Source organism: Acomys minous, assembly GCF_964271855.1.
Source record: "Acomys minous genome assembly, chromosome: 6".
NCBI classification, from domain to species: domain Eukaryota; kingdom Metazoa; phylum Chordata; class Mammalia; order Rodentia; family Muridae; genus Acomys; species Acomys minous.
The window spans coordinates 77701162-77957951 of NC_140487.1; the positions used below are offsets into that span (position 1 = coordinate 77701162).

A 256790-nucleotide genomic window follows, 5' to 3' on the forward strand; every position below is an offset into this window, starting at 1 on the left:
ATGAAGCAAGGCAAGCTCCAACAACTTTATTTTTTCTTATAGCTTACATATCCTGACAAACATCTTCCAAGCAGTATAAAAATTACAATTTGATTACATTCTATTTTTCTTTTAGTGTATGGTCATTGAAAAACATTATATACCCCAATATTTTTACATGAAAACTTTTTACACACTACAGGAGAAGAAAACAAATTATTCCCAAGAACCCACATACATTCACAACTAAGCATTGTGTTATAGATCAACAAAGTGTAAGCGAGTGTAATTTTTTCAGCCAGTTGCTTCTTTTTACTGACAGACTGCAATGTGTGATTACAAAGAAAGGATCAATTATCTAAAAAATTAATCTTTTTAATAACTTATTTATTTTTATTTCAATGTGCATTGCTGTTTTGCCTGCATATATGTCTGTGTGAGGGTGTCAGATCTTTGAGTTATAGACAGCTGTGAGCTGCCATGTGGGTGCTGGGAATTGAACCAGGGTCCTCTGGAAGAGCAATCATTGCTCTTAACCCCTGAGCTATGCTGTAAAACTGCCAATCATTATAGTTCCATACCAGTTAGATATTGCAAAAGGAAAACACATTGAATAGGTGATAATCATATGTCCAAAACCTTCTAACAAGCAAATAGTCTTAAAAGAATCTCAAATTTAACTTATATATCCCAGTCACTTGTACCTTAAATCCTCAAGGTGCACAACTGCTCATTAACAGTTTTTATTAAATCATATAAGGAAGCTGAGGGCAAAAATGGGTACAAAAAATTAATCATCACCTTGATCACCAGGCTAGCATTATTGAGTCACATTGGCCATTGCCCATCAGGTTGCTACTGTTCTCATTCCCTGACTTCAGAAATTCCCTGGCTCAATTACTAAAAGTGTAGTTTTACTAATTCCAAGTGTTCACTAACATTCTTTATGTCAGAGCCACTAACAAAAATATCTTAACCTAACCTTACAAACAGTCTCCATCTAAGTTCTTTCTGAGGGTGGGTGAATCATTAACCTGCCCAAGCAGCCATGCTTGAAAAAGGTCAAGCACTATTTTCCTAAGTGCCACTGATGCTGCCCAGTGTGTGGCCAGAAGGCCCTTTGCTGTTTTCCTACAATTCATAAATGAAGGATGTGACGACCGAATGACTAACAGGCAAAGCGATGCTCCAAAGCAGCATTCAGTCCTCAGGTCACATAGTCCCCAGTGCTCTGCCTCTCTGAGGCACACTTATTATACTTTTGCTAACCAGTCAGCCATATTCCATGAGTCCTAAAATTGTTTAGCTGTCCCATGCATTGCCCTTATGACATTTCTATAGTTTTCATTATTATGAGAGTCTTGATACTGGAGAGAAATTTTGTGAATGTAAGCCGAATGTAAGGCTTTGTTATGGGTTCCACTGAGTTCAAACACAACTCAAACACTGGGTCAGTGCAAGTGACAAGAACTTATTGTAATCAAGCCACTATTGATCAGTTTGGGCCACAAAACATAGCTGAAAGCTAAGCTGTGACACCTTACCCCTGCCTCCAGCCCACAGCCAGAATGTTATGGAGCCTTTAAGATCGAAAGCCACAAACATTTGTGCCCAGTCACAGCTCCATTTATCCACCAATCAGAATTTAGGGATAGGGGCTTTCCTTATGTAGTTGATATGTATAAGGTGATATAGAGTGTAGGTTTTACAGTGTAACCAATCATAGCTATTTGTTCTTTTGTGGTTAGGAATAGGTCTGGTGTTTTGCAAAATAAAACAATAACAGAAGCCCTGGTTAGGAACAATCACTATATTTTGTGGAACAGAAGATGAATAATGAAAGCTGGCCAGCTATTGGGAAGTCCCCAGCTCCTCTAGGGCCTCATAACTTGAACTTAGTTTTGCCCTGTGGTTAAATGGAGGCTAATAACAAAAAGGCAGTACTTAGGGCAAGTTCCTTTGCTTATTCCCAACATTTTCATATCATAGTCATCTTTGAAGGTATAACAGAACACATTGAATAGAAACCTTCAAATGTAACCAATGTAATAAATCCTTTTCACAACACAGTTACCTGCAAATACATAAAAGAACACAAGCTGCAGAGAAAACATATGCAATGTGGTAAAGACTTTGTATGTAGCAGCAGTTTTAGTCATCATGAGAAAAAATATCATACTGCAGAGAGACCCTTAAATGTAGTCAGTGTGGTAAAGTTTTGCATTTTTTGTTTCCTTACACAAGAGTGTTGGGGACAATAAAGCAGGGGGCCAGAGAAAGTTGGCTCGGTAGTCAAGAGCACTTGCTGTTCTTTCAGAGGACCTAGGTTTGGTTCCCAGCACACTCATCAAATAGCTACCAATGCCTATAATTTCAGTTTTAGGGGATCCAACACCCTCTTTGGGCCTCCTTAGGTACCTGTACACAGGTGTACATATAAGCAGGCACGTACATACAAAGTAAAATAAACAGGCAAATAAATGTCTTAAAAAATATTTTATTTATTTTTATTTGATGTGCATTGGTGTTTTGCCTGCACCTTTGTCTGTGTGAGGGTGTCAGATCTTGGAGTTATAGACAGTTGTGAGCTGTCATGTGGGTGCTGGGAATTGAACCCGGGGTCCTCTCGAAGAACAGTCAGTGCTCTTAACCACTGAGCCATCTTTTCAGGCCCAATAAATGTTTTTAAATGATAAAAACAAACAAACAAACCAACAAACACTTCCAAAAGCTCTCCTCATAAAACCCCAGCAAATCAGTCATGTGTGAGTCATCCTGAGGTTAGAAACACAATGCCATAGTAGGAAGCTGCTTAAACTATTGTGTGTCCGAGCAATGGACTGCGGCCTAGTCAGCAAAGCCACACTTTAGCAGAATCACCAGTGCTTACCAACTGCCAAGCCAAATGCCCCACTGTAAACAATCTTTAGTGAAACCCCAGTTCTGGAGCTTAAAGACCCACAGTGTATCCAGAATCACATGCACACACACATGGGTTTGGACTGTGAGTTCACATATATAATGTAGACTCACATATATACACATGTCCTCAAAAAAGCCTGTAATGACAGGCATCCAGATGGTGGTAGTGACGGCCTTGGCATGGTGATGTTTTTACCCACAGCCTTCTGCTTTTGTCTTTTCCACAACAAATATTCATTACTTTTGAAATGTGGAAGGCAGCAGACAGATGTCATTTAGAAATTAGTTTATAATGGCTTACAATATAAAAATAACATACACAGTTTTACATAAGGAAGTGAAAGCAAGCCGTGGAGAGCGGAGCCCACAAAGACTGGGGATACGCTGGGCTGAGCTGTCTGGCTTTCTCCCAAGACTCTATCACAAGAGTTTGTGAACTCCTTGGCTGCGCAGAGGAACTCTCCTGGCTCTGGGGAGGAAAATGCCTGGGTGGGAGAAGGAATCTCACATGAGGTGAGAATGAAATTAGTACTAACTCTATTGCTTGTTCTTTTTAATTATTTTTGTTAATGAAATTCCTATCTATCTATCTATCTATCTATCTATCTATCTATCCAAGGAGTCTCACTATGTAGCCTTGGCTAGCCTGGAACTTGTTTTGTAGCACAGACTGGCTTTGAATTCAGAGCTCTGTCTACCTCTGCTTCTGATTGCTGGGGTTAATGGCCCACATCCAGCCTGATTATATTTTATCAATTTAGGCTTACTGTGTTATCATCATAGAATATGCTGATTTTCTAGAACAAAGACTATACAGCAGCCAGGGTTCCCTAAATTCTTCAGAAGATTCTATAACACATCAACCCGCCCTTGTAGCATATTCTGAAGTCTTGGTTGTTGCTGGAAGTAGAGACAATAATGCAACCAATATAAAACTTCTCAAAGCGCCAGCTGTGGTGGTGCACACCTTTAATCCCAGCACTCTGGGAGGCAGAGGCAGCAGATAGATCTCTGTGTGTTCAAGGCTAGCCTGGTCTACATAGTGAGTCCAGGATAGCCAGGGCTGTTACACAGAGAGACCCTGTTTTGAAGGGGGAAAAATATCTCAAAGCAATGGCATGTATACCTCAGACCACTCAGTTCAGAATCTGTTTAAAGTTGTCCCAGGTGATTTCAATGCAAAGCTGGGCCTCAGCCATTGTTTCTAATGAGAGCAACCTGATACCCAGCCCCCTTCCTGCTTGCACCCTAAATGACTTTTTTCTCTGTCTCCACCTGCTGGGCATTAAACCAAACTACAGGAGTTCTGTGTTATTTGTATATCTAAGACAACACTACCCGTACTTTTGAAAAAAGCTTAGTAAATGGGGTGGGAGGTAATGGAACACACTTTTAATCTCAGCACTCAGGGAGGCAGAGCCAGGTGGATCACTCTGAATTCAAGATCATCCTGGTCTACAGAGTGAATTCCAGGACAGCCAGGGCTGCACAGAGAAACCCTGTCTTGAAAAACAAAAACAAACAAATGAAATTGCTAAATGGATTAAGGAAAAACAACAACAAAAACAAAAAAAACCAAAAACAACAACAACAACAACAACAAAAAACAAACCCAAAGAGTCAAAAATCTTAAGTAATAATATTGTGTAAAAGTGATACCATTTCCTATAATGAGGTTGCCTAAGAGTCTTAAATACACTAGGATAAAGCATGTAGTATAATTAAGTATGAGTCAGACTCCTTCTGTTGGATACCAGGTGATTCATTTTCAATGAATTGTTTTCACTTATTCAAAGTATATTTAGTCTTATTTTGCCTGATATATTGTTGAATATGGGTACTTAGTGATGAGGGGACGTGGAGAATACAGGTCTTGGGACTGGAGAGATGGCTTAGTGGTTAAAAGCACTTGCTGCTCTTTCAGAGGACGCAGTTTTAGCTCCCAGCCCCTATATGGCAGCTCACAACTTCTTGTAACTGCTGGTTCAGGTAGGATCTGACCCCTTCTTCTGTCCTTGGCATGCACTGCACATACGATGCACAAGCATACATGGATTCCAAACACCCACACACATAAAATGTAAGATGGAAAAAAATTAATTTTCGGTGGCTGGAGAAATATCTCTGTGAATAGGAACACTTGCTATGCAATCTTGAGGACCTGAGTTCAGACCCCAGTACCCACATAAAAAGCTGGGCATAGTTAAGTGCATGTAAGCATACATACACACACACACACACACACACACACACACACACACATACACACACACACAAACACACACACACCACTACACAGACATGCACCACACACACACCCCGCCACTACCACCATACACACACACACACACACACACACACACACACACACACACACACACATACACCACTATACAGACATGTACCACACACACACCCCGCCACTACCACCATACACACACACACACACACACACACACACACACACACACACACACACCATCACATTTCTCCTTTTGTGTCTTTTATATCTTCAGTAACATTTTTATTTCTATCAGAAAATATGTGCAGGGACTTTCATTGTACTTATTCCAGGTATTCTATTATTCATGTTGCCATCGTGAATATTAACATAAAAAACCAAATTGATTATTGCTGATACTGATTTTGGCGTATTTACTTTTTAGCTGGCTGCCTTATAGGTTCTTTATATATTCTGTTATTTTTCTGAGTTCATTTTCTTGGTTTTCTGCACATGTAGCTCAGACTGGCTTTATACAAGAAATGATCATTTAGATTCTCTTAAAAACATTTAAAAATATTATTTTTGGTTTTAGTCACATTGGCAATTAATTCTTGTACAATGTTAGCTGGCAGTAGTGAGTCAGGCTTGCTTGGTTTGTTGACATTTTAAAGAAAGGTTACTATTAAATACACACATATTATGTTAATGAGCTACTTTTTTATTTGTTTGTTTGTTTTGCTTTTTTGAGACAGGGTCTCACATGGAGTCCTGGATGGCCTGGAACTATGTAGAACAGGCTGGCTTTGAACTCACAGAGATCCTCCTGCCTCTGCCTTCCAAGTGCTGGGATTAAAGGCCGGCACCACTACATCGGCTAATGAAATACTTTTTAAGTTCTTCCTGTCTTTACATGTTTTGAAAACAGATTCCAACTAACAAACTTTAAATTATGTGCATATATGTGTGTGTGAGTGTGGGATTGTGTACAAGAGTGAGTGTGCACAAGAATGAGCGCCCACAGAGCCAGGACAGGGTATTGGCTTCACCTCCTGGACCTGGCTTCACAGGAGGCTGTAACTGTCTGATGTGCGTGTGGGTAAATGAACTTATATTCTCTACAAGATCATAAAGCTCTCTTGACCCCTAACGCATCTCTCCAACTCCTCTTCTCTATTTTTGAAGAGGAATGTTGAGTGCAAAAGGACACTGTGTTTTACTGTTTTCTGTTTGTTTGTTTGGATTGGTTTGTTGAGACAGGGTTTCTCTGGGCCCTGGCTGTACTGGACTCGCTCTGTAGACCACGCTGGCCTCAAACTCACAGCGATCTGCCTGCCTCTGCCTCCCGAGTGCTGGGACTAAAGGCGTGCGCCACCATGCCCAGCTGTATTTTACTGCTTTATCATCCACAGAGATAGTTTCTCCTACTTGACACAAATGATACTATTTACTGCTAGAACTTGGCTCCGTTCCCATGGTATCACCTCATTGCCACAGCTTAGGGCTGTAGAGGCTTGGGGGTCTCATGAATCTTCCCCAGAGATGTGTCCCACCACTGCCCTCCTCTCCTCACCCTTCCCATGGGCAGCTGTCACTGGTAGCCATGCTGTGATCCTAGGCTATGTGGACAGAGATGGTGCTTGGCTTTTGTTGCTGTGAAGAGACACCATGACGATAAAAGAAAACATTTCATTGGGGCTGGATAGCAGTTTCAGAGGTTTAGCCCATTGTCATCATGGTACGGAACATGGTGGCATGCAGACAGACATGGTGCTGGAGGGGCAGAGAGTTCTTCATCTTGACCCTCAGGCAGCAGGAGACTGTGTGGCAAACAGGGCATAGCCTGAGCTTATGTAAGACTTCAAAGCCCGCCTCAACAGTAATTCACTTCCTCCAACAATGCTACACCTGCGCAAGCAAGGCAACACCTCCTAACAGTGCCACTCACTATGGGCAAGCATTCAAACATAGAATCTGTGGGCATCATACCTATTTAAACCACCACAGATGACAAATGCATACGTATTCATTATGGGAGACTCAGGCCCATTAGCCCTAATGTCATGTCCTTGTTTACTGGAGCTGAGGTTCCCCTTAGGTAGGAGGGAGGGCTGGAGGACCTGAGGACTGTAATGAGGGGAGGGCCAGAGAGAGGGGAGGGTTGGAGGGCTGGAGGCAGGAGGGCAGGAGGACTGGAGGACAGGAGGGCTAGAGGACAGGAGGATGGGAGGACTGCAGGGATATAGAGTGGGAGGACTGCAGGGATATAGAGTGGGAGGACTGCAGGGCTATAGGGTGGGAGGACTGCAGGGCTGGATGCCTAGAGGGTTGGAGCATTAGAGGACTGGAGGACAAGAGTACTGCAGGGCTAGAGGACTGGAGGACTTCAGGACTGGAGGGCTGGAGTACAGGAGGAGTGGAAGACTGCAGGGCTGGAGGACTGGTGGGCTGGAGGATTGGAGGACTGGAGGACTGGGGAACAGGAGGACTGGAGGACTGGTATTGAAGTGCTGGAGGAATGGAGTGTTGGAGAGCTGGAGGACTGACAACTGCAGGGCTGGAGGACAGGTGGGCTGGAGGACTGCAGAGTTGGATTACTGAAGGAATGGAGGACTGCAGTACTGGAGGATTGCAGGACTTGAGGACTTCAGGACTGGAGGATTGGAGGACTGGAGAGCTGGAGGACTGGAGGGTTGGAGAACAGGAGGACGGGAGACCTGGAGGATTGTAGGACTATAGGAGTGGAGGACTGCTGGGCTGGACGGCTGGAGGAGTGAGGACTAGAGGACTGGAGGGGGTAGAGGAATGCAGGGCTGGAGAACAGAAGGACAGGTGAGACTGAAGGGCTGGGGGACTGGAGAATTGGAAGACTGGAGGAATGGAGGACTTCGGTGCTGGGCGACTGCAGGATTATAGGGCTGCAGTGCTTCAAGGCTGGACTGGAAGGGTGGAGAACTAGAGGACTGCGGGGCTTGGGACTGGACGGTTGGAAAACTGGAGTACTGGAGGACTGGTGTAGTGCAGGCTGGGTATCTGCAGGGCTGGAGGACTGGCGACCTGAGGGGCTGGAGGACTGGGGATGGCAGGACAGGGGACAGGAGCACTGGAGGACTGGAGGACTGTAGGACTGTGGCACTGGTGGATTGGAATGCTGAAGGAATGGTGGGCTTGAGAGCTGGAGGACTGAAGACTGCAGGGCTGGATTACTGGAGAAATGGAGGACTGCAGGACTTGAGGACTGGAGAACTAGAGGTCTGGAGAGCTGGAGGATTGGAGGGCTGGAGAACAAGGGTACTGGAGGACTGTAGCCCTGGAGGACTAAAGGACTGGAAGAGTCAAGGACTGCTGGGATGGAGGGCTGGAGGACTGTAGGATTAAATGGCAAGAGGGATGGAGGCCTAGAAGACTGAAGGACTAGAGGATTGGAGGGGTGGTGGAATGCAGGCATGGAGTAGAGGAGGACTGGCAGACGGCAAGGCTGTGCAACTGGAGTGCTGGGGACTGGAGAATTGGAAGACTGGAGGAGTGGAGCGATGTAGGTCTGGAGCGCTGGAGGACTACAGGGGTAGATGATTGGGGGCATGTGTGGCGGTGTTTAGTGAAATCAGTGTTTCTCTCACTTTTCTGTGAGCAGGGAACCTGAGTTTTAGTCACAGTAGCTCAAACAAGTATTTTTACAGTGTATTCAGTTTTCCTTAGAAACAGTGACTTTTCTTTCATAAACATGTGTTACCATGCAGTTTCTTCATGCAACAAACACATGTATAGAAGTAGAGTGCTTTCATGACGTTTTCTCACCAAGGAAACAAGTTGCACACTTCTGAGACACATTAGTTCAATTTTGTTAGAAGCAGGTTTTTTGCTAAATAGTCATGCCTTACAGTGCACTACTTTTGCCTAGGACTGCAGTTGTACAGGTTCTGAGAATGTGACTGTGTTTAGTGAAATCAGCGTTTCACATTTCTGTGAGAAGGAAACCTTAGTTTTAGTTACAGTAGCTCACACAAGTGTTTGCTCAGGGTGTTCAGTTTTCCTTAGGAACAGTGACTGTTCTTTCAGAAACATGCGTTAGCATGCTGTTTTTTCCTGCAACAAACATATGTGTGGTAGTTGAGTGCTTTCAAAAAATGACTGTTTTATCATGTTTTCTAACCAAGGAAATAAGTTGCAAACTTCTGAGATGCATTTCTTAAATTTCGTTAGAAGAGTCATGCCTTAGAGTGCACTCCTTTTGCCTTGTCAACACAGTTGTACAGAATCTGAATATGTGACTGTGATTAGTGAAATCAGCATTTCTCTTGCTTTTGTCTGAGCAGGGAGCCTTAGTTTTAGACACAGTAGCTCACACTAGTGTTTGTTCAGTGTGTTCAGTTTTCTTAGAAACAGTGACTTTTCATTCAGAAACATGTGTTAATGTGCTCTTTTTCATGCTACAAACACGTGTAGAAGTAGAGTGCTTTAAAAAATGACAGTTTTAAGATGTTTTCTCAACAAGGTATCAAGTTGCAAACTTCTGAGATGCATTTGTTCAATTTCCTTTGAAGTGAGGTTGGTTTATTTATTTATTTTGCCTCAAGAGTCAATCCTTACAGTGCACTACATTTGCCTTTCAATGCAGTTGTACAGGTTCTGAGTGTGTGACTGTGTTTAGTGAAATCAGCGAGTTTCTCACTTTTCTGTGAACAGGGAACCTTAATTTTAGTCACAGTAGCTCACACATGTATTTGTTCAGTGTGTTAAGTTTTCCTTAGAAACAGTGATTTTTCTTTCAGAAACACGTGTTACTTTGCTATTTCTTCCTGCAACAAACCCATGTGTAGAAGTAGAGTGCTTTCAAAAATGACACTTTTATGACATTTTCTCACTAAGGAAACAAGTTTCAAACTTGTGAAATATATTTTTTCAATTTTTTAAGAAGCAGGCTTTTTGTCTAAAGAGTTATGCCTTACAGTGCACTACTTTTGACTATCAACACAGTTGTACAGGTTTTGAGTATGTGACTGTTTTTAGCCTTTCAGCCTTTCTCTCGCTTTTCTGTTAGCAGGGAACCTTAGTATTCATCACAGTAGCTCACACAAGTGTTTGTTCAGTGTGTTTAGTTTTCCTTAGAAAACTAAGTTTTTTCAGAAACTGGCATCACCATGCTGCTTCTTCCTGCAGCAAACACATGTGTAGAAGTAGAGTGCTTTCAAAAACGACAGTTTTATGACCCTTTCTAACCTCGGAAACATGTTGTATAATTTGATATTCAGTTCATCAATTTCATTAGAAGCGGGTTTTTTCCTAAAGAGTCATGCCTTACAGTGCACTACTTTTGCCTATCAACGCAGTTGTACAAGTTCTGAGTGTGTGACTGTGTTTGAGGACTCAGTGTTTCTCTCTTCTGTGAGCAGGAACCTGGTGTTCTCATCACAGTAGCTTACACAAGTGGTTGTTCAGTGTGTTCACGTTTTCTTTGAAATAGTGACTTTTCTTTCAGAAACATGCTTTACTGTGCTGTTTCTTCCTCCAACAAACACATGTGTAGAAGTTGAGGGCGTTCAAAAACCAGCTTTATGACATTTCTTTTTTTTTTTTTAAGATTTGTTTATTTATTTTTTATTAATTTATTCTTGTTACATCTCAATGGTTATCCCATCCCTGGTATCCTCCCATTCCTCCCTCCCTCCCATTTTCCCCTTACTACTCTCCCCTATGACTGTGCCTGAGGGGGACTTCCTCCCCCTGTATATGCTCATAGGGTATCAAGTCTCTTCTTGGTAGCCTGCTATCCTTCCTCTGAGTGCCACCAGGTCTCCCTATCCAGGGGACATGGTCAAATATGAGGCACCAGAGTACGTGTGAAAGTCATACCCCACTCTCCACTCAACTGTGGAGAATGTCTGGTCCACAGGCTAGATCTGGGTAGAGGTTTGAATTTTATGGCCTGTATTGTCCTTGGCTGGTGCCATAGTTTGTGCAGGACCCCTGGTCCTGCCTATCATAATGTTCTACTTGTAGGCTTCTAGGACCCTCTGGATCCTTCTACTTTGCTATTCTCGCACGTTTCTCTCATCTAGAGTCCCAATAGGATGTCCTCCCGTCTGTCCCAGTTTCCTGGTAAGTGAAGACTTGCATGGGACATGCCCCTTGGGCTAGTATGCAGATATAAGTAAATATATCTCATTTGTCTCTTTTTGCTTCTGGGTAAACTCACTCATTATGATAATTTTTAGTTCAATCCATTTGTCCACAAATTTTGGGAATTTCTTGTTTTTAATAGCTGAGTAGTATTCCATAGTGTAAATGTACCACAGTTTCTTTATCCATTCTTCTACTGAGGGACACTTAGGCTGTTTCCGTGATCTGGCTATTATGAATAAGGCTGCTATGAACATGGTTGAGCAAAATTTCTTGTTGTGTGCTGGAGCATCTTCTGGGTATATTCCAAGGAGTGGAATAGCTGGGTCTTGAGGAAGCCCTATTCCCATTTTTCTGACATAGCCCCAGATAGATTTCCAAAGTGGTTGTACTAGTTTGCATTCCCACCAGCAATGAAGGAGTGTTCCTCTCTCCCCACATCCTCGCCAGCATGTGGTGTCGCTTGAATTTTTGATCTTAGCCATTCTGATGGGTGTAAGATGGAATCTCAGAGTTGTTTTGATTTGCATTTCCCTGATGACTAAGGAGGTTGAGCATTTCTTTAAGTGTTTCTCAGCCATTTGATATTCCTCTGTTGAGAATTCTGTTTAGTTCCAAGCCCCATTTCTCAATTGGGTTATTTGGTTTGGTGGTGTTTAATTTCTTGAGTTCTTTATATATTTTGGATATTAGACCTTTGTCAGATGTAGGGTTGGTGAAGATCTTTTCCCAGTCTGTAGGCTGTCACTTTGTTCTCTTGACAGTATCTTCTGCCTTACAGAAGCTTCTCAGCCTCATGAGGTCCCATTTATTAATTGTTGACCTTAAGGCGTGGGCTGTTGGTGTTCTGTTCAGGAAGTTGTCTCCTGTGCCAATATGTTCCAGGCTTTTCGCCACTTTTTCTTCTAAGTGACTTAGTGTCTCTGGTTTTATGTTGAGGTCTTTGATCCACTTGGATTTGAGTTTTGTGTAAGGTGACAAATATGGGGCCTATTTTTTTTTTTTTTTTTACACATAGACATCCAGTTAGACCAGCACCATTTGTTGAAGATGCTATCTTTTTTCCATTGAATGGATTTGGCTTCTTTGTCAAAAATCAAGTGACCATATGTGGGTGGATTCATATCTGGGTCTTCAGTTCGATTTCACTGATCAACCATCCTGTTGCTGTGACAGTACCATGCTGTTTTAATTACTATTGCTTTATAGTACACCTTGAGATCTGGTATGGAAATTCCTCCAGAGAATCTTTTATTGTACAAGATTGTTTTAGCTATTCTGGGTTTTTTGTTTTTCCATATGAACTTCAGAATTGAACTTTCAGTGTCTTTAAAAAATTGTGTAGGTATTTTGATAGGGATTGCATTGAATCTGTATATTGATTTTGGTAAGATGGCCATTTTTACTATGTTAATTTTCCTGATCCATGAGCAAGGAAGGTCATTCCATTTTCTCATGTCATCTTCAATCTCTCTCTTCAGAGTTTTTAAATTTTTTTCAAACAAGTCCTTCACTTGCTTGGTTAGAATAACTCCTAAATACTTTATATTGCCTGTGGCTAATGTGAAGGGTGTGGTTTTCCTAATTTCTTCCTCTGCAAGCTTGTCATTTGTGTATAGGAAGGCTACAGACTTTTTTGAGTTAATTTTGTATCCAGCCAATTTGCTGAAGGTGTTTATCAGCTGTAGGAGTTCTCTGGTGGAATTTTGAGGGTCACTTATGTACATTACCATATCATCTGCAAATAGAGATAATTTGACTTCTTCCTTTCCCATTTGGATACCACTGATCTTCTTTTGTTGTCTTATTGCTCTGGCTAGAACTTCAAGTACTATATTGAAGAGATATGGAGAGAGTGGGCAGCCTTGCCTTGTTCCCGATTTTAGAGGAATTTCCTTGAGTATCTCACCATTTAATTTGATTTTGGCTATTGGCTTGCTGTATATTGCCTTTATTATGTTGAGGAAGGTGACTTGTATCCCCGATCTCTCCAGAACTTTAACATGAATGGGTGTTAGATTTTATCAAATGCTTCCTCTGCATCTAAAGAGATGATCATGTGGTTTCTTATTTTCAGTTTGTTTAATGGTGGATTACATTGATGGATTTCCCTATATTAAACCATCCCTGCATGCCTGGAATGAAGACTACCTGGCCATGGAGAATGATATCTTTGATGTGTTCTTGTATTCGTTTTGCAAGTATTTTATTTAGTATTTTTGCATCGATGTTCATAAGAGAAATTGGCCTGAAATCCTCTTTCGTTGTTGGGTCTTTGTGAGGTTTAGGTATCAATGTGACTATGGCCTCATAGAATGAATTTGGTAATGTTCCATCCATTTCTATCTTTTGGAGTAGCTTGAAGAGTATCGGTATTAGCTCGCCCTTGAAGGTCTGGTAAAATTCTTCACTGAAACCATCTGGCCCTGGTCTTTTTTTTTTTTTTTTTGGTTGGGAGACTATCAATGATTGCTTCAATTTCTGTAGGGGAAATGGGACTATTTAGCTTGTTTATCTGTTCTTCACTCAATTTTGGCAAGTGAAATTGATCAAGAAAATTGTCCATTTCTCTTAGATTTTCAAATTTTGTGGCATATATGTCTTTGAAGTAGGATCTTATGATTCTTTGTATTTTTTCAGTGTCTGTTGTTATATCTTCCTTTTCATTTCTGATTTTGTTGATTTCAATACTGTCTCTCTGCCTTTTAGTTAGTTTGGCTAATGGTCTGTCTATCTTGTTGATTTTCTCAAAGAACCAGCTCTTGGTTTTGTTGATTCTTTAGACTGTTTTCTTAGTTTCTAATTTATTAATTTCAGTCCTGCATTTGATTATTTCCAGACATCTACTCCTCTTGTGTGTTTCTGCTTCTTATTTTCAGGGCTTCCAGTTGTGTCTTTAAGATGCTTATGTGCTATGTTTCCAATTTCTTTTTAAAGGCATTTAGTGCTATGAATTTTCCTCTTAGCACTGCTTTCAATATATCCCATAAGTTTGGGTATGCTGTTCCTTCATTTTCATTGAATTTCAGGAACTCCTTAATTTCTTTCTTTATTTCTTCCTTGACCCCGGTGTCATTTAGCAGAGAGTTGTTTAGTCTCCATGTATGTGTAGGCTTTTTGTTATTTCTGTTGTTGTTAAATTGCAGCCTAACACCATGGTGATCTGATAGGATACAGGGTATTATTTCAATCCTTTTGTATCTGTTGAGGCTTGCTTTGTGACTTATGATGTGATCAATTTTGGAGAAGGTTCCATGGGGTGCAGAGAAGAAGGTATATTCCTTCTTGTTGGGTGAAAGGTACTATAGATATCTGTTAGATCCATTTGATTCGTGGCATTGGTTATTGATGTTATTTCTTGGCTTAGTTTCTGTTTCAATGACCTATCCTTCAGTGAGAGTGGGGTGTTGAAGTTTCCCACTGTTACTGTGTGGGGATCGATGTGTTGCTTAAGCTTCATTAAGAGATCTTTTACAAATGTTGGTGCCCTTGTATTGGGAGTATAGATGTTCAGAATTGTAATGTCATCTTGGTTGACTTTACCTTTGATGAGTATGAAGTGTCCTTCCTCATCCCTTTTGATTAAGTTTGGTTGAAAGTCTATTTTGTTTGATATTAAAATGGCTACGCCTGCTTGCTTCTTGTGACCATTTGCTTGGAATATTTTTCCAACCTTTTACCCTGAGGTAATGTCTATCATTATGGGTGAGATGTGTTTCTTGGATGTAGAAGAATGTTGGATCTTGTTTATGCACCCATTCAGTTAGTCTGTGTCTTTTTATTGGAGAATTGAAACCATTGATGTTGAGAGATATTAATGACCAGTGACTGTTAAGAGTCTTAAATTTGATGTTGGTTCCAGTAGAGCATTTGTGTAGTTGTGTTTTTGCCATGGTATAGTTATCTATTTCCTGAGTAGTTTTGGTTGTAGCTTGTCCCTTTGGGATGGAGTTTTCCTTCTAGTACCTTCTGCAAAGCTGGATTTGTGTGGATAGGTACTGTTTGAATTTGTTTTTGTCATGGAATATTTTGTTTTCTCCATGAATAGTTATTGATAGTTTTGCTGGGTAAATAGTCTGTCCTGACATCTGTGGTCTCTTAGCGTTTGCAGGATCTCTGTCCAGGTCCTTCTGGCTTTGATGGTCTCTGCTGAGAAGTTGGGTGTAATTCTGATAGGTTTGCCATTAAATGTTATTTGGCCCTTTTCCTTTACAGCTTTTAATATTTTTCTTTGTTCTGTATGTTTTGTGTTTTGATTATTATGTGATGGGCAGTTTTTCTTTTCTGGTTAATTCTACTTGGTGTTCTGTGGGCCTCTTGTATGTTTATAGGCATCTGTTTCTTTAGATTGGGGAAATTTTCTTCTATGATTTTGTTGAGAATAGTTTCTGGGCTTTGGAGTGTGATATCTTCTCTTTCTTCAATGCCTATTATCCTCAGATTTCTTCTTTTCATGGTGTCTCAGAGTCTCAGGCGTAGAATTGTGCACTGAGCTCAGCCAGGGACTCTGGACTCAAACTGCGTGCTGAATTCATCCAGGGACTCTGGGCCTAAACTGTGTGGAGAATCCAGCCAGAGTCTCAATGCTGTGATTGCGTGTAAACTTCAGCTAGAGTCTCTGGGCCTAACCTGCTCTCCAAGTCCTGCTAGGGACTCTTGGCTGAAACTACACGCTGAACTCAGCCTGCATCTCAGCAGTGGAATTGCGTGCTGAGCTGAGCTTGGGTCTAAGAGTTCGAAATGCAGGCTGACCTCAGCTAGTGTCTCAGCAGTGGAACTGTGCTCTGAGCTAAGCTTGTGTCTCCGGTGGAACTGCTCGCTGAGCTGAGCTAGTGTCTCCGGCGGAACTGCTCGCTGAGCTGAGCTAGTGTCTCTGGCAGAACTGCGTGCTGAGCTGAGGTTGTGTCTCTGGCAGAACTGCTTGCTGAGCTGAGCTAGCATCTCCATGGCAGAAGTATGCCCAGAGCTGAGCTTGGATCACCAGGGCCGAACTGTGCGTCGAGTCTAGTTTGGGTCTCAGGTCACAAGCCGTGAGCCAAGTTGAACTTGGGTCATGGAGCCCAATCGTGCCGCATGGCCCGAATCCTGCCCAGAGTCCCCTCTCCCACAGGAACTCCCACTGGCCACCACACCAATTGCCTCCATCGGAGGGCTCGGAGCTGCAAACCTCAGCCGCCTCTTCTGCTGCTGCCACCGCCACCACTTCTGCCACTGCCACTCTGGTCCGAGAAAATCTGTGCTCCTCCCATGCGCAGGGGCCCACAGGTCCTCTGCACCCTGGTCCCCTCGAACCGTGGAGCACTCCCGCTGCAGTGGTGTGGGGACCTCGGTGTTCCTGGTTCAGAACTCTGTGCAGTTCCCCAAACTGTTCACTGGAGCCTTTCAACACGATCCACACTGCTCACCGCCATCTTGGATCTCCCTCAAAAATAGTGTATTTTAAAGCATCCCTGTTAAGGCAAAAATCCTGTTTCTATTGAAATTGAATAAGTTCTTCCTTCATGTTAAGAAGTTTTTTCTTTGGTCAGAAAATGTGTAAAAACATTCAACTTTTTAAAGGTACAGTACTTCTATGTGACAGTGTGTTCCAGAAGAGACTCAGAGTAACTCATAATTTCAAGGGCATAGTCACTATTTTTGTGTAAAAATGAAAATGTTCAAAACACCCCCGTGAGAGCTTCTGTCACTAAAACTAAGCTTCTGACCATGAAAAAATGAGAAAAACAGTGATTTCACTAAGTTCCTTAAAACTGGGTGGATAGACCAAAAATAGTATATTGCGAAACATCCCCCGTATTGAAAAATCCCTTTTCTCATGAAATAGAGTTAATTCTTCATTCACATTAATAGGGTGTTCTTTGGTCAGAAAATGTGTAAAAACAGTCAGTTTGGAAGGCACAGTACTTTTGCGTGATAGTGTGTTCGAGAAGATACACACAGTAACGCATATTTTTCAAGGCAAAGTCACTATTTTTTTGTGAAAAATTAAAATGCTAAAAACATACCTGTGAAGCTCCTCTCACTATAACTAAGCTCCCTGACCATGAAAAAGTGAGAAAAACAATGAGTTCACAAAGTCTTTTACCATTGAATTGATAGGCCAAAAATAGTGTACTGTAAACTACCCCCCCAATGCAAAAATCTGGTCTCTAATGATAATAAATAAATTCTTTCTTCCTTTAAGAAGTTATTACTTTGCTCAGAAAATGAGTAAAAACAGTCAGTTTTTGAAGGCACAGTATTTCTACATGACAGGAACTTCGAGAGGAAACACATAGTAATGCAAATTTTTCAAGGCAAAATCACTTTTTCTGTGAAAAAATAAAAATGCTCAAAACACACCCGTGAGAGCTTATCTTACTAAAACTAAGCTTCCTGGTCATGAAAAAGTGCAAAAAAATAACAAATTCACAAAATCTTTTACCACTGGGTCTATGGACAATTAATAATGTATTGTAAATAATGCCCCCTAAGGCTGAAATCAGATTTCTAATCAAATTAGATAGATTCTTCCTTCACCTTAAGAAGTTGTTTCTTTGGTCAGAAAATGTGTAAAAACAGTCAGTTTTTGAAGGCACAGTACTTCTACGTGACAGTGTCTTTGAGAAGAAACACACAATAGAGCATACTTTTAAATGGAAAGTCATTAATATTGTGAAAAAATGAAGACATTCAAAGCACATCTGTGACAGATTCTCTCACAAAAACGAAGCTTCTTGATCATGAAAAAGTGTGAAAAACGGCGATTTTACTAAGTTCCTAAGATAGATGGATAAACCAAACATAGTGTATTGTAAAACACCCCTTCTTTAGGCAAAAGTCCCGTTTCTAAAGATATTGAATAAATTCTTACTTCACGTTAAGAATTCCTTTCTTTGGTCACAAAATAGGCAAAAGCAGTCAGTTTCTGTAGGGACAGTTCTTCTACATGACAGAGTGTTCTAGAGAAAACACACAGTAATGCATATTTTTCAAGGCAAAGTCACTATTTTTGTGAAAAAAATGAAAACGCTCAAAATACACCTGTGACAACTTCTCTCATGAAAACTAAGCTTCCTGACCATGAAAAAATGAGAAAATCAGTGATTTCACTAAGTCCCTAAAAACTGGGTGAATAGACCAAAAATAGTGTACTCTAAACCATCCCCCCTAATGCAAAAATCCCATTTCTAACAAAAATGAATAAATTTTTATTCATGTTAAGCAGTTGTTATGTTGGTCAGAAAATGTATAAAAACAATCAGTTTTGAAGGCACAGTACTTCTATGTGATAGTGTATTTGAGAAGAAATACACAGTAACACATATTTTTCAAGGCAAAGTCACTTTTTGTGAAAAAATGAAAATGCTCACAACCTCACATGTGAGCTTATCTTACTAAAACTAAGCTCCGTGGTCATGAAAAAGTGAGAATAAAAGCGATTTCACAAAGTCTCTTACCAGTGGGTGGATAGACAAAAAATAGTGTATTATAAAGCATGACCCCTGAGGCAAAAGTCCCATTTCTAATGAAATTGAATAAATTCTACATTCAATCTAAGAAGTTGTTTCTTTGGTAAGAAAATGTGTAAAAACAGACAGTTTTTGAAGGCACAGTTCTTCTACATGACAGTATTCTAGAAAAAACATACAGTAACGCATATTTTTCAAGGCAAAGTCACTATTATTGTGAAAAAATGAAAGAGGCTTAAAACACACCTGTGAGAGCTTCTGTCACTAAAATTAAGCTCCCTGACCATGAAAAACTGAGAAAAATTGATTTCACTAAGTCCCTTACAACAGGGTGGATAGACCAAAAATAGTGTATTGTAATGCATCCCCCCTGAGGCAAAAAAATCTCGTTTCTAACAAAATTGAATAAATTCTTCCTTCACATTAGGAAGTCTTTTCTATGGTCAGAAAATGTGAAAACAGTGAATTTTTGAAGACACAGTACTTCTACATGACATGTGTTCAAGAAAAAGCACACAGTAAAGCATATTTTTAAAGGCCAAATCACTATTTTTTTTAAAAAACGAAAACGTTCAAAACACACCCGTGGCAGCTTTTCTGGCAAACACTGCACTCCCTTATCATGAAAAAGTGAGAAAAACAGTGATTTCACAAAGTCTGTTACAAGTGGTTGGATTGTACAAAAATAGTGTATTGTAAAGCATCCCCCCTTGGGCAAAAATCCTGTTTCTAACAAAATGGAATAAATTCTACCTTTATGTAAAGAAGTTGTCTTTTTGGTCATAAAATGTAAAAAAGCAGTTTTTGAAGGCACAGTACTTCCAGGTGACAGTATGTTTGAGAAAGTATACATAGTAAGGCAAAGTTTCCAGGGCAAAGTCACTATTTTTTGTGAAAAAATGAAAATGCTCAAAACACATCTATGAAAGCTTCATTCGTGAAAACTAAGCTCCCTGATCATGAAAAAGTGAAAAAAAAAACCCAGTCATTTCACTAAGCCTCTTACAAAAGGGTAGATAGACCCAAAATAGTGTATTGTAAAGTATCCTCCCTAAAGGCAAAAATTCCATTTGTAACAAAATTGGGTAAATTCTTCCTTCACATTAAGAAGCTGTTTCTTTGGTCAGAAAATGTGTAAAAACAGTCAGGTTTTGAAGGCATAATACTTCTACATGACAGTGTGTTCGAGAAGAAACACACAGTAACGCATACTTTTAAAGATAGAGTCATTATTTTGTGAAAAAATGAAAGCGCTCAAAACACACCCATGATGGCTTCTCTGATGAAAACTAAGCTCCTTGACCATGAAAAAGTGAGAAGAACAGTAATTTCACCAAGTCCCTTACTACTGGGTAGATAGACCAAAAATAGTGTATTTTAAAGCATCCCCATTAAGGCAAAAAATCCTGTTTTTATTAAAATTGAATAAATTCTTCCTTCATGTTAAGAAGTTTTTTCTTTGGTCAGAAAATGTATAAAAACATTCAATTTTTTAAAGGCACAGTACTTCTATGTGACAGTGTGTTCCAGGAGAGACACAGAGTAACTCATATTTTCAAAGGCATAGTCACTATTTTTGTGTAAAAATGAAAATGCTCAAAACACCCCCATGAGAGCTTCTTTCACCAAAACTAAGCTCCCTGACCAAGAAAAAGTGAGAAAAACAGTGATTTCACTAAGTTCCTTACAACTGGGTGGATAGACGAAAAATAATGTATTATTATGTATTAGCTCTAAGGCAAAAATCCTGTTTCTAATGAAATTTAATAAATTCTTCCTTCATATTAAGAAGTTGTTTCTTTTGTCAGAAAATGTGTAAACACTGTCTGTTTTTGAAGGCAAAGTACTTCTACGTGACAGTGTGTTCCAGAAGAAACAATCAGTATCACATAGTTTTCAAGGCAAAATCACTATTTTTAGAAAAAAATGAAAACACTCAAAACACACCTGCAAGAGCTTCTCTCACTAAAACTAAGCTCCCTGACCATGAAAAAGTGAAAAAAAACCTGTAATTTCACTATGACCTGTAAACTGGGTGCTTAGACCAAAAATAATGTATTGTAAAGCATCCCCCCTAAAGCTAAAATCCCATTTCTAAAGAAATTGAATAAATTCTACCTTCACTTTAGGAAGTTGTTTCTTTTGTGAGAAAATGTGTAAAAACAGTCAGTTTTTGAAGGTACAGTATTTCTACGTGACGTGTTTGAGATGAAACAGACAGTAATGCATATTTTTCAAGGCAAAGACATTAATTGTGTAAAAAAATGAAAACGCTCAAAACACACCTGTGAGAGCTTCTCTCACTAAAACTAAGCTCCTTGACCATGAAAAAGTGAGAAGAACAATACTTTCACCAAATCCCTTATAACTCGGTGGATAGACGGAAAATACTGTATTGGAACGCATCCTCCCTAAGGAAAAAAATCCCCTTTCTAAGGAAATTGAGTAAAAACGTTTATCATGTTAAGCAGTTGGTTTTTGGTCAGAAAGTGTGTAAAAACAGTCAATTTTTGAATGCACAGTTCTTCGTGACTGTGTGTGCAAGAAGAAACACACAGAAATGCATATTTTTCAATGAAAGTCACTAGTTCTGTAAAAAAACGAAAATACTCAAAACATCCCCCTGAGAGCTTCTCTCACTAAAACTAAGCACCCTAACCATGAAAAAGTGAGAAAATCCGTGATTTCACAAAGTCTCTTACAACTGGGTATAATCCAAAAAATGTGGCAAAAATATTGTTTTTAACTAAAATGAATAAATTTTTCCTTCATGTTAAGAAGTTGTTTCTTTGCTCAGAAAATGTGTAAAAACTGTCTGTTTTTGAAGGCAAATTACTTCTAGGTGACAGTATGTTCCAGTAGAAACACACAGTAATGCATACATTTCAATGCAAAGTCACTGTTTTCACGAAAAAATGAAAATGTTCAAAACACACCCGTGAGAGCTTCACTTACGAAAACTAAGTTCTCTGATCATGAATAGTGGGGAAAACAGTGATTTCACTAAGTTGCTTACAAATGGATAGATAGAACAAATTAGTGTAATGTAAAGCATCCCCCCACTAAGGCAAAAATCCCCTTTCTAAGAAAATTGAGTAAATTCTTTCTCCATGTTAAGAGAGGTTGTTTCCTTGGTCAGAAAATGTATAAAAACAGTCAGGTGTTGAAGACATAGTACTTCAATGTGACAGTGTGTCCCAGAAGAAACACTCAGTAACGCATATTTTTCAAGGCAAAGTTACTATTTTTTGAAAAAATGAAAATGCTCAAAACATACCCGTGAGAGCTTCTCTCACTAAAACAAAGCTCCCTGATCCTGAAAAAGTGAGAAAATTGGTGATTTTATTATGTTCAGTAAATCTGCCTGATACCAAATGCCTGAAGCCAAATTCCTGGCTTTTAGCATGCTTGTGTTCTGCAGTGTCTGGGTCACCTTCCTCCCTGTCTACCACAGCACCAAGGTAAAGGTCATGGTGGCTATGGAAGTCTTCTCTATCTTGGCTTCCAGTGCATCACTCTTGAGCACCATCTTTTCTCCCAAGTGCTACATCAAATTATTAAGGCCAGAAAGGAACTCACTTAATCACATCAGGGACAAAACGTATGCTAGGAAGAAAGAACTTCTTAAATCCTAGCTCCTGTGTTTCTTAAATAACATATTTGAAGTCTGATTGATTTTCACCCTCCGATCAATAAAATATAAAGTTAAAAATTTCCCTTTGATGGCATGGGTTTATTTAGGTAACCATTTAGGATAATTGGATTCTGCAACCATCCTGTTTTTTCTTTTTTTTCCTTTTCTGATTTTTATTTACTTTTTATATTTTACATATACATTTATATTATTACATATATATACATCAAACTACTTATAGCAAGAAGAACCATTAAACAATTAGGAATTATACAAATGTTACATTCTCGATGTTTTAGCTACTTGTATTTGACAGCTTTGAAGAAAATATCTTTCCTATCTTGGTACATCTAAAATTCTGAGTGTAAATCAATCTCCATCACATCTTGTCATTATCAACTTAAAATGTCTATCTAGACATAAAAACATCTTAGCCCCTAAACAACTAAACTTCATTGTAAAACTAAGCTACCTGGTCTTCAACTCCATCAGAGATTTGAGCAAGAATAAACCTGATTACCTGAGTGTGCTTGGAGCCATTTTAGTAGCTTTTGAAATGAAAGGAGACAGAGATAGTTTTCTACCAGAATAGTATATATCTGACATACATATTTGTGAGGCAGGAACTATTGAGGACTTGCTTACCAGGTCTTGGCAGAGTTGGGCTGTCAACTCTGCCTGCATATAAGTTTGCCCCGTCACCCCCCCCTTATTTTTTTTTTAGCAGAAGTCTGTCTGTGGTAGAAATGAGGACATTTTACTGAGTGGCTTGTTTACCACATTTGAAAACATCTCCATGAGGAAGTTCTTGATCATCATCATCCTCTTTGACGTAGGCTGGGTAGTGCCAGGAGTTAACTTGTCTCATTGTCAGTGAATCTTTAAAAGAATAAAAACATTTTAAATGCCATATAGGGCATGTCTCTGAGGGTTTTGAAGACCTTATCTAACTATCTTACCTTATCTTTCTATAGAATCATATCTATCTGTTGTACCTAAAATGTATATTCTTGTGATAAAAGTGGATCAGTGATTGACACGACCATGATTTGATCAGCTAACAATTAACTTGTACAACTTATTTATCCTTAAACAGGCTGCATTGGCATTTTCAAAGTATGGAAGTAAACCTTGTATTATAATTGAGTAATAGGGGAACAATACCTCATATTCGAGTGCCCTGATCTGCGGGGTTCGACTAAAACTCGTGAGGGAGGTCACCTGTTGAGAAATGCAAGACACAAGGAAGGAGATCAAGTCTGATTGATCAAACTCTCAATCTTTATTAGTCGGGCAGCAGCTTTTATAGTTCAGAAGGCAGGGACGCATATTGCTATAGCAACCCAGCTGCAGGCTTTTCTCAAAACATAGAGAATTCCAGACAGGGTCATAATGTCCTGCCACACAGGGTATCTTGCTTTGTCTTCATCTAGGTTTAGTCTAACTGTTGACTCACAACAGGGTCACTTCATCTCTATCTGTCTTTAGTGTAACTGCTGACTCACAACAGAGTCAGTTAGTTTCTGGTGAAAGGCAAGTTCTGGGAAAGACAGAGACTTAAAGGTGCAGACTTGGACAAGATGGCTGAACATTGGTCATACGGCCCAGCATTAGAGTAGAAATATTTATATATAATGTGTGTGAAGAATAAACTTACATTTGAATTCTATACCACTGTCTCTAGAATCAAACTTATTTTGCATCTATCTACAAACTTTTATACCAGAGAATTAAAAATAAGTTTGTGAGTGACAATTGAGGCATTAAGTTGAGTAGATTCACTAGTCTATGCTTTGCTCTATCTTCCCTATATATTCTATATTCCCCCTTCTTTTTTTCACCCCCTATCTCCAAACCTGAGGATATAAGATAAGGGAAAATAGAGACATCACTGAGTCAAAGCCATCTTGTTTTCACATTGAAATTTATGCTACAGTTTTTGTCCTCCGCTATTACTTTTGTGTCACTGGTTTAATTGCTGATGAAATCTTAATTTATGAGTTCTTCCACTTGGTTCATTCACATATTTGATTAATTTTGCAATAGGAACCAAAAATGCTATTTCCTATATCAATTATGTTTGCTAATGATAAGAGTTGACATTTATTTTGGTTTGGTTTTATTTTTGGGTTTTTTTTGTGACAGGGTCTCTCTGGTAGCCTTGGTTGTCCTGGATTCACTTTGTCGATGAGGATGGCCTCAAACTCACAGTGATCCGCCTGCTTTTGCCTCCCAAATGCTCGAATTAAAGGCATGTGCCAACACGCCAAGATTTGACATTTAATACAGCAATTTTTGTCAATATATACTCTTTTCTGGAGTCCTTAAAGGAATTTCATAATGGTGTCATGCTTTCTTTTGGTGTATGTTTTTATTCTCAAGAAAACTGATTTCTTTGCATTTGATATAACTTTTCATGAAGATTATACTATATGTGGTCGAGGCATAATGAGCTACCTACTAAGTTATTAAGAACATAGGACTTCATTTTATAACATAATGCCAAATGTCAACCAGAAAAACCAATTTTCCATCAGTATATAAAACCATTCTTGGAATTATGGTGATATCAAACGTGCAGATATAGCTAATTCTAGTGATTATGTGCTCATTTATCTGTTTTACTCTATACATCTAAGCAGCCTTTATTCTTTCACTCCTTCACAGTCTGTCACTTTTTAAACTAGTATATATTGATGTGTTTCTAAAATACATTCAAAGTGTTTTATTTTAATTATTTGCCTATATCCATTAGAAAATAACACCTATACTTTTCTTCTTTACTATATATCTTTCTTGTTTTGTTATCAGTGTAATGCTAACTTTGGAAAAAAGTTCTCTAATTATAGTATAAATTGAGAATAACTGGTTCTCATGCTTTTCAAAGATCTTCTAGAGGAGCAAGTGAGATGACTTAGTAGTTAAGAGCACAACAATAGTAGAATTTGATTCCCAACACACATATGATGGTTCTACTACCTATCAGGACATCAATGAAGCACAAAGGCCTAAGAAACACAGCAGATTCTGGGAACACACAGCCAAGGCCATGGACAACCAGATGGCAAAGGCTAGTTTAAGAACACAATCACCGAAAACCAGGTCAATATGGCTCAACCATAACAACAACAAAAAAAGACACTGGGTATCCTAATGTAGCTGAAACACAAGGAAAGTGACCTTAAATCTATGCTTATGAAGTTGTTAGTGACATTCAAAGACTAAATGAATAAAAGTCTCAAAGAAATACAGGAAAATACAGTCAAATAAATATAGACCATCAAAGACCTACAGGAAAATACAATCAAACAGGTGAAGGAAATGAATAAAATGGCTCAAGACATGAAAATGGAAATAGAATCAATAAAGAAAACACAAATCTGTAAATCCTGGAGATGGAAATTTGAAGGAGAGAACAGGAGTCACAGAGGTAAGCATGAACAACAGAATAAAAGAGATGGAGGAGAGAATCTCAGGCATGGAAGATACAACTGAATAAGTGATACATCTGACAAAGAAAATATTAAATAGAAAAAATACTTACAAAGAGACCTCCAAGAAATAAAGGATATCATAAAAAGATGAAATCTAAGAATAATTGGAATAGAAGAAAGATTCTACACACCATGAACCAGAAAATTTTTAAAGAAAACCATAGAAGGAAATTTATCCAACCTAAAGAAAGAGATATCCTTAAAAATATAAGAAGCTTACAAAATACAAAGTATTCTAGACCAGAAAGAAATTCCAATTGCCACATACTAATCAAAATATTAAATCTAAAGAACAAAAAGAAATATTCAACTTGGCAAGGGAAAAAGACCAAGTAGCATATAAAGGCAGATCTATCAGACTTAAACCTGACTTCTCAACAGAGACTATGAAAGCCAAAAGGGGCTGGGCAGATGTCACACAGAAATTAGAAGACCATACATGTCATCCCAGACTACTATTTCCAGCACAGTTTTCAATCATGATAGAGGGATAAAATCACCTATTCCATGACAAAACAAACTTTAAACAATATCTATACACAAAACCTGTCCTACAAAAGATAATAGAAGGAAAACTCCAACCCAACAAGGTCGACATGATCCAAGGAAACAGGATAGCAATAAATTCACAACAGCAAAACCAAAAGAAGACAAGCACATAAACATACCATCACCATCAACACCACAGAAAAAGAACTAACAACCATTGAACAATAAAATTTATCAACATCAATGGACACAAGTCTCCAATAAAAAAGACAGAATAACAGAATGAATGTTTAAACAGGACCTGTCATTCTGATGCATACAAGAAATATATGCCATCAGCACAGATAGACATTACCTCAAAGTAAAGAGATGGAAAAAGGGTTTCCAAACAAACAGATCCAAGTAGCAAACTGAAATTCTTATGCTGATATCTAATAAAGTAGACATCCAATGAAAAATAAACAGAAAAGATGGGGAAGGACATTTCATTCTCATAAGAGGAAAAATCTACCAACAGGGAATCTCAATCCTGAACATCTATGCCCCAAATACAAGGGCACACACAGTTGTAAAAGAAATATTATTAAAGTTTAAATCACACAGATCCCCACACAACAATAGTGGGAGACTTCAACATCCCATTTATACTAATAGACAGATCACTGAAACAGAAACTAAGATTTTGGAGAGATGGTTAAGAGGTCAAAAGCACTGTCTGTTCTTCCAAAGGTCCTGAGTTCAATTCCCAGCAACCACATAGTGGCTAACAATCATATATAATGAAATCTAGTATCCTCTTCTGGCAGGCAGGCACACATACATCCAAAATACTGTACAAACAATAAATACATAAGTTTTTAAAAAAGAAACAGAAACTACATAGAGAAATAATAAAACTAATGGAGGTCATGAATCATATGGGCCTAAGGAAATAGAGGCAATCATCAAAATTCTCCCAACAAAAAATAGCCCAAGCCAGATGATTTTAGTGCAGAATTCTACCTGATGTTCAAAGACGAGCTAACACCAGTACTCCTCAAATGATTCCATGAGATAGAAACAGAAGGAACATTGACAAACTCATTCTATGAAGTCACAGGCATCCTGATACCTAAACCACAGAAAGATTCAAGAAAGAAAGAGAACTTCAGAGCAATTTCACTCATGAACACTGACGAAAAAATAATCAATAAAATACCCATGATCAAGTAGGCTTTGTGTCAGTGATGTACGTATGGTTCAACATATAAAAATCCATCAATGTAATTCACCATATAAACAAATTGAAAGAAAAATCACACTATCATCTCATTAGATGCAGAAAAGGCTTCTGACAAAGTCCAATACCACTTCATGATGAAAGTCTTGGAGATATTGAGAATATAAGGACCATACATAAACACAATAAAGACTACATACAGGAAGCTAATAGCCAACATCAAATTAAATGGAGAGAAACTTGAAGCAAATCTACTAAAATCAAAGAAAAGACAAGACTGTGTACTCTCACCATATCTCTTCAATATAGTATCTGAAGTTCTAGCTAGAGCAATAAGACAGCTAAAGGAGATCAAGGGGATACAAATCAGAAAGAGAGAAGTCAAAGGTATTGTTATTCACTGGTAGGATAGAATGCATAAATGACTGCAACATTACCAGCAAAAAACTCCTAATGCTGATAAGCACCATTATCAAAGTGGCTGTATACAAGATTAATTAAAAAGAATCAATAGCCCTCCTGTACACAAATGATAAAAGGGCCTGAGAAAGAAATAAGGGAAACTACACCATTCACAATAGCCACAAATATTATAAAATAGCCTGGTATAACTCTAACCAAGCAAGTCATAGATTTGTATAATAAGAATATCAAGACCCTGAAGGAAAACCTGAAGAAGATATCATAAGATGGAAAGATGTCCCAGGCACATGGATTGGTGGGATCAACCTAGTAAAAATGGCCATTTTACCAAAAGCAAATCATAGATTCAATACAATTACCATCAAAATACCAACACCATTCTTTACAGACCCTAAAACAACAATTCCAAACTTTACATGGAAAAAGAAAAAAAAACCTAGAATAGCCGAAATAATCCTATACAATAAAAGAACTTCTCGGGGTATCTCTATCCCTGACTTCAGGCTATACTGCAGAGAAATAGTAATGAAAACTGCATGCATCATACCGGCACAGAAATAGACTGATTGATTAATGGACTAAGATTGAAGATCCAGAAATAAACTCACACACCTAAGGACAGCTGGTTTTTGACAAAGGAGCTAAAACTATACAATTGAACAAAGAAACCATCTTCAACAAATTGTGCTGGTCTAACTTCATGTTTACATGTAAACAATTGAAATAGATCGATATATCTCCTTACACAAAGCTCAAGCCCTGGTGGATCAAAGACTTCAATCTAACACCCGATACTAAATCTATTAGAAGAGAAAGTGGGGAAGAACCTTCAACTCACTGACACAAGAGACAACTTCCTGATCTGAATACCAATAGTTCAGGTCCTAATATCAATAATACATAAATGGGACCTCTTGAAACTGAACATTTTCTCTAATGAAAAGGATGCTATCAGCAGACTGAAACAGCAGTCAACATATTGAGAAAGATTTTCATCAATCCAACATCGGAGAGAGGGATAATATCTAATATATATATAAAGCACTCAAAAAATTAAATAAAAACAATCAAAATAACCCTAATGAAAATGCAACAAATAGCTAAACAGAGAATTCACAAAAGGGGAATATCAAATGGCTTAGAAACACTTAAAAGAAATGTTAAATTTCCTTAGTCATCAGGGAAAGGCAAATAAAAAGGACTCTGAAATTCCATCTTAAATCTATCAGAATGGCAATGATCAAAAACTCAAGTGATGGGGGAATCCAAGATGGCAGTGCCAAACACACATGGTATCTGATCTGCAGGACAGGGACTAGGGACCCTGATGGAAGCTACAGACTGCAAGACATGGAGAGCACTAGGTGAGAGAGATCTGCACATTGTAGAGCATAGATGGGTCCAGCCTCTGGCCATCCAACTGGCCCACAGAGGATGGGTGCCCAATCCTGAGAGACTGGACCCATACCCACCTGCAAACTGCTACCTTGCACTATATCAGGGACTTGGTATCTGAGAATAAACTATGGTGGTGAAGCACCACAGTCTGGAGATGCTGGCCTGGGGAAAATGGAGGAAAATGGCTGGTCTGACCTCAGACCCACCCATGAATCCACAGAAAGCCCCAGGAGACTGCAACTACTCTGGCACCGTATCCAAAGCTTTATGCACCTAAAAGTGCTGGGCCTTACCTGCACTAAGTCTCTCTCCTTCTCTGTCTGATCAGTAACAAAATCAGTGCCTGTTGGCCCAGGGGGACCCAAGAGTATGAATCTGGGATAGATCCAGCTTCAGATCATGAAAGTCCATGAAAGATCCCAAGGCCCACACAGGGGTCCAGACAGATGTAGACACATTCTTCAGCTACAGCTTCATAGATGCACTCCCTCAGGTTGACTGAACTAAGGCAGCACAGTCTGAATGGATGGGGCAGAAATCTAGCCATCCACCCCAGTGGACTGTTTCCACACACTTGGTCAGAACAGAACTAGCCTGAACAGATCAGGCAGATGCCAAGCCAACTACCACAGCTCAGCAGGGGCCCCCAAGCTCTTGGGAGGGTCTGATCCAGCCTGAGGGGATGGGAAGAAACCTAGCCACCCTGGCAACCCAGCTGCCACAACTCAGCAGGAGTTCCTCTTTGCATTCAGAAAGGACTGAACTGGCCTGAAAGGATCAGCCAGAACCCTGCCACAAGCCAGAAGGCAGTATCTTCTCTCTCAAGCAGGACCAAACCAAGGCCCCATGGCCTGGACAGATCAGGCAGAATCCTAGCCACAGGTCATAAGCCAGCAGAAGTTCTAGCACTCCAGGGTAGACTGAGCCTAGGCACCCAAAGCCCCAATGCCTGAGGGCAGGGTTTTCAAAGGCAGGATAACAGGCTTTATCTACACTACCTCAAACTGATTCTTCAGATGCAGAGCACCAGCAACGGCCTCTGCTGACCCAGTGGAGACCCTAGGGAATGGAGCAAATTCCCCTGAAACTTAAACCAGGTCACCTGCCTGATCCAAGGAAGGGTTCCCTGATCCCCACAGGTGAGGACCCTCAGCATATAGACACTCACAAACAATCTGCCTGCAACAACCAGTGGACAAAACCAAAAACTACATTCCAACATCAGAAACAGGAAGATGAGTAAAGGACAGTATAAAAACATAAACAACAAAAACCAAAACAATATGGCATCTCCAGAACTCAGCTATCCCAAAGAAATCAACTCTGAGAATGCAAACACTAGTGAAACACAAGAAAATGACATCAAAGCCTTAGTAATGAAGATGATAATGGAGGAAATGAATAAAATCTGTAAACAAATGCAGCCAAACAGAGGACATTAGAGAGGCACTGGAAGAAATTCAGGAAAATACAAACAATCAGATGAAGGATATCAATAAAACAGTTCAAGATCTGAAGATGAAAAGGTAAACAATGATAAAAGCACAGACAGAAGAAAGCCAGGAACAAGAGAACATAGAGAAGAAAATAAACAATACAGAGGTAAGCAACTCTAACGGAATTCAAGAGATGGAGGAACAAATCTTGGGAATAGATGATACAATTGTAAAACTTGATGCAACCATTAAAAAAATGCTAAATCTGAAAAGTTCCTAACCAAAAAATCAAGGACACCATGAAAATACAGAACCTGAGAATAATAGGCTTTGAGAAAGAGAAGCACCCCAGTCCAAGGCCCAGAAAATATTTTCAACAAAATCATAGAAGTAAATTTCCCCAATTTACAGAAGGAGATGCATATAAACATACAAAAGGCCTACAGAATACCAAGTAGAATACCAGAAAAGAAAAACTTTTCACCACATAATAATCAAAACACAAAAATAAAGAACAAAGAAAAATATTAAAAGCAGCAAGGGAAAAGGGCCAAGTAACATACATGGCAAATCTATCAGACTTGCACCCGACTTCTCATCAGAGAACATAAAAGCCATAAGGGCCTGGACAGAGGTCTTGAAAACCTGAAGAAACCACAGATGCCAGTCCAGACTAATATACCCAGTGAAACTTTCAATACCCATAGATGGAGAAAACAAGATATATCATGACAAGAACAAATTCAAACAGTACCTATCCACAAACCTGGCCCTACAGAAATTACTAGAAGGAAAACTCCAACCCAAAGTGACAAACTGCAAAGAAAATAATACAGGAAATATATAACTTCACTGTTGCAAAAAACATAACTACACAAACACTCTATTGCAATCAACATCAAAATCAAGGGATTTAATAGTCATTGATCATTAATATCTCTCAACATCAATGATCTTAATTCTCCAATAAAAAGATGCAGACTAACTGAATGGATGCATAAACAAGACCCAACATTCTTCTGAATTCAAGAAACACAAAAGGAGCTACAAGGATAGACATTACCTCAGAGTAAAAAGATGGAAAAAGGTATTCCAAGCAATTGGACACAAGAAGCAAGCTGGTGAAGCCAATTTAATATCTAATAAGATAGATTTTCAAACAGAATTAATCAAAAGAGATGAGGAAGGGCATTTTATATTCATCAAAGGTAAAGTCAACAAAGAGGACATCACAATCCTGAACACCTGCACTCCAAATAAAAGGGCACACATTTGTAAAAGAAATATTAACAAAGTTTAAACCACACATTGATTCCCACACATTAATAGTGGGAGACCTCAACACCCCACTTTCACCAAAGGATAGGTCAAAAATCAAGAAATAATGACATTAACCAATGTCATGAATCAAAAGAATCTAACAGATATCCACATAACTTTTCACCCAAACACAAAAGAGTGTACCTTCTCAGCCCCTCATGCAATTTTCTCCAAAATTGATCATAGAGTATGTCACAAAGCAAGCCTCAACAGATACAGGAAGACTGAAATAATACCATCTATCCTGTCAAATCACCATGGACTAAAGCTGGACTTCAACAACAACAGAAATAACCAAAAGCCTACACACACGGGAACTAAATAACTCTCTACGTGATGACAACTGTGTCAGAGAAGAAATAAAGAAATTAAGGACTTCCTAAAATTCAATTAAAATGATGTAATAAGATACCTAGATTTATGGGACACATTGAAAATAGTGTTAAGAGGAAAATTCAAGGCACTCAGTGCCTTTATAAAGAAATTGGAAACATCTCATGTAATGACACATCTGGAATCCTCAGAAAAAAAAAGAAGCAGAAATACCCAAATGGAGTAGGTGGCTAGACATCATCAAACTCAGGCTGAAATCAATAAATTAGAAACAAAGAGAACAACTCAAGGAATCAACAAAACCTGTAGCTGGATCTTTGAGAAAATCAACAAGATAGACAAAACATTAGTGAAACTAACTAAAAGGCAGAGAGACACTATTCAAATCAACAAAATCAGAAATAAAAAGGGAGACATCACAACAGACACTGAAGAAACACAAAGAATCATAAGGTCCTACTTCAAAGGTTTATATGCAACAAAATTTGAAAATATAAGGGAAATGGATAATTTTCATGATTGATTCCACTTGCCAAAATTGAATCAACATAATATAAAAAAACTAAATAGTCTTATTTCTCCTATAGAAATAAAATCAGTCATTAAAAGTCTCCCAACCAAAAAAAGGCCAAGGCCAGATGGTTCAAGCACAGAATTCTATCAGACCTTCAAAAAAGAGCTAATACTGATAATCTTCAAGCTACTCCACAACATAGAATTGGATGGAACATTACCAAATTCATTCTATGAGGCCACAGTCACCTTGATACCTAAAACTCAGAAAGAACCAACAAAGAAAGAGAATGTCGACCAATTTCTCTTATGAACACTGATGCAAAAATTGCAAATCAAATGCAAGAACATATAAAAGATATCATTCACAGTGACCAAGTAGGCTTCATTCTAGGCATGCAGGTTCAATATATGGAAATCCATTAATGTAATCCATCATATAAACAAACTGAAAAAAAAAACCCAACAGGGTCATCTCCTCAGACCCCAAAAAAGCATTTGACAAAATCTAACACTTGTACATGTTTAAAGTTTTGGCGAGATCAGGGATACAAGGTACATACCTAAACATAATAAAGGCTATGTACAGCTAGCCAATACCCAACATCAAATTAAATGAAAAGAAATTCAAGGAAATTCCTCTAAAATCAAGGACCAGACAAGGCTGCCCACTTTCTCCATTCCTCTTTAATATAGTATTTGAAGTTCTAGGCAGAGCAATAAGACAACAAATGGAGATCAAGGAGATCCAAATGGGAAAGGAAGAAATCAAATTTGCAGATATGATAGTGTACAAAATTCCACCGTAGAACTCCTACATCTGATAAACACCTTCAGCAAAGTGGCTAGATATAAAATTAACTCAAACATCAGTAGCCTTCCTATATACAAATGACAATTGTGCTGAGAAAGAAGTTAAGGAAACTACATCCATCACAATAGCTACAAGCAATATAAAGTATCTAGGAGCAATTCTAACCAAGCAAGTGAAAGACTTGTTCAGAAAGAACTTCCAATCTCCAAAGAAGGATATGAAGATGACATCAGAAGATTGAAAGATCTCCCTTTTTCATGGATCAGGAGAATTAACATAGTAAAAATGCCAACTTACTAAAAGCATTTTACACATTCAATGAAATCCCTATCAAAATACATACATAAATCTTTTAATATATTTTATTAATTCATTCATATTACACCTCAGTTGTTATATCATCCCTTGTGTCTTCCCATTCCTCCCTCTTCCCATTTTCACCTTACTCTCCTCCCATACGACTGTGACTGAGGGAGTCCTTCTTCCCCTGTATATGCTCATAGGGTATCAAGTCTCTTCTTGGTAGCCTGCTATCCTTCCTCTGAGTACCACCAGGCCTCCCCATCCAGAGGACATGGTCAAAGGTGAGGCACCAGGGTTCACATGAAAGCCAGACCTCACTCTCCACTCAACTGTGGAGAATGTCCTGTCCATTAGCTAGATCTGTGTAGGGATTCAAAGTTTACTGCACGTATTGTCCTTGGCTGGTGCCATAGTTTGAGCAGGACCCTTGGGCACAGATATGCCCATCATAATGTTCTTCTTGTAGGTTTCTAGGACCCTCTGGATCCTACTATTTCCCCATTCTTCCATGCTTCTCTCATCTAGAGTCCCAATAGGATGTCCTCCCCTCTGTCCCACTTTCCTGGTAAATGAAGACTTTCATGGGACATATCACTTGGGCTAGGGTCCAGGTATAAGTGAGTATATACCATTTGAGTCTTTCTGCTTCTGGGTTAACTCACTCATTTTGATCATTTCTTGTTCAATCCATTTGTCCACAAATTTTTGGAATTCCTTGTTTTTAATAGCTGAATCGTATTCCATAGTGTAAATGTACTACAGTTTCTTTATGCATTCTACTGAGGGACACTTAGGCTGTTTCCATGTTCTGGCTATTATGAATAAGGCTGCTATGAATATGGTTGAGCAAAAGTTTTTGTTGTGTGCTGGAGCATCTTTGGGGTATATTCCAAGGAGTGGAATAGCTGAATCTTGAGGAAGCCCTATTCCCAGTTTTCTGATATAGTGCCAGATAGATTTCCAAAGTGGCTGTACTAGTTTGCATTCCCACCAGCAATGAAGGAGTGTTTCTCTCTCTCCACATTCTCCCGAGCATGTGGTGTCACCTGATTTTTTGATGTAAGGCATTCTGATGGGTGTAAGATGGAATCTCAGAGTCAGTTTGATTTGCATTTACCTGATGACTAAGGAGGTTGAACATTTCTTTAAGTGTTTCTCAGCCATTTGATAATCCTATGTTGAGAATTCTGTTTAGTTCTGAGTTCCATTTCTCAATTGGGTTATTTGGTTTGGTGGTGTTTAATTTCTTGAGTTCTTTATATATTTTGGATATTAGACCTTTGCCAGATGAAGGGGTGGTGGAGATCTTTTCCCAGTCTGTAGGCTGTTGCTTTTTTCTACTGACAGTGTCTCCTGCCTTACAGAAGCTTCTCAGCCTCATGAGGTCCTATTTATTAATTGTTGACCTTAAGGTCTAGGCTGTTGGTGTTCTGTTCAGGAAGTTGTCTCCTGTGCCATGTGTTCTAGGCTCTTCCACACTTTTTTCTCTTAGCCATTTAATGTCTCTGGTTTTAAGTTGAGGTCTTGAATCCACTTGGACTTGAGTTTTGTGCATGGTGACAAATAGGGGTCTAATTGCATTTTTCTATATGTAGACATCCAGTTAGACCAGCACCATTTGTTGAAGATGTTCTCCTTTTTCCATTGAATAGATTTGGCTTCTTTGTCAAAAATCAAGTGATCATATGTGTGTGGATTCATCTCTGGGTCTTCAATTCGATTTCACTGACCAACCAGCCTATTGCTGTGCCAGTACCATGCTGTTTTAATTACTGTTGTTTTATAGTACAGCTTGAGATCAGGTGTGGAGATTCCTCCGGGGGATCTTCTATTGTACAAGATTGTTTTTGCTATTCTAGGTTTTTTGTTTTCCTATATGAAGTTCAGAATTAAACTTTCATTGTCTTTAACAATTGTGTAGGTATTTTGAAAGGGATTGCATTGAATCTGTAAATTGCTTTTGGTAAGATGACCATTTTTACTATGTTAATTCTCCCTATCCACAAGCAAGGAAGATCATTCCATCTTCTCATGTCATCTTCAATCTCTTTCTTCAGAGTTTTGAATTCTTTTTAAACAAGTCCTTCCCTTATTTGGTTAGAATAACTCCTAAGTATTTTATATTGCTTGTGGCTAATGTGAAGGGTGTGGTTTTCTTAATTTCATCCTCTGCATGCTTGTCATTTGTGTATAGGAAGGTTACAGACTTTTTAAAGTTAATTTTGTATCCAGCCAATTTGCTGAAAGTGTTTATCAGATGTAGGAGTTCTCTGGTGGAATTTTGGGGGTCACTTATGTACACTAGCATATCATCTGCAAATAGGGATAATTTGACTTCCTCCTTTCCCACTTGGATCCCCTTGATCTCCTTTTGTTGCCTTATTGCTCTGGCTAGAACTTCCAGTATTATATTGAAGAGATATGAAGAGAGTGGGCAGTCTTGCCTCATTCTCGATATTAGAGGAATTTCCTTAAGTATCTCACCATTTAATTGGACTTTGGCTATTGGCTTGCTGTATATAGCCTTTATTATGTTGAGGTATGTTCCTTATATCCCTGATCTCTCTAAAACTTTAAACATGAATGGGTGTTCAGTTCTATCAAATGCTTTCTCTGCATTTAAGGATATGATCATGTGTTTTTTATTTTCAGTTTTTTTATATGGATTACATTGATGGATTTCCATATATTAAACCATCCTTGAATGCCTGGAATGAAGCATACCTGGTCATGGTGAATTATATCTTTGGTATGTTGTTGTATTCATTTTGCAAGTATTTTATTGACTATTTTTTGCATCAATGTTCATAAAAGAAATTGGTCTGAAATTCTCTTTCTTTGTTGGTTCTTTATGAGGTTTAGGTTTTAATGTGACTATGGCCTCATAGAATGAATTTGGTAATGTTCCATCCATTTCTATCTTTTGAAATAGCTTGTAGAGTATTGGTATTAGCACATGTTTTAAGGTCTGGTAGAATTCTGCACTGAAACCATCTGGCCCTGGGCATTTTTTGGTTGGGAGGCTATCGGTGATTGCTTCTATTTCTATAGGGGAAATGGGACTATTTAGCTTGTTTATTTTTTCTTCACTCAATTTTGGCAAGTGGAATTGAGCAAAAAAAATCTTCCATTTCCCTTAGATTTTGAAATTTTGTGGCATATATGCCTTCGAAGTAGGATCTTATGATTCTTTGAATTTCTTCAGTGTCTGTTGTTGTGTCTCCCTTTTCATTTCTGATTTTGTGGATTTCAATACTGTGTCTCTGCCTTTTCTTAGTTTGACTAACAGTTCGTCTATCTTGTTGATTCCTCAAAGAATCAGTTCTTGGTTTTGTTGAATGTTTGGACTGTTTTCCTAGCTTCTAATTTATTAATTTCAGTCCCGAGTTTGATTATTTCGAGACGTGTACTGCTCTTGGGTGTTTCTGCTTCTTTTTTTTCTTGGGCTTCCAGCTGTGTCATTAAGTTGCTTATGTGGGATGTTTCCAAATTCTTTTTAAAGGCAGTTAGTGCTATGAGTTTTCCTCTTAGCACTGCTTTCCATGTGTCTCACAAATTTGGGTATGTTGTTTCTTCATTTTCACTGAATTTCAGAGCTTGAACAGTTTTATTGATTTCCTCCATCTGGTTGTTTGTATTTTCCTGAATTTTTTCCAGTGCCTCTCTATAGGCCTCTTTTATGTCTTCCACCTTTTTGGCTGTGTCTTTCTGCATTTGATTACGAATTTTATTTGTTTCCTCCATTATTATTCTCATTCCTAACGATTTGAGGCCATTTCCTTGTATTTCCATTGTGTTTGAGTTCTCAGGGTTGTTTTCTTTGGGATAGCTGGGATCTGGAGACACCGTATTATTTTGGGGTTTTGCGTATGATATTACCCTGTCCTTTATTCATCTTGCCATCTCTGTTTTTGGCAGGTAGCTTTCTGGAGTTGGGTGGAGGGATTCTGGGGATAGATGTACCCATTTTCTCATGATTTCACAAATTTCTAAAGATATTGAAATATCAATTCTCAACTTCATATGGAAAAAAAAACCAGAATACCTAAAGAAATCCTATGCAATAAATGATCCTCCAAAGGACTCTCCATTCCAGATTTCAAGCTGTACTGTAGAGCAACAGTAATTAAGGCATCATGGTACTGTCATAGAAACAGGGTGATTGACCAATGGAATTGAATTGAAGTGATTAAAGACCTCAACACAAAACCAGAGACACTAAATTGGTTAGAAGAAAAAGTGGGGAAGAGTCTGGAACTCATTGGCACAGAAGACAATTTTCTGAAAGGAACTCCAATATCCTAGGTTCTAAGATTAACAATAAATGGGACCTCATGACACTGAGAAGCTTCTGTAAAGCAGAAGACACTCTCAAGAGAATAAAGCAACCTGGAAATGACCTAAATGTCCCCCAGACAAAGAATGGATAAAGAAACTGTAGTGCATTTACACTCTGGAATACTACTCAACTAATTGAAAACAAGGAAATCCTGAAAATTGCTGACAAATGGATGGAACTAGAAATGATCATACCAGAGAGTTAACCCAAACCCTGAAAGACTCACATAGTATATATTCACTTATATTGGGACACTAGCCCCAAAGGGATTTCCCATGAAAGTCTTCACTTACCAGGAGGTGGGACAGATGCAAGGACCTCCTACTGGGACTCTAGGTGAGAGAAGTATCAGAGACTAGGGAAATGGAAAGACCCTGAGGGTTCTAGAAACCTAAAAGAACATCATCATGACAGGCAGATCTGGACTCAGAGGCATTCACTTAAACTACTGCACCAACCAAGGACAATAGATGCAGTAAACATTGAACCCGTACTAAGATAGCCAATGGACAGGACATTCTCCACAGCTGTGTAGAGATCAGTGGCTGACTCTGTCATGAACCTTTGTGCCCCATAATTAACTACTTCTCCTTCGTGGGGAGTTCTTGTGGCACGCAGAGAAAGGATAAGCAGGCTATCAAATGAGACCTGATAGGCTGTGACCATATGGTGGGTGAAGTTGTCCTCTTTTGTACAGACATAGGGAAGGAAAATAGGGTGAAGGAGGGAGGGAGGGAGGAATGGGAGGATAGAAGTGGAGGGATAACAATTGAGAAGTAATCTGAATAAATTAATAAAAAGTAAAAAACCATAGCCCATGTTGGACCTCATGTATCATCAGACTGTTTCTTTTTTTTTTTATTTTTTCTCCTTTATTAATTTATTCTATTTACATCTCAATGGTTATCCCATCCCTTGTATCCTCCCATTCTTCCCTCCCTCCCACTTTCCCCTTATTCCCTCCCCTATGACTGTTCTTGAGGGGGATTACCTCCCCCTGTATATGTTCATAGGATAGCAAGTCTCTTCTTGGTAACCTGCTCTCTTTCCTCTGAGTGCCACCAGGTCTCCCACTCCAGGGGACATGGTCAAAGGTGAGGCACAAGAGTATGTGAGAAAGTAATATCCCACTCTCCACTCTACTGTGGAGAGTGTTCTGTCCATTGGCTAGATCTGGGTAGGGGTTTAAGGTTTACCACCTGTACTGTCCTTGGCTGGTGCCTTAGTTTGAATGGGACCCCTGAGCCCAAATCTGCCTATCATAATGTTCTACTTGTAGGCTTCTAGGACCCTCTGGATCCTTCTACTTTGCCATTCTCCCATGCTTCTCTCATCTAGAGTCCCACTAGAATGTCCTCCCCTCTGTCTCAGTTTCCTGGTAAGTGAAGGCTTTCATGGGACATGCCCCTTGGGCTAATATGCAGATATAAGTGAGTATATACCATTTGAGTCTTTCTGCTTCTGGGTTAACTCACTCATTATGATCATTTCTAGCTCAATCCATTTATCCACAAATTTCGGGAATTCCTTGTTTTTAATAGCTGAATAGTATTTCCATATTTTGTATGTACCACAGTTTCTTTATCCATTCTTCTACTGAGGGACACTTAGGTTGTTTCCATGTTCTGGCTATTATGAATAAGGCTGCTATGAACATGGTTGAGCAAATTTTCTTGCTGTGTGCTGGAGCATCTTCGGGGTATATTCCAAGGAGTGGAATAGCTGGGTCTTGAGGAAGCCCTATTCCCATTTTTCTGAGATAGCACCAGATAGATTTCCAAAGTGGTTGTACTAGTTTGCATTCCCACCAGCAATGAAGGAGTGTTCCTCTCTCCCCACATCCTTGCCAGCATGTGGTGTCACTTGAATTTTTGATCTTAGCCATTCTGATGGGTGTAAGATGGAATCTCAGAATTGTTTTGATTTGCATTTCCCTGATGACTAAGGAGGTTGAGCATTTCTTTAAGTGTTTCTCAGCCATTTGATATTCCTCTGTTGAGAATTCTCTGTTTAGTTCCAAGCCCCATTTCTCAATTGGGTTATTTGGTTTGGTGGTGTTTAATTTCTTGAGTTCTTTATGTATTTTGGATATTAGACCTTTGTCAGATGTAGGGTTGGTGATGATCTTTTCCCAGTCTGTAGGCTTTCACTTTGTTCTCTTGACAGTGTCTCCTGCCTTACAGTAGCTTCTCAGCCTCATGAGGTCCCATTTATTAATTGTTGACCTTAAGGCGTGGGCTGTTGGTGTTCTGTTCAGGAAGTTGTCTCCTGTGCCAATATGTTCCAGGCTTTTCGCCACTTTTTCTTCTAAGTGACTTAGTGTCTCTGGTTTTATGTTGAGGTCTTTAATCCACTTGGATTTGAGTTTTGTACAAGGTGACAAATATGGGTCCAGTTGCATTTTTTTTATATATAGACATCCAGTTAGACCAGCGGCCGTCATGCCGGACTTATCTAATTGAAAAAAATTTATAGTTAACATAGCCAAAGAAAGGCACTCTCTAGGTGTTCTTTTATACCCTATTCCCCTTTTTTGTTTTTGAAGGCATTCCTTAAGGGTGCGATGTGCTCTTTCAATGATGCCTTGTCCCTGAGGATTATAAGGGAGGCCATGAAGTAATGTAACACCCATCTGTGCACAGAAGGAGGTAAAAGTAGTAGATGTATAAGCTGGACCATTATCAGTTTTATAAGTTTTTGGCATGCCCCAGGCACTCCATGCCGCAAAGCAATGATCAGTAACATGATGGGATTTTTCTCCTGTATGTGGGGATGAAAATATAATACCTGAGGCAGTGTCAATTGAAACATGCACATATTCTAGCTTCCCAAATTCTGGTATATGAGTGACATCCATCTGCCAGATATGCATGGGACATAGGTCGAGGATTTACCCCCAGGGGTAGTTGAGGCCTAAAAGGAGCACATGCTTGACATTCTTTCACCACAATTCGTGCCTCCTCACGTGTAATGGCAAAGCGGGAAGCTAAAGTTTTCACATCAACATGGAAATAAGAATGGAATTAATGGGCTCGATCCAGATTAGTCAAAGCAGTTAGTATTAAATGGGCCCATGTGGCTTTATCTACTATATCATTACCTTCTGATAAAGGCCCTGGGAGCCCGGTATGTGCTCGAATATGTTGAATAAAGAAAGGTTGAGTACGTTTCCAAATGAGGGTTTGTAATTGGGATATCAATTCTCCAATCACACTTTTCATATTAATTTTCCCTGTTATCTCTAACTCTTTGACTATATTAACCACGTACTTGGAGTCAGAGAGAAGATTAAAAGATTGTGGGAATTCTTGAAAAACAGTGATGACAATTTGTAATTCAATTATTTGAGGTGAAGCAGAGGCAAATTTCTTTATTACCAGCTGGCCTCCATCAACTGAATATGCTCCATGCCCTGTTTTAGATCCATCAGTAAAAATAGTGGGGCAATTTTTTAATGGTTGCTTAGATGTGACTACAGGAAAAATAACAGGATGCTCTGAGACAAACTGGAGAATGGGATCTTTGGGGTAGTGATTATCAATATCTCTAGTATAACTGCAGCGAAGTATTGCCCAATTATCCAGAGTATGAGAAAGTACTTCAAATTGTTGAACTGTATAAGGTATAATAAGCTTCTCAGGTCATTGTCCAAAATATTGAAGGCTTTGATGTAAACCTACAAAGGCCAATTGTGCTACTGCATCAGGATAATGACTGAGTGTTTTTCCTGGGGAAATCTTTGGATGAATCCATAATAAAGGTGCCGATTGCCATAACACACCTGTAGGTTGTCTATATGAGGGCAAGATTAATAATTGGAATGCTATATTGGGATTCCATCTGGCAAGACTTGCAGTAATTAATCCATCCTCAACAAGGGATAAGGCCGCTCTTGCCTCAGGGGTAAGAATTCTAAGGGAAGTTAAGGCAGGTTCCCCAGGCAAAATATCATATAGTGGTTGTAATTGGGAATTAGTGAGTTTTAAGTAGGGTCGCAGCCATTGTATATCCCCCAGCAATTTTTGGAAATCATTAAGTGTTTTCAAACTATCAAATTACTTAATGTAATTTTTTGTGGGGTAACTCTATCCTGACATATTTTTGTTCCTAGATAATCAATAATTGTAGCCTTCTGCACCTTCTTTGGAGCAATGAACAATCCTTTTACCTTTAAGCTCAGGACTAGCTGGGTGTAAGCTTGAACTAAAACCTCCTCACTCTTTGCACAAATCAAAATATCATCCATGTAATGAAAGCACTTAAGTTGAGGAAATTCTTTCCTAAATTCCTGAATGGCGTCAGCGACATATAACTGACACATCGTAGGACTATTAGCCATCCCTTGTGGTAACACTACCCATTCAAATCTCTGATCAGGCTCTGTATGATTTATCGAGGGTACTGTGAAAGCAAATCTCATTGTGTCTTTTGGAGACAGAAGAATGGAGAAGAAGCAATCCTTGATGTCTACCACAATAATATGCCAATTTTCAGGTAAAGTGGATGGCAATGAAAGGCCTGTTTGGACTGGCCCCATTGGCATCATCTGATTATTAATAGCTTGCAAGTCATGTAATAACCTCCATTTGCCTGATTTCTTTTTTATAACAAAGATGGGTGTATTCCATGGTGAAACTGTGGCCTGTAAATGACCTAGTTCCAGCTGTTCCTTAACCAACTCATGAATGGCTTGCAATTTTACTGAGGGCAGGGGCCACTGGGGAACCCATACAGGTTCCTCAGTTTTCCATGTAATTGGAATTGTATCCTCAGTGGCCCCTAGGAAAAACCCAGACCCTTACGGTCAAGTTTTGGAATGCCGGCAATAGGATCTGGACGTCCCCGCAAATTTTTTCCAAGTCCTTTTCCTCCAATATATCCCATATTATTCCTCATCTCCTGGGACTGTCTGCTGTAGGACTCCTGATTAGTGATCTTATACCCCATTGTATTCAATAAATCTCTTCCCCACAAGGTTATGGGGACTTCTAATACATAGGGTTGGAAAACTCCTCCATGTCCCTCTTCATCTTTCCAATTTAGCATTCTGGCACTAATATTTGGGGTTTTCTCAAAACCCAGCCCTCTGAGTAAGTGACTAGAGGTTTGAACAGGCCATCCGGGGGACCAATCACCCTTTGCAATTATGCTAATGTCTGCTCCAGAATCCATAAGACCAGTGATTGCTTTTCCTTCTATTAAAAGTTTTAGAGTGGGGCGATTTTGTAAAGTCATAGCCACGTAAACCGAAGCTACTGAGGATCCAAACCCCTTCTCTCCACATGTTTGATCTTTTGCGGGGAATAAATTATGACAGCTAGGAAGAATGAGCAACTGCGCTAGACTGTCACCGGGCAAAATTGCGCTCACCCCACGAGGAGATGAGATCATAATTTTTACAGTGCCTGTATAATCTGAATCAATTACACCAGGATGAATAATAAGGCCTTGCAATGTAGTAGAACTACGGCCAATTAGTAGTCCCACTGTGTCTTTTGGTAGAGGGCCAGTGAAATCAGTGGCTACCAACTGAGGCCCCATTTGTGGGGTCAGTACGAGTCTGGTGGTGGAACAGAGGTCGAGGCCTGTGTTCCCTCTAGTAGCTCTCTGGGGCATTGCCATTCTATGGGAGAACGCAGACTAGGCCACTGTTCCAGAGCTCTGGTCCCCTCCATTGCCCCATATATTTGAGGGCCCTGAGAACGAGGGCCCCATGTCCCATTTTTTGACCGTGCTCCCCTAAATCCTGCTGCTAGTGGTTGACCATTAATGTCTTTTACTGACCGGCATTCATTAGCCCAATGATTTCCTTTCCTGCATTTGGGACAGAGGCCAGGTGTACATGGAGGAGGATTTTGACTAGTCTGATTAATCCCCCTGGGACACTGGCGTCTGAAATGTCCTTTTTTTTTTTTTTTACCACACTTGAAGCAATTTTGAGGACCAGTAATTCCCTTTCTATTCCCTCCTTGGGCTGCCTGCATCACGGCTGCAGCCAATCCTGCATTTGATAATGGTCCTCCTATCTCTCTGCAGATCTTTAACCACACATCTAAAGATTTATGTTTGTATGGACTTATAGCTTGTCTACACTCCTTGGTACATTGCTCAAAAATAAGTTGTTTTATCAAAGGCATTGCAGTATCTGGGTCACCGAAGATCTTTCCAGCGGCATCAACTAATCTGGCCACAAAGTCGGCAAATATTTCATTGCCTCCTTGAATAATTTTTGTGAGATTTCCAGATACTTCCCCTCGTTTAGGAAGGGCTTTCCATGCCCTTGTGCCAATAAAATTAATTTGCTCATAAACTTGCACCGGATATCTTGTCTGTGGATTAGCAAAACGTCCCTGCCCCATAAGCATATCCTGGTCCCATGCCGGTTGTCTGTTAGCTGCATTGGCAGTTGCCTGCTCAGCTGAGAACTCAATGTAATAAGCTTTCCAATCTAAATAGGCGCCAGGTGAAAGGCAGGCTTGTGCTAAATTTTGCCAATCTGAGGGTGTCATGCAATATCTCCCTAGGGATTCCAACTGCGCCATAACAAAGGCTGCGGTCGTGCCATAAGCACGAACAGACTCAGCCAGTCTTTGGACAATTTTAAAATCCAAGGGTTCGTGATAACGATTCCCTTGTGCATTCTGAAAAACTGGGTAACAATGAGGGGCATTTTGCAAATGAAATTGCCTCCATACCTCAGGACAGGCAGACCTATCTCCCCCTGGTATATGGGGCGGGGGTCTTATTCCGCCTGGAGATTTAGGTGGTTCTAGTTCAGGAGCTGACGGCTGCATAATCTTAGTCTCCTTCTTTTTTGGTATAATAATGCTATCTAGCCATTCAGCCAACTCCTCTAATTCTTCATCCTCGGGGCCAGAATCGTCCCCTTCAAACTGTTCCTCTTTCACTTTCCCCAAAATATAATTCCCCATTTTGTCTGAGTCCCAGAACTTTATTGTCTCAAAGCCTGAGAACTTAACAGTTATGTCCCACTTACTGGGAACTTAATCCCCCATTTTGTCTGAGCCCCGGAACTTTATTGTCTCAAAGCCTGAGAACTTAACAATTATGTCCCACTGACTGGGAACTTACCAGCTAGCTGCCCTGGCTGCTGCAAGTTCTGAGATTCCCCGTACAGGCCACCAAAATGTCGACGCCTCTCCAGTCCAGCAGGAAAGAACCAACACCGGGAACTCTTCTTGCAGCAGTTTTTATTCAGGATCCTGGAGTGACCCCAGGAAAAGCTCCCACAGAACCTTTATAGTGTGCCTGTCCTATCAGAAACTGCCACGTCATCACTCCTGGTTGGTGCATTCGGATCACACCACCTCACGCTATGTCTTGTTCAAATCACGCCACCTAACCTCATGCCTTCAGGCATGCACATAAGGGGCTTGCTCACTGTGCATGCGCATATGGTTTACTCACTGCGCATGCACAAAAAGAGGCACACTGCGCATGCACAAAAAGGGGCGCACTGCGCATGAGCAAAAGAGGGCACATTGTGCCGGGGAGGCAGCAGGGGGTGCTGCTATCTGTGGCTCTCCACAGTAGTTTTCTGTGTGTTGAATCATATCTGAGTCTCTGAGATGAAGCCTGCTTGTCATGGTGGATGATTTTTTTCTTGATGTGTTCTTTATTTTAGTTTGTGTGTGTTTTATTGAGTATGTTACATCTATGTTAATAAAGCAAATTGCTCTGCCATTCTCTTTGATTGTTGAATCTTTGTATGGCTTGTGTATTAGGGTGATTCTGGCAGCATAAATATGAATTTCACCCAGTTACTTTTGTTTCCATTTTATGGTATAATTTGAAGAATATTGTTATTATCTCTTACTGGAAAATCTAGTAGAATGTCATGCTTAAACCTATGGTCTATAGCCTTTATTTATTTATTTGTTTGTTCATTTTGGTTGGGAGACTTTTAACACTATCTTATATTTTCAGAGGTATAATAGGTTTGTTTATCTGATGTTGATTGAACTTCTGTAAGTGGTATCTATTGAGAAAAATGTCTGCTTATTTTAGACTTTCCAATTTTGTCAACTATATGTGTAAAAATATTACCTAATGATTTTTATGATTTTTTGTTTGTGTTTTGATGTCTTCCTTTTATTTCTGATACTGTTCATTTATATATCCTCTGGATACTATGCTGAATTCCTAATACTGGAAATATAATTTACATTCTTGGAAGATGAGTGAGCTCTGTCTTCCTATGACAAATTTCTCAATTTACATTCCTCTATATCCATGTCTTAACCTTCCAGGGCAGATCATCACAGAATTGACGGTCATACACATAATAAGTGTTGATTTTAACATGTAAAACAAATTCCATAGAGCACTAGCCCCTTTTTAACCTCATCCCAAATGCTAAATAAGCCACATCACTACCCACACCAAAGAACTGCCTATGTATGTCATGAGTTCTCTATACTGTAATCAGTTCCACTCAAAAGGACTCACTAGCATACAATGCTTGGTAAAGTCTTCCACTGGAAGTGATGGTTCTAGAATGTGAACACATTAGAATGAGTAGGAAAACTATATAAGAGTTTACACATTAAACATTGTATCTTATTAGTTCCAATTTTTTCTAAGATACTCAAGACAAATCTTCTTCACAGCCACTAGTAGAATGTTAAATGAGCAAAAGCAATGTAGGAAATTAAAGAAAGATAATATAGACAACTTGGTCATCACCAGATATTTAACTGTGAAAACTGATTATCTCAGAGAAGATCAAGATGTGGATTTCAAATATTCAGCTTACATTCTCATGAACAATTATTAACTTGGAGGAGGACTTATAGTTTTTATATAGTACTTGAAATGAGGCACACAGGTCTGCTATTCTCTGTACATATTGTTGAACCTTTGAAAATCAACTTTTAACATTTAAGTGAACTGTAGTTTTGTGATGAGCTGGATACTTTTGGATATACGGAGTTTCTGGATTTATCCTGTTTCCTGATTCTTAAGACAATGCAAGCACAGGATTTGCTTAGATATTCTGTGCCTCTTACTGGTATAGCATTGTCCCAAATGTGCATTATCTGTGGATCTAAATTTCTCTAAATATGAGAATGCTTCGCCCTGATGTGGACTTGATGTTACAATGCCATTTAAGAACCATGATTCAGATTATTGTCAGTTCTTCTGGAGCTATTACTGCATGTCTTCTATAGATCATCTGACACAATTCACTGACACCATTTCTAATTGTGGTCACATAATCAACCTCTTTAAATAGTTCAGGTGCAAAATTTGAACAAAATGGTTTCCTCTCATGGGTTTTAATGTTAAAAAACATGAGTGATGTCATTAAATCAAAGACTGGATCATCCACATATGTGTTTACTTACATGTTTATTGCATGGAATATGGACATCAGATGTAGAGCCCCAGGGAAGTATGAATTCAAAATTCCTCAAGGAGTGAGTACCTGGGGCAAAAAAGAATCCTGAATACCCAACGAGCTTCTCTTTTTGCTAGAGAAATAAAAGCAGGTAGGAATACTTACTTCCCATTTGGTGTGTGTATTGTTACTTTACCCAATGTCTAGGTTTAAGGGAGGTCAAATATGTTCACTTTTATTATATGCTTCTTGTTCTTGAACATTCCATTTTCCACAACCCGTTTAAATCATCCTAATTGCTTTTGGAAAATGACGCAGAATGAAGACAAGAATGAAGGCTTGGTAACTGGTTGCATTTTCTCCCTTTAAGTAGTGCCCGTTACTCAGGAAAAAGAATATTTCAACTACATTCTGATTACAGAGTAAGTGCTTTTGTATTTTCCATTTAAATATCATCACAGATATCACCTTGGGAGACTGAGCAATGATCTGAGATTTCTGTACTGCTGTCACAGACTTCATTCCTACACACAACCCTTAATTATTTTACAGATTCAATCCTACTTTTTTCTACTTTTCATTCATCTATCATGTTCTTTGTTTTACTTCCTTTTAATTTCTCACTTACAATTTTGGAACTTGGGTAAAGAAAGGGCTTTATTCATATTATTATAGCCTAAAATGATCATTATTCATGCCCATATTAACAGATTTATAAAGACATCCATATTTTACCAAACGAATCTTTGAAACTTGAATTAATTTAAAAAGTACATATGTAGTATAACTGCATCTTGTTTATCCTGCTGGCAACCTATCAATAGGAATAGGTGCTGTCTCTGACTCTTTTCATTATTGATGGGTCACTTTCCCTCAGCTAGGCTGCTTTGTCTCTCTTCAGTGGGAAAGGATGTGCTCAGACTTGCTGTGACTTGAGATGCCACTATGTATTGGTTCCAACTGGGGACTCCTCTTCTCTGTGAGATAAAACAGAGGGGAATAGGAGAAGGAGGTATAAGGGTGAGAATTGGAGGATATGGTGGTGCAAATGATTAAATAAATATATTAATGGAAAAATTAATCTATAAAAAAGTTTCTTTCTTCAGTTGATGAACTAGAAAGAAAACCAAGCAAGATAAAAATGGAAATGAGGGAATATGGCTAATTATATTGGCCACTAGTGATAAATAATTGTAAGTAAAGGAGGCAAATGCCATCCTTGAAAGACTATTGTGCACTCATAAATCATTCTTATAGTGCCTTAGACATTTCAGTTAATTTTATGAGCAAATGGCACAGACTAAATGGTTCACACATCTCATGTACTTTTCATATTGCTCAATGATTTCATAACAAAGACATGCTCATTATTCATGTTTAAAGTCTGTGCCCTTGCCTTTATCTCTGAGCAAGCACTTTAAAACCATGGATAGATATGTTCTCTATGGAAGATGCCAATAACACATCTTACTTTGGGAGACATGTTTTCATGAACTTTTAAGGATTTTTTCAAGTTTCCCCTTAATAAATCATACCAATCACAAAGCACAAGCCACTGGTTTCAAACTTTGAGGCTGGGGGCCGTACTGCCCAGTACAATATTGTCTTTGTATTGGCTAAAAATGTTCATATGTAGACCTCTGTCCTTAATAACCACTATTCCATTTTACAGAATAGAAACTAAAAATGACCAGTTTGCTCTTGCACTGGCTTTTCCCCTAGATGATGTCAACAGGAATTCTAATCTTTTACCAGATGTGTCTCTAATATTTGGGTACCCAACAGGTTATTGTATGAGTGTGTCAGAATTACAAAGTCTCACTCAATTTCATGCACAATATTCTAATATTATCCCTAATTATCTCTGTGAAAAAGAAGAAATCATGTGTGTAGTGGTACTTACAGGACCAAAGTGGGAAACATCTTCAGTACTTTGGACATACTTTAACCTCTACCTATCTAAGCAGGTGAGACTTTGTGGGGTGGAAAATTATGTTTATCTTTGGCCATTTTATAGATGCTAAGAAGAGGTGTAAGAGAAGACTGGGCTTATGCTTATGTCTATCTATGTAGCTCAAGTGGTCTTACTTTGAGAGACATTATAGGTCTTTTGCAGATGCCCAGTGCAGCAGCTGATAGGTTTCAGAAAGGGGGTAAAGTGTAGGCTATTAATAACTTGGTCAGCTATGGTGGTTGAGAGAATCTTGCAGCCTTGAGTTCCTGGCAGTCAGAGTGATTGTTTATTTATACGGAACTCAGAACACCAACATAGATTTATGTTGTTCCAAAATATTTTTTTCACATGAATTCTGTCCCAAAGCACCTGTTTTATTTTTTTCACATTTTTATTGAAAATTAAAAATAATTCCTATTACATCTCATTTTCTATCCCATCCCATGCATTCTCCCATTCCTCCCTCCCTCCCACTTTCACCCCAATTCCCCTTCCCTATGACTGTGGCTGTGGGGGACCTCCTCCCCATGAATATGGTGCTAGGGTATCAAGTCTTTTCTTGGTAGTCCGCTATCCTTCCTCCGAGTGCCATTGGGCCTCCCCCACAAAGGGACATGGCCAAATATGGGGCACCAGAGATCCTGTGAAAGTCAGTCCCCAGTCTCCACTTAGCTGTGGAGAATGTTCTGTCCCTTGGCTAGATCTGGGTAGGGGTTTGATGATGACTGCCCGTTTTGTCCATGGTTGCAAAGCACCTGTTTTAACTTTCTCTTAATTATAGCTGATCCATCATTTATAAACAATGATATAACTAACTTATCTTTTGTAATCATTTTCCTCATCAACCTCATAACTCAACTTTTAAGAAACTATACAGATATTTTGTCAAAGCATGGCAGCCCATCCTAAGGCTGGCTGACCTTGAAAGGTTAAAGGCACTATATAGAAAGAATATCTCCAAACCTGCTTGGGCAGATTGCCATTTCTGAGGCAGTGTATTATAAACTTTTAATGATCAAAGAGCCTTTTGTAATTAAGCCTAAGAAAAATTTGCAGGCCAAAACTGTTGCAGTTACTATTCAATTTATGGCATAATACAATGTTTATATTTTATATATTTATAGAATTTATATATGTACGTCTAATCTTTTAACTCCTTTTTTCTTGGTCATATGGTACCACATTGGCCCTGCAAAACTAACTTTACTATGAAAGGGAGGTATTGATATCTTATTATTTTCTCATCTTTTCACACCATTCTGTGTCTATTAGTACAAGCCATTATGCAGAGCAAAGAGTAGTCTAAACAATTTAAATTTGTTTCTGTGTCTTTTCCACAAGAAGAATACTATAAGAAGCTGCCAATTTTATACACCTTATAATCACCTGAGTAAAGTAGAAATAGGCTTTTAATTTGATCTGCTGATAAGTCCTTTAGCTAGCTGAATCACATTTACCTTTGCAAATTTACAATAGTGTAATTATCTTGTCCATTAAAATGTACAGGAGCAGATGTTCCAACAATATTTTGGACACTGAGCCTAATGGGAGATTGGTGGAATCTTTATCTTATTTACAAGGTGCAAGGAAAAGAGTTCCCTAAAAGAGGGAGGTGTAGGATGTTCACGATTTTACAGGGGAAGATTAGAAGATATACCGTTGGGAGAAAGCCTAAATAATTCATGAGAAATTTTTCTTCAATCCAATGTCTCCAAGTTGTACACATTATTAAAAGCCCCCCAAGGATGTAACTCTTGGAATTCAAAGACAAATATGAAAGAAAGAAGGACTGGGATGATGTAATATATCTCAGCTTTAGTGGCTTTTTGTAAAGCAGCTTTGCTGACTTTATGATATTTACTGTTTACATTAGATACGGATGTACTAAGGATTCCACGTTTGCTTGTTTAAAATAGGGATGGAGAAGTATGAACACTTTGCAATAAAATATATTTACAACTTTTTGGAGGTTCACTCTATTTCATGTTTCTCCCTGTATCTTAGCTCCTTCAGTTTACCTATGGTACTTTCAACCCTGCTGTGAGTGATCATGATCAATTTCCCTATGTATCTCAAATGGCCCCCAAGGACACATCTCTAGGCCTGGCCATGTTATCCTTCATAGTTCACTTCCACTGGAATTGGGTCGGGCTGGCTGTCTCAGATAATGATGAGAGCATGCAATTTCTGTCATATTTGAGAAGAGAGATGGAAAAAAACACAGTCGGCTTTGCCTTTGTGAACATGATCCCAGTCAACAGGCAATTATACATCTTAAGACCTGGAGTGTACTACAAGCAAATCCTGTTATCAACCACTAATGTTGTTATCATTTGTGGTGACACAGACAATACTCTAACCTTGAGTTTTAGAATGTTGCAGTCTTGTGGTATACAGAGAATATGGGTCACCACCTCACAGTGGGATGTCAGCACATACAAGAAAGATTTCACCTTTGACCCATTCCATGGTACTTTTGCTTTTGCACAGAACCATACTGAGAATTCTGGTTTTAAAAATTTTGTTCAAGCATTGAATCCTCTCCAGTACGCAGATGAATATTTGGCAAGAGTGGTTTGGATGTACTTTACCTGTGAAGTTTCAGCATCTAACTGTAAGATACTGAAGCATTGTACATCCAATGCTTCACTGACATAGCTAAGGGTAGAGACTTTTGACATGGCCTCTAGTGATAGCTGTTATGATATATACAATGCTTTGTATACTGTGGCCCATGCCCTTCATGAGATGATTCTTCAACAACTAGATAATGCGCCCATTGACAAAGGGATAGGACCATATCTTCGCTGCCGTAAGGTAGAGTTTCTTCTTTTAAGTGATATGTGGTGTTATTCATATCAGTCTTTAAGAAGGTCTCAGATGCCCACACTGGATGGACTCAGATATATTTTTCAAAATAGATAGGCTTCTGAATATTTTTCTTTGTTGCTATTTGTGCCTGTGTGTGTGTGTGTGTGTGTGTGTGTGTGTGTGTGTGTGTGTTTCAGTTTATGTGCTTGTATGCCTGTATATCTGCATGGGTCTGTATGTTTTTGTCTGTCTTTGTATGTCTGATTTTATATCTGCCTCTCTGTCTTTATTTATTTATTTTTTCATTTTTTCCCTTTATTAATTTATTCTTGTTACATCTCAATGGTTATCCCATCCCTTATATCCTCCCATTCTTTTCTCCCTCCCATTTTCCCCTTATTCCCCTCCCCTATGACTGTTCCTGAGGGGGATTACCTCCCCCTGTATATGCTCATAGGGTATCAAGTCTCTTCTTGATAACCTGCTGTCCTTTCTCTGAGTGTCACCAGGTCTCCCACTCCAGGGGACATGGTCAAAGGTGAGGCACCAGAGTATGTGAGAAAGTAATATCCCACTCTCCACTCTACTGTGGAGAGTGTTCTGTCCATTGGCTAGATCTGGGTAGGGGTTTAAGGTTTAGCGCCTGTATTGTCCTTGGCTGGTGCCTTAGTTTGAGTGGGACCCTTGAGCCCAAATCTGCCTATCATAATGTTCTACTTGTAGGCTTCTAGGACCCTCTGGATCCTTCTACTTTGCCATTCTCCCATGCTTCTCTCATCTAGAGTCCCACTAGAATGTCCTCCCCTCTGTCTCAGTTTCCTGGTAAGTGAAGGCTTTCGTGGGACATGCCCGTTGGGCTAATATGCAGATATAAGTGAGTATATACCATTTGAGTCTTTCTGCTTCTGGGTTAACTCACTCATCATGATCATTTCTAGTTCAATAATCCACAAATTTCGGGAATTCCTTGTTTTTAATAGCTGAATAGTATTTCCATATTTTGTATGTACCACAGTTTCTTTATCCATTCTTCTACTGATGGACACTTAGGTTGTTTCCATGTTCTGGCTATTATGGATAAGGCTGCTATGAACATGGTTGAGCAAATTTTCTTGTTGTGTGCTGGAGCATCTTCGGGGTATATTCCAAAGAGTGGAATAGCTGGGTCTTGAGGAAGCCCTATTTCTATTTTTCTGAGATAGCACCAGATAAATTTCCAAAGTGGCGGTACTGGTTTGCATTCCTATCAGCAATGAAGGAGTGTTCCTCTCTCCCCACATTCTCAACAGCATGTGGTGTCACTTAATTTTTGATCTTGCCATTCTGATGGGTGTAAGATGGAATCTCAGAGTTGTTTTGATTTGCATTTCCCTGATGACTAAGGAGGTTGAGCATTTCTTTAAGTGTTTCTCAGCCATTTGATATTCCTCTGTTGAGAATTCTCTGTTTAGCTCCAAGCCCCATTTCTCAATTGGGTTATTTGGTTTGGTGGTGTTTAATTTCTTGAGTTCTTTATATATTTTGGATATTAGACCTTTGTCAGATGTAGGGTTGGTGAAGATATTTTCCCAGTCTGTAGGCTGTCACTTTGTTCTCTTGACAGTGTCTCCTACCTTACAGTAGCTTCTCAGCCTCATGAGGTCCCATTTATTATTTGTTGACATTAATGTCTGGGCTGTTGGTGTTCTGTTCAGGAAGTTGTCTCCTGTGCCAATATGATCCAGGCTCTTCCCCACTTTTTCTTCTAAGTGACTTAGAGTCTCTGGTTTTATGTTAAGGTCTTTAATCCACTTGGATTTGAGTTTTGTACAGAGTGACAAATATGGGTCCAGTTGCATTTGTTTCCACATAGACATCCAGTTAGACCAGCACCATTTGGTGAAGATGCTATCCTTTTTCCATCAAATGGATTTGGCTTCTTTGTCGAAAATCAAGTGACCATATGTGTGTGGATTCATATCTGGGTCTTCGATTCGATTACACTGATCAACCAGCCTGTTGCTGTGCTAGTACCATGGTGTTTTAATTGCTATTGCTTTAAAGTACAGTTTGAGATCAGGTATGGAGACTCCTCTGGAGCACCTTTTATTGTACAAGATTGTTTTAGCTATTCTGGGTTTTTTGTTTTTCCATATGAAGTTCAGAATTGAACTTTCAATGTCTTTACAAAATTGTGTATTTATTTTGATAGGGATTGCATTGAATCTGTAGATTGCTTTTGGTAGGATGGCCATTTTTACTAGTTAATTTTCCGGATCCATGAGCAAGGAAGATCATTCCATCTTCTCATGTCATCTTCAATCTCTTTCTTTAGAGTTTTGAAATTTTTTTCAAACAAGTCCTTCATTTGCTTAGTTAGAGTAACTCCTAAGTATTTTATAGTTCTTGTGGCTCATGTGAAGGGTATGGATTTCCTAATTTCTTCCTTTGTCAGCTTGTCATTTGTGGATAGGAAGGCTACAGACTTTTTTGAGTTAATTTTGTATCCAGCCAATTTTCTGAAGGTGTTTATCAGATGTAGGAGTTCTCTGGTGGAGTTTTGAGGGTTACTTATGTATCCTATCATATCATCTGCAAATAGGGATAATTTGACTTCCTCCTTTCCCCTTTGAATACTCTTGATCTCCTTTTGTTGTCTTATTGCTCTGGCTAGAACTTCAAGTACTATATTGAAGAGATATGGAGAGTGTGGGCAGCCTTGCCTTGTTCCTGATTTTAGAGGAATTTCCTTGAGTATCTCACCATTTACTTTGATTTTGGCTATTGGCTTCCTATATATAGCCTTTATTATGTTGAGGAAAGTGCCTTGTATTCCCGATCTCTTTAAAACTTTAAACATGAATGGGTGTTGGATTTTATCAAATGCTTTCTCTGCATCTAAATAGATGATCATGTCGATTTTTATTTTCAGTTTGTTTATGTGGTGGATTACATTGATGGATTTCCCTATATTAAATCATCCCTGCATGCGTGGAATGAATCCTACTTGGTCATGATGAATGATATCTTTGATGTGTTCTTGTATTCGTTTTGCAAGTATTTAGTATTTTTGCATCGATGTTCATAAGAGAAATTGGTCTGAAATTCTCTTTCTTTGTTGAGTCTTTGTGAAGTTTAGGTATCAATGAGACTATGGCCTCATAGAATGAATTTGGTAATGTTCCATCCCATTCTATCTTTTGGAGTAGCTTGAAAAGAATTGGTATTAGCTCGCCCTTGAAGGTCTGGTAGAATTCTGCACTGAAACCATGTGGCCCTGGGCTTTTTTTTGGTTGGGAGACTATCAATGATTGCTTCAATTTCTGTAGGGGAAATGGGACTATTTAGCTTGTTTATCTGTTCTTCACTCAACTTTGGCAAGTGAAATTGATCAAGAAAATCGTCCATTTCCCATAGATTTTCAAATTTTGTGGCATATATGCCTTCAAAGTAGGATCTTATGATTCTTTGTATTTCTTCAGTGTCTGTTGTTATGTCTCCCTTTTCATTTCTGATTTTGTTGATTTCAATACCTTCTCTCTGCCTTTTAGTTAGTTTGACTAATGGTCTGTCTATCTTGTTGATTTTCTCAAAGACCAGCTCTTGGTTTTGTTGATTCTTTGGACTGTTTTCTTAGTTTCTAATTTGTTAATTTCACCCCTGAGTTTGATTATTTCCAGACGTCTACTCCTTTTGGGTGTTTCTGCTTCTTTTTTTCCTAGGGCTTCCAGTTGTGTCATTAAGGTGCTTATGTGCGTTGCTTCCAATTTCTTCTTAAAGGCACTTAGTGCTATGAATTTTCCTCTTAGCACTGCTTTCAATGTATCCCACAAATTTGGGTATGTTGTTCCTTCATTTTCATTGAATTTCAGAAACTCCTTGATTTCTTTCTCTTTTTCTTCCTTGACCCAGGTGTCATTTAGCAGAGAGTTGTTTAGTTTGCACATACGTGTAGGCTTTTTGTTATTTCTGTTGTTGTTGAATTGCAGCCTAAGCCCATGATGATCTGATAGGATACAAGGTATTATTTCAATCCTCTTGTATCTGTTGAGGCTTTCTTTGTGAACTACGATGTGATCAATTTTGGAGAAGGTTCCATGGGGTGCAGAGAAGAAGGTATATTCTTTCTTGTTTGGGTGAAAGGTTCTATAGATATCTTTTAGATCCATTTGACCCATGGCATTGGTTAATGATGTTATTTCTCGGCTTAGTTTCTGTTTCAATGACTTGTCTGTCAGTGAGAGTGGGGTGTTGAAGTCTCCCACTCTTATTGTGTGGGGATCGATCTGTGGTTTAAGCCTTTTTAGCAGATCTTTTACAAATGTGGGTGCCCTTGTATTGGGAGTATAGATGATCAGAATTGTGATGTCATCTTGGTTGACTTTACCTTTGATGAGTATGAAGTGTCCGTCTTCATCCCTTTTGATTAATCTTGGTTGAAAGTCTATTTTGTCTGATATTAAAATGGCTACGCCTGCTTGCTTTTTGTGACCATTTGCTTGGAAAATTTTTTTCCATTCTTTTATCCTGAGGTAATGCCTATCATTATGGGTGAGATGTGTTTCTTGAATGCAGAAGAATGTTGGATCCTGTTTATGCACCCATTCAGTTGGTTTGTGTCTTTTTATTGGAGAATTGTGACCATTGATGTTGAGAGATATTAATGACCAGTGACTGTTAAGAGTCTTGATTTTGATGTTGGTTCCAGTAGAGCATTTGTGTAGTTGTGTTTTTGCCATGGTATAGTTATCTATTTCCTGAGTAGTTTTGGTTGTAGCTTGACCCTTTGGGATGGAGTTTTCCTTCTAGTACCTTCTGTAAAGCTGGATTTGTGGATAGGTACTGTTTGAATTTGGGTTGTCATGGAATATTTTGTTTTCTCCATCAATGGTTATTGATAGTTTTGCTGGGTAAAGTTTTCTGGTCTGGCATCTGTGGTCTCTTAAGTTTTGCAAGTTTGCCATTAAATGTTATTTGGCCTTCTTCCCTTACAGCTTTTAATATTTTTTCTTTGTTCTGTATATTTTGTGTTTTGATTATTATGTCAAGGGCAGTTTTTCTTTTCTTGTCAATTCTATTTGGTTTTCTGTAGGCCTCTTGTATGTTTATAGGCATCTCTTTTTTTAGATTGGGGAAATTTTCTTTTATGATTTTTGTTGAGAATAGTTTCTGGGCCTTGGAGTCTGATATCTTCTCTTTCTTTAATGCCTGTTATCCTCAGAATTCTTCTTTTCATGGTGTCCTTAATTTCTTGGATGTTTTGTGTTAGGAGTTTTCCAGATTTGGCATTTTCTTTAATGGTTGCTTCAAGATCTGTGATTGTATCTTCTAGACCTGAGATTCATTGTTCCATCTCTTGGACTCTGTTAGAAAAGCTCACCTCTGTGTCACTTGCCTTCTTCTCTGAGGTCTCATGTTCTTGTGTTTCTTCTGTCTGTGTGTTTATCATTGAGTCCATTTTCATCTTCATATCTTGAACAGATTTTTTGATTTCTTTCATCTGATTTTTTGTATATTCCTGAGCTTCTTCCATTGTCGCTTTATAGGTCTTCAAATCTTGAACCATTTTATTTATTTCTTTCATCTGGTTGTTTACATTTTCCTGAAAAATTTCCAGTTCCACTCTATGTGATTCTTTTTTTGTCTCTCACCTGCTTGGCTGTGTCTCCCTGCATCTGATTTCGAATTTTATTTGTTTCCTCCATTATCATCCTCATTCCCAAGGATTTGAGGTCATTTTCTTGTGTTTCCGTTGTATTTGAGTTCTCTTGGTTGTTTTCTTTGGGATAGCTGGAAACTGGAGACGCCATTTTTTTTTTTTTTTTTTTTTGCGTATGCTTTTACGCTGTCCTTAGACATCTTGCCATCTCTGGTTTTGTTGGGTAACTTCCAGAGTTGAGTGGAGGGAGTCTGATGATAGAATCACTTGTTTTCTCACGAATTCCATAGGCTGGAAGCCCTGATACTTCCCTGGTATGGATGGCAGGAGGTTAGCCCTGTTGTTTTGGGCTCTCACTGCCAGTGATCCTCAGTTCCCCTTTGCTGTGGGTCTTGCAATCGTTCTGGGTCACTGAATGAGCATTTGATCAGGTGAAGGGTCCCCTGCCAAGTCCAGCCAGGGATACTGGGCCTGACCACGTGTCGAGCTCAGCTAGATTCTCAGGGCCTGAACCGTCTGCCACAGCAGGAGAATTGTGGCTCCGCTGAGCTGGCACCTCCAGTGGAACTGAGCACTCTGCCCAGCGTGCATCACCGCAGGAGAACTGCGGCTACACTGCGTTAGTGCCTAGGGTGGAATTGAGCTCTCTGCCCAGCCTGTGTCATGGCAGGAGAACTGCGCTGAGCAAGTGCCTACAGTGCAACTGAGCACTCCACCCAGCTTGCGTCACAGCAGGAAAACTGTGGCTGTGCTGAGCTGGTGCCTAGGGTGGAAATGAGCACCCCACCCAGCCTGCATCACAGCAGGCAAACTGAGGCTGCACTGAGCTGGTGCCTAGGGTGGAAGTGAGCACTCGGCTCAGCCTGTGTCACAGCAGAGGAGCTGTGCCTTGGGCAGAATTGCTTGCTGTGCTGAGCCAGTGTCTCCACAGCACAGCTCACTGAGCAAACCCAGGACTCTGGGGCTGAACTGTCTGCCGAGTCCAGTTTGGGTCTCAAGGCACCACGTGACCCAAATCCTGTCCAGACTCCCCTCTCCCGCAGCAACTCCCACCGTCCACCACACCAATCAACTCCACTGGAAGGCTCTGAGCTGCAAACCTCAGCCACCGCCGCTGGTGCCACTGGTGCCGCTGGTGCTGCTGGTGCCTCTGGTGACACTGATGTCTCTGCCGCTGCTGCTCTGATCTGAGAAAATCTGTGCTCCTCTTGTGTGCAGGGGAAGCAGGTCCTCCGCACCCTGGTCCCTCCAAACCGTGGAGCACTTTTTCTGCCGTGGTGTGGGGACCTTGGTGTTCCTGGCTCAGAAATCTGTGCAATTCCCTGAATTGTTCACTGGAGCTTCCAAACACGGTCCACACTACTCGCTGCCATCTTGGATCTCCTCGACTGTGTACATTTTAAACTTGTTTTATTTAAATGCTGATTTTCCTCCCTGCTGTCTGATTTCAATGAATACATTCCATCATAATGTTTATTCTAATTATCACCACTCTCAGATTTGTGTAAACATATCAAAATTTATTGTCTGTATTTTCAATAAAAGCCAACTAGCCAATAATGAGAAATACAGAAAAATAGTGTGGAAGTTCCTGGTACAGTGACAGGAGGAGAAAGAACAGAAAGGACAGGAGGGATATGTGTAAAAATGAACATGAAGCAGCAGGAGGAATGAGCTGTGCCTAGAATAGAAGGAAAAATCAAGTTTAATATGAGAAAACTAAAAGGAAGCAAAATATATTACCTTGGAAATTTAATATGAAGTCCATATTGTGCAGCATTGTGCTCTAGGATAATTAAGTAGACCCTAGTCTCTCTTTGTGGTTCTTCGTGTATAAATCTGGTTAAGATATAGCAGCTCATTTCTTAAACAATTAATCAATATAAAATATTAATAATCATCCAATATATGTGGATGTTATTCTCTATGGTTAATTTCTGATTATGAGTGATTACATAACATGCTTTTCTTTCTGGGTCTGTGTTACCTCACTTCATGAGATATTTTCTAGTTCCATTCATTTGCGTGCAAATTTCATTCTTTCTTTCTTTTTCCTTTTTTTATAATTAAAATTTCATTTTCCACATTATATTAGGGCCAGGCCTTGCTTATAAAAAGAAAACTCTGTGTAAATTAAGCTGTAAACATTTCCCGCACCTTAACATTCTTGAATTTTGAAGCAAGATTTTTGGTTCTGATCATCTGAAATACTCCCTTTCCTCCCTCAGATCCATGTTCCCATAAAGTAGATATGCTTGGGAAAAACAAGTATACACAATAATGTTGGACTTTGGGAGAATTCCAGGTCAGACACTTTCCTGATAAAAATAAATTGTTCAGAAAACACCTAGGAATTCCTGGAGATACTTACACTATGCTAATAACATGACTTGGTGTCTTGGCTTTCAATCAAAGGTGTTTAAATCTGGAAAATTCTCCGCACTCATAAAATAATGAATTGCTGCTTTTTCCTTTTATGAGAAGGATTTTTGTCACATGTATTTTAAGTAGCCCTGAGAACTCCCTAGCCCTAGCAAAGCAAACACATCTTGAAACCCTTCCCACTGCCTAAGGTTAATAATATCCATGATTCATGAAAATAAAGGCTTCCATCTCACTCCACTCTTCCATCAGGATTGTCTGAGCCTCTACTTTTATTCTGAGAAATAATTTCCACTGTAATCCCAAGGTTGGACTGTTGGTCAGGTAGCAATGGTGGAACTACCTTAGAAGCAGCTGAAGCCTGATCCATTTTGGCAATAATTATGCTGACTGCAAGTGAAGCTGTCTCCTTGCCTGCGTCCTACTAAACCTTCCTTCTGGCATTTGCCCACAGTTAGTGTGAGAAAAGGTGAGCATCACCCAGCTTAAAAATGCAAGCTTCCTATTCTGTGAGAGGCACTTCTATTTTTCTACTTTCTTTTTAGCGCACACTTCTGAGTGACTGTATATGCTTGTGAAACAATTGAAACCTGTCTATGAACGTACTACTTGATATTGGCCTAAGGTTTCCATGTCCTCTTTCTAGACTCCAATAGCCCAACCTGGGCATAGGAAATGAATTTTAGCCTCTCAAAAAAAAAAACCCCTAGTAATTCAGCATCCACATAATAATCATTATGATGGCTGCTAGCTTCTTTTATTTTCTTTAAAAATTTTTTTATTTTAATTTTATTAATTTATTCAGATTACAACTCAATTGTTATCCCACCAGTTGTATCCTCCCATTCCTCTCTCCCTCTTGCTTTCACCCTATTCCCCTTCCATAAATCTATGACTGAGGGGGGACATCCTCCCTCACTATATGGTAATAGGATATCAAGTCTCATCTTGGTAGTCTGCTTACTCTTTCTTTGAGTGCCAACAGGCCTCCACTCCAAGGGAGGTGGTCAAATATGGAGCACCAGAGCTCATGTCCAAGTCAGTCTGGGCTCTCCACATAACTGTGGAGAATGTCCTGTCCATTGGATAGGTGAGAGTAGGCTGCCAGGCTCTTAAAACTGCTGAAAGACTTATGTTTGTGTTGCGTGCCAAACCCTCCTGGCAGAATTGCCTCTATAACATTGACCATCACCAGAAATACTTCCTATTTTTATATATCATGGGGAACAATTCATCACATAGAATAGACCCTGATGTTAAAGAGATATGCACCCTCTTAAAATTGTATGGCATACAACATGACAAATACAAATCTTGTTGTAGATGATTTCCTTCCCACATGGGATGTCATAGGGCCACAGGTAATATTTAATACCTGAATGATGTACCCAAGTCACTTATCTTACCCAATAAAATAAGAATCAAGGAGAGAAAAAATTTCCCTGTTTTTTTCCTATCATAGGCACAGTCTGCCAGTGCTTAGGAACCATTAAAACAAGACCATAAAAAAATGCCTCTTCGCTGCCATCCAAGTCAGAGATTCAGGGCCTGAAAGCCATCTCTACCTCACATCTCACAGCCTTCTCTGAATTCATATGGCAAATCAAGACCAGGTACCACCCTTACTTCCTATAACTTCTGGGAAGTCCACAAGCCACTTGCCCCGCTCATCTCTATTTTTTCCAACCCAACAACCTAGATGCCTAAAGAACTCCATGATAAAAGTAGATAGTCACCTTCAACCCCCTCACACCTTCACCTAATTTGCCTATTGCCAAAGTGGAGAGAGCAGTCCCCGATTCTTCCCCTAGCCATCAAAATCACATCCTACACAAGCCCTCTGACTCAACTGAAAAAACTCACATGCACTCACAGAGCCTTAAGCTGAAATCAAAGGCCCTATATGGTAGGAACGAAGTCCTTTGCATGTATAGTATAGCTTTGAGGTTAGTATTAGAATAAATACCTGTGTGTGTGAATGAGTACCCATCTGATTCTTGTGCCTTTTCTTGGGTGTTTTTCTTCCGTTATTTTTTTTACTTGTCCATCTTTGATGTGATGTATTTTGCTTTATGCGATTTTACATACTTTAGAAAAATAACTATATTGACTTTTTTTTTTTTACAGAAACTCAGTGTGTCCACCCAGGACTTATTATGTTCCCTCCAGGGTCTCTGAGTCTAGGAGCTCAGCTCTTTGATTTGTTTCTTTACTAAAGCAAGCACTCAAAGTTCATGCTTTCCTCTGGGCACCGATTGCACTGCATCCCTGTGCTTGGGGCTGTGGCTGTTTAAATTACCAGTAATTTGTATGGCTTTTTCAGCTCTATCATGAAGTGTACTTTAACTTTCAATTATTGGGGGTTTCAAGATGGCATCGACCAGTATGCACTGTATCTGATGTACTGCGAGGAGACCAGGGATTTGAATGGAGCCACAGACTGCTGGATCTTGAGAACTGTAGGTGAGTGGGGTCCCAGACCACTGGTGGGCCTAACCCTGGGACAAGCAACAGCCCAGAGGTGCTAAACGCACTCCCCAGACTCTGGAACGGCATCCGTATGGGAGCTGCAGCCAGAATATAAAGCACAAACTCACTGTGTTTGTGGGGGGTGATTTTCTGGAGCCCCTGGCTTAAGGAGTCTCAGGGAATAGGGTGAAACTGCCCTTGTATCCATCTATCCACCCCAAACTGTGCAAGTTGCCCACCCAGGCCGAATGGAAACACAACTGGTGGGTTCCACAAAAACAAATAGAGAGGATGTGATGGATCGTCCTTGGCCCAATCTAAATCCAGACTCAATGGTCTGAGCATGAAAACAAGGGCAGCTAGAAACCAGCTTAGACTGTTCCCACAGGCCCAGTAGGATCTCCCATGCCATCAGGAGATGTGAGATGTGCTTACAGTGTCTAATTGCTGACCTAGAGGCATCTCTGTATGTCCTGGTTTACAAAGGCAAAGAAATTGCTGGCACTTTGGATTCTGCCAGCGGCCTGAACTTGTATTGCTTCTGGACTGCCATGCAGTTATCCTGTACTCTACAACAGACAGAAACTAGCTGTGTCAAGCTCCTGCAGGCCCAGCAGGATCTCCCATGTTCCTGGGAGATGCTGGACATTTCTACAGGGTATAGAGGCAGAGTTGAAAGACAGCTAGAGCCCAGAAGATTTGATCCAGCTGGGGTCTTGGCTACAAAGCCACAGGAAGGACAGGCAGCTGGGACCACCCTACCCAAACAGAGTGCTTTTGTGCTGTCTTTGTTCTATGTCCCAAAACTGCTGATCTAAATTACAGCAGTAAAGTGAAAGGGTCCAAACAGAAACCTACTTTGGCTGACTCCGTCTGGAGCCTAAGGTGTAGAGAAAAATCTCCAGGAGTGGAAACTAGATCACCTGTCTGTTCCAGGGAAATACTCCCTGATGCCTACAGGCAAGGGCACCTGACCTATAATCAGTCATCAACTATCCATTCTCTACCAGTGAAGGCCACTTGAAGCTACCTTCCAACATCAGAGACACAAAAATGACAAGAGGACAGCGAAAGAACATTCACAAAACCCCCCAAAATTTGGCATCTCCAGACCCAAATAATGCCAATGAAAACAACCCAGAGAACCAAAAAACAATCGATATACAAGAAAATGACCTCAAGTCCTTAGTAAGGAAGGTGATAATAGAAGAAACAAATAAAATCTGTAAAAAACTGCAAGAGGAGGCAAACAAGAGTGCTGAAGATTTAAAAGAGTTTTATAAAGACACACTTGAAGAATTTCAGAAAAATACAAATAATCAGATGAAGGAAAACATTAAAACAGTTCAAGACATGAAGATAAAAATTGAAGCTATGATAAAGGAACACAGAAAAAAGAACTGATCGAGAGGCATCAAAGAACAAAGCAAGCATCTGAGAGGTGACCTTATCTAATAGAATGCAAAAAATGGAGGAACAAATATAAGGACTTGAAGATACAATCATAGAACTAGAAACAACTATCAAATAAAACGGCAAATCTGAAATGTTCCTGAAACAGAACATCCAAGAAATCAAGGACACCATGAAAAGATGAAAGTTGAAAATAATAGGTATTGAAGAAGGAGAGGACAACTGACTCCACAGCCCAGAAAATATCTTTAACAGAATCATAGAAGAAAACTTCCCCAATTTGACGAATGAGATGCATATTAGCATACAAGAGGCCTACAGAACACCAAATAGAATAGACCAGAAAAGAAATTCTTCCAGCCACATAATAATAAAAACACAACATAGACAGAACAAGGAAAAAATATTAAAAGTGGCAAGAGAAAAAGGCTGAGTAACATACCATGGCAAACCTGTCAGAATTACTCCTAACTTCTCAGCAGAAATCATGAAAGCCAGAAGGGCCTGGACACAGGTCTTGCAAACCCTAAGAGAACACAGATGCCAGGCAAGATTACTATATCCAATCAAACTACCAATAACCATTGACGGAGAAAACAAGATATTCCATGACAAAAACAAATTCAAACAGTCCTAACCACAAATCCAGCTTTACAGAAGTTACTAGAAGGAAAACTCCACCACAAAGGGTCAAATTACAACCAAAACTACATAGGAAATAGATAACTACACCATCGCGAAATAACAACCTTACTAAATCTTGACTGTACCAAACAGCAAAAATGAAGGGACTTAGCAGTCACTGGTCATTAATATCTGTCAACATTAATGGTCTCAATTCTCCAATAAAAAGACACAGACTAACTGAGTGGATGAAAAAACATGATCCAACCTTCTTCTGCATGAAGAAACAGATCTCAACCACAAGGACAGACATTGCCTCAGAGTAAAAATTGGGAAAAAATATTTCAAGCAAATGGTCAGAAGAAACAAGCTGGGGTAGCCTTTCTAATATCTAATAAAATAGACTTTAAACCAAAATTAATCAAAAGGGATGAGGAAAGACACTTCATACTCATCAAAGGTAAAGTCAACCAAGAACACATCATGATTTTGAACATCTATCCTCCTAATACAGGGGTACCCACATTTGTAAAAGAACTATTAACAAAGCTTAAATCACTCATTGATCTTCAAACATTAATATTGGGAGATTTCAACATGCCACTTTCACTGAAGGATAGGTCATTGAATCAAAAACTAAGCCAGGAAATAAGTTCATTAACCAATGTAATGAATCAAATGCATCTAGAAGATATCTACAGAACTTTTCACCCAAATGCAAAGGATTATACCTTCTTCTCAGCAGCCCATGGAATGTTCTCTAAAATTGATCACATAGTAGGTCACGAAGCAAGCCTCAACAAATAAAAAAAGATTGAAATAATACCTTGTATCTTATCAGATCACCAGGGTCTAAGGCTGGACTTCAACAACAACAGAAATAACAAAAAGCCTACTCACTCATGGGAACTAAACAACTTTCTAGTTAATGACACATGGGTCATAGCAGAAATAAAGGAAGAAATAAAAGACTTCCTGAAATTCAATGAAAATGAAGGAACAACATACCCAAATTTGTGGGACACATTGAAAGCAGTGCCAAGAAGAAAAAATCAAAGCACTAAGTGCCTTTAAAAAGAAAATGGAAACATCCCACATAAACAACTTAACAATACATCTACAAGCCCTAGGAAAAAAAAAAGCAGAAACACCCAGGAGAAATAGACTTCTAGAAATAATCAAAGTCAGAGCTAAAATCAATAAATTAGAAGCAAAGAGAACAATTCAAAGAATCAACAAAACCCAGATCTGGTTCTTTGAGAAAATTAACAAGATAGACAAACTGTTAGGCAATCTAACTAAAAGACAGAGAAACACTATCCAAATCAACAAAATCAGAAATGAAAAGGGAGACATAACAACAGACACTGAAGAAATACAAAGAATCATAAGAACCTACTTTAAAGGCATTTATGCCACAAAATTTGAAAATCTAAGGGAAACAGACAATTTTCTTGACCGATTCCATTTGCCAAAATTGAATCAAGATCAGATAAACAAATTAAATAGCCCTATTTCACCTATAAATAGAGGCAATCATTGATAGTCTCCCAACCAAAAAAAAAAAAAGCCCAGGACCACATGGCTTCAGCTCAAAGAGGAGCTAATACCGATACTCTTCAAGGTATTCCCAAAGATAGAAATGGATGGAACATTACCAAATTCTTTCTATGAGGCCAAAGTCACGTTGATACTTAAACCCCAAAAAGACCCAACAAAAAAGAGAATTTCAGACCAATTTCTCTTATGAACATTGATATCAAAACACTCAATAAAATATTTGCAAAACAAATACAACCACATATCAAAGATATCATTCACCATGACCAGGTAGGCATCATTCCAGGTAGGCAGGGATGGTTTAACATATGGATATCCATCAATGTAACCCACCGTATAAACAAACTGAAAGAGAAAAACCACATGATCATTTCCTTAGATGCAGAAAAAGCATTTGACAAAATCCAACACCATTCATGTTTAAAGTTCTGGAGAGATCGGGAATACAAAGCATGTACCTAAACATAATAAAGGCTATATACAACAAACCAATAGCCAACATTAAATTAAATGGAGAGATACTCAAGGAAATCCTCCTAAAATTGGGGACCAGACAAGGCTGCCCATTTTCCCTATATCTCTTCAATATAGTTCTTGAAGTTCTAGCCAAAGCAATAAGACATCAAAAGGAGATCAAGGGGATCCAAATGGGAAAGGAAGAAGTTAAAGTACCCCTATTTGCAGATGATATCATAGTGTATATAAGTGACCCCCAAAATTCCACCAGAGAACTCCCAGAAGTGATAAACACCTTCAGCAAATTGGCTGGATACAAGATTACTCAAAAACATCAATAGCTTTTCTATATACAAATAACAAACAGGCAGATGAAGCAATTAGGAAAACTACATACTTCACGATAGCCACAAGCAATATAAAATATCTAGGAATAACTCTAACCAAGCAAGTGAAGGACTTATATGAAAAAAACTTTAAATCTCTGAAGAAAGAGATTGAAGATGATATGACAAGATGGAGGGATCCACTTTGTTCATGGATTGGGAGAATTAGCATAGTAAAAATGGCCATCTTACCAAAAGCAATTTATAGATTCAATGCAATCCCTATAAAATACCTACAACATATTTTGAAGACATTGAAAGATCAATTCTCAACTTCAGATGGAGAAACAAAAAGCCTAGAATAGTCAAGAACAATCCTATACAATAAAAGACCCACTGAAGGAATCTCCATACCAAATCTCAAGCTGTACTATAAAGCAAAAGTAACTAAAACAGCAAGGTACTGGCACAGCAATAGGCTGGTGGATCAATGGAATCGAACTGAAGATCCAGAGATGAATCCACACACATTTGGTCACTTGATTTTTGACAAAGAATCTATTCAATGGAAAAAGGATAGCATCTTCAACAAATGATGCTGGTCTAATTTGATGTCTACATGTAGAAAAATGCAACTAGACATCTACTTGTCACCCTGCACAAAACTCAAGTCCAAGTGGATTAAAGACCTCAACATAAAACCAGAGACATTAAATTGGTTAGAGGAAAAAGTGGTGAAGAGCATGGAACACATTGGCACAGAAGACAACTTCCTGAACAAACACCAACAGCCCAGGCCTTAACATCAACAATTAATAAATGGGACCTCATGAGGTTGAGAAGCTTCTGTAAGGCAGGTGACACTGTCAAGAGAACAAAGCGACAGCCTACAGACTGGGAAAAGATCTTCACCAACCCTTCATCTGACACAGGTCTAATATCCAAAATATATAAAGAACTCAAGAAATTAAACACCACCAAACCAAATAACCCAATTGAGAAATGGGGCTCAGAACTAAACAGATAATTCTCAACAGAGGAATATCAAATGGCTAAGAAACACTTAAAGAAATGCTCAACTTCCTTAGTCATCAGAGAAATGCAAATCAAAATGACACTGAGATTTCATCTTACACCCATCAGAATGGCTAAGATCAATAATTCAACTGACACCACAGGCTGGTGAGAATGTGGAGTAAAAGGAACACTCCTTCATTGCTGGTGGGAATGCAAACTAATGCAACCACTTTGGAAATCTATCTGGTGCTTTCCCAGAAAAACAGGAATAGGGCTTCCTCAAGACCCAGCTATTCCACTCCTTGGAATATACCCAGAAAATGCTCTACCACACAACAGGGACATATGCTCATCTATGTTCACAGCTGCCAAACTCATAGTAGCCAGAACATAGAAACAGCCTAAGTGTCCCTTAGTAGAAGAATGGATAAAGAAACTGTGGTACATTTACACTATGGAATACTATTCAGCTATTAAAAACAAGGAATTACCAAAATTAGTGGAGAAATGGATTGAGCTAGAAATGATCATAATGAGTGAGTTCACCCAGAAGCAAAAGATACAAATGATATATACTCACTTATATGGAGACACTAGGCTAAGGTGTATGTCCCACGAAAGACTTTACTTACAGGAAAGTGGGTCAGTGGGGAGGACATCATATTGGAATTTTAGGTGAGAGAAACATGGGAGAATGGGGAAATAGAAGGATCTAGACAGTCCTGGCAACCTACAGGAAGAACATTATGACCGGTGGATCTGGGTTTTGGGGTCCTGCTCAAACTATGACACAGCCAAGGAGAATATAGGCAGTACACTTCGAACCACTACCCAGATCTAGCCGATGGACAGGACATTCTCAACTGTTGAGTGGAGAGTGAGGTCTGACTTTCATACAAACTCTGGTGCTTCATTTCTGACCACGTCCCTTGATGGGGAGGCGTGGTATCACTCAGAGAAAGGATATCTGGTCACCAAGAAGAGACTCAATACCCTATGAGCATATACAGGTGGAGGAGGTCCCCCTCAGTCACAGATATAGGGGAGGGGAGTAGGGGGGGAAGCAGAAGGGAGGGGGGAATGGGAGGATACAAGGGATGGGCTAACAATTGAGATGTAATATGAATAAATTAATAAAAATAACTCTAGGGTAAAATAGAAGCAACAGTTTTCATTTGCTTTTATTTAAATATTAATTCATATTTGTGTATTGAAAACGATTTATTCTTCTTATGCATATGAATGAACAGAAGTCAGAATAGATGAGCAGATCCTCTAGGACTGGAGTTATCAATGGTTGTGGGATTCTATATGGATACTTGGAATGGAACCACTGATCTCTGTAAAAGCAGTCACTGTTCTTACTTACTGTGTGATCATTCCAGGAGTAGTAGTGCATATTTACACATATAGAGTATTATATTTTTAACTGTCATTTTATCTAATTATGCAAAGCTTCAAATTATGTCAGTTTAGATATAAAAAATGAAGCCTTAGTCAGGAGGAGTGTTCCTCGTCATATAAGAAGGGATACATAAATAATGACCAAATACGTTAATGAGAATAGGAGAGTTATGAAAGTTCCCCTTTAAGGTTTCTAGTGTGAGTTGAAACTGAGGGTTCCAGTATGGTAAACAGGATACAGATCCTTTATTTGGCAAATGTAGGAATAACATTTGCTCCACCAAACCTCTCATGACATATTATTATGCATATAAGTAAGCATAACACATAGACAATTTTCTGTAATGTTTGTTTCAGAATATTCAAAATATGATATCAAATTTAAAACCCCTTAAAAGATGGACAAGTAAATAAAACATATCATCCAAAATTCTGTGACTTTACCTTCATATATACATAGTCATTTTTCCTATTGACTAAACATTCTTAGAATTCTGAAAGGTTCATTAAATGTATTATCTCTTATATCTCAAATAGCTTCAAAGTTATTTTTAATTAAATAATATAACTGCTTATATATATATGCTCTAAAATTAGCTCCTGTTTAATTCAAACAAATGTAATTTTGATTAAAATAAAAAATCAAAAGGGAAACTGAAGAAATACAATTATTGTGTCCATTCTTTTCTAGACCTATTTGAATTCAGATGAAAAGCACATGGTGGTCTATATATAAATAAAGGGCTAGTGCTTAACCCAGAAAATATAATTATATCATCATCAGGTATTGGGGAAGAAACAGTAGGGCATCATGTTAAGCAACACAGTCAAATTTGGGAAAATCAGAATTTTCATAGACTCTAGTTTCATTACTGTAGGTGTTGTATCTGTGTGTGTATTAAGTGTCTGTTCGTGCGCATGCGTAACATGCATTTTTACACAAATAAAGTAGGACAAGTGTAATTTGAGAACTGTAAAGGCCTAGAGGAATTAAGGATGGAGTATTCTGTGATGCTAGTAGGAAGAAAACAGCACTATCACTCTGGCAATGCAGAGTCTAGACTGCAATAAAGAATAGATTACTAGGAAAGTGGTATAGGAAGAGTTTACACATTGAACCCATGTTTGTTCCTTAGTTCTTATTCACTTCTAAGATACTTAGAATAATAATTCTTTTCACACATTACCTGAATGTAAAAAAACAAAACTAAATGTTGAAAATCAAAGATGAAGTACAAGAAATGCGTCACCACAAGTCATTCATCTGTGAGAACTGAGCATCTAAGATGGAGATCATGTGTTAGAACTCAAATATTTAACTTAGTTTCTCGTTAATAATTTATGTGTGAATGGAGTGATCCATCTTATTTAATATTTGAAATGATACAAAAAGATCTGGAGTTCTCTCTAGATAATTGTTTAAAGTTTAAAAACCAACATTTAACATGTATATTGTCTGCCATTTTGTGAGTAGGTGTATGATTTTGGATACAGCCAGACTCAAACAAAATTACTTGATTTCACCAGACTGTTGATTCTGCAGACATTGTGTGAACAGATTTTGGTTAGATATTTTTTACTTGTCACTGGTGTGGCATATTCCCCAGTGCAAATGTTCTGTGGCTCTCAGATTGCTCACCAAAGAGGCTGCCTCTCCAACGCATAGATTTGGTGATAGAATGCTCACCATGTAGTCACGAGGCATTTTCTATGTCCCTCTTGAATCAGTAATTTATATTTCACTGTGAATCATCTGAAAAATAAACATTGTGACATAATTTATAATGGTAGTCACATAAACAGATTTGTAAGATAGTTCAGAGACAAAAGTTTTTATAAATGTTCCTCTGCCTAGGGATCTGACTGGCCACAAGCATGAATGATGTCATGGAACCAGAGAAAGAACTACTATCATACATATTTATCATCTCATATTTATCACATGGACTGTGGACCACAGATGATAAACCCCGGGGAAGATTCCTCCAGGAATGAGTAGGGGCCTTAGGGAGAAAAGGAGTCATGAATGTGCAAGTATACTTTCCATTGTCCAGAAATATAAAGGAAGGAAGGAACAAGGGGTGCTCATATGATAGGTTGATATGTAGGACACTTCGCATCCCACAGCACCGAGGCCTACAGTAGGACAATGATGTTCACTTTGATTTTGTTCTTCTTGCTTCTGAATATTCCACTTCTCATGACCAGTTTCATTCCTCCCAGTTGCTCTTGGAGAATCAAGCAGAATGAAAAAAAGGATAGAAATGTAATGAAAGCTTGTGTCTTCGTCCTTCATGCGATGGAATGGCCTGTGAAGAAAGACTATTTTAACCTCATTCTGAATAAGTTGTAAGTGCTTTTGAAATTTTCCTTGTAGAGTACTTCAGCAGTGGTCTGAAGATGAGAAACAGAAAAATGCTTTGAGTGTTCTATCTTGTTCTTCCAATGTGCACAACAAGTAAAAATCCAAACTCTTTTATAAACTCAATGATATTTTATGAGTTTAAATTGCCCTTTTATGTTTTTCCCATAAAGTTGAGTAACTAAGGCCGAAAGTTGAGTAAACACAGGAACCTCGGCCACAATCCACAGGAAATAGCCCTCCTCTTGACATTTTTCAGGGCACAGTAGCCAGTGCTTTATTACGAAAGATACCCCACACTAGTTCAGTAATTTTCATCCTGAGAAAGTGCAACTAAAGCAGAGCATTTTATACTACAAGGACTCTCTGATATGTCAAGTAACTGGTGTTTCTTTTGTTTATTATGCATAAGTTACCTTTTGAGTTACACAAATTCTACTCTGAAATTCCTATTGTGTGGCACTGAAATTTTCTATGGCAATTTTCTTTGTGGTAATAATGGGTATCCTAAAAGGGGCTATTTTTTTTAGACAAAGATAACACGAAGTTACAATTTCTAAGTGGAGAACTGATTATTTAAATCTGTGTGAATCATTTAGAATGAAGGAGAATGTCTGCTATTTGCTATTCAAATGATATGAAATTACTAGAAATAGACAAGAGAGTTTATTCTTTCTGTAAAGAAAAATAAAAACGATTCAATATTCTAAATTAATTTCTGATTTTTTTAATGCATATCAAAGATTTCCCATATGCTTACTTTTTATATTCTATTTTGCAAACATATAATATTGGCACATACAAATCACACTGCAATTTCCAGATGTTTCTAATTCTAAGTAGGATGCTAGTGTTCTGTTAGTGTAACTGCAAATGTGGTAAAATAAGTTTTTTAGAAGAGAAAATATATTTCACTACTTGCAAATATGAATCTCATATTTTTTAGAAGGAAAAAGAAAGTGAATGATCCAGTGATGTTTGTGCATACACTTAATCTGTGCATGCATGTCTTGAAAAGGTATATTCCAGTGTATTTAGAGATGAAGTAGTCCAGAGCAAAACCTCAATCAAAACCATGGGTCCAATTACATTTATAGGCATAAATGATCATTGCTTATATCTATTCACAGAGAAGCATAAAGACATACATCTTTTAATTAATCAATTTGTTTATTTATTTTACCTCTCAACCATTGCCTCTTTCCTTCTCTACCCTTGGGCAAACCTTACCATTGCATACCATCCTTTGTTCTTCAAATAAGGGGAGCCAAACTACCCACCTATCTCAACTCATCAGTCACATCAGGACTGGACATATCCTCTTCCCCTGTAGCCTTAAAAATGTAGCCCCACCACAGAAAAGAGTTCAAAAACAGACATAAATGTCCATGACAATGGCAAACTCTGCCTACGCATACATGGGTATGCGTGTCTATGCATGGTTCTTTGTTGGTGATTCTGTCTCAACAAGACATTCTCCACCTCCTGAGTTGATTGTGATGGTTTTCTTGTGGAGTTCATGTCACTTCTTGGTCCTTTTTAAAAATTTTTAAAATTAATTTATTCTTGTTACATCTCAATGGTTATCCCATCCCTTGTTTCCTCCCATTCTTCCCTCCCTCCCATTTTCCCCTTATTCCCCTCCCTTATGACTGTTCTTGAGGGGGATTTCCTCCCCCTATATATGCTCATTGGGTATCAAGTCTCTTCTTGGAAACCTGCTATCCTTCCTCTGAGTGCCACCAGGTCTCCCCCTCCAGGGGATATGGTCAAATATGAGGCACCAGAGTACATGTGAAAGTCTTACCCCACTCTCCACTCAACTGTGGAGAATGTTCGGCCCATTAGCTAGGTCTGGGTAGGCATTTAAAGTTTACCACCTGTATTGTTCTTGGCTGGAGCCTTAGTTTGAATGGGACTCCTGGGCTCAAATCTGCCTATCATAATGTTCTACTTGTAAGTTTCTAGGACCCTCTGGATCCTTCTACTTTGCTATTCTCCCATGCTTCTCTCATCTAGAGTCACGATAGGATGTCCTCCCCTCTGTCCCAATTTCCTGGTAAGTGAAGGCTTTCATGGGACATGCCCCTTGGGCTAGTATGCAGATATAAATGAGTATATCTCATTTGAATCTTTCTGCTTCTGGGTTAACTCACTCATTATGATCATTTCCTGCTCAATCCATTTGTCCACAAATTTCGGGAATTCCTTGTTTTTAATAGCTAGTAGTATTCCATAGTGTATATGTACCACAGTTTCTTTATCCATTCTTCTACTGAGGGACACTTGGGCTGTTTCCATGTTCTGGCTATTATGAATAAAGCTGCTATGATCATGGTTGAGCAAAATTTCTTGTTGTGTGCTGGAGCATCTTCTGGGTATATTCCAAGGAGTGGAATAGCTGGGTCTTGAGGAATCCCTATTCCCAGTTTTCTGAGATAGCACCAGGTAGACTTCCAAAGTGGCTGTGCTAGTTTGCATTCCCACCAGCAATGAAGGAGTGTTCCTCTCTCCCCACATCCTTGCCAGCATGTGGTGTCACTTGAATTTTTGATCTTAGCCATTCTGATGGGTGTAAGATGGAATCTCAGAGTTGTTTTGATGTGCATTTCCCTGATGACTAAGGAGATTGAGCATTTCTTTAAGTGTTTCTCAACCATTTGATATTCCTCTGTTGAGAATTATCCGTTTAGTTGCAAGCCCCATTTCTCAATTGGGTTATTTGGCTTGGTGGCGTTTAATTTCTTGAGTTCTTTATATATTTTGGATATTAGACCTTTGTCAGATGTAGGGTTGGTGAAGATCTTTTCCCAGTCTGTAGGCTGTCGCTTTGTTCTCTCTCTCTCTCTCTCTTTTTTTTTTGCTTTCCTTCAAGTAAATTTTTCATGACATTACATTCTTTTTTTCTTTTTTTTACATTTTTAAAATTAAGTTATTCATATTACATCTCGATTGTTAGCCTCTTTCCTGTTTCCTTCTATTCTTCCCTTCCTCTCACTTCTCCTCTTCTCCCCTCCCCTATGTCTCTGATTGATGGAGACCTCCTCCTCTGTATATGCTCTTAGAATATCGAGTCTCTTCTTGATAACTTGCTATCCTTCCTCTGTGTGCCACCAGGCCTCCCCATCCAGGGGACATGGTCATAAAAGGGGAACCAGAGTTCTTGTGAGATCTCACTCTCCACTGAATGGTGGAGAATATCATGTTCATTGGCTAGATCTTGGTAGGGGTTCGAAGCTTACTGCCTATATTCTCCTTGGCTGGTTCCTCAGTTTGAGGAGGACCCCAGGACCCAGATCTGCCTGTCATAAAGTTCTTCTTGTAGGTTTCTAGGACCCTGTGGGGCCTACTATTTCCCCATTCTTCCATGCTACTCTCGCCTAAAGTCTCAATAGGATGTCCTCTCCTCTGACCCATGTTCTTGGTAAGTAAAGTTTTTCATGGTACGTATCCCTGGGACTAGTGTTTTGAAATAAGTGAGTATATAATGTTTGTCTCTTTTTGTTTCTGGGTGAATTCACTCATTGTGATAATTTCTAGATCAATTCATTTGTCCACAAATTTCGGGAATTCCTTGTTTTTAATAGTTGAGTAGTATTCCATAGTGTAAATGTACCACAGTTTGTTAGTTCATTCTTCTACTGAGGGACACTTAGGCTGTGTCCATGTTCTGGCTATTATGTATAAAGCAGCTATGAACATGGTTAAGCATATGTCCCTGTTGTATGGTAGGGCATCTTCTGGGTATATTCCAAGGAGTGGAATAGCTGGGTCTTGAGGAAGTCTTATTCCCAGTTTTCTGTCTTAGCCCCAGATAGATTTCCAAAGTGGCTGTACTAGTTTGCATTCCCACCAGCAATGAAGGAGTGTTCCTCTCTCTCCACATCCTTGCCAACATGTGGTGTCATTTGAGTTTTTTATCTTAGCCATTCTGAAGGGTCTAAGATGGAATTTCAGTGTTGTTTTGATTTGCATTTCTCTTATGACTAACGAGGACGAGCATTTCTTTATGCATTTCTCAGCCATTTGATATTCCTCTGTTGAGAATTCTCTATTAAGTTCCAAGCCCCATTTTGCAATTGGGTTGTTTGGTTTTGTGGTGTTTAATTTCTTGAGTTCTTTATATATTTTGGATATTAAACCTTTGTCAGATGAAGGGGTGTTGAAGATCTTTTCCCAGTCTGTAGGCTGTCGCTTTGTTCTACTGACAGTGTCTCCTGCCTTACAGAAGCTTCTCAGCCTCATGAGGTCCCATTTATTAATTGTTGACCTTAAGGCCTGGGCTGTTGGCATACTGTTCAGGAAGTTGTTTCTTGTGCCTATGTGTCCCAGGCTCTTCCCACATATTTCTCTAACTGAATTAATGTCTCTTGTTTTAAGTTGAGGTCTTTAATCCACTTGGACTTGAGTTTTGTGCATGGAGACAAATAAGGGTCTAATTGCATTTTTCTACATGTAGACATCCAGTTAGACCAGCACCATTTGTTGAAGATGCTATCATTTTTCCATTGAATAGATTTGGCTTCTTTGTCAAAAATCAAGTGAGCAAATGTGTGTGGATTCATCTCTGGGTCTTCAGTTCGATTCCATTGATCCACCAGCCTATTGCTTTGCCAGGACCATGCTGTTTTAATTACTATTGTTTTATAGTACAGTCTGAGATCAGGTATGGAGATTCCTCCGAGCACCTTTTATTGTACAAGATTGTTTTAGCTATTCTGGTTTTTTTCCATATGAAGTTCAGAATTGAACTTTCAATGTCTTTACAAAATTGTGTATTTATTTTGATAGGGATTGCATTGAATCTGTAGATTGCTTTTGGTAGGGTGGCCATTTTCACTATATTAATTCTCCTGATCCATGAGCAAGGAAGATCATTCCATCTTCTCATGGCATCTTCAATCTCTTTCTTCAGAGTTTTGAATTTTTTTTCAAACAAGTCCTTCATTTGCTTAGTTAGAGTAATTCCTAAATATTTTATATTGCTTGTGGCTAATGTGAAGGGTGTTGTTTTCCTAATTTCTTCCTCTGCAAGCTTGTCATTTGTGTATAGGAAGGCTTCAGACTTTTTTGAGTTAATTTTGTATCCAGCCAATTTGCTGAAGGTGTTTATCAGATGTAGGAGTTCTCTGGTAGAATTTTGGGGGTCACTTATGTATCCTATCATATCATCTGCAAATAGGGATAATTTGACTTCCTCCTTTTCCATTTGGATCCCCTTGATCTCCTTTTGTTGTCTTGTTGCTTTGGCTAGAACTTCCAGTATTATATTGAAGAGACATGGAGAGAGTGGGCAACCTTGCCTTGTTCCCAATTTTAGAAAAATTTACTTGGATATCTCTCAATTTACTTTGATTTTGGCTATTTTCTTGCTGTATATTGCCTTTATTATGTTGAGGAAAGTGCCTTGTATCCCCGATCTCTCTAAAACTTTAAACATGAATGCGTGTTGGATTTTATCAAATGTTTTCTCTGCATTTAAAGAGATGATTATGTGGTTTTTTTAAATTTTCAGTTTGTTTATATGGTGTATTACATGGATGGATTTCCATATATTAAACCATCCCTGCATGCCTGGAATGAATCCTACTTGGTCATGATGAATAGTATCTTGGATGTGTTCCTGTATTCGTTTTGCAAGTATTTTATTTAGTATTTTTGCATCGATGCTCATAAGAGAAATTGGCCTGAAATGCTTTTTCATTGTTGAGTCTGTGTGAGGTTTAGATATCAATGTGACTATGGCCTCATAGAATGAATTTGGTAATGTTCCATCCATTTCTATCTTTTGGAGTAGCTTGAAGCATATTGGTATTAGTTCACCCTTGAAGGTCTGGTAGAATTCTGCAATGAAACCATCTGGCTGTTGGCTTTTTTTTTGGTTGGGAGACTATCAATGATTGCTTCAATTTCTGTAGGGGAAATGGGACTATTTAGCTTGTTTATCTGTTCTTCACTCAACTTTGGCAAGTGAAATTGATCAAGAAAACCGTCCATTTCCCTTAGATTTTCAAATTTTGTGGCATATATGCCTTCAAAGTAGGATCTTATGATTCTTTGTATTTCTTCAGTGTCTGTTGTTATGTCTCCTTTTTCATTTCTGATTGTGTTGATTTCAATACTGTCTGTCTGCCTTTTTGTTAGTTTGTCTCATAGTCTGTCTATCTTGTTGATTTTCTCAAAGAACCACTCTTGGTTTTGTTGAACGTTTGGACTGTTTTCTTAGTTTCTAATTTGTTAATTTCACCCCTGAGTTTGATTATTTCCAGATGTCTATTCCTGTTTGGTGTTTCTGATTCTTTTTTTCCAAGGGCTTCCAGTTGTGCTATTAAGATGCATATGTGCCATGTTTCCAATTTCTTTTTAAAGGCACTTAGTGCTATGAATTTTCCTCTTAGCACTGCTTTCAATGTATCCCACAAATTTGGGTATATTGTTCCTTCATTTTCACTGAATTTCAGAAACTCCTTGATTTCTTTATTTCTTCCCAGACCCAGGTGTCATATAGCAGAGAGTTGTTTAGTTTTCACGTATGTGCAAGGTTTTTGTTATTTCTGTTGTTGTTGAATTGCAACCTAAGACCATATTGTTCTGATAGGATACAGGGTATTATTTCAATCCTCTTGCATCTGTTGAGGCTTGCTTTGTGAACTACGATGTGATCAATTTTGGAGAAGGTTCCATGGGGTGCAGAGAAGAAGGTGTATTCTTTCTTGTTTGGATGAAAGATTCTATAGACATGTGTTAGGTCCATTTGATCCACGGCATTGGTTAATGATGTTATTTCTCGGCTTAGTTTCTGTTTCAATGACTTATCCTTCAGTGATTGTGGGGTGTTCAAGTCTCCCACTATTATTGCCTTTTTAGCAGATCTTTTAGAAATGTTGGTGCTCTTGTATTGGGAGCATAGATGTTCATAATTGTGATGTCATCTTGGTTGACTTTACCTTTGATGAGTATGAAGTGTCTGTCCTCATCCTTTTTGATTAATTTTGGTTGAAAGTCTATTTTGTTCGATATTTAAATGGCTTCGCCTGCTTGCTTCTTGTGACCATTTGCTTGGAATATTTTTTTCCAACATTTAACCTGAGGTAATGCCTATCGTTATGGGTGAGATGTGTTTCACTAATGGAGAAGAATGTTGGTTCTTGTTTATGTACCCATTCAGTTAGTCTGTCTCTTTTTATTGGAGAATTGAGACCATTGATGTTGAGAGATATTAATGACCAGTGGCTGTTAAGAGTCTTGATTTTGATGTTGGTTCCAGTAGAGCATTTGTGTAGTTGTGTTTTTGCCATGGTATAGTTATCTATTTCCTGAGTAGTTTTGGTTGTAGTTTGACCCTTTGGGATGGAGTTTTCCTTCTAGTACCTTCTGTAAAGCTGGATTTGTGGATAGGTACTGTTTGAATTTGGTTTTGTCATGGAATATTTTGTTTTCTCCATCAATGGCTATTGATAGTTTTCCTGGGTAAAGTTTTCTGGCCTGGTATCTGTGGTCTCTTAGGTTTTGCAGGACCTTTGTCCATGCCCTTTTGGCTTTTATGGTCTCAGCTGATAAGTCGGGTGTAGCTCTGATAGGTTTGCCATTAAATGTTATTTGGCCCTTTTCCCTTGCAGCTTTTAACATTTTTCTTTACTCTGTATGTTTTGTGTTTTGATTGTTATGTGATGGGCAGTTTTTCTTTTCTTGTCAATTCTATTTGGTGTTCTGTATGCCTCTTGTATGATTATAGGCATCTGTTTCTTTAGATTGGGGAAATTTTCTTCTATGATTTTGTTGAGAATAGTTTCTGGGCTTTGGAGTCTGATATCTTCTCTTTCTTCAATGCCTATTAACCTCAGAATTCTTTTTTTCATGGTGTCCTTAATTTCTTGTATGTTTTGTGTCAGGAGTTTTCCAGATTTGGCATTTCTTTAATGGTTGCTTCAAGATCTGTGATTGTATCTTCTAGACCTGAGATTTGTTCTTCCATCTCTTGGATTCTGTTGGAAAAGCTCACCTCTGTGTTGCTTGCCTTCTTCTCTGAGGTCTCACGTTCTCGTTTTTCTTCTGTCTGTGTGTTTATCATTGAATTCATTTTCATCTTCATATCTTGAATAGATTTTTTATTTCTTTTATCTGATTGTTTGTATATTCTTGAATTTCTTCCATTGCCTCTTTATAGGTCTTCAGAGTGTGAACTGTTTTAATTATTTCTTTCATCTGGTTGTTTGCCTTTTCCTGAAAATTTTCCAGTTCCATTTTATGTTCTTCTTTTATGTTTCTCACCTTTTTGGCTGTGTCTTCCTGCCTTTGATGACAAATTTTATTTGTTTCCTCCATTATCATCCTCATTACTAAAGACTTGAGTTCATTTTCTTGTATTTTCGTTGCATTTGAGTTCTCTGGTTTGTTTTCTTTGGGATTGCTGGTACTGGAGATGCCATGTTGTTTTGGTTTTTTTTCCGTATGCTTTTACATTGTCCTTTAGACATCCTGCCATCTCTGTTTTTGTTGGGTAGCTTCCAGAGTTTGGTGGAGGGAGTCTGATGATAGATTCACTTGTTTTCTCATGATTTCCCTATGGTGGAAGCTCTGATGCTTAACTGGTGTGGAAGACAGGAGGCTAGCCCTGTCGTTTTGGACTCTCATAGCCAGTGATCCTCATCTCCCCTGTATTGCAATCATTCTGGGTCTCTGAATGAGCATTGGGTCAGGCCAAGGTATCCATAGCCTTCTGGGTCCCCTGCCAAGTCCAGACAGGGACATTGGGCCAGATCCATGCACTGAGCTCAGCCAGATTTTCAGGGCCTAAACTGTGTGCCTAGCTCAGGTAGGGACTCTGGGACCAATCTATGCACTGAGCTCCCCTAGGGAGTCTGGCCCCAAAATGCACGTAGTGTCCAGGCAGAATTTTTGGGCTGGAACTGAGCACCAAGCTCAGCTAGGGCCTTTTGCCCCAAAGTGCTTGCTGTGGTCAGGTATAGATTCAGGGCCCGAACTGTCCACCAAGCTCAGTCATGAATTCTGGATTCAAACTGCACACTGTGTCCAACCAGAGTCTTAGAGGTGGGACTGTGCCAAAAACTCAACTAGAGTCTCTGGACCCAATCTGTCTGCCAAGCACAGTTGGGGACTCTGGCCCCAAACTGCACGCCAAGCTCCACCCATGTCTCCGGGGCGGAATTGTGCACTGAGCTCAGCCAGGGACTCTGGACCTAAACTGTGCGCTGAATTCAGCCCAGGACTTCTGACCTAAACTGCGTGGAGAGTCCATCTAGAGTCTTAAGGCCACCGAGCCTGTGCGCAAAGCTCAGCTAGAGTCTCTGGGCCCATTCTGCCTGGCAAGTCCAGCAAGGTACTCTGGGTCGAATCTGTGTGCTGACCTCAGCCTGTGTCAGCACCCCAGTACTGTCCGCTGAGCTGAGCTAGTGTCTTGGGTGGAACTTAGTGCTCTGACCAGCCTGTGTCACAGCAGGAGAACTGCAGCTGAGCTGAGCTAGTGCCCTGGGTTGAACTGAGCACTCCACTCAGCCTGCGTCACAGCAGGGTAGCTGCTGCTGAGCTGAGCTAGTGCCTTGGGCAGAATTGCTTGATGAGCTGAGCCAGCATCTCCATGGCACTGCGCACTGAGCTGAACCCAGTACTCTGAGGCTGAACTGTCTGCTGAGTCCACTTTGGGTCTCAAAGCACCGCATGTCCCAAATCCTGCCCAGAGTACCCTCTCCCGCAGCAACTCCCTCCAGCCACCACACCAATTGCCTGCACCTGAAGGCTCTGATCTGCAAATCTCAATCACAACCACTGCTGATGCTGGTTCCACTGCTGCCACTGCTGCAGCTGATGCTGTCTCTGCCGCTGCTGCTCTGATCCGAGAAAATCCGAGCTCCTCCCTTGTGCAGGGGCACACAGGTCCTCCGCACCCTGGTCCTTCCAAACCATGGACCACTCCTGCTGCTGAGGTATGGATACCTTGGTGTTCCTGGCTTAGAAATCTGTGCAATTCCCTGAATTGTTCACTAGAGCTTCCAAACATGGTCCACACTGCTTGCCGCCATCTTGGATCCCCTCTACTTTTCTTTTTTTACTTCTAAATTTTCATTTTCCACATTATATTAGGGCCAGGCCTTGCTTATAAAAAGAAAACTCTGTGTAAATTAAGCTGTAAACATTTCCCGCACCTTAACATTCTTGAATTTTGAAGCAAGATTTTTGGTTCTGATTATCTGAAGTATTCCCTTTCCCCCCTCAGAACCATGTTCTCATAAATTAGATATGCTTGGGAAAAACAAGTATACACAATAACATTGGACTTTGGGAGAATTCCAGGTCAGACACTTTCCTGATAAAAAATAAATTGTTCAGAAAACACCTAGGAATTCCTGGAGATACTTACACTATGCTAATAACATGATTTGGTGTCTTGGCTTTCAATCAAAGGTGTTTAAATCTGGAAAATTCCCCGCACTCATAAAATAATGAACTGCTGCATTTTCCTTTTATGAGAAGGATTTTTGTCACATGTATTTTAAGTAGCCCTGAGAACCCCCTAGCCCTAGCAAAGCAAACACATCTTGAAACCCTTCCCACTGCCTAAGGTTAATAATATCCATGATTCATGAAAATAAAGGCTTCCATCTCACTCCACTCTTCCATCAGGATTGTCTGAGCCTCTACTTTTATTCTGAGAAATAATTTCCACTGTAATCCCAAGGTTGGACTGTTGGTCAGGTAGCAATGGTGGAACTACCTTAGAAGCAGCTGAAGCCTGATCCATTTTGGCAATAATTATGCTGACTGCAAGTGAAGCTGTCTCCTTGCCTGTGTCCTACTAAACCTTCCTTCTGGCATTTGCCCACAGTTAGTGTGAGAAAAGGTGAGCATCACCCAGCTTAAAATTGCAAGCTTCCTATTCTGTGAGAGGCACTTCTATTTTTCTACTTTCTTTTTAGTGCACATTCCTGAGTGACTGTATATGGTTTGTGCAACAACTGAAGCCTTACTATCAGCGTACTATGTGATATTGGCCTAAGGTTTCTGTTTCCTCTTTCTAGACTCCAATAGCCCAACCTGGGCATAGGAAATGAGTTTTAGCCTCTCAAAAAACCCTAGTAATTCAGCATCCACATAATAATCATTATGATGGCTGCTAGCTTCTTTTAAAAATTTTTATTTTAATTTTATTAATTTATTCAGATTACAACTCAATTGTTATCCCATCAGTTGTATCCTCCCATTCCTCTCTCCCTCTTGCTTTCACCCTATTCCCCTTCCATAAATCTATGACTGAGGGGGGACATCCTTCCTCACTATATGGTAATAGGATATCAAGTCTCATCTTGGTAGTCTGCTTACTCTTTCTTTGAGTGCCAACAGGCCTCCACTCCAAGGGAGGTGGTCAAATATGGAGCACCAGAGCTCATGTCCAAGTCAGTCTGGGCTCTTCACATAACTGTGGAGAATGTCCTGTCCATTGGGTAGATCAGAGTAGGCTGCCAGGCTCTTAAAACTGCTGAAAGACTTATGTTTGTGTTGCGTGCCAAACCCTCCTGGCAGAATTGCCTCTATAACATTGACCATCACCAGAAATACTTCCTATTTTTATATATCATGGGGAGCAATTCATCACATAGAATAGACCCTGATGTTAAAGAGATATGCACCCTCTTAAAATTGTATGGCATACAACATGACAAATACAAATCTTGTTGTAGATGATTTCCTTCCCACATGGGATGTCATAGGGCCACAGGTAATATTTAATACCTGAATGATGTACCCAAGTCACTTATCTTACCCAATAAAATAAGAATCAATGAGAAAAAAAATTTCCCTGTTTTTTTCCTATCATAGGCACAGTCTGCCAGTGCTTAGGAACCATTAAAACAAGACCATAAAAAAATGCCTCTTCGCTGCCATCCAAGTCTGAGATTTAGGGCCTGAAAGCCATCTCCACCTCACGTCTCACAGCCTTCTCTGAATTCATATGGCAAATCAAGACCAGGTACCATTCTTACCTCCTATAACTTCTGGGAAGTCCACAAGTCACTTGCCCCACTCACCTCTATTATTTCCAACCCAACAACCTAGATCCCCAAAGAACTCCATGATAAAAGTAGATAGTCACCTTCACCCCCCTCACACCTTCTCCTAATCTGCCTAATGCCAAAATGGAGAGAGCAGTCCCTGATTCTTCCCCTAGCCAACAAAACCACATCCTACACAAGCCCTCTGACTCAACTGAAAAAACTCACATGCACTCACAGAGCCTTAAGCTGAAATCAAAGGCCCTATATGGTAGGAACAAAGTCCTTTGCATATATAGTGTAGCTTTGAGGTTAGTATTAGAATAAATACCTGTGTGTGTGTGAATGAGTACCCATCTGATTCTTGTGCCTTTTCTTGGGTGTTTTTCTTCAGTTATTTTTTTTACTTGTCCATCTTTGATGTGATGTAATTTGCTTAATGTGATTTTACATACTCAAAAAAAAAATAACTCTGTGGATTTTTAAAAAAATAACTTGGTGTGTCCACCCAGGACTTACTCTGTTTCCTCCATGGTCTCTAAATCTCATTGATTTGTTTCTTTACTTAAGCAAGCACTCGATATTCATGCTTTCCTCTGGGCACCAAATGTACTGCATCCCTGTCCTTGCAGCTGTGGCTGTTTAAATTCCCACCAATTTGTATAGCTTTTCTAGCTCTATCATGAAGTGTACTTTAAATTCCAAATATTGGGGGTTTCAAGATGGCATCAATCAGTATGCACTGTATCTGATGTACTGAGAGGAGATCAGGGATTTGAATGGAGCCACAGACTGCTGGATCTTGATAATTGTAGGTAAGTGGGGTCCCACACTCTGCAGACCACTGGTGGGTCTAACCCTGGGACAAGCAACAGCCCGGACATGCTAAACGCACTCCCCTGACTCTGGAACGGAATCCATTTGGGAGTTGCAGCCTGCATATAAAGCACAAACTCACTGTGTGGGAAGGTGGTTTTCTGGAGCCCCCAGCCTGAATAGTCTCAGGAAGGAGGATGAAAGTGACCTTGGATCCCTCTATCCACCCCAACCTGCGGAGGACGCCCACCCAGGCCGAGTGGAAACACAGCTGAAGGGGCCCACACAAAGCAACTAGAGAGGATTACCAGCTTGTGGACCATCCTGGACCCAATCTAAATCCAGACACTGGTCTGAGCCTGAAAACAGGGACAGTTAGAAATCAGCTTGGACTGCTCCTGAGGCCCAGCAGAATCTTCCACACTATCGGGAGTTGCAGGTCATGTGTGCAGTATCTAATTGCTGACCTAGAGGGATCTCTGTACATCCTGGCTTACAAGGGCCTGGAAAGTGCTGGCATCTTCAATCCAGCCAGTGGCCTGAATCCGTATTGCCTCTGGCTCAATTTGCATTGATCCTGCACTCTGCAACAGACAGAAACTAGCTGGTTCAGCACCCACAGGCCTGGCAAGATCTCCCATGTTCCTGCGAGAGGCTGGACACTTCTATAGGGTATAGAGACAGAGCTAAAAGACAGCGAGAGCCCAGAAGATTTAATCCAGCTGGAGTCTTGGCTACAAAGCCACAGGAAGGACAGGCAGCTGGGACCACCCTAAACCAAACAGAGTGCTTGTGTGTTGTCCTTGTTCTAGGTCCCAAAACTGCTGATCTGAATTACAGCAGTAAGGTGAAAAGGTCCAAACAGAAACCTACTTTGGCTGACTCAGTCTGGAGCTTAAGGTGTAGAGAAAAATCTCCAGGAGTGGAAACCAGATCACCTGACTGTTCCAGGGAAATACTACCTGATCCCTACAGGTAAGGGCACCTGACCTATAACCAGTCATGAACTATACACACTCAACCAATGAAGGCCACTTGAAGCTACCTCTCAACATCATAGGCACCAAAATGACAAGACGACAGTGAAAGAACATTAACAAAACCCAAAACAATTTGGCATCTCCAGACCTGAACAATCCCAATCAAAACATCCCGGAGAACCCAAAAACAATTGATATACGAGAAAATGACCTCATGTCCCTAGTAAGGAAGACAATAATGGAAGAAATGAATAAAATCTGTAAACAACTGCATGAGGAGGCAAACAAGAGTGCTGAAGGTTTAAAAGAGTCATATAAAGACACACTTGAAGAATTTCAAAAATATAAATAACCAGATGAAGGAAAATGTTAAAAAAGTTCAAGACCTGAAAATAAAAATGGAAGCTATGATAAGGAACACACAGAAAAAAAACATGATCAAGAGGCATCAGAGAACAAAGCAAGCATCTCAGAGGTGACCTTATCTAATAGAATGCAAGAAATGAAGGAACAAATATCAGGATTTGAAGATACAATCACAGAACTCGAAACAACCATCAAAGAAAATGCTCAATCTGAAAACTTCCTGATACAGAATATCCAAGAAACCAAGGACATCATGAAAAGATGAAACTTGAGAATAATAGGTATTGAAGAAGGAGAGGACACCCGACTCCACAGCCCAGAAAATATCTTTAACAGAATCATAAAAGAAAACTTCCCCAATTTGAAGAATGAGATGCATATTAGCATACAAGAGGCCTACAGAACACCAAATAGAATAGACCAGAAAAGAAATTCTTCCCACCACATAATAATAAAAACACAACATATACAGAACAAGGAAAAAGTATTAAAAGTGGCAAGAGAAAAAGGCTGAGTAACATACCATGGCAAACCTGTCAGAATTTCTCCCAACTTCTCAGCAGAGACCATGAAAGCCAGAAGGGCCTGGACAGAGAGGTCTTGCAAACCCTAAGAGAACACAGATGCCAGGCAAGATTACTATATCCAGTGAAACTATCAATAACCATTGATGGAGAAAACAAGATATTCTATGACAAAAACAAATTTGAACAGTACCTAGCCACAAATCAGGCTTTACAGAAGTTACTAGAAGAAAAACTCCACCACAAAAGGTCAAATTACAACCAAAACTACATAGGAAATAGATAACTACACCATTGAAAAATCACAGCCTCACAAAATCTCGACTGTACCAAACAACAAAAATGAAGGGACTTAGCAGTCACTTGTCATTAATATCTCTCATCATTAATGGTTTCAGTTCTTCAATGAAAAGACACAGACAAACTGAGTGGAAGAAAAAACTAGATCCAACATTCTTCTGCATTCAAGAAACACATTTCAATCAGAAGGACACATATTGCCTCAGAGTAAAAGGTTGGGGAAATACATTTCAAGCAAATGGTTCCAAGAAGCAAGCGGGGGTAGCCTTTCTAATATCTAATAAAATAGACTTTAAACCAAAATTAATCAAAAGGGATGAGGAAGGACACTTCATACTCATCAAAGGTAAGGTCAACCAAGAACACATCAAGATTTTGAACATCTATGCTCCTAATACAAGGGCACCCACATTTGTAAAAGAGCTATTAACAAAGCTTAAATCACTAATCGATCCCCACACATTAATAGAGGGAGACTTCAATGCCCCACTTTCACTGAAGGATAGGTCATTGAATCAAAAACTAAATCGGGAAATAACTTCATTAACCAATGTAATGAATCAGATGTATCTAGAAGATATCTACAGAACTTTTCACTCAAATGCAAAGAATTATACCTTCTTCTCAGCATCCCATGGAACGTTCTCTAAAATTGATCACATAGTAGGTCACGAAGCAAGCCTCAACATATACAAGAAGATTGAAATAATACCTTGTATTTTATCAGATCACCAGGGTCTAAGCCTGGACTTCAACAACAACAGAAATAACAAAAAGCCTACTTACACGTGGAAACTAAACAACTTTGTACTTAATGACACATGGGTTATAGAAGAAATAAAGGAAGAAATAAAAGACTTCCTGAAATTCAATGAAAATGATGGAACAACATACCCAAATTTGTGGGACACATTGAAAGCAGTGCTAAGAGGAAAATTCATAGCACTAAGTGCCTTTAAAAAGAAAATGGAAACATCCCACATAAGCAACAACATATCTGGAAGCCCTAGGAAAAAAGAAGCAGAAACAACCAAGAGGAGTAGACATCTGGAAATCATCAAAATCAGCTGAAGTCAATAAATTAGGAACAAAAAGAACAATTCAAAGAATCAACAAAACCCAGATCTGGTTCTTTGAGAAAATTAACAAGATAGACAAACCATTAGGCAATCTAACTAAAACACAGAGAAACACTATCCAAATCAACAAAATCAGAAATGAAAAGGGAGACATAACAACAGACACCAAAGAAATACAAAGAATCATAAGGACCTACTTTAAAGGCATTTATGCCACAAAATTTGAAAATCTAGGGGAAATGGACAATTTTCTTGACTGATTCCATTTGCCAAAATTGAATCAAGATCAGATAAACAAATTAAATAGCCCTATTTCACCTATAGAAATAGATGTAATCATTGATAGTCTCCCCCCCCCCCCAAAAATCCCAGGACCAGATGGTTTCAGCGCAGAATTCTACCAGTCCTTCAAAGAGTAGCTTATACCAATACTCTTCAAGCTATTCAAAAAGATAGAAATGGATGGAACATTACCAAATTCTCTCTATGAGGCCAAAGTCACGTTGATACCTAATCCCCACAAAGAGCGCAACAAAAAACAGAATTTCAGACCAATTTCTCTTATGAATATTGATGCAAAAATACTCAATAAAATACTCTCAAAATGAATACAACAACATATCAAAGCTATCATTCACCATGAGCAGGTAGGCTTCATTCCAGGCATGCAGAAATGGTTTAACATATGGAAATCCATCAATGTAATCCACCATATAAACAAACTGAAAGAGAAAAACCACAAGATCATCTCCTTAGATGCAGAAAAAGCATTTGACAAAATCCAACACCATTCATGTTTAAAGTTCTGTGAGATCAGGAAAACAAGGCAGGTACCTAAACATAATAAAGGCTATATACAGCAAGCCAATAGGCAACATTAAATTAAATGGACAGGGCTGCCCATTTCCTCTATATCTTTTCAATATTGTTCTTGAAGTTCTATCCAGAGCAATAAGACATCAAAAGGAGATCAAGTGGATCCAAATGGGAAAGGAAGAAGTCGAATTATCCCTATTTGCAGATGATTTGATAGTGTATATAAGTGACCCATAAAATTCCACCAGAGAACTACCACTGATAAACATGCTCTGTGAATTGGCTGGATACAAAATTAATTCAAAAAAGTGAATAGCTTTTCTATATACAAATGACAAACAGGCAGAGGAGGAAATTAGGAAAACTACACCCTTCATGATAGCCACAAGCAATATAAAATATCTAGGAATAACTCTAACCAAGCAAGTGAAGGACTTATATGAAAAAAAAAACGTTAAATCTCTGAAGAAAGAGATTGAAAGATGACATAAGAGGATGGAGGAAATCCACCTTGTTCATGGATCAGGAGAATTAACATAGTAAAAATTGTCATCTTACCAAAAGCAATTTACAGATTCAATGCAATCCATATAAAATACCTACAAAATATTTTGAAGATATTGAAAGTTCAATTCTCAACTTCAGATGGAGAAACAAAAAGCCCAGAATAGCAAAAACAATCCTATACATTAAAAGATCCTCCAGAGGAATCTCCATACCCGATTTCAAGCTGTACTATAGAGCAACAGTAATGAAAACAGCATGATACTGGCACAATAATAGGCTGGTGGATCAATGGATTCAAATTGAAGATCCAGAGATGAATCCACACACATTTGGTCACTTGATTTTTGTCAAAGAAGCCAAATCTATTCAATGGAAAAAGAATAGCATCTTCAACAAATGGTGCTGGTCTAACTGGATGTCTACATGTAGAAAATTGCAACTAGACACCTATTTATCACCATGCACAAAACTCAAGTCCAAGTGGATTGAAGACCGCAACATAAAACCAGAGACATTAAATCGGTTAGAAGAAAAAGTGCGGAAGAGCCTGGAACACTTTGACATAGGAGACAACTTCCTGAACAGAACACCAACATCCCAGGCCTTAAGGTAAAAAATTAATGAATGGGACCTTATGAGGCTAAACACCACCAAACCAAGTAACGCAATTGAGAAGTGGGGCTCAGAACTAAACAGATAATTCTCAACAGAGGAATATCAAATGGCCAAGAAATGTAAAGAAATGCTTGGCCTCGTTAGACATCAGAGAAATGCAAATCAAAATGACACTGAGATTCCATCTTACACCCATCAGAATGGCTAACATAAAAAACTCAAGTGACACCACATGTTGCGAGGATGTACAAAGAGAGGAACACTTCTTCATTGCTGCTGGGAATGAAAACTAGTACAGCCACGTTGGAAATCAGCCAAGGAAAATACAGGCCATAAACTTCGAACCCCTACCCAGACCTAGCCGATGGACAGGACATTCTCCACTGTTGAGTGGAGAGTGAGGTCTGACTTTCACACAAACTCTGGTGCCCCATTTCTGACCACATCCTCTTGATGGGAAGGCCTGGTATCACACAGAGGAAGGATATCAGGTCACCAAGAAGAGACTCAATACCCTATGAGCATATATAGGTGGAGGAGGTCCCCCTCAGTCACAGACATAGGGGAGGGGAGTAGGGGGGAAGCAGAAGGGAGGGGGAATGGGATGATACAAGGGATGGGCTAACAATTGAGATGTAATATGAATAAATTAATAAAAATAACTAGGGTAAATTAAAAGCAAACGTTTTTATTTGCTTTTATTTAAATATTAATTCATACTTCTGTGTTATAAATGATTTATTCTTCTTATGCATATGAATGAACATAAGTCTGAACAGAAGTCAGAATAGATGAGCAGATCCTCTAGGACTGGAGTTATCAATGGTTGTGGGATTCTATATGGATACTTGGAATGGAACCATTGATCTCTGTAAGAGCAGTCACTGTTCTTACTTAATGTGTGATCACTCCAGGCGTAGTAGTGCATATTTACACATATAGAGTATTATATTTTAAACTTTCGTTTTATCTAATTATGCAAAACTTCAAATTATGTCAGTTTAGATATGAAAAATGAAACACCAGTCAGGAGGTGTGTTCCTCGTCACATGAGAGTGGATAGATAAATAATGACCAAATACGTTAATGAGACTAGGGGAGTTGTGAAAGTTCCCTTTACTGTTTCTAGTGTGAGTTGAAACTGAGGGTTCCAGTATGGTAAACAGGATACAGATCCTTTATTTGGCAAATGTAGGAATAACATTTGCTCCACCAAACCTCTCATGACATATTATTATGCATATAAGTAAGCATAACACATAGACAATTTTCTGTAATGTTTGTTTCAGAATATTCAAAATATGATATCAAATTTAAAACCCCTTAAAAGATGGACAAGTAAATAAAACATATCATCCAAAATTCTGTGACTTTACCTTCATATATACATAGTCATTTTTCCTATTGACTAAACATTCTTAGAATTCTAATACATTCTTAGAATGTATTATCTCTTATATCTTAAATAGCTTCAAAGTTATTTTTAATTAAATAATATAACTGCTTATATATTGCTCTAAAATAAGCTCCCGTTCAATTCAAATTAATGTAATTTTGATTAAAATAAAAAATCAAAAGGGAAACTGAAGAAATACAATTATTGTGTCCATTCTTTTCTAGACCTATTTGAATTCAGATGAAAAGCACATGGTGGTCTATATATAAATAAAGGGCTAGTGCTTAACCCAGAAAATATAATTATATCATCATCAGGTATTGGGGAAGAAACAGTAGGGCATCATGTTAAGCAACACAGTCAAATTTGGGAAAATCAGAATTTTCATAGACTCTAGTTTCATTACTGTAGGTGTTGTATCTGTGTGTGTATTAAGTGTCTGTTCGTGCGTATGCGTAACATGCATTTTTACACAAATAAAGTAGGACAAGTGTAATTTGAGAACTGTAAAGGCCTAGAGGAATTAAGGATGGAGTATTCTGTGATGCTAGTAGGAAGAAAACAGCACTATCACTCTGGCAATGCAGAGTCTAGACTGCAATAAAGAATAGATTACTAGGAAAGTGGTATAGGAAGAGTTTACACATTGAACCCATGTTTGTTCCTTAGTTCTTATTCACTTCTAAGATACTTAGAATAATAATTCTTTTCACACATTACCTGAATGTAAAAAAACAAAACTAAATGTTGAAAATCAAAGATGAAGTACAAGAAATGCATCACCACAAGTCATTCATCTGTGAGAACTGAGCATCTAAGATGGAGATCATGTGTTAGAACTCAAATATTTAACTTAGTTTCTCGTTAATAATTTATGTGTGAATGGAGTGATCCATCTTATTTAATATTTGAAATGATACAAAAAGATCTGGAGTTCTCTCTAGATAATTGTTTAAAGTTTAAAAACCAACATTTAACATGTATATTGTCTGCCATTTTGTGAGTAGGTGTATGATTTTGGATACAGCCAGACTCAAACAAAATTACTTGATTTCACCAGACTGTTGATTCTGCAGACATTGTGTGAACAGATTTTGGTTAGATATTTTTTACTTGTCACTGGTGTGGCATATTCCCCAGTGCAAATGTTCTGTGGCTCTCAGATTGCTCACCAAAGAGGCTGCCTCTCCAACGCATAGATTTGGTGATAGAATGCTCACCATGTAGTCACGAGGCATTTTCTATGTCCCTCTTGAATCAGTAATTTATATTTCACTGTGAATCATCTGAAAAATAAACATTGTGACATAATTTATAATGGTAGTCACATAAACAGATTTGTAAGATAGTTCAGAGACAAAAGTTTTTATAAATGTTCCTCTGCCTAGGGATCTGACTGGCCACAAGCATGAATGATGTCATGGAACCAGAGAAAGAACTACTATCATACATATTTACAAACTCATATTTATCACATGGACCATGGGCCACAGATGATAAACCCTAGGGAAGATTCCTCCAGGAATGAGCAAGGGCCTTAGGGAGAAAAGGAATCATGAATGTGCAAGTACACTTTCCATTGTCCAGAAGTATAAAGGAAGGAAAGAACACAGGGGTGCTCATATGATAGGTTGATATGTAGGACACTTCGCATCCCACAGCACCGAGGCCTACAGTAGGACAATGATGTTCACTTTGATTTTGTTCTTCTTGCTTCTGAACATTCCACTTCTCATGACCAGTTTCATTCCTTCCAGTTGCTCTTGGAGAATCAAGCAGAATGAAAAAAAGGATAGAAACATAATGACAGCTTGTTTCTTCCTCCTTCATGAGATGGAATGGCCTGTGAAGAAAGACTATTTTAACCTCATTCTGAATAAGGTGTAAGTGCTTTTGAAATTTTCCTTGTAGAGTACTTCAGCAGTGGTCTGAAGAGGAGAAACAGAACAATGCTTTGAGTGTTCTATCTTGTTCTTCCAATGTGCACAACAAGAAAAAAATCCAAGCTCTTTTATAAACTCAATGATATTTTATGAGTTTAAATTGCTATTTTATGTTTTTCCCAGTTAGCCTCCTGATTTCAAGGCTAAAAGTTGAGTGAACACCGAAATCTCTACTATGATCCACAGGAAATAGCCCTCCTCTTGACGTTTTTCAGAGCACCGTAGCCAGTGCTTTATTATCAAAAGATACCCCATACTATTCAATAGTTTTCATCCTGAGAAAGTACAACTAAAGCAGAGCATTTTATACTACAAGGACTCTCTGATATGTCAAGTAACTGGTGTTTCTTTTGTTTATTATGCATAAGTTACTTTTTGAGTTACACAAATTCTACTCTGAAATTCCTATTGTGTGGCACTGAAATTTTCTATGGCAATTTTCTTTGTGGTAATAAAGGGTATCCTAAAAGGGGCTATTTTTTTTAGACAAAGATAACACGAAGTTACAATTTCTAAGTGGAGAACTGATTATTTAAATCTGTGTGAATCATTTAGAATGAAGGAGAATGTCTGCTATTTGCTATTCAAATGATATGAAATTACTAGAAATAGACAAGAGAGTTTATTCTTCCTGTAAAGAAAAAAAACTGATTCAATATTCTAAATTAATTTCTGATTTTTTTATTAATGCATATCAAAGATTTCCCATATGCTTACTTTTTATATTCTATTTTGCAAACATATAATATTGGCACAAACAAATCACACTGCAATTTCCAGATGTTTCTAATTCTAAGTAGGATGCTAGTGTTCTGTTAGTGTAACTGCAAATGTGGCAAAATAAGTTTTTTAGAAGAGAAAATATATTTCACTACTTGCAAATATGAATTTCATGACATTTTTTAGAAGGAAAAAGAAAGTGAATGATCCAGTGATGTTTGTGCATACACTTAATCTGTGCATGCATGTCTTGAAAAGGTATATTCCAGTGTATTTAGAGATGAAGTAGTCCAGAGCAAAACCTCAATCAAAACCATGGGTCCAATTACATTTATAGGCATAAATGATCATTGCTTATATCTATTCACAGAGAAGCATAAAGACATACATCTTTTAATTAATCAATTTGTTTATTTATTTTACCTTTCTACATTGCCTCTTCCCTCCTCTACTCCTGGGAAAAACCTCCCATTCCATAACATTCTTTGTTCTTCAGACAAGGGGAGCCAAACTACCCACCTATCTCAACTTATCAGTCTCATCAGGACTGAACATGTCTTCTTCCCCTGTAGCCTTAAAATGAAGCCCTACCAAAGGAAAGAGTTCAAAAACAGACAATAATGTCCATGACAATGGTAAACCCTGCCTATGCATACATGGGTATGCATATCTATGCATGGTTCTTTGTTGGTGATTCTGTCTCAACTCTACACTTTCCGCCTCCTGTGTTGATTGTGATGGTTTTCTTGTGGAGTTCATGTCACTTCTTGATCCTTTTATTCTTGTCTTTGCTTTTCTACAAGACATCCAACATTTTGGCTAAAATTTGGCTGTGATTCTCAGCATCTGTTTGGATTCACTGATAGCTGAAGCCCATCAGGGGACAGTTAAGCCAGGCTCCTGTTTGCAAGCATAGAAGACTGTCATTAATAGTGTCAGAAGTTGGCTCTCTCCCTTGGGGTAGGTCCAGCTTGGGCCAGGCTTTACATGAACATGCCCTCAATCTCTGCTGCATCTTTACTGTTGCATATATTGTAAGCAGGGTAAATTTGGGTCAAAGTTATTGTTGATAGATTGGTGTTTTCCTCCCTCTAGGACGACTTCTGTCTTGTTAGTGGGTGCCCCCTAAATCCCATGACCTTGATGCTAGGAGTCTTAGCTAGAGTCACCCTCCATGTTATCCCAGAATCTATGCCATCTTAGTTCTCCACCGTGACAGAGAGATGTCTCCATGCATGGTTTCTCTTTTTTTTCAGGCCCTGTGTCCTCCTGTACCATCTCTAGGTCTGATATCCACTCTCATTTCTCTCTGCGCTCCCTCTCGTAACTTGATCCATATCTTTAACTTCTGCTCTCTATTCAATTTCCACTTCTGAATGAGAATTAAATATGGTTTCTTGGGTCCTCCTTCTTACTTTTTTTTTTGGTAAGTGAATGTTAATATGCTTATCCTGTACTATTTAGCTTAGTAAGTACATACGATGTGTGTCTTTCTATGTTGGGTTACCAAAATCAGGATGATCTTTTGTTTTTTGTTTTTTATTTTTCAGGATGATCTTTCATAGTTTCAGCTATTTACCTGCAATTTCATGATTTTTTTTTGGTTTTAGTAGCTAAGTAGTATTTCAATGTGTAAGTGTATCACGGGTTTATTATCCATTCGTTTGTTGAGGGGCATCTAGAGTGTTTCTGGATTCAGGCTGTTATGAATAAAGCTGCTATGAACATACTTGAGCAAGTGATCATGGCTTTATGCCCACATATAGTACTTCTGGGTATTGAGGAAGGAGTTTTCCAGTTTTCTGAGAAAGGGACAGATTGATTTCCAAATTCAAACATATATCTTGTTAAAAACACATCTCTGGTGTGTCAATTTATTTGAAAGGAAATCATTAAAAAGATATTCTGCCCCAAAAAGTAAACTACCAATAAAAATGCTCAAAACTAGAGTCCAAATGGATTAAAGATCTCAACTCAAAACAACGTACCTTAAATATGTTAGAAGGAAAGGTAGGGAAGAGCCTTGAACTCATTGGCACAAAAGACAACTTCCTGAACAGAACACCAACCCAGGCTCTAAGGTCAACAATTAATAAATGGAACCTCATGAAACTGAAACACTTCTTTAAGGCAAAGGAAACAGTGAACAGAAAAAAATGACGACCTCTAAACTGGGAAAGATATTCACCAACCCTACATCTGACAAAGGGCTAATATTCAAATTATATAAAGAACCCAAGAAATTAAACACCACTGAAACAATTGTCCTGATTTAAAAATGGGGTACAGAACCAAACAGAATTCTCAACTGAGGAATATCAAATGGTTAGGAAACACTTAAAGAAATGATCAAGATCCTTAGTCATCAAGGAAATGCAAATAAAAAGACTGAGATTCTATCTCACACATATCCGAATGGCTAAGATAAAAAATTCAAGTGATGGCAGCTTCTGGTGAGGATGCAAAGAAAGAGGAACACTCCTCCATTGCCTGTGGGAGTGCAAACTTGTACAACCACTATGAAAATCAATCTAGCACTGTCTCAGGAAGGTGAGAATAAGTTAACCTCAAGATCCAGCCATACCACTCCTGAGTATACACCCTAAAGATGGTACACCATATAACAAGGACATTTGCTCAACTATTTTCATTGTACACTTGTTTGTAATAGCCAGAATCTGTTTTGATATGTTTCCGTTTATGTTCTTCGTTTACAGATGCTTATTTTCATCTGGAGGTGATTATAAGTTATTATTGGTCTTGGACAGAGAGGAAACAAGGTTGGACTCAGAGAAATCCTATTTTCTTTAGCTTTCTTTTGTAGGTAAGGAGATAGGAGCTGAAAAGAATGAAAGGGGGTATAGAAATATAGAGAGGGCATAAAACAAAAAGTTTATTGAATTTACTCCTCATCACAATGCCTTAGTTGGTACTCACAAATAAGGTTATTTTTTAATTAAGTGGTATTAAATTTCATATATTGGTGCAAACCATGGTCTTGTCAAATAGTAGTATAATTTTATCATAAGAATATATATGCTAGGTCTCATAGATATGAATATATATATATATATATGATAAAATAGTTAAATAAGGTCTTCAAAAGCCTCGAGACTTACAGAATATGGCATTTAAAGATGTTTTTATTATTCCAAAGATTCTTTGACAACAAGACAAATAAATTCCTGGCAAAACTCAACCTGCATCAAAGAAGATGATGAGCATCAAAGAACCCACTTATGGAGTTGTATTCAAAAGTGACAAACCAGCCACTGGGCAAAATATCCTCATTTCTGCAAAAAAACACAGAATTCTATAAAAAATAGGCAAGTTTAGATGTAGGCAGGGTCATCGGTCAAACTCTGCTTAGACAGGATAAGCAAGTCCTCAATAGTCCCTGTCTCACAAATATGTCTGTCAGATATATTGGGCAAGAAGGTTGAAGATAATGCTCCAACGTTATAGAGTGTTTTGGGGGACTGTTGAGGCAACAAACTTTTATTTATTTTTTTCATTTTGGAAGCTGCTAACATGCATCTCTGCTGTTCCCAGTTAAATAAGTTTTATTCTTTCTCAAGTTCCTGATGGGGTTGAAGAACAGATAGTATAGTCTTACAATTAAGCATAATTTTTTTTTGGATTTAAGGGTTAAGATGGTTTTAGTTCAAGATAGATTTTTTAAGTTAATAGAAATGATATATGATAGATATTTATATTTATTCAGAAAGTTAGACACAAGATAGCAAATATGTTTACATCAAGTTTGCCAAATATAAATAACCAAATCACTATGAAAGAAAATTTATATAATTCCAGATTGTCTTGTGGTTCTTCCTGCTTTACATATTTAATTTATTCATGGGCTAACAACTGAGATGTAATATGAATAAATTAATAAAAAAATAAACATAATAAAAACAATGAAGGGAGAACCAGATAAGTATATGTGTGTGTGTATATGTGTGTGTTTGTATGTGTGTGTATTTGTGTGTGTCTGTGTATAAAGATGTTTTGCCTTAAAAAACAAACTACAAAGAGCAAGGAACACTATGAAGATGCATGTGTGAGAATATTTTAAATATATGTCAACTAGTTATAATGAATTATTAGTCTAGAACCAAATGCTGACCCAGAAACACTCCTGTCCATTCATTCATAAGTCATTCATTCAGTATCTCAGCCATTTCACTTTATTTCACAAGGAAATACCAGTAACTCAAGTACACACTCCTCATGTGTAATTATCATATATCTCAATAATTAGAAAATGAATCCATAATTAGGTTTGAAGTTCAATCAAAGCCTGTGGCCTTATTTTTACCTTTTTAGCAAGTACTAAACAACCAGAGATTGAAAAAGCCATCTGTGGAAAATGCTTATTTTGGTGAAATGAACTCACATGACTATGTATAGCTTTTCCAAAATTCCAGACTTTTATGTCATCCTAACCCCATTACACTGGGTTTTTATACCAAACTTTAAGGGTGGAGCACAATTACATCAAGCACAGCATAGCCATGGTATTGACTGCAAATGATCTTGTGTAGACCTTTGCCTATAATAGATATTGTACACTTTTACAGAACAGAATCTGAAAACAAAAAGTTTGCTCTGGCCTTGGCGTTTTCAATGGATGAAATCAACAGAAATCCTGATCTTCTACCAAATTCATCTTTAATATTTGAAATTCCACTTTGTTTAAGTATGTCAGAATTATCCAATATCGTTCATTTTTCTGAACAAATACATATGATTTTTCCTAATTATATCTGTGGTCACAAGGTCTTATGTAAAGTAATGCTTACAGGACCAAACTGGGAAACATCTGTGATATTTCACACATTCTTTTATGTCTTCAAATATCATCAGGTGAGATTTTGTGTGTTGAAATTAATGAAATTGTGTACCCACTGGTGGCATTAACAGGGTGTTAAGAAAGGTTTAAAGAGGAGACTAGTCTTACTGGCTGTATGTCAATATATGTAATTCAAATGTTTTATACAAAGACTTGATGATGCTCCTATATTTATTTGTGTGAAATACAGATAAGGGAGAAATAACAGGTAAGGGGGATTTATAGAACTACTGCAAATAAGAATATGTTTACAAGTTCTTAGAAAAGCATCCTACCTCATGCTGATCCCTGTGTCCTAGGTACTTCAGCTTACTTATGGCACTTTTCATCCTCTCCTGAATGACCATGTACAATTTCCCTGCCTGCATCAGATGGCCCATGAGGATACAACTCTCGCCTTGGCCATGGTCTCCTTCTTACTTTACTTCAGCTGGAACTGGGTCGGTCTAGCCATCTCAGACAATGATCAGGGCATCCAATTTCTCTCATATTTGAGAAGAGAGATGGAAAAATATACAATCTGTTTTGCCTTTGTGAATGTAATCCCTGTCAATATGCAGTTATACATGTCAAGAGCTGAAGTGTATTACAACCAAATCATGACATCGTCAACAAATGTTGTTATCATTTATGGCAACTCAGACAGTACTCTAGCTTTGAGTTTTAGGAGGTGGGAAGCTGTAGGTATACAGAAAATATGGATCACCACCTCACAGTGGGATGTTATCACAGGAAAGGGAGACTCCACACTTGACTCATTCCATGGGATTCTTGCTTTTGCACATGACCGTGGTAAGATTTCTGGTTTTAAAAGTTTTTTCCAGACATTGAACCCTCTCAAATACTCAGAGAAATATCTGGCAAGCCAGGAGTGGATGTTCTTTAACTGTGAAGCCTCAGAATCTAACTGTAAGACAATGAAGAACTGCTTATCTAATGCCTCATTGGAATGGCTAATAGCACAGTCCAGTGAGGTGGCCTTTACTGACAGCAGTTATGACATATACAATGCTGTGTATGCTATAGCCCATTCCCTTCATGAGATGCTTCTTCAACGGGTAGAAAATCAGACAATTGACAATGGAAAAGAACACAATCGTATATGCTTGAAGGTAGTGTTTCTTCTTTTGGATGATAATTGTGTCATTACTATCATAGGTTGTAGAAATCTTTCAGATGCCCAAAACTGCATGGGAGACACTATTTATTAGTGAAAATCAGTGATTTTTGTCACAGAGCACCTTAATATAATCATACTTGTTCTAATATTGGAGACATAATTGGACCTTCTTCATTAACCCTATACATGATGAGAGGATGAGTTTCTGTTCATTGACTGTAAAATTGGAGGTAATAAGTGCTAGGATGTGTTTCTCAAGTTTTATCAATTGATACTGTCCAAACTTTAATCTCTTGGGATCTTCCTCAGAGGCTAAGAGTAATTACACTGAAAATAGTGCTGTTAATCAGTTCAGTACATACACGTATGTTCATGTGCTTGATTATATGCTTCTCACTGTACATTTGTATACGTGTGTGAGTGTGGGTGTATTTCTGGTCAATAGAGTCTATCAGTCTGTAGAAATTACCATAAATTTGTTTGTATTTCAGTTTCTCTCTGCTTTTGGCTTACTGTATTTTCTGAGTATATATGTCAGTGCATGTGTTGTGTGTTCCTGACTCTGTTTTGTGTGTTTCTGTGTTTGGGATTTGTCTTGCTGTGTGTGTGTGTGTGTGTGTGTGTGTGTGTGTGTGTGTGTGTGTCTGTCTGTCTGTCTTTAGATGTTATGAAAATGAATCTCTCTTTGTGTCAATATGTCTCTGTGTGGGTGTTTGTATTTCATTATTTTTTTGTGTTTATATGTCTGTGCATGCATGTGTGTGCCTATGTATGTGTTTTGTTCTTTTTCACCTGTGTGTCTGATTGTGTCTATATGTTCATATTGCTTTCTGGTCATGTATGTTGATGTGTGTGTAAGTAAATGTATTGATATATTATGTGTGCATCCCTGTATGGACATGGGTCTCTCTGAATGCACACGTTTGTTTGTTGTACATCTATGTTTGATGTCTACATGTAAGTCTATGCTTTTGTTTGTTAGTTTCCTTTCAGTTAACTACAGTTCAGCAAAGATTATGATGAATTAATTTATCATCTTGCTTTCATTGAGATTTCCCTCCAGATATCTTTGGAAAAAATACCTTTTAGATGAAATCAGAATATCACATCAAGGAAAGGCATATCGACTGTAGAATTCTTCCTGTCTTACAGATGCACTCCTTTCTGAGAAAGAGCCACTTGACTAATACTGCTAGTGACATAGTGAATATGGACCATCAAGAATGTGATATTTTTCACATTAGGAATTCCCCACACAGTGTTGTGCTTAAGGTGAAGATAGGAAAGTTTAGCCCCTATTTTCCATATGGACAACAGCTCCATTTTTCTGAAGACATGCTAGAGTGGGCCTCAGGAAGTAGACAGGTAAGTTTGACATAACTGTACTGATTTGCATTTATGTTTTCTTGTAATTTAGTGAAATGAAATAAACTATCACATAAGCAAGCTATTTCTAGCTTCCCAGATCATGTTTCTTATTTTTACTATTTTCATGTGACACTTTTATTAATTCATTAAGGATTTTAAACCTGCACTATATGCTATAATTTTTATTATATCAGAACCTGTTTTGTTTTTAATATGAATATAAAACTATGCTTAACAGCTCAATGTTATTATTTTCTATAAAATAAGCAATATTCTCAAGGTACCATTCTTATAACTAAATAATTATTTCCTCACTTATGGGGAACCTCTGGCATAGATGTTTAAAAGCCTCAGGCTGATTGTAAGGATGGAGTACATAAAAATACAAAATCATTTAAAAACTGTAAATAATTGTTATTTTAAAATTTTGTTTAAGCCATTTTAAAAAAGAGGTCCTGAATTATCAACAATCTTAATAATTAATTATCATTTTGTTATAAATATTAGATATTCTTTGAATTATAACTGTATTTTCTTTCTTTCTATTTTCTTTTGTATGTGTATGGGTCTTTTGTCTGCATGCATGCCCATGCAACAATGGTATATGTGGTGCATAAGAATACCAGAGAGTGAAATGGATACCTGGGAACTGGAGAGAGAATAGTGGTTCACAGTGTGTGCAAGAAATCAATTGCTATGAAGACTTTGTCCATTTTTCAAGCCATATTTTATCCCACATAAAAGAAAATGTTCACAAAAATATCCTTGCTTGGTCCATAAATTCTTGCATAGTTCATTCAAACTAATAAGGCTCTGGCTAGTTTCCTTCTCTATACTGGGAGATACTGGTAGTCATACAAATTTGACTGTGAGAAAATTTGTAAACTAAATGTAACATCATGGCTCCAGGGTATGATACAGATATAAATTCTGATGTGGTTGGTGTTAAGACATTTTATTTGTCCTATGAAACTACAGGTACAAAGCTCAGAAATTATTTAAGCTAGATTCTAAGTGATATATTCAGTTGATCACATGCTATGAAATTTAAGGTATATATTCCTTCTCAGTGTGATCAGGGGACTCATGCCAAGTCAATTAACATGTGAGCTGAAAGTGTAGCTACTGAGCTACAAACCCATCCAATGACAGGAATAAAATTTTACCTGTGTTCTAACTATACCTTGCTACAACCTTACAAAAACTTCCACTAGAATAATAATTGAGAATAAAAACATGGAGCTAGTGCTTTGCTCCTGGGTATGCATAAAAGGATATGTGCAGCATCAAACAAACATAAAAAAGATAATATCAAAGCAACATAACTCAAAATGTTAGAGTTACAGACCTAAATGTTCAATGGCATACTAAACAAAGACTTCAAAGAATCATTATAAGAATGTTCTCTAAAAATTGAAGAGGCACAAATTACTTCTGGAAGGATACAATAAGGTCAAAAGTACTTGCATACAATAAGGTAGTGAAAGAGTATGTGAAACAGGAATCCCATAAGGGTACAAAATAACAAAAATATTCACACAAAAATATGTAAACAAAACACAAAATAAATGAAATTAAGTTCCAAGAAAAAAGTCTCACCAAAAGAATACTTCAAGATGAAAACATAATGGCCAAGCATGAAGATTGTGCATAAGTATTAGAAATTTTAATGTATGACAAAGATAAAATGATCCAGAAGATTTAAAAGCATGAGAGTCCAAAGTGTTTTAATTAAAAGATCATATTTATAAAAATTGGGCACGAGAGGAGAAGGACACACTCATGTCATTAGCACCAATTCCAGTAAAATGTAGTTGTAAATTTCTAGTGAGATGTGTGGCAATCAAGATACAATAGGTATTTAAATACCAAATACTCAGTATCAGTAAAGAAACAGCCATTGACACATTTAACTTAAAAATTGTTTTGTGACAATGAAATAAAATTGAAGGCTGCAGTGCAGAACACCATGTCATAGAAAGGCTGTATAACAGTGGATTCCCCTATGGACATTCTTAAAGAAGAAGAGTAACAGTGATGTATTTCAAGTTTTTAGAGACATAACTGCCAACCACAATACTATACTCAGCAAGGTTATTACTCATACTAGAATGATAGAGAATAAAACTCAATAGCAGCCACATTCACAAGAGTTCATAACCATTTAAGCAGCATTATGAAAGTCACTAGAGGAACCCATTCACAAGTTGAACACAAGATATCAAAGGAACTCATAGACAGTACGAAAGTCTAGAGCAAAGCAACTAATAGAAAATTATCAATATTGCAATAACAACAAATAAACAATATTTACTAAATACATTTCAAAAATGAATTAATGAATGAATGAGTTCACCCAGAAGCAAAAAGAGCTAAATGGTATATACTCACTTATATCGAGACACTAGTCCAAGGTGTACGTCCCCATGAAAAATTTTACCTACCAGGAAAGTGGGTCAGAGGGGAGGACATCCTATTGAGACTTTAGGCGTGAGAAGCCTGGGAGAATGAGGAAATAGAAGGATCCAGAGGGTCCAGAAAAACTACAGGCAGGTCTGGACCCTGGGGTCCTCCTCAAACTATGGCACCAGCCAAGGAGAATATAGGCAGTAAAGTTCGAACCCCTACCCAGACTAGCCGATGGACAGGACATTCTCTACTGTTAAGTGGAGAAGGAGGTCTGACTTTCACACAAACTCTGGTGCCCCATATTTGACCATGTCCCTTGAATGGGGACACCTGGTGGCACTCAGAGGAAGGATAATAGGTCACCAAGGAGAGACTTGATACCCTATGAGCATATACGGGGGAGGAGGTCCCTCTCAGTCACAGACATAGGGGAGGGGAATAGGGGAAGAAGCGGGAGGGAGGGAGGAATGGGAGGATACAAGGGATGGGCTAACAACTGAGATGTAATATGAGTAAATTAATAATAAAAAAGGAAAAAAATAAAAAATAAATTAATGTTCATGATAACATTAATAAAAATACACAGAAAACAAGATTGGTTTAATAAAACAGTAACAATAAAAAACAAAGCATCCTGTGTTACCTTCATGGAGAAAATGTTATTTATAAACCTGAACAGGATTCTTCTATAAGAATTGAGGGGAAATATTGTAATGAAGTATAATTTTTAAAATGTGAGAACTCCCCTTTATGGATATTGTTTGGAATAATTCTTAACTAAAACCTAATAAGAACACTCAACCAGACAACAGAATGATCAGTCTCTGCTCCTAAGCCTACTTAAACCAGTGATAGAAGCATGATTCAATAATTTCAGGTAAGCTAAATGAGATACATTGCATAAATACACTCTAGGGTGGATGAACATGATTATCCATAAACGAACATAAAGGCTTTTGAAGAAGTCCATTAGCCATTCTTTTTTTTAAAAACAAAAACTGATGCAGTAGAAAGGACACATCTTGACCGTATAGGATTTTCTATGGCAAACAGATTGACAGCACTATACAAGTTGGAGAGAAAAAAAATTAAAATCCATTACAATCAGAAAGAAGCCATGTGTGTGGTGCATGGATTGAATCCAATCTCTTTGCAGTCAGAGGCAGGAAATTCTTTATCCTTATGTGGCCAGTCGGGCCTTTATAGCTAGTCCAAGCCAGGCAGCCCAACATAGAGACCATGCCTTAAAAAATTGAACAGAAATTGGACAGCAAAAAGCACTGTCTCCACTCTTCTTTGAAATAGTCATTAAAATCTTACCAAAAGTGCCCACGTAAAAATGAAAACATATGCAATAATAAAGACATGCTTCTTGTTCTACATAGGGAGTAGAACGAACACTACACAGTGAGACCCTTTTTCTTAACCACAGGACGAGTTGTAGTTAACTGTGGGTGTGTTTTTTTGTTTGGTTGCTTGTTTTTGTTTGTTTTTTGGAGACAGGGTTTTTTTCTGTGTTAGCCATGGCTGTGCTGGACTCACCTTATATACCAGGTTGGTCTGGAACTCACAGTGACCCACTGCCTCTGCCTCCCAAGTGCTGGGAATAAAGGCATACACCACCACATCTGGCAACAGTGTTGTTTTTACATAGACTTAATACTGAATTAAGGATTCAAAGTGATCATGCAAAAATCAGCAAATCTCTGAGGAAGCATATATAGCCCCATCATCATGTTCAGTGTAATACAAAAATTTTTCTTTTAACTTAAGAAACCATTCAGTTAACTTTACACAGACTAAGTTTTGCTCTGGCTCTCTCAGTATTCATAGGCTTTGTAAAGTCTTCTTATTTCAGGGAACAATTCAAATTGTAGCTTCCTACACATTAACTCAGCACTTTGTCACTACCAATACACCAGGATCTGTCTCTTCCGCTATTTTTTCTTTAAACTGCACTTGTCAAGATTTATTGGAGATGATTGTTAACTGAGGTTTGAGAAGATAGTCCACTGGTTTCAGATTTGCCTTACTCATAACTCAATAAACTATTGCTGTGATTAAACATTGACCATAAGCAAAGTGATGGAAAATGATTGATTTGCCTCATTGATTACAGCCAAGGGCAGAAAAGGAAGGAATTTGAGATTGACATGAAAGTATAGACACTTGAAGGAATATTACTTACTGTCTTGCTTTGCTTGATTTCTCATTCTTCTTTTCGTAGGAATAATACTTTCCATACTAAACAAGTATGACTGCAATGCATACCAATTAATAAAATATCTCACAGATATAAATATAGGCTAGTCTGTTAGAGAAAATTCCTCAATTAAGGTTCCTCTAAACCTTTCTGTCTTTTTACTGTACGTTGTGTGAGCTCAATGAAAATTAATTAGAAAACCGTGTTGTAATTTATGTACTGTTTGCACAAAGTAAGCTAAAGGTTTCTCTTCTTGAATTTCTAAGATTTGGTAATATTTTCAACTTTTCATCCATTAGCTTTAATAGATTCATATATTTGGCATTATACAAACTGGTAAGTGACATTGGGACCTCAGTTTCTGTATATAAAATAAACTTATTGATATCTTAACATGCTAATATAATATAGTTATGGCAGAAGTAGATAAAACTCCTGATATTAGCATGTCTATTATTTTCTCAGATGCTACCCTCTGTATGCAGTGCTGATTGTGGTCCTGGATTCAGAAAATTCAGGCAGGAGGGAATGTCAGCCTGCTGTTTTATTTGTATTCCCTGCCCAGAAAATGAAATTTCTAATGGTACAAGTGAGTATTTGCTTCTGTCATAAAGCCTTCACATTGGTAATTCTCTCCACCAACAAAGCAATGCTGAAGGAGTCTAAAATGCAACTGCAAAAATAAAATATACAAATTTCTCCATTAGTCTTTCTAGGAATACAAACATTAACATCATAACTAAAAAACCTTATGCCTAGACCTACATTTTGATTCATTGAAAATTTAAGTAATATCACAATTTCTCAAAGAAATAATTTTTATAATTAAGCTACAGTGTGAGCAATTCTACACTAGTTCTTTACTTCCTGTTTATCTCTAAAACAACATGTAAGGCAGATTGCATTCATTAATCTTTCAAATATGCACTTATTCTTTTTGAACATAGGTATGCATCTCTACATATGTCTATGCACACCATGTATGTACATAGCTCCAGGTAGAACAGATAAGGCAAATGATCCATTGGACTGGGTAATGGAGGTGTGGAAATTAAATCTGTATCTTTAGGAATATTAGTGTAGAGGCAAAAAAGTTACTAGTAAACTTACCAGAAACAGAAAATATGAGACAGAATTCATATAATATCTAGAATCCCATTTTCAAGTGTCTGATGCCATTTGTTTCTAGTAAAGTAAGGATAAGTGTTGACATATGATCTACAAAACATAAAGGGTCTTATATAAAATATTTTATATACAGCAATCATAATATTTTCATGAAATAATAAATTAGGGTGGTTTTGTATTGAAAGCGATTAGTCACAAATATTAAAGTTTTATTGTCACCTACAGAGCCCCTTTAGTCAAATGATATGTTTATTCTTGGCTAAATGAAAATGGCCGATGGACAGTTTTCTCCTATTTTGCTTTAATACTCTGTAATGAAATAAAAGTTCTTAAAACACAATTACAGCCAGTGAGATGGCCCAGCATTTAAATTTTTGGCCACTAAGAATGATGACTGTACTTCATCCCCAGGAACAATATTGTAATAGGAGTCAAACAACTCCTAGAAAATGGCTCCTGACATTAATGCATTCCAATATACTTCAAAATTATTAAACAGACTGTAATAAAATTATTTTAAACATAAAAAGATAACAAGAATTAAGGGTAGTTACATCAATAACTACTACAAAAACATTTTTATTATTTATTTATCAATGTTATGTGTGAGTTGGGAGATTATGTGTTTCAAGGGCATATGCAGATGAGAGGCAACTAATAACCCTATAGCTATAGTTGCAGGCACCTCACATAGGTTCTGGGAACTGAACTCAGGTTTTCTGAAAGAGCAGAACATTCTCTTCACAGACGAACAAATTTTTTTAGCTTTTTAGGCAAATTAATAACATTTGTTCAGAAATCTATTGTTTTACATAAAAATATTTTAAAAACTCGAGGAACATCATAAGTCCCTTAAATTATCAAATGAATAGACACAATCGCTTTCAAGTTTCCTGAAGATGCCATTTGAGAAAATCATATTGTGAGTGAGGTATTTTGCCCACACAAAAAATCCGGGCTCCCATTCTTGCTTAATGGTTCTTACTACATTTTGTTCATGCTCTTTCTCAATATATATTTTACACCAGAGTATATTCAGAGGCTGGGTCTCATACAGATTGAAATTGGGGAGGTTGGAAGGTCTAGGATGTTTCCCATGAAGAAGAGATCAAGATGAAAGGCTGTGTACTGCTCAGTCTGTAGAGGTTTCTACATTCAATGATAGGGTTAAAGCTTCTCATGATCAAGACTCAGGAATTCATTGTCTATACAGCCAGATGACAACATAAATAAAGAACTATTAATTATTATTTTTACAATTTTCAAACATTAATATTACATTTATATAAATTTTACTTCTCACACTCACATTCCTACTTCCCCCATATAAAACAAACCATTACCAAATTTATGTACTCATCTGTTTCTTTTATATGGACACACCAATGTAAACACACACACACACACACACACACACACACACACACACACACATACACACACACACACTTGTTTCTTTTATATCAATATGTTTGGTTGGTCAATTGGAACAAGGAAAGCTATTATAGGTCTTGTCCAAGTAGAAGACAGTCTCCATCTCTCATAAAGACAGCATTAATTAAACAGTCAGTGGACTAGGGGGCAACGAATGCATGGCACTGGTAATTTTAAAACACATTCAGCCACACTGTGCTTAGTGATTTTATATTTTATGAATTTACCAGACTAAGCCACTTCATGACAGCATTCAGAATAATGTAAAAAATCTGTGTTTTCTGGAAAGATGGTAAATGTTCTCATCAACACAGTTAACAAACAAATGATGGTTTAGTTTTGTTCTCTGTAAATATAAGAATTAATAAATATAAGCTTTTCTATAAACAATGTCCTTCAATTACATTATGAGCAAGAAAATGCTTCCCCAACAGAATTATTGAAATGTCTTCGCAATAAACTTCTGAAGCTATACTAACAAATTTATCCTTTCTCAGTCAGACATGGATCAGTGTGTGAAGTGTCCAGAGGACCAGTATGCCAACACAGAGCAGAATCACTGCAACCACAAAGCTGTGATCTTTCTGAGCTATGAAGACCCCTTGGGGATGGCTCTGGCCTTAATGGCCTTGTGTTTCTCTGCCTTCACAGCTCTGATTCTTGGGGTATTTTTGAAGCACAGTGACACAGCCATTGTGAAGGCCAATAACCGTGCTCTCAGCTACATCTTACTCATGTCACTCATGTTCTGTTTCCTCTGCTCCTTGCTCTTCATTGGCCATCCAAACTCAGTCTCCTGCATCCTGCAGCAAATCACATTTGGGATTGTATTCACTGTGGCTATTTCCACTGTGTTGGCCAAAACTATCACAGTGGTTCTGGCTTTCAAAGTCACAGCCCCTGCAAGAAGGATGAGGTACATTCTGGTTTCAGGAACAGTTAACTACATCATTCCCCTCTGTACACTCATCCAAATTATTCTCTGTTCAATCTGGCTAGGAGCTTCTCCTCCCTCTGTTGATATTGATTCAGGCTCTGAGTATGGCCACATCATCATTGTCTGCCACAAGGGTTCGGTTATAGCATTTTACTGTGTTCTAGGATACTTAGGCTGCCTGGCCCTGGGAAGCTTCACAGCAGCTTTCTTGGCCAGGAACCTGCCTGACACATTCAACGAAGCCAAATTCTTGACATTCAGCATGCTGGTGTTTTGCACTGTGTGGATCACTTTCCTGCCTGTATACTGTAGCACCAAGGGCAAGGTCATGGTGGCTGTGGAGATTTTTTCCATCTTGTCTTCCAGTGCAGGAATGCTGGGGTGCATCTTTGTTCCCAAGTGCTACAATATTTTCTTCAGGCCACACACAGTTTCTCTTCCAAAGATCAGAGAGAAATCATATTCTTAAAGTCATATTTCATGAATCTTTTTGAAATTAATGTATTTACTTTACATCCTGGCTATAAACCGGATCTCTTCTCTTCTTCCAGTCACATCCTCCCCTCCTCTACCCTATCATCTGTCCCCTATTCCACAGATAAGTGAAGATCCCCTTCCCATTCACCCTAGCTCACAAAGTTGCATCAGGACTGATCATGTCTTTTTCACCTATGGCCTAGGAAGGCAGTTCTACCAAGAGGAAGTGATCAAATGTCTGGCAACATAGTCCATGTTAGGGACAGCCCCCAGGCCTCTAACTTGAGGACTTACATAAAGCCTGAGTTGCCCGTCATCTACATGTATGTAGGAACCCTAGGTCCAGTTCATATATGGTCCTTGGTTGTTACTTCCATCTCACTATGCCCCTCTGGGCCATGGTTAACTGTCTCTTTTGATCTTCTATTGGAGCTCCTGATACCTCAAGGTACTTTTCTCCTTTACTCCACTGTTCTACAGGACTCCTTATTTATAACTCAGTGTTTGGCTGTGAGTCTTAGCGTTCATTTTGAATCCCTTCTGGGTGAAGCCATTCAGAACAACTCATCAGGGCTCCTGTCTGCAACAGAGCAGAGTATCATTAATAGTGTTGGTGGTTGGCTCTCTGCCATGGGCTGAGCTTTGAGTTGGGCCAGGTATTCTGACTGGTCAATTAATTCTAACCAACAAATATAAAGTCGGTGCATAACCAACAAATATTGGGGTATAGTACAAGATCTATCTATTTTTAAAATGATTCTCACTGTTTCCTCTAATCATGTTGTATAGCAATATCACAGATACTATAGTTGTCTACATCATTCATATAATCTTGCACTCATCCACTTATATCACAATTTATCACTATTGGGGGATAGTGCAGAATGGAAATGTTCTTTTGTTGTCTAAAGTAAAAAACATTCAATTAAAAATAAAGATCTTCTTTTAATATCTGGGGGAATGATTTTGATGCCTGTTGAATGGTCATTAAAAATTTGAGGAAGTTTGTGGGAGAATGAACTCAGTTTTTCACATGAAAGCAAATCAATGTTCCTCCTTGCAGGGGGAAGGCAATGGAATCCTGATATTATCCAAGGAATTAGAAGATTTGAACTTAGAGAGTGATGTCTCAGTATACAGAAATAATACTAAAGAAGATGGATTGATATCTCAGCAGTTAATTTCATACCCTGCTCTTTAATAATACCTGATTCAATACTCAGTCCTGGTAAAATGATATCAACAACCCCATGTAACAATATTCCAAAGACTAAGATGTCTTTTTCTGCGACACATGGTTACCTGAACTCACATGTGCACAAAACAAGACATAAGCACACACACACACACACACACACACACACACACACACACACACACACACACATACACACACACATACACACACACATACACACACTGACATATAAATAACTGTCATTGCATAACATTTAAAAATTAGAGGAGAATATTTTAAAGACTCTGCATTAGGATGCTGTTCTTTGATGTGCAGTTAAAATGTCAGACTTACAAGAACCTACAAGCAGAGAATGGTATGTGAGACGAGATGTCTTGGGTTCTCTTTATGCATATCACATAATGACCTTCAATGTTAAATCTACCATAATATACACAGTTTGATCAAGTGACAAGAGAATAAAATATTATTAAAATGATATTTTTTAGAATGTTTGAATTTTAGATGACTATGATGATCAAAACTTTGCAGTTGTCATATTTCTATTGAAGGAAAACATGGATCTTAAAACAACAGCTTTTCATAGGAACTACCAAACAATTTTGATTGCTTGATTATTTTTTCTTTGTTTATATGTTTGTTTGCTTTATAAATATACCGGGGTCCAGGTTATAAGGATTAGATTTCTTAATTAAATACATATTTCATTTTCATTTCCTTATAAGAATGATTTATATTATGCTTGTAGTAACCACAGAGACTAGAAAACAGATTCCAATCCCAAGATCTTCCAGTAAAATGATTGGTAGCTGCCATTTGTGTGCTGGGTAGAGAATATTTTACTAAACTTTTAAAAATTACTTTGAGTGCATGGGTATTAGTAGGCATCTTCTCGGAGTTGGTTACCTTCTCAAAGACATCACCTAGGAGTTAGGATCATTAGGATGAAAAGCCATCAGCCATAGCAGCATGGGATTCAACTACTGAGATATTACAAGGGCTATAAATGTCCTTATGAACTTTAATTTGTTACATAAGATGATAGGAAAAGAAGTGAAAAAAATACCCGTGTGCCATATAATAGGAATTAACAACCACCAGTCACTAATATCTATCAAAACCAATGGCCTCAACTCCCCAATAAAAAGACACTTGGTACCAGAATGAATGTGTAAACAGGACCCATTATTCTTCTGCATACCAGCAGCATACTTTTGCAATAAAGAGAAAAGGCTAGAAAAAGGTATTCTGAGCAAAAAGACCCAAGGCCATTGTTCTTGCTCTTCCATCCTCAAAAAGACCCTAGCTTTACTAATAAGAGTGTACTATTTTTTAACTTCAATTGTGCCCAATATTTTTTCCTACATCAGGACTAATAGCAAAAACCTCTTTTATAACTTTGCTAAGTAATCTTTTTTTCCCTAAGACTTTCTATGTTAGAGCCACTAGCAAAAGCATATTTACCTAACCTTGCTGAACAATTTATTTTCCAAGTTATGAGGATAATGATTATTGTTAGCAATCTACTTCTGCAGGTTATTATCGAAGGTGGTGGTTGAACCACTAATATCTGTTCCAGGAGCAATGCTTGAAAGATATCAAGCATTTTATTGCATATGCCAATGGTACCGGCCAGTGAGGGCCTGGAAGCCCCCTTCATAGTACTCACACAATTCATATATTAGTAGGATTATAAGGACCACAAAGGTAAAAAGCAGAGCTATGCTCCACAACAGCATGAAGTCCTCAGGACACATAGTTCTTGGGGTTATGCCTCACAGAGAAACACCCATTATCGGTATGCTAACCAGAAGGTTATATTCCTTGAGATCTAGAGCCGTTTTGCTGTTTCTTCTGCATGGCTACCAATGCTTGGTCACAAACCAAACCTCAACAAATACAAGAAGATTGAAATACCCCTTGCATATTATCAGACCACCATGGATTTAACCTGGACATAAAAACAGAAAAAAACAGAAAGCCTACTAATTCATGGAAAATGAACAACTCCCTATTCAATGACCACTGGATTGGTGGGGGTGGGGCAGATAAAGACAGAAATTAAGTTTATAGAATTCAATAAAATTGAAGGTACTACATACCCAAACATGTGACACACAATGAAAGCAACACTAAGAAGAAAAGTCATAGCACTAAGCACCTTCATGAAGAAACTGGATATATCACATACTAGCAAGTAAAAAGCGTATATGAAACCTCTAGAACAAAAAGAAACATACACACACACACACACACACACACACACACACACACACACACACACACACCAAAGAAGAATAGCTGACATGAATTCATCATACTCAGGGCTGAAATCAATAAATTAGAAACAAATTGGAAATCTATCTGGTGCTATCTCTGACAAATGGGAATAGGGCTTCCTCAAGACCCAGCTACTCCAGCACACAACAAGAAAATTTGCTCAGCCATGTTCAGAGCAGCCTTATTCATAATAGCCAGAATATGGAAACAGCCTAAGTGTCCCACAGTAGAATAATGGATAAAGAAACTGTGGTACATATACACTATGGTATACTATTCAGCTATTAAAAACAAGGAATTCCCGAAATTTGTGGATAAATGGATTGAGCTAGAAATGATCATAATGAGTGAGTTAACCCAGAAGCAGAAAGACTCAAATGGTATATACTCACTTATATCTGCATATTAGCCCAAGGGGCATGTCCCACGAAAGCCTTCACTTACTAGGAAACTGAGACAGAGTGGAGGACATCCTATTGGGACTCTAGATGAGAGAAGCATGGGAGAATGGCAAAGTAGAAGGATCCATAGGGTCCTAGAAACCTACAAGTAGAACATTATGATAGGCAGATTTGGGCTCAGGGGTCCCACTCAAACTAAGGCACCAGCCAAGGACAATACAGGCAGTGGCGGTAAACCTTAAACCCCTACCCAGATCTAGGCAATGGACAGAACACTCTCCACAGTAGAGTGGAGAGTGGGATACTACTTTCTCACATACTCTGGTGCCTCACCTTTGACCATGTCTCCTGGAGGGGGAGTCCTGGTGGCACTCAGAGGAAGGACAGTAGGTTACCAAGGAGAGACTTGATACCCTATGAGCATATACAGGGGGAGGTAATCCCCCTCAGGAACAGTCATAGGGGAGGGGAATAAGGGGAAAATTGGAGGGAGGGAAGAATGGGAGGATACAAGGGATGGGATAACCATTGAGATGTAACAAGAATAAATTAATAAAGGAGAAAAAAAACCAAAGAATCAATGAAACCAAGAGCTGGTTCTTTGAGAAAATCAACATGCTATACAAACTCTTTACCAAACTAACTAAAAGGCAGATGGAGTGTGTCCAAATTAATAAAAATCAGAAGTGTGAAAAGAGACATCAAAACAGACACTGAGGATATCCAAACAATCATTAGGTCTTAATTCAAAAACCTATATTCCACAAAATTGTAAAAATCTAAAAGAAATGAATGGTTTTCTTAATAGATTTCACATACCAAAGATAAGTCAATACTAGGCAAACACTTTAAACAGTCCTATAACCTCTTAGGAAAAAGAAGCACTCATGAAAAGTCTCCCAACCCCTCCAAAAATTCCCAAAGCCAGATTGTTTTAGTGTAAAATTCTACCAGACATTCAAAGAAGAGCTAATACTAATACTCCTCTAAGTATTCAAAAAATAGAAACAGAAGGAAATTACCAAACTCAAAACTCATTCTTTGAAGCCACCATCACCCTGCTACCTAAACTGCACAAAGACCCAAATATATTACTCCTGAGTATATACCGAAAAAGATGATCCAGCATACAAGGACATTTGATCAGTTATGCCAATAGCAGCTTTTTAAAAATAATAACCATAACGTGGAAACACCCTAGGTGTCCCTCAACTGAAGAATGGATAAAGAAATTGTGGTATGTTTACATAATGGAATATTACTCAGTTATTTAAAAAAACAAATCATGAAAAATTCTGGCAAGTGGACGGACCCAGAAAAGGTCATCCTGAGTGAGGTAACCCAGACCCAGAAAGATATACATAGTATATACTCATAAGTGGAGTTTGGCATATAATACCAGATAAACATAGTATAACACATAGACCAAAAGAAGATAAATAACAAGGAGAATCCAAGTGAGCAAGTGAAGATGCTCACATCTCAATCAGAAGGGAAAATGAAATAGACAAGGGTAGTGGTTGAAGAAAGGGAGCAAGATAGAAGAAGAAACAGAGAAATATAAGAGTGGGAGAGTGAGGGTGGGAGAATGAAATGTCTGAAGAGAGAAGATAAATTGTGGGCTGGGACATCTCTGTGATAATCTGGAGAACTAAGCCAGGTTAGGTTCCCAGGAGAATATGAGAGGGACTCTAGAAATGACTCTTTGTAGCAGGCACCATAAAGACTGAAGAGGCCACCCTCTAACTGCATAAATCTCCTAGTGAAGCAGGGGTACACTGACCAATACACAAAAACTTCAACTCAAAATTCACTCTGCCTACAAGATGTAAAGGAATAAAGATAAAGCAGAGACTAAGGGATATGCAACCAAAGCCTTGTCCACCCTAAGACACACCATATTGGAGAAAACCAACCCCTGACAGTGTTAATGATACTCTGCTATGATTGCAGATAGAAGCCTAGCTGAGAGGCTTCACCTAGCTGTGCCTTGAAACAATGCTGACACTCACAGCCCACCATTGGGTGAAGCATAGGAAGTCTAGTGGAAAAGTAGGGGGAAAGGACCTGAAGGTGACAGGAGCCTCACAAGAAGACCAACAGAGCCAACTGACCAGAGCCCAAACATGCCTGTTGAGAATGAGGCACCATCAAAGACCTTGCATGAACTGGACCTAGGCTCCCAACAAAGATGTAGCCGATGGATAGCACAAGCTTCATGTAGGACCTCTATTAAAGGGAACAGGGGCACTCTTTGGCATGGACTCTCTTGCCATTTTTTTTTGTTACTTCCCACTAACAAGATAGCTTTCTCAGGCCACATGGGAAGAGATCATGCTCAGTTCTTATGTAACTTGATCAGCTGGTGTGGGGGCTCCCATTTTCTGAGTAATAGGGAAGGTTGAAGGGGAAGATGAAGGGAGGGTGGGACTGAGAGGTGAGGAGGGATCGAGCTACCACTGGATGTAAAGTGAATAAATAAATAAATAAAAAAAATAAATTCAAAACGTAAGTGACAATACATGTTGGAGAGGATGTGGAGACAGAGGAACATTCCACTACTGCATATGAGAGGTCAAATTTGTACAATCACTATGGAAATCAATCTGGATGTTTCTCAGAAAACTGGTAATAATTCTACCTTAAGACACAGATATACTACTCCTGAGCATATACCCCAAAGATGATCTACCATACCACAAGGACACTTGCTCAACTTTGTTAATAGCAACTTTATTCATAATATCTAGAAACTTTACCCTTCAATTGAAGAATGGATAAGGAAAATGTGGTGCATTTACACATGGAATACTCCTCATCTATTAAAAACAAAGACATCAGGCTGGATAGATGGTTCAGCAGTTAAGAGTATTGACTCTTCTTCCAAAAGACCCAGTTTCAATTCCCAGCAACCACATGGCAACACACAACTGTTTTTAACTCCAAGATCTGATACCTTCACACAGACATGCAAGTAGCCAAAACAAAAGATAAAAAAATAGACTATAAAAATAAAACAAAGTCTTTAAATTTTCAAGAAAATTGATGGAACTGGAAAAAAGTAATCCTGAGTGAGATCACTGAAACTCAAAAAGACGTGCATGGTATGAACTCAATTATAATTTGACAATAGGTACAACAGAAAAGCTAAACATGCTGTGATCATAGACCAAAGAAGATAAGTTAGAAGAAGGGCCCAAGTGAGAATACTTTAATCTTACTCAGAATGAGGAAAAACAGGCATTGGAGGTTGATGGAGGCAGGAAACTGGGTAGGAGAGGAGATGGGGAGGGAAGCATGGGTTGGAATTATGTCTAGTGAGAGTAGTGGGGAGAGGGCAGTTTGAGAGAATTGAAAAATGAGAGGTGGAGGGCATCGCTGGGATTTTCCAGAGGTCTGGGATAGGGGATGTCCCAGGAAGTCTATAGGGGTTACCTTAATTGAGACTTCTAGCAGCAGAGAATTTGAAACCTGAAGTGGCAACAACCTGTAGCCAGGCAAGATTTCCAGTGGAGAGATAAGGACACCGACCCTTGCACAAAATATTGAGACAAAATTTACCCTGCCTATAAGATGTGAAGGGATAAAGATGGAGCAAAGATTGGGGTAATGGCCAACCAATGATTGGCCCAGCTTCAGACACATGCCTTGGGAAAGAACCTATCTCTGACATTATTAATGCTACTCTGTTATGCTTATAGAGTTATGCCTATCATAACTTTTCTGAGAGGCTTCACCCAGCAGCTGATAGAAACAGATGCAGAGACCCACAGCCAAACATTAGACAAAGCTCAGCGACTCCTATGGAAGAGTTGGGGTAATAATGGGGGAAGACAGAATGGTCAAGACCTCCATAAGAAGACCTTTAAAACTTCATGTGAAAACAATAAATGATAACAATAAAGACACTATAGAAATATAAGGAACAGTGGTTATGTGTTGGATGGTTATGGATGGTACCTCTGTTATGTAGTATAAATAGATTACAAGAATTGGTGTCATAGTCAGGATTAGTATTGCTGTGATGAAACATCATGACCAAATGAAACTTGGAGAGGAAAATGTTTATTTGGATTATTGTTGTCATCATTGTCCATCATTGAAGAAGTCAGAACAAGAACTCAAACAGGAAAGGAACTTGTGCGGCGCAGGAGCTGATGGAGAGGCCGTGGAGAAGGGTTACTTACTGCCTTACTCATCGTGGCTAGATCATCTTGCGTTCTTATACAGCCCAGGACCATTCACAATAGGCTGGGCCTTTCCATATCAGTCACTCAGTAAGAAAATGTTTTACAGGCTCTCCTGTAGCTCAGTCTGGAGGAGTCATTTTCTCAAATGTGGCTCCCTCCTCTTCAGTGACACTAACTTGTGTCAAGTTGGCATAAAACCAGCCAGTACAATTGTAATGGGTAGTTAGTCTTTTGTGCTTATGTTTATATTTATGTATTTATGCTTGTGTTTGTGCAAGGATGCTACATGTGGTGTTCCATGCCTGAAATCCTAGTAATTGTCAGGGAGTGGAGGCATAAGCTTCAATGTGTATCTTCAGCTAAACAGTGAATCAACCCTGGGCTACTGGAGTTCTGGTCTACAAAAAAGATGAATCTGTATTTAGGGAAAGAAAAATAAAGAATGTGATGATGGCTATATACCTTTGGTGAGGTCCAGACATTATGCATATATAAGCCATTTCTGATACATTACCTTTTGTACTTGTACTGGAAGAATTTACTGGAAATATACTTGAAAAATGTTCCTTTGTCCTGGTGTTCCATTCATCCTTAATAAACAGAGGACCAAGTACAGCCTGGACATTAAAAATATGCAAGAAATTGGAACTATATTCTGACAGAAGATAACAGAGCTTCTTATATGCAGTTCAGGAAGTAGCAAGATTTTGAGGGTAATTCATCCCCAATTTGATGAAAGAGGAGAGAATTGCATGCAGCTGAAATTATATTTTCAAAGAGAGAAATAATTCTTCATTCAGTGTCCCAAGTGGCAGAGTATGAGGGCCATAGGAGGGAACTCTGCCTCATGCCATACAAAGAGCTGATTTTTGTTTAGATACTAGGTGTTCTCCTGGGTTTGTCTTCAACCATAGTTCATCAGTTGAGTTTCTCCCTTGTTTAATTTTAGTTTGAATTGTGCTATTTAGATTTGCCCAGCATATAAATATGGATGCTCTCAATGTCACAAACACCCTCATTCTGAGCTGATATTTAATTTCACAGGTCAGCTTTAAATGCAAATCATAGTAACTCAGTGCCACTAGAGCATCCCATTCCTTTTGTGTCCTAGTCATTTTTTATATTTGAGCAATCAATCAAAAACCTGGTCTCCAATTGTGAGCCAGTACATTCAGAGTTGCACATATTCTTCTTTCTGGGAAACTAACTACCCTGAAGTGGTTTCCATGAGTATAATGAAGTTTCTCTTTAATAATCTTTATCACCCACTAGGAAAAAAATTGTCCTTTGAATTTCTCCACACCCACTATGAATTTGAGAGCAGAAGCTTTGCACACAGTGGTGATAACATCGAAGTATGTTCAGAGAAATATCATGGAAGAAAAGAAAGGTAGGTGTAAGTGTAAAAGTCAAAGAATGAAAGACTTGAAAAGAGCAGAGACACGAACACACTGTGGAGACACTTGTGGGAGCTACTGTGACTAAAACTGAGCCTCCCTACGCACAGGGAAGCAAGAGAAATGCTGATTTCATCAAACCCAGTTACATACTCAGAATATGTACTACTGCGCAAATAGGCAAAACTAGTGCGTTCTAAAGCATGTCTCTTTAGGCAAAGAACTCATTTCCGACAAAGTTGCCCAAATGCATCTCGGAAGTGTGCAACTTGTTCCCTGAGTGAGAAAACTTCGAGAAACAGTCGTTTCTGCTAGCGCTGTGCTTCTACACATGTATTTGCTGAACGGTGAAAGGGCACAGGAATGCACTTTTCTCCCAGCAAATACACTGCTACTAAGGAAGTAAAAACACACTGAGGAGACACTTGTGGGAGCTACTGTGACTAGAACTGACTTCCCTACGCACAGAGAAGCAAGAGAAATGCTGATTTCATCAAACCCAGTTACATACTCAGAATCTGTACTACGGCGCAAATAGGCAAAACTAGTGCGTTCTAAAGGACGTCTCTTTAGGCAAAAAACTCATTTCTGACAAAGTTTCCCAAAGGCATCTCCGAAGTGTGCAACTTGTTCCCTGAGTTAGAAAACGTCGAGAAACGGTCGTTTCTGCTAGCGCTGTGCTTCTACACATGTATTTGCTGAACGGTGAAAGGGCACAGTAATGCACTTTTCTCCCAGCAAATACACTGTTTCTAAGGAAGTGGGAACACACTGAGGAGACACTTGTGGGAGCTACTGTGCCTAAAACTGAGCTTCCCTACACACAGGGAAGCAAGAGAAATGCTGATTTCATCAAACCCAGTTACATACTCAGAATCTGTACTACTGTGCAAATAGGCAAAACTAGTGCGTTCTAAAGCACGTCTCTTTAGGCAAAAAACTCATTTCCGACAAAGTTGCCCAAATGCATCTCCGAAATGTGAAACTTGTTCCCTGAGTTAGAAAACGTCGAGATACAGTCGTTTCCACTAGCGCTGTGCTTCTACACATGTATTTGCTGAACGGTGAAAGGGCACAATAATGCACTTTTCTCACAGCAAATACACTGTTTAAGGAAATGGGAACACACTGAGGAGACACTTGTGGGAACTACTGTGACTAAAACTGAGCTTCCCTACGCACAGGGAAGCAAGAGAAATGCTGATTTCATCAAACCCAGTTACATACTCAGAATCTGTACTACTGCGCAACTAGGCAAAACTAGTGCGTTCTAAAGCACGTCTCTTTTGCCAAAAAATTCATTTCTGATTAAGTTGCCCAAATGCATCTCCGAAGTGTGCAACTTGTTCCCTGAGTGAGAAAACAGCGAGAAACGGTCGTTTCTGCTAGCGCTGTGCTTCTACACATGTATTTGCTGAACAGTGAAAGGGCACAGTAATGCACTTTTCTCCCAGCAAATACACTGTTACTAAGGAAATGGGAACACACTGAGGAGACACTTGTGGGAGCTACTGTGACTAAAACTGACTTCCTTACACACAGAGAAGCAAGAGAAATGCTGATTTCATCAAACCCAGTTACATACTTAGAATCTGTACTACGGCGCAAATAGGCAAAACTAGTGCGTTCTAAAGGTCGTCTCTTCAGGCAAAAACTCATTTCTGACAAAGTTTCCCAAAGGTATCTCCGAAGTGTGCAACTTGTTCCCTGAGTTAGAAAACGTCGAGAAACGGTTGTTTCTGCTAGCGCTGTGCTTCTACACATGTATTTGCTGAACGGTGAAAGGGCACAGTAATGCACTTTTCTCCCAGCAAATACACTGTTTCTAAGGAAATGGGAACACACTGAGGAGACACTTGTGGGAGCTACTGTGCCTAAAACTGAGCTTCCCTACACACAGGGAAGCAAGAGAAATGCTGATTTCATCAAACCCAGTCACATACTCAGAATCTGTACTACTGCGCAAATAGGCAAAACTAGTGCGTTCTAAAGCACGTCACTTTAAGCAAAAAATTCATTTCCGACAAAGTTGCCCAAATGCATCTCCGACGTGTGCAAATTGTTCCCTGAGTGAGCAAAGGTCGAGAAACGGTCGTTTCTACTAACGCTGTGCTTCTACACATGTATTTGCTGAACGGTGAAAGGGCACAGTAATGCACTTTTCTCCCAGCAAATATACTGTTACTAAGGAAATGGGAACACACTGAGGAGACACTTGTGGGAGCTACTGTGCCTAAAACTGAGCCTCCCTATGCACAGGGAAGCAAGAGAAATGCTGATTTCATCAAAACCAGTAACATACTCAGAATCTGTACTACTGCGCAAATAGGCAAAACTAGTGCGTTCTAAAGCACGTCTATTTAAGCAAAAAACTCATTTCCGACAAAGTTGCCCAAATGCATCTCCGAAGTGTGCAACTTGTTTCCTGAGTTAGAAAACGTCGAGAAACGGTCGTTTCTGCTAGCGCTGTGCTTCTACACATGTATTTGCTGAACGGTGAAAGGGCACAGTAATGCACTTTTCTCCCAGCAAATACACTGTTTCTAAGGAAGTGGGAACACACTGAGGAGACACTTGTGGGAGCTACTGTGCCTAAAACTGAGCCTCCCTACGCACAGGGAAGCAAGAGAAATGCTGATTTCATCACACCCAGTTACATACTCAGAATCTGTACTACTGCGCAAATAGGCAAAACTAGTGCGTTCTAAAGCACATCTCTTTAGGCAAAAAACTCATTTCCGACAAAGTTGCCCAAATGCATCTCCGAAGTGTGAAACTTGTTCCCTGAGTTAGAAAACGTCGAGAAACAGTCGTTTCCGCTAGCACTGTGCTTGTACACATGTATTTGCTGAACGGTGAAAGGGCACAGGAATGCACTTTTCTCCCAGCAAATACACTGTTTAAGGAAATGGGAACACACTGAGGAGACACTTGTGGGAGCTACTGTGACTGAAACTGAGCTTCCCTACGCACAGGGAAGCAAGAGAAATGCTGATTTCATCAAACCCAGTTACATACTCAGAATCTGTACTACTGCGCAACTAGGCAAAACTAGTGCTTTCTAAAGCACGTCTCTTTAGGCAAAAAACTCATTTCTGATAAAATTGCCCAAATGCATCTCCAAAGTGCGCAACTTGTTCCCTGAGTTAGAAAACGTCGAGAAACGGTCGTTTCTGCTAGCGCTGTGCTTCTACACATGTATTTGCTGAACGGTGAAAGGGCACAGTAATGCACTTTTCTCCCAGCAATTACACTGTTTCTAAGGAAGTGGGTACACACTGAGGAGAAACTTGTGGGAGCCACTGTGACTAAAACTGAGCTTCCCTATGCACAGGGAAGCAAGAGAAATGCTGATTTCATCAAACTCAGTTACATACTCAGAATCTGTACTACTGCGCAAATAGGCCAAACTAGTGTGCTCTAAAGCACGTCTCTTTTTCCAAAAAATTCATTTCTGATTAAGTTGCCCAAATGCATCTCTGAAGTGTGCAACTTGTTCCCTGTGTTAGAAAACGTCGAGAAACGGTCGTTTCTGCTAGCGCTGTGCTTCTACACATGTATTTGCTGAACGGTGAAAGGGCACAGTAATGCACTTTTCTCCCAGCAAATACACTGTTTCTAAGGAAGTGGGAACACACTTAGGAGACACTTGTGGGAGCTACTGTGACTAAAACTGAGCCTCCCTATGCACAGGGAAGCAAGAGAAATGCTGATTTCCTCACACCCAGTTACATACTCAGAATCTGTACTACTGCGCAAATAGGCAAAACTAGTGCGTTCTAAAGCACGTCTCTTTAGGCAAAAAACTCATTTCCGACAAAGTTGCCCAAATGCATCTCCGAAGTGTGCAACTCTTTCCCTGAGTGAGAAAAGGTCGAGAAACAGTCGTTTCTGCTAACGATGTGCTTCTACACATGTATTTGCTGAACAGTGAAAGGGCACAGTAATGCACTTTTCTCCCAGCAAATACACTGTTTCTAAGGAAGTGGGAACACACTGAGGAGATACATGTGGGAGCTACTGTGACTAAAACTGAGCCTCCCTACGAACAGGGAAGCAAGAGAAATGCTGATTTTATCAAACCCAGTTACATACTCAGAATCTGTACTACTGCGCAAATAGGCAAAACTAGTGCGTTCTAAAGCACGTCTATTTAAGCAAAAAACTCATTTCTGACCAAGTTGCCCAAATGCATCTCAGAAGTGTGCAACTTGTTCCCTGAGTTAGAAAACGTCGAGAAACGGTCGTTTCTGCTAGCGCTGTGCTTCTACACATGTATTTGCTGAACGGTGAAAGGGCACAGTAATGCACTTTTCTCCCAGCAAATACACTGTTTCTAAGGAAGTGGGAACACACTGAGGAGACACTTGTGGGAGCTACTGTGACTAAAACTGAGCCTCCCTACGCACAGGGAAGCAAGAGGAATGCTGATTTCATCAAACCCAGTTACATACTCAGAATCTGTACCACTGCGCAAATAGGCAAAACTAGTGCATTCTAAAGCACGTCTCTTTTTCCAAAAAATTCATTTCTGATTAAGTTGCGCAAATGCATCTCTGAAGTGTGCAACTTGTTCCCTGAGTTAGAAAACGTCGAGAAACGGTCGTTTCTGCTAGCGCTGTGCTTCTACACATGTATTTGCTGAACGGTGAAAGGGCACAGTAATGCACTTTTCTCCCAGCAAATACACTGCTTCTAAGGAAGTTTGAACACACTGAGGAGACACTTGTGGGAGCTAATGTGACTAAAACTGAGCCTACCTACGCACAGGGAAGCAAGAGAAATGCTGATTTCATCAAACCCAGTTACACACTCAGAATCTGTAGTACTGCACAAATAGCCAAAACTAGTGCATTCTAAAGCACGTGTTTTTAGGCAAAAAACTCATTTCTGACAAAGTTGCCCAAATGCATCTCAGAAGTGTGCAACTTGCTCCTTGAGTTAGACATTGTCGAGAAACTGTCGTTTCTTCTAGCACTGTGCTTCAACACTTGTATTTACTGAACGGTGAAACGTCACCGTAACCCTAACCCTAACCCTAACGCTAAACCCTAACCCCTAACCCTAACCCTAACCCTAATCCTAACCCTAACCCTAATCCTAACCCTAACCATAAACCTAACCCTAACCCTAACCCTAACCCTAACACTAACTCTAACCCTAACCTTAACCCTAACCCTAACCCTTACCCTAACCCTAACACTAACCCTAACCCTGAGTCCTAAACATACCCCTAATCCTAACCTTACCCTTAGCCTAAAACCTAACCCTTACCCTAACCCTAAACATAACCCTAACCCTTACCCTAAACTAACACTAACACTAAAAGTAATTGAAAGACTAACACTAACCCTGAGTTCTAACCCTAACACTAACCCTAACCCTAACCCTAACAGTAACCCTTATCCTAACCCTAACCCTGAGTCCTAACCCAGAGTCCTAACCCTAACCCTAACACTAACACTAAACCAAACCTCAACCCTAACCCTTACACTAACCCTAACCCCAACCCTAACCCTAACCCTAACAGTAACCCTAAGCCTAACCCTAACCCTAAACCTAAGCCTAAGCCTAACCCTAACCCTTACCCTAACCATAATACTAACCCTAACCCTAACCCTTACCCTAACCATAACACTAACCCTAACCCTACCCCTAATCCTAACTGTAAACCTAATCCTTACCCTAACCCTAACACTAACCCCAAAACTAACCCTAACCCTAAACATAAGGCTAACAATAACCCTAACACTAATACTAACCCTAACCCTTACCCTAACCCTAAACCTAACCCTAACACTAACACTAACACTAAGAATAACCTTAAGCCTTAGCCTAAACCTAACCCTACCCCTAACCCTTACCCTAAACCTAACCCTGACCCTTACACAAACCCTAACCCTAACACTAACCCTAATCCTAAACCTAACCATAAACAAAACCCTAACCCTAACCCTAACCCTAAGAGTAACCCTAAGCCTAACCCTAATTCTGAGTCCTAACCCTAACCCTTACCCTAACCCTAACCCTAACACTAAACATGACCCAAACCCTCAGTCCAAACCCTAACCCTAATCCTAACCCTAACCCTAAGCCTAACCCTAACAATAACCCTCACCAATATTCTAACCAAAACCCTAACCCTAACCTTAACCCTAACCCTAACACTAACCCTAACCCCAAACCCAACCCTAACTCTAACCCTAACCCCAACAGTAACCCTAAGCCTAACCCTAAACCTGAGTCCTAAACCTAACCCTAACCATAACCCAAACCCTAACCCTAACCCAAAACCTATCCCTAGCCCTAACCCTAACACTAAACCTAAACCTGACCATAACCCTGAATCCCAACCTTTGCCCTAATCCTAACCCTAACCCTAACCTTAACAACGCTAAACCCTAACCCCTAACCCTATCTCTAACCCTAACCCTAAACCCTAAACCCAAACACTATCCCTAAATCCTAAACCCTAACCATAACCCTAACCCAACCTTAACCCTAACCCTTACACCTAACCCTAACCCTAACCCGTTCCCTAACCCCAACCTCAACCCCAACCGTAGCCCTAACCCTAACCTTAACCCTAACTCTAACCCTAACTATAACACTAACCATAATTCTAATCCTAACACTAACCCTAACCCCAACACTGACCCTCACCCTAACCCTAACCCTAACCATAGCCCTAACCCTAATCCTAACCCTAACCATAAACCTAACCCTAACCCTAACACTAACACTAACTCTAACCCTAACCCTTACCCTAACCCTAACACTAACACTAACCCTAACCCTGAGTCCTAAACATACCCCTAATCCTAACCTTACCCTTAGCCTAAAACCTAACCCTTACCCTAACCCTAAACATAACCCTAACCCTTACCCTAAACTAACACTAACACTAAAAGTAATCGAAAGACTAACACTAACCCTGAGTTCTAACCCTAACACTAACCCTAACCCTAACAATAACCCTTATCCTAACCCTAACCCTGAGTCCTAACCCTGAGTCCTAACCCTAACCCTAACCCTAACACTAAACCAAACCTCAACCCTAACCCTTACACTAACCCTAACCCCAACCCTAACCCTAACCCTAACCCTAACAGTAACCCTAAGCCTAACCCTAACCCTAAACCTAAGCCTAAGCCTAACCCTAACCCTTACCCTAACCATAACACTAACCCTAACCCTAACCCTTACCCTAACCATAACACTAACCCTAACCCTACCCCTAATCCTAACCGTAAACCTAATCCTTACCCTAACCCTAACACTAACCCCAAAACTAACCCTAACCCTAAACATAAGGCTAACAATAATCCTAACACTAATACTAACCCTAACCCTTACCCTAACCCTAAACCTAACCCTAACACTAACACTAACCCTAAGAATAACCTTAAGCCTTAGCCTAAACCTAACCCTACCCCTACCCCTAACCCTTACCCTAAACCTAACCCTGACCCTTACACAAACCCTAACCCTAACACTAACCCTAATCCTAAACCTAACCATAAACAAAACCCTAACCCTAACCCTAACCCTAACCCTAAGAGTAACCCTAAGCCTAACCCTAATTCTGAGTCCTAACCCTAACCCTTACCCTAACCCTAACCCTAACCATGACCCAAACCCTCAGTCCTAACCCTAATCCTAACCCTTACCCTAAGCCTAACCCTAACAATAACCCTCACCAATATTCTAACCATAACCCTAACCCTAACCTTAACCCTAACACTAACCCTAACCCCAAACCCAACCCTAACTCTAACCCTAACCCCAACAGTAACCCTAAGCCTAACCCTAAACCTGAGTCCTAAACCTAACCCTAACCATAACCCAAACCCTAACCCTAACCCAAAACCTATCCCTAGCCCTAACCCTAACACTAAACCTAAACCTGACCATAACCCTGAATCCCAACCTTTGCCCTAATCCTAACCCTAACCCTAACGCTAAACCTTAACCCCTAACCCTAACTCTAACCCTATCCCTAACCCTAACCCTAAACCCTAAACCCGAACACTATCCCTAAATCCTAAACCCTAACCATAACCCTAACCCAACCTTAACCCTAACCCTTACACCTAACCCTAACCCGTTCCCTAACCCCAACCTCAACCCCAACCGTAGCCCTAACCCTAACCCTAACTCTAACCCTAACTATAACACTAACCATAATTCTAATCCTAACACTAACCCTAACCCCAACCCTGACCCTGACCCTAACCCTAACCATAGCCCTAACCCTAATCCTAACCCTAACCATAAACCTAACCCTAACACTAACTCTAACCCTAACCCTAACACTAACCCTAACCCTAACCCTGAGTCCTAAACATACCCCTAATCCTAACCTTACCCTTAGCCTAAAACCTAACCCTTACCCTAACCCTAAACATAACCCTAACCCTTACCCTAACCTAACACTAACACTAAAAGTAATCGAAAGACTAACACTAACCCTGAGTTCTAACCCTAACACTAACCCTAACCCTAACCCTAACAGTAACCCTTATCCTAACCCTAACCCTGAGTCCTAACCCTGAGTCCTAACCCTAACCCTAACACTAACACTAAACCAAACCTCAACCCTAACCCTTACACTAACCCTAACCCCAACCCTAACCCTAACCCTAACAGTAACCCTAAGCCTAACCCTAACCCTAAACCTAAGCCTAAGCCTAACCCTAACCCTTACCCTAACCATAACCCTAACCCTAACCCTTACCCTAACCCTAACCCTAACGCTAAACCCTAACCCCTAACCCTAACTCTAACCCTATCCCTAACCCTAACCCTAACCCTAAACCCTAAACCCGAACATTATCCCTAAATCCTAAACCCTAACCATAACCCTATCCCAACCAGTGGAATCGCTCCGAAGAACTGAGTCTAAAAAGGTCTACTTCTCCTGTTCACATTAACCTCTTTTCTCTCCTATCTAGAGTAGGTAGGTTGGAAGGGAGGTAAAGCATTAAAGAACCCCAAATAAAGTAGGTTTGAAAAAGTTCAAAGCCTACATGCTCTGGCAAGGAATAACATCCAAAGGCCTTCCAGGTCTGTGTGATCTGGCTGGAATGATACACTTTTAATCCCTCTGACTGGAATATAGACATGCCCTTGGTACACACCTTTCATCTCAACAACACCATCTAATCGAAGGGCAAACAAAGTGACAAATCAGAGAAAATACTTGACAGAATGAGTCAGAGATAGGATATGCCCAACTCTCACAGGAACAGACAAAAAATAGAGGCTACTTAAGAGCAGTGCAGAAAGAGTAGAGAGAAGGAGAGGGAAGCTCAGTGAGCTCAGTTCAATTGAGTTCAGGCAACGCAGTGGAGTTCAGCTGAGTTCATTTTGGTGCAGTTCAGCTAAGTGCAGTTTAATTCAGTTGAGTTCGTGTGGCTCCAATTCACTTCATTGCAGTCAGTGCAATCTGTTAAGGTAGTCTTTTACTCTCCTGAAGAAACTGATGTCTCCAAAGCTTATTGCCTCTGTCTGCTAATGTAGGCCTAGTGTTTGAAGCTTCTAGCCTCTGTACAAGTTTATCTACATCTAGAATGTTTTCAGCCTCTGAGATTTACCGTTGAACAAACTCACCCACTATTGGTCTTTCTGAACTCTTGCTGGCAGGTTCAACTCAGCTGTTGTTGCTCAACTTCCTCTCCAAGATGACTTATTCAGCCTGGCTTCTCACTCAGCCTCTGACTGAATTGCTCTGCTTGGCCTCAAGCTAACTCTAGCAATCTGTCCTAATGTTCTGGCTCCTCCTCATTCTCTGGCTCATTCTGTCTTCACCTGTGTCTAGCTTGTTCTATCTTCAAGCCCTGTCTGTAAATCTCTCCTAGTAAAACAATTTCTGAATTCCACAAACTGAGCTGCCACGAACTCAACTCCACTGCCTCTCAACTCATAACTCAACTGAATTGACTAGAACTCAGAGATCTACATACCTGTCTCCTGAGTGCTGGGATTAAAGGGAGTACCACCATGCCAGGACCTAAGCTTTTCTTTATCTGAAACGCTCAATTTAAGGCTGGCCTTGAACTCAGAGGCTTGCCTCTGTCTCCTCAGATTTAAGGTGTCTGTATGCCAGACAGAGCAGCCTTGTTGCTGGATTAAAATTCTTCTACAGCACTCTATGCAGTTCAGTTTGTGGAATTCAGAGGCAGTTTTTCCAAGCAGAGCAATTCAGCGAGAAGCTGAAAGAAGTCAGTTTGAATTAGTCAACTTCCAGCCAGCCAAAGTTCAGAAAGAACTACAAAGGTTGAGCTTATTAAGCAGTAAGCCTGTGAGAAGACAATTACATCAGGGAAAAAAAAGTTACATTTACACTGCCCTGTCCTGTTTGGGAAACACTGTTTCCTTGTAGTTATCCACCACCTTTGGCTCTTACAATCTTTCCTCCTCCACTTTTGTAATAATTCCCAAGGACTGGAAGAAGTGTGATATAAATCTCCCATTTAGAGATGAGCATTGAATAGTCTTACTCTCTGCACCTTGAGCAGTTGTAGATCTCCATGTGTCTTAGTTATTACTACATCACTATGAAGAGACACCAACGCCATTAGATATTAGATACCATGTCTAATGGGGACTTACAATTTCGGAGGGTAAGTCCATTACAATGATGGTGGGAACATGGTGGCAGTAAGCCCTGGTGCTAGAGCAGTAGCTAAGAGTTTATATCTGAACCACAAGCATGAGGAAGAGTGCTAACCGGGAGTGGTGTTTGCTTTTTGAAACCTCAAGATAAAATTGAAAGCCTACCCTTAGTTACACACGTCCTTCAACATGTCATACCTTCTAATCCTTCCCAAACAATCCTACCAGCTAGAGATCAAACTTTCAGACATATGAGCCTATGGTCTTTCCTTAAGAACATCATCTCCATTCTTAAGTGAATTCTCTGTATTTCTTTCTCACATTTGCTTATCTGGGTTTTGTATCAACTTTCTACTGGCCTTGTTAAATGAACTGGTGAATAATGTCTACTGTTCCTATTCTTGATAAGTTTCAAACGACAATTTGATAGGCATTTTTATGTACCTAATTAATGCATTAAAGGATTTTTAGATAGGTAGTGAGATATTATTCTGAGTGTGCCTGTGAAATTTTTTCTGGAAGGGTTCAGTGACAGATTAAGAAACTTAGAAAAGTAGGCAGTCTTCTTCAGTGTGGGTGGGGATCACACTCATAACCATCTTAGATAGAACAAGTGATGAGAAGGCAAATCCACACTGAACTGGGACATTCATGTGTTGCTACTGCCTGCTCTGAGTTTCTTTCTTTCTTTTTTTAAAAGACTATGTAGCTTTGGCTCTCCTGGACTCACTCTGTGGTCCAGGCTGGCATCAAAATCATGGAAATCCAACTGCCTCTGCCTCCTAAAGTGTTAGGTTCACAGGCATGTCTGCCACCATGCCTAGCTGCTGCCCTGAATTCTTAGGTTTCAGAATTCTATCACTGGTTTACACCTTCAGATTATGGGTCTTACTTATCTTGTGAACCACATCCAATAAATCTTTTCCTACTGTTTTTGTTTTGCTGGAAAAGTATTGGTAATAACTGTTTTTTAATAAAAATAGATAGCATATCAGCACATTTTAGAAACTGATTCTACTGCTTTCTTTATGGAAGTATTTAAAATCTGAATTAATTTATCTAAAGGCTAATTCTAAAATTGATTTCATTCTTGAATGTGTTTTCTTTATTTTTAATGTTTGAGCTTTAACTTTTTATATATTTACAAAGTTGTTCATCCTGCTAATTTATGCTGTATGTACAGCTGTATTAGTTACTTTTCTCATAGCTGTGATAAAATACTTGAAAGAAGTAATTGGATTTTCTTAAAAAATTGGTTTCAGAGGGTTTAGTGCAATATGACTGGGGAAGGTGCTGAGGCAGAGGTGGGTATAGGGCAACTGGTCACATTGCACTGGCAGTGAGGGAGCAGAGAGCCCAGGTGGTGTGAAACATGTAAGTCCTGATCCTAAGGCTCTGTTTCATCCAGCTAGGGACCATGTCCAACCAAATATTAGAACTTCTCTAAAGAGCACTACCAGCTGAGGAATAATTAATATACGAACCTGTGAGGGACTTTTCTCACATATTCCCTTTTCCCTTTCTCCTTCCTCTACTCTTCTGCCTTTGTATGCTCTGTTTTCATAATATAAATTCTAAGAACTAATGTAATCCAAATCCTCTGGCACTTCATTCCTACTAAAAAAAATTTTTTTTCATCAAAGTCAGTGACTAACACAGGGACCGACTTACAAGTGTATTGTTTTCATAAACGTGTCGTAATAAAGTATGAAGGATGCTACAAACATTTTATACTAAGGATTTCGGTCTACAGATAATCAGGAAACAGTAAAAACATAACCAAGAAGATATTATAATTAACTTCCTTTTTTTAAATTTCAGAAGAAGCAATTCTCTTTTTATTCTTTCACATTTTAAAAAGTATTTATGATGAACTTGGATCAGTGTGTTTGTGCGTGCGTGCGTGCGTGCGTCCGTGTGTGTGTGTGTGTGTGTGTGTGTAAAATGCACTGAGTATCACTGCCGCTGCTTACATAAGCATAACAACCTGCCACTTAAGAAAATGACACATACAACACTGGAGCAACCATTAACTGTTCATTGTTCTCCCATCCATAATGGCACAGTAATTAACTGATTTATAAGATTCTAAATAAGTATTTACACAAAGGGTGTCCGAGCTCAGCAATCTAGTCCTCTATTTTAAAGCACGATTTCCACCTATCAGTGTAACATCTCGGTGTACAAGTGAGTTCACTGGACTTAGTAGCAAGTTTAAAACATGAGACAAAACTCAAGCTTACAGTGCATGTTGGACCCTACCTCACCTACAGCATTAAGTTCACCCGACAATGCCGTATGTACATTCTGAGGAGAGTCCCATGGCACACTCGCACCGTCACAGGAAGAAGCCCATGCCGATACCCATGCTCTTCAGAGCTCTGAGGGAGAAAAGGCTCCGTGGGAACTCGAATGCGCCTGCGCAGTACTCAGGCGCATGCGTCGCATCCTGCGCATGCGTCGCATCCTGCGCATGCGTCGCATCCTGCGCATGCGTCGCATCCTGCGCATGCGTCGCATCCTGCGCATGCGTCGCATCCTGCGCATGCGTCGCATCCTGCGCATGCTCAGCGGCTAAGACCTCCGGACTACCGGGACCCTGAAGGGTACCAGCCCGCCCTGCCCCGCCCCGCCCCGCCCCGCCCCGGCGTTGTCTACCGCCCAGGTCTTCCTTGCTTTCTTTTCCGGGCAGGCGGGCCTTGGCTCCGGGGTTTGTATGTCTCCGGGCGCGCTCATCGCGGGGTCCACGCCACGCTCCATGGCGAGTGCTGCGGAGCGCAGGAGCTGGGCCGCCCTCTGGCTCTGCGCAGTGGGTGAGGAGCGCGCGGGGCAGTGGGGAACGGTGGGAGGTTGGGCCGGGTCGGGGTCGCGCCGCGGGGTGCTTAGAGTATTCATCCGACCTCCTCTGTGGGTCAGGCTTCCTCAGCGGGACTCTGCGCTCGCAGACGCCCCGAGAGTACGGCTACCTTCTCTGCGACCAGGAAGTTTCCGTGACTCCATTGGTAGACAGACAAGGAATGTCGAGCCCCAATTAGCCATAGGTTACAGGGTCTTGTTACAGTAAAAGGCTTTCCTTGCCCAAGCTAAAGAAGAGGATGATGCCTAAGGGCAGATCCTAGTCAGATATCCAGAACTGTGGTATAAAGAGAAACCATGCATCTTTTAAGCTCTCAGCCCTCTGCTGTCACGGATATTTGGGTTCTCTGTGGTTCACCCCTTGATTCAGCCACCTATTAAAAACCCTCAGTGAGCCAGTGTTAGAGGTGTGAGTCTTTTTTCTACCTATTTTGGTGAATTGTATTTGGACTTGATATCGAAGGGATAAATGCTACTAGAGAAAGGGGAAATTATTTTAATGTCTAGGGCAGAAAAATAGCGAAAAGGAAAAATAAAACGAGAGTGGAAATATGTAGAACAAACAACTATTATTATATGTACTTTCATAGTGCTTGTCCCTTGCAATATGATTGCATGCAGAGTAAATTTTTACTGATTGGATGAACTAATTATGCTTTTGTGTCACTTAAATCTTGTAATGGATCATTGGTGAGGTTTGGTTTTTTTTTTTTTTGATAGATAGTAAAAAAAAAATTCAAACATTGAATAGGCAATTTAGACTAAAGGTAAAAACAAAGTAATGAATCATTTATCTTCTACATTTTGTCCTTTCCAGTTATTTTACTTGACCTGGCTGTCTGTAAAGGATTTGTAGAAGATCTAAATGAATCGTGAGTATACATATATGTGTAAAATACTATTAAATACTGTTTAACTTTGCCTAACTCAGATGCCTTCTAAATATCCACACATGAATCTAATCTTTTAATAATAGGTGCTGTGGTGACTGATATTAACATTGTCAGTTTTGTTTCAGGAGTTGTATAGAGTGCCTGCCATTTACATGCAAAATGGAAGAGTGCTGCAGAGAGTTCTGCTAATAGTTATAAGGTGAAAACCCAACAAAAGTCTCCTTATTGTTTTTTTTTTTTTTTTTTTGGTTTAATCATACAAAGTTAGCGCTGGAATTCGGTGCTTAATCTATAGTATAACAGGTTTATTCGTGAGATCTTGCTCACAATAGGTGGGAAAACTAGCTTCATTGCAAAATTCAAGGTCAGTATTTCTGCCTTCACGGCAACTGACAACAATCTCTTCCTTGGCAGGCCACATGGGTGCCTCTCCTATACCAGATTTGGTGTGCAATCAGTCTCTGGAGGGACTTGTAGCCAAGGACTCAAGCTTCCCATGCCAACCAGGCTCAGAAGTATACCAGCATTCCTAGCCTACTTGTTGGTACATTTTTTTTTTGGCATTTTTTTTCATATACTTTGCTACTAAAATGTTCTTTTTGAAGTCTTTAACTTAGTTACTTTTCTACTTATAGAGAGGCAGAAATCTTTTCTTCTGTGTTCTTCATCAGTGAGATAGATTTCCCTGTCTGTACTTCATCTGCATGATGCTTGTATGGTACTATTTCATGATGGAAACAAACACCACCTACCAAGGAGCTACTATCCTTTTTATCTTATATCTTTCATTGTTAACAGTAGATGAATCAGTACTTATTACTTCCAGTTTTGCTTTTCTGTGTGAAATGGTGTGGGCGTGTGTTTGTAGTTTGTATATGTGAGCACAGCCTTTGTATGCTTGTGCAGAGGACAGACGAATACTCTGGTAGTCCTGCTCTACTGCTTTATGTCTTTGAGACGGGGTCTTTCCATTAACCTGGTTCTGGCCAGTATCTAGTAGGCCCCAACACTCTTCCTGTCCCTACCCTGTAACACTGAGGATCCAGGCATGGTGTTAGCTTTTTTTGTGGGTGCTAGAATCTAAACCCTGATCCTGCTTGCACAATAAACTTTCTTACTCACAAAACAATTTCTTCAGACAATTTCAGTTTGTTCCTTGTCCCCATTATCCACCTTGGCACCCAACTGTGTAATAGAATGGCTGTAGTAAGTAGTATGGTCATTTGAATACAGGTACTTATGGATTACAAAGAAGTATGAACATCCCATGGGTTCTAGTCCTAGTGATGGGCATTGAAGTTGTGTTTGAAGATTATTTATAGAAACTATATGTTTTCCCAACAAGGAAAAAAAAAAAGAAACTATATGTTTAAGGAAAATTCTTTGATAGCAAGAACTCAATGGTATCTTGTGGGGTATTTCACTTTCAACCACTTTTTCACACTTCTCTCTTTTTTTTTTCTTTTTTTGCTTTTTGAGACAGGGTTTCTCTGTGTAACAGTGCTGGCTGACCTGGACTCTCTTTGTAGTCTAGGCTAGCCTCAAACTCACAGTAATCTGCCTGCCTCTGCCTCCCGAATGTTAAGATTACAGGTGTGTACCACCACACCTGGCTTCACACTGCTCTTATAATGGTAACTGCCTGAGCAGGGGAGGTTTCACTTTTGGTAATCATTTTGCTCCTGAAGTGGATGCTCACCTGAAGGCTCTTTCATTACAAAATAGAGTACCTTGCTTGATGCCTGAATGTGAAAACTGAACTGTATCTTGTCATAGTGCCAGTCAGTGTTTTCACTCAGATAAACAAGACAGTGCTCCATGAAAAGGGAATCCAACTGTGAAAAGACACCAAAACAGTATGGGGCGGGGGGAGCCCCATTTGTCACATCCTGGTGAAAGCTAAATATCCTGTGCAGGGAGACTTCCGAAGCCTAAAGGCATGCCATCCTCACCAGATGAAACATGTTGAACCCCTTATATTGTCTGTAATATTACTATAGACCTAAATGCAGTAATGTGTCTCTGGATATGCATTGACATCCTCATGCTTTGTGCCTCCTTGCTAGGTGCTCTGCTGAATTTGCGTCCTGCTCAGACTTTCTGAGAGCATTGCATCTGATGGTGGCCCTAGAGTTTTGAGCTAACTAACTGATGGAATTTTACAAGTTCATTATAGCCTGGAATGTGAATCTCAGACATTGATCCCAATGCAGCAATTCTGGATTTGTTGCTTTTCACCAATATTTTATGAGAGCTGCATCCTTTACCAAAAAATGATGGGATTCCTCCTAAAATCCAAGTTCTTAATAAAAGTAATGGGCCAATCTTTTTTAAAAATATATTTTATTAATTTATTCATATTACATCTCAATTGTTATCCCATCCCTTGTATCCTCCTATTCCTCCCTCCCTCCCACTTTCCCCCTACTCCCCTCCCCTATGACTGTGACTGAGGGGGACCTCCTCCCCCTGTATATGCTCATAAGGTATCAAGTCTCTTCTTGGTAGCCTGCTATCCTTCCTCTGAGTGCCACCAGGCCTCCCCATCCAGGGGACGTGGTCAAATGGGGCACCAGAATTTGTGTGAAAGTCAGTCCCCACTCTCCACTCAGCTGTGGAGAATGTCCTGTGAAGGGGCCAATCTTATAAGCAGTGTTTTCTAAGTATAACCTTAGGCCACTGCGTTAAATTTCCTGCACAGGCTCAAAATAGAAGAGTGAAGAGCTTACACAAACATTGTCATCCCTCAAGACTCCTGGAGATTAGTTCCGGGATTTTAACAAAGTCTGGATGTTCAAGTACATTATATAAATTTATGATATGCTATATATGATAACTTATTTACATGTGTCTTTACACATATTACACATATATAACTTATTTGCATGTCTCTTGCACACATCTTCCTTTGTATTTTAACTCATTCCTAGAGTTCATGTAAAACCTAACAAAGTATAATGTAAATAGTTTTGCTGTATTGTTAATGGAATAAAGACAAGAAGCAAAAACTAATACTTGTTCAGTTTAGAGGAGCCCCTTGTTCCAAATGGAATACCAGATTAAGGAAACAGACTGCATTTGTGGTTTTCCCAAAAAGTTCTTTCTTTTTTATAGTTTTTCGATTTTTTATTTTTTTGGTCAATTTTCAATTTTAATTCTTAAAATGTTTACTGGATAGGATAAGATTTAACAGTCACTGAGTAAAATTTTTATGTAAAACTTTTATTCAAAGATTTTGTTCTGTAATGATTAGTTCAATATTTTTACTTAAGTGGCAGATTTATAAATTATACTAATTGTAGGGGGTCTGGAGAGATGGCTCAGAGGTTAAGGGTACTGACTGCTCTTCCAAAGGTCCTGAGTACAATTCCCAGCAACCACATTGTGACTCACAACCATCCATAGTGTGATCTGATGCCCTCTTCTGGCCTGTAGGTATACATGCAGGCAGAGCACTGTATATATAATCAATAAATCTTTAAAAAATAAATAAACAAATTATACAATTGCAATAATAAATATTATTGGCAAGGACAGTGTTTGTAAACAGAAATATAAAATCAGATTTATTTTTCCTTTTGTTTTTAGATTTAAAGATAATCGAAAAGATGACATATGGCTTGTTGATGTGAGTATGTAAATTTAAGTATCAATTTTGCTCTCTTCTATGCAAAGAGAACAAATTTGTTTTCTCAGATACTGATACTTGTATTCCCCCCATATGTATGTGGGTGTATATGTATGCATGCATATTTGTTAAGTGTGCATTCACTTGTGTGTGTTAGTGTATGTAGTGTATGTCTGTGCCTATGAAGGGCAGAGGTTGACACTGTGACTTCTTCAGTTGCTCAGCATCTTATATAATGTAAGACAGACTCTTTCACTGATGGAACTCAAGATTTTTTTCTATTTTGGTTAGGTATCTCCCCATCTTTCTCCTGTGTACTTAGACTTTTGTATTTAAATGACCCTGAGAATTTTCTAGTGCCTGGCACAGAAATTTATTTTGGATGAAATGCTGAGAATAGCGTTATTCTGTGGGAAGCTGTAACCTTTTTTTATAATGAGGTGTTGTAGATTATATTTTAAGGAGATTATGTTATGATTTCAGTGTAGACTTAATTCATCTCTTAATTATTTTGAGAACTTGAGTTATATTAATATAACAATAATATCAAACGTACTTTCATCCCAATACTGAGCAAAGCTAAATTTGGGGGTTTGCTCTAACAAATATTGGGGGGGGGAGTTCGATCCATGAAATAGAACAAGATAGCAGAGTTGGTGACTGTTAAGGTAGAAGATAGGACCTGAGAATCTACTGCTTAAATCTTTCTTCTTTTATTTCAGTGTGAACGTTCCATACTATCAACTTTAAAAATAAGCCTTATTTCATGAAAATAAATAAATACTGTGTTAATATCATATAACCCAGGGATCTAATTAAATCTGATGGTTCTGTGATATGAAGGGCTATGGTTCTGATCAACCTGACTTGTCCCTGTGTCACATTTCTCAATGATCACCTCTACTCTGCTAGTGAAAACAATAGAACTAAGGAAATTCACCTACCTCTTAACTTTTTGTACTAAGAACATATTTTTTTATGAACACAGATTGTATGTGGTATGGTACATGCTTGTTTACTTAGTGTTTTTATATAAACATGGACACATTTGCACAGAATTAGAGACTTTGAGTCAATCACATTTCTATTCTAAATAGATATTGATAGTCAATTAAAATAAAGTTAAAATACTAGTTTTGAGGTATCTATCTATATTTATCTGTTTTGTTATATTGCTTGGATAAATTCTTTGAATATTATGATTGATCCTCATAGTGATGCAGCTTCTTAGTGTGTTTTCTTTCTTTTTGTATAGTTTTATGCACCCTGGTGTGGCCATTGTAAAAAACTAGAACCGATTTGGAATGAAGTTGGGCTTGAAATGAAAAGCATTGGTTCTCCAGTTAAAGTTGGAAAGATGGATGCCACTTCCTATTCTAGTAAGCTCATAGTTAATTATTTTATGGTTCTAATAATAGAAATATTTTAATTGAAACTGTTTTCAGGGTGAGTAGAAGAGATGTTTGTTTTATCATGTAAAATTATCATAATAACTTTAATAACTTAATACTTTAAGGTTATATACTTTGAGTTAAATGAATTAGCTATTAAAATTTTAATAAATAACGTGAGCTAATCTTATATTTTGGTTGTGAGCCTAGCCTTTAATGGCTGAGCCATCTCTCCAGCCCATGTGAGCTAATCTTAATCATAGTGTAGACATGCAAGCCATTGTTTGTTCCTAATTGAGTCCACATTGATCATAATATATTATAGGAGACTACTATAGAAAAGTTGATTTTGTAAGTGCAAGCTGAGGAAAAAAGATAGGGATATAAGTAGAAGTTTAAAAGGTGGACTGAGTTAGAAAAAATAAGTGAGGGTTAGGAAGGTATTGAAAGTAGAAAATGAGATTAATAAATGGATGCAGAAACTGAATGAAGCTGAGACAAGTATAAGTACAATAAGCCAAATCTGCCCTGCTGCCTATTTTTATAAATAGAATTATTCGATGCCACAGTCATTTGTGTATTGTTATGTAGACTATTTTCATGCTTCTTTGTCAAAACTGAGTTGTGACAGAAACTACATGCCCCATAACATAATCTTCATTAAGAAGTGTCTTAAGGGAAATAATAAAAGAAGAAATTAAGCTTAGAGAAGTGTGAGGTATCAGAGCAATTTGGAAAGAGCTTCAGAGACAGTAAGGTTGGTACTGCCTATTGCTCTTGTGTGTGAAACTGGGAAGGCTTCTGAAGATCCTAAGCTTTGGCTTTATCAGTAAACATTTAATTGTGATATTTCTTTACTGGCTGTTTTGAAGTTTGAATGATGTGATACATGTAAAATCCTTTGTGTTCAATAAAATTAGTTTCCTTCTCTTTTACTTAGGAAAGAATTGTGTTATGTGGCAATATGTATGCTTGCTCTCTTTAACATAAAACAAAAATGAGACAGGCTCTTTCCCTGTAGTTCAGACTGGCCTGGAACATTCTATTATGTCCCTGGACTCATATCACTCTTCTTCCTCAGTCTCCCAAGTACTAGCATTAAAGTATGAAGCAACACACCCAGCTACTTACTGTCCTTTTTTTTTCTTTAGGACAGTAAGTTTATGTTCTAGATTGTACTTTGGGTCAAGACAGGCCCATGTTTTTAATCTCAACTCTTACATCCTATTTTGTGGCTATGAAAGAAGCACTTAACCTAATTTTAGTTTTTTGATCGATCAGGGAGCAGTAATCTTTAGGGTGGTGAACATTGCATAATGTTTCATACTTAAAACCCATTGGTGTAGTAGATAGTGCATCTGATGATACAGAAGGAGCCATATTAAGAGTTTCCTACGTCAGGCAAAGTTTTACATTTTATCATTTGTCAATAGGGAGAGAACTCATTTGAGGAAAAGCAAATGACTTGATAAAAGAAATGTTTTGGGCAGAAACTTGTAAGATGAAGGAAAAGATCAATACATACAGAAGGATAATCTATATGAAATGTTATAGGTATTCTGTGTAGGGGCCTGGAAGCTTAGGCTTGAATGGAAACAGCAGAGCAGTAAAAATAATGTTCATAGTAATTTGCAAGGCTGAAGGTATAGATGGGATAAACTGGCCCTGTAATCCTAGATGTACTGCTGTATTGCAAGCAGGACATTTTGCTTTTTGTTATGTTCAAGCTGTCAGCTAGTTTCAGTTGGCAGTTTTTAGTTTACTGATGTTAGTGAATTAGTGATCTAGAATGTAGATGAGTTGTCAGAGCTGGAATTACTAAACCAAATAAATGAACTTTTGAATACTAGAAGGAGATAAAATGACTGGCATACCCTTGTTGTAGAGAGGAAGGATTATATGCTTGGTTTGGTATGTTTGAATTAGTTTTTGACCGTATTAGAAGAGTCTGGCAAGATGGCTCTGTGGTTAAGAGCACTTTACTGTTGGAGAGGACCTACCTAGGTTTGGTTCCAAGCATCCAGTGGGTGGCTCATAACCACATTTAATTTCAGCTTCAGAGGAGCTCACACACATATTTACTTATGGTGCAATCATTCACTTGTCCACTCTATCAGATTATACTTCTTAACTATTTATGAGCCTCCATTCCAATCTTTAGAGATTGTTTAAAGGTCAAACAAGTTCCATTAGGCCAAGAAATGCTTAATAACCTATTAGAGAATGAGAAATAAACTAGTAAGTGCCAAAAAGTCTGGAAAATGGCAGATTAATTGATCATTTGAATCACTTATTGGAAAATACAATGGACATATAAAGAAAAGTCATTAGAAAAAATACATATAATACATGTAATGCATTTAAATTGTAAATATCTTAAAGATAAACTGTGTGATGCCTCAGAGATATTACATTAACTCAAAACACTTATATTATCTGATATTTTAAATTTAGTATTCATTAACTGACCCTTTTAAAGGGGTTCTGTGATTAGGAAAATTAGCCAAGTGAGAGATAGAATTCCTTGATGGTAGAACACTCCCTTGCATGTATAAAGCTAGTAAATTTTATTTGGTAGTTCAGGTGAGAAAGTGTTTTACATGCTATGAATTCGTTTATAATTTTCTTTTTAGCCACTCTAATTGGGACTTCCCCCCCCCCCCACTTTGTTGTTTTGTTTTGTTTTGCTTTGTTGTTTTTCGAGACAGGGTTTCTCTATGTAATATCCCAGGCTATCCTGGAACTCTTTTTGTAGACCAGGCTGGCCTTGAACTCACAATGATCCACCTGCCTCTGCCTCTCAAGTACTGGAATTAAAGATGTATGCCTCCATGCCCATTGGTACATTTTAATTTCATAGGTGTGATTATTGCAGCTTATATTTCTCGTTCACAAAACATTGTTATATAGAGCTGACCATACAGAAAATATGCATTTAACACATCTTGTGTAAACTGCATATCTTTGGGAAAGGGGAAAGAGAAACTCATACATATGGAACACTGTCACCTGCCAAGTATTTTACCTTGTGTGATACACTCTGTGGATATAGACCAATGAAACTCTTCTACTTCCCCTTCCAACTTACAGCCCAACCAGAGCAGTAATACATTCTTTCTTCTTGTTGTTAAGATGTTTTTAATAATTATTTACTGTTAACAGTATTTTGTATCCTTTCGGCCTACAAAGCAAATAACTGACACAGGGAGACTGAAACTTTAAAGCTGCCAGCACTTTGCTGGGCAGAATCTGAACTGATTCTAATCTGCTCATAAACTAATCAAACTATTCTAAGCCTTGTAACATACATATATTCCAAGCACTTGCCACTATGACCCATTCCTCCTCCAACTGTCAAAAAACCTCTCCTCACTCCAGCCTTCAAACTGTCCCCTCCCCTCCAGGAAGTCCCGCCTCTCACTTACTGTTTTTCTGCCCAGCTGATTGGCTAAGCAGTGCAATTACTCACTCAGCATTCCTCCACAATGTACACAATGTTTTGTCTGCATGTACACCAGAAGAGGGCACTAGATCTCATTACAGATGGTTGTGAGGCACCATGTTGTTGTTAGGAATTGAATTCAGGACCTTTGGAAGAGCAAGCAGTGCTCTTAGTTCTTAGGAATCTTGTCACTAATTTAATAGGCCAAACATGGTCTATTACAAAAGTCATTCTTTCATAGAAAAGCTGTAAAGTCAGCATTCATTTACCTAGAAGATAACTTAATGAGTGTTCCTTCCATGATGGTATGTACCAGTTGCAGAATCATTTCCCTATAAGCCAGCACATGCCAGACACATTCTAGACATTGGTAATACACCATTGAACAAAGGGAAACTGGGCTCTTACGGTACATAAACTAGAAAAGAAACAATATCCAATAAACATAAATAAGTTATTTTATCATTGAATATACCGTCTCCAATGTACTGTACAGAAAAAGAATGTACTTTTTAGTATGTTGATAAACATTGATAAGTATTCATAAACTGCTGTCTAGAGATCACATAGTTTTGTTCTTATAATTCTCAATGCTTCCTTAAATACCACAAAACTTTAAATACAGACATTTTGATGCAATTGAGAGTTAAATTGATAAAAGACTGATTTTTTTAAGCCACCTGTCCTTGTTATTCTTTGTTGTCTGTACAGTTATAAACTTTTGACTATTTCATAGATACCTCTCCTGTGCATTTTGGACATTGTGTTTCTCAATATTTGGTCTGTCTACCTGTGTTAAGTGTCTACCTGAGTACTCACTGTTAGTTTAGAATCCAGACACCCACACTGCCATATCATTTGAAAATATTTCAGAGTAGGTTATGAGAATAGTTTTGAAGGCATTTTGAATACTTCTACTGCAGAACTTAAGTTGAAGAACCATAAAGTAGAATATTGGTATGTAGTTACATGATTTGGGTTTGGTTTGAAAGAGGGCTATTCAAAGCAGTCATGTAGAAATAAGATTATTTGACAGTAGCTTATTCTCAGTTGTATAACTGTGACTGAAACAAATAGACACAATGAAACAAATCCCAGTGTATAGAACTTTTGAACTGGAACTTTGAATTAGTATGATTTATTTTTCTTTGTTTCAAATAGTGACAATTTTTTTATCCAGTTTTAATTAGTAATTAATCTAGCATGTCTTAAAACATCTACACATACACAAATATCTACTCTTCCAGGAATCAGTGCTAAAAGTATTTCTCATATAGACGTTAAATTGTATAGTTTCCTCAAATGTTTCTTTCTATTGTGGAGCCCCTAAAACCCTGCTTACTCTCCAGCCTACATACAGGCTTTACAGTAAGGATTATGTCAGCCTCACTTGCACTGGTACCATTCCTATTCCTTGTTCTTGTTAAAGGATTATGTTTGCAAATTTCCTTTCTAGACTGCAAAACATTTTAGTCTACGACTATAATTATAAGATAATGAATGCCATGGTTTTCTTCTTTGTGAGATTTAATACTTAAAAACAATCAAGTTTATATAGATATACTTTTTTCTGAATAAAAGGCTCATATTACTTAGTTTTCTCAGTTTAAAAGGAACTTAGAAATATTTATTCTTTTTCTTATCAAGGCATTGCTTCAGAGTTTGGAGTTCGAGGTTATCCAACAATTAAGCTGTAAGTTGAGTGTTGTATGTTTGTATGGTTTTAATAGTTCACTCTGCTTATATTTTACTTATTCTAGTACTTTTTTTGGAGGGCAAAGGTTTGGGTTCAGCCATTGTTTTTAAGCCAAGAGTACGATCAAAGGTGAGAAACTTCACCTCTATACATCTTCATATTTAAGTGTGTGGTATACAGCTAATTCAGTAAATGTGTTCTGGATGTTTACTGTGTAACATGCACTTACACTTACACTTAAGGTGTACATCATAAATTATGAAAGGTCTCTTGAGGAGCCCCAGTATGTTTCTGCTTTGCCACTGCAAATCACATCTAAGAGATTTCATTCTTGTATAATTAATGACACTAACTTTATTAGAGAAAAATGATAAATATTCATTTTAATCTATGTGTACTAGAGAAATTAAGTTGGAAAACAATGTGGTGAGTTGGGAAAAAATGTTTTAAAATGATTTTGCTAAATTTTCCTGTTTTTTACATTAATCTTATTTTCGTGCTGTGAGCAGCTAAGCCTTTTTTTTTTTTTCAGTTTTTTTATTTTAAGTAAACTAACTTTACCCCAATATTTTAAAACCCCAAATTTTTTATATTAGTCTGGGTTTTTTTAATTGACATTTTTCCTTTGTTTTTAGTTTTGTTTTGTTGAAAATGTTATTCTATTACAGTGTATGTTAATGGTCCTTTCTCTTTGTTATTAAGAGCTCTGTTTTTGCCTATTAATTGCTCTTTTGTATCTGTACAGTTGGTTAGATATAAATTTATTCATTGACATGTCTTTTGGAAGATAATCTGTGTTTTAGGAAAACTATTTTTATGCCTAATTCATGATGCATGTTGGGGGTTTTGCTACCACCAAAATAATCTAGTCCCTAGTCCTTTTATTTTCTGCTTGATGGAGAATAATTAAAATTACTCTGATTTAAGCTCTTGACTGTAAATGTACAAATTACTCACTTTTCTGAAGGTTCATACTATAACTCTACACTACAGATTAAAATGTATCTCTGATGTGTATGTGGCACATTGCCTTTTCCTGTGCATTGTAAGTTGCTGGTTCTCAGGGGACTCTGCACACTCTGCTTTACACAAGTGCGCTGCTCTTAAAGCTTCTTCTTATTTAGTGTTTTATGCATTTTAAGCTTATACTTTAGTAGAGGAGGATTGAGAGTAAATATGAGGATGATTAATTTCCAATTCTTATCTTTTATTTTTAAGATTAAAGGGAGACTTGGCATATAATTATAGAGGACCACGGACTAAAGATGATATAATTGAGTTTGCTCACAGAGTATCTGGGTAAGTTGAAAAAGCCTTTACTATATGATTTTAGTATTTGAAAGAAATGTATTTTAGTAGATTATATTGAACATACATATTTTAGATATTAAATGTGTTGTATACATTTATGAAAATATAAGGTTATATAGCATATGCAGTGAAGTTCTGTAAAGATAGATGATATAGTTTATGTTAATTTTTTTCTCCAATGAATTTTAATATATTTTCAAAATTTTTATTATAGATACAACAGTCTGTCCTATATATTAAGGACATCCTAAGCCCCTACCTCAACTCCTCCCAGAGATGCTTGAAACTGCCTAGTACCAGATCATATGAATGTTTTTTTTCCTTTCTTTCAAAATATCTTGTACTTCTCGCTTTTCACTTAAAGGAAGCACTTGATTTCCTTTCTTTAGTATCTGGATTTCCAATGTCACTAACTTCTGCACTTTGTATCCATTGATAAACAAACTAAGGATTACTTGCTCACAGCCCTGAGTGATTTACTGGCTGTCTCTGTACTCTTTGAAGGAAAGCAGTGTACAGTGGGGCTTCCTGTTATTCAGAACAGTGCACAGTTTAACTTATGGACTGGTTCCTGTGGAAGTTTCTACTTAGTATTATCAGACCATAGTTGTTATGAGTAATTGGAAACATGGTAAAAGAAATTAGGAGTATCTGTTAGCAATTTCATGAATCTTATTTTTTAGAAATAGTTCTTATGTTGTAATGCCGTGTATCAACTTACATAGCGTCTTCTCTAATTTCAGAGTCTTAAAAGAAGCCCAGATGTTATTGCTCTTAGAGACTTGGGGTTTCATTTCTAGTTTGTGGTGATGAAAATATTTTTTTAAATACATCTAAATTAATTTTCTTTACCATCACATTTTTTTTCAATGCTACCTGCAAAGTATTCTGGCAGTATTTGCTTAGCTAGTGACATAGTTAAAACCCAGTGAGCCATTTGCACTGAATTACCAATCTTTGACTTATTGCTGATCAGGAAGTAGATCCTTCACAAGCAGTTCTTGCTGATTTGAATGTGATTTTTCAAAAACAAGATATCTACATCTTGCTAATGTGTAAAGAATATCAGTGTTTATAATTATATTTGTAATATGCTTTGTGAAGAGCACTTGTCAAGATCAATTTATATTGGCTTTAAAGTTCTACACACTTTATTAGCTTAATAGGATATATTGGTAATTATAAATAGCTTGAGGTTGAAACAGGATAGGTTCGTGGTGTAAAATTAAGCCTCAAAATATTTGTGTAAATGCACAGATTTAGGAATGATCTTTGTTATAGTTTGTGACTCTTATATGTAATTTCAATTGTATTTTCTCATTTTGATTGTATATTTCTCTTCATTTACTGTGTAAATAAATAAATTTTGAAACACGTTTATTTGAGGTAAATGAGGCTAGTGGTATACACTTGACTCTCCTGTGGCTTCAGGTAGTTTTATGTTTGGCAGTTATTGATTGCGTTTTTCTTTAACTGTAAGAAGAGATTCTCCTGATGTGAGAGTGCCTCTGGAGTAGGGGAGATTTCATGACTCAGTTTAGAGTTGCATCACTTGCTGGTTAATTATGAAGGGTTGAAGCAGAGGCTCGGGAGAATGATGCAATGACCTTAAAAACTGTGTGTTTTGAAAGTGTTCACTTCGCAAAATAGGTTCTGTTTATTTTATAAGTTTTGTCGACTAAAAGTATGATAATCTATACCATATTTTTAAAAAGAAAGCATTTATTTTATCTCTTAACTTTATAAGTGATATGTTTTATAGTAACCTTTATTGTCATTCATTTATCCATTTGTTTTAAAAATGACTGTTTATTAAATTTTGTAGGAAAGCTTTCTCTTTGTGCTTCCATTTTATTTTTCTGAAAATAAATAGTAATATAAATTAGAAGCTTGGGACTTTGACCTCTATAGGGTACTTAAGAAGTATGTAGTATTTAAATTGACACATATTATATAAATATTAACTCTTGTTGACTCCTGGGATACTATTTCTGTAAGTATGCTTTTGAAAAGGAAAGAATTCTCAGGTGAATTGTCTTGCTTTTAGCCAAGGACTATAAATGGATGATCATTCTATATCTCACTAATTTAAAATAGTGTCGATGATGTCTAAAATGATTTGAAGCTGTCAGATTTAATTTTGCATACTACATAGAATTTTACTATGTAGTACACAAGTACCATAGGCTGAAATTTTACTTGAGTGGGTTTGGTGATATACATAAGTGCAGATAATATATTGCTAAAACATGTCCCATAAGAATGAATTGTGCTCTATCTTTAGTTCACTACCATTTGTTTTGTTTTCACACAGGGCTCTGATTCGACCTCTTCCAAGTCAACAAATGTTCGACCATGTACGGAAGAGGCACCGTGTATTTTTTGTTTATATTGGTGGAGAATCACCCTTAAAAGTATGACATTATCTTTTTTTTCCACATGAACAGACATGTTGTAATTTTATGTTTGCTATGCAGCTATGATTCTTCCAAAACTTTGAAGCAAAATATTTTAGCTTATCTATTTTTCACAATGAAAACACTTTCTTTAGTCTCTCTTACTAAATTTACAATTATGAAATTATCAAATTGAAATTAAGTGAAATTAGGATAAAGCTTGCCTGCCTTAGTTTTTTTTTTAATGTTACTGAGCAGTTTATTTAATTTTGCATCACTTTTTCGTACTTTAAGTGAAAGACTGAAAACTGTTGTTCAGATGTTACCTCTTTAAAGCAAAGCACTGTGCTTAAGTTTACTTAATGTATATGTGTATTTGTGTATACCTTTCTTATTGTCACCACCATCATCATTAATCATCATTGCTAATCTCTATTAATAAACCTGAGTCGACTTTGTGTTATAATTCATCAACTCTTTTTGAAGGGGAGGGTAGGATCACTTAGTTGCAATGGTGGTTTGCCTTCACAACAGTACATTTGTTTTAGTTATAGTGTCTTATTTCACTGAAAGGTAACATGGTAGGAAATCTTTATAGTATATTATAGTTAATTGGATTATTAAATAAGGAATAAATTTTTATCTTTAATGTTTAAGATATCCTTTTTCTGTTCAAATTATAGGAGAAATACATAGATGCTGCTTCAGAGTTAATTGTGTATACATACTTCTTTTCTGCCTCAGAAGATGTGGTTCCTAATGTAATATTTAATATTTGATTTAATGAATTTTGATTTGGTTCTACATGTCAGATTTATTTGTAATGTTGTATGAAAAGTTTTTTACTACTGATGTCAGACTGTTTATAATTCATGAACCAATGCTTCCACAATCATGGCACTTAGAGATTGTGGTTACATTACATTGGTGACCTTCTTTCTTTATGAAATAATATTGGTAAGCAGTGATATATATCAAACCCCAAAGGTGCTTTTAAGTAATAAATTATGTATTGTTGCAAATGCAGTCTACTCCTGGCCCCTCACACCCAGTAGTAAATAAATACTACAAAAACAAGATTCCAGAGATGCTACCAAAAGTAAGTGGACATTGTGAGAGTTGGGATATGTAGGGATGGACAGCTGTTTAATTTTTTTGATCCAAAAAGGTAAGGAAAGAGGGAGGTGTGAGCAGAAAATATTTGAACTGAAGCCTGCTTGATGTGAAAGAGCCTCACACAGGTCTATGGATAGAATATCAGAAAAGAGGAGATAATTCAAATGCCCAAGACAAGAGCATAACTTGCATATTTGAACAGCAGCACAGTAGCCAGTCTTCCTATATCACTGTGAGAAGGGTATAGAAGCAAGCAGAAGACAATTCTTGTTGTATATTTTACAGCATGTATAATGAAGGTGAAGTTCATAAGGAACTCAAGTCGGTTCATTTGAAAGTGCTAAGAGCACAATGTTGTGAAAGTAGATTCACAGATCACTTAACCTTTGAACTTGGGAGTCAATAAGCAGGTGAATATGAAATAACTTAGAGTGTACTCTAGCACACTGGTTCTCAACCATCCTAATGCTACGATGCTTTAATACAGTTTCTCATGTTTTGGTAACCCAACCATAAAATGATTTTCATTGCTACTTCATAACTATAATTTTTGCTATTGTTATGAACCTTAAAATGTAAATGTCTGATATTCAGAATGTGTGATATTCAATCCCTGTGAAGTGGTAGTTTGACCCCAAAAGGGTCACGACCACAGCTTGAGAACCACTGCTTTAGTACATAGGTTTTTATGTTACAATGGAAATTCTGAAATGTTTTCAATATGTTAAAGAACCTCTACTTTTGCCAATCTAAATCCACTCCAGTTTACCTATTTTGGTAGAAGACATATTATTTTTTCAGAGCACATAATGTTCATACCCTTAATTTGTCATTTCTCCTTTTTTTAGATCTAAGTATTAATTTTTATATTTTACAGTCAGATCCTTCCATTTTGGTGTACAGATGTGTTATTTTTGGCACATGCAAATAGTTGTGTAACCACTATCTCTTTGAAGCTAAAGAATTAGCTGTACATGATATTTATTATACAACTGGAAATAGAGGCAGGAGCTCAAGGCTAGCCTGGGCTACAATGAGACTTTATATTTTAAAAACAAAGAAAAAACTAAAACAATAGAGAGCAGACCAGCACCTCCTGTAATGTAAACGCCATGGAATGTAAGGAAGAGATAGATATGGAAATGGATTATCTGCTGTAAGTCCTTCCAAGAAAGGCCACTTCATTGCTTTGGAAGGGAGCAATGCCTCATGCTAACAGAAACTTCCTAACATTTTTGTGGGTGAGTGGCCAAGAACAGGCAAATCTAGTCATGATTGAGAGCTTTTTTACTACCCGATATTATGATAGTATTATGTAATTTTTAGTTACAATGTAGCAAGATCATTTATCATATTGCCTCTGTGCTGAGATGTACCTGAATCCAGTCACTGTTACTTTTGGGTTACATATACTCATGGGTAATTGCCTAGCCTAATTTTTCATAATTTTACCTGTTTGAAATACATACAAAATAGAAGGAGGTACTTTTAGATGATTCCTTATGAATGCCAATAGTATTTAAAAAGTAGTTTGGAGAGTACTTGTTGCCTAATGTCATCCATAATTATCCTGGGAGGTAGATGTTGTCATTGGCTTTAAGTTTCTAGGCTGAGGCAGTTGAATCTAGATGAAGTAACTGAGTATCACAAAGCTGATGAGTACTGGGGAGTGATATCCTTAGGTAGACTGTTAAAGCATTGGTCCTACTGCTCTGTGCTCCAGAATTCCTCCATCTTTTCCTACTCAAAATATTATCCATGGTCTTACAGAAACTCTTAAGAGTGGTCCTTGTCTTTTCTTATGTCAGGCAGCATGCTTCCAGGGAGGTATCTGAAAACATAAAATTTAGCTGAATTTAAGATTGTACTCTTTCTAGTCTTCAGTAGTGTGGGTGAGGGGTTATTTCCTAGTTTTTTTCAATGCTTTTGAAATTAATTGTAGGTACTTAATGTAGAAAATAAAAATGGTTAATAATGTTTATTATTAAAAGCCTGTAATTGTTATGGTGGTATTATTCTCTAACCTGCTACCAAATCAATAAGTACACAGACACCTGATAGATTTTAGATAAGCCTTATTTTACCTGGGGCTGAGCAAATATTTCCCCTCTCAACTACCCTTCATCTCCCAGTCCCATATCCTATGCCAATTGCTCTAATAATTCCTATCTGGGCTACTTCCCATCCATAAATCATAAATACTTGCACGTGTTTCTCACCTGGGCTGCTTTGCTCCATCATTAGAGCTGCTCCTCCAAGCCATTTGCTTCTTTTCCTATCTCCTCCCCATGAACCTTAGCTCCACCTCTCACTTCTGCCCTGCCCAGGCTTCAGCATTTTGTTTTGGTTTTTGATTTTTGGTTTGTTTGCTTTGTTTGTTTGGTTTTGGTTTTTTGGTTTGGTTTGGTTTTTGTTTGTTTGTTTGGTTGGTTTGGTTTTTCAAGACAAGATTTCTCTGTGTAGTCTTAGCTGTCCTGGACTTACTTTGTAGACTAGGCTGGCCTTGACCTCACAGTGATCCGATCTGCCTGCCTCTGCCTCCCAAGTGCTGGGATTAAATGTGTGTGCCACCACACCTGGCTTCAGCGGTTTTTTTTAACGAATCACCTTTAAATTAGGTAGAGCAAGATTTACACAGTAAGGGAAGATGTACCGGAGAATGTGCTTGTAAGAGAAAGCAAGCAGATCTCTGGAACAAAATAATTCGCAATCAAATACAAAGCACCAGATCATGCTATTACAGGTACTAATTGAATTATTGGCGTTAAAATTTCAAACTTCTGATGTTTTTCTGCAGTATTTGACACTGAAAGAGATTCCTGCTGTGCTTGTTTTCAAGGACAACACTTACTTTGTTTATGATGGTAAGTTTCAAAGCTTTAACTCACATAAGGCCTTTCATAATTAAAACATTGTTATAAGCAGGCATTTATAAAATATTGTGTAAGTGCTGCCACTTACAAAGTATCACATTTGATAGAATCATCTTTTAATCCTTCAGTAGATTTCCAACAATGTACTTCATTCTTAGTTGCTTCCATTGATGTGTGTGTGTGTGTGTGTGTGTGTGTGTGTGTGTGTGTAATTATTTGCCACTTTAAGAAATAATCTATTCAATTTCTATACATTAAAATGTTCAGACTTAATTTTAGGAGGATAGTTAGCTTTCATCACACACTGATAAAATAAAATATCCTCAGCAGAATGAAACTCTTTACCTTCTTTAGGTATTTCTCCCCCTCTGTCAGAAAATACTTTATTTAAATTTTATTTTTATATCATCCATACATCATAAAAAGAAAGATATAATAAAACCCTCATACTCATAAATGGTTAACAAGACCTTACTGTAGTTGTTTCAGTTTTATTGTTTTTCTTTTGAAGTAATTCAAAGCAAATCCTAATGAAATTTTTTCACTGTGTTTCACTATCCTTCTTTTTAAAAATGGGGGTTATATTTTTTTAGGTAACCACTTGATTGTTGGACCACTGAAGAAAAAAATTATTTTCCTTGATTTAGTAAAGGAACATGTTTTGATATTTTCTTATATTTTATGTCTTGATAACTGCAGAGAAAACTACACATCTCTAATTTTTGTCATTGTGTTCAATTGAACTAACTTGATACATAATTATCACTAGTGCTATACATTAGATGTCCTGCGTTACCCACCTAATGTTGCATAGTTATTTCTGTCCTTTAATTTATACAGGGGATAGTGTGGCAGATACATGACTGTCCTACATCATTAGAGTATTAGATAAGGTGATCTATACAGTGAAACATCAAAGTGCATTCATTCAGGAGATAGTTTTTGAATGTTTATAGTCATCATCAGTCAAATGAACTTGAGAAGAACTTGCATACATGAAAAGAGGAGAAAGGAAAGAACCCATATATTTGTCTGTACCTACCTTCTTTTTGGTTAAGAAAATGCTACTAGAAGTGTTCAATGTATACTTGACCATTGTTACTATTTTATGTATTTTTAAAGAAGAGTGTTTTCTTTTTTCTCCCAAGTTAAAATGTCTAGCAGTATCTAGACTCAGCCTTCAAATCTCTTATTCTAAACCTGCTAAGAGGCCCTTAATTCAGGCAACTATAAACTACCTAAGAACCAGCTTAAGCTTTTATAATTATAATACTGTTTTAGATACGTTATCACTTTGCTGAATTGAGACATTACAGCTGCCTTGTACGCTGATGTATTTCCTTTGCTTTGTTTCAAGAGTATGAAGATGGCGATCTGTCCACATGGATCAGCAGGGAGAGATTTCAGAACTACCTTACTGTGGATGGCTTCCTTTTGTATGAACTTGGTGACACAGGTAACAAGCATATGGCCATTCCGCTTCATTACAGAATTTTTCTTTGAGTGCTTATTTACTGGTTCTTTTAAAGCTGCATTTCCTAATTAAAGTACACTTATGTTTTCTAGTTCTGCTTTCTAAGAGTTGAGACTTAAGAGTACCACGGATATATACTTTCATATGAGGATCAGTGTAGCCAAAGAGGTTTACTAACACCTGATGGTGATGAGGAAGACAAGGGCCTGAATGATTCAAGAATAAGGGAATAAAAAACCAAAACCAAAAACAAACAAACAAAAACCATGAAGCTACAAGTTAAAGTGAAGCCTTCTCACTGTCTCCTAAGGTCTGCTGTTACTTGTGAGTGGGAATCAGTCATACTGTTCATTTCTTAAGGTCATATGATAGAAAATGACAAAGAAAGAAAAATAAATAGAAATATAAGAGTTAGCCACACATAAAAGTTTAAAAATTATAAGAAGCTTACTTTATTAGGAGAGTATTGTATAGGCTTAGACCCCACTAAAGGTGGGACATCTATATGTTGTTACCACATGTGTTCCCTCTCACAGTTTCATGATCATGAAATGGAAATACAGCAATAGGGAAGAAACATTTGAAAATTAGACACAATTCAAATTAAGCACTGAAGCCAGGTGCTGTAGCACACGTCTGTAATGCCAGCATTCAGAAGGCAGAGAGGTAGATGGATATTTGTGAGTTCGAGCCAGCCTGATCTACAGAGAGAGTCCAGGACAGCCAGGACTCTATTACACAGGGAAACCCTGTCTTGGGGGGAAAGAAGAATAAGAAAAAAACAAAATGAAAAATTAAGCACTGAATAGTACATGAAATATTTCAAGAAATGAAATAATTCTTATAGATGATGTTTTCAACAAAAAGCTAACAGTGAATCAAGATTATGTAGATGTATTAGAGATGTATTATGCAGGGTGAGATTAGGAAAAGCATGAAAATAATGTAAATGATGCTAATTTTTTGGTTTTGGGATTTTGGGGGGGGGATTTTGGTTTGGTTAGTTTGGTTTGGTTTGGTTTTTAACTTATTCCTACATTTGTGTTTCTACCTCGAGTGAAACTATACTCAAGTATGTTTATGTATATAAATTCATTTAATTTTTCCTCATAAGTCAGAAAAACTTGCTTTCCTAAAATAAATGGGAGTTTGCTTATGTTCAGTTAAATAAGTATTAGAGAGTGTAATCTCACTTTTATTCTCCCTGCTTGGTACAGTGCTGAGAACATAACCCACGTCAGCACCCCGAACACTACTGTTATTACATTGTTCTACCCTCCTGAACATTGTCAGTAGGCATATAACTTACTGTTTTACTTATACTTCAAAAGTAGTGTCACTCAATTTGATTCTGTATGCCATCACTGGTGAAATTGTAACAGAGGAAATGGCTATGCAAAAAATAATTTCCTTAGTGTTATAAACTACTAGGGCTTATTAGCAATTTTTAGTAAATGTTTTTAAATCAATGTCTTTTTTGTTGTTGTTGTTGTTGTTGTTGCTGCTGCTGCTTTTTCAAAACAGTGTTTCCCTGTGTAGCCTTAGCTATCCTGGATTCACATTGTAGACCAGGCTGGCCTCTAACATTGATCCATTTGCCTCTGCCTTCCTGAGTGCTGGGATAAAGGCATGTACCACCACATCTGGCAATGTCTTCTTTATGGTGTAGCTTTTGACAAAATATTTCATTACGTTGTTGGTTTGCATAAAATAATTTTAGAGAAATTAAAATAAAATTATTAATATTTACCTCCTAGAGGTAGAAGAAATGTATCATTTGAAGTTGACTAATTTACTGGTCTGGGCTGCAAATATGTTGGCTTAATTTTATGTAATGTGTAAATAATGATTGGCAAGTGAGAATTCTACCACTGAACCACCAATGCGTAAATGATGATTGGAATCTAGAAACATAGTCTGGTATCAGAAGTAATATTTGACAAGTATGGGTTATGTGAGTTATGTTTTTCTCAATTCAAGGAAATGAAAGATACTATTCTTAATTTCAGGAAAGCTTGTGGCTATTGCAGTCATTGATGAGAAAAACACATCACTTGAGCATACCAAGTATAGTTGCTTTGAAACAGATTTTAGCTTCAAATGCCATGCCAGCTTTGTGTAGTCTACATAGTGTCTTGCAACAGATGTTGTAATGGGATAGTTAAACCTTTTAATTGAAGAGGTGACATATTTATGTATTTATTCTTCTACAGATTAAAGTCAATTGTTCAAGAAGTTGCTAGAGATTTCAGAGACCACTTCCATAGGTATGTGCATGTTTTCTGAAAAGTTGACTTTGTTTGAAAGTTTGTCACTGTTTAATTCGGTTTATCAGTGAAGTAAATTAAAAGTAGTTAAGATCCCTAATCTCAAAAATTTAAGGCTGGCATCTTAGATGCTCTAAGGTCTAAATGCATGGGCTCTGACACAGCACTAAGTGGAAAATTCCACACCTGCCTTCCCATGATAGTGGTCAGAACACAAAGTCATGTTAAAGAATTGTGATACTTCCTTCATGGCATGTGTATAAGGTATATATGAGGAGGGAAAAATGAGTTCTGTATTTTTTTTAATTCACTTTATATCCTGTCATAGCCCCATCCCTCCTCTCCTCACAGGCCCACGCTCCCTCCCCCTCCTCCCTCCCCCATCCCCTCTTCCTCAAAAAAGGGGAGCCTCCTTCCCTTCTATCCCAGCTCATCAAATCACATCAAGACTAAGTGTGTCTTCTTCCCCTGTGGCCTGCTAAGGTTGTCCCACCAGGGGGAAATGATCAAACAACAGCCAACAGAGTCCATGTCAGAGAGAGCCCCCACTCCTCTTACTAGTGGACCCACAGAAAGCCTGAGCTGCCCATCAGCTACATCTGTGTAGGGAGAGATGTGCAGGGATAAAGATAGAGCAGAGATTGAAGGAATGTCCAACCAGTGCTTGGCTCAACCTAAGACCCACCCATGGGAGAGAGCCAGCCCTGACACTATTAAAGATATTCTTATCTAAAGATTTGCTTGCAGGCAGGAGCCTAGCATAGTTGTCTTCTGAGAGGCTCCACCCAGTAGCAGTTAGAAACAGTCGCAGCCAAACACAAGGCAATGTACAGGAATTCTTGTGGAAAAGGGGGAAGGGGAAAAGGACCTGGAGGTGACAGGAGCACCCCAAGAAGACCAACAGAGCCAACTGACAGCGCCAGCCTGGAGACTGAAGCACCAACCAAAGACTCTGCATGAGTTCTGTACTGAACATTTGGGTCCCTGCCCTAGGGAGCTCATTGTACGCAAATCCAAACCATGAAAACTCAGAAATGTCAAACACTTCTGGGCCCCAGCATTTCAGATAAGAGAGATCATATCTCATACTTTGAAAGGTAAATCAAGAATTAATTGACCTGGAGCTTCCAGTCAGCATGAGGACATATCTATGCCACATCTTAAAAGTTGGAGAAGCTGCTGCACCCAGTCATTTATAATTCATCCCATTCCTACTTCCTGAGAGTGTTTGACACATGTTTTATGGTAGAAAAATATTCACATAAATTTGCAAATTTGAAACAATTTAAATGAACACTCACATGCCAGGAAAGTGATTGTAAAAAAAAAACTCAAAATACTAATGAAATGTAAAAAGTTACTTAGGAATAAGAATTTTTGCTGTATTTCATTTTTTTATGTTTGTTGCTGCTACCAAAACAGCAAGAGAAACCTCGAGGATTCATTATTTTCTTTGTATAAAATCTACTAAAAGTTCATTGTGCAATTCTCATGGTACATGGTAGCTGACCTCTTCTGAGTGATCCTATTTCACAGTAAATCCACTTTTTTTTTTCTTTTTTGGTTTTTTGAGACAAGGTTTCTCTGTGTAATGGTCCTCGCTATGTGCAACTCTCCTTGTAGACCAGGCTTGCCTTGAACTCACAGAGATCCACCTGCCTCTGCCTCCCTGAGTGCTAGGATTAAAGGCGTGTGCCACCACACCTGGCTCACTTTCTTTAAATGTATTTTACTTGCAGCACATTTCATTCTCTGTCTTTTAAACATGTATAGTGAGGTGAAATGTCCAGTTTGTTGGTTGTGTATTTGCTTATCAAAACTGAGTAGAAAACACTCTGGTGTAAATGTCAGGGGTTCCATGTTCAGTGTTGGAAGTTTATGTGCTTACAAGTTCTAGTTTGTGGTGTGTACCTTTTTTCTCTTAATCCAATATTGTGCTCTTTCTCTTCTTTCTCTTTGTTGTTGCTTGTGTCTTACAGAGATTTTCAGTTTGGCCATATGGATGGAAATGACTATATAAACACCTTGCTGATGGAGTAAGTAAAGTATTGATGGTTTTTCCACTTTGATATTACTAATTTTGAGAGATGGAGAGCGACTTAATTAGCTGGAAAAAACATACCAAAAAGCACTTTCTGTCATTTTCTGATGCTGACATCCCCCCAATAAATGTCTGATTTTATTTTATAAATCCTGTATTTTGAATTTATTAAGATTTAATTTTATTCTTTACTATAAAGATTGTCTCCCACTTCAACATAATAACATTTTCAAATCATTCTATAATAGGTAAATTTATAGTTTTTATAATACATATTTTAATAAGTTATTGTGGGCTGGTAAGGTTGTTCACTGAGTAGAGCCACTTCCTCATAGGCCTGACAACTTGAGTTTGATCCCCATATGCCACAAGGTTTCAGAAGAGGCCCAATCCTGAGAGTTGTCTGACTTCCACATGCAATAATCGAAGATGCTTGAAGTAATTGACAGTATTTTTTCTTTGTTCTTTTTTTTTTCTTAATTTTCTTTACATCCCATTTCAATCCACTGCTCAGTGGAGCCTCTCAGAGGACAGCTATGCTAGGCTTCTGTCTGCAAACATAGCAGAATATTGTTAATAGTGTCAGGGGTTGGCTCTCTCCCATGGGGTGGTACAAGGCTGTAGTTGGACTTTCCTTCAGTGTCTGCTCTGTCTTTATCCCTGCACATCTTGTAGGCAGGGTAAATTTGGGGTCGAAGTTTTTATGGGTGGGCTGGTGTTCCCATCCCTCCACTATGAGTCCTATCTAGTTAGAGGGTATTCTTTAAATTTTAAAATTTCACACCAGGTGTGGTAGTCGGAGGCAGAGGCAGGTGGATCGCTATGAGTTCAAAGCCCGTCTGGTCTACAAAGTAAGTCCAAGCTACATAGAGAAACCATCTTGAGAAAATAAATAAATAAATAAATAAATAAATAAATAAATAAATAAAATTTCACTGACAGATTCATGCAAGTGTAGAATAAATTTTAGATATTTTTAACCATCTTTCCCTCCCTTTCTCCCCCACATCTTTCTCTGAAACACTTCTGCCCAATAAGTCTGAGTTGTTTGCATAAGTGTGTGATAGGTTATTGGTAACTTCACTGAAGAAAATTATAACCTCCTGACCCGAAAGCTACTAACTACCAGTAATCACACAGGAAGAGACAGGACCTCGTAGGCCCCTTCTTTGTGCATGATGAAATGCTGACAGACCCAGTCTCATGCAGGGCTTACACAGAGAACCACATGTTCATTGAGTTCATAGTTGCAGCAGCTGTGTTATGTACAGCACTCATCTTTTTGCAGCACAACTCCCCATTCTTTAGAGTTTATGTTTTTTTCCCATTTCCACTTCCATCCCTCTTCCACATTGTTTCCCAAATGGCACTAAAGTTTTAATAATGTTAAAAAAAAAAAGAAAAAGAAAAAAAAAAGAAAGGAAAACAATTGTTTATAAATTTCCTATTGCTCATAGAACAATTATTGTGTATAGACGTTGTAAAGTTGATCTTGTATAAACCTAAGAGGAAAGATATTTTGTATAACCCTATAATGGAAATTCATTTTTTTTTCAGTATATGATAGGGACTTTGATAAGACCATTTAAGTTGATAGATTCATTTTTTAAATGTTTGCAGCATTCCGCAGCACTTTTGCTCCAATAACTAACATCATAATCCACGATGATAGTATCTAGCAGTAGGTAAGCATTTAATTCGTAGTTTAGTCAGTTGTAAGATCTTAGCTCAAATTACAGTCACAACATCATAGTCAGCTTAAGTTGTTAGGTTTGAAGGGTGTGTTTTAGTTTTTTTTGTCTTTGACAAATACCTGAGGGAAACGTTTTAAAGGAGGTAAAATTTATTTTGGTATGTAAGTCTCAGTCAGTGTTGGTGGGTTCTACTGCTTTCAGTCTGAATGAGGCAGATCATCGTGGCAGCAGGAATTGTATGGCTGATACTCCTCACCTTAGGTGACTAAGAAGTAAAAGTAGAGGAAGAGAAAAGGAAGCAGGAGAAACCTTCAGTGTCATGTTACCAGTGACTTGATAGATCTAGCCAGCTTAACTGTAGAAGACTCCTCTGCCTACAAAGATGATGTCACCAGCTGGGGGCCTTCACACACGAGCCTTTCCAGGCCATTTCATATTCAAGCCCATGACAGCAGGGCTTAAGTGCCAAGGTGTGACCTGCCTGGTGAATGTTTAAGTACATTGGAAAATATATGTGTCCTCTTGTTGGGTAGAGTGACAGGAGACTACAGAGAATTCACAATAGTGTTTATTTAACATGTATGTTTACTCAGTGTATACAAGGAACCATTCTGAAGGGTTAGCTTGAATTTTCTCATGTGATTGTGTAGCAAGTTAGGTACTATTGGTTTCCATATTTTATAAGAAAAAAGCTTTACATGTAAGAAGCTAAAGTTCTTGACTAACATGCTGCAGTGTTAAGAGAAAGCTCCAGATTCAAACAGTGTGGTTCCAGAGACCACTCTCTTGCCTGTTGGGGTTTCTGAGTACCATCTGAGGTAGAGTTAAATGTTATTAGTATTCTGTATAGTACTGTGCAGAAATGTATACTTTGCACAGCACTTTTAATCACTTAGGTGTTGGTTTTTAGAATATTTTCATGCAATCTTGATTAATGGTAAAGTTTATACAAACTTTGAAAGCTTCCTGTAAACCACAGAGGTAAAGATATTAAAAATCTCTTTTCTTCTCTAACTATAGCTACTTAGATGTAATTGAGCGCTAGAGTATTTATTATTGCTGTGCTTAATATAAATTTTTATTTTTTTTTCTAGTGAGTTGACAGTCCCAACCATAGTTGTACTGAATACTTCTAACCAACAGTACTTTTTGCTAGATCGACATATTAAGGATGCCAGTGACATGGTCCAGTTCATTAACAGCATTTTGGATGGTACAGTACCAGTAAGTGTTTCAGATCCATTTCAGAGGGATGAAGGGAAAGAGGCACAAGAGAAACTAGCAGTTCTTTACCTTAGATCCTGAAAAGAGTAGGTATTCATTGCTTGGAGGGAAGAGGGAGTCAGCTTCCACCCACTGCTTTCTCCTGCCTCATTCAGTCAGCCTATTAGAGCCTCACAGGGGCAAATGTCCTCAAAGAGTTATTTGGGACACTGTTGCCTATCACAGTGATGGGGAAAGTATTCTTGGCCTCTAGAGCTGGTAGAGATATTAGGAGGTTTGTGACCCGGAATAATGCTTTTTTAGAGAATTTTCCTGGCATGACCCTTTGGAGTCAGTTGAATTAAGGACAACTGAATTAAGTTAGCCAGACTATGAAAACCAGTTTTTTAAACCATCAAGAAATGTATTGAGGGGCTAGAGAGATGGCTCAGTGGGTAAGAGCACCACCTGCTCTTCCAAAGGTCCTGAGTTCAATTCCCAGCAATTACATGGTGGCTCACAGCCATCCGTAATGTAGTGTGATGTGATGCCCTCTTCTGGCCTGAAGGTGTACATGCAGACAGAACACTGTATACATAATAAATAAATAAATCTTAAAAAAAAAAGAAAGAAAGAAAAAAAAAGAAATGTATTGAGAACCAGAGCTCCAGCAAAGAGTTCTAAAAATAATCATGTGAAAGAATTGTCATAAAGACTATGTGATCTTATTTTTTCCTTTTTCTATTCTTTTTGTTACTGTAATTCTTATTGTAGTATTTCTCAAACTAGGCTGCAACTCATTGAACAGTCGTGAAAACATATCTTAATTCAGTAATTTTAAAAAAAGTCAGAATGAGTCTTTGTTGCTTCAGTGATAATTTAATTATTGTTTTGTTTTTTACATGTTTTTTCAGTTTTACACAGACTTTGGGAAGCTCCCTGAGTCACATAGTAGCAATATGTTACTGTGTTGAAGTGTTGTTTTGATTGAAAGAAACTGAGTTATAGTAGTGAGAGCCCTTTTGTTTGTGAGTTAGTGAAACCTGACCAGACTCTTGTAACAGATATGTCATTGGTCCTATAGCTTAGCAATTCAAAGAATGGTCTAGACTTCTAGGGTAGCTAGATGCCAAGGTTTGATATCCCCAGGAACTTTTCTCTGCACTCATCTCAGCACTATCTGTTGAGCTCCATCTGCATGAGGATGTTCCTACTTAGTAAGAAAGTCTTTGGCCACACTGTAGCTAAGCAGCCAGAGAAACTCAGAGCTTGTGCAAGCCTAGGGAGGGTGGGCCACCTTCCAGCAAGCCACAAGGATTATAAGTAAAGGAAGAATGAATTGTTTAGAGTACGTTAACATGATAAGTAGGAATATATATATTTAACATGAATATATAAGTGGTATAAATATTTAACATGATTTTTGGGGACTAGGGTATAATATTTTTTGAATCAATAATTTTACTTCTAGCTATATTTTTATGTACGTAACATAACGAACTACTAATATGTGTATAACTTGTCTTATTCTTATTAAATTAAAGGCCCAAGGAGGTGATAGCATTTTGCAGAGATTGAAAAGAATAGTATTTGATGCCAAATCTACAATTGTGGTAAGTTCTGGCAGTTAATTTAGTGTCTTCAATAACTGAAAATTTTGGCATTGTCAGTCTGCTCTCTGTTTCTTTCAACTTGCCTTCTTTCTTTAATACTTTATTTCTTTATATGGCAGGCTTAAATTGTAGAATTAAAATGTGAATTAATTCTCTAACAGTTCATTTGTTCATCCCAACTGTCTTGCTCCATGCCACTTTTCATTTGTTGAGGCAAAGGCAACCATGAAAATGTGGCCTTATTGGTAAGGAATAAATTTGGGTAATCTGAATTATCCATACATAACATCCTTCTGTTTATCACTATCCTGTTTCCACCTAAATGGTTTGTCCTCTTTGTATTATGTCTGACAGCTGCCCTCACTTTCACTCAGGACCACACATCCTCTCAACAGTCTTCAGTCCACTACACAGTGTCACAACAGCCATCAGTTCTGAGCACTTCTTTCCTTTTTCCAGTGATACTCACCAGAAGACCTCACCCATCTGAAGTACTTTCCTTACTGGCTTTTAAATATTGCTGAGGCTTTCTAGGGCTAGAGTCAGTAGTCATACATTGTCGTGTTCTGCTTCTTTCTCACTCATCCTCAAATTTCCACCTCTTATTCTGTGAATCAACCAAAATTACCTTTTGTTCTCTGTATTCTTTTAGAGTAACAGACCCAACCCATGAAATAAATCTTAGTGGTAAAACCAATTCACTAACTGAGGAAATAGCACATAACATAAGAGGAAGTAGTAAATTAATAAAGCTTTACTAACAACCAGATGACTCAGATATTAGAATGTCATGTGAAGAGAGTATGTATAGGGCTGTAAATAGATGGCTCTGTAGTTAAGAGCTGGTACTTTTTACAAAGGACCTAAGTTCAGTTCCCAGCTCATAATCTCCCATGACTCCAGCTACAGGAGATCTGATACCTCTGGCCTCCAGGCACCTACACACACAGACACACACACATAAATCTTTAAGTATGTGTGTGTGTGTATGAGCATGAATATTAACTCTTTACCAGAAAGAACCCACAAGCAACTTCCTAGAGTTTAACACATAGATAATAATCATCTAAGAGATATTTATAGGCGATAAGAGAAAAAGAAGGGTCTTGATAATCAGACTATTTGATTGCTTATCCTGTTGCCTGTAGCCATTTCTGCACACATGCACACTTACATGTGCATATATGAGCATAGAATTTTTGTTTATGGAGTCTTTTTGTTTGTTTTTGTTTTTCAAGTCAAGATTTCACTTGTAGTCCTCTCTGTCCTGGACTCCTCTTTGTAGACCTGGCTGGCCTCGAACTCACAGAGATCCACCTGCCTCTGCCTCCTGAGTGTTGGGATTAAAGATGTGAACCACCACATCGGGCTTTATTTATTGAGCCTTTAACATGGTAGATACTGCTCAGGTATTGACAGTTATTCATTGCAACTGAGTTCAGTAACAGTGAGAGAAAAGTTGTGTGGCTTTAAATTTACATCATGTTTTTTATGTCAGAATTCCATTGAAGTGCAACTGAATTCTCTCCCCACAGTCTATATTCAAGAGCTCTCCACTTATGGGCTGCTTTCTCTTTGGCCTGCCGCTGGGTGTCATCAGTATCATGTGCTATGGAATCTATACAGCTGACACAGATGGAGGCTATATAGAAGAGCGATATGAAGTGTCCAAAAGCGAAATGGAAAACCAAGAACAGATAGAAGAGAACAAAGAGCAGGAGTCCAGCAGTGGAGGGTCTCTAGTGCCTGCGGTGCGAGAGCCCAAGGATGTATTAGAAAAGAAGAAAGATTGAGACTTCACAGAAAGAAAATATTTGATAAGATTTCAAATTATTAAAGAGTATTTATTGAATTTAGATATTTAATCATGATCTATTTACAGAAGAGAACATGTTCTTTGTATTTTGCTGACAACTGCATGAATTAAAGTAATCCTTCCATAAATGGAAGCTGTTTGGAGCAAAGAGATGAAGAGTTTGTCCAGAACAAAGTCAAATCGTTCTGTCAACTATTGTTCAGATGCCCAGTGTCTGTACACCTGTCTATGTGTGTGTTCTATGGCAAAGTTAAGAAACTTTGGCAGAATTTTAACTTGACCATTAAGGTGGAAGATGTGTGTTTTGCAAAGAGAAATAATACTTTCACCTACTATACCAATTCTCCTATATTTTGGATAAAGTTTATATAAACAGATGAAATCTTTAAAATTTAGACATTTTAAGAGAAACTGGTAATTTTTCCATCTATCAAATTTAAAGTTCTAAGTTTAAAAGTAGTGATTTTATATATAGCATGATGATTTTATTTTACTAGTTGTTTTTAAAGGAGAAATGTTACTTTTTTACTTAAACTCCATTGCATTATTACGATACGGGCATATGGTACCATGAAGTAGGAGAAGGATCTTGTAATTGACCTTTACAAAATGACCAAGATATGTGTGGAGTGGGGGCTGAAGCTGTGCTGTTTAGCAGAGCACACTGTCCACTACTGCAGGAAAGAGAGGCCATCTCACTTTTAGCCAAAGCAGCCTGGTATTTTGTTTTGTTTCATTTTTATTTTATAGCTTGATATTACTTACAATATTTCTATTAATTAAGAATGTTTTCATAAGAAATACAAATTACATTTTATGATATGTAAACTAATAATTTAAAATTTACTGCCACACCTCTATTGTGGGAGACTATAATATATCAGTGATACAATCAACATGTTAAACTCAGATATCATGGATAGAGAGAGTTCTCTTCTCTAGCCCCTCACCTTTGCCTCCATGACAGTCACGACCTCTCATGTTTTATCAGAATGCAGTCATGCCTAACAGTAGGTATTTTGTGATAATATGTTTACTACAGATCAGTTTGTTAATTTTGAGGCCTTCGTTTTAGCTAATTTCTGATTTTTTATTAGGTAATGTTTAGATTCTGTTCTTTGACTACTTTAGGGTTTGTTAAAAGGATCCGCTGTGCATTTACAGACATCGTGTGTAGTTCCAACAGTGACATTTCTTGGGGCTTCTGCTTTGGTTGCCAGGGGAGCTTCTGATCTCAGATGCAATACTAATCAGCACTGAACTTAAACACGTGTGTCTGGAGCTAGGGAATTGCTAATCATAGTCTGTGTCCAAGTGTTCCTTTTCATAGTCAAAAGCATCCATTTTTAACATTTAATCATCATTAACTTTATTGATAATGTTATAAATATGTAGTCACAGGGAATTTTTAGGAAATAAAAGAATATTCTCTAATGGAAACTGGAGATACGCACTGTTAAAAGTTACTGTGAGCTGTGCATGGTGGCGCACGCCCTTAATCCCAGCACTTGGGCGGCAGAGGGAGGAGGATCGCTGAGTTCGGAGCCAGCCTGGTCTACAAAGGAGTCCAGCACAGCCAAGGCTACACAGAGAAACCCTGGCTCGAAAAAAAAGTTACTGTGAAAAGTAAGCTCCTCCAAAGAATAAAGATGATTCTTTAGGAAGGTTCATGGTAGTGGGCCCAATGGTCAAGCCTTTTTATAGGAGAAAAGACCTGAAGTGCATAGAGATTCCTCATTTATGATCCTGTATAGTAAGGAGAGAGACATGGGAAGTCCCACCGGTATATTTTAGTATTGTTCATCACTGTCAACTATGTATGTATTTTGTCTTGTCAATCATCCCTTGTAAATAAGTTCTTAGTAAGAAAAAAAGAATAACTAAAGCACAGCTTTGCATCAATGAACAGAAGTGCAAAGCTAATTCTTTGTTTTCGGCAATATTTTTCTTTATGAATGAGTCCTTTGGTTCTCTGCTGCAAAACAACTTTATACTGATCCTCATAGTCTATTTATACTTTTAAAATGTGCATCGGATAAAACAAAATGTGTATGTGGATTGTAAGTAAAGTTTTTTGTATTAAACTCTTTTTTACTTGTTTATTCTTAAGGACATTTTTATTTGCATTGTCAGGTTGCTCACATAAAAACAAAACAAAACTAAAATTTGTTCATTCATGTGCTTTTCTCTTGAGTGTGTTATCATTCTGAATACTGTTTGCTTATCAGGAGAACATACTTTAGAATCAAGGCACCCCTCTTCATAATCTAGTAAATGATTGATACTCTAATTCCCATGGCTAAAAACCAACAACAGAATCCTTTCAGGAAAGTGGGATTCTGACTTTTTTTTTTTTCATGTGTAAAGATCTGATTTCTGAAATTCAAAATCGTAGCTCATTGGTGCTCAACAACATTTAAGAGTATTTCAGAGAATGTGCATGTTTAGCCCAGCAACCCCAGCACCTCTGCCCTGAAATTCCTCTTTGTTGTGTTTACCAATATTTTGTAGTTTCTATTGTTTGAAATTTGTTTGAGATTTACTAGGTCTAGAGGTTTTGATTTCTTCCTTACTCAGAGGACTTTTGGAACCTGGTTTAGAACTCATGTAAAAGATGCCAAATGAGTAAAAGTAATGGAAAAGTCTCTTGAAGAGCTGAAGCAATTGTGTGTGTTGTTTGTTTTTACCCAGTTTTATTGCTCATGATGTTTCTAATATTTTGACTTGGTAGCTCTTTATTTTAAGAAAATAATATTTTCCAGCACTCGGAGGCAGAGTCAGGCCAATACATGTAAGTTCAAGGTCAGCCTGATCTTCGGAGTGAGGCTACACAGAGAAACCCTATTTTGAGGGAGAAAAGAAAAGTAATAATATTTTCATCAGTGTTTCATGATGAGATGAACGGGGGGAGGGGAGAAACCACTCACCTATTCTTACACAGAAATTGTTAAGTGTGGACTGTTAAGACTTAAGTGGCAGGACTGAATTTGCCATTTTATTTTTATAAATATATATTTTTTCTGAATGTGCCTGAGCCCCAAGAATGAGAAAAAACAATAATTAATTGTAGAAATAATACATTTTCTAGTTTGGACTAAGCTATAAAGGTTTTTGAAAGTGTATTACTGTTAACTTGTCGAATTGTGATACTCTGCCTTATGGCATCAATTGGAAACCTTTGTTTTTCTAAAATAAAGTAACTAAAAACATCATTGCATAACTGCTACCTTTAATGCGTGTTTTTCAGAAGTTTGCCATTTGACTAGTTGTCTAAACAAAATAAGCTATAACTAATATTCCATACAATACTTTCATTTTAATAAGACATAGCTTATTAATAATCACAGAAATTTTAGATTTAAGCAGGCTTAGAAGAGAATTATATCCAAAACCCCAACACCCCTTTATCTACTTTTAATTTTATAAAACCTAATTTCTACAAAATTCAAAGTTAAAACTGGTGAACTTTGAATTAATAAATTAACGATTCTGAATACCATACTGTCCTGACCTCTCATTTTTATTATCAATGAACAGGCAATTTAAAGCATTGGAGGGGTGGCTATTTGTGTTTGATTTTTTTTTTCAACATTAAGTAAAGCACATACATTATGAGTACATAAGTTTTACACAAATGTTAATTTTAAATTCCTGACATCAGATATGTTTTCATGAGGTGTTGAGACCAAGAATAACTGAGCTCAAAATATGAATTTGAACTTGATTTGCAGCTTATGAGCAGAAACAGACAGCTCAGCTATGTGTGAAGGAGGTGCCCTGTGTTATAAGTGGGTGGGGCACCATCTGTACGGGAGTTTGCTCCACCCTTGTGAAGTTAGAAAAGCCAGTTAACCTTTCCCACTTCTGAATTACCTGTGTCTTGAGGATAATGCTGCCTATCTGTGGATTTTTTAAAGTTAGAAGACCCCATGACTGACACAGCCACAATTCATTAATTGAGGATTACTGTTTAAATTTAATTGACTTCTCATTTAGAATTCTATCATTGACCTCAAGGAGAGGAAGGATCTAATAACAAATATTTAAGTTTAGTTACCTATGAAAATCCACTGGAACCAGGCAGTGGTGGCGCACACCTTTAATCCCAGCACTTGGGAGGCAGTTGGAGGCCAGCCTGGTCTACAAAGCGAGTCCAAGACAGCCAAGACTACACAGAGAAACCCTGTCTCGAAAAACGAAAAAAAAAGAAAATCCACTGGGTTTTGTGCTTTTTAAATGAAAGTGATCACACACAAGGAAATGTAACCTGCCAGTTATTGATTAATATTTATGAATATCTTATTTAAAGTTCTGTATGATTTAGACAATTAGATGCAGATATGTCACCATAGGTGGAGTCTGAGGTTTCAGAAGGTGCCTGTGGATCATGATGCAGATCTCAGGTTCTCCAGCACCATGCCTACCTGACACATACTCCCTTTTGGTGATGATGGTATCTTTGGAAGCTGTAAGCAAACCCCTGACTAAATGCTTCCTAAGTTGACTTGGGTGTATTGTTTTATTACAGTAAATGATAGCCCTAAGATAGTTTTCTTGTGCCTTTATCTAGGAGAATACTCTGGACAGGTGAGTTGGGGAAGTGGGTTGAGAACAGAGCTGATTTCCACACTGGAGTACAAGCAATTGGTGTGCATATGTAACTTGATATTTGAATGACTTTAGAAGAAAACTTGCTAAAATGACATTTTTCTGCCTTTGTGGAATAGTAGGAAAATAGTTTGCTATGCTGGAATGGAAAGAAATATGTAATCTAAATTGGACTGGGGATGAATGTTCTAAGTGGGAGCTGGAGACATCTCTCCCTAGTTAAGAGCATTAGGAACATACTAGGAACATACATAGTTCCAGAATATCCAGGTTCAATTCTCAACACTTACATGGTTGCTCACAATGTTCTGTAACTCCAGTTCTAGAGGATCTGATACCCTTTTCTGGTTTCTGCAGGTGCTACACAAACATGGTACACAAAGACACGTGTTAGTAGGCACTCCTACATTAAGTAAATTTTGTTTTGCTTATCAAAACAATTGGAACAAAATGTTTTACACCTTGATTGTTATGATTGTTATGTAACTCAAGATAATTCTTACTTCCAGCAAAGGAGACAGGTATGATAATCATGCTACAATCCACAGAACCAAAGAAGCTAAGTAACAAGGAGGGCCACGGGGGATGCTTGAATCTCACTGAGCAGGGGATTCAAGGTGGGCAGACATAGGAGTGGAGGGAGGGAACAGGGTTGGAGGAGGGGAGCAGGAGAGATAAAGTGGAGGGGCCAGAGGAGAGAGAATGGAGAGAGAACTGGAATGGGGTTTGTGGGGGACAAGCTAGAAACCTAGGAAAATGGAGTATCCCAGGAATCTATGAGGTGATCCTGGCTAGGACTCCTAACAGTGGGGGAAATGGAGCCTGAAATGGCCATTTCCTATGACCAGAAAAGACTTCCAATGGAGGGACTGGGCCACCAACCCAACCACAAAACCTTAGACCCACAAATCTGCTAACAAGATTTGTAAGGGTAAAGATGGAGCAGAGATTAAAGTAACAGCCAGCCAATGACTGGCCAAACTTGAGACCCATGCTTGTAAGAGCAAGACCACTCCTGACATTATTAATGATATTCCAGAAAGGTGCCTGGCATGGCTGCAGAGACCCACAGCCAAACACTGGGCAAAGCTTGGGAATTCTATGGAAGAGGGGTACAAAGCATTGAAGGAGCCAGAGAGGTCAAGAACACCACAAGAAAACATACAGAATCAATTAATCTGGGCCCATAGGGACCCAAAAGACTAAATCACATAATAGCATACATGAGACCCTAGCAGTGAAAGCTAGGAGCTGTATCTGACTCTGTTACCTGCCTTTGGATCTTGTTCCCCTACCTGGACTTCTTGGCTAGCCACTTTGGGAAAGGATATGCCTAGTCCTACTGCAACTTGATATACCAGGTTGGGTTGCTATCCATGAGAGGCCTCCTTTTCTCAGAGTCTTTTCTGAGGATATGGGGAGGATTGTATGGGACATGGGAGGGGGGGGGCGGCATGGGGGGAACAGACTGAAAGAGGATGCTTCGATCCGAATGTAAATAAATTTTAAAATATTTTTTTTCTTTTAGTGTGGTCCTTCTGACTTAGTTGTCTTTGTGTTTATAATGCAGATATAGTATGTGCTTATGGGACTATTAACAGTCCCTGACCTAAAATAACTATTTACAATAAAAATGAGCCAGTGTCTTAGTGAGAAATGAATGCAGATGTTGAGTGTGAGAATTATATAGAAAAGGTCCTATTGCTCTGTGCCAAAGTGGGGAATGCCTTGCAAACACAAATCAGATACCTGATATTGAGGTACATGGTTTTGTGAGAATTTAATAATTATCAGTACACTTAAAGCATTGCTTGTTTACACCATTGCTTTTCTTTAAAACTTTCAGGACACATTATAATTTCTTCATAAGCATTTTCTTATCAGCTTGCAGATGAAAATTACCTTCATGTCTTCTAGAACTCTGAGAATGTTCTTCAATATTATGGTCTTCCTAATTGTAGCCTAAAACATAATACCAGAAAATATGGAAATTAGGCAAATTTTAACTTACTATCTTCAGTGAACCTGATTAATTCACCTCATTCTTCCTTGTCCTCAATTAAAATTACAGAAGAGCATCAATAACAAAGAAACAGTTGTCTCTTTGTTTTAAAAAAGTCTTACCTATAACAGTGAGGTTCCTGTAGGTCTCCAGCATCACATCTTTGTAGAGACTCTTCTGGGAAAGATCCGGCAAAGCCCACTCTTCCTCAGTGAACATCATCATAGGTCACTGTAACCTTAAATATCCTATACATGGTATAACAGAAAGCATGAAACTTATAATGCTGCAAATGTATATTCATTTACAATATATTCATATAATTCTAGTGCTTCCATGACTTATTTCCTGACACAGAAGTTCTAATGTAATCACCAAGTCATTTTAGAAGGAAACTGAATAATGAGGTTCACCTCTATCATTTCTGAGCCCTTTGAATAGGATAGAGCCTTGCAAGATAAATGCCAATTCACAGAGAAGGGGGAAGAGAGAGAGAAACACATCAGAGAAACTGTATGAACAATTACTAATAACAAAAAATGATGAGCAAGCTTGGTGTATTCACTCATTCCCTTAATCCCAGCACTCAGGAGGCAGAGGCAGGTTTATTTCTTTGAGTCATTTAGGGATTTCTTTTTTCTTTCTTTCTTTCTTTCTTCTATCTTTCTCTCTCTCTTACTTTCTATCCCTTTTAATATTAAGAAAAAGGGGGGAAGGAAGGGAGGATACAGGATTGTAGAATAAAAGGTAGATTATTGAATCTACTAACTTAAAAAATTCTACATTGGTATTGTAGATTGATGGAAATTTAAGACTTTTGATTGATGGAAATTTAAGACTTCAACTTTTGCTTCACATTGATATGAACTTAAATTGTATATTTCATTCATTTTTGCCTTATGTATTGCATGTTATATGTTGACAAAATATTGTATATTGTATGTCAAAATTTTACGTTCTTTTTGTTCAATGTTTATTTGATGTATTATTCATGTACCACTAATGTCTTATAAAAAACTGTTTGGAATCATCGGGGATAAAAGTTGGTATTTAGTTACGTAGAAATCCTATTAGATACTCACTTTGTTATAGAGCAGGTTTGTTTAATAGCTTGTCTATGTCTTCAAAGGAATAGATTGATAACTGTAAGAATAGATAGATTTGCTCTTCAAACTCTTCAGAGATCCACAGAATATGGCATTTAATGATGAGGGCTTTCCTGTCAGAGAGAGACATCCGCTCCTGGCCGCCTCTCCATTTGCATCATTGAAGATGGGGGCTTCAAGAGACGCTGGTGACAGAATGGTCACTAGACGGAAAAACTGCTCTGCTACTGCTCTTATCTCTACGGCTGATGACAGGCTGACTGTCTGCAACGATCAACAATGATGCTGGAAAGATGACTGTCCAACTTTAAAGAGAATAGATGGACCAGACCGTTGGATTTCCTGCTTCAAAAAGCAGTTCGTTGGATGTTTTGGGCCAAAAGGCTAAAGACTGATTGCCCCAATGAAGGAGAGAATTCGGTGACTATCCAGGCAGTCTGCTCTCTCTGTACTCTGCAACTTGGAAGTTGCCTGCCAACAAAAGCAGTTCGTTGGATGTTTTGGGCCGATAAGGCTGAAGACTGATTGCCCCAATGAAGGAGAAAATTCGGTGACTATCCAGGCAGTCTGCTCTCTCTCTGTACCCTGCAACTTGGAAGTTGCCTGCCGGCACTTCCTTTATTAGATAGATTTTCCTTCTTGGGTCTCTGATGGGATTAAAGACTAGATAGCCACAGTGTTACTAAAAGCTTTAGTAGATTAATAATTACAATTTCTCATGAAAGAAAAGGACTCTCTTTGGTAGGATAGTGGTATACTTTCCCTTAGGTTAACAAGTATAAAAAGACTTTGTTATGTTCTTGATACCTAATGAGTATGTATATATGTATATATGTATATATGTGTATATAGTTCTTAATTTTTTAAAGAGAAGGGTGAGGTGTGGGAAAGATTAAGCTTTGTCGCAGGTGGAAGCAGTCTTGGCGGGCTTTACCCTTGGGGCACACCATGAATACCTTGTGAGAGACTGTTTGGAGCCTTCCTGGGCTTGGAATTCAGGAAGCCTACCTAGGAACCCCACCGTGGCTATTGTTTTCCTAATTGACCCTCGAAGGGAGAAGGGACCGCCCTTTGCATATGACTGGGAAGGTGGGGGAGAGAAAAACAAGAGGTAGAAGGAGAGAGGGGAAGGCGCGGAGAGAGAGGAAGGGACTGGACCAGCTCGTGGGACAGAGACACCTAAGGACCCATCCTGCCAAAGGATTCCAGGAGGTTTATTCTTCTATCCCTTTAACCTTTTTTTCCTTCTTGTGTGTGTTAGTTGGGTTGTATAATAAAGTTTAATTGTTAATAAACTGAGCCAACAGGTGCCAGCCTAGTCTACACAATGAGTTCCAGAACAGCAAGAGGTACATATTAAGAGTCTGACTCCCTTGCAAAAATCAAACAAACAGAAAAGAGAACTCTTTACTGAAGTTACTACTAAGAATTATACATTCACTCCAGTTCTGTATTCATCTTATAAACTTGAAGTGCCCCAGATTAAACTGTAACACTAGTAAGATCTTACTAAAAGAAAATGCATGTTTAAACAGCTACAAATAGACAGATGAAAATATTAGCAATATGTTGATCATAAATAAGCAGCATAGGGCAGGAGAGTTGTCTCACCAGTTAAGAGCTCTTGATGGTCTTGCAAATAATTGGGGTCAATTGCTAGTCTTTACATGGGGCTCACAATTATCCTCAAAGTTTGAGAGTTCTGAGGCCATCTTCTGACTACAGTGAAGAGGAGGCACACATGATATACATATTTATGCATACAGGTAAAATACTCATCTTCATTCAAAAAATTCTTAACAGATTAAGAACACTGACTATTCTTCCAGAGGTCCTGAGTTCAATTCCTAGCAACCACATGGTGACTCACAATCACCTATAATGTGATCTGATGTCTTCTGGCCTGCGGGTGAACATGCAGGCAAAGCACTGTATACATGATAAATTAAATATTTAAAAATTTTTTCAGAACAAACACAACAGATAGGAAGAATGTCACAAACCTGCAATCCAATGATTCAGAAGGCCCAGGTAGTATTAATGTAATTAATATGTATTATTCTGAGAAATAGAATATACTTTCTGCAAAATTTCAAAATTCAAGATGTAGATGAAGCCCAACACATGGTTGGCATGTACAAAAACATATATTCTACATATATCAGCTAATAATGAACAAAACAAGCCAGGCATGCTGACCCGCATCTAATCCCAGTACTCTGGAGCAGAGTCAGGTGGATCTCTAAGAACAAGCCCTGTCTGGTCTACATATCAGGGCTACACAGAGAAACTTTGTCTTCAAAATCAAAACCAGAAACAACAAAGTTAAAAATATAAATATACCAAGCTAGCAAAATAGCTTAGCATTGAATAGCACTTGCTACTAATGTATCTTATATGATTTAGGAGTAATGGTGAGAGCATGACAGCACAGGAAGGAAGCTGACTGGTCGATTTCAAACACAATACAGTAGATACAAAGAACAGGGAATGGGTTGAATCTATAGGCACTCAAATCCCACCTCAATAAGGAATCTAGAAAGGCTCCCCCTACAAAAGCTCCCAAAAGCTCATCAAAGAAAACCACAGATGGGAAGAAATACGTAGATATATTTCTCCAAATGTTTAAAGGATGTAAAGATATTTATGTCACATGTAAATGCTCTTAAAAAGGTGACTTCAGCAGAGGAAGAATTCAATAATGAAATAGATAGAATGATTCATTCTGTGAGCAGTCAGCCTCTTTCCCCAGCCATTCCTGTCATTTTCCAATGGTCCCATGAATAAAGTGGCCATAGTGGCAGATGTTTACATAGTAACTTTCATGTACATAATTGCTTCTGCCATAACCACCATCCATGGATGTGCAGAATGCCTTATCCCCTGCAATAGTATTCCACACAGTGTTGCTTCTGACCAAGGAACTCACTTCAAAACAGAGAAACGAGATAGTGGGACCACTATCATGGATTCCACTGGTATTGCTATGTTCCTTGGCATCCTGAATCAGCTGATCTGATAGAAAGATGGAATGTTCTTTTGAAGATACCATTGCAAAGCAAATTAGGTGACAGGCAGCTGGAGAGCTGGAGCAGGGTCCTCCAGAAGGCTGTATATCCTTTGAGTCAGCATCCAATATATGGAATGGTTTATCTCATAACCAGGATCCATGGGTCCAGGATTTAAGGGGTGGAAAAGGGAATTGTTCTAATCACTATACCATTGGTGACCCCTTAGGGAATGCTTTGCTCTCTCTTCCTGTGACCTTAAGTTCTGCTGGCCAGCAAGTTATAGTTCCAGAGAGGTGAGCGCTCCAACCGGGAGCTAAAACAAGCAGTTCATTGAACAAGAACCTCAGGTTGTGGTGATCCTCTGCTACTTTTCACTGCTACTTCATAAGTGCAATATTGCTACTGTTATGATTTGTCATGTAAATATCTGGTATGCAGATGGTCTTAGGCAATTCCTGTGACAGGGCCTTTAGATCCCCAAAGGGTTTGCAACCCATAAGTTGAGTGCATTTAGTGATTTAGTGCATTCCTTGCTACTACAATGCCTTGTGATTAAAGGCAGTGGGAACCTACAACAGCTTAATCCAGCGGGATGACAAAAGGCACAGACCTCTCAGGAGTGAACATATGACTCACTCCTCTAGTAAAAGCACTGAGATCTGCTGAGGTTATGGCCAAGGGTGGAGGAAATACAGAAAGGATGTTAGGGGAAGGTAGTTATAGTACCAGCTAAAGCTATATGACCAGTTACAGAAAGGAGTTTTATAAGTGATATGAGTGTTCCTGTTATATTTTGTTAACAATGTGTTTGTACAGATATTTGTGCTTTCTTTCCTTAATTTCTTCTTTAGGTGAGGTAAATCAAGTAAGAGAATATTAATGGTTATCATGTTTAAATTTGAGATACCAAAATAATGTCCCCCGAGGACATTGCAACCTATTCTAACATTATAATGAGCTTACCGTTGTACAAAAGATACTTATATCACATTAGGCATAATTAGGGTCTGGTTTGGTATATAATGTGTTTTCCTTGGACTTGGAATAGTTAGTTACATCATAGTTAGGCATTATTATGACCTGGTTATTTGTTTTCATTTGTGAAATTAATGATGGCATAAAAAGATGGACTGTGTGTCAAGTTGACCTGGGATGGAACTGTGATGGTATGATGGTTCTTTTTGGTTGTCAACATTATTACATCTGGAATTAACTATAACCCAAAAATGGAGGGACACACCTGAGAGGGCCTAACCCTAACCCTGCCCCCGCCCCCCCTGTTAATGAGAAGTGGGAAGATCTACATGTAATCCAGAACTTGGAGGTAGGAAGAAATGCCCTTAATCTGGATCTTGATGGGGAGGGGGGCGCAGACACCCTTTAATCCAGTTGTTTTGAAATAAAAAACCCTAATCTGGGCTACGCCTTGTGCTGGAAAGTCCATATAAAACATAGAAGAATGAAGCTTTTACTCTTTCTTTGCTTGCTGTCACCTTTGTAGCAAGTCCATTCCTTCACTGGCATTAGTGCCTACTTCTTTGGGATTCCAGCCTATACTGAAGTTGCACTGTGACATCGAGGCTCCTGCAGTGAGCAACTACTGGATTCTTGGACATTGCCAGGGTAGATGGCCATTGTTCAACGAGCTGGTCCACAGCCTCTTTTTATAAATAGAGAAATTGATTCTATCAGTTCTGTTATTCCATAGAACCCTGACTAATAATATATTGGGTATACAAAGAATACCATTTAGAGCCATTTGTGACTCAAAATCATCTCAGCTCAGTTATAAATTACTTTTGATAGATTTTCATGATTAAAATGGAAAATTTTAAGCAAATAATATGTTGGTTTGAACTCTATAATAGCCTTACGAAAGTCTTATTAAACGTTAAGGTAGACCATAGGGAGAAGAGCTGCCGAAATGTCCTCTAATCTGCAATGGGTGGTCCCTGGGAAGTGCTCCAGTTTCCTGACCAAGAGGAATAAGCAGACGCTCGTCACCAAGCCTAATAATCTGAAGGCCACAGCTCCTTCCACTACTATGGGCTAATTCACTGCCAAGACTGTGGGAGTGGAGCCCGAGGCCAATGGCAAAGGTGTCGTGGTGGTCATGAAACACAGGGCCAGGCAGTGGTGGCGCATGCAGGCAAAGGCAGGCAGATCTCTGCGAGTTACGGCCTGCCAGGTCTACAGGGCGAGTTTAGGACAGCCAAATCTACACAAAAAAAAAAACCCTGTCTAGAAAAAGAAAGAAAGAAAGAAAGAAAGAAAGAAGGAAAGAAAGAAAAAGAAAGACAGAAAGAGAAAAAGAAAAAGAAAAAAGAAAAGAAAAAGAAAAGCAGAGCAGATCCGGTCAGTGAAAACCAGCTCTACCTGGAGCCAGAGATTGAGAGAGGTTTAAAGTGGGCTCTCCCCAACTCCTCCACTTGCTGATTTAATTTACTTTTTCTCTCCCCACTGTCTTGAGTTCTGACTCAAGTGTCTCCTCTCCATCCCTCAATACCCTTCTTCACTACAAATTCTAATGATTAAACAAAAAGACAAAAAAATTATTTTTATTTATACTTCATAACTAAGCTTGGCTGTCCTGGACTCCCTTTGTAGCCTAGGCTGGCCTAGAACTCTCAGCTATTCTCCTGCCTCTTCTTCCAGAGTGCTGGGATTAAAGGTGTGTGTCACCATGTCTACATTGTCCTCAGTTCCTTTGTCCATTTCCTCGCATTTCCATACCCATCAACCATTTCCTTGTGCTTATCTTCATGAATCTGTGCTTTCAATATTGGATATTATTTAAATTGCTCTTTTTAGGGGATACATCTATGGTTGTGATTGGTGTTTAGTCTTTTTTTTTTTTTTGTAAATAATTTATTTTGAGAATGAGACCAAAAGAAATTGGAATTAGGGTGTTGGATGTCTTTTGCCCTGCATTTTTTATCCTAGGAGGCTTGTATTCCAAGCTAACAAGTTAGGCTGCCTATCTTTTATATGAAGGGTTCAGAATTCACTATAGGGCTCAGATATTGGGGTGCAGCATCCTATTAGACCCAGTTCTGGTCTAGGCTGGCAGCAAGAATGCTGGGAGGCTTGCAGAGCAGAGCCAGGGCAGCTTGACAGTTGGAGCTGTGAAGGAGAGATAAACCTGTTTTTTTATGATGCCAAGTGTGGGATCGGAACGGTCTTGTGAGAGAACAGGTGAGGTTAATCCACTAGAAGACCAACCTCGTGCAGGAGCTTGATTGGTGCCAGCTGAAAAGATCCCATGAACAGACTTCTGGGAGGAGATATATAAATAAGCCCAGAACTGGAGACGGGGCTTTTGGAGACCTGGGATAGTTTTGGCTGTTCGTTGCTGACTGCTGGGGAAGGCTTGGGGCTCCGGCTCCTGCTGAGGTTCCGGGTTCTGGTTACTCCAGGTTCCAGCAGAAGAAATCCTGCTGATTATGCCAGGAGAATCGTTCCTCGGAACTGCTTTCCTTAAGGTTTTGTTATTGTGTTCTTTAGTCCTTTTTTCCTATTGTTTTGGTTAGTCGGGTTATAAGTGACGTCGGTTCGGTTAGTAAGTTGTAATAAAATACATTGGTTAAGAGAACTGAGCCTACAGAGCTGTGTGGCCTGCAACTTGAGAAGGAGTGGGAGGGACCAGTCTCTGCAGGGCAGCGACACTAAAAACCAGGATAGTGACAAGGAAGAGACAAAATCTGGGTGGCCCTTGAAAAGGTTTGGGGAACCGTGTGACTGGAACTGAAGGATAGTGGGTGGGTCTATATGAATATGCACCATTTCCTTCGGTGGATGGGGGTCATGTGGGGGCAGGTTGTTTGCAGAAACCCAACAACTTCCTCAGATGTAGTTTTCCGGCTGCTGGCCCGGTCAGTCACCAGTCAGCAGCACAGTGGTGGGAACAGCAGCCTAGCAGTCAGAGGGAAACGGAGGGAGAGGAGCAGCATGATTTCCTCAGCTGCTTTGCTGTTGTTGTTGTTGTTGTTGTTTTCCGAGACAGGGTTTCTCTGTGTTTCCTTGGCTGCCCTAGTCTTGCTTTGTAGACCAGGCTGGCCTTGAACTCACAGTGATTTGCCTGCCTCTGCCTCCTGCTCTTAAGGATGCCACTATCACAATTCTGTTGATATCTTACCATTGTTGGATAGGGTGTTTATTGTGAGTATTTTTTTTTATGGTGGCCAGATTATTTTTCATAAAATCATCTCATGGAGCATTTGCAGTATGTGTATTTGGACACTGGGTTCACAGCTACAGCAGTTACAAATCTCCTCGAATTCAAATTCACCCATGCTTTCTTAACTTCTTTGTTCCTCTATCTGCCTAGTCAAGAGCATGTCCTTTGTCCTGGGTAATAGGTATCCACAAAATACATGTTGGTCATATGTGGAACCAGTGCAGATTTGATTGAATCAGAAAATTTACTTTATAAAACACCATAGTTAGCCAGGCGTGGTGGCGCACGCCTTTAATCCCAGCACTTGGGAGGCAGAGGCAGGCAATTGCTGTGAGTTTGAGGCCAGCCTGGTCTACAGAGTGAGTCCAAGACAGCCAAGGTTACACAGAGAAACCCTGTCTTGAAAAAACAAAAAACAAAACAAAACAAAAATAAAACACCATAGTTGTGGTTGGAAACATTAACGTCTTGGATGTGAGCACAGCGTTCAGAAATGTGTCTTCAATGCTTAGTTATTAATGGTATACCTTGGGTCTGATGAAAACTGGAGATCTGACTGGTCCAGGGTATGGTTGAGGTTTATTCTATGCTGTGTTCATCCTGAGATTCCCGGGAGAAAAACCAATTTCACCACTTGAGCAGGTACTAATATAAATAGTAAATATTGACCAAGAAATGGACTTTGTCAAGAGCTACAGGGGCTTATGAATACAAACCTATATGCCATCATACTTTCTCATGTGGCATTGTTATTTTTGAAGAACTACAACTCCCAGCATTCCAGGGAGCTAATCTGGTTCTTGGGCAGGTGGTATTTGCAGATCAATTTTGGGCTTTACAGTATGAGGGAGAAAACAGCCAGATGTATCTAGAAGGGTCCAGACTGAACCAGCTCATGAGAAGACTGAGAGGGGAGGAGATGGGGGACAGAAAGAGAAGGGAGGAGAGACTAGGGTTTAGAGAGGAACCAGGCAGCAAGAAATTACCTCTCCAAAAATGTCTCCTTTAATATGTTAATCTCAGGTAGCCCTGTGTCCTTAGTCTCTTTGAGAGCCCAGCCCACTATGCATGCTGTGAGATCATGACATCAGGCCACACTGTTATTATAGATAGAAAACTCACTATATATTACAACAAAATTAGAATTCACCTTTTGAGTGATTATGATTGCTGACTTAAATCAGAAAACTGTCTCCTTCGTTCAAGGAAATCACTGTGCCTGTGCACATGTGGCCAAACTCTTGTTTTTAAATTCACGGCTTGTTAACACTGAGTTTTTTCACTGTAACTTCTTGCAGGAGTGGGAATGCCTGGACCCTGGCCTCAGAGCTTTTTTTCAGAGACCTCCTGTTGTAGTGGTGCAGCAGTCTGGATTCTGTGGGTCAGAGTCCAGTTTTCTTGCAGTCTTCCTTCCTCAGGCTATCTGGGAAAATGGCTCTGCAGGTGTGTAAACTGTGTGTGAGTGAGTCTGACATCTCATAGACTAAGTGAAATCCTCAGTGAAGAAGAGACATTTTTATGATACTTTCTCTTTCCTTCATGGTTATCCTTTTGGCAGGTGTTAGCATCTTTCAGTTTTGTTCCATTAAAGTACTTTGCACCTCTTTCCCATGGGCAGGTCTCCCACTGCTCAGCCAGGTCTGCTCACCTGTGAGTGACAACTAAGAGCCCTAGATAGTGAGGACAGAGATTGTATCAAAGGATCCAGGTATGTTAGACAGATTGAGCATGGTGTGTGGTGGCTCTGAAATGACAATAGAAACAGGACATGAAATTGATTTTTGCAAGATTCGGTTTCATTAATGATTCTGGAAATTTTCACTGAGAATAATGTTAGATGTGGTAAAATGAATTTCCCATTATAGGCAGTACATTAAGCATTCAGTCGTTTCCTGTATTTGATTAGTTTCGAGTCTCTGAAATAACTGTTGCCCATTGAAAACAAAGTCTCTGACCAGACTGAAAGCAGCACCTGGTCTTGGGTGTGAACCGAGCCATTTGTGTGTGTAGCAAATGTCATAGTGGATTCCTTTTTAGGGCCTGTGACCTTCCTTATCATTTGCTTTGGTCAGGTTCCAAGTGTAATCTGTGTATTTCCCTCCCTGTACAATTACCCTCATATTGAACCAGAAAAGCTTCTGTTACTAAAAATAGTCTTTCCAGTATGTTTCCAGTGTGCATGTCTGACAGATTTGGATTGTAGAACACAGGATCCAAATTGGGAAGTGACCACTGATGACTCTGCCCTCCTCCTCAGTCTGCATAGCTGTTTCTGACATTGTTAATGGTATTATTGTGTAGTACAAGATATCTGAAGACAGTGTGAGTGGTTTGATTGAGGTCTTCTTCTTCTTCTTCTTCTTCTTCTTCTTCTTCTTCTTCTTCTTCTTCTTCCTCTTCTTCTTCTTCCTCTTCTTTTTGGTTTTTTTCAAGACAGGATTTCTCTGTGTAGCCTTCTTTGTCCTGGACTCACTTTGTATACCAGACTGGCCTCAAACTCACAGAGATCTACCTGCCTCTGCCTCCTAAGTGCTGGGATTAAAGGCGTGTGCCACCACTTTTGGGCTGAGTTGTTGTTTGTTTGTTTTTGTTTAAGGAGATCCATTTGATTTCTGACTCTATTGTCACTTTAAATTTTTCTCCGTCAGAGAACTGTGTACTCACTGATGCACTGTGTTGAGTTAGTCCTGATTAGAGTGGAATTATTCCATTTGTCCTTTTTCACACTGTTGGCTTTAGCTTTTGTCTGACTGTATTATTCTGAGGTATGTTCTTTCTCTCCTCATACCTTGAGAGGTTTTATACTGAGAAAATGTCATATTTTACCATAGGGCTTTAATTTATCTATTGACATAGCCATTTTTCTACTTTTACTGAGTCTACATATTTGGTGTCTTACATAGATTCGTCTGTAGGTGTTGGAACAGCCTTGCACTCTTGGTGTGAATTCAATGTTTCCATTTCTGTGTTATTTAGAGATGATCTCTGTGTCTGTGTAAATCCTGGCAACTGCTCTATGATTTTTTAATTTTTTGAATATATTTGTTTGGGCTCACCTGCTTTGTGCTTTGAGGTAAAGCCAGCTTTGCATGAGGACTTTCTATTGTTCCTCCTTTTTTTTGTGTTTTATGCAGTGCTCTCCTTTTGGCATTAGTATAAGGTTTGTATGGAAAGGAGAATTCCATGTTAATCTGTCCAGTCCTCAGACACTGTTGACGGAAACTCTTACTGCTTCAGTCTCAGCAGCTGCTTGCTGTGTGTTGTAGTTGTATCATGTAGGAGGCTGATTCAGTCACTAGTTTCTAGGAACTCATCATGTCTTCTTCAGTTGTGGTTTATGTATGTATGACTTTCCACAGCACTGCACAAGATAACACTGAAGTCCTTGTCAAATCTTTCAGTATCCTCATGTTAGCTCTACTTCTAATACATATAAATTCACTTTTCCAGTTTGAATTAGGTGAATGATGCTTTGTTATTACTTTAGTCCCGGCACCAAAACAGTTCTGTTATGTTGAATCATTGTACTGTCTTTGAGTCTCTATCTAGTTCATTAATCTCTGCATAGCCTTGCTATTTTCTTTCTACATACTATTTCAGATTGTTTTTATGCTTGTAAAGCCCTCAGGCACATAACTCTGGGCAAATATCTTTCATAACCTGAGCTTCTTGCTGCCAAACTTCTTGACTTCTCTTTGTTATTCTGTGTGATTGTCTTTGCTGAGCTGTCACTCCTCTAGGCTCTAAGAAAGCGTCCTTGGAGCTCCATCATTTCTGACTCACTGTTCATTGACTTAAGAGTCCACAGTAGCTACTTAAGGGACCATTACAGGGCAGGAGATGTGACTCAGCAGTTAAGGGCAGTGGTTGTTCTTGCAGTTTCCAGGTTCAGTTTCCTGTGTCTGCCTGGGGACTTGACATCTTTCCAGAACTGAAGCTCCTCCATAGAGTCTGTTACTCTCTTGATCTCTTTCAGTTGTCTTATTGCTCTAGCTAGAACTTCAAATAAAATATTGAATAGATGTAGGGAGAACAGCCTTGCCTTGTTCCTGATTTTAAAGGAGTTGTTTTTACTTTCTTTCCATTTGATTTGATGTTGGCTATAGGCTTGCTGCAGATTCCCTTTATTATGTTTAGGTATGTGTTGCAGGTGGGTTGGGTGTATTTTGATGCTAATACTGCTTGTCAGCTTGTATCTTGCCTAAGAGCCTAACCTGTTTGACCAATAAAAGGCCATCACCCCTGGGCAGAGTAAATGGGATGGGTGTGGCTAAGGTTCCCGGGCTTTGGGAGACTGAGATAATATTGGGAGGAGGAGGGGAGAGGTGGAAGAAGGCTGCACCATGGGTTGGGTGAAGGAGAAGCATATGGCCAACATGGATGGAGATTTGGTCCAGATGCTGAAAATTAGCAAGTATTTGGGATTATGGGTGGGAGGTAGCTTGATAGAAATTATTAGAAGCAGATGGCATAATAAGTAGTTTAGGGATTTAATATCTGGCCTTCCCAAGGTTAAGTAAGGCAATTTTAAAATATAACAGGTGTCTGTGTCTTGACTGATTGCTAGCGGGTTAGAAAATACCACCATAATGATAATTTATAGGCCTAATAATAATATTATTAGGCTATACTGATAAATTAACCCTCTAAGGCATCATTCCTTAGGCAAAAAAAAAAAATCCATTTCTAACAAATGTGAACACATGCATCGCTCATGTTAGTAAGTTGTTTCTATATTTAGAAAAGTGTGAAAACTATCAGTTTTGAAAGCTCAGTACTTCTATAAATGTATTTGTTTCAGAAACACTGTAACACATGTTTCTTAAGACAAAGTCACTGTTTCTATAAAAAACTGAATACACTAAACAAACATGTGTGATGTTTTCTCACTAAAAGTAAGCTCATGTGTCACCTAAAACTAAGAGAGATGGTGAATTCATTAAATACAGTTTATACTCAGAACCTGTACAATGGCAGTCATAGGCAAAACTGTATACTCTAAGGCAGGAGTCCTTAGGCAAAAAACCCTGTTTCTACTGAAATTGAACACATGCATTCCTCATGTTCGGAAGTTGTTTCTTTGGTTAGAAAACCTGTAAAAAAAAGTCGTTTTTTTAAAGCACAGTACTTCTTTACATGTGCTTCTTTCAAGAAGAACTGCACAGTAATGCATGTTTCTGAAAGCAAAGTCACAATTCCTGTGGAAAACGGAATACATAAAAGACACATGTATGAGCTTCTCTCACTAATACTAAGCTCCTTAGTCACAGAAAAGTGAGAGAGACACAGATTTCTCTTACCACAGCAACTTGCTCAAATCCTGTACAACTGCATAAATAGGCAAAAGTTGCACTCCTTAATCCAAAACGATCTGCAGCTGATTTTTTCTTTACATCTAGATTTAAGAAGTTTAGAATAAACAGAGCATGAGCAAGAGTACTCCTGGGAGACCCTTTAACAGGGTATAAGTCTCCTTTTTTTATCTTATTGATAGTGTTCTTGAGTGTCTGGTGTGCTCTCTCCCTGATACCTTGACCTTGAGGGTTATAGGGAATGTTGATGATATGTTTTATTTGTAAGGCAGAACAGAAAGTTTGAAAATGTTTACCAAGATAGCCAGGCCCATTATCTGTTTTAATAGTCCTGGGTTTTCCCATAGTAGCCAGATAGTTGAGGACATGTACAATGACATGTTTACTGGCCTCATCAGTTTGTAGAGTGCCAAAAATAAACCCACTAAAAGTATCAACAGTAACATGTAAATATCTGAGGTTTCCAAATTCTGTGATGAGGGTAACATCTATTTTTCAGATTTCATTAGAGACAATGCCCCTAGGGTTAACACCTAAATGAGGAGTGGGCAAATAGGTAACGCAGGCAGGGCATTATTTAACTATTTGATGAGCCTATTCTCTAGTTATTTTGAACATAAGCCTCAAAGTGTGAGCATTGAGATGATGTAGGGAATGTGCCTGTTTGGCCTCTTGTAAGCCTGAGTCAACAACAGGACAGACAGTATGAGTTGCAAGGTCTGCAAGAGTATTTCCTTCTGAAAGAGGGCTCGGGAGTCCAGTGTGGACCCAGAGGTGGCCTATAAAAAAGGGGTGAGATCTACACCTAATGGCAGCTTGGATTTGTAGCAAGAGTGATATAGCCTTAGTAGAGGGTTTAATGAAGGTCACAGTCTCCAATAAGGGAACAGAATGAGCAATATAAGCACTGTCTGTATATAAATTAAAAGGAATGTCAGGAAAGGTCTTAAAGACAACAACCACAACATACAATTCTACAAGCTGAGCTGACATATAGAGAGCAGTCCCAACAGTGGTTTGACCATTAGCCATAAAGGCAGCCTTTCCAGTAGAGGAACCATCTGTAAAAATGGTCAGAGCTCTGGTAGAGGTTCTAGGGAGGTATTCCTGGGAAAAACAAATGTATGGGATTTAATAAACTGAAGCAACTTATTAGCTGGGTAGTGGTTGTCTATCTGACCAATAAATGAAGAACAGGCATTTGGTCAGTCTTCTGTGGTTTGAAAAGGCCAATTACTGTGAGCTTTGGAGTACGGCTGTATAATAACATCTGGTTCCTCGCCAAAATAACATCTCCTGTATTCTCTACCTTGAATAATTAGCTCTGCTACTGGAAGATAATAAAGGGTCACAACCTTTTTGGGGGCAGAAGGAAGATGAACCCACAGGAGTGGGCTGGATTGCCAAAAACCCTAGTGGGTGTATGAGGTGTAGTATAAATGACAAAAAGAAGGGGTTTCTTATAATCTATAAAAGTTACAAATTGTTGGCTTATGGCTGTTTCTACTTTTATTAATGCAGCCTGTGCCTCAGAAGTCAGAGACCTTGCAGATTTGGGATCATAGTCTCCTCTGAGAATGTCAAACAATGGTTTGAGCTCTCCAATAGTAAACTTCAAGTATGGTCTTATCCAGTTGATATCTCCTAATAATTTTTGAAAATCATTTAATGAAATACAGTGATCGATCCTTAATTGAGCCCCCTGAGTGTTAACTTGGGCACCTCTTAATCCAAAGCCTAAATAGGTATAAGAATCCTTTAGCTGTATCTTGTCAGGAGCTATCTGGAGTCCCTTTTTAATAAGACCTTGGGTAAGAGAATTACAACAAAGTAGGAGTTTCTCTCCATCTTCCCCAGCCAGGAGGATATCATCCATGTAGTGAATAATATAGATTGAAGGCCATAATTTTCTAAGAGGGTCAACTACTTGAGCAACAAACTTTTGGAAGAGAATAGGACTATTGGCCATACCCTGGGGGAGGACTTTCCACTGGAAGCATCTCATGGGGCCTTTAAAGTTGATTACAGGCAAGCTGAAGGCAAACCTTTTTCATCTTTGGGGTGTAGAGGGATGGTGTAAAAACAATCTTTAAGGTCAATTATGATTTTAAATAATGAAGAGGGATAGCCACCGGAGTGGGAAGGCCTGGCTATAACACCTCCATTACTGTCATGGTTTTGTTAACTTTTCTTAGATCTTGGAGAAGCCTCCATTTCCCTGATTTTTTTCTTAATTTCAAAAATAGGAGTATTCCAAGGGGAATTACTAGGTTCTATATGACCTGCAGCAACCTGTTCCTGCACTAACTGTTCCGCAGTGGTCAGTTTTTCAAGGCTGGGTGGCCACTGATCAACCCACACAGCTTCATCATTTTTCCATGAGATCTTATCTACATGGGGTGTCGGCACATCAGTGACCATTAGGGGAAATTTCCCAGTCCTGAACAGTCAATTCTTCGGTGAATCTGTATAGGCTCTTTTATGCTCTGAGCTTGTTTCCCAAGACCCTGTCCAAGGAGAAAGCCTTGCTTTAACATCTGTGAAGTAACCACTTCATTAGGACTAAACATCATTAATTTTAATTGTGAGAGTATGTCCTGTCCCCATAAGTTAACAGATAGATGAGGAATAACAAAGGGTTGAACAGTTCCTGAATTTCCTTCTTCATCTGACCATTTTAAAAGCTTAGAACTCTGTTCTGGATTTATGGTTTGGCCTATCCCTTTCAAGTGGGTGAGTGTGGCAGAAAGGGGCCAGGATGTAGGCCATGCTTCTTTTCTGAGGAGTGATGAATCAGCACCAGTGTTGATAAGACTTTCAATTTACCGTCTAGTTTTAATTTTAACATAGGTTTATTTAGAATAATCTTTTGGACCCAGTAAGCGTCTGATGAACCAAACCCTTTATCACCTCTATGGTTTCCAGCAATGGAATTTTGGGTATTTTTTAGAGGTAGCAGTAGAAGTTGGGCCATCTTTGTCCTTTAGCTATTGTAAGGGGAGTCTTTGGTGAGGAAATCAAATTTCTCCAGTAAAGTCATTATCTATTACTCCTGGGTAAACCTGGAGGCCTTGAAGAGTAGAACTACTTCTTCCTAATAATCCAAAGGTATCCTGAGATAACGGGCCAAATGTCCCTGTTGGGACAACTTGTACTCCCATTTCAGGTGTTAATATTGATTGGGAGGAGGAACAGAGGTCCAATCCTGGGCTGCCTGGGGTGGCTCTTGATAGTTGTGAGATGTATTGTCCATCTGGGGGACAAACCCAATTGCTCCAAAGGTTTGTCCTATCTGTGGGGCCTGAGGCTGGCCCCTTAAATAGTTTCCCTGTTTTTGAGGCAAAACACTCCCTTAGGCATCTGTTTTTGACCGACACTCAGAAGCCCAGTGTTTTCTCTTTTTGCATCTGGAGCACAGACTAGGACTTTTTAGACACAGCACTTTTTAGGCTGAGAATTCTGAGCAAAGTCTTTTAGTGCTGCTCCAATGGTAAGACCAATGCCGTGGGCTTAACCGATTCCTGTACACTAACGAACATAGTTTGAAATGCCTTTGCCCCTTATGTGGGGGCGGATAGCCGCTTGGCAGGCAGAATTGGCATTTTCAAAAGCCAAATGTGTTATAAAGTCGGCTTCAGTTTCGGATGTACTGAAAAGCCTTTCTGCTGTGCTGGTAAGGTGGCTAATAAAATCGCTATATGGCTCGTCAGCACCTTGTCTTATATTGGCCAATGATGTGGTTGCAACCCCCTTTTGAGGTAGCTTTTTCCAAGCTTTAAGTCCAGCATTTTGTATTTGTGAAAAGAGGCCAGGGGCATACTGAGCCTGAACCTCATTGGTATCATAGGGGTTGTTCCTTTTTAACATGTCTAGAGTCCATTTTGCACTGTCCCCGCCAGCCGCAAGGTTACAGCGGGCAGTTTCTTTACAGTTTTCAGAATATTCAGACTTCCAGAGTATAAACTCCCCCCTGACAGAGTGGTGCGTGCAGCTTGATACCAGTCATTAGGAGTAAGCCAATGATCACCTAGATTCTCTAATATTGAAAGTGTGAAGGGTGCCATTGGCACATACTGTATCACTGCAGCTTTTAATTCTTTTATAGTTTTAAACTGGAGGCGACGGTATTGGCGTTCGGGTGTACATTACTCATCATCTCCTAGTTTAACAAGAGTCTCAATGACTGGAAATAAATTGATTCTCTGAGGAGGGAAGGGTCCTTTCATTGAATTAGGACTTTGACCAGTAGGTGGCACCAGAGTCAAAGCTTCAGGAGAAGCTGGCAGATTGGAACAGCTTGAAGCTGGGACTAATATCAGTTGTGTGTGTGGCGGCATGGAAGAGTGTGGTGGGCCAGAAAGTTCAAGGTCTAGCATTCTCAATTCTTTAATCAGTTCATTATGTTCCTTTTTAAGTTGAATAACTTCCTGTAGACTTTTGATTCTTGAGGTAAGGACCTTTTTAGAAAGGACACTGTCAGTCTGGACGTCTGGAAAAATCAGCATCCCGACAGTGAGGCGAGGTGCAGCAGAGCTCATTAACAGAGGGGGGAAGGATCTGGCCAAATAAGAGCGGAGCTAAGCGGTAAGGGGTGGTGGTGGTGATGAGTGAGTGGTGGCCATTCTAAGTTAGGATATTGGTCCGCTTCTTCCCTAGAATCGACCTCCTTTTCAGGAGTCAAACTGTCAATGTGGTGGTCTACCTCAGAAGGAAAGGCTTCCAAAAAGGGGTAGAGTCCACTGGGGGGGATCAGGTTTTTTAGTAACTGGATCATCTTTTATGTTAGGCTTTGGGGGGATTTCAGGGTCTTGGCTATTTCTGAAATCAATTAAATTAGCTTTTTCCTCATCACAGGGGATTGGTATGGACACAGAATCCCTCTCCTCAAGCAAGGGGGTCCCTATTTCATTTTTAAGGTTTGGGGACTTACAGGGTGGGAGTTGAGGGAACCCAGACTTTTTCTAAGTTCTTCTTTAAGAAAATTTTCACCTTCATCCAATACATTTTTAATATCCTCATGAAAGTATCTAACACTCAAGATATCACTGATCAGATTCCAATAAGAAAAGGCAGTGACAGGGACCTTTTCTGGCCCAAAGGTTTGATAGTAATCATTTAAAGCATCACCCACTCTCTTCCATCTTTTCTCATCTATGGCTCCTTCCTGCAGGAACCAGGGACAGATGTCCTTGAGAAAGAGGAAAAAATGAACTAAATCTTTTTTCTTAACCCTAGTTCCTCGTGCCTTGAGAGAATCTTTAAGTCCACCTATGAACTTCTCATGTACACAAATTCCCTGTCCCATAATATCACCATCTTCTTACCTTGGATCTTCTCTCATGGAGTGGGCATTTCTCTGCAGCAATCTCTATGTGGGTCTTCACTCATGGAGTGGGCGTTTCTCCACGGCAACCTCAATGTATGATGCGACTGCAGTCTTAAGAGGGTGCTTCTTGCATGTTCCCCTGTGTATCAGAGGTCACGTCTGGGCGCCAATTCTGCCCCTGCCCACGGAGTCTTCAAATGGAACCTGGGAGGGGGTGCTGAAGTGAAAGTAAAGGACAGGAGACATGAAGAAATGAGGGCAAGTCTGAACACTGATCAAGCCCCATTTATTGAAAATTCTTACAGGGTTTATATAGGCAATATCTAGGGCAAGGACAGGGTTGCTGTGGGAATCTAACAGCAGACATCCAGTCATCTATCCTTGGCAGGAAGAACTCCAAGATTAGGGAGTGAGCACTGAGGGAATGCAGCCATGGAAGCAAGATAAGCAAGCAGCCTCCCAGGATCTGGAGGAGCCCACTACATGTCAGGCAGCAGTTCCCACGTCCGGGTAGAATGGCCTAGGCTGACCTCAGCCTGCTACGTGCCAGGCAGAGGTATAGAAAATGGAATCCACAGACAAGGTGGAATTGCCCACTGTTTTAAGCCAAGAGCCGCTAAGGGCAGCTCCCCACATTTTCTCACCAATGCTAAGATACCTAGTCACAGAAATGTGAGAGAGATGCAGATTTCACTTACTACAGTAACTTACTCAGATCCTGTACAACCACATAAATAGGCAAAAGTTGCATTTTCTAAGGCATCCCCCCTTAGACATGAAACCCAATTCTAATGAAATTGAAGACATGACTTGGTCATGCCAGTAAGTTGATTCATTGGTGGGAAAAAAGTGATTTTTTTGAAAGCACAGTACTTGTACACATGTGTTTGTTTCAGGAATAAACACACTGTAGTGCATGTTTCTGAAACCAAAGACACTGATTCTATCTAAAACTGAAAACACTAAACAAAGCCATGTGTGAGCTTCTCTCACTAAAACTAAGCTCCCTACTCAAAGAAAAGTGAGAGAGACAGCAATTTCACTAAACACAGTCACTTTTTCACAACCAGTAAAACTGCTTCATAGGCAATGGTTGCATAATCTAAAGCATCACTCCTTAGTCCAATAACTGGTTCTAAAGAAAGTAAACACATGCATTGCTCATGTTAGTATGTTGCTTCTTTGGTTTGAAAACAGTCATTTTTGAAAGCACATTACTTCTACACAAGTGTTTGTTTCAGGAAGAAACACCCTATAGTGCATGTTTCTTTAAGCAAAGTCACTGTTTCTATGTAAAACTGAATATACAAAACAAACATATGGGTGAGATTCTCTCAACAAAATTAGGTACCCTACTCACAGAAAAGAGAGAGAGACTGTGATTTCACTAAGCACAGTCACTTACTCGGAACCTGTACAGCTGTGTGGATTGGCAAAAGTTGTGTAATCTAAGGCATCACTCCCTAGGCCCAAAACCCATTTCTAATGAAACTAAACACATGCATCGCTCACATTAGTAAGTAGCTTCTTCAGTGAGAAAGCATGTGAAAACAGTTATTTTTGAAAGCATAGCACTTCTACAAATGTTTTTGTTCCAAAGAGAATCAAGCTGTAGTGCATGTTTTTGAAAGCAAAGACACTGTTTCTATGGAAAACTGAATATACTAAGCAAATATATGTGAGCTTGTCTCACTAAAACTAAGCTCACTACTCACTTAAAAGTGAGAGAGATGGTAAATTCACTAAACTCAATTGCTTAATCAGAACCTGTACAACTGTGCTGATAGGCAAAACTTGAGTATTCTAAGGTATGAGCCTTTAGGCAAAAACCCCATTTCTATCGAAATTGAACACATGCATAGCTCATGGTAGGAAGTTGCTTCTTGGTTAGAAAACAATCATTGTTGAAAGCACAGTGCTTTTACACATCTGTTTCTTTCAGGAAGAAACACACTGCAATGCATGTTTCTGAAAGCAAATTCACTGTTTCTATAAAAAACGGAATACACTAAACAAATACATGTGAGGTTCTCTCACTAAAACTACACTCATTACTCACTTAAAAGTGAGAGATGTACCCATGTACATTGGAGGAACGCAGAAGTTCTTGGACCAGGTCGGCAGTGGTTAAGGTTTGCAGCTGGGAACACTCCAACAGAGGCAATTGGTGAGGTGACCAATGGGAAGTACTGCGGGAGAGGGGACACTGCAAGATTTGGGCCCTGTGACCCAATCTCAACTTGGAGCACAGCTCATACCCTGAGACCCAAATTGGACTTGGTGTACAGTTTGAGTGAAGAGTCCCTGGCTGAATTGGGCGCACGATTTTGGCACAGAGTCCCTAGCTGAATTGGGTGTGCAGTTTGGGCGCAGAGTCTCTACTGGACTTGGCGTGCAGTCCTGGCCGCCGAGACTCTGGGTGTAGTTTGGGTGCAGAGTTCCTGTCTGAATAGGGCATGCAGTTTGGGTGCAGAGTTCCAAGCTGAACTTGGTGTGTGGTACCAGCCCCCGGGACTCTGGCTGGGCTCAGAGTCCCTAGCTGAATTGGGCACTCAGTTTGGGCCCAGAGGCCCTACCTGAATTGGGCATGTGGTTTGGGTACAGAATCCCTTGCTGAACTTGGCATGCAGTCCTGGTCCTGAAACTCTGGCTGAACTCAGCGAGCTCAAGGTGCGGTTTGGACCTGTGACCCTAATTGTACTCAGTGCTAACTGGACTAAGTGCGTGGATTAGGCCCCAAGATCTGTTTGGGTCCAGAGAAGCAAACTGGAGTCAACACTCAGGTTGGGTCAGTAGATACTAATTGGATTCAGTGTGTGTGCGGTTTGCGCCCGTGACACTAACTTGGACTCTGCAAGCAGTCTGGGTCCTGAAACTTTACCACTGACTAGCAGAGCATTAGAGCTTTGGAACTAAGAAAATCTTGGAGAGACAGGGAGTAGAGTGGCCATCAGACCCCATCTGCCTGACCTGTTTCAGCCCCTAGAGAGCTCCGGTGCCAAAAGGGGATCCAGAAGGCTATGGACACTTTGGCTTGACCTAGCACACATTCTGAGACCCAGGACAACTACAGTAGAGCTGGGGATGACTGGCTGTGAGAGACTCAAACTACAGGGCTGGCTTCCTGCCATCCAGATCAGTGAAGCATAAGAGCTTCTGGCCTAGGGAAATCTTGAGAAAATGGGTGAATCTATCCTTAGACTCCCTCCACCCAAATCTGGAGGTTACCTGCCAAAACCAGAGACAGCAACATGACTAAAAGACAGAGTAAAATCATGTGCAAAGAACCCCAAAACAATATGGTGTCTCCAGATACCAGCTATCCCCCCAAAAAATAAAAAATAAAAACAAAAACAGAGAATTCAAACACAACAGAAATCAAGAAAATGAACTCAAATCCTTAGTAATGAGGATGGTAATGGAGGAAACAAATAAAATTCATAATCAAATGCAGGAAGACACAGCTAAACGGATGGAAGACTTAAAGAGGCCTATAAAGAGGCACTGAAAAAATTCAGGAAAATACAAACAATCAGATGAAGGAAATCAATAAAACTCTTTAATCTCTGAAGGCCTATAAAGAGGCAATGCAAGAAAATCAGGAATATACAAACAACCAGATGAAAGAAATAAAATAGTTCAAGATCTGAAGATGAAAATGAATTCAATGATAAACACACAGACAGAAGAAAAACGAGAACGTGAGACCTCAGAAAGGAAGGTGAGCAACACAGAGTTGAGCCTGTCTAACAGAATCCAAGAGATGGAGGAATGAATCTCAGGTTTAGAAGATACAATCATGGATCTGGAAGCAACCATTAAAGAAAATGCTAAATCTGGAAAAATCCTGACCCAAAACATCCAAGAAATCAAGGACAGCATGAAAAGAACAAATCTGAGGATAATAGGCATTGAGGAAAGAGATGCCAGACTCCAACACCCAGAAAATATTCTCAACAAAATCATAGAAGAAAACTTCTCCAATCTAAAGGAAGAGATGCCTATAAACATACAAGAGGACTACAGAATATCAAATAAAATAGACGAGAAAAGAAAATCTTTCTAGCACATAATAATCAAAACAAAATATACAGAAAAAGAAAAATATTAAAAGCTTCAAGGGAAAAGGGCCAAATAACATTTAATGGCAAACCTATAGGAAATACACCTGACTTCTCAGCAGAGACCAAAAGAGCCAGAAGGGCTTTGACAGAGATCCTGCAAACCCTAAGAGACCACAGATGCCAGGCCAGACTACTTTACCCAGCAAAACTATCAATAACCATTGATAGAGAAAACAAAATACTCCATGATGAAAATAAATCCAAAAAGTATCTATCCACAAATCCAGCATTACAGAAGGTACTAGAAGGAAAACACCATCTCAAAGGTACAAGCTACAACAAAAACTACACAGGAAATAGATAACTACACCATGGCAAAAACACAACCACACAAATATTCTACTGGAACTACATCAAAATTAAGACTCTTAACAGTCACTAGTCATTAATATCTCTCAACATCAATAACTGAATGGATGCAGAAACAAGATCCAACAATCTTCTGTATCCAAGAAACACATCTCACCCATAAAGATAGACATTACCTCAGGGTGAAAGGCTGGAAAAAATATTCCAAACAAATGATCACAAGAAGCACACAGGCATAGCCATTTTAATATCTAACAAAATAGACTTTCAACCAAAATTAATCAAAAGGGATGAGGAAGGACACTTCATACTCATCAAAGGTAAAGTCAACCAAGATGATATCATAATTCTGAACATCTATGCTTCCAATACAAGGGCACCCACATTTGTAATGGATCTATTAATGAAGCTTAAACCACACATTGATCACCACACAATGATAATGGGAGACTTCAACACCCCACTCTCAATGAAGGATAGGTCACTGAAATAGAAACTAAGCCAAGAAATATCATCATTAACAAAAGCTGTGAATCAAATGGATCTAACAGATATCTACAGAATTTTTCACCTGAACAAGAAGGAATACACTTTCTTCTCTGCACCCCATGGAACCTTCTCCAAAATTGATCACATAATGGGTCACAAAGCAAGCCTCAACAGATACAAGAGGATTAAAATAATACCTTGTATCCTATCAGATCACAATGGTCTTAGGCTGCAATTCAACAACAACAGAAATAACAAGAAGCCTACATGTACATGGAAAATAAACAACTCTCTACTTAATGACACCTGGGTCAGGGAAAAAATAAAGAAAGAAATTAAGGACTTCCCAAAATTCAATGAAAATGAAGGAACAATATACCCAAACTTGTGGGATAGATGAAAGCAATGCTAAGAGGAAAATTCATAGCACTAAGTGCCTTTAAAAAGAAATTGAAAAAATCACACATAAGCAACTTAACCATACAGCTGGAAGCCCTAGGATAAAAACCAGAAACACCCAAGAGGAGTAGACGTCTGAAAATAATCAAACTCAGGGCTGAAATTAATAAATTAGAAACTAAGAGACCAATCCAAAGAATCAACAAAATCAAGATCTGGTTCTTGGAGAAAATCAACAAGATAGACAAACCATTAGCCAATCTAAATAAGAGGCAGAGAGACAGTATCCAAATCAATAAAATCAGAAATGAAAAGGGAGACATAACAACTGACACTGAAGATATATAAAGAATCATAAGATCCTATTTCTAAGGCATATATGCCACAAAATTTGAAAATCTAAGGGAAATGGATGATTTTTTGACCAATTTCACTTGCCAAAATTGAGTGAAGAACAGATAAACAAGCTAAATAGTCCTATTTCCCCTATGGAAATAGAAGCAATCACTGATAGTCTCCCAACCAAAAAAAAAAAAAAAAAAAGCGCAGGGCCAGATGGTTTCAGTGCAGAATTCTACCAGAACTTCAAGGATGTGCTAATACCAATACTCTTCAAGCTACTCCAAAAGATAGAAATGGATGGAACATTACCAAATTCATTCTATGAGGCCATAGTCACATTGATACCTAAACCTCAGAAAGACCCAACAAAGAAAGAGAATTTCAGACCGATTTCTCTTATGAACATTGATGCAAAAATACTCAATAAAATACTTGCAAAATGAATACAAGAACACATCAAAAATATCATTCACCATGACCAGGTATGCTTCATTCCAGGCATGCAGAGATGGTTTAATATGTGGAAATCCATCAATATAATACACCATATAAACAAACTGAAAATAAAACACCACATGATGAAGAGAAAGCATATGATAAAATCCAACACCCATTCATGTTTAAAGTTTTGGAGAGATCAGGGATACAAGGCACATACTTCAACATAATAAAGGCTATATACACAAGCCAATAGCCAAAATCAAATTAAATGGTGAGATACTCGAGGAAATGCCTCTAAAATTGGGAACAAGGCAAGGCTGCCCACTCTCTCCATATCTCTTCAATATAGTGTTGGAAGTTCTAGCCAGAGCAATAAGACAACAAAAGGAGATCAAGGGTATTCAAATGGGAAAGGAGGAACTCAATTTATCCCTACTAGCAGATGATATGATAGTGTACATAAGTAACCCTTAAAATTCCAACAGAGAACTCCTACAGCTGATGAACATCTCCAGAAAATTGGATGGATACAAAATTAACTCAAAAAAGTCAGTAGCTTTCCTGTATACAACTGACAATTATGCAGAGGAAGATATTAGAAAAACTACACCCTTCATGTTGGCCACAAGCAGTATAAAATATTTAGGAGTTACTCTAACCAAGCAAGTGAATGCCTTGTTTGAAAAAAAATCCAAAACTCTGAGGAAAGAGATTGAAGATGACATGAGAAGATGGAATGATCTTCCTTGCTCATGGATTGGGAGAATTAACATAGTAAAAATGGACATCTTACCAAAAGCAATCTGCAGAGTCAATGCAATCCTTATCAAAATACCTACACAATTTTTTAAAGACATTGAAAGTTCAATTCTCAACTTCATATGGAAAAACAAAAAACCCAGAATAGCTAAAACAATCTTGCACAATAAAAGTTCCTCCGGAGGAATCTCCATACCTGATCTCAAGCTGTACTATAAAGCAGCAGTAATTAAAACAGCACTGGCACAGCAATAGGCTGGTTGATCAGTGGAATAGAATCAAAGACCCAGATATGAATCCACACACATATGGTCACCTGATTTTTGACAAAGAAGCCAAATCTATTCAATGGAAAAGGGATAGCATCTTCAACAAATGGTGCTGGTCTAACTGGATGTCTATGTTTAAAAAAATGCAACTGGACCCATATTTTTCACCATGCACAAAACTCAAGTCCAAGTAGATCAAAGACCTCAACATAATATCAGAGATACTAAATCAATTAGAAGAAAAAGTGGGGAAGAGCTTGGAACACATTGGCACAGGAGACAACTTCCTGAACAGAACTCCAACAGCCCAGGCCTTAAGGTCAACAATTAATAAATGGGACCTCATGATGCTGAGAAGCTTCTGTAAGGCAGGAGACACTGCCAATAGAACTAAGTGACAGCCTACAGACTGGGAAAAGATCTTCATCAACCCTACATCTGACAAAGGTCTAATATCCAAAATATATAAAGAACTCAAGAAATTAAACACCACTGAACCAAATAACCCAATTGAGAAATGGGGCTTGGAACTAAACATAGAATTCTCAACAGAAGAATATCAAAAGACAGAGAAACATTTAAAGAAATGCTCAACCTCTTTAGTCATCAGGGAAATGCAAATCAAAACAACTCTGAGATTCTATCTTACACACATCAGAATGCCTAAGATCAAAAATTCAAGTGACACCACATGCTGGCGAGGATGTGGAGAGAGAGGAACACTCCTTCATTGCTGGTGAGAATGCAAACTAGTACAGCCACTATGGAAATCTGTCTGGCGCTATCTCAGAAAAATGAGAATAACACTTCCTCAAGACCCTGCTATTCCACTCCTTGGAATATACCCAGAAGATGCTCCAGCACACAACAAGAACATTTGCTCAACCATGTTTATAGCAGCCTTATTCATAATAGCCAGAACCTGGAAACAGCCTAAATGTCCCTCAGTCAAAGAATGGATAAAGAAACTGTGGTACATTTACACTATGGAATACTATTCAGCCTTTAAAAACAAGGAATTCCAGAAATTTGTAGACAAATGGATTGAACTAGAAATGATCATAGTGAGTGAGTTAACCCAGAAGCAGAAAGACTCAAATGGTATATACTCACTTATATCTGCACACTAGCCTCAGGGGCATGTCCCATGAAAGTCTTCACTTACCAGGAAATTGGGACAGAGGGGAGGGCATCCTATTGGGATTCTAGATGAGAGAAGCATGGGAGAATGGCAAAGTAGAAGGATCCAGAGGGTCCTAGAAACCTACAAGAACATTATGATAGGCAGATTTGGGCCCAGGGGTCCCGCTCAAACTATTGCATCAGCCAAGGACAATACAGGCAGTAAACTTCAAACCCCTACCCAGATCTAGCCAATGGACAGGACATTCTCTACAGTTGAGTGGAGACTGGGGTCTGACTTTCACACATACTCTGTTGCCTCATATTTGACCATGTCCCCTGGATGGGGAGACCTAGTGGCACTCAGAGAAAGGATAGCAGACTACCAAGAAGAGACTTGATACCCTATGAGCATATTAAGGGGGAGGAAGTTCCCTTCAGTCACAATCATAGGGGAGGGGAGTAAGGGGAAAATGGGAGGGAGGGAGGAATGGGAAGATACAAGGGATGGGCTAAATAAACAGACTACAAACTTCTCTCAGTAAATTCAAGGTTCCTATCCTCAGAAAACTGTGAGAACATTGATTTCACTATGCACAGTCACTTACTCAGAACCTGTACAACTGTGTTGGCTTGCAAAACCAACTTGTCTTCTGTTTTTTTCCTTATGGATGACAGCTTGATTTACATGGACCCTCATTACTGCCAGTCTTTTGTAGATGTACCTTTTGAGGTACTGTACATGGAAAGCAAGTATTGTTTTTTTTTTTTTTTTACCATATTAAGCCAACTGTCATTTAGAGGTGTTCTAGTAGCCATGCTTTTCTTGCAATTACAAGTTGGTATTTTGCCATTTAATAAAACCATACTCAGCACTGGTCAAAGGCTGGCAGCTTGGCTGCTGAATGTTAATCTGTGATCCACTGTCTTCTCCATTTATGTCCATCTCCAACTTGTTAGGTATCTTGGTTGTACTGAACTAAATGACCAAGTCTGAGTACTTTTGCAGGCAGGTAGCTAAACAGTACATTAACAGAAGAATATATGGTATTGGGTCTGTCCTAAAAGGAGAGGAGGCAAAAGGGTGGTTTAAAAAAAAAAGCCAATCGACTTGGTGTAGACTCAATGGCAGCAGAGCCCTGGCCTATGCTTACGTTCAGGTTCTTATGTGATTTCGCAATCATTGAACCACATTCTCATAGATTCTTCTTTCCCTACAAGTGATCATTTTGTCATCCAGTCAGAAAAGTTTGAGTTCCTAAGTGAGATGGATAACTATTATATCATTTTTGTTAGTTTTACTAGTTCATGCTTTTACAGACTAGAATGATTTTGATTGCAAATGGCAAGGGCACTGATTGTGATGGACTCATGAGAACTGTGCTAAATGTTGTGTTTCAGAAATGTGTTTTGACCCAGTATTAATGCTTAATAGTATTCAAAGGGGTATGGATGAAAACAAACTGCAGTATTGCAGTCTGGCTTAGAAAGATGTATTATAAAACAACCTAGCCTCTTTTGTAAGCTGTGTGTTCTTTAGATGTGTTCCTCCATTCACAGAACATTGCATGTGAACATTATTTAACCTGAGGAGGTCTGCTAGGCAGCTACACTTAAGCTGGCTAAGGCCTCACACCTGCTAGGCAAGAGCACAACCACTGACCTGAATCTCCAAGCCTAAAATTTCACTTCCTGCTTCTGGCATAGCAAGTGAAAATTTTACATTGTGTTTTGTCCCCAAGTTCCTTGCTTTGATGTCTTGTGTATATGCCACTGAAACTTTGTGACAGACAGCAATTAACACTCACAAGCTAACCCTCTTTTATATTTTAATCATTAAAATAATTTTTTTATACACGAAGAAATTAAAATCACAAACCTTTCATCCAACTCCATGGGAATAATTACTTGTGAGCCTGACATTTTAAATGACTGGTCTAAGTCTATTATCTAAGCACTTTGTGTGATCAAGGATTGGTGTAAGTTTACTCTCCTGTTGGATTTGAATCTAACACAGAGGTGGCCTGCTCAGAATGTGTGCCTTTTGCAGAGCCCCGACACCCACCTTAGGTGAACTTCACCTGCCTCATCCCATTCTTTATAGGAATGAACAAGAATATAAAACAGTAGAAAAGAAAATTGGAAGAATATTCAATTACGGGCCAATAATTTCACACTCAGGAGGTAGGAGCTGGTAAGTCCCTGTGAGTTGGAGGCCACCTTGGTCTACATAGCCAATTCGAGGATAGCAGAGTTACACAGTGAGAGCCTATATCAAAAAATAAATGAAAAAAAAAAAACCAACAGTAAGAGTAACAAAATCAAACAAACAAAACTCTGAAGCTGACAGTATCAGTATAAGTCATTTACATGTTGGTGGTCTGTGTGTTATATTATAAGAATAGTTTTATTAATGAGACTTTAAGCATTAGGAAGAACCTTCATATATTCATGTGCACATATAAGATTAAAAAGAACTGTCATTCACGTGCACATATTTGCTCCATTTTTATTATAAGTAACTGTGATATGACGTATAATTTTTAGAAGACTTTTTAATGCTATACTAGGCATGCATGTGTATTGCATGTGTGTAGTTCCCGTGAAGGCCAGAAGGGGACATTGGATCCCTTGGCCCTGGAGTTACAAGCATTTGGGAGCCACCTTGTAGGTCCTTGGTCCTCTGCTCTTAACTCGCAAGCTATCTCTCTAACTCCCCACCCCCAACATAAAAGTTTTAATTCAGGTATGTGTTTATAGATATTTGGTTCATTTCTTACTTTTGGCTATAGAGATAAAACTGCTATGAATTTATGAACAATGAAGAATCCCTAAGAAGGCAGATTTAACTCAGTCTCATAAAGGTGGCTGGCTAACAGGGTTCTAGACAACATATGCCAACTCCAGTTATCTGTATCTCTTCCTTTCTTTGAGCATTAGAAATGCATCTCACAAGTTACAACTAATTGTTTTCCCATCACTTGTATCCTCCCATTCCTCCCTCCCTCAGCTTTCACCCTAATCTGAATAAATTAATACAATTTAAAAAGAAAAAAGAAAATGGAAGAAATGGACACATTTGTTACCATTTGGTTTTAGTTTTATTTCTTCCATAGATTATTTTTCAGTAAGGACATTCTATAGTGAGAAATTTTCTAGATTTTAGGAGAAAATGTATACTAGCAAAATCTTAAAGGAATTCATGAAAAAAATAATCCAGATTTAGGTTTTTCAATGTTAGTTAATGAATAATTTGTTATTTGAGTCGCTATTAAAGTTTGTCTGGGAGAGTCAAAAAAAAAAAAAGAAAAAGAAAAAAGAAATGCATCTCTCATTTGATGAACTGGCTTCATTTTGCTGAATAGCATGGTGCTGTGCAGGATGAACTTTTGACTAAATATACACAATGCTGGTTCTTGTGCTTTACATTTTTAAAGAGTACGGGAAAGGCTAAAATGCTCTTTAGAAAATGTGTTTATTATAGTCTTGATATAAAGTATTTACTTCAGTCCATCAAGTAAGGGTAAACTAATCCAAAACTATTCTAAAAATTACTGACATTTCACTGCCCATCTCGTAAAAAGAGGTCATTTCGAAAAATGGATCCTAGTTGTATGATAGGATTTTATTGTCGAAACGTCCAGGACTTTGAACGAGAGTCTGAAGAAAGCACTAAGATACTTTATTAAAATCACTATATATTATGGTTGTAAGTTACATGATTTCTACTCCATAACAATAAATGTGTAAACTGCTACATGTTTGTAAATTTCCTCCTTGAATGTTACTAACTTTGGTCAGACGAATGGAGCCAGTGACTAGTTAAAAGTGTTGTCCACTAGGTGGCAGTGTTGAAATAAAAATCCTGCTAACTGTGGCCTTGGGCAAGCAATTAGGTTACATCCTATTTGAAGAGGATTTTAAAGGGCACTCCCTTAGGGATAGAAAAAAAAATTAATGAAGTATTTGATCAACTCAAATTTCATTTCTTTTTAGTCCAAGTGCTTCTTTTAAGAGAAATGATATTTTTGGGTTTCTTAGGACTGCTTTATCAAGGAAGTGTGTTGTTAACTTTCCAGTCTTTCTACCTAACAGCTTGTGGAAATAGTTACTTAGCTAGTTACACAGCTGCTTTCTACATTTAAACTGGTGAGTGAGTATTGCTGAAACACACATAGAGCTTCAATGCCTCCTGGACCCATTACTTTAGGAAGGAAAAAGATGAGTTGCTTAAGAAGCCAGAGTAACTGGATGGTGTCTTTCTTGGTGCCAGTGGTTACACATACCGCCCTTTCATTGTGAGTAAAAACAGCCCTAGAATCACTGTGGGGCACTCAGAGCATGTGCTCATGTCATAGGGATTTTATAACTGTCTAACGTCCAGTTGATTTTATTCATCCAGGAAAGTAGGCATAGTGCAATAACATCTTACTTCAGCAATGTAAAATTAGCATGAAATATTAAGTACAGAACCCGAAATGAGAAGTTTAGTTTACTCTACCTGCCAAGAAAAAGGGGAAATTTAAGCTAGGCGCAGTGGTGCACACCTGTAATCCCAGCACTCAGGGAGGCAGAGGCAGGTGGATGACTGTGAGTTCGACGACAGCCTGGTTTACAAAGTGAATCCAAGACAGGCAAGGCTACACAGAAAAACCCTGTCTAGAGAAAGAAAAAAAAAAAAAAGAAAAGAAAGGGAAATTTAACAGGAATGTGACATAAAAAAATGAGCAAGTGAAATCCACGAGACCTTTCTCTGCCCATCCACACTCCTCACCTCCTCACCTCCTCACTCTCCCGGGCAACAGGCAGGCCAGTGAGCAGAGTGGAGCATGGAATTATCATTGCTTCCTTCTTGAAGTCATGGTTGACAGTGGATGTTCTGGCTTGATAATTCATTGTCTTTGTAAAATACCGTGTGTGCTAAAATACGTAAATCTAGGCAATCTGGCCATCGATATTGATACTGATATTTCCCACAGAAAGGTGGATTTCTGTTTTCTGTAGCTTACTTTCTGTTTGGGTCAGAGTGCGTTTGAAACGGGAGCACAGTCAAATCCTGTGGCCCAGGCAAACTGAAGCATCTACGGGGGGTGGGGGGGTGGGGGGGCAGGGGAGCTGCTTGCTGGTCCTTTTGATCAACAATAGCCACTGTGGTTTTCTTCACCAGTAAAGCAAAGCAATTAGAATTAATGCTGATGTATTAGGGCAAAGGGGAAGGGAAGCCATGCTGACACGTCTTCTGGAAGTACCAGGAATTTTAAAGGCCACTTAACCGCTTTCTGATGCTAATGGATTTTGAGTAGTGTCAAAGCTTCACTTTGTCAGTTGCTTTTGCTTGGGCGCTTCTAAGTTAAACACACACACCCCCTAAAACCAGCATTTGGCATTTTCAGTCAACCCAACTGTTTCTGGTATTTTTTTTTCTAATAGGCTTTATTTTTTGTTTTCTCATTTTGAAAATAAATCTAGGCAACCTAGAGTGCCATGTTTACTTTGAAATGTTCTATGGGTGTATAGTCTCCTTATGCTGTGTGGTTAAATGTTAATAAAAATTATTAAGCCAATTATTGGATGGAGTTCGGTCTGCCAGGTATGTACTTAACTACTACATACAAAGCATAACGTGACCGAGATGGAATTCCTGCTTGGAGTGAGACATAAAGCTTCTAGACTCGAGTAACATTTATGCTTAAGGAGGGAGGGTATGACAAGCAGACATATATTGCTTTGAATATGATAAGCGCCCACATGAAACTAGAAATAAATTGATGAGGAACCCAGAGAGATGGCATATCCAAGTCAAAGTATTTTATTGTGATGGTGATATTTAAGCTGAGCCGGAAAGTGTACGCATAGTTCCCACTGCTCAGTAAGAAGGGAACATACTTAAAGCTAAGGAAATGATCAGCCAGAGGCAAAGAGATACTGAGTTGTGGTGCATACCCAGAGAGGGGTCCTCTTCGATGGATGCCCAGTGTACCTACAGGGCGGGGTTTCTGTCCCCTCACTACCTAGCCAGGACCCTGAAGGGTGTGGCCTGGACACTTCAATTCTAACAAAGCAATATTCTACATCAGACTTGGAGAACTACTTGTAAGGTAATCCAGGGCATGATACTTTATATTTTGAGGTGTCGTTAAAGGTGAACATTTAATACATATATTCATTTCTCTTCATATTAGAAAACATGGGTGTAGTAAACATGCGATTTCCCCTTTTCATGTATTTTACACAATTGTTTAAGTTATATGAAAAGAAAGGCATTCATTAGTCACAAGGGAGAAAGCGTGCATAGGAAAGTGGTGAAGGCCACATACAAATGTCTGCAGTTAAGGAAGTCCTATTCTGGGAAACAGCGCAAGATGAGTGACACTGCAACGTACACTGACAAAATATTATAGAGAAGCATGAATGTCAGGTGTGAGCAGCACATTAATAATGGACTTTATGACATTATAATTTAAATTTCAGGCATATAGACATATGAAGAAAAATGCCTGTTTTCTACTGCTGAGCTTATGAAAAATTACACATATACTATAATTGGTTACAAATCCAGTGTAAGTGGCTCCTTCCACAGTTGTATTCTTTTCTTACTTGTTATTGGTAACTTTCAAATTGTATCACACCCATACTTTAAAGAACCAGAAACATCATATATTACTTTGTGTGTTATTAAATTTCTCAGTCTTCCTTTTGTTGATGGTCATTTGGCTTGTTTCTCAGAATCTAACATTGGTATTTCATATTTTAGTCACAAATAATATTCTACTTGTATTTTCTTTAAGTTGTCTGTCTATCTGCCAGCCTGCTTGTTTGTTTCCTTTTGAGACGGAATTTCTTTGTATAGCCCTGGCTGTCCTGGAATTAGCCCTGTAGACCAGGCTGGCCTTGAACTCACAGAGATCCACAAACCTGTGCCTCCTTAGCTCTGGGATTAAAAACATGCTCCACCATCTCCTGGCTAGAGTCATTTGTTTTTGTGTGTATGGGTGTTTTACCTGGCAGTATGTAGGTATGCCACATGCAATGCAGTGCCTCTGAAGGCCAGAAGAGGGCATCAGCTTCCCTGAGCTGAATTACTTACGGTGTGAGCTGCCATGTGGGTGCTGAGGATTGAACCCATGTCCTCTGCAAGTGTTATAATGACTGAGTCATCTCTCCAGCCCTACAAAATCTTTGTAAATCTGGGCACTACTACCTTGCTTTCTTGTATGTAGCAGACATATTCTAGGCAAATATTTCACTTGTTAATGATGTCTTTAATTTTAAGACAGCAAACTAATAACTGTTTTTCATGTTTTTCAAACTTATCATCAACAAAATATTTATTAACCAAAGACTGTAAACATATTCCTTTCTGACAGAGCTTTCACGCTTCTGCCCTCCACTTAGCAGCTTCCATATATTTTCCCCACATAGATGAATTGTCCAGGCTTCCAGTCCTGCTTCTGGCCTCATTCTCTTCCGAGTCTCGCCTGCTCATATCCCCCTTTCACCGGGAGCCGAGCTGTTCCTGCCTCCACGCCTTCTCACCACGATGGACTGAACACTGAAACCATGAGCTGAAGTCAGTCTTATGGTGCTTCTGCCAGCCGTTTGTCACAATGGATGGTCAGGTAGAGGTGGCTCAGTGCGTAAGAGAGTCTGCTGCCAGGTCCCACAGACTGAGTTATATGGGCCTAAGTCTCCACTTAGGGGTATAGAATTCTGTTTCTTCTTTATATTGTCTTGCTCTGTGTTTTATATATTTTGTGTCACTATCATTAGTTATGTGCAATTATGATGATTATTGGGTCTTACTCTTCAATTGAATCTACTGGCTGTTACACAGAGAAACACTGTCTTGGAAAACCAAAAGAAAAAAATCTATTTGTTGAGTGAAAAGTTTTATTAGATTTATTTATTTTATCTTATGTATGTATGCTCTACCTGCATGATGTCTGTGCCTCCCTGGACATGCTCAGTGCCCGAGGAAGTCAGAAGAAGGTATTAGATGTTCTGGAACTGGAGTTACAGGTGGTTGTGAGCCACCATGTGGGCGCTGGGAGTCAAAGCTGGGTCTCTGGATGAGCAACAAGTGCTCTAAATCACCAAGTCATCTCTTCAGGTCCTCAATTGATTTTTTTGTAAAGTAGAGCCTGGTGTAGCCCCTGCTAGCCTTGAATGCTAAATAGCTGAGGCTAGCTCGATATTCTTTCTTCCTAAATACTATCTATTTATTATTTGTATGGTGTGTGTGTGTGTGTGTGTGTGTGTGTGTGTGTGTGTGTGTTTCTACATATGTAGGTCAGAAGACAACTTGTGGGAGTCAGTTCCCTCCTTCTGCCTTATGGCTTCCCACAGCCCAACTCAGGCTGTCAACCCTGGCAGCAGGCTCCTGTATCCACTGAGCCACCGTGTTGGCCCAAATTCCTCATCCTCTTGCTTCTACATCACAAGTGTTGGGATTACAGGCCTGCACCGCCTCACCTGACCCAACTGAATCATTTACAATTATAGAATCATAGTTGCTTCCTCTATCTCTGGTACTATTCCTGCCTCGTGTTCTGTTTCTGTGTTTTGTTGTCCAAAATTTGGATCTTATAGGACTCTGAGCTCCCTGGTGTTCCTTCCATCTCACTCTGCTTCTGTCTGGGGTCATTCTGTATCTTAATGGCTTTCATAGTTATCTCTTTTATTTGTTTGTGCTGTTTGTTGATGAAAAGTACGGTTTTGTTTATGTATGTCTTTATTTTGCCTTCATTTAAAAGAAACAGTTTGAAATTCTAAGGAAAAGTTGAAATTATACTACAGTTAACTGCCCTGGAACTATTTGAGAGTAATTGCTAGCATAATGCCCCATTATCCTTGAATAATTGAGTGTGCAGCTCTTACAAATAAGGACATGCTCGTCCTAAGCTCAGTTCAGCTGTCAGAGTCACACAAGTGACACTGTTTATCACGTTATCACCTGAGCTTTAGAAGGTGCCTCCATACTGGCTGCTCTGCTACTGCATGGTATAGCCAAGGGGCCAGTTACAACAGTGCATGGCTTTCTGTATTTTGAATCTGCTTTAATCTAGAGAAATTTACCATCTTCCTTGACCAAGATCACTTGATCTTGTACTTTTAAAAATAACTAGTCTTGCTCAAAAAACAAACAAACAAAACAGGACATTTTGGGTGATTTTATAGCTTGTTCCTTGGAGTGGTTTTACCTGCCGTTTCCTCACGATTTTCAAATTTCCCAGCTTGGTCAAGAGTATACAGCAGGTGACACCGAATACTAAATTCTTACTGAATTTTAGTGGCTGGCACATGATTTCAATTTGCCCCTTTGCTGGTACCTAAGTCCTGTCACTAAGGTGATACTACCGCATCACTGCACTTAGGCCAGAGAGCCCTCTCCCGCCCTGGCATAGATGCCTGCTTTGCCCAGCCCCACCTAGTAGCTTTGGCAATGAATTGTCTTAAGGGTGTTCTCATGGGACATAGGACTCTGTTTGTAACCCTTTCTCCCATTGTCTTGTGGCCTGTGGCATCTCCCGATTCACTCCACCTCACTAGGTTCTCACTCATAAGATGCACTCGTCTCGTTTGCTTTCAGAAGCTTTCAACAGTGCTTTTGATCTATCTCCTCCATTTTATCTATCATATCCATTAGGGTTGCACTTGGTGGTAGAGTTATTTTGACATACACTGTTCTATCAGGCTCTCCTCCTCACAATGAAGTGGCTTTTCGTTATTTTTTAAAGCTATAAGTCTTGACTATAAAATAAAAAGATCCATTTTAAAAATCGTAAAATTATTTTTATTTTTTTATTTCACTAGAATTTTGCCACAGGTACTATGTATAGAAAGAGCCCTGTTACAATTTATCTAATATCCACCTGGAGGAATATGGTCCCTAAAATACGTTATAGACGTTCTAAAGTAAAGCACAGCAAATGAGAAAGAATTTGGTTACTCTAAAAATCGTGATGCTAGTTTAATGGGTCTTGCCCTCAAACTGGATCTTTCTCCACCTCACACCCTATGTGTGCAGCACTGGAAGCTTCTATCATCTCTCTTTCAGCAGGTGCTTTGAGTGGTAACTTCTGGCCCCTCTCATCACTCAGGCCCATCAGGACATCTTCCTTGAAATGTCCTTTCTAGTTTCTTACCAGTCCCCTTGCTACACCTGCAATCTGTTGTCAATACAGCTACCACAGTGATTTTATTTAGAGTGTGGTTAAGAGGCTGAAGACACGGCTCAGTGGTTCAGGGCACTTGCTGCTCTTCTCGAGGACCTGGGTTTGTGTCCTAGCACCCACATGGTGGCTCACAGCACCCACATGGTGGCTCACAACCACCAGTAACTCCAGTTCCAGGGGATCTGATGCCATCTTCCAGCTTCCGTGGCCATGGTATACATGTTCTGCACAGACAGACGGGTGAAAGACCCATACCCATAAAATAGTAAAATAAAATAAGGGCTGGAGAGATGATTATGAGCACAGCCTGTTCTTCCAAAGGTCCTGAGTTCAATCCCCAGCAACCATCTATAGTGAGATCTGGTGCCTTCTTCTGGCAAGTAGGCACACAGGCAGGCAGAACATTGTGAAAAATAACAAATAAATATTTTTTTTTAATTGAAAGTATGATTAAGGATGTGCTAGTAACCTCTCATTCATACCTTTATAGTTTCTTTTCAACACATTCAGAGTCAAAACTCCAGGCCATACTAACCTGTAAGGCTTTATGAGACCCAAGACAGACCGCTGCTTCCTCTCCCATCAGGCCCTGACTTCACCTTTGCCCTCTTCTCCCACCTCTTGTCCAACTGCACTTGACTGATCTGCTCCCTGTTTGCAGCAGCTACCCTGTATGTAGAATTCTCTTCTGACAGACATGTCCATGCTCCCTCTCTGATTTTTCCCACCTTTATTCATGCTCCCCTAGACTTCTAACTGTCTGCATGTAATTGCCACCTGTTTTGTCTCCTCAGAACATATTGCTATCATTCATATTACATGTATGTAGCATGTCTGCGCATTCTGATGCTTCAGGCATGCACATGTCTTTCTGCAGAACTGTCTTGGCAAAGTTAAGGAAACTTGTTGAGTTTATTGGAATTACCAGGACTTGGAGTTGTTTGTCACATTCTAGGGGTTATAAATACTTGGAAGGCATTGTTAATATTTTTCCTTAGATGTCATCACAGGGCTCAGTGCTTGAGCTATATGGAAAGTCTTTAGTATACGTTTACCTAGTCCAGTGTATTTTCTTCAACTGCTGAGGCTTTATCTTAACATTTATAAGTGTATTTACTTAGTATTATTAGTATATATGCTTTTCAAAAAGCTAACTTTTCTATGTATTAAGACAGTATGTACATAAATCTTAAAATCTGTTGATTGTGTCCAGGCTTCTCTGCTTAGGAGCAAAGTGATGACTTCTGTGGTTAAGCTAAGCTTGGCTAACTCCTGTCTTTCACACCTGTTTCCTGGAGCGCCTTCCCTCCTCTTCAGTGTTTCCAATTCTTTCCTGGGATTGATGAACCCAACTCCAAATTATCTGTTGCTCCCCTTCTTTTATGTTCTGGAGGCTAACGCCTCTGTTTCCTGTAGGGAGTTGCTCTTGACAATTTTGATGTCATTGTACATTATGGTCCCCCAAAAGGGAACATCTTTCTTTGGAAGTTCTCAGGTTTGAATTCTAACTGCTACAACTGCACAGCTCTCATAGACTGTGCATCTGTGAGCATGTGCAGTCCTTCTCTCATAGGCTGTGCATCTGTGAGCATGTGCAGTCCTTCTCTGATAGGCTGTGCATCTGTAAGCATGTGCAGTCCCTCTCAGATAGGCTGTGCATCCGTGAACATGTGCAGTCCCTCTCTGATAGGCTGTGCATCTGTGAGCATGTGCAGTCCCTCTCTGATAGGCTGTGCATCCGTGAGCATGTGTAGTCCCTCTCTGATACTCTGTGTATCTTTCTTGTTAGTGCTGTCTGTAACACCATTCTGGACTTGAGACTAAGTAGATGAAGTTTATGAAGTGTATTTAGCCTGGTTTACTCTTTTGCTGTAAATCGGTGACTGTGTATCCTCATTTGGCATCCTGTTCATTGAATGTCCAGTTTTTCTCTGCTAAGGAATTTTTCTTGAAATTGAGAAAATACCTTCATTTTATCTACCAGACCCCACACACCCAGATGGGGTTTTCTCTGTATAGCCTTGGCTGTCCTAGACTCTTGTAGACCAGGCTGGTCTGGAACTCATAGAGATCTGCTTGCTTCTGCTTCACCTTCCACACCCCCACCCCTGCCCTCGCAAGTGCTAGGATTAAAGGCATGTGCCACCATGCCCAGCCATTTTATCTTGCTTGCTCTCCTTTTTTGTGTTATCTCTTTGCATCTTTACCCTGCTTTTCTGTAAATTCTGGGGCAGGGGGCGGGCCTGCTGGCTTTCCATAGGTTCTGCCAGTAAGCCTACTTAGTCTGTGGACTTAGCCCTCTGCTCCACTGTCCTATTGGCAGTGTGATGGGAGTATTTGTATTTTCTCTCATATTCCTTTTCTAAATTCCTTTTTAAAATTGTTCCCAATCTGATGAAGAGGATCAGATAAGATACCCTTTTTATTGAGGAGCATATCACCTGATAGTACCACTGTTTGAGGCCAGAAAAATCACACACCCCCAAAACCCAAAGTTATTAAGAATTCATCACTGGGGCTGGAGAGATGGCTCAGAAATTAAGAGCACTGGTTATGCTACCAGAGGTCCTAGGTTCAATTCCCAGCACTCACATGGCAGCTCACAACTGTATGTAACTCCAGCTCTAGGGGATCTGACACCCTCTTCTGCTCTAAGCTATCCTACATATATATGATACACATAACTCACATAAGCATACACACACACATAAAAGTAAAAAAATAAATAAATACTCACATAAACATGCACACACACAGACACACACAAATAAATACATAAATAAATACTCACATAAGTGTGCACACATGTAAAAATAAAAGATAAATCAATAAAAACAAAATCATTTATTTATAGAATGGAGGTTAACATTAAAAAAACTCATATGGCTAGTTATCCTCTAGCTACAGAAGAAAATTGATATTAAGTTCATTGACTTTCGAGATCACAGAGACAATTCAATGCAAATCAATGCTTATTAAATAGAGTCCTTTTCTAAGCATTCTACACATTATCTCTCACTCCATTCCAACTTTCTGAGGTAGATACTGTTACATCCTCTCTATAGCCAGCGATATTTTATCAAGTTTAGCAACTGTCACAAAATCATAATTATCGGGGCTAGAGAGACAGCTCAGCAGTTAAGAGTACTGGCTACTCTTGCAGAGAACCTGAGTTTGATTCCCAGAACCTACATGATCTCGCACATCTGTCTGTAATTCAAGTTTCAAGGAGTCTCATGTCCTCCTTCTTCTGACGTCTGTGGGCACCAGGCACGCATGTGGTACACAGTCTTATATACAGGCCAAATAGTCGTACACATAAAATAAGTTTAGAGCAAGTGGTGAGAACTAAGTGGTACCACCCTGTGTAGCCCCTTTCAACAGCTCAAGGCAGCTCATCATCTCTGTCACAGGCTACTTCTTACAGGAGAGTCCACCTTCCCTGCCACAGACCAGCTAGTCCTTATTTCTAGGAGCAGGGAGCATATTCTTGACAGTCTTTTGAATTTTCAGGTAGATCCTGTTGTTGAAGAATGGTTGGCTTTTTGTGGTTTGTTTTATGTTGAGATGGAGCCCGCCTCCTTGTGCCTTGTCCTCAGTAGTCACAGCAGGAGAGTTAGTCTGCTCTTCTTGGGTCAGCATTCCCTTCTTCTGCAGTGGTGCAGTGTCCTGCATCCATCACTGTTTGGAAAACGTCTTTGTGAAATCACTTTGGTGTTTCAGGCACATGTTAAAGATTTTGTTTCCCAGAGATGTTCCTTCTACCTCCATGTTCTTCAACTGCATCCTTTTTCCATCTGGGGTCTAGTAAGAAAAAGATTGGATTTCCTGTATAATCTTCAGGGGTTTATAGTTTCATCAAGAAGACAAGAATAGACATTAGTGATAAATGGCTCTATGATTTAATAAATGCCACAAGACTAATATGATAATAACAGCAACAAGACTATAAAGCAAACACATTAGACACCAGACAGCCTTGGAAGGCCTTTACACATGTTAACAGATTCCGCCTGCACAGCAGCTCTGTTGGGTAGATGCTGCCATTGCTGCCATTTATGGCTGAATGGGGCGAGACAGTCTGGTGAAGTAACTCTCTCAGGCTCACACAGTTCTTAGGTATCTGGTTTTGAACTGGGTCTCCCTAGGGCCACAGCCAGTGTTAGTCCTCCTTACACTACACTGGACAAGTTTGTAGAACCTTGGAGGAGCTGTCAGTGTGGTAGGTAGTATCTGTAGAATCTGGGCTAGAGCTGGGAGAACTGATTGTCACGCAATCAAGAAAAAGCTGTGAGGAAGGACTAGAAAATAGTGTGGGTAGGAGCTCTAGAAGAATGCTGTGAAAAACTTGTGGTAGAATGGTTATGAATTGAGTGTTTAAACAAACAATGAAACTCTTTTGTTAACTTACCAGGACCTGGGAGATCTGCCCTTGAGGGCCATGGTTTCTCTTCTGTCCCACAGTCTCTGATCCATCTGACTCCTCTGCCAACAATGCTTCTTACCTTAGCGTCACTCAGGTCTCAGCCTGACCTTTTCTGTCCACAGAGCCTGAAGATCCCTTAGCACATGGCCTTGTTTATTTTTACTACTTTCCTTATCTGTGAACGGCACACAGACAGTGGTACTTGTTTAATCCCTGTCTTTTCCCTTTTTAAAAGGGAGGGTCCTGATTGTATTTGTGGCCATAACGTGCCCTCTCACTCAGGCTCCCAGGGTCTCAGTCACTTAGACGCACTTTGGGCAGTGAACCAGGGATGGGTGTGGATTAGACATTCGAGGATGTTTTGCTGATGAAGTGGGATATATAGATGCAACACTGTCACTCTCGTATACACCTGCTTCTGTCCTCTGACCTGGAGGCAAACTCAACATCTGGGAGGTCAGCAATCTTACTGTAATTACAAGAGCAGGCTAGGGATTGTAGAAACTGCTTTAATATCAACTGAACAATTCAGGTTAAAAAAAAAGGGGAGGGGGACGGACTTCTTGTTGATAAAACAATTCCTATTACTTAAAACCTTTGTTAATTGCTTTGTCTTGTTTTTGTATTTGCCACTTGCAACTACTAAGTAATAGAAAAGATGGTACTTGACATATTTTGTTTTTCATTTTTTTGGCTCACTTTAGGATGTGACCAACACACCCTGGGCTGTATCTCAGCACAGTGACTACAAACGGTATCAATAGAATCCCGTAGACTAGCGTGGTTTTACATGTTTGGCATGGGTAAGAGATCATTTTCTTGTTTAGTTATGTCTTTCTAACTAGCTTTATGATGAAATAAATTACTCAACTCTGTCCTAGACTTTTTCTTTTGAAATTCTGAGGCCTGTCAACCCATCACATAGGTAAAGTATGACCACATTTCTTTCCTGTAAAGAAATCTATGACTTGCTTTTCAGGTAATAAACAGCTCCAGCATGTACCTGGCTATGCTGAAAACAGAGTAGAATTTAGACTCCATTCAAGTCCCATTTGGAAATTAATTATGCTGTAGTAAATTAATTCATCTTAAAAAATCTAAAAATGGGGTTTTCTTAAATTTTTGGAAGAAGTATATGTTAAAAAGTTTTGAAATTATATGTATCAGAAAAAAAGGTCAATGTTAATTTTTCCATCTAGAGACAAGTGTTAATACTTTCATTATATTTTCTTCCAGTCTTCAAAATAAATGAAATTGTTTCAATATGCTCAAGGTTAAGTTATATGAGTAGATTTGTGTTTAGAGATATACAGTAGGGCTAGGCAATGTCTCAGCAGGTGAGGATGTCTTCAAGAAACCCTGATGATTTAAATTCCATCCTTGGTACTCACATAGTTGAAGAAAAGAATTGACTCCGGCAAGTTTCCATCTGATGTCCACAAGTACATATATACATATATAATAAAAGGTTATAAAATATTAAATAGTAAATATTTGAGCCCTGGAGAGATGGGTACTGCTCTTCCAGAGAACCTGAATTCAATTTCCAGAACTCATGTCAGGAAACTCACAACCACTAGTAACTTCAGCTTCTGGGACCCAATTACCTCTTCTGCCCCTCACCAGCACTTGTGCACACATGGCACACGGCAAATACACATTAAAAAGAAATCTAAAAAAAAATACAAGAAACATTTCCCTAGATCATTAAATAATTGACATTGTATTTAACTTTTGATAGTGTTAAATTAGTGATATTTTGTCTCTAATTTGATTTTTTTTTGCTTCTTTGTTTTTGTTTTGTTTTTTTCAAGACCTTGGCTGTCCTGCACTCATTTTGCCAACCAGGCTGGCTTCAAACTCATATTGGACCACCAGCCTCTGCCTCCCAAATGGTGGATTAAAGGTATGTGCCACCAGGTCTCCCTGGAATTTTTAAATGTACATTTTATATTATGTACTTTGGAAAAACCTAAGATTTTAATAACATTCTAATTGCAAAAGAACACCACTTTTCTTTAAAAAAAACAAAACAAGCAAAAACAGTTTCAGGATAAATTTTTAAAATGTATTTGTATTTTTTTATTCATGTCTTTGGGTTTGTCTGTGTGGGTGCCCACTGAGACCAGAGAAAGAAATTGGATTCCCTAGAGCTGGATTTGTAGGTGGCTTTGAGCCACCTGATAGAGTGCTGGGGACCAAATTTGGGTCCTCTGGAAGACAAGCAAGAGCAGTTAGCCACTCAGCCATCTGTCCAGCATTCAATTTTCCAAACTAGTAGTTATTCATAGTTTTAAATGTGTCTTGCTGTGGCACTCCTAGCTATGGGACATATCTAGAAGTCTGTTCACATGTTGCTGAAGTTGCTTGTACCAATAAATGAATTGTTGATGCAGTGGCTGCATCATCATTTGAGTCTGTTAGTTCTGAATCTGTCTATTTAGCAAAGAGAGTGACCTGGACAGCTTACAAAGTGCCCTTTGGCATTCTGGTTTTTATTTGTCATGAAATGATCAATCTTACTTGCCATCAATTTGATGTGCTGGTAGGTTTCAATTCGCCTCATCTTCTATTCAACTTTCTACTATGGTGTGTTTATAATAGTTGGATAACCTTTAGTGATTAACTTTAGCTTCACAATAAAACTGAGCAGGGAATATCCACACGCCTCCGTCCCCACTCTCAGTCTGCCCTGTCATGGTAGTATATTTGTTACAACCAAGACACTCAGATTGACATGTTGCTATTGTCCCAAATACAGAGTTGTAAAATTTACTCTGTACACTGTATATTTTGTGGCTTTTGACAGACATATTGAGACACATGTCATTATAATATCATAAACAGTAGTTTAACTGTCATAAGATCCTCTTTGCTGTGCCTGCTCTTCCTCCTTTCTCCTAGACACTGATATTTTAACTGTGGCCATTGTTTTGCCTTTTCCAAAAGGTTGAATATCAGAGGCCATCAAGTACACAGTCTCTTTAGATTGATTTTTCCCACATGGTGACATACAGTTGAAGTTTTTACATGTATTTTGGTAGCCCATTTCTTTTTAGCACAGATTAACGTTCTTTTTATTACCACATTTTTAATTTTTTCTTTCTAAAAAAAATAACAACATCTTGATTACCTCCAAGTTTTGATACTGTGAAAAAATCTGTTATAAATGTGTGTGTGTGTGTGTGTGTGTGTGTGTGTGTGTGTGTGTGTGTGTGTGTGTGCAAGGTCTTTTAAAACATGTATTTATTCTTATTTTATGTATGTGAGTGCTTCTCTGCATGGAGGTATGTGCACCATATGTGTGCCTGGTGCCTATGGAGGCGAAAGTATGTTGAGTCCTGTGAAACTTGAGTTCCAGGTGGTTAAAGATGCTATGTGGATGCTGGGAGCTGAACTAGGGTCCTCTACAAGAGCAGCCAGTGCTCTTAACTGCTGAGTCACCTCTCTACTCCTGTGCTGCAGGTTTTATGTAGACATTGAGTTTTAACTAATTTGGATAAACCTTTATTTTAAATTTTATGTTTGTGGGAGTTTTTGCATGTGTGTGCGCAACAGAAGGCAGAAAGAAGGCATCAGATGTCCTGGAACTGTAGTTATCTATGGTTCTGAACTGCCATGTGGGTGCTGGGAATTGAATCTTGGTCCTCTGTGAAAGCAACCAGTGCTCTTCACCGTGGAGGCCCCTGGATAAACCTTTACTATATTTCTCATTTGAGAGTCTTTAGTATTATTTAAAATAAATTCAGGAAGATTTGCCACTGATAGTCCTCAAAGTTGCAATCCATGGGTTTTATACAGGAGGCCTTAGATTGCAGGAGGGGAGATGCACTCTGTAAAAGTTTCCTTTCTGGCATTCTCCCTGGGGTGCAGATTTAATTCTGGTAATTGATGAGCATCTTTGTCATAGCTAACAGACCCAAATGAGTCCTTTCTGATCTTGAAGGGAAGGTTGGGAGATTCTAATGTTAGCTGTGCTGCGTTGATCCGAAAGCAGTGTGATGTGCACACTTGCTCATTGGATACTGGACTCTGAATGGCGTTAGATAGGTGTAAAATGACAGGCATGTCTGGCAGATATCCCAGCGGGTGGCTGATGGTAAATGATTCCTCAGATGCCAATCCTTTCTGATTCTTGCTCTGTATTTTTCATGTTTTTGCCCTTATCCTCTTTTCCTGTAGAATGTACATCAAATAAGTTAGAGCAATGTATAAATTAGAAGCCTGATATGAATTACAAGATCTATTTCATCATCTCTAATGTTTTTATTACTTGGTTGTTTTTAAAATGGTTCGTTTCCATGCAACAGCAACAACAAATGTGTTTTATGTTAAATGTCTCATTGAGATGTTTTTAACATCGTTTTTTAGTCATAGCTACCTATTCAAGCCAGGATTCAAGAGAACCTACAAATGTAATCCATGCATGCATACATATTTATGTGTGTTTGATAAATTACAGGCGATAAGAAACCATATTTAACCAATGACTAGTAATGTGTATATGTTCACTTGATATTCTCGCAGCCTTTTCATATTACTTGAACTTTGCAGAGTTTTAATGGTCCTTATTGGTTTCTGCTGGGCCTGTTGGCATAGGGCCATTGTGAGGCTGTGGCCAGTCCAAGAACATAGTGACATTATGTCTCAAAAACAAAAAAGAAAAAGAATATTTTAGCTAAACATTCTTCAGAGAAAGTTTTCTATTCATTTTTATGAACATCATTTACCTTTTAATAGAATTTATTTAACAAAAATATTTTAAATTGTTAAAGTACACTTGAATCTGCAATTTACAAACATGTATATTATGTAATAGATGCAGGTCTTCCACATGATTTTAGGGGCTGCTTTTTTTTTAAGGAGGTAAAGTGTCATTGTTATTATACAAGAGATCAGTCTTTCATGTTGACTGTATTAAAGCAGAAATATTTCAGTAAAAATTTTTAGTATAGGAACATTTGGAAAGACAAAACCTATTTATTTTTATTACATTTTTATAATTGTGGGCATGCACATGCCATTGCATATATGTGGAAGTCAGAAGACAGCTTGTGGGAACTCATTCTCTTTCCACCCACATGGGTGCCGGGGAATGAACTCAGGTTGTCAGGCTTGGTTGCAACTATCGTTACCCACTGAGCCATCTTACTGGCCCTCAACCTGAATGTTTTTAAAGAACTTTAAATTATTGCTTTTAGTCTTTAAAAAAAAACTTCCCTATCTGAAATAGGGAAGTTGGCTGACTTAGGCTCTCATAAATGAGAAAGAAGAGTGATTTGCCCACGGTCACTTTGAGGTTGTTGCGGAACTGAGATAAGACTGGATTTTGTGTCACCGTGATTTTATGTGTGTTGCTATCACAAGCAATCTTTCATAACATGTTACCACCATTTTGCCACGTTCTGGTTACTTCTAAAAAGAAGATAAATAATGAGTAGTTCTTCAGCATGACTACAAACTGAGAGGACTAGAAGACCGTGGGAGATGGTGGGGTGAAAAGAACTGGTCACCTAGCTTGTATTTTTATGGGTAAACTGTGTGGTGCTGGTCAAGTTTAGTCCTGTAGGCAGGACAATTAAAACAACAACATTAGAGATCTCTAAGTGGGAGAAGTGAACAAGACAAGGCCAAGACTAACACGTTTAGCTTTGTCATGTGGCCCTACCACGCGCAGATACACCCAGTGAGTGATCCATTGTGCTGTCTCTTACAGATGTTGAAACTATCCTCTAAGGAGAAGTATCCATATTCACTTTCGTAAATGGCCATTCCAGAGACTTTGACTTCACATCTTCTGCAGCCAATGAGGAAGACCTTTTCTTGGAAGATGAAAAGAAAAAATTCAAAAGATTTAGCAAAGAGGAGTTTGCCCTACTTTAACGATGAAAACGTGTGTGATTATGTGATGAGATTGAGGACAGTAGAGTCAGGGAGAATACCAAGTGAGCTTGAGCTCTCTCATGCTCAGATGCTAACTGCACATGTCATCTTAACAGTGCCTATTTGAAAACACCTAAACTTTAGAGATATTTTTCTGAAAGAAATGACTTGGTGGCTCTTGCTTCTTGGTGATAAATATCAAGTGATTCTGGTTTCCCAAAGATGAGCTAATGAAACACTACCTTAACCACAAGCCTTTCGATTCTCAGCATTTTCTACCTGAGCCCATCAATCCCCTGAAGGTTGTGTGATATATGTTCCCTCAAAGATTCAGATCACCAAATTACTTTTAAAAGCTTCATGTTGTGTCAATGACAAGAGACCAGAGACTGGATCTTCAGAACTACCCAACCTCCTGCTGTTAACGTAACCAGAGGGTGCCTTGGATTTATGTATCTGGACATTGAAATGGACATGTAAAATTATGTAAAAAGGATTTAAGGCAATACTTACCAATACGATTTTATAGCAGCTACCCTTTATGCTTGCTGCAAGACACTCTATGAGGAATGAATATAAAACATTTGTTTTCTTTGCTCTCTTCCTTCAGTTTTTTCTTTCCTTCCTTCTTTTCCTTTCTTTCCTTCTTTCTTTCAGGACTGAGACTTTAACCTAGGACCTTGTACATGATAGGCAGGTAGATGTTCTACCTCTGAGCTATCCTGAAGTGTCGATTTCCCCCACGTATTTAAAAGTTAAGTTGTCAGTAGTCTGTATATTTGTTTTAATTAGGTAAAGGAAATCACAGAATTGTTGTAGCAGTTGTTTCCAACCTTAAAAGGGAAATTTTATAGAAATACAATTTATTACCCACTTTCTAAGTCTAAAGGTGAATACCAAGAAAAATATGGATGCTTTCTGATTTTACTGTTCTTATAAAGTGATTTCATTGTGTTTAGGTGTTTAGATTTACAAGTTAAATCTACCTTAAGAATGTTTGGAGTTTACTTAGAGGCAAACTTGTTATGTAAAAACACAAAAGTTATCGCCAGGCCAGAATTATAAAGCAAATACTTTTAATTGAAAACATGAGCACATACAATACTTTCATTTTGGTTTTAATGTTGGGATTATTTTACTTTTCTCATTGAAAAAATTGTTTTCAGATGAATTCTACTTCTTTTTGGTGCATGGCAACAGTTCTGTTTCTCAGGAAATGGGGCATTAGCTATTTTACCAACCTGTGTTTCAGTACAGTGATGGCTTACAGAGTTGCAGCATATCATCTGTAGCCATTGGCCTCCTTTACCAGAGAACCCCTATGTTCACAAGCACCTGTGAAGCCAAAACAGAGGGTGGGAGACAGCATCAGTAAGCCTGAAGCACGAAAGCAGGTTTGTCATTTCCCATTGAGGATGGTTTATTGAATTGAAGCAGTCTAAAGTCTAAATTTTTCCCTTTGCCCCAGGTAAATTTGAATAAATTAAGTTCAATACTAATTTTCATAGAATGTCAAAGCAGTACAAGACTAACAAGCCAAGAATAAGCTGGGTGTTATGTGCTTCAGCCCTCTCCTTTCCGACAGTTACTGCTCCCAGCAGCCACAGGATTGGACAGTAGACACAGCACATGCAAGCACTCAGACCTTTATGTGGGTCAGTACTGATGCGAACATAAGAATGTCTAAAAGCTTGTCATAGGAGCACCTCCTCACCCTCCTAGCTTTTAAAAGATGATATTAAAGTAGAATATTGGAGTGAGACAAAATTCTACCTGGGCAGTGACAAGGAGAGAGAAAGTAGCAATTGTTAAATTCTGTTTTAAAATGTTGTTTCAGAATATTGTGTAGTCAAAACAAAGAAATTTTAAAACATAATCATCTACCTGCCTGGGAATAACGGTCTAGAATCAGAACCATTGAGCACACTATTATGCATCTAAAGTCTATTCAGTAACATGTAGGGGTGAATGGAGGTGCGGGTGGAAGTTAAGAGTGATGGGTTTGTCTGGGTTACTTTTGATTCACCTCATCTGAGGACCAGCCAAAGCTAGGCTACACTTTTCTAGAGAAGCAGGTGATGAACCATCAGGGTCAGGACAGAAGCAGTGCACGGCCTCACCTCACACTTCGCTTTGACCACAGACTTAAAGTTGTGCAAGGCAGTGCCAGGGACCAAATGGCCCATGGCCGACCCCCACCCATTCAGCATCTGCAGCAAACATCCTGTTTGGCCACTCACTAGGCATGCAAGGCATCCGGCTTAGCCCTGAGAAGAGAGCGATCCGATCCTGAGATAACCACAGAGACATCCTGCTTTGCCCCACCTAGGAAAACCCCTCCCCCTGCAGATGTTCCCGGGGCTCAACCCCAGAAGATTTTGTACTTTTCCATTACCCTCCTCGCTTACCCCTGCCCTCCCTAAAGCAGGTTTTAAAAAGCCTGCCCTTACCTTCAATAAACGGCTCTTGACAAGCTACTGTTTCCTTGAGCCCTGCGTCTCTCTCGCCCATTTCTTTATCCACAGGTTGCGACCCCCCTCGGCCCCCCAATAACTGACCAGCTGGACTGGTCAAGGCAGAAAGCACGACCAGAAAAGCTTAGGAGTTCTCTCTTCCCAAGGAGTTGCCTAGAGTCCTGATAGGAGGGACTCTCCCATTAAAGACACTAGCTCTTACCAGTCACATTTCAGAAGTGACTTTGTACAAGTAATAAGGGTTGATATTGTGAATTGAATTTTTTTATTTTGCCACTGTGTTAACCACCAGCAGGCAATTTTAAAAGTCGTCGTTACTGAATGAATGAACAAGTAAATGAAAAGATCCTTTATAGTGTATTTCCAAAAAATTTCCTTGAGGTAGTCATTTTTGTTGTATTACATTAGACCAACCCCATTAAATCTGTATTAGTGAAAAGGTAATCTCCGAAGGTTAAAACTCAGAATACCCTGGTAATCAGTTAACCTTCGGATTTGCCACTGTCTGTGGCCAACACAACCTATATGCTGATTCTGACTCTAGAGTAGTTGATGTTAAAGCACAAGGCAACAAAATTACTTACCTGTGCAATCCATGCGATTTTGGGTGAGAAACCTACATTTTAGTGATTTCTAGTTTATCTCTATTATTCTGTGCCAGAAAGCACTTTGTTCCAGTCAAAACATAGTGGCCCAGTTTTCTCCTCGTACCTCAGAGATGCTTCAGTCATCAGAAAAGGAGATGCTTACCAAGATGAAAGATAACCCCTCCTATTTTCAGAGGTGCAATGGGTTCTCAGGGGGTCAGAGTCTCACCCTGGTCACCAAAGGAAAGCTGGGGATCCAAACCTGCAGCTCTTCTCCTTGTGCCCCTGGGACTCTGTGGGAAGGTGGCTGTGCCCAGCAATATGGGTGGGAACTTGGGGTCTCTGGGGAATACATCTCCACAGGGTCACTGCAGGGCCTGGTATATTTCCACTTTGGAAGTGACCAATTACTGAGCTAAGATGTATTAGTCTAGACAGAAGGAAGGTGAGGGGGAAGAGTCCCAGAGTCGAGCAGCAGGGCAGACAAGAATGCTGTCTGCAGTGCCACCAGCTGAGTAGTGGTTGAGAAGAGGGCCAGTTAACCTAGTGAGCAGACATTCCCTCCAGGCTGAGCAACACGCTTAAAGGCAAACATGCGCCTCTGGAGAGGTCTGTCTGGGTTCCAGAGAAATGGGAACTTAGAACACCTAGGAACATGTACATTCACCAACTGAGCAACTATTGTCCATTGCCTCTAACTGCCCCAGTCCTCCCATACAGGAGACCGTGAAGCGCTGAATTGGAATGTGTCACCCACACAAGTGCTGAGTGGCAGAGCCAGGAACTTACTGACTGTGAATCCCCTTTCATATGGCCAAGGTGACTGGACTCCACCAGCAACATGTCCTTGGTGCTTTTGACATGAAAGACATTGTTTAGAGCAGCAGTTCTCAACTGGTCAAAAGACCCTTTCACAGAGGTAGCCTAAGACCATCAGAAAACACAGATATTATTTACATTACGATTCATAATAGTAGTAAAATTACAGTTGTGAAGTAGCAACAAAAATAATTTTATGGTTGGGGGTCACCACACATGAGGAACTGTGTTAAAGGGTCACAGCACTAGGAAGGCTGAGGACCACTTATTGAGGACCACAGAGAATCTGGAGCAAGAGAAGGCTAGAGTCTGTCCTATTCATGGGAACCTGGTACCCTGGTGGAGAGACAAGCCTGATCTTCAAACTCAAAAAGATTTGGGAAAATACAGTAAATTATAGGGAAGGCTATCAAAAAGTACAGGAATATGTGACAGACCTGCGCAAATAAGAAGTGCCACTTTATAATCAGAACATTACCACTTCATATTACTGTGTTTATATCATTTGTCTCACTTGATTCCCACAAGAGCCACATAAAGCACACAGGAAAAATAATTATAGGATTAATATATAAGCAGGAACTGACATAGTCACATATTAAACTCAGAGACACAGCTTGGGTGGTTCTGAGTCTAACCCATTGTTGTGTCCACCGACGACCAGGGCATATAAAAGATAACCATGCTGTCACTGGTCATTGGTTAGACACAATACAGGGCCTGCAGACAGAGGTCTTGTTGAGACAAGAGGGTTCTGGGTTATCTTTAAACAAAACCCTAAAGACACTGAGGCTCTCCATAGAAAGGAGCCATGTGCTAAAGCCACAGCCTTCATCTGCTCCATCGTCAGCACTTTCCATCATCTACTTCCTGCTAAGCCTTAGGGAGACTGACACAAAAACAACAGTCCCCGGAGGTGGCCAATAGCAGAGCACTTGTCTAACATGTGTGGGGTCCTGAGGTTAATCCTCTGTACTACAAAGAGTAAAGTCAAAGAAATAAATAAGAACAGTCCCTGCAGCCGGGTGTGGTGGTGCACACCTTTGATCCCATCAGAGACAGGTGGATCTCTATGAGTTCCAGGCCAGCCTGGTCCACAAAGCAAGTCCAAGACACCCAAGACTGCACAGAGAAACTCTGTCTTGAAAAAACAAACAAACAAAAATACAGCAAATTAGTGCAGGGAGATTAGGTGTGGTTAGGAAAGCCTGCTGTGAAGAGTAATTAGAGCAGGGGTTTTAGTGGAGATACAGCACATGTACATTTAAATTATTTACTATATTTAATAGATATCACAAGAGAAAATAAACCCACCCCTTGCTGCCTAAATATGTTGCTTTCATCTTTCTGTAGGTCATGTCCATGTAACCCTTGAAGCATGCCCAGTTGGTTGGATTTGGGTTTTTATTTAATTAATCTGTTTCTTGGTGAAAAGGGCCACCACACATTCAACCTTTCATGTTTTTATTTATAAAGCAGTGTTATTTTAATGGCTTTTATGGTGTTCATTCCTTTGACCTGTGACCTGTGACCTATGACCTGTGACTGCTTTCTACCCATAACCCTTTTGGATGCTAGCCCATGTCTACACTTGAGAGACACTCCTATTTTTGCATATAATTTGTTCCTGTAAAGACTTAAGATGGTTCAGTCTGAAAGGACTGAATAATAGATGTTTTAAAATAATAGTTTAAGAAGATTTAAAATACTATAAAAGGCAATTTAAAATATTTAAAAATATTTGAAGCTCAAATTATTTTTAATCATATAGACTTGACATGATCTTGATATAGTTGTAACTCATTCTCTTCTTATTCTTTTCTACAGTAGAACATATACTTGTCTCCCTTAAAGTAGATATACATTCACCTGAGCATTTCCCAGTGGCTCTTTATTTCTCTCTGTAGATTAATTAAATTTATGAGATCTGCATTTCTTACCAGTGGTTTTATCACCTTTATTTTTCTGTCTTCATGACATAGTTACAAAATAACTGGTAATAAAATACAAAAATTTTGTTTGTTTTTTAAGGTTATTTAAGGTAGTTGCAGGGGTGGGGGTGGGAGGGACATGACATGACCAGGTTATACATCTAATGTACATCTAAGTTCCAGATAAGTGTACTTATTGTCATCCTTAGAGTTAGCAATTTATTGCTATAGCAAACTACCTAGAATAATCAACTTAAAAAGTAGAAAGGCCTATTTTAGCTCATAGCTTAGGAGGTTTCTGTTCATAGTCAGTTGGTCCTATTGCTTTCTGGCCTATGATAAGGTAAGCATATCAGTGTAGGAGTGCATGTTGTGGGCAAAGAGAAAGAGGAGGTTCAAGTCACAATATCCCCTTCAAGGATAATTCCTTCCCATTAGACCTCACCTCCTAAAGATTTCACTACCTGCCAGTAGTGAGTGGCCTATGGAGGTCACTTACCCAACCGCAGTGCATCATGATGATGTGAAACAGCAGCTCCCAGCTCCCAGTTGGCTTTAAAAAAAAAAAAAAAGCTCCCCTCCCTCTGTGTCTCTCTCCCTCCCACGTTTTTTTAGACAGGCTTTCACTCTGTTGCCCTGGAACTGGCTGTGTGGAGCAGTTGACCTGGAACTCTAAGATCTACCTGTCTCTGCCTCCTAAGCTTTGGGATTACAGGTGTAAGACACTATGGCTGGTTTAAAACACAGCTTTTTGGAGCTTGATTTGTGTATTGACACTCATTTTTTTTAAGTGTACAGTTCTGTGGGTTAAAAGTTTTGGTTAGATGTGTGTGTCAGTGTGTGTGTGTGTGTGTGTGTGTGTGTGTGTGTGTGTGTGTGTGTGTGTGATCATATGAGTGTCACTGTACATGTTTGGAAGTGAGAGGAGAATGTCTTTTTTTCCATCTTGTGAGTTCTAGGGATCAAACTCAGGTAGTCAGTTTTAGTGGCTGGCCGCTCGGCCATTTCAGCTGGTTTTGTTGGTTGGTTGGTTGGTTGGCTGGTTGTTTGTTGCTTTCATGTAGTCATGAGCTGTGTAATGCTTAGCATTGTGACATGCCAGCACATGTTCATTATGCCAAGAAGGAGCTCTGTGCCTGCTAACTGTTACTCAGTTCTGTTCGTTTACTTCTCACTTCCAGCCCTGACACCCTCTGATTCACTTTATGTGAATTTACCTCTTCTGGGCATTTCTTCTGATTTCTTCATTTAGCATGACTTTTTTTTACATGCTCACGTACTTCATTCTTTTTGTCATTGTGAAATATATCAGCAGACTGATAAGTCACATTTTGCTTATCCATGGGCTGACTGGCATTTGTATTATTTATGTCTTTTGGCCTCCATGAATAGGCTATGACAGCCAGCCGTGTCCATGGTTTTATCCGGGTGTGTACTTTTGATTCTCCTGGGCATATGCTTAAGAGTTGCAACTGCCAATTATGGTGGAAGTTTTATGTTTAACTGTTTGAAGAGCTACCAAATACTTTCCAGGGTAGTTTCACCTTCTTCTAGTTTACAGTCATCTTTGAGGAGGGATCATTTGATTTTTTTCTTCTTCCTCACCCACCTTGGTCTTCCTAGTTAGTTCCAGTGTTGGGCATCTTGCCGCATGCTTTTCAGTTTTCATACCCAACAGAAGAGTTTAAGTTGACTGCTCATTTCTAAGTCAGATCACTTTGTCATTATATTATTGAGTTGTTAGGACTCTTTCTATGTTCTGATTCTACATTAGTTGTCAGTTTCTGGACTTTTTCTCTCAATCTGTGGGTTTTCTTTTCTTTTCTTTCTTTCTTTCTTTTTTTTTTTTTGTGATAAAAGTTTCTGTCCATAGTCAGTTGGCCCTATTGCTTTTGGTTTTGTGGCAAAGGACCAAATGGAGAGAGTGCATGGTAGAGGAAGAACACAAAATAGCTCTAATTTTAATCCAAGTCAAGTTTCTCTGTTTTCTGTGTTTGTGATCTTGGTGTCTATCAGAGAAGCCATTGCTAAATCTATGATAAGAAGAGTGCTTCCTGTATTTCTTTCTAACAGCCTTACTTCTTATACTCATTCATTCATTCTGAGCTGACTTTGTGTGTACTGTGAAGTAGATATCTGGATTTATCCTTGTGCCTCTGGCTAACCAGTTGTCTGAGCGCCATTTTTGAAGACTGTTCTTTCTCCTGTTGAATGGTGTTTGAGTTGTTACAGAAAATTAGTTGGCCACAAGTATGAAGAGTTAGTTCCTGACCTCAGTTGAGTGCCAAGAGGCACAGGGTGGAAGTGGGGATGGACAGGGATGGGGATGAGGACAGGGACAGAGTTTGCAACCTGGGGCCTTAGCTGTGCTAAGCACACCCTGCATCACTGAGCTGTACCTCTGATCCTGGACTCTCAGGTCCACTCTGTCTTCATTACTGTAACTTTTCTAGAAAATCTGAAGTTAGAAAGTCAGTTCTTGCCCATGCATTGGTGATGTACACCTTTAATCTCAGCACTCAGGAGGTAGAGCAGGCAGATCTTTGTAAGTTCAGGGCCAGCCTGGTCTGCAGAGTGAGTTCCAGGACAGCCAAGGGTACACAGAAAACTCCTGTCTTGAAGAAAAAATATATATATGTATATATTGCTCATGTTGTTTCTCGCTTCCTTTATTGTTTTAGTCACATCTTCACGTTTTCTCCTCTTTCCTCCTCCCTCCTTTCCCCCATTCCCTGTTTTCCTCTACCTCTTATATCTCTTGTCTCACTATGTAAATTATTTTGGCCTGAAACATGCTAATGTTATATAGGCCCCTGTCTCTGCTCAATCGAGTGCTGTGATTATAGATATGCCCCACCACACCAAGCTGCCTTGACAATTCTTGATCCTTGTATTTTCATATTCTAGGAATTTGTGTACTTCTGCCAAAACTTCTTCATTTTTCAATATCCGTTTTCAAAACATATGTTATTGAACTTTTTCATAACATAAAACTGATCCTAACACTAAAGGTAGATGCTTAGAAAGTAAAATTTATTGTATAAGGACATCACATTTGCCTGAACCAAGCTTTACAAATGTTGCTTTCTTAACTTAGTGCTATTAGTTTGGTTTTCTTTCTTTTTCTTTCTTTCTTTTTTAAAGGAGTCTTCATGTTCAAGGAAATAAAGCATTTGGGTTCTTTTGCTAAGCTTTCAACATTCTACAATATAGATGACAGAGTAACCTAAGTTCACACTGGCTCCTTCAGCTGTCACTTCATCACATGGATGTGAGCAAGTTGTTTACCATGCACTGGCTGGAATCATAACAACTACAGGAGTAGGTGCAGCACCACTGAGGGATGTATGAAGTCACAATCAGTGAGTGCTCAGCATGCTGTCAACTTTCGCCACTGTCTGTCTTAAGTTTGAAAAGGATTTAGAGATTTGTTTTGAACTGCTATTGGAATACAAGAATTAGAAATTTACTTAAAGGTGGAGAACACACACACAAAACACTAACACATGATAGACCCTCTGCCTTAAAAAAAAAAAGGCATATTAGAAGTTCTACCAGGTGAGATGATGTTTTATTCCCAAATTACAGCTAACATATGTTACAGGATTAGAAAAATCTTCATGGAAGGGGTGGCATTTGAGAGCAATATAAAAATCTAATAAGGTTGTATGTGTGCAGAAATGAGTTAGTTATCAGCACATGGCCTGGGGAAGATGGCTCTGTGGCTAAGGGTGCCTGATACTCTTACATAGGAGCAGAGTTTGGGTCCCAGCACCCTCATTGACAGGTGTCTTGCAATAGCTTGTAACTCTGGCTCTGGGATCTGAAACCCTCCTTTGGCCTGCATGGTCACTGCAGCCACATGCACAAGCACCTCCCACACACATATACAACACAATTGAACAAATAAAAACAATATATTTTTAAGTAGTATAAATGCAGAATCATGGTCCATAGGCATATTTTCTAAATGAAAGTGGGGCTGGGAACAGAGAGATCCTATAGGAACTTTTGAGGTGCCTGTGGCTGCTTTTACATTGGCTGAGGAGGCAGGGGGAACCACTGCAGGCATAAGTAAGTGATAACGCTGATGCTCAAAGCACACCAGTGATGTGCAGAGGGACAGTGTGAGGACTAACGTGGGTCTTGAGGCCGGACACCTGAGGGCTGTGAGGCCGTGAAGATGGCACAGAAAAAAGAACATTGCAAAGGAGGGACTTGATAGAAATCAGAACGGAGGTTTAGTCTTTCTTCCTCAATCCATTAAAGTTTAAAACCAAAAGATTCTTCAAGCCCTTTTCTATGGAGTCTGTTTTACCTGGGTATAAATCTGTAGACTCTGCGGACACACGGAATTTATATGGGGCTAAGAAAGAGCAGGTCACTTAACGCATTTCATTGTTAACCGGACGAACCTCTGAACAGACCCCAGGAATCCGTGAGCTCGGATGCAGAAGCTTGCATCTATATTTCCCTTCGCATGCAATTTAGACATATAATTTCTTTTATCTTCATTTTATTTTGTGGGTTTCTTTACTAGGAATGTCAGAAGCAAAATGTAGTGTTACTAGCCATAACTGTAACCTTGTCACAAACCGGACTCAACTGTTTTCATGTCACAGCTGATGCAGACATCCTGAAATAATTACATACCTTTTGTTGTAAAGATTTATGAATGTGTTGTTAAAGAAAGCAGATAGTTTACTGTATATCACAGTCCAAAAATATTTTAGTAACTTCCTCTCCACCATACATTTATTTTCATTATGACATAAATGTTTTCTGGGACATCCCACGGGTTTTTTACCACACTTGCAAAGGAGTTAATATGAAGAAGTTTTGGTAGAAGCCATTCAAAGTAACGGGAAGAAGCGAATTCAGGCTGGTGTCTAGAGCTGGGATTGTGGTGGACGGCAAAGACAGCATGAGCTCTACAGGAAAGGGCAGAGTCGTGGTAGAACCAGCATCTGGAAATGGATGTGTAAAACTGCTCACCAGAGGAATTGGAGCACTAGGCGGAGTCTCTTGGATCTTGGATTAGTTCGGAAGAGAGTTAGTATCCTCAGACAAACGAAACGTTGGAGTCAGTGTGAAGAGATAGGTAAGGTATGACGGATGGCAGTGATGGTGCTGACGGTGGCGGCCGCCGTGCACTGTGTGTTGTAAAACACACTCAGTTCATTCTTCCCAATTCATCTTCACCTTGGGAAGAAGATCTCTTCGCTGTCTCCATTTTTACAGACAAAAAAAAAAGTGTCAAATGCCTGGTTATTTTCAGACCTGGGATTTATCCTGAGTCCACAGCTGATTCTGGGTGTCCCCAAACTATATTGAGATAGATCTTCCAAAGGACAGAGAGGAAATCTAAAGAAAGTAGCACATTGGTGGTGGAGGATGACTGGGCTAGATGGGGTAAAGAGAAAATGGTGGTGGAGAAAAGTCTTGGAATTAAGATCCAGAAGAACCCTGAGCCAAAGACCCAGGCAGAATGAATAAAAAGTTGTGGCGAATGGAAGAGATGAAGTGCGCATGGCAACTGCTTCTCTTTAGGGGGTGCTGAGAATCCAGGCCCTGCTTTGAGGAAGTAAGTGATGCGCTAAGGAGAAGCTTACATCATGTGCTCCTTTCTCGCTCCTGGTTTTCATGGCTCATCTTGTGCACCCTGAGGTGAGGCGCCTAATCCCAGCAGTCTTATGAGGAAACATTTGTGCTTTCTCTTCTTTGGCTGACTCTCAGATCCCAAATTTCCAGACAATGTGAGTGGGAAAGACCTTTTGTTACTGTACAAAGTGGGGGAAATACCCGGTGGCACAAAACAGACCCAAGGCTTTGCAAAATATAGCAACTTCATGTCTGCTAATACGTTGTTATTTGGCCTTCCTAGTTAAGTAGCAATTTGTTGTTTTCACGCTAATACAAATTCTTGTATTAATAGGAGCATGGCCCTAAGGTTCTTCATCCGCCTGGGAAAAAAATGACTTGTTTGATGGTAAACAAAGAACAGAAGAACCAATTCACTGTCCTCGTTAAAAAAAGATGTTATGAAGCAATAGTGGAGTCATTTTAATTGTGGCCGTCTAATGCTCTCAATGAGTAAGGTCACTTGTGCTCTGTTTGTAGGAAATGAAGTACTGAAGAGGACATAGTACATTAGAAATGCAAAACATGGCCACATGTTCTCAGGATTTTGTCAGGGTTACATGAAAGAGCGCTTGTGTTGGGATGCCCAGCTCTGAGGGTATTCTCTGTTTCAGCTTGTATTTACAGAGATGTATGAATATTTGATTAATGAGTCATGGTCTCTGGAGAAATTTAATAACTGTATTGCTGTACAAAGCCAGGCCCTTAGCTGTTAACACAGATGCCAATAGTGTCATCAACACTGAGGCCCCTTCTGAATCTGATATACTCTGTGGAGTGAATTCCTTGCTTTAAAAAAAGAAAAAAGGATCTTTGAGAGGCATTCAGTTATCTGTTATGAACTTTGTTCAATTTACAGGCTAAGATTTGTAAAGATTTTTCCAGTGACTACAAGCAGCACTGGAAAAAATTCGGAATGATCTTTGTACTTTAATGACTACTCTCCCCAGGAATTAGTTGTAAAAATCACTAAGAAAATTTTTAAAATCTCTTGAAGATTGTCTGCTAGAGATTCAGTTGAACAGTTGTCTTTATCTTTAAAAAATATCCACAGAAATAAGGAATATGAGGCACAGGACTGATTTAGGAATGTAGATTTGATGTCTGTTTGAACACCATGATCTGAATTCATCATTAAAATAATGGAATGATTTGGGGGACAGTGATTGATAGCTAATTTATCCTTTCTCCATCCTTTACTCCCCCCATCCCTTTTTGTTTTGTTTTAAGTGGCTGTGGAGAAATCAATTCTAACTTTCAAAGTTTGGAAGGTGTTTTAGTGATGTTACCTCAGTTTAACTGATCAAGTAACAGAGAGAAATGTCAAAAAAAGATAAATTCAGTGTGGGAGCTTTTGCTGGAAGCTGTAACCTCGGGTTAGAATTATCCATGCTATGCAGAATTTCCTGCGACACCTCTCCTTAGGGCCACAATGCATTACAGCAGACGTGTAATGAAGCCGCTATAAAGTCTCTGGTAATTAAGGGGGATTTGACAGTAATTGCAAGAGTGAATCAACTTAATTATTACCTGTTTCAAAGAGAGCTAACCTGATGTTACAATCTAACCTTTTCTACTTTTAAAATGGGAGATTAAACAAGTATATGTAGCATTTAAGAATTAAATGTGTTGAAATAGAGTTGCATTAATATACTTCTAATATACATTTTAATGCCTGTATGCATACCAAGTTCTGAAGAACTAGAATTTGGTTCTCTGTGACCTATTTAAATTATCTGATATGTACTGGATATGGAACTGAGCTCATATCTCTTATTCAAATCAGCTTCCTCCCAAGCTACAGACAGACCTCCATGGTTCTAATGACCCTGCACACTACAAAATCAAGGATACATTCTTAATATGTTTGTCCTACAGGGAAAATAAACACTGAAACTGTTGTAATTGTTCACATTTTGGTACACTATCTTTCAGAATCTCAAAAACTCATTAAAGCCACAAGCACATCAAAGGCAAAGCCTTCAAATTATCTGGAAGATCTTAGATTGTTTAGTACATCCAACAGTACAAGAGCAAAACCCTCAAGTTTCAGCGCATTAGGCCTGTGGTAATGCTAATAAATGTCTTCTTTCATTTTTGTTTGTCTGTTTGTTTTGTTTTTTCAGGACAGAGTTTCTCTGTGTAGCCTTGGCTGTCCTGGACTCACTTTGTAGACCAGGCTGGCCTCGAACTCACAGCGATTCGCCTGCCTCTGCCTCCCGAGTGCTGGGATTAAAGGCATGAGCCACCACCCTGGCTTAAATGTCCTCTTCCTACTACTTATCTTGCTGCTGCAAGAAACAGAAGTGGGAAATGATGACAAAGTCACTATAGCTCTGATACGAATTAATGCCATATACGTAGTCTTAGCTACCTAGAAAATGTAGAAAATGTGTGTGGTTCAGATTTCTCTTTGCAAATTTTCTCAATGCCCTAATTTTCCCCCCACAAGCCCGATCTTACTTGCATCTTCACTGGCTTTACCTTTGCTAGTAGCCATTTTGACTGCAGTGATAGCAATTGAAATTATAAAAAGTCTGCTCCAGGGTAGTTTTGTCTTGGAGCATGGGTGTGTTTATTTGGTTTTGTGTTGCTGAATGGAGAGACCAAGTGAACTGGCTCCTTTGCCTGGGGATGAGTCATCAGACACAAGTTGAGAGCTGGAACAGGCTCACCCTCACTGGATGTTCACAGCGCTATTGGTGAGTTCTTACAAAAGGAACCAGAGGTAAGTCTTCATTGTGGGCAGCTGTGCCTTGCTGGCCAGGGTCAAGATGTTCTGATCATGGATCTTCTGCTGTGTTCCAAAATCAACTTGAATTCCTTGAAGCAAGCTTGAGACTATGTGGGATCAACCTTGTTTTCTGATACTGCTTCATGCTACTGAGCACACTGAGACAGATGAGTAAGGTAAATAATGGAATAATGAGTGGCACACTAATGTGAATTCTGAGTTATATTTGGTCACTGACTGACCTGCAGGCAAGATAAGCTGTCTAGAACCCCTCTCAGTTTCACTCCTTATCAAACTGAGTCAGGACAATGCCACAGAGTCTCTTCAAGCCCAATGTCTTTGGTTCTGTAAGAAAACCTTTACAAAGCCAGTTGCCAAGACAGAAGCTTAGACAAGCCCTTCCAAAACAACCTTCCTTCCAAGTCTCCTGGTCCACATGGGTCATGGGTACTTTTAATTCCTGTTCATAAGATTTAATTTACTGTCAGCAAATGTGTAGTGGTTGTAACCTCCCCCTTCCCCTCCCCTTTTAGGTGGCTTCTTGCCTATTAGCAGTGAGCAGAGGAGTTAAAAGGATACGAAGCTCAAACCAAGTGATTTCTGTGAGATAAGCAGTGTGACACTGTTGACAGGAGTGTGGAGGCATTGGCCAGCAAAGAGTCTTCCTTTAGACATCATGTTTGAGGGCTAAAGAGGGAAAAAGGAATCAAAGAGGCCAGGGTCCTACCCTGCTGACACCCACACCCTAATTATTTAATTGTATAGCTAATTACATAATTGTCTAACTTGTTCAGTACTTGCTGCTTTGGGCACTGTATGGAGTGCTTACTAGCTAGGCATTTTAAATGCAATTGTCTCGTTCTGCTATAAACAAAAATCTACTATTTCTAGGGAAGAACTTGGAGGCTTAGGTTATGAAGATTGCCCAGGAATACCTACCTGGCTGGTGAGTAACACATGCAGGATACAGTCCCACATCTAGGGACTCCACCAGTGGCTAAAAGGACCAAGTTTGGTTTTTTAGTTTTAGTTTGTTTCCTGGAGTTAATGAACCACACTGTTCCTTTCCTAGACACAGGTGAGTATTTTCCATGTTTTGCTGAGACAGCCCTGAATTTCAAAGTCATTCCCAGTGTCAGCATTTTCTATACCAGACATAACATGGAAACAAGTGAGGTATGAAGTCATTGCCCTTTTTTTCAGTTCCTTTCAACTCTTTCCCACGAACAAAGTGTGTACTAGCTTGCCATGGACTTGTAAGGGACCTCATGGTAAAAACATAGTTTTTGGAAGTTCTTGTAGCACAATGGAATGAGAAGGATCCAGATTATGCTTGCTCAAAAGAATCGTCTAAAACAATCATCCTGGGTTTTTTGATTATTAGAATATTAGAGCTCAAATATTGGATTAAGGATATATTCATTTCTGCCTTTGGGCAATAGAGAAGGAATTTTGGATTAGTAAGTACCAAGGTGATGACAATGAGAAATTACCTAGGGTATCCTGAAAAATAATGACATGTCTTTAAAGGTGGCTGGCTAAGTTTTAAAGGATTTTTTAAAAGTATAGCTCAGTCAGACCCCAAAGACAAAATGACTTGTTGAAGCTATGCACCTGTATATATGATAGGGTGCTGTTATAGTTGAATCTGTTTGTGAGGCTCACAGAAAATTTATTTTAATGGGCTTAGTTTCTGGGGTGGAAGAGATGGCTCAGCAGTTAAGATCATTTGCTGTTCTTGCAGAGGACACAGATTTGGTTCCCAGCACCTACATGGTGGCTCACAACCACCTGCAAGTCCACATTTAGGGAATCTAATACCATCTTCTAGCTTCTGTGGGCATCAGGTATGTCATTCATAAACATGCATACATGTATGCAAAACATCAGTACAAATAAAATAAAAAACAATCTTTAAAAAAGGTTTGGGTTTTCTTCTTTCCTCCTCCACAGTGGGCCATACACCTGACTCTGAGTCTCATCATGTCTTTTCACAAGATTTTCAGAATCTAGTGATTCCTGGCCAACAAACAAAAGCAAAACCATCCTATTCCTCAGTGGATTCAAATGAAAACTGGTAACACAATGAGGTCCAACTTCAAGAGAAGACACTGGGGAGAACGAAGCTGGGACTGTAAGAAATCACAGGATGGCAAGATTGAGTGTTTATACGGAATCATGGTCATCAGGCAATCCTACCAGACAGACTTGAGCATTTTTAACCTGGAGACTTGGTCATGTCTAAATTGGGCAGATGGTTTGCACAGTTGTAAAATGTAGAGCCTTTCAAAACAACAACAACAACAAAATGGTGTAGTCTTCGTTTAGCAACTTTAATATAACTAGAACAGATAGCCACCCATTTCCTAGCATCTTAGAAAAGCCTGCACTTTTAAAGTACATTGGCCATTAGCTGATTTTCAAGCCTACAGTTCCTAAAAGTGGATGGCAATCTTGTTTCAGAAACTGCTTTGCTCTGGTATTCAATTGGCGCATTGATGTAGAGTTGGAGTGATGAGAGAAGATAGTGAGCCAATGGAAGAGAGAAGCAATCTGAGCATCTTTTCGAAAACATCTTATTTTATTAGTTAAGTAATTTATTCGTATTAAATCCTGATTGTTATCCTCTCACTTGTATCTTCCTGTTTCCCTCCTTCGTCCCTCTTTCACCCTATTCCCCTCCCCTAGGTCTGTGACAGAAGGGGATGTCCTCCCCCAGCCTGCTTACTCTTCTTCTGAGTGTCACCAGGTCTCCCCACCAAGGGGAAGTGGTCAAATAGGGGGCACCAGAGTTCCTCCTCCTTTCCAATTTACATCTTCACTTCCTGAGTTCCTATTTCAAGACGCAACAGAACATGGGTGTTGGTTTCCAGCTATAAGGCTTTCTAAAGGGGTGTGGAATTTGAGAAAGAATGGAAGTTTCAGTTATCAATCTCTGTGAAACAAATCCCCTGCAAACATTTTCTCTCCTTCCTTCCTTCCTTCCTTCCTTCCTTCCTTCCTTCCTTCCTTCCTTTTTAAAATATTCATGACAGTTTTAGGACATCTGTATTTTTTGAATAAATTTAATCAAGTATAATACATTGCATAATTTGCAAACACATTAGTTATTCCTCGTACACACGAGGCACTATTCGAAGAATGGAAAAGGTTGTGAGTACCCAGCTGTATGCATTCTTACAAACACACTGTATTAACCTTAGAAGAATTTGCTCCTCTTTGTGATTCTGTGGGCTGGCTGGGCTCAGTCAAGGGGCTCCTCTGATGTACATGGTCACTCACGCAGCTGTTTTCCTTGGGGAATGTGCGGACTTGAAGTTGCAAAATGGTCCGTTCTCATTCAGGACCATTCTCCAGGTGGCATCTCCTTAGTCATTAGTCTAACCTAACTGTCTCTCCAGCATGGCAGTTGGCTCTGAAAAATGCCAAAACAGTAGCCTCCAGGCCTTTTAAAGGTTTGGGCAAGGATAAGCATAATGTCTCACTGTTATAAACAATTTGGGAAAACAACTCTGAAGGCCAGCCTAGACACATGTGTAGGGGAAGAGACAACATTTATTGCCCAGAGAAGTGGCCATCTTTAATCTACTGAAATCTCAATTTTAGGGGATCTCAATGTTTGCTTTACAATAAGGTTTTAACTTTCTTGACTCTTTAGAGCTCATGTAAGTTATCTCTTTAGCATAGGCAAGAGTGTTTTCCCTCAGTTTCCATCAAAGTCTCAGATACACGTTACTCAGAAAAAGCACTTGTATTATGACTTCAGGAAACCCCAATTTCAGAGATTACAAAGGATTCCTAACTGCCTGTGTTAGAGCTAGGATAGAGTTTCCCACCTCTCTTCCTTTCAGGTGTGTGAAAATGAGTCTCGAGTCCTAGGACATTTAAATTTCAGAATAAAAAGAAACATGAGCACATGATTGCGCCAGAGAAGGAATTTTGGCTGGGAATTTGGATGGGTAATTTCATTCTGCAAAAAGACCCTATCCATTTTCTCCTTGGCTGCTTAATTCTCAGTTCTCCATTAGAGTCTGAATTTAGAGTCATCTCCGACCAGATCCTGCTCTGCCAAAACAACAGAAAGTGCCAAGCTGCACGAGCCATGATGGCCAATTTGACATGAAGGCATTGTAAAAACAGGAGTGAGGGATCAGGTTTGAATTCCCTAAACTTTTTTTTTTTTAAAATACTTACAAAGGATTTATACACAGGCACCATGCCGTCTTTTTCTCTGAAAATGCAGTCATTGCGCAGCCAGCCAAGTCGAAAGCTGAAAGCCCGCAGACAATGGTGGGAACCGCATTATGGGGTGGATTGCACTGTAAAGACAGCAATGTGATTCTGAATCCCCCTTTCCCCGAAGGCAGCATCAGAATCACCAAGAGGCGCCAGTGCCCCCTCAAATGAGACACAGCAGTTCATCATGTCAGCTGCCGCCACGGAGGGTTAAGGCTATGGGGCTTCTGGCTGTCAGGAGCAAGGATTTCATCTTGGGGCCCCCCAGGCCATATGGAGGAAGCCTAAAAGATCATTCTGCACCTCCATTGTCTGGCATCTTGTCTCCATTTACCACCCCAATGTCCTCTTGGCCAGCCTTGCAACCCAAATCATGTTCATGTTCAAGAAATTAGCACCCTGAGACTTCCCTTCTCTTCAGTAAGAGAAAACGCCAGTAAATAAACTTACTCACAAACATGCAAGAGGATTGGTTTATTTTTACATGGAAATTTTAATACATGTGTACAAACTTAGAGAAGTATTTAGACTCATTATGTGAAGAGAAGTTGAAATTATTTGTGCAGAGTATAAAGTTACTGCAGAGGCAGGATTGTGAGGGAAACCCAGACACAAGCAGCTCTTTGGTGGGGCTACAATGTTGAGATGCCGTAAAGGGCTCCTATAGACTCCAGCACTCAGTTCAGATTTTGCACACAGTAATTGTTCATTGTAGAAATCTTCCGCATCTCCTCTTGGAATTGCTACATTGTCTATAAATATTTAGCGATAATGCATGATTGGGTTGTATTTACCCCTGTAGCTCTGTATTACAAATGCATCTGCTGAAATGAAAAGTGGTCACATTTTCACTAGTGCTTAATTAAATGCCAAAATTTATCTACATTAACAACAAAGTGGTGAAATTTATTGATCAATTCACATGATATAAGTTGACAAATGGCTTAAGCAATTTCCATAATTTTCTACACGTGTTAAAATTTGTAATGAAAAAGAACACTATATTCACACTAAATGGGAGCTGAGAGGGAGGCTTTGTCCCAGGGCCAGCGCCCTGGAGCAGTGTACGTTGTCTCCGCACCCTGTCCAGGCTTGCTGTTTGAGCTGAGTACAGATGGGGCTCTGACAGTCCTACAGCTGTTCCCCTAATTGTCCATTAAGTGTTCTATTGATTCTCTGATTCCAAGTACATGTCTTTCAGCTCAAGCTATCCTGTGAAGTGGCAGACACATTCCTTGTAGAATGACAGAGCTGCTCGAAAGCTAAAAATGTGCTCTGCCAGTTTCAATTGAGGGTGCTGCTTTGAAAGAGAAGGCTTGGTTAAAGGTGCTCTGTGATCGAGGGTTAGGCTGTATTTTCTAAACTTTTAGCATCAATCAATTAAAGTAGCAGCAGCATGGAGAGTTTTAATTCCTAGTTAAGGGTCTACAGATTATACCTGGCTGAGACAGGGTAGGGCGAGGGGATCAGTATCAACAACAGATCAGAGGGCTGTCTGCAGATAGTCCCCCATGCACCTCACATGCACAATTTTCATGTCATTGCAAGTTCACTTTTAGCACTAAAAAAAAATCATCTGCGATCCCAGATTATGCCAATTAGAAGCATGTTCAGGATCTCCTCTCTTTAAGCCAGAGAGTAAGAGATGAGATGCATATCCATTGCAAGGCCCATAAACATAGAGGCCTAGATAAAAGTGCGAAAATTCTTCAGGTTCTGGAGGGCCTCTTTGATCTAACACTTCCGGTGCACAGTGTTGCAGTTAGCTTAGCACTTGGTCTCACTTTGTGCAGCTGCACCTCAAGCAATGAGCTGCTGTCTTTAGAGTGTATCAGTCAGCCAGACAGATCAGGTTTTAGGGCTGGAACACAGAAACAAAGCGCTCATTCCCCTCCCCATCCCTTATGGTTTAGGTTGCTCTGAATAGCATTTGCTTTCTTATCTTAACGAGAGGACACAGCCTAGTGTTTGTATCATCTGGGCTTAGCTTAATTACCCTACAGCACGACTCTTGTTATCTGGTGATCTTTCATCTGTAAATGAGATGAACAAACAACGTTTGTTGCCGCCTGTGTCTCATTAATTTAATTAGGAGCAACCCCCCATGGCCTCCATTACAGTTGAGGGTCTCTGGTGTGATTTTTAACTATTGAATAAGTTTTGACATTTATCTAAAAATTTTAAAGGGGAAAAAAGACTTACCAAACACATCTCTGTATGTTTTATGTGCTAAGGATATTTAATTGTGTAAAATAGAACTAGAGACAATATGAAGGAAAATCACATTAAAGAATTAACTAAAAGCTATTTCTCATAATTTCTTCTTTAAATGTCACTGTTTTCATCTGTTCATCTTTTGAGCAATGTTTGCTTCACTTGTTCTTGTTGGGCAGAGCATTGTCCTTTTGAACAGTTCTGGCAGAAGTATGGCTCCTATGACCCTGGCCTTCTATACTGCAGAACAGACCAAACAGGGACACAGGGTGTCAGTGCTGTCTGTGTTTTCACCTGCAACAACTTTAGGGTTTAGAAGTAGTTCCTCAGTTTATTTGCCTTCAAAACATTTGTTTTAAAATTTAAAAGTTTGTGAGCAAATGAAATATCGCACCGTGTACTGCAAAATCTAATCACAGACCAGGGATTTACCTATTTTTAGAATGTGGACACTTCAACATAAAGCCCCCTAACCAAAGGATGATGGATTCTTCCTATCTGCTTTCCCTTGGAAAACAAGTGAACAACCCATTTCGAGCACTGCAATATGGTCTATATTGATACCTGCAAAACATTATTTGAATCTACTTAGGCTCCAACACTTTCAATTACACCGTTAAGCCAGTTTTTAAAGAAGATTTTTAGAAGCTTTCAACTGTAGACTTTTGTCTTGTTGAATGAACTTCAGCTCCACTAAATTTTAAGTAAATTTGTGATGACTGAGCAATATACATTGGCTGAGCTAGAATCCAATAACCCACAGGACAAATTAATTTTCAACAAAAAGGGCAGAAACCTCAAGTGCCATGAGTATATGGAGTCTCATTCTTTCTCTCTGGAGCCATTTTTGCAAATCACTACAGCTATTCATAATCTAAATCAGTCTCCTTTAGCAGCAGAAAGATCTTTTCTCATGACAAAACAGAAGATGACATTCATTAGTGCTAACTTGCGTAAGCTACCTTAAATTTATTGGTGCTCTTCCACTTAGCTGGGTAAGGATTCCTTTGTCTCCTGCTATAGGGAAATTTCAGCTCTACTACTTAAAAATATCAATTGTCACTTTTATCAGAACTTTTGGCAGTTTACTTTATTTTAGAAGTAAAACGGGTGTTTAAGGTTTTAAGACTTCAATGGGCGTTGTTTCAATCACATTTAATAGGTGTCTAGGATAGTAGTGTGATTACATTTAAGCTCTGTAATGTGTGTACGTGCACACACACACACACACACACATACACACACACCATATTTCCATCCATGTACTGCTGAGAAAGTGTCAGGGAAATGTGAATAGAGCTGAGTTTGGCCACTAGATTTCATAGAGAGGCAGATTCCAGGCACGGCTTGCTGAAGAAGGGCTGTTCTAAGCAGGGTCTTGGGAGCTGAAATCACCAACACCTGGAAGCTTTGAGATTTGCTTTCATTTTGAGACCAAGTCTCACTGTGTAGCCTTGGCTGGCCCACAGATCACTCTGTAGACCAGGCTAGCCTTGAATTCATAGCGATCTGCTTGCTTCTGTTTCCTGGGAGCTGAATTGAAGGGTGTACAGCCAGGCCTAGCTCTCCTGGAAGATTTTAAGAACTAGAGTCAGCTGCCCAAGCCTGGTGGACTACATGTTACTAGCTCATAGATGTTACCTCAAGGACAGATTTGATTTCAAAAATTACTCTTGGGTTCTTTTCCCAGAATTAGTCAGAGCTCTCTGTCTGTCTGGGTGGTGGGTTCTGATCTCTGCTGATGTTTTGTTTAGGTTTGGTAGTCTTCTGATTATGTCCTAACATAATCAATATTTTTATAAAGAGCAGCTCTCTACTCTCACAAATCTAAGTATTTCTTTAAAATCAGAGTTGTTGAGTATGCTGCTTTCTTTTTCTCTTTTTCCTTTTTTGTTTCTTTTCGTGTGTGTGTGTGTGTGTGTGTGTGTGTGTGTGTGTGTGTGTGTGTGTGTTTTGAGACAGGGTGTCTCTGTGTACCCTTGGCTGTCCTGAACTTGATTTGTAGACCCCAGCTGGCCCTGAACTCACAGAGATCTGCCTCCCTCTACCTCCCCAAGTGCTGGGACTAAAGGTGTCCACCACAAATATGCTGCTTTCTTATGCTGTGGGCACAGTGAACTATAGCACCCTTTAACACTAAGGGATGAGAGAGTCTTTTTGGGTGGTGGGTGGAAGATGGCCTCACTATGTAGACCAGGCTGGTCTAGAATTTTCGGTATAGCCTATGACACACATGAACTCAGAACCCTCTTTCCTCAGCTTCCTCATGCTGGCAATACAGCACATTCCATCATACCCAGCTTAGAATTAGTGAATGGGCAGGAGGATCTAGTACCTTGGTAATAAAACAGATGTTTTTTTCTTGGCAGGAGGTAAGTGACCACCTGCAGGAGTCGTCTGTGTTGTGCGTGAAGTCTTGCTGGGAATCCTAACTGAGACCCTATTCTTAATGTCAACCTGCTTCTGAAGTCTCTGTGTAAAACAAGTGCAGCGACGATTATTTAGGGTTTTGTTGTTTGTTTGTTTGTTGGGTTTCACCTGGCCCACTATGCTGTGTTGCTTCCTCACTTCTCCTTCCACACTCCCCGGCATGTGAGCTTCCCTGACAAAAGCTCTCACTTTCTCCTGCCCTCTGTAACTGGGAGCTGCTCTGGATTCTGTGCCCAGGGTTTTCTTCCCCTGCCATTACCCTCTGTGATGATTTCTTCCAGGCTAGAGGCTGGTGAAGATCATCTTCCCAGGAGCCACTTCCAAGGTAAGAACTCCAGCCTGCATGTATCCAAGCACCACCTGCTAGCTGCAGCAGCTCCCCCCAACACCCCTACCTCCCCTTATATGGAGTAGCATCTGGAACTAGAGAACAGTGAGGAGTTCCGAGGGCAGATAACTACAGCTCAGAAGAATGTAAATGCTATACCAGAGCCATATAGAAAGTCATGGAGGTGCCAAATAGGAAGGAATAATGAACTCTGGAAGATGGTGTGGGCTGTGGAGGAGTTCTTGTTGTTATCTTTAAAATAAACTTTAAAAAAAGGTTATTCTCAGGTAATATACAAATATGACTCCCCTGATACACCACACTTCCTAAAGTGGACTATAGAAGGTATTTTAGACACTAAGAAAAGTATTTGAAAAGAAATTTGTAGCTGGATATGGTAGCGCACACCATTAGTCCCAGCACTCAGAAGGCAGAGGCCCCTTTGAGTTCAAGGCCAGGCTGGTCTTCGTATTAAGTTCCAGGACAGCCAGAGCTACACAGTGAGACACTGTCTCAAAAAAAAAAAAAAAAAAAAAAAAAAAAAAAAAAAAGAGAGAGAGAGAGAGAGAAAGAAAGAAAGAAAAATAAAACCACTCATAATTTGGCATCATAGAAGCGAGAAGTTATGGAACATAGGCTAGGGCTTTTGATAGTGGAAGATTTTGGTAAGTTGTGTGAGTTTGTTTTTGTTTTGATCCCAAGTGTGAGAGATGGAAGTGCTTTTAATCTGCCCACATTTGATAACAGGCTTGTGAGAGAGCACATGATGTTTGTCAGCTGGGGACTGCATTGTGAAGGGGATGTGGCCTTTGTCAGTTGGAAAACATCTTGGTGCGGACTCTGACAAGATATATACATACATACGTACATACATACATACATACATACATGCATACATGCATATATATGTCCCCAAACAGAGAGAGATCGCTTTGCATCACTTTGCACTGCTTGGCATCACTTCACTTCAAGATGCTCCTAGAGAGAAATGCTCTGGAGAGAACTTCAAGGAGGGAGGCTGCTGTTGCCTCCGCTGTTACTAGTCCCTGCTGCTGCATTTGCTGTTGCTTTGCTAGACTGCTGAAATCCTGATAATGAAGAGTGGAATCTGCCCCCAAGGAACTGAGTCTGAAAAGGTCTGCTTCCCCTGACCCTACTAACCCTCTTTCTCTCCTACCTAGGGTCAGTGGGTTGGAAGGGAAGAACAGGAATTAAGGAATCCCAAGTAAAGTAGGTTTTAAAACACCAGAACCTACAGGTTTCTATGCATCTGTGGTCAGTTTGGGGGCTATTAAAACAACAGAGCATGGCTCTATGATTGTGCTTTCTGAAATGACTGTGCCTATAGACACAGTGTCTGCACAGACAGTAACCTGGAGTGGACAGGTATATTGAAAAGTGTGAGAAATGTCTGGGTAAGATGATGATAGCCTGGATTAAGGCCAGGGATATGGAGCTGGGAACGAGGAAAGGGCATCTCGGACATTCTTGAGACTTAGGCAAAACTAATCTTATTGGTTGTATCTTGGCGCATGAAGACGATAAAGCTTGTTTGCCCAATGAAAGTTCATTTCATGTCCTTAGGTCTAAATGACCTGGTGTTTCATCATTTGCTAAGAAGGGATGTTCATTTTAAGAGCAGTACTCTCCAACACACAAGCCAGTGCAGGGCAGAGCTATTTCTCCAGATCTGAGTGGGTTTTCAGGGCAAAGAGCCCAGCTTTAGAGAACCTTGGAAGTCAGTTAGTCTAAGTGCCTGCTAATGTCAGAACCATATCTGGAGGTTCTTAAATGGAAGACGAGGCCCACTTGAAATCCACGTTAGAGATAGAGAACATGACACCTGGCCTACCTTTTCTCATGTGGCAGTAAGTTGTGCTTTACACCCAGCCTTCGGTCTTACAAAACCATCAAGGTCTTATTCGGGGACTAGAGATAACAACTCCCCAGGCTTCCCCGGCTAAGCTGTCTCTTGTGGGAAATGGTTTCTGAACTCTGTATCAGCTTGTTCATACTCCTTGAGCATGTTTGAAATACAAGATTCAGGCAGTGATGGTAGCACATACCTTTAATACTAGGACTTGGTGTCTCTGTGAGTTGGTGGCCAGCCAGGGCTACAGAGTGAGTCCAGGATACCCAGAGATACACAGAAAACCCTGTCTCAAAATACAAAAACAAAACAAAACTAAAGTACAAATGTCCTTCTGAAGGTCCTTTCCAGCCATCCATCAGAATACTGCAAATTAGGCCTGGCCACAGTAGGCCATTGGTTTATAGGTTTTTTTTCCCAATAGTGTATTTCAAGGTGCTTTGTTTCTTGGCATTTAAGCAGTACACATAGTCTCTGGCCACCAAACCCCAAACAACATCTTTTTCCATTCTTTCAGTCCTGTTCAGTTGACTTTAAGAATCTGAACACATTTTTATATACGGCGCTCTTAAGTTCATCACCTTGAGTTTGCTGACTTAGAATCTGTCTGTTAAGCAAGTTTACTGATCCAAGACTCAAGATGATCGTGTCAACCTTTTTGTGTCTTCTGAAAAGTTGACAAACTCTAATAGTATCTGTTTGTGCTCCTTTCTTGTCTTCTCCCTTTCCTGTTCTTTGAGTAGTTCTGTCATCTTGATGGTATACTCTGCAGCAACCCCTGACATGGTCCATATCTGCTGCCTTCATCCTGTGTCACTGCTGCCGGTATCCTGCTGTGACTCTCCTGGCTGACGTGCATTCTTGGGTATATATTAGGTTTGTCGCTTTGGTCTCATGTTGCTGTTAATCTCACCTGGTTCATTTTACATCAAGCATATGATTACCGCTGAACTAGCAGATGCTGTATTCAGATGAGGAAACTTCCATCCCTCAAAATGCATATGCCACAAAAGGGGCGCATGTAAACATCCAGTCCTGTTACAGGCTCTGTTGATTTCACAACTCTTCAAGCCCTGGCCAAAAGACGATGTAAGATGTAAATAAAAGTCACAAGCCCTGTTGGAAAGCAGACATACAGTACTCAGGGCCCAGAGTATTGCCCTCTAAGAGTTTCCATGATTTGAATTGGTGGCCTTTGGACCACTTAAGATGGCTCCCCTCTCTGCCTTTGTTTCATCCTTTTATGGCATTAGGAGCTGAAGAAAAAAACCTTGTCTCCTATCCTTGGCCAGGAGTCTTTGCCCTAGAAGTGCCCAGCCTCTGTGGCTTCTCTTCGAACTCTCGCCTCTTCACACAGAAGTTCTCCTGCAGTCTCTGATGCTCCTGGATTCAGAGGTGGGTTCAAGGCTGTCACAGGGCCAGAACTGCCTAATTTCATAGTAGGATGAGGCCTGAGAAGTCACTGGGCACCATCCTCTATTTTGCCCGTGAAAATATAAGACCAAAGAGGACCAGGATGCACGTTTCCTCCTTACTTGAGAACTGCTCATGTCAAAGGAGCTACTTGGAAGTCACTGTTCCACACCTAGGGAAGGAAAGCGGCCAGGCAGCATGCAGAAAGCCAGTCCCGCCTCTCCCAAGAATGGAGAAACCACTGGCCTTTTTGTAAGGCAAGTTATTTCTAATCACTTTTCCTTGGCTGCTTCTGGCTCACAGGTTCTTCCAAGACCCACCTGTTTCCTTTAAGGAGCAGGATTTCCCAAGCAAACACAACCATGTTGTTGTTTGTCTCTCAACAGCTCTGCTGTGCAGGGAATGAGGGCTCCACTCTTGATGAGCCTGGGGACTCCTGTGCCAAGCATCTGATATATAGTGCGGGGACTGCAGGGCATCCGAGTTGTAACAAGAACAAGATGAGCTTGTGGCCTCGGGCTTCTAACCTGCTCCTCAACCCACACTTCAAAGAAAGTTATTACACAAGACTTAGACTAAATCAAACCAAACTGCAATGTTTGTGCACTGTGGCCCATTTTCAGATCTTGGTGTATCTCACCACTAGTCCCTCAGAAACCCAGTCTGGAACAAAACAAAACGACCCAATGATAATTTAGTTGTAGGTCTTTAAAAAATGAGCCAGACTGATTTATTTTGAAATTTCAGTTAAGCACAATGTCAAGAAAATCTCTGTGGCTATTTGTCATTTTTCTCCTCTTAGCATAGTCTGAGCAGGCAGAATAAAATTAGAAACTGGCTGTTCATAGGCTGTCCAGTCCTCATGGTAGGCTTGATTTTGCTATTAGAATATCAGAGATGTGTTGATGATGAGCTTCTGTCAGAACACTCGTCATAGCAAGGAAGACCTTTATTATGCCATCAGCTCAGTTTATTAGCCTTGTTATTCAGCTGCAAGAAGGAGTACAATAGATCATCTAAAAGATATATATTTCACCTTGGCTAGACCTACTACTCTCATTTTTTTTTCCTTACCCACAACCTGAAAAGCATGAAAAATCAGATTTTTTTTTTGTAGCTTTGAGTAAGGGAAGGTTAGGGCTTTTGAACTGCAAAAGAAATCGAGCTTATATTCATTGCTATTTGCTTTTCTTTTTTTCTTTTTTGTTTTTGTTTTTCGAGACAGGGTTTCTCTTGTAGTCCTGGATGTCCTGGATTTGCTTGGTAGACCAAGCTGGCCTCGAACTCACAGAGATCCGCCTGCCTCTGCCTCCTGAGTTCTGGGATTAAAGTGTGTGCCTCCATGCCTGGCTTGCTATTTATTATTATGTTTATATTTATTTGTATGTGTGAGTGCAAATGTTATGGCACATGGTCTCTTTCTATCTTGTGAGTCCTGAGGATGGAACTTAGGTCACAGACTTGGTTACAAGCATATTTATCCACAGAGCCATCCCTCTGGCCCCTGTTAAGTATATTTTATAGGATAGTTTAAACAACTGTGTGTGGTAGATGCCAACGTCCCTTAATCTAATAGTCAAACCATTAAAATCTGTCTCCCAGACCATCCCACCTGCATTGCTTGGATTTCAGAAAATCTTCTAGTTCAACTATGAGTCACTATAGTCTCATGATCATCTGGGGTCAGTTCTGGGAGAGACCACCAAGTTGTGTAAAGAAGGATGCTGGGACTCTGACTACAAGTGGTTTTATCCTGGTTCCAGAACCTGTTGCTTAAGGCCAAGGCTAGAATTATAGTTTTCTGCTCATAGCCCTCAAGTAGCTCCTCTCTTATTAGGATGGTGATTTCAGATAAACAAAAACCAGAGCTTTGCATTAGCACAGACAAAGTGAACTGTTTTATTCCCAATCCAAAGGCAATTACAGCTGAGCCAGGAAACCAGAGCCTCAAGCGGAGGGAGGGCAGCATTAAAGCCAAGGACAAAGTTATAGATGTAGGCCTGACTGGATGAGGACAAGGGGGCTCTTTTGGAGTCTGTAAACTGACCAGTGTCTGCAATGCATGCATGGAGCATTTCCATAATCACTCTTCAGCTTTTATACTCACAGTCCCTGGGTTTGTTTCTGACCCTGAGGAATCACAAGGAAGTTGGGGGATGTTATGCTTCGGAAGAACCATGCTCGGAGATGCCACAAAAGCCCTGCTGCTTGAAGCCAACATCTTGCATGTTCTTTGGAACTGCTGCCTCTATCTACCTTCTGACTGCTGGAGGTTTATTAACTGGCCTTCCCTGTACCCTCTGCAGCCTCAGCATAGAGGTGCTCAGAGCACCATAGCCACTGCACTAAGGGAGGCCTCAGTTTATGCCAGACATTTAAGGGATAGTAGGATCTTGAAATAGTTTGTGTGCATATGCCTATATTTAGGGAGAGAGCCAAAGAGACACCATGTTATCAGATGCCTCTGTAGCTCAGAGGAGGTTCATCGATCTATTGGAGAAATGACTGGTTTATAATGTCAGCAAAGTTAGAAGAGTGGCATACAGTACACTTGTGAGAGCTAGGCGATCAGTGTGGTGGGAGATGCTTGCAGCATGAGGTGGGAGCTTTAGATGTATGTTGGAGGATAGATGGCTCTGCAGAGAGGAAAGGGCAAGCAAGCCGCTTTGGGTAGAGAAATAAGGGTGAGTTTGAAGTGCTCGAGAGAACATCTGTTATATATTAGGTACTTTATACTATGTATGATCACTTGGACTCTTCATAGCAAGCTAAGGATAAGGGGCATATGACGTTCCATGTCACAGAAATCAGAGGCCAGGTCACTTGGCCTCAAAACCATTGCTCTCCCTTGCTATCCGGTAGCCATAGCACAAACAGTAGCAGTAGAGGGGCAAGAGTAACACATTAACACATGGAAAACAGAGGGACTGGAGTGAGTGAAGGGCAGGCCTTACACAGTAATAGGAAGGCTAGAGCCTATTGAGCAAGGCTTTTGGAGGGACTGCCATACACAAACAGTCCTAGACTCTGTTGCATGCAATTCTGAAGTGGGAAGCATTGTTACAATTGAGTTTGCTAGAGAAACCGGAAGGTCTAAGTAACCTGCTCAACCCCAACAGATAATGAGTTGAGATGAGTTGAAAATCAGCTTTACCCACTTGATTACAAAGACTCGAGTCACACTAGAACATTAAGAGTACAAATAGGCCAAAAGGAATTTATCTTCAAGGACTGGAATCTGAAGAGGACAGATACACAGACAATAACTAAAATGTGTTTGTGATGGAGGCAAGTGCAGAACAGGTAGTACCAGAGAGAGTTAGAGTCCAACTGAGAATGGGAACAGAATGTCAGGGACATCTGGGACAATGTTCCAAGGAAAACGATATTTCAATTAAATGTTAATCAAGCCTTTCCCCCCCCCCCCCAGAACTGGGAATCAAGCCTTAATTTGCACGTTGGCCACTGAGCTACATCCCCAACCTTGTTTCTTGTTGTTGCTGTTTTGTTTTGTTTTTTTAAAAGAAAGCTTTTCACTTGGAGTCCAAAAGTCCCTTGAAGTTTATATGTATCCCTGGCTGGCCTGGAATTCGTGATCAAACGCCTCAGGCTCCTGAATGCTGGGATTACAGGTATGTGCTTCCACTGCCATCACTTGAGAAACTGATTTTGACTTAGATTTTCTCGCATGTATTCTATTTTCTATAAGTGGGCATACTGGAGCTGCTGGTTCAAAATGGTGAATCCAGTGTCCATTTAGTGAATTTTCTTTCTTACACAGACAGAGGTATTCTCATACGCATACATACATTGCACAACTGCTCTTTTAATCTTAAAATATGAACACACAGGCCAGCGAGGTGTTTCCACTGGAAGAGGCACTTGACAACAAGACTTAGGACTTGAGTTTGATTGCTAAACCCACATGGCTCTACAAACTTGTCCCCTTGACCTACACACACACACACACACACACACACACACACACACACACACACACGAGAGAGAGAGAGAGAGAGAGAGAGAGAGAGAGAGAGAGAGAGAATAAATATAAGACCTTTTTAAAAAATCAACACAAAGACTGGGATTTGTAGGCTACAGTTCCTACCTTCACTTATTTGCTGACTGTGTGAGTGAGAGCTGCTGTTTTTAGGGAGACTCTGACCCTTTCTTTGACCACAGCAGCAAGCTCTGTGCATGAAGCTCAGAAGCCAAGATTATTTCTCATCATGTCACTCTACCCCAGGGATATTCTCAAGCACCTCCCATACTGCTTAGTTTTTTATTTTATAAAACCCACTTTAGTATATTCTAAATTATGTGACATAATAATATTATATGACATAATAATATAAATTATTAACACAGTTTATCATAATAAATAACATTGCATAATTAAATTTCATTCCATTGTAAGTGTGTAGTTGATTAGTTTTGACAAATGTATACAATTGTGTAATCATATTACAATCACGTTACAGAATATTGTCAAAGCCCGAAGAAGTGCTGTGCCCTTTGGCAATCACTGGAATCAGTTTTGTAGTAGTGAGTGCAGCTGGCAAATGAGTTAAGAAGCTGGGCAGAGCACGGCCAGTCTAAGGAAGTGACACCAGTGGAGCATTGTCTAGATGCCTTAGCTAAGGACTTAGTCCTTGATTTATTCAGACCTCTTATCAATGCTGGGGAGTCTTTCATTCTACAGAAGAGGAAACAAAACTCTGAGGAATTTCAGTAACAAGCCCCATGCTAGATGCTATCCAACTTGTGTTTCCCACAGTGTTGCTTTCTACAGCTAATATAGAGTGAAAAGATATGAAGAAGCACAGAAGCCAAGTATGGAAGACTAGATGCTATATGATTCTGGTTATTTGAAGTCCTAAAAAAGGTAAAGCTAGTGATCAAAGGCCAGTAAATGAGTAGGGAAGTGGGGAAGGGGTCCACTATAAGATGGGTTTTCCCCTAGTTATGGTCATGGGATATTGACTAGAACAGTAATTGCACAGCTGTATACATTTGCCAAAACTCATACTTAACATATAAGTATTAGATGCAAATTATATTTAAAAAGTGTTAGAAAAAATATAGAAAGATGTGGGAAATATTTCTTTGTTTAAAACTCAAAACAGGGATGGTGAGGTGCCTCAGTGGGCCAAAATGCTTGTTGAGCAAGCTTAACAACCTGAGCTTGATCACTAGAGCTCACATAAAAGGTGAGAACTACCTCCTTATGGCTGTCCTTTGACTTCCGTTAGAGTGCGCATGCGCACACACTAATGATAAGCAGTTAAAAGTCACAGCATCATTGTATTCAGAAATGTAGCTATTGTAGCCAGGATTACAGTGCAAGTATATTTTTATGTAACCTGGTGCTGAAAGAAATTTTTAAATCTGGCAAAGGATGCAATAGATGGCCACTGTGACTTGGAAATTAAACCAGTAAACTCAATTTTCTTGCACTAAATGAACAATTCAATATCCACGTTTCTAAATCCATTGCAAATGACTGCTGACCGAGGATCTGATTAAGCATGGCCCAGAAAGAGCTTGCAACTAGGACTGTTTACTAACATTTCAATTTCTATGCCTCATTTATTAGACTTAGAATAAAAAGGTGAGAGGGCTGTTTGGGATTGTCTTTAACCTTGATGATATTTCCACTGAAGCAGCATAATGGCTCTTAATTGCTTAAGTGAAGAGAGCGTGTTGACGTGTCCTTCTTTGGGCTAAGAGCTTCGAGCCTAGACTATTATGCTAATTCAAGCATTATATATACCTAAGTATTTATGAGGCTGACACCAGTGATGTTGCAGGTAAAGGGCTGTGAAATGGTCTGTAAACAGAGAGAATTGATTCGAGGCCCAAAAGCAGCGCTGGTAAAAGTCACAGCCATTGAACAGCCAACCCTACAATTTCTATCCAGATTGTCAACCTAGGTCAGACAGTGTCAGCAAGGCTGTCATTAGAGATCAGATGGGTGGCTTAATAATACGTAAACCAACCACACAGGAACTCTCACAGTGGCAGTGTAGTCCCATCTGGCATGGCTGTGTGTATGCGCCCACATGCGCATGAACTTTCATTATGGAAGCTTCACAGTGCTGTAGTCAGTGACTGTTAATGGGATGGTGTTTGACGAAAGAAAAGCTTTTACCTAGTCAGCTAAGACAGCAGCGTGACTTAACCAGGGACTGCACAACACAAAGAGGCATGGGGACATTGGAAGCTTTCCACATAATGGAGAAAGAATGGCCAACTGATATTGGTCTCTGATCACCTGCATCATCATCATCATTGTTTGGGTGTCCCGTCTCTTCCCACATTAGAACTGTGCAAGCCAGCGTCAAGATAATTATGTTGTTGTTTTTTTAAGTAATCATTTTTATTGTCATAGCCTTTGCTAATACAGCTTTCAAAGACAGCGTCAGGATGGCTTAGCTCTGTCTTTGCTTTAAAGCAGAATTATACATTTGTTTAACTGACTTATGGGATGGTCCTTCCCAGCCCAATTTACAGGCAGAAGAAAAAACGGTCACGACTCTCTTCTTCCTTGGTGCTAAACAGAAGAAAAAGTAAATGTGTGACATCAGTAGAGCAAGCTGCTGGAGACCAGTGGGCACATTTGGGTAAGTGTCTTGACCTCTGTCTGCCTCAGTTTCTTCACTCCTGACGTCATTTGTACAGGATTATTCTGGGTGTTGGCTATTGATAATGCAGGGAAAGGATTCCCTGCTGTGGACTCTCTTTGTAAACTTTGTCAATCCTCTAGGCAGCAGAGGCCTGAGGAGCTCCAGCAGCCAAGCCCTTCCCCCAAACCTCTATAATAGTCATAGAGGCTGTTTCTAGCCTCTGTAACTGTCACAAAGGTCATCTTCAGCCCCTCAACAGGACTCTTCCCAGATTATGCTAATTTTAGGTGATAAGTCTAAACAAAAAAAACACCAATGGCAGAGCAGGAAAACCCAGCAATCCCTTAGCCTCCTACAGAAGGCCAGGAATCCCTGAGCTCCCCCAAGTTCCAGACTTGAAACCCCATCACTGATGACCCTGGAAATCTCTGCACTAAAAAGCTTCACCCTCTAAGAAATCCTACATAAGGGCTAAGTCTGCTCAGTTTCCCTCAGTCCTCTCCAGGAAGAAGATCCCTCCCTGGCCTGGACGCACCCAGTAAAGCTCTTTTATGAGATTTCCTACCTGGTGTGACTCTCTCAACAGAAGAAGCATCAAGGAAGAGAAGAATAGAAGTGACAAAGTGCAGCAGCAGCTCTGAGCTCCTGGATGCCGTCCTGCCAACCACCCCACCCCCAACCCTCATCCACCACCCCGGAGCTGCAACACCTCTGAGGAGGCCGCCTCTCAGAGCTGTGTGGTTCCAGGACACCTTTCCATCCAAGTCGGAAGGCCAAAAGTGGGGTTGACGCTGTAAAGTGCTCAGAAAAGGGCCCAAACACCTAAGCATATACTAAAGTATGGTCAGCACGACTGATACATATTTGGCCTCATACATTTTAAAAAACAATTTGTGTCTGAAGTACAACCTTTTTATTCCATAGGGTTCATGGAAGTTATTCTGCTTCTAGGAAATGCGTTTAAAAAAAAAAAAAACAGAACAGAGCAGAACATAGTGGTATCTGTTTGTAATCCCAGCACTCATGAGGGTGCAGCAGGGAAAATCAACTTCAATGCTAATTTGTTCTACACAGCAAGACTCTGTCTCAAACAAGCAAACAAAAGCAAAAATAATCAAATCCTTTCAAATTTCCCTTTTTCCTTGCCAGTGAGCTCAGTTCTTCTAGGAGTACATCTTTCTCCTGTGGTTTCAATGCCTGTGCTGTGTGAGCTGGCACACGCCCTGGAAAGCAGCAGTAGCATCGTGTGCACATTCATTCAAGTTGGTTAAACTCTATAACCAAAAATATGTTGTGTGAGCATGGTAACTCACACCTTTAATCCCAGCACTCAGAAGGCAGAGGCACACAGATCTCTGTGAGATCAAGGCCAGCCTGCTCTACAAAGTAGGTCTGGGACAGCCAAGGCTAAAGAGAAATGGTGTCTAGAAAAAACAACAACAACAACAAACCAAACAAAAAAGAGAGAGAGAGAGAGAAAGAAAGAAAGAAAGAAAGAAAGAAAGAAAAAAGAAAATGGTGTGTGTGTGTGTGTGTTTGTGTGTATGTGTGTGTGTGTGTGTGTGTGTGTGTGTGTGTGTGTGTGTGTGTGTCTTGTAGGAATCAGTTTTGGTCTTTCACTATGGGGGTTCTAAGGATTGAACTCATGTCGTCAGGCTTGGCAGCAAACACTTTTACCAGTTGAACGATCTTGCTGGCCCACGGGTTGATTGCATTCTTCAGCCTCACTTTTGGTTGGGAGCTTTTGGATTCTTTTCCTTTTATTCAAGTAGCATTTTATGATTCTGTGTTACTGTTCCAATCCAAGGTGTTAGAGAGGAGCTCCTGTACTGGTTAGCAGTTATAATTGAAACAATTTTTTCTTGAAATAGACATTTGGTTATGCATTGCGATGAAATTCAGAATTGTGAATAATGACATTTAAGGTGACACAGTATGGAGTCAGGATAACATTTAACCATCAGGTGGCTTTTTACTGCCCCTTTAACTGTTTTCCTCTAACGTATACATTCATGAAAAAGTTTTGCTTCTATTTTAATCAGATCAAGGGGTCAATGGTTTTATGTTTTCTAAAAGTTTAGCATGTGTGGCCACATCAAGTATGGCATAATCTATAGTTACAAAAAGTTCTGTTTCAAAATCCTGATATGCTATAAATAGGCTATAAATGCTTATCTTAGAAATGCTTAAATATGCACACATGTTTTCCCAATTTTTTCAATTAATGGTTTGAAGTCAAGGTTTCTTTGAGGCTTTGAACACACAGGCATTTGTGTCAGAGATCCTGTTATTAGCCCAGTGTAGGTAGAAAAGCCAGTAAATAGAACACACCATCTTAAGGATTATTTTGTTTTAATCCTTCCAGGGGCAAGGCTGTGTGAATTCTGAGCAATAGTGCCAAGATTATTCATAAAAGTATGTGAGGGGGTTCACAGTCTCTAAATAATCCATTCAAGATCTCGTAGTAAGGCCTCTGTCAGAACGGTCCCAAGGAACAGCTTTAGAGATTGTACCCTCTTGAACTCTTAGAGTCAAAGAAATAAACAGCTTACAGTGGTTCTGGGTTCATTAAGGCCACAGAGACAAGGCTTTATAGTCTATCATGGTGACAAATAGATTTCAGTATGCGTATCAATTCTGATAGGTTAATGGGAGTTGCTTGGAGCTAAGCACTACAGGACTCTGGAGGCGCTGTGCAGGATTGGCAGGGAAGCTGCTGTGACCCATTAGCAATGCCTGACGTGGCGAAGTGCTGGAAGAGAAGAGCAATTTCAGCGGGGAGTGTCATTCCAAGTTACTGTGTGGTATGATCTTCCCTGACGCTCGTTGTTTTCAACTGACATAAGTTTAAGTTCAGCAAGGTTGGGCCAGTCTATATAATCACATCCTGGGGTCAGCTTGTATCCCTGTCTTGTGTCTCTCTCTGTCTCTGTCTCCTTATCTCTCTCTGTGTCACTGTCACTGTCTATCTCTCTCTCTCTTTTCCTTCCCTTCCCCTCCCCTCCCCTGCCCCCTCCCTTCTTTCCTCTCTCCTCCTCCTTCTCTCTCTCTCTCTCTCTCTCTCTCTCTCTCTCTCTCTCTCTCTCTCTTCCTGTAAAAATAGAAGAGATATTTCTGCATATTATAAACTTTTACTTCCTTGAACTAGTATGCTGAGTATTTGTGAAGTACTAGTCACATGCCAGGTATGCATGAAGAATAGGCATGGACGGTCTCTATTATTTGCTCAAAATACCTTTACTAAGCAAGTTAAAATATGAAAAATCCACTAAAATCCCCATAGATGGTCCAGTGCTCGGTACATGTGAAGTATCCTCCTACACAGAACTAGGTGACATGTCTGTAGCACAGCATCTCTTTACACCTTTCCCAAGAGGGAGCGCAGGAAATACTCAACTGGGAAGTTGAGAGACCCAGACTCTGGCCCTGGTTACATCACTAACAAGTTCAGGCACTAGGCCTGAGCAAGGCCCTCTACTACTCTGCCTCCATTTCCATCCCTGAAGGAGACGCTGGTCCCTGCCTCCCCTGATTATAATGTGTCTGGTCATATGGTACTTAGAATAAAAAAATAATGCAGCCCATTGCTTTGTGTAGTATCACTGTGGAATATCAAGTTCTGTTTAAAGTTAAATAAAGGAGAAATAGGAACTGAAACATATTATATTTTAAAATATTTAAAAATGGAATTTTGGGGAAAAAGACAAGAATTTGGCCCAAGTCTGGATATATGAAGAATAAAACAGGTCTGAGTCCTGATGTGGCCTCTGGCGCTTATAAAGTCTTTGGGAAAACACTGCAATTGCTGGAAACACAAGTTTCTGTGTCTGTTTATGAAGGTGATGACAGTACCACCTCAAACGACTGCATGTTGGAATATATGATGCATGACAAATCTATGACACTGGCTAGAATATAATGTAATTTCAATATACTAGCTGCGCTTTCACAACGCTTTATTTTTTTTAAAGTTTATTTTATATGTGTGACTATTGCCTGCATGTGTGCATGTGTACCATGTGCATGCCTGATGCCTACAGAGGCCAGAGGAGGGCATTCAATCTCCTGGAATTGGAGTTACAGGCTGTTGTGAGCTGCCATGTGGGTGCTAGGAGCTGATCCAGGTCCTCTGCAGGGACCAAGTGCTCTTAACCTCTGGAAAGACAGATATGAAAACCATAGAGAAGGCCTTGGGAACCTAGAGAAGTTAGCCAGTTGTCAAGGTCACAGGACTGAGACACAGCTACCCCAAGAATAGGATTTGAGTGCGTAGCTCTGATTCCATCAGATTCCAATGCTGATGAGATGACATGCACATTAGATCACTACTGTCCATATTCCATATGTTCTATTGACAGCTAAATGTGAGCGCTTTTGTGTAGTGCTGGGATCAAATCTAGGCCCTCAAGCCAGGTTCTCACTGAGTGCTCTCACGTCAATGCCCCCTTTCACCTTTTATTTCAGAGTCTTAAAGTTTGCCAGTGTCCTTGAACTTGTGATTTTTTTTTCTGAATAGTGGGAATGCAGTACTGAACCATCAGGCATGGCTTGCATACTCCTGAATGTGTTCTATGTTAGAGGCTGTCACAGTTCAAGGAAAGGGGAAGCGTGTGGTTAAAATAATAAAAATAAAAAATATCACACTAACCCAGTGAATTAAAATGTGTAACCATTTCACTCTCTTCCTTAATTTTCTTCAAAGGATCATTTCAAATTTGATAAGTAAAAAAGAAACAAACACAAAGTAGATGTGACTACAGACTCTGTCTACTCTCATCGTTTATGAGTTTCTTTTATTTTTTATATATTATATTTTTATATATTAATTTATTCATATTACATCTCAGTTGTTATCCCATCCCTTGTATCCAAACTTTCCTCCCTCCCTCCCGCTTTCCCCTTACTTCCCTCCCCTATGACTGTGACTGAGGGGGACCTCCTCCCCCTGTATATGCTCATAGGGTATCAAGTCTCTTCTTAGTATCCTGCTATCCTGCCTCTGAGTGCCACCAGGCCTCTCCATCCAGGGGGATGTGGTGTTTATGAGTTTCTGAACACAGATCTAGCAAGAGGAGGTTTGGGTCTCATAGGGCCTCCCCAACATGCAAGCATACATGCATGTATGCAGGCACGCGCGCGCGCGCACACACACACACACACACACACACACACACACACACACACACACACACACCATCTTCAGGCCAGATACACATGAACATGATATGC

At 39.2% G+C, this 256790-nt stretch overlaps 2 protein-coding genes and 1 long non-coding RNA gene across 11 annotated transcripts; 2 read left to right on the forward strand and 1 right to left on the reverse strand.

The window, feature by feature from the left end:
• Nucleotides 1–59608: 59608 nt before the first annotated feature.
• Nucleotides 59609–132680, reverse strand: LOC311599267. Of its 4 annotated transcripts, XR_014779842.1 has the most exons (5): nt 132532–132680; nt 118770–118872; nt 92813–92878; nt 71463–71576; nt 59609–59853 (listed from the first exon to the last, which is right to left on the reverse strand). It is a non-coding gene; the product is annotated as an uncharacterized lncRNA (long non-coding RNA). The 4 variants fall into 4 exon arrangements; XR_014779843.1 differs by lacking the exon at nt 59609–59853 and having other exon boundaries at nt 69571–71576; nt 132537–132680; XR_014779845.1 differs by lacking the exon at nt 59609–59853 and having other exon boundaries at nt 69571–71576.
• LOC311599059 (vomeronasal type-2 receptor 116-like) lies at nt 93148–110205 on the forward strand (the record flags this gene model as incomplete). Its single annotated transcript, XM_084784731.1, has 5 exons — nt 93148–93159; nt 99410–100222; nt 101383–101595; nt 106676–106799; nt 109274–110205. The coding sequence occupies 5 exons, from the start codon at nt 93148–93150 to the stop codon at nt 110176–110178; spliced, it is 2067 nt and encodes a 688-aa protein (XP_084640857.1). The 3' UTR covers nt 110179–110205.
• A 159-nt stretch (nt 132681–132839) lies between the features above and the next one.
• Nucleotides 132840–167199, forward strand: LOC311599889 (protein disulfide-isomerase TMX3-like). Of its 6 annotated transcripts, XM_084785974.1 has the most exons (17): nt 132840–133082; nt 133943–133997; nt 134144–134217; nt 134433–134562; nt 137607–137646; nt 138902–139025; nt 144127–144172; nt 145394–145474; nt 147801–147900; nt 151796–151862; nt 153229–153327; nt 155355–155412; nt 155559–155612; nt 157592–157648; nt 160442–160571; nt 162095–162163; nt 163699–167199. In XM_084785974.1, the coding sequence occupies exons 6-17, from the start codon at nt 138968–138970 to the stop codon at nt 163954–163956; spliced, it is 1077 nt and encodes a 358-aa protein (XP_084642100.1). In that variant the 5' UTR covers nt 132840–133082; nt 133943–133997; nt 134144–134217; nt 134433–134562; nt 137607–137646; nt 138902–138967; the 3' UTR covers nt 163957–167199. The 6 variants fall into 6 exon arrangements, with proteins under 6 accessions (XP_084642100.1, XP_084642099.1, XP_084642102.1 ...); XM_084785973.1 differs by lacking the exon at nt 134433–134562; XM_084785976.1 differs by lacking the exons at nt 134144–134217; nt 134433–134562 and adding an exon at nt 148566–148643.
• The last annotated feature ends 89591 nt before the right edge of the window (nt 167200–256790 follow it).

Bases quoted from the DNA above. Each gene is read 5' to 3' on its own strand.
- LOC311599889 (XM_084785976.1), top strand. From the start codon at position 132,986: ATGTCTCCGGGCGCGCTCATCGCGGGGTCCACGCCACGCTCCATGGCG. The intron at 147,901-148,565 runs GTATGACATTAT...TTCAAATTATAG, and splicing joins GTGGAGAATCACCCTTAAAA to GAGAAATACATAGATGCTGC. The intron at 151,863-153,228 runs GTAAGTTTCAAA...CTTTGTTTCAAG, and splicing joins CACTTACTTTGTTTATGATG to AGTATGAAGATGGCGATCTG.